At 36.4% G+C, this 287,673-nt stretch overlaps 16 protein-coding genes and 1 long non-coding RNA gene across 38 annotated transcripts in view; 11 read left to right on the top strand and 6 right to left on the bottom strand.

Moving 5' to 3' along the window:
- Positions 1 to 12,426: 12,426 nt before the first annotated feature.
- LOC127979076 (potassium voltage-gated channel subfamily H member 8-like) lies at positions 12,427 to 59,885 on the bottom strand. The gene is made up of 16 exons (XM_052584194.1): positions 59,651 to 59,885; positions 50,177 to 50,410; positions 48,034 to 48,165; positions 42,941 to 43,071; positions 42,607 to 42,841; positions 41,898 to 42,055; positions 36,140 to 36,344; positions 33,079 to 33,297; positions 27,313 to 27,512; positions 25,094 to 25,343; positions 24,057 to 24,271; positions 23,423 to 23,461; positions 19,926 to 20,155; positions 19,678 to 19,793; positions 18,435 to 18,490; positions 12,427 to 15,055 (listed from the first exon to the last, which is right to left on the bottom strand). The coding sequence occupies exons 1-16, from the start codon at positions 59,724 to 59,726 to the stop codon at positions 14,549 to 14,551; spliced, it is 3,003 nt and encodes a 1,000-aa protein (XP_052440154.1). The 5' UTR covers positions 59,727 to 59,885; the 3' UTR covers positions 12,427 to 14,548.
- Positions 59,886 to 64,301: 4,416 nt separating this feature from the next.
- Positions 64,302 to 72,866, top strand: satb1a (SATB homeobox 1a). The gene is made up of 11 exons (XM_052584197.1): positions 64,302 to 64,623; positions 65,017 to 65,216; positions 65,300 to 65,476; positions 66,514 to 66,640; positions 66,961 to 67,084; positions 67,585 to 67,696; positions 68,736 to 69,118; positions 69,205 to 69,399; positions 69,575 to 69,730; positions 70,916 to 71,113; positions 71,200 to 72,866. Exons 2-11 carry the CDS (start codon positions 65,042 to 65,044, stop codon positions 71,776 to 71,778), a joined length of 2,226 nt encoding a protein of 741 aa, XP_052440157.1. The 5' UTR covers positions 64,302 to 64,623; positions 65,017 to 65,041; the 3' UTR covers positions 71,779 to 72,866.
- A 2,212-nt stretch (positions 72,867 to 75,078) lies between these two features.
- Positions 75,079 to 93,053, top strand: tbc1d5 (TBC1 domain family, member 5). 2 transcript variants are annotated; one of them, XM_052584195.1, is made up of 23 exons: positions 75,079 to 75,218; positions 81,076 to 81,143; positions 81,254 to 81,353; positions 82,546 to 82,591; positions 82,718 to 82,826; positions 82,970 to 83,059; positions 83,150 to 83,224; positions 83,316 to 83,383; positions 83,858 to 83,960; positions 84,129 to 84,217; positions 84,372 to 84,422; positions 84,543 to 84,612; positions 84,739 to 84,911; positions 85,202 to 85,344; positions 85,672 to 85,778; positions 86,092 to 86,177; positions 87,580 to 87,869; positions 88,066 to 88,128; positions 89,371 to 89,579; positions 89,765 to 89,861; positions 89,939 to 90,018; positions 90,915 to 91,211; positions 91,956 to 93,053. In XM_052584195.1, exons 3-23 carry the CDS (start codon positions 81,257 to 81,259, stop codon positions 92,193 to 92,195), a joined length of 2,583 nt encoding a protein of 860 aa, XP_052440155.1. In that variant the 5' UTR covers positions 75,079 to 75,218; positions 81,076 to 81,143; positions 81,254 to 81,256; the 3' UTR covers positions 92,196 to 93,053. The 2 variants fall into 2 exon arrangements, with proteins under 2 accessions (XP_052440155.1, XP_052440156.1); XM_052584196.1 differs by lacking the exon at positions 88,066 to 88,128.
- Positions 93,054 to 93,591: 538 nt separating this feature from the next.
- Positions 93,592 to 100,831, top strand: LOC127978776 (deleted in azoospermia-like). Of its 4 annotated transcripts, none has more exons than XM_052583677.1 (10): positions 93,592 to 93,710; positions 94,333 to 94,449; positions 96,772 to 96,863; positions 97,331 to 97,382; positions 97,488 to 97,554; positions 97,743 to 97,891; positions 98,010 to 98,090; positions 98,173 to 98,223; positions 99,490 to 99,565; positions 99,658 to 100,831. In XM_052583677.1, exons 1-9 carry the CDS (start codon positions 93,708 to 93,710, stop codon positions 99,532 to 99,534), a joined length of 657 nt encoding a protein of 218 aa, XP_052439637.1. In that variant the 5' UTR covers positions 93,592 to 93,707; the 3' UTR covers positions 99,535 to 99,565; positions 99,658 to 100,831. The 4 variants fall into 4 exon arrangements, with proteins under 4 accessions (XP_052439637.1, XP_052439636.1, XP_052439635.1 ...); XM_052583676.1 differs by having other exon boundaries at positions 99,653 to 100,831; XM_052583675.1 differs by lacking the exon at positions 93,592 to 93,710 and adding an exon at positions 93,806 to 94,191.
- A 605-nt stretch (positions 100,832 to 101,436) lies between these two features.
- On the top strand, positions 101,437 to 121,746 carry LOC127979690 (raftlin-like). The gene is made up of 10 exons (XM_052585289.1): positions 101,437 to 101,804; positions 110,040 to 110,183; positions 115,994 to 116,177; positions 116,870 to 116,981; positions 117,599 to 118,166; positions 119,586 to 119,789; positions 120,093 to 120,199; positions 120,379 to 120,482; positions 121,010 to 121,085; positions 121,233 to 121,746. Exons 1-10 carry the CDS (start codon positions 101,507 to 101,509, stop codon positions 121,605 to 121,607), a joined length of 2,172 nt encoding a protein of 723 aa, XP_052441249.1. The 5' UTR covers positions 101,437 to 101,506; the 3' UTR covers positions 121,608 to 121,746.
- A 790-nt stretch (positions 121,747 to 122,536) lies between these two features.
- Positions 122,537 to 127,311, bottom strand: LOC127979691 (oxidoreductase NAD-binding domain-containing protein 1). 3 transcript variants are annotated; one of them, XM_052585290.1, is made up of 8 exons: positions 127,212 to 127,311; positions 126,822 to 126,954; positions 126,581 to 126,644; positions 126,020 to 126,126; positions 124,780 to 124,921; positions 123,703 to 123,939; positions 123,520 to 123,628; positions 122,537 to 123,410 (listed from the first exon to the last, which is right to left on the bottom strand). In XM_052585290.1, exons 2-8 carry the CDS (start codon positions 126,926 to 126,928, stop codon positions 123,253 to 123,255), a joined length of 924 nt encoding a protein of 307 aa, XP_052441250.1. In that variant the 5' UTR covers positions 126,929 to 126,954; positions 127,212 to 127,311; the 3' UTR covers positions 122,537 to 123,252. The 3 variants fall into 3 exon arrangements, with proteins under 3 accessions (XP_052441250.1, XP_052441251.1, XP_052441252.1); XM_052585291.1 differs by lacking the exon at positions 127,212 to 127,311 and adding an exon at positions 127,073 to 127,207; XM_052585292.1 differs by lacking the exon at positions 127,212 to 127,311 and adding an exon at positions 127,084 to 127,107.
- A 1,775-nt stretch (positions 127,312 to 129,086) lies between these two features.
- On the top strand, positions 129,087 to 138,555 carry LOC127979089 (protein QNR-71-like). 3 transcript variants are annotated; one of them, XM_052584220.1, is made up of 12 exons: positions 129,087 to 129,427; positions 130,140 to 130,271; positions 131,222 to 131,383; positions 131,496 to 131,669; positions 131,778 to 131,939; positions 132,787 to 133,107; positions 133,315 to 133,374; positions 133,475 to 133,717; positions 134,357 to 134,462; positions 134,709 to 134,932; positions 135,418 to 135,511; positions 137,161 to 138,555. In XM_052584220.1, exons 1-12 carry the CDS (start codon positions 129,361 to 129,363, stop codon positions 137,306 to 137,308), a joined length of 1,893 nt encoding a protein of 630 aa, XP_052440180.1. In that variant the 5' UTR covers positions 129,087 to 129,360; the 3' UTR covers positions 137,309 to 138,555. The 3 variants fall into 3 exon arrangements, with proteins under 3 accessions (XP_052440180.1, XP_052440181.1, XP_052440182.1); XM_052584221.1 differs by having other exon boundaries at positions 129,089 to 129,427; positions 131,222 to 131,365; XM_052584222.1 differs by lacking the exon at positions 129,087 to 129,427 and adding an exon at positions 129,849 to 129,859.
- Positions 138,288 to 168,756, bottom strand: LOC127979090 (insulin-like growth factor 2 mRNA-binding protein 3). 4 transcript variants are annotated; one of them, XM_052584223.1, is made up of 16 exons: positions 167,564 to 168,270; positions 166,543 to 166,603; positions 157,849 to 157,897; positions 152,402 to 152,453; positions 152,236 to 152,299; positions 149,547 to 149,825; positions 148,608 to 148,763; positions 148,369 to 148,491; positions 147,284 to 147,419; positions 147,054 to 147,188; positions 146,838 to 146,909; positions 143,636 to 143,758; positions 141,753 to 141,827; positions 141,522 to 141,653; positions 141,315 to 141,428; positions 138,288 to 140,890 (listed from the first exon to the last, which is right to left on the bottom strand). In XM_052584223.1, exons 1-16 carry the CDS (start codon positions 167,736 to 167,738, stop codon positions 140,792 to 140,794), a joined length of 1,845 nt encoding a protein of 614 aa, XP_052440183.1. In that variant the 5' UTR covers positions 167,739 to 168,270; the 3' UTR covers positions 138,288 to 140,791. The 4 variants fall into 4 exon arrangements, with proteins under 4 accessions (XP_052440183.1, XP_052440184.1, XP_052440186.1 ...); XM_052584224.1 differs by having other exon boundaries at positions 143,636 to 143,755; XM_052584226.1 differs by lacking the exon at positions 146,838 to 146,909 and having other exon boundaries at positions 167,564 to 168,756.
- A 5,930-nt stretch (positions 168,757 to 174,686) lies between these two features.
- On the bottom strand, positions 174,687 to 180,535 carry tra2a (transformer 2 alpha homolog). 6 transcript variants are annotated; one of them, XM_052584300.1, is made up of 10 exons: positions 180,337 to 180,500; positions 179,361 to 179,676; positions 178,888 to 179,015; positions 178,635 to 178,794; positions 177,295 to 177,348; positions 176,427 to 176,615; positions 175,678 to 175,793; positions 175,459 to 175,584; positions 175,297 to 175,367; positions 174,687 to 175,100 (listed from the first exon to the last, which is right to left on the bottom strand). In XM_052584300.1, the coding sequence occupies exons 2-10, from the start codon at positions 179,412 to 179,414 to the stop codon at positions 175,090 to 175,092; spliced, it is 909 nt and encodes a 302-aa protein (XP_052440260.1). In that variant the 5' UTR covers positions 179,415 to 179,676; positions 180,337 to 180,500; the 3' UTR covers positions 174,687 to 175,089. The 6 variants fall into 6 exon arrangements, with proteins under 6 accessions (XP_052440260.1, XP_052440261.1, XP_052440265.1 ...); XM_052584301.1 differs by having other exon boundaries at positions 175,297 to 175,364; XM_052584305.1 differs by having other exon boundaries at positions 179,365 to 179,676.
- A 253-nt stretch (positions 180,536 to 180,788) lies between these two features.
- ccdc126 (coiled-coil domain containing 126) lies at positions 180,789 to 184,289 on the bottom strand. Of its 2 annotated transcripts, none has more exons than XM_052584307.1 (3): positions 183,948 to 184,289; positions 182,602 to 183,089; positions 180,789 to 181,631 (listed from the first exon to the last, which is right to left on the bottom strand). In XM_052584307.1, exons 2-3 carry the CDS (start codon positions 182,834 to 182,836, stop codon positions 181,366 to 181,368), a joined length of 501 nt encoding a protein of 166 aa, XP_052440267.1. In that variant the 5' UTR covers positions 182,837 to 183,089; positions 183,948 to 184,289; the 3' UTR covers positions 180,789 to 181,365. The 2 variants fall into 2 exon arrangements, with proteins under 2 accessions (XP_052440267.1, XP_052440268.1); XM_052584308.1 differs by having other exon boundaries at positions 182,602 to 182,921.
- Positions 184,290 to 185,050: 761 nt separating this feature from the next.
- Positions 185,051 to 186,532, top strand: fam221a (family with sequence similarity 221 member A). The gene is made up of 4 exons (XM_052585213.1): positions 185,051 to 185,217; positions 185,389 to 185,562; positions 185,635 to 185,825; positions 185,928 to 186,532. Exons 1-4 carry the CDS (start codon positions 185,153 to 185,155, stop codon positions 186,161 to 186,163), a joined length of 666 nt encoding a protein of 221 aa, XP_052441173.1. The 5' UTR covers positions 185,051 to 185,152; the 3' UTR covers positions 186,164 to 186,532.
- Positions 186,533 to 194,890: 8,358 nt separating this feature from the next.
- Positions 194,891 to 196,986, top strand: LOC127978922 (pro-neuropeptide Y). The gene is made up of 4 exons (XM_052583931.1): positions 194,891 to 194,989; positions 195,294 to 195,481; positions 196,331 to 196,408; positions 196,552 to 196,986. The coding sequence occupies exons 2-4, from the start codon at positions 195,294 to 195,296 to the stop codon at positions 196,574 to 196,576; spliced, it is 291 nt and encodes a 96-aa protein (XP_052439891.1). The 5' UTR covers positions 194,891 to 194,989; the 3' UTR covers positions 196,577 to 196,986.
- Positions 196,987 to 199,953: 2,967 nt separating this feature from the next.
- On the top strand, positions 199,954 to 219,543 carry LOC127978921 (protein PALS2-like). 4 transcript variants are annotated; one of them, XM_052583928.1, is made up of 14 exons: positions 199,954 to 200,076; positions 203,567 to 203,643; positions 203,750 to 203,783; positions 212,287 to 212,405; positions 212,670 to 212,822; positions 213,137 to 213,289; positions 213,407 to 213,634; positions 215,054 to 215,185; positions 215,282 to 215,378; positions 215,678 to 215,746; positions 216,239 to 216,400; positions 216,531 to 216,733; positions 217,536 to 217,664; positions 218,493 to 219,543. In XM_052583928.1, the coding sequence occupies exons 3-14, from the start codon at positions 203,774 to 203,776 to the stop codon at positions 218,667 to 218,669; spliced, it is 1,632 nt and encodes a 543-aa protein (XP_052439888.1). In that variant the 5' UTR covers positions 199,954 to 200,076; positions 203,567 to 203,643; positions 203,750 to 203,773; the 3' UTR covers positions 218,670 to 219,543. The 4 variants fall into 4 exon arrangements, with proteins under 4 accessions (XP_052439888.1, XP_052439889.1, XP_052439890.1 ...); XM_052583929.1 differs by lacking the exon at positions 203,750 to 203,783; XM_052583930.1 differs by lacking the exons at positions 203,567 to 203,643; positions 203,750 to 203,783 and having other exon boundaries at positions 199,976 to 200,076.
- A 3,978-nt stretch (positions 219,544 to 223,521) lies between these two features.
- LOC127978920 (oxysterol-binding protein-related protein 3) lies at positions 223,522 to 242,033 on the bottom strand. Of its 2 annotated transcripts, none has more exons than XM_052583925.1 (22): positions 241,763 to 242,033; positions 235,058 to 235,189; positions 234,475 to 234,591; positions 234,320 to 234,373; positions 234,089 to 234,202; positions 233,853 to 233,981; positions 233,263 to 233,347; positions 232,998 to 233,101; positions 232,693 to 232,776; positions 232,446 to 232,599; positions 232,180 to 232,265; positions 231,931 to 232,062; positions 231,724 to 231,817; positions 231,388 to 231,623; positions 230,398 to 230,535; positions 230,250 to 230,313; positions 230,090 to 230,168; positions 229,816 to 229,966; positions 229,510 to 229,654; positions 229,224 to 229,350; positions 229,009 to 229,131; positions 223,522 to 223,702 (listed from the first exon to the last, which is right to left on the bottom strand). In XM_052583925.1, exons 2-22 carry the CDS (start codon positions 235,172 to 235,174, stop codon positions 223,660 to 223,662), a joined length of 2,376 nt encoding a protein of 791 aa, XP_052439885.1. In that variant the 5' UTR covers positions 235,175 to 235,189; positions 241,763 to 242,033; the 3' UTR covers positions 223,522 to 223,659. The 2 variants fall into 2 exon arrangements, with proteins under 2 accessions (XP_052439885.1, XP_052439884.1); XM_052583924.1 differs by lacking the exon at positions 223,522 to 223,702 and adding an exon at positions 226,878 to 228,920 and having other exon boundaries at positions 241,763 to 242,029.
- A 52-nt stretch (positions 242,034 to 242,085) lies between these two features.
- Positions 242,086 to 246,695, top strand: LOC127978923 (uncharacterized). The gene is made up of 3 exons (XR_008158671.1): positions 242,086 to 242,237; positions 242,574 to 242,678; positions 246,594 to 246,695. It is a non-coding gene; the product is annotated as an uncharacterized LOC127978923 (long non-coding RNA).
- Positions 246,696 to 276,222: 29,527 nt separating this feature from the next.
- LOC127979079 (endoplasmic reticulum membrane sensor NFE2L1) lies at positions 276,223 to 282,045 on the top strand. The gene is made up of 4 exons (XM_052584198.1): positions 276,223 to 277,398; positions 278,406 to 278,525; positions 279,112 to 279,198; positions 279,552 to 282,045. The coding sequence occupies exons 1-4, from the start codon at positions 276,886 to 276,888 to the stop codon at positions 280,749 to 280,751; spliced, it is 1,920 nt and encodes a 639-aa protein (XP_052440158.1). The 5' UTR covers positions 276,223 to 276,885; the 3' UTR covers positions 280,752 to 282,045.
- Positions 282,046 to 285,366: 3,321 nt separating this feature from the next.
- LOC127979081 (chromobox protein homolog 3) overlaps positions 285,367 to 287,673 on the top strand; it is a 2,613-nt gene continuing 306 nt past the window's right edge. Inside the window, exons 1-5 of the mRNA XM_052584199.1 lie at positions 285,367 to 285,606; positions 286,206 to 286,345; positions 286,451 to 286,619; positions 286,712 to 286,806; positions 287,394 to 287,673. The exon at positions 287,394 to 287,673 is cut by the window's right edge and continues 306 nt beyond it. Of these exons, the coding sequence (XP_052440159.1) occupies positions 286,212 to 286,345; positions 286,451 to 286,619; positions 286,712 to 286,806; positions 287,394 to 287,520 (525 nt within the window). The 5' untranslated portion in view covers positions 285,367 to 285,606; positions 286,206 to 286,211 and the 3' untranslated portion in view covers positions 287,521 to 287,673. The remainder of the gene's footprint in view (positions 285,607 to 286,205; positions 286,346 to 286,450; positions 286,620 to 286,711; positions 286,807 to 287,393) is intronic.

Here is a 287,673-nt window from a genome sequence, read left to right as displayed (position 1 = left end):
GGCTGCCCACTGCTCCGGGTGTGTGCTCACAGTGTGTGTGTGTGTGTTCACTGCTCTGTGTGTGTGCATTTCGGATGGGTTAAATGCAGAGCACAAATTCTGAGTATGGGTCACCATACTTGGCTGAATGTCACTTCACTTTAATGTGATTTAGTTTATGTTAGCCTATCCTAGAACTCGAAAACTTCTTATTTTTACACAAATAACAAACCAATCTAGCCATTTTCTAGGCCTTATTATGCAAACTCTCTAATAGTGATATAAAAGTGATATAAAATCCGTCTAATTCAAGCTAAATTTATGCAGTTTTGAGGGGAGGCATAACCTAAATAAAATATCAGCTGGGTCTAATGATTGCTGATATTGTGCTTTAATTCCTGTAACGAATGTTTTGGTGGAGATGACAGTTATAGTGTTCATTAAAGCAAACAGGAAATGGCTTGCAGAGTAAGCTTTAATTGCCCTTTAAAATGAGATGGTACACACAAGACCCCCTGACACAGAACTTTATGTACCATAAATAATAGCCTGGAATGGTTTGGGATAAAAATGAAGATGAATCAGACTACGTACAATGAAATTGGTTCCATATGTCAAACAGGGGAGAGTTGCCGATGGATCATGGGCAGAACAAGTGTCATATAAAGTAGGTGCTAAATGATCTAAAGTGTTCCCTCGCCGCAATTCATCTGATAATTCATCAGCGAGCACTAAAAATGCTGAATTTGCTGTTTTCAATTCATCAATTCATGGCTTTCAAGCAACCACTCAAAATGATTTAGCTTTTTTGCTTTTTGTAGATTCCATAGAAATACTTGTTTCTCTGTCAATCCTGTCATCTTATACTAACTTTAAATGCATTTTATAGCATTTGTAATATTCTATTATCTATCTTAAAACAAATGTGTGCATGATGACGACTGCATGTCCAGCTGCTGTACACAATACGGATCAAACAGTGCAAAAATGGTTATGCTGATTTTGTAGTGGTTTGTCAAACACTAGCAAATATTTTACTTTTATTTTACATTTCCTGAAGAAAAAGGTCAATGTTAAGATCTCCCCAGTTGCCTTTGTGACCCTTTGTGTAACAATTACAAGAGTTTGATATTGTAATTGCGACCCCTGTGGGGCCTGGAGTAAGCTGCAATAATTGGTCTCAAAAGAATATAGACCTCCTTTGAAAGTAATGCAATGCAATATCAGAAATGAGCTTATAGCAAGGCCTTTAGGTATTCCATCAACGAGACCCAAAAAATCATTTTGTATTTTGCTCGAGGGCACAGATAATTCAGATAAAACATATTTATCAGACTATCCAGTTATATTAAAATTACACTATATATCCAAGCCTTCAGCAATAAACAATAAATCAATAATAAATGAAAAATAAATAAAGCTAAATTGTTTGTGGTTCTTTGAGGCGTATGAAATAATTTAATAGGTACATTTTACATTGAATAAATATAAAAAATATTGAACAAGGATTTTGCTCATCAGAATTTAAAGGGGTGGTTCACCTTGTTTTTTCTAGGGCTTGATTATGTTTATGGGGTGCAGTCTAACATGTGTTAATGCCTCGTAAAAAAAAAAAACGCATTATTTTTCACATAATTTACCTTTATTCCACACCGCTCTGTCCCTTTTCTGATCATTTCCTGCTTTTATGAAGCCCCTCCCTTAGAAATAGGCAATGGGCTCTGATTGGTTAGCTAGCCATGTGTGTTGTGATTGGCTAAACCGCCTCTAGTGAGCGTCTAAACACCCTGCCCCTCACCTCAGCGGCATGTGCTCTGGTTATATTGTAAACATTGGCATCATTAATATCGCATGGCCTCGCCCCTTTGCTGCCTTTTCCCGGGGGCAGGGTTTATCTGGGTTTGTTATGTCAGGAACCCGGGAAGTAACTTGTTGTAGTCTCTACAAGCCATTTTTGCAGGCATTAAACTGCCAGAATTTTAAAAGACAATATCTCTGTTTGCATTGAACTTGGTTACTTCCCAGATATTGTTTATGCTCAAACAGCAACATTACACACTAACTAACGTTAATAAAGTGAAATCGCACTCAACCACCCCTTTAAGCAATTCTTTATCATATTGAATATTCATGTGTACACAATAAGTATAATTCAGATACAACACAGCTGCATCCTTACATCAGAAAAAATCATTACATGCTCATTTTTCGTTACTATCGCTTTTAGAACAAGTATGTATTGTACTAGCCAGTTCCACTAATATAAAAATAGGTGTGGAAAATAGGAGTATTTGTGCAGATAATGTTTTTCATCATGCTTCATGGTGTTATATATTTATGTATTTCTCTGACAGGTAGTTCTGTAAGTGTGGCACTGTGTGAGACATGAAGTACATTATCCTATTAAAATTCAGCATGAAGGAATTACATGCCCGAGACCACCGAACAAATGAGACACATGCAGGTCATTTCATTCTCTCTCTTCCTCTTTTTATTGCTTTCATTCACACACAAAGTATTTCAGACTCTCAAGAGTATTTTCTCTGATGTTCGTCTGTGGTACATACAGATAATAAAGGTTCTTTATTGGCATCTACAGTTAAGAGATGAACCATTAATGGAGAAGGTCACCCAAAAAAATCTTAGCTTGTTTCTTCATTGGAACAGTTTTGGAGAAATGAATTGCATTACATCACTTGCTCACCAGTGCATGGGTGGCGTCAGAATGAGAGTCCAAACAGCTGATAATAAACATCACAATAATCCATACAACTCTTGTCCATCAAATAATATTTGTGAAGTAAAAGCTGCAAGTTTGTAATTAACCATCATTATCTGTGGAAGGAAAGGTTTGAAGTTAAAACAGCTTAGAGTTATTTATCCATAATATATTGCATACATTGTTTCATCTGAATTAAGAAATATGCACAAATCAAACAACTGATTACAAGCAAAAATAGTCCAAAACGAATATGTTTGCGGGTTTTGCTGTGACAGGACAACAGGACATGGACTTTCCAGAGATATAGCTCTATTATGGATTGTCTGGTATTTTATGAATTAATGATGGATTTGTCTTTCACAAACAAAAAAGATGTTATCTAATGGGCTGGAGATGTATGGATGATTTTATCAGCTGTTTGGAGTGTACAGTATTACAAAAAGCTGCACAAACAAAAATGCTCAGCGAGCTTTAAATCGCATTACAAATAAGCCACATGACAATATTGAAAGTGACTTATGTTTTGAGAACAAATCGAATCGAAGCCACTATAGCAGTGTTTTCAGCTTGCCCAGAACAATGGTCAGGAGAGCAGAGCCAGGCTTCTTTTCATAGCATCTCTCTCTCCCTCATCACATCATTGTACTGCTCTGATGGCTGCAGCAGAAGGCTCTTGTTGATTCATTACTGCTGGGTTTTCTGTTCTGTGTACACGCACCAAACAAAACGTCTCCAAACAATCCCTAAGAGAATTCTAATAATGTGAAAGCCCAAATGTAATGATGAAGGGAAATTCCAGGTTGCAGAAAAGGCCCATTCACGTGAAAACTATAAAGATAACTATATAATTATATAACTATGCAGCATTCACACAAACACATGATAACATTTATTATTTATTAATATTTATGATCACCATGCTGATCACCACAGAACATTTTTTTGACTTCATCCCTTGTGGTACTTAGAATGGAAGTAAAGAGAGAATTTCTGAAACATTAAAGCTTTTATTTATTTTGTATTTAAACAATAATAAAAAAATAAGATTTACATTTTGTCAGAAAACCTGACTTTTTTTAATGTCACTAGGAACTGCATTGGCAAGCTTCAAATTGCATTTTTGACCTTGAATTTGTTTGATGGCTAAACCTTGAGGATATAAAAAATATAAAGCAGCCGACAAATAGCTCTCCCTGAGGTCCCTTAAGCTATTTGAGTCCAACTACACTAGTCACAAATAATTTTTCATACATCCAGAAGTGAGTTCCTGCTGAACTAGTAGATCTTCAGGCCTCAGCAACTCGAGACGCAGGTCTACACAGGTGTTTTGTGGATGTGCTTGTTATGCAACACTTCTGTCTACTGACACAGGCTATTTTCTGTCCGTCCCTCCTTCGTTTTACCTTTTTGTACACTTCCCAGGGACGTCTGTGATTCCCGATATCTCCACCAACCAGGAGAGAACGTGTCTTTGTACACAACTTCTCATTTTAAATGTTCCTTTAAAAGGCTTTTCATATCTTTCACGCAGCGAGTGGCTGCCGTCTGCCCCCAGAAACGTGAAAAGGAAAAGAATGACAGAAGACAGCCTCGCTTTCTGCAGCACGAGCAAAAAGAAAAAGAAAAAAAATCTCCCCCCAAAAAAACTCTTCAGCGAGGACGGCAACAGCAGCGGTGATGATGTTAGAGCCAATTTAGCTCTCCCGCTGAAGCCCTTGAGCCCAAAGGAGGGGTGCTGAGGTGATTGACGAGCAAAGCACAGAGCGCGCGCCGGTTTAACAATCGCACGAGACGCTCACGAAGCAATTTCTGCACTGCCAGAGTCCATACGAGCTGAGTTTATCAAAACGTCTCGCTCTGTTGTAGAAGGTCTGCATAGAGACGGAGAAGCTTTCAACGTTCGAGCATCACAACATATGTCGGCCATTGTCAAAGGAAACAAGGCATGCAAATAGCATCATTTTTTCATACATGTCTTCTGTAGAGGACACCGGGGCAAATTGCGTTTTGGGGAAACAAAACAGGTCAATAGGGAAAGAAATTATAGATCAGTTCCTATAGAATATGAGATGTTCTTATGAAAAGGTTGCCAAGTTAACACTTCTTTTTTTTTTCATTATGGTTTGCCCCAAGAACACATTAATATGCAAATTAGATGCGGTGTATAGACACTGTATAGAATGGGAATAAAAATTTATGGACCTTTTATGAACAGATTGCATAAAGTATAACAGTCTATATCAAATAATTCTGTTGTATCTTTCATCATACAGCTGAGAATCATCTTTGGACAAAGTTTGGTTAAAAATAGCCTGAAACCTAAAACTGATAGTAAAACATTTTTTTTTTTTTTGCCTATACATGCCTTTTCGTGTTTATTTATTTATTTATTTTGAACAACTTGAATAACAGTCTTGATGTCCTCTACAAAGGACATAAAATAATATTTTTTATGTTTTTTATATTTTTTAATCCATTTGTTTCTTATGCTCCAAGCAATGTAATTACACACACAAACACAATTTACAAAACTTATTTTTATGGTTCTTAGGAGGATATATATTACTATATGTGTGTGTGTGTGTGTGTGTGTGTGTGTGTGTGTGTGTGTGTGTGTGTGCGCATGTAGTGTATATTAAAGAACACGGTCAAAAGATTTATATTTATAGGTATATAAATATGTATGTAAATGTATGAATATATAAATGTGCACTTGACTGTGTTTACTACATGAACTATTGCAATTCATCTCTCCGTATAGGATTGGATCAGATCGACCACCAATGGTTTCACTCGGTGTCATCTCTGAACAATGAGACCTCTCGCTCCATCTGACAGCTCTGTGGAAAGACGGGCGGTTTAAGCAGCCGGCGAGCCACGGGAGAATCACTTCAGCTGCTGAAGGCCATTGATCTTCTCCAGCTCCACTCCTTCCTGATGAGGAGCGAGGATCTCTTCAGAGAAAAGCATTTTCACAGTCATTCATCACCACCTGCAACGTTAATGTGTTACACGTGAACACGCACAAGCCAACGTTTGTACATTTGCATGCACATAAATGCAGTCATTCTAAAACAGGAATATATGGACAGCACATATTTAAATGCTGCAGTAAGCATTTTATAAACACCATGTATAAAATTGCTCCTCGACTTGACAGATGTCATTTAAATATGTGTCCTATAAAAAAAGAAAAAATTGGTTCTGTGACAGCCTTAAGCTCCACATCAGGAAAAAAAAGAACATGAATATCGCATACTTCTGCATAATTTTACATGTAGTGTTCACACTGAAAAATGCAGGTGTAGTGAACTACAAATGGATACTTTAAAGCCCATCTAAAAATTTAAACTAACCCTGCTTACTTTGTTAGTGCACATTATTAGTCATGTGGAGAACAAATCAGCCATGCAAGTTAATCCTCAGGAAAAAAATGGTCTTCCTAATTTTTTAGCAAAAAAAAAATTGAAATCGAATTCAAACTTCAATTAATTCAAACTAATTGAAAACATGGTGAATTAGAAAAACTGACCTCTCCATTTGAGATGACACTACCTCTTAAATTCAGCATGAGGATTAGTAGACACCACCAAGGCCCTGTTTACACTTGGTATTAAGATGTGTTTTGGTCGATAGGATCACAAGTGGACAATGCTAAATACATGTGTGAATGGGGTGTGAAACGTTTTAAGCTTGTCCACTTTCGACCACTTCCAGATGGTGCCTAGTTTCAAAAATGCATTTGACAGGATTGCTTTCATGATGTAGACACTGATGTGGTCGAATGCGTTCGAGCAGCCACAAAAGACTGCCTACTCTCTGCCTACTGACCTAATAAGTAATCACTGTGAGACGTACAAGTGTGTACACTTATCAGACGGCATTTGACGGGCTGAATCCGAAGTATTCATTTCGAATCACACGAAAAAGAAACGATGGATCCTTGTGGCAGAACATCCAGTCAGACCAGGTGCACCATGTTTGCTAACAACACTAGCAACAGTAAAGTTGTGGTCACGCCATATCAGAATTCACATAATTACGAGATTGTAAACTTGTAAAAAGTGTTCACATCCTCACAAGTCTCGTAATTACTGTGAGTTTACTGTGAACTGTGAGTTTTCTGAGAGCTACGACTTGTACCACGTGACCACTGCGACACCTGACCATCACACGCTCTGTTTAGTCGTTGATAGTGTTGCCAAAGAAAAGTATAATTCCAAATTGGAGGACGTTAACCGCTCTGTGTAGAACATCGCATGCTGTCATCTCGAAATTATGGTAAGTACAAGTACAAGTTCAAGCAGACATAATATTAATGAGTGATAACTTTAGCCCTCCTGCTCAAGTTTTGATGCCGACAGAGGGATCCGCCCATTTACCTTTCTGTTGACGTAATCAGCATCATGGGGGGTAATCTGGTCAGAAGTGGTCAAAAGTAGGCAGAAGAGACTGATTAAAACTCCAAGTATATACAATTATGTATCTCCATTGTACACTTCTGAGCTGATTGACCAAAATGCCAGTTGTAAACAATATACCAACTTAATACCAGGTGAAAACAGGGCGTATTTGGGAAACCTATTTGTGCAGGCGAATATTAGATTTCTTTGGGGAACGCAAATGCTTTGACAATTTTTCTTCTCTCATTTTTTTTTTTTTTTTTTTTTGTAACCATTACCATGTGCCTTTAGGGGCTATGTACTATTAAAACTAGACACTTTGCAATCAGTTACAAGACATGCTAGGGTCAGATGTGGAACAACAACATGATCAGAACTGACTTGAATTACAGTTCTTAACTCCTTATTATAGTTCTTATATAGTTCTCCTAGCAGTGAAATTACTGTTGCAGTTATGACAAATATTGACAGGACCCAGCTTTGACAAAGTTTGTCATCTTAACGGTCACGTTTCATGATATTAACAGTTTTGACCCTGTTCCAAATGCATTAATGAGCACATTTCTAAATGCGCTTGACTGAGACGGCGGCGTTCAAACTACACTGCTTCTTTCCTGTAAGTGCGGGTGCTCATTTCAATGGAAGAGCTGTATTGTACACATTAATGGATGGGCGAAGTGATGAATAGCCAGTGTATTTGGGTCAGGACTATCAGAAAATAGTGAATAGCATTATTGTTCACATCAGAACAGACATAGACACGTACACACAGAAAAACAGTTGCTTGTGGAGAAACACTTTGAAGGCAATCAAAAGTAGCCAGTATCCAGTTCTCTAATTTAACTATAAATATCATTCTGGCTTTTTACGTTATTTTACGTTATTTTATAAGTTTTGGATTTTGATGAATTGTGCACAGAAACATGACCAGAAACATGTCTTTAACTAAATTAAATCAACTAAATTATGTAAATTAGGCAATTTTAAAGGGGTCATATGATGTGATTAAAATTTTTCCTTTCTCTTTGGAGTGTTACAAGATATTGGGGCATTAAGAAGATCTGTAAAGTTACAAAGACTAAAGTCTCAAATCCAAAAAGATTTTCTTATGTCTATGTCACTATGTGGAAATATTTGCGTAATGCCTCCCAAATGTTCACGCAAAGAACCTTCACTCCAAATGTTCACTCCGTAGCGCCATTTTGAAAAATATATCTGCTAAAAACAGGCAGCATACTCTCTTCTGTGTCAGTGGAGAGACAGTTCTTTGCATACAAAAAGTATTCTCTGTGCTTTGTAACTTTATGGTTGAACACTGATGGCAGGTGGACTATTCTCTGATGATGTTTTTCATACTTTTCTGGACCTTGACATTAGTAATTTACTTGGCAGTCTATTGGAAAGTCCCAAGCCTCCCGGTTTTCATCCCAAATTTCTTAAATTGCGTTCCGTTGATGAACAAAGCTTTTACGGGTTTGGAACATCATGGGGGTAAATTATTAATGACAAAATGTTCATTTTAGGGTGTAGTATCCCTTTAATCACACTATTACTGTCATGCAGCCTAATAATTTTGTGGTGGAAACCGTGATAGCTGTATTTTTCAGTATTCTTTGATAAACATGAAGTTTAAAAGAACTGAATTTCATTGAAAAAAAAAAAAAGGTTTTGTACCATAAATTTGTTGTTTACTGTTGCTTTTGATTAATTAAGTTTAGCCTTAATAAAACTAAAAAAGAAAGAAAGCTGTACATATTCAAAATGACCAACATTCCTGCAAAAATTGCCTAAAACTCCTGTCTTTTACTTTCATCAGTCTCCTCTTTCTTGTATCTTGCATCATGCATTTATCACCTGTCTTCCTATTTTTCCGCTGTTATTTTCCTGTCTAACTCCCGCTTCATCTCTTTACATCTCTCTGACCTATACCTTACCTCATCTCTTCTCCATTTGTTTCAGTTTACAGCTGTTCCAGTAACCATGGAGACCTGTCAACACGTAGTTTTCTCCTCAGATGAACCACGGCGGTGGCGACAAAAAAGCACACATTGGCGTCTGGCGTGCGCGCGAGCCTGTGTTCCCTGGCGCTTACATTCAAGACATCTGTCACACGCCATCGAAGTCAGAAATCATGACAAAGACATGTGACAAGTTAACACACACAAACCTACAAACATGCTCAAAACATGTCTGTTCAATAGTCAGCAAAATGCATACAGTAGAGGAGACTAAGATCAATTTTGTCATGTTTGATGTCCTTAAATATCGATCTCTAGGTTTAAATTAAGTTTTTGTAGGTTTTGATCCACATGTTTATTTTAAAGCCATATGTGCTAGCCTTTATGTACTCATAAACACTGACAAACTTACTTTTATTTAGCCTCCATTAATTCTCTTCTGGGAAAATGAGACAAAAATATTGATGACTCATCCTGCACTGCAGTTTTTTGTCCAATCAAATGCTTTTTGGAATGACAGTGCCCCTCCCTCGCAGTAAAATAGCAGTCACATTTACAGTTGCTCTTAAATTTTTGCAGGAAATTATTTTTTTCTTCATACATCGCTACACTACTGACAATGGACATTTTTGTCTGCAAAATTTTGCTAATTTGACCACACCTGGTTGCAAATCGTGATTTATGGCTTTGATGTAACTATTTAAATAGAAAACTCTTGTACCACGCAAACTTCTTGTTTCAACAGAATAGAAGTCAATACAGAATAAAAAAAATAAACATCAAGCAATTTCAATTTCATGTAGGCTAACACAATTAAAAGGCAAAAACACTGCTGATGATGACTGAAATCATAAAAGAAAAAATTATCTAGAAAAAGACTGACCAGCTGATAATAATAATATAAACTATGACCTTTCTTTAAACATACATTACTTCTGACTAGTCCAAAAAAAAAAAAAAAAATAGTGAAAGTGATGTGACATTCAGCCAAGTATGGTGACCCATACTCAGAATTCATGATCTGCATTTAACCCATCCAAAGTGCACACACACAGAGCAGTGAACACACACACACACACTGTGAACACACACCCTGAGCAGTGGGCAGCCAATTTTTTAATTTGGGGGTTTGATGCCTTGCTCAAGGGCACCTCAGTTGTGGTATTGCCAGCCCAAGACTCAAACCCACAACCCTAGGGTTAGGAATTAAACTCTCTAACCACTAGGCCACGACTTCCCACATATTATGATCTAGACTTTCATATTAATGATACTTAATTTAGAAGAAAGAACATGTTAGTATATATATATATATATATTAGCTTGGCATCAGCCTCTCCAATGATATACAACTGTGGTAGAACAACAGCAGGAAACATGCCTAATACATGCGTTAATCCAATAGCTGTAGTCATTTATTTGCATTACAGGTTTTTCCTCTAATAATATCAAAACAAAAAGAATTTAAATAATGCGATTACATTCCCAGTAGTATTGGAGAGAGGTGAGTTTCACAAAGCCATCAAGACGAGTGAGTCTTTTCACAAATCCAGAATTAATTTTTCCTTTGTTTTTAGAGGTACAAAAATACAACTTTAGTTGAGATACATTCGTAGAAATATAAAAATGTAAACCCCAATGCTCAAGCTTGGCATATCGCCGTCCCGTGACTGGCAGAGTGATGGAGAGGAGGAGTTCTGCGGGAAGGGGCGAGAAGACACAGTCTGTCCTGAATTGTGGGAGGAAATATCAAGCTGACTCAAAGCAGTGATGAAGACTTTTGGAGGCCAGTTTAGATTGTATATTATATAAAAAGTCTGAAAATGTCATGTTATTATACCTGAAATGTCAAGTAGAATAAATACGGCATTGGCTATATCAGTCACCCTTTACAGCGACAAGGAAATATAAAGTCTGACATGCAGTTTCCAATAGGAGGATAAAACAGACAGGATGAAACATACAGAGTGCATACAGAACATGAGTTGAACAGTTAAAATGGACCCTTCAGCGAAAAAAAAAAAAAAAAATCTGGAATTTACTTACTCTCACATGGTTCCACATTATGACGAAAGTTTTCTCTTTTTTCTGCTTTTGCTTTTTCTTCTCAAATTTCATATCCTCTGCTCTGTTTAATTGTGTCCATCGTGTTGGTTTAGCTTGGCTTGACAACCAATATTAATTGGTATTATAGTTAATATAAAACTAAAACAAAATTAAATGAACACAAAATAAACTGAAATAAAAATAAAAACTGGGGAAAACTGAACCTAAACTAAAATACATTTTCATGACTTTAAAACGCTTCCAGATTAAAATGGGAGGAAAGTGAGCAGAGAAAGAGAGGAGACAGAAAGAGAGTGAGACAGTCAAAGCAGACAGACCACATCTGTGCCAGGGAGAGACGACTGACAGCAGGGGCCACTTTGCCACCGGCAAGCAATCCCCCAAGACCAGTCCTAAAGAGCAAGCAAACAGAAACCCCCCTTCCCCACGTCAATTCAACTTCTACTAATAATAAGCTCCAGCGCTTGAGCAGCCCACCCCCATCCCTCATGCCCCAGATCCCATTCCTTCAGAAACCTCTCCCACAAATACCCCTTTAGTGCTTGGCTACAGTATTATAACCCCGTTTTCCCCCCGAACGCATTGGCACGCATACTCAAGTACATGCACTCGCATACAGCGTCCGCACATTGTGTAAGACTTGTCCCCGCTGTTCCTTCCTCCTGCCCTGAGGGCCAAGCGGAGTAGAAAACAGAGGAGAGACAGCGTGTGTCAAGATGACCTTCATGCTTCTACAGTGTCTACTGCACAACCCTACATGGCATCTCTACAACCTACTGCAAGGGGATACTCTCCACCCTCGTCAGAAGTCATGCAATTAAAAACAACAACTAGAAAGAAACTAAAGGGATATCCTGTATTGTAAAGCAAACAATTAATGCATCTCGTCTTGTTGAAGTTGATAATGAAGGAGTTTACAAGGCATTCACACTGCAAGTGATGTGAAGCCACCTGAAGTCATTTCAATTTCTGGTCACGTTAGCAGCAAATGACTAACCAATGTGATGCCACAGTGCAAGTGCTATTTTAGTAAAAATGTATATATTATTGTATTTATTATTATTATATTGAATGGGCTTTTAATATATTTAAATTTTAGTGTAAGATTTAGTCCGCTTGTTATGGACTTTTTGTTATTTGTATAAGGTTCTATTCTATTCTGTTCTATTCTATTCTCATATTTATAATTCAACTTTAACTACTAAATTTTTTAGTTATTAATTAAATTATATTTTATATTTATATTATATTAATCTAAATTATATTTTTTTTTATTTTAAGTTTAGTAATCTTATGTGCTTTTGTCATTTTTATTTAAATATGAAGAATTAAGCTTTAATTTGCTCTTATTTTCATTTTAAGTTTTAGTAATGTTGTTATGAATTAGCTTTTATATTAAAATTTTCATTTAAATTTTAGTTTAAATTTTAATAATTTTGTCATGTGCTTTCACCATTTTTATTAGGTTCTGTTCATAATCCAAATCTAGCCCTAATTTATTTTAATTTTAAGGTTTTAGTAATGTTTTTGTGTGTTTTTGTCATTTATTTTGTTTTGTTTTTAATATTAGGAATTTAGCAGTATTTCTTATTTTTATTTAGTTTAAAATAAAGTTTTTTACTTAGTTGCCAAGGCAGTATTTTTTGTTTGTTTATATTTTCATGAGATTTTTTTTGTTTTAAATTTCATTCAGAACCAACAACACTGTTACAAAATTTTAAAAATACTTTAATGTATTATTATACATGAACATGAATTAAAATATATTCACAAATTAACATGAATAAATATAGGAATAATAAATACTGTCATAATTAGTTCATAATACCAAATGCATTAACTAATATTATCAAATCATATGTAAAGTGTTACCAGTTTCTGTGATTAGCATCAGCAATAGCATTTAGAAGGGGATGCAGCTCCTCAAAGGCTTTTAGCATGCTGTCATCATGCTGTAAATTAGCATGCAAAAAGTCTAACAGGTTACCTGTCCTGCATACAGCCCTCTCTAAGAAGTTTCTAAATTCATCCTCTTAAAAACCTCGTCGCTACAGTCATCAAAGCACCGCTTTTGTAACTAATTTGCAACCTTCAACAATAAATTCCAAGACAATTACTGTCAAACATTAGATTTCCCGCTGCAAGCAATGCTTCCATTATTATGCATAATCCATCTTTTAATGTGAGGACTATGGTAGTTTTGTGCAATTAAAGGTTAGTTATTTAGCTTATTTACTGAATATCTGTCAGCTTACTGTTGACAGTTTTGTAAGCATCTTACATGCCTAACTAGTCTGATAAGTATTCAGTGGAAATGACAAGACTATTATTAATTATGCAATGCTTATTTAAGACTGACTAGTTGTTTAGACAACCCATCAACTAGTTAAGTTTGTTAAACATAGCAGATACAATGCATTTTTACACGATACAGGGCTAATCTGACTAAATTAGTGGATGAAGTCAGTTATCAAGCACTGCAAAGCTTGATTAGAAGAACTCATACTTTTAAGTATCTGATTAAAGAGCAGATTTTTTTAATATAAATCATTTGGCTCACTGAATAGAGGAGTCTCTCCAGACTCTACTCAAACTGTGAAATTTATTCCTATCTTTGCAGTCACGGTGCTTCCATAAAATTCTTAGAAGTACAGTATGTGAAGAAATTTTCCAAGTTAAAATAAAGGTTTTTTCTAATCTGATCATCTGATTATGTTACCAACATAATTCTCATATGCAAGGTGCTTTAAGAATAGTGATATTATAGCAATTACTGGACACATTTTCAGGAAAAAAATTTGTTTACCTGTGTGGAATTGCATTAATATAACTACAATTTAGAACCTGAGGAACGGTGTCAAAGGAACAGTTATTTTTGGCTAATAACTGGAAGCACGTTTCAAATGCTGTTGATAAAGTGAAACTTTTCATTGCACAGAACTTTTGCAAAGGACTTTAGGCATCAGTGATTAGAATAAATTAGAAGCAGAGTAAAACTTTGATGGATCTTTTTTGTAAGTCAGTTACATAAAAAGGTAAATTGCTAATGCTAGTTGCTGTATGCAGCTGGCTTAATATGAACAGTAGTACTTGGAATTATAATGAATGCTGTCAACATGAAATGTGGGTTGAATCTGAATCACAATCAGTTTGTTTTACTTTTGTTAGGTTAAACTTCCTGCTGTAGGAACTCCAACTAGTTTTCCTGAAAAGAGATATATCCCTTTAGTTTCTAACATTGAAAGACATGCCGTTAGAGAGATTATCTTAAAAACTGAGATAGTAAACATGTATATCTTCGAAGGAACCAATGCTCCATGGCTTTGGCAGGGCGTGTACCACTTATCTTATCAGTCCTGTCCTGAGTCCTGGTTAACACGCAGATTCCAGTGGAACTTGTCCATTATAAAGGTTGATTGCTACAATCCCAGGGACCTGAGATCCTCCCCTTCTCCCAGCGATGGCTGTCCAGCTCTGGGTAAAGTTCCAGGGGTGTGTGAGATGTGTTGGTGATGCTTCAGGAGAGGCGTCTCCAGGCTCTGCGAGCGGGTCCGAGCAACTGCGCTGTGCGGAGAAAGGGTCAATAATGGCTCTCTGAATCTGTCTGTATGGGAGGAGGAGGAAAGTGTGATGGGAAAGGAACCGGGAGATGTGGTGGGGCAGACCAGCTGCAGTTCTTGTGGTCTGAGCGGATGGGTTACAAGTCCTCCTGGTCGTATTCCAGGGTGCATCGGTGAAGAAAAAGGAGGGCTGGTCCAAGAAGAACCCTGGCTCGGGAAGGGGACCGGAGGTGAAGGATATCCCGAGGTAAACGTGGATGTACAGCCACCTGGTGTTTGAGGAGAGGCCATCATGGATTCGATGAGATAGGCGAGACTCCGCATGACTCGACCCAGCTCAGCCACCTCCCGTCCGAGAGAGTTCACCTGTAAGACATAAACAGGTGTCACATTCGACCTTTCCAGGCATTAGGAAGCAGAGAAGCTTGTGTTTTGTCATTAGGGATCCACCACAAGTATATTAAACAGATTCATTACTGTCTTTAAATACTGTTGCTTTCAATGAACGAAAGCAACAGTATTTAAAGTGGGTATTTAGGGTAGTGCACATGGTATGATTAATGTTTTTCAGCACATTTATTTGTTTATTTAAAAATTGTTTGACCATTTTTTTTCATTACATCAATTAATTTTATTAATTACCATGTATATTGCATTATAGTCCTCCACATCTGCTATGTTTTCAAAACTCTGGCAATTTGATAATACCTACAATTTTTAAATCAACTGCGGGTGGCAGATTCTTTTCTTATTTAGCACACTAACTCTGGAATAACCTACCTAACATTGTTCGGGAGGCAGACACACTCCTGCAGTTTAAATCTAGATTAAAGACCCATTCCTTTAACCTGTCTTACATATAACACCCTAACACATTTTTAATATTCAAATCTATTAAATTATTTTTGGGTTGCATTAATTAGGACAATCGGAACCGGGAACACTCCCCATAACACCCGATCTACTTGCTCCATCGGTAGAAGAATGGCATCTACGCTAATATTAGTCTGGTTCTCTTTTATTCCAAGATCACCGTAACTACCAGATCCAGTCTGTATCCAGATCAGAGGGTCACTGCAGGAACCGGATCCAGTACACATCCAGACCAGATGGTGGATCAGCACCTAGAGAGGACCTCTACAGCTCTGAATGTCAGCGGAGACCAGGACAACTAGATGAGCTCCAAAGACAGATCCCCATTGAAGACCTCGTCTCAGACGACCACCGGGACAAGACCACAGGAAACAGATGATTCTTCTGCACAATCTGTCTTTGCTGCAGCCTGGAATTGAACGGTTTGTATTGTCTGGCCAGAGGAGAACTGGCCCCCCATGACAACCTGGTTTCGCCCGAGGTTTTTTCTCCATTCTGTCACCAATGGAGTTTTGGTTCCTTGCCGCGGACACTTAATATCCAGCAATATTGTCAACTTGATTGCACAGGTACTATTTAAACTGAACTAAGCTGGATGATGAGATCACTGATTTCAATAATTAACTACGTTTAACAGAAAATTGAGTGTTTACTATTGTCATTTTGCATTATTGACACACTATTTTCCAATTTAATACTGTAAAGTGCTTTGACACAATCTGCATCCTTAAAAGCACTATATAAATAAGGGTGACTTTAGTATTTTCAAAAAGGGGTGCAACAATCAAGACATTACCAAATGCAAACAGTTCCCCACAGCAACGGAACAGTATGATCTTCTGAGGGCATGGGTTGTCCCTCTGTGTCCCCTCATCTGTCATTGTCTGCTACAGCCAGCGGCTTTCAGGTGAAACTGTGCCATTATTTATTTAGGTCCCAATGGACATCATTGTTCGTTGTTGACTTATTGGTTGACTTCTGGGATCTCTCTTAAGAAAGATCATTACTTAAAGTCCCTGGTGTAGATCCTGATTACTGCTACAGGGTCTATGTGAATATTTTCTTTTCCTTTTTTCTTTTTCTTTTCCGTTTTTTTGTTTGTTTTTGAATCTGGGTGAACTGGGTGAACAGCACAAACTTTAACTTTTTAAAAATGTGTTTATGTACAACAATGCTCATAACTATGCTAAAAACAAATGCATTTGTGGGTTACTCCGAATAAAACTGTTTTAAAAAGTTGATTAGGTCTTGCACCAGAAAAGCAATTTCCATTCACAAAGGCACCAGAATCACAATTTCTCCAACTGATTTTTCTAGAAGTGCACTAACACTTACTGTTATCATGAGGTAACTACAACTCACTAAATTCAATTTGGATTCCCATAATTACTCGTCCTTTGTATCTTCTTGCACTGTTTGTGCTCTATACACATCCCCTAACAAGCTCAGAGAAATAATGTTCGTGACGGTCCAGAACACAGCACAGATGATCCAGATTCAGATGGACACCGATTTGGCAGTCACCCTCAGAATCGTGCCAACAAGCGATAATACCAAATAATGAGGGTAATTGGGTAATGATCCATAAATGCCATCAGTGGCAGGGAGACACAAGACAACAGCTTCAAACAGGACGGGACAACAGGAATAGAGCACTCATCCTCTTGGTAGACCGAATCAAGCAAGGATTACAACAAAATCCTGCAGAGAAGCCGGCTGTCAAAAATATATAGCGAGATATAAGAGACAGAGACAGAGATGGAGAGAAAAAAGTGAGAAAGAGGCTCAGCAGCAGGGCGTCCCACTCACTACATTACCTGTCAAAGCCGAGGGCTGACAATCAAGACTGTCACATGGATTTATGTACCCAAGCCAATACTCAGCTGAACTACAGTTCTTTGTCATTGTCTAATCTGGACTCAATTATGTGATAAATACTGCAGCGGTAATTAAATAGTTAATTTAGGATTCTGAGAATATATTACACTGGGGAAAAACATGGAGAAATACATTAAAATCTTCAAGACAGACTTACAGTAAGACTTCTTTTTATTAAACATTAATGTTCAGTTAAATTTGAATGATAATATTCAGTTAATATAAAAAATGTAATATATTCACTTAAACATTGCACATTTATGTGAGTGAGCAGTAGGGCCTGACTTGAGATGGCCTGACAAAGCCCTTCAATGATGAAAAATCATTTTTTTTTTAGAAGTTGAGTAGTCACGGGATTCAAAATGACAAAATGACATTATGTTTGTTAATTCTACAAAAAACTGTATTATATATCAATTTAGTCATATTTTTAATATAATGAAAATAACATAATATAATCTAATTATTATATATATATATATATATATATATATATATATATATATATATATATATATATATATATATATATATATATCAAAAGGTTAATGGTCCTCAAATAAACATCTTTACAATCCGCCTTTGAATTTATATTGAATTACACAGAATCATGTACATGTGCAATTCGTGGGAACCACATGCGGTGGTTTCAAGGGCGTTTTGGAAATCTGGAATGTTGGAATGCTCTCTTCCATCATCATGGGGCCAGTCCCACTTTCCTCTTCTAATGAGTTTTATGTCCTCTAGTGTTTGAATAACATCCCCTTCTCCTCTCACGCAGCAGTCCGCCATATGGCTTGTGCGTACCTGGCACAAGAAGCTCACCTGAGCTGCGCTGGTTTCGATCTGTCAGTACTCACATTTACTGCTCACATGAGTTATCACCCATAAAATCCACACTTTCCAAAATAAACTGTAAGTAAAGACCTACACTTTAATTACACAGCAAAAAAATGATATAAGACTGAAAGAGATTAGACAGAAAAGCATTTACCTCTTGGTTAAGGTGGCGTAGCTGTCCCCTGGTGTCCTCTGATTTAGCTGCTAATTCTGCACAGAGAAAAAAAACATTTATGTCCAACTGCCTAACACTGACAGAACCTCCAGTGGAAAATCATTACAAAGACTTCAAGGAAGAGTTCACCACAAAAATGAAAATTCTGTCACCTCCTGTCACCACTCACACTCATGTCTTTCAAGACTTGTATGATTTTCTTTCTTCCAAGAAACAAAAATCTCTAAGCTGCCTTTTTTGTATTATAATAAACTTTGATTTTACAGAAAAATCATACAGCTATAAAACAACACAAGTTGCGGGTAACTTATTCCTTTAAATGAAAAGTGCACCCAAAAATTGAAATTTGCTAAAAATGTACTGACCCTCAGGTCATCCAAGATTTAGATGATTTGTTTATTTACTGAAATTTAGCATTACATCACTTGTTTATTCAATGGGTGCCATCAGAATTAAGGGTCCAGACAGCTAATAAAAATAATAAATCCACAAGTAATTCACATGACTCCAGTACCTCTTGTGAAGTGAAAATGTGTGTTTGTAAAAACAAATTCCTCATTAAAACATTTTTAACTTTAAACTATTGCTTCCAGTTAAAATAATTGAGTGAAAAAGTAATTTCACCTGAATCAGGAGGGAAATATCCACAGATCAAGAACCATTTAGAAGTGAAAACAGCCCAAAACCATTTAGAAGTGAAAACAGCCCAAAACCATTTAGAAGTGAAAACAGCCCAAAACTAATATGTCGGTGGATTTTGATGTGAGAAGACAATAGTGTTGGACTTTTTCACTGCAGGAAGTGTTATTATGGATTATGGGCTGGAATTTTGTCCAGAAGAGACGGTTTAAATTTGAAACACCTCAGTGATACATTTGTTTCTTACAAACACACAGCTTTTCACTTTACAAGACATTAATTGAAGGGCTTTTTTATGAGCTGTCTGGATGGCCCCCATTCACTGCAGGGGATCCATCAGTGAGAACGTAATCTGCTCTGACAAAGAAACTAACTCTTTGACATCTTGGGATATCCTGAGGGTGAATACCATTTTTTGGGGGGGTGAATTATTCCTTTAAGATGAAAAACAAAAATGTCATAATTAATAAATACTGGAAATGGAGTGATTGTTTATTGTGCATCAGTCCTGGAATATTGGCATAAAGACAAAAGATCCATCCCCTGTCAACACACACATATGCACACACACTCACTCACTCACCTGCTGTGGTGGCAGTGGTATTAGTTGAACCACTGATGGTGTGCTGATGGCCAGAGGAAAATATGAATGTGTGTGAATTTTCTGTACCATCACTGTCCTCTGTACCATCCACGACCCTGAACACACACAAACAGAAATCCACTTTACTGCTCTCACAAAGTCCTTCACGCAACAGTGAGCAAATGTCTATTAAAATACAGTATCTTTGAATGTTTTTTAAATGCATGCATGTGTGGACGTGCACACACCTTGGGCTGAGATTTGCAAGGTCAGGCTTTGTGATAGTGGTATGCTGAATGTGGAGCTTTTTGTTGGTTTGGTGATCAATTTTCATGTGCGTTTTCTGTTTGGTTCCACCACTGAGATACTGTATCTGATCATCTTCTTCATCATCTTCATCATCATCATCTCCCTCATCTTGATGCTCAGCTATTGGTGGATAGCACTGGATCACGTCTCCATTTCCCCTCCCCTCCATCTGCGATTGGACAAAAGAGATAGCGCTGAGGTCGTGTGAGGCCACATGAAAGTTGGATGACTAACCTTGGATGACTCAACTAGAAAAAGACTGACTTTTTTATTATTAACAATGTAACAAATGTAGATCTAGTTAATGTGACAGAACAAGAACATCTAGTTAATGTGACAGTGCTTGCCTACTCAATAGAAAATTTCTTTCTAAGCAGTCATTTAGGGGCTTTTATGTGACATTTAGATAATTTTATGTTGGTCCCACATTTTCCTTCCCATCTGCTCCTTATCCATTGAAAGAGTAAATAATTATCTAAATGCTCACTCTCAAAAGACATGGTTTATTTAGATGGAACACATTTAATAAACAATGTTAAATAATGCAAAATGTTTTTCACTGAATAAATAACGCCTTTACAGAATTAAACTGACAGACAGACATACATATAGAAAGGTAGACAGACAGACAGACAGACAGAAAGGCAGACAGACAGAAAGGCAGACAGACAGACAGACAGGCAGGCAGTTAGACAGACAGGCAGGCAGACAGTTAGACAGACAGACAGACAGAAAGGCAGACAGGCAGGCAGTTAGACAGACAGACAGACAGACAGACAGGCAGACAGACAGACAGGCAGACAGACAGGCAGGCAGGTAGGCAGTTAGATAGATAGACAGACAGACAGGCAGACAGGCAGGTAGTTACACAGACAGACAGACAGGCAGACAGACAGACAGACAGACAGACAGGCAGGCAGGCAGGCAGTTAGACAGACAGACAGACAGACAGACAGGCAGGCAGGCAAGCAGTTAGACAGGCAGGTAGACAGACAGACAGACAGACAGACAGGCAGGCAGGCAGGCAGGCAGTTAGACAGACAGACAGGCAGGCAGTTAGACAGACAGACAGACAGACAGGCAGGCAGTTAGACAGACAGACAGACAGACAGACAGGCAGGCAGTTAGACAGACAGACAGACAGACAGGCAGGCAGGCAGGCAGTTAGACAGACAGACAGACAGACAGGCAGGCAGACAGGCAGACAGACAGACAGACAGACAGGCAGGCAGGCAGGCAGGCAGACAGACAGGCAGACAGACAGGCAGGCAGGTAGGCAGTTAGATAGATAGACAGACAGACAGGCAGACAGGCAGGTAGTTACACAGACAGACAGACAGGCAGACAGACAGACAGACAGACAGACAGACAGGCAGGCAGGCAGTTAGACAGACAGACAGACAGACAGACAGACAGGCAGGCAGGCAAGCAGTTAGACAGGCAGGTAGACAGACAGACAGACAGACAGGCAGGCAGGCAGGCAGTTAGACAGACAGACAGGCAGGCAGTTAGACAGACAGACAGACAGGCAGGCAGTTAGACAGACAGACAGACAGACAGACAGGCAGGCAGTTAGACAGACAGACAGACAGACAGGCAGGCAGGCAGGCAGTTAGACAGACAGACAGACAGACAGGCAGGCAGACAGGCAGACAGACAGACAGACAGACAGGCAGGCAGGCAGGCAGGCAGACAGACAGGCAGGCAGGTAGGCAGTTAGATAGACAGAAAGACAGACAGACAGACAGACAGACAGGCAGACAGACAGGCAGGCAGGCAGGCAAGCAGTTAGACAGACAGACAGACAGACAGGCAGGCAAGCAGTTAGACAGACAGACAGACAGACAGACAGGCAGGCAGGCAGTTAGACAGACAGACAGACAGGCAGGCAGGCAAGCAGTTAGACAGACAGACAGACAGACAGACAGACAGACAGGCAGGCAAGCAGTTAGACAGACAGACAGACAGACAGACAGGCAGACAGACAGGCAGGCAGGCAGGCAGGCAGGCAAGCAGTTAGACAGACAGACAGACAGACAGACAGACAGGCAGGCAAGCAGTTAGACAGACAGACAGACAGACAGACAGGCAGGCAGTTAGACAGACAGACAGACAGACAGACAGACAGACAGGCAGGCAGGCAAGCAGTTAGACAGACAGACAGACAGACAGGCAGGCAAGCAGTTAGACAGACAGACAGTTAGACAGACAGACAGACAGACAGACAGACAGGCAGGCAGTTAGACAGACAGACAGACAGACAGACAGACAGACAGGCAGACAGACAGACAGGCAGGCAGGCAGGCAGGCAGGCAAGCAGTTAGACAGACAGACAGACAGACAGGCAGGCAGGCAGGCAAGCAGTTAGACAGACAGACAGACAGACAGGCAGGCAGTTAGACAGACAGACAGACAGGCAGGCAGACACACAAACAAAAACACTCTTAAAAACAACCTACACACTTTCCCCCAAGGACCAATTAGACAAAAGCTATGAAACAGCAAAAACACAGCAACGTGAATGTCCTTAGGTAAAACTCATGTAATGGTAGTGGTCTTACCACTTGATCTTTGACCTCACTAGCAATGACCTTAAGAAGATTTGACCTATAAAACATTTAAAACAACTGGCCTGGCAGATTTGATCAAATAATAATCTTTGATCACTAGCCGTACGAGTGAAAGTGAACATGTCAGAACGAACCCTAAAGGCTAGACTTTTTCCATTCGGTAATAGTCAAGTGTAATGGCTTTCACTGTGCTTTACACCTCACAGATCTCACACGCATTGCCAATTACACAGTGAAACTCTGCAACGACATTAGCTGGAAATAACAATCTCCATTTATAGAACACTTTAAATGTCAGTCCACTGAAAGGTGGCAGAGAAGTCAAGAGGTAAAACACAGCAAAGAGACGGAATAAACGTGAGGGGTATTCCCCATCCCTCTCTCTTTGAATCTCGCTCTCCCTCTCTTCTTCTATATATAACTGATTAATTACACTTTTCGTACACTAATTCGGTCATTTTCCCTGTTAAATAATTGATGCTCCCTCACACTGTAATTGAATGAGCGGCAGTTTCTCAAAGCAGTCAGTCATCCGGCACTTCAATAACCGCCCACTCCTCCTTTTACCCCTCCCTCGCCCCTAAACACGCTGTTCCCCTTCTTCTAGCGCCGCTCCCTCCCTGATTACTGCTTCAGGCATGGAAGGACAGGGAATGGGGAAGATGATCATCACCACCACCATCATCATCAATTTTTCATTCTCTCTCCCTGCTGTTTCAGAGCTGTAGTGTTCTTAGCTTCCCTCATTAGGCAAATGAGGCGGGAGGTAGATCATTGTTAGGGAAATGAGCCCCAAGCTATTACAGTCAACAGAGCACTGTTAGTGGATAAGTGTGGAATGATTGACAGCTGGGGAGAAGACGCACCTGTGTGTCCATGGACTTACTGGACATCCTGGATATGACCTGGAAGGTGAGACATATGACAATATGTAACCATACACTACTGTTCAAAAGTTTGGGATCAGTTTATTTTTTTAAAAGAAATTAATAATTGTATTCAGAGAGAATATATTTAATCTTTTAAAAGAGACAGTAAAGACAATTTTGTTTCAAAAGATTTCTAATTTTTAAGATTTCTAAAAATAAAAGATGTTCTTTTGAACTTTCTATTAATTAGAGAATACCGATTTTACTATTTTACTTTTATAGTAAGATAAGTTTCTTGAGCAAACAAAAAAGCATATAATGATTTCTGAAGGTAGTCATGGCTGCTGAAAATTCAGATCTGCCAACACAGGAATAAATTACATTTTACAATTTAATAAAACAGAAAACTTAAAGTAATCTGTCTGTCTACCTGTGTATCACTTTGCATGTGGGGTTAAAAAATATGTTATGCTTTGGTGGATCCCAAAAACAATGTTAATCTTGTGTCCATGAAATCAGGTTATGATCAGGTCAGGCTTTTACAGAAATGCATTAAGTGTTCCAGCAACCATAAACAAATAAATGAAAGAGACATTTCAGAGACCATCACAATGGTCATGTGATGTCTTACATGGCTCTCTTGTCCCTCTCTCAGGTTGTAGGTGAGGTCGTGTGTTATGTCCTGCACAAAACGGTGGGAGTATTCAGGATACAGGTCGAGCACCTCATACAGACCCCTCAGATTAATGCACTGCAGGTCGCAGTACGTCAGCGCCTTCACGTCAGCATTCGTCTTTATCACGCGGTCACCCACCGACATGTTTGCACCAATCAGGTCGCCTTTACCTTTACACGTCACACAGGAGCACACAAACAGAGAAAGATGCAAAAAAACATAAATATTTTGTCAGATATCATAAAAAAATTGCAAGCGTGGTTAGTCAGTGTGTCAATATGTAGGCTAAACTGGAATGCTTATCTGCCATGTGTTCCCTTAGGAATATGTACTGTATAAAGTAGACTGAAAACATGAAAAGGTTTCCAAGTAATGTTAACCACAGACCTTATTTTATTCATAAATCAGAAGTCGCTATTTTCTTAAAACTCATTAGAATCTCCCAAGGGAGCCGTGGCTCGAAAATGCTAATTTGTTTAGCATTTTAACATAGAGAGACTACAAACAGCTCTATTAGAAGCACAAAAGATACTGTTTAACAAAGCGCATATGCATGTAAACACACAATAACTAGCACAAGTGAACCGTCTTGAGAACTCAATGTCAGAGAGACCTTCCTCTGTCAGCAGGGTGGAGAGAGCGTGTGAGGGAAAGATGAGAAAGATAGTGTGTTTTTTCCTGTCAGAACTCATAAGGTGATATTAACACAAAGACACTCATACACACACACAGGCAGGACCTAACAGGATGATGGGGATTATATTTTTTCGCACATTTGGTCCACTGTCCTATGAGCCTGCTGTGTGTGTGAAGCCTCACAGAGAGAGTGACCAATCACAGAGAGCAGCTTTTGTTGGCAACTATAGGAACACATGGGCCCTGAAGTCTTCACTTAATGAGAAGCATCATTCTACTTCCTCAGTGCACTAAAACTAGATTGAGCTTTTCTGAGATAAAACTGTTTGCTTGTGTGTGGGTTTGTGTAAACTGACCGAGGATGGCTAGCACCATGCTGTCCTTTAGCACCTCCATGGAGCCGGAGCAGACAAAGAAAAGAGCCTGTAAAGCATCTCCCTGACGAAGAAGGTACTCGCCCGGCGCACAAAACGAAGTCTTTATGTGCAAGGAGAGAGAGCGGAGACATCCACGGCTCAGAGAGGAGAAGACGGACAGCTCTAGGATCTCTTTATTCAGATGCATTGCGATGTCCGAACGCAGCTCATCTGGAAAGTCTTTTAAGAGCTGGAGAGAGCGGACAGGAAGAAGAGAAAAAGAAAAAGGCATATGTAAGAAGAGAAAGGAAAGAGAACAAGAATAGAAACAAAAATGGGAACAGAGAAAAAAGAAAAAGAAAGGGAAAAGAAAAGAAAAGAAAAGAAAAGAAAAGAAAAGAAAAGAAAAGAAAAGGGAAAAACAGAAAAAAAGAGAGGGGCACAAGTGAAAATGAGAAAAATTAAAATTAACAAGTGAAAAAGAAAAAAAATGGAAAGAAAAAGTAAAAAGAAAAAAGAGAGAACATAGAAAGGGAATAGGAAAAACATGAAAGAAATAAAAGAGAAAAGAAGAGAAAAATGCAGGGGAAAAGCAAAACAGTCAAGAAAAATGAGATAGTTAACAAAAATCAATAAAAAAAAAATAGAAGAGCAAAAGTAAAAGAAAAGTGAAAGAAAATGAAAGCAGAAAAATAAAGGAATAAGAAAAAAACAAGCAAAAAATTATAAAGAGAAGGGAAAAAAAATAGGAAAAAATAGGAAAAGAAGAAAAATATGAAAGGAGAAAAAAAAAAATTTATTTACACTATAAGGAAGAGAAATCTTGTGTTTTCTGTGTGAACTTATGTAACAGCACATTACATTCATTAAACTGGCATTAAAATCATTAAGCATGCCGCTTTATGAGTTTTCACCCTTAAAACAAAAACTGGAAGTATTCTGGCCATGCCTCATTCCTGCCCTCCGCCACCCTTCATCTGCTCTGCTCATCCATCCATACATGCAACCATCCTTCAGCCTGACTGAATGGCATCTGTCACTCTCCCCTTCACTCATGGCACATCCCTCGATCTTTCTCTCGCTCTGTCTTCTGCTCTCCGGCCATCAGCCTCACCATCTATTATTCATAAATCTCTGATTTAGCAAGGTGTTTAGATTCCATCTCATTTTTTTTCCCACTCCCTCTCCTGACTCCAGAATAAAGTCCCAGGCTCAAGGACGGAGCACACGCAGTCGTTCCCTCCTCAAGTGTCCAGCTGTCTATCTAAATTATCCTTGCCTTGACTGTTGCTTTGCTCTTGGCTTCAGAATGTTACTTCATTACAGAACATCACTTACAGGACCATAATGTGATGATAACATTATGCTTTTATATAAATACAATGTTTTGTGAATATGGTTATCAGCCGATATTAGTTTTCAAGCGTCAAACTAGAATTTTTAAATTAACAAATTTTACTTGTTTATTTCTGCTTTTGATGTAATAATACTAAATTATCATTAGACACTAAAAATTAAATCACTTCAAAATGAATAATACAATTAAGATAATTGCATTAAAATACAATAATATGTCTAATTACAATAATTACAATTTACAATAACATTTTAGAATAGCCAATAAAAATATTATTAAAACCAACAATAATTTAAAAATGTATTATTGTACTATTATTATTTAATTATACTTTACTTAAATCTAACTTTTAAGCTATACACTTCTCACAAGTGAAGATATGATAGATATGATTAATTGGCTGATCTGTATTTTTTTTTTTTAAATAGGAGATTTATACAAAAATCTGTCATGAAACTCTAGACGGCACAGACTGAACTCAATCTAATATAATCACATCATTATTCACATGGCGCAGCCAATGAACTTGCTGCTCAACATTCAAACACAGCCATTGCTTGCTGTAGCAATTGCAGAACACTTCACTAGCTCCACCTGTATAGATCTTCTATGGGGTAATTTCATGTTTCATATTTCCTACATGCTCACAGCAGCATGCTAAACTCTCTGCGAGATGTCATGACAGAACTGATTTTAGAGGTGACTTTAAAAGTTTGATGTAACTCACTTATTCTGCATCAATATGTAACACTATGTGCTTGTAAAGTTGGCACATCATCTTCACCATTCCAGCTGTAAGGAATTCCGCAACGTCAAATGATTCAGCTGTGCAGTGTAATACTCTCTGAAGCGTGGGGTTTACCTCATTGGAGTCGATACCGTTGTTGACAGACCAGGTGGTCTGGAAGTACTCCAGCATGCGCTGTTTGAGGCTCTGGGGCAGGTGGTGCACACGGATGAAGTCTTTCAGGTCTTTAGTGCGTGTGTGGTAAGAGGACCAGCGTGAGTACATGCGTTGGATGATGGCCGTCACATTGCCAAAGACCAGAGCGTGCATCAGCGCTGCCAAAGACACAATGACACACACATGCATGAATGTACATTAAGCCTGAATGACCTACACTGTAAAAAAAAAAAAAAAAATTCAATATTGACTCAACAAATTGCTTTCAAATAATTATCCCCAAACAAAAAGATGCATTGGGGTAATTTTAGCTTATGGTCCAAAGGTAAAATTAAAAATATATATTCTCTGAACATATTAAATTGTGTTCAGCCAATTAATCAAGTAAAAGTGAAATATCTGTGTTTGCTGAACAAGCCTTGCGGAGAAAAAAACGCACCTGAGAGAAACCGTTGGTAATGGTATAGTGGATTCAAATATATCTGCGCGGGAGAGATGAGGAGACTGAGAGGAGTCGATGCTGAAGTACGACGACAGAAGTTCAGACATCATTTCCAAACAGATTTTTCTTCATTTAAGTTATGGTGAGTACTGAAATATGAATTTATTAAGTCTTGTTTACGTCAAACCGAGTGCAGGTCTCAATGTTTCAGCATAAAACCGTAAAACATGGGCATTAATGTTACACTACCGCGGCCATTACACTAAAATTGGGTAAGGTTAAACGCATTAACGACTCTCCGAATGTTTTACTTGAGGACATAGTATATTGTAATGTCTGAAAAATGACAGACAAGGGAAGCTCTATTTCCGAACTTTTAATCAGAACGAAGACAGTCTGTGAGATGAACACTGTCTGTCCCGGCCCTCCGATCTATGCTCCGAACTTACTGTGTTAACCCCATCACTGCCGGTGCAAAACAAACAGCAATTTCACAACTATGAAGAGTCTGTGCGCTACAATATTTTCCTTAGCCTACATAACATTGTATTTTGCAAAATAACATTGAATTCACGCCTTGGTTTCATGATAGCCTTTTATAAACTAATTTAGTCCAATACTAATATCTCATTTACTATTTATTGAACTAAATAATTTTATCAAACTATATTGTGATTATGATAAATGTATGAGACACTAGCTATTAGTTATATGTTTCTGTTATAACTTTTTTTTTTTCTCTCTCAATGTAGCCAAACATCCTAGGTCTGACTCAACGGAACGACTAACCTTACGACTTTCAAAGTGAGTATTTAAAAGTTTTTATTGCATATTTGTTCATACCATATTCGTGTCATATACCCTTAGCTCTTGTGATATTTAAATTGTGTTAAATTGATTTATTGAGAGCCGCCATGAGACGCTTCTAAAATTTGTGACACTGTAATTCAGGCTACATAATTTACAAAGTGGTTGGCCAATTTGTGTTACACCCGTTTGACACATACTCCGTCTGCAGTGCTTATGTGCGTGTTGCAGTACATGTATGGCAAGCTATAAAGCTCAGAATTAGTAATGTTAATTAAATCACTATTTATTAATAGCAATCTGTTAATTAATAATTAAATACTGTTGGGTTTCTCACACAAACCGATCATTTCGTGTCAGACATCAATGTGTCAGTGACAGTATTTATATCACATTTTACCTCAAATCAGCCGTCCCCAGACCATCACTTCTGGTAAGTGAGGTCAAATTACACGATATGGCATAGAGATACGCACGAAAGATCACTTTCCCTGCTTGCATCCAATTGAGATACGCCATATTCTGTACATGACTTTGGAACAGAGTAGAGTTATAAATTATATTCAAATTAAATGCATATGTGGTGAAATTACTAGATTTATTAGAAATGAGATATATTTTAAATTAAAACTTACAACAGGCTTGACAAAAACAGCTGATTCTCATCTTTTCTTTTGTTTTAAAATCTTTTTTTTACAAGAAATCCTTCAAGAAAGGATGAGTGCTAACCATTATGTCACTTTTTTTTTACCAAAATGCCAGGTATAGTGTCGTTTTCCTTGCTTTATCCAAGGAAAAAAGCCATGTGTTGACTTTGAAACAGAGTAGACTTTAAATTATGTGCATCTGTGGTGAAATTACTAGATTTTCATGTCAATACATGTTTATTTTAATGCGAACAATGTGCTGTCACTTTAATTTAGTGGGTCCAGCACAGCAAAAAATAGACTTAATGGGGAAATGCCGCACTGCTGCAGGCCTGCACCTGTAACACACTGCCGGACCGCATCCGCTTGCAGTGTGAAAGCTCTAACCGGTTAACATACTCACTGCAAATGGAGTATGTGTGAAATGGGCATTAGTCTGGGAACCCCTCCCTCAGAAAATATCTACAAACTTGAACAAATTTTATTTTATATAATTGTACATCTAATTAATTTTTTCAAAAGATTTCTAACTCTTATATATCTTATGTATATATATATATATATATATATATATATATATATATATATATATATATATATATATATATATATATATATATATATATATGTATGTAACAGAAATTGCTCAATATTACTCTGGGTCTTTTGCCCTTTCAGCAGTGTGGACTTGACTATAACCAGCATGCTGGTCACACAGTCCACAGTTGGCTATATTTTCCAGTTGCTGTACAGACTTTCTGACAACCTTTCCCCATTTAGCTCTATCTTTAGAAAGCCTTTTTTTTTTTTTTTTTTTTTGCAAAAGTATCATCTTTCAGCTTTTTCATTTATTTATTTTGCAGGTTTAGAAGAAGTCCATGCAGTGCTGCTTCTGCAAGTTTTCATCACCTCACCAATACCTAATTTTCTAGCACTACAGAACTAGCAATTGGTCAGTTAATGCAACTTCCTTTCCATGTTTACACCTAGAATGTGTTTGCATTTTCAAGACAATTGGAGCTTTAAAAACACATTTGTGGAGGGTACAGCCAAAGACTGGCAACAAGGGGAATACCACATTTTCTTGTGATTTTAGGGAAATCTGCTCTCAATCAACATTTCTTCACCATTTAAGAGGACATCTTAAAAACCACGAGAGGGTTCATTGTCCATTTTTAAATTGTAATTTTGTAGCAACAGTTACCGTACATTCACAGCTCATAAGAACAGGAAGCACAAATCCCATGGATTAAATTAATTAAAAATTAAATGGATTAAATTCTGGACATCAGTCTGTCCTGAGAACAGGTGCAATGATGTGAGTATATCTTCTTCCTTAAGATGTGCATAAATAAAATATTTTATATTGTTAGTGCAGTTTCATAAATGTAGAACCTAAATACCAAAATGTCAGTGAAATTTCTCTAAACACTGATAATACATGTTTTTAAATAATTGTGTAAAAATAAAGTGGTTTTGTTAATGTAAGATCTAAGGTCTAATGAGTTTTGTGTATCTTGGAATCCTGAATTGAAATGCATGATTGTTATCTACTAAGCTCTACTGTGCAGAAATGTTCAATGTATTTACCATTTAAGGTATTTTCACAATACTGTTGTAGATTTGATCAAATGTATTAAATAAAATGTGGCAGTATGGCTTGAGTGTTTAATGTATATATATTTTTCTTTTGGGGCAACGGGGAATAAACAATACAGTGAAGTTGCTTTACTAATATAAATTTACCAAAATATATTTTTAGTCTAGGTAAAACTAAAAAGGAATGCTACTACAATTTAAAATGTATAATTGGGCCAATATCATGGGTTGGTAACCTAATTTCGTTTAAATTGTTTTAACGAATTATTTCTAATTTAGCCAATGTTAACAGACTATTGCTACAATTGATAAAATTACATTTACAGAATTTCACTTGGGCCAATTGAAAATTTTAGATGTGACCAGTCACTAGAAAATTTTGAGTTGGGAAGATTATAATTTTTTTACAGTGTAACAAGTCTTGGAAGTTCTCTTGAAAGTTGAAAATTATCGTAATTTCAAATTCATCAACATGCTTTTTTTTTGCCTAAAAAAAAGTCTATTGTGCCTGATAAAAAGCATTCAAAATATTAAATTAAGTTTGATAAATAAAAAAAAATGCTTACAAATTTGTATTTATTTATAATTTTTTTGTTATGGAGTGCTGTAAGTGAAAACTGTAAGTAAGAAAAGAGTCATCATAATCATAATCTTTATGGATCCTTTCTATTTCTGTAACAATCCAACATGTGTATTTATTTTAGAGGCACTTGTTCTCTGTAAGATCTCTGGTAATACACAGGTGGTGACTGAATGTGTACATATGTGTTGGAGTGTGTAATTGGGTATTATTGTATGTTTGGGAAGGGAGCAGAACTGCCCCATGGCGAAGGGTGACATTTCACAAAATAAAGGCCATGAGTACGAACAGATGGTGTGACCTCATATCGTCCCATTTAATGCCAGACAAACATAAATAAACATATGTGTTTACACCGATATTGATTATTACTTTTTAGACTATATATATATATATATATATATATATATATATATATATAGATAGATAGATAGATAGATAGATAGATACAGTATATATATATATATACTATATATATATATATATATATATATATATATATATATATATATATATATATATATATATATATATATATATGTATGTATATTATCCTCCATTAGTATTGGAACAGAAAAGACAAAATTGTTCTGTTTGCTGTGGAGTCAAGAAATCTGTAAATATGATTAAAAGATGAATATGAGACAAAACTACAGAATGTCACATTGTATTATTGGGTGATTCAACACAAAGATGTTTTACCAGCTAAGAAGATCAGCACTTTTCGAGTTTCATCTCCCTATCTGATGAGCATAAGTATTGGAACAGTGTCCTCACGGCTCTTTTTAAGTGTTCAGCTGTGTCCTGTTGCATTAATTCTTCAGATATTAAAAGCAGGGAATGTGTCTTATCAGTTATATCCATTGCTTCTGCATTCTTAGTCTTGCATTCGATGATGATACACACAAAAAAACAAGATGAAGATGAAGAAGCCAACTCTGAAAGAAAAGCAAGCAATTTGGAAGAAAAGAGGAAGTCAATTAGAACTATAGGAAAAACAAAGGGCATGGAGAAATCAAGAGTTTGGAAACTACAGGTGACATCAGCAACCAACAACGACCTGATCGGCTGAGAAAAACAACAGTAGTTGATGACAGACAAATCATAAAAGCTGTGAAAATAAACCCTAAAATACATGTCTGTAAAATCACCAACAACCTCCAGAAAGTTGGGTGATGCTGGGGTGACACAAACCTCAGGACCAAAAATAGAAAGGCAAGATTATTCACAAATGTGAGCCAGTAGAGTTTTAAAACTAAGTTGATGGGACGATGAGACAAAGATTAACCTTTATCTAAGTGACTGGAAAGCAAAAGTGTGGAGAAAAAAGGGAACTGCAAATGATCCTAAGCATACAACCTCATCTGTAAAGCTTGGTGGAGGTGCTGTCAAGGCTGTCTCTAGAACATTTTAATGATAACTTATGATGGCAGTAGCAGAATGTGTGTGTGTGTGTGTGTGTGTGTTTTCTCTTTTACAAACTATAAGGGTTCAACCATGTTTTTGGTTTCTAAAAAAGCAGCAGACACACAGCCTCCAGTTTTTGGACCCTAATGATAGTCCAAATTTGTTCTGCCTCCAAATATATCTAAAAATATCTCCCAAACTTCAACCTTTCAGCAAACACACAAAGACATCCCCATACACACCTCCAATGAGCATGGTGCAGATGGAGAAGATCTTCTCTGCGTCAGTGTTGGCCGAGACATTTCCGAAGCCCACGCTGGTCAGGCTGCTGAGGGTGAAGTACAGCGCTGCGATGTAGATGCTCCGCAAAGACGGTCCACTGCTCAGCGTTCTGTTGACCGCTACCAAGCTCACCCCCTCGTATGGAGACTCCAACCGCTTCCCAAGCTCATGCAGCCAACCTAAGAGAGCAAGACAAAGAAGAAGATGAGAGATCTAATTAAAATCTCACACTGAAATGTGTTTATGTATCAGTTTCATATGTGTCTATATGGTGGAAAATTTGCATGCACTGCAATGACACAACGGTTAAAGGAATTGTTCAAATAAAAAGGAAATTTCTGTCATTATTTACTCAACCGTAAGCTTTTCTTTTTTTTGTAGAACACAAAAATAGCTTTTTTACAATGTGTTCACACTACTTTGCATACAGTGACCTGTTTCAGGGCTGTTAAGCGGCAGGATTATAGAGAATTTTTTTTTTTTAAATACAACGTTTCTGGTTTTGGTTATTAGTTATGTTTATTGGTTAAGGTTTTGGGCATATTCAAATTAATCAAATTTTTACTAATTTAATATTCTAAACAAACATGTAATATAACATTTTGCATGCACATTTGTTAAAAAGGTTAAAGTCAGTAAGATTTGTTTTATATTATTAAAGAAAATGCATTGTTTTTCCATATTCCACTATGTTTTTCCCTCAACTTAGACGAGTTGATCCGTACCTCTCCCGCCTCAGTGTGTGCACTTTAATCGCTGTAGAGCGCGACGCCATTATGCTAGTGTTTAGCTTAGCACCATTCATCCCTTAGGATCCAAACAGGGATGAATTTAGAAGCCACCAAACACTTCCTTATTTTCCCTATTTAAAGACAGTTACATGAGTAGTTACACAAGTAAAGTATGGTGACACAGGAAATCGCCACTGTTTATTTTGTGTCACCATAATTACTCGTGTAACTACTCATGTAACCGTCTTTAAATAGGGAAAATATGGAAGTGTTTGGTTTGGCTTCTAAATTCATCCCTGTTTGGATCCTAAGAAATAAATTAATTCAAATTAATTTTAATAAAATATTTTTATAGGTGCCACTTTATTTATCAATTAGTTTTTCTATTTAGTTTTTTTATTAAAAACTTTTTATTGTACAAAAAAAGTAGAATAAACAATCTTGAAATTATCCCATTTCATATTCCACTTAAGAAAGAAAATAATATGAGTAAATGATGATCAATTTATACCATTCCGACCCAAGTTTCAAAACCGAAACAACAGTTGTTCACAACACTGCTTTAACAAAAAAGTACTATGTAAACTATGTAAACACTATGAATAACATTAATGTTTCAACATTGTTTTTCAATCCAAATAATTGATGTAACAGTACTGTTCATGAAACAAAGGACAAAGTTTCATGAAAACAGTTCCTCACTAACAGCAATTGTTCGGAAGGCAGGTCATCAAACACGCTGCTTTCTTCCTGAAACAATCTTTGTGTTTGCTGATAAGGAGGGAACCATCAGTTGCCACATTCTACACTATCTAAAACAGGGTACCAGAGAGGAGAATCCAGCCCAGTGTTGCTATAGTAACTGCCCATCAGAGCAGGTCGGGGGTCAGTGGTTGGATGCCGAGGGGAAGAAGCAGCTTTCCATCAATACTGATCGGGGACCGGGTGGTGGGAACGCGGTACTTTTACAGCGATCCGTCATTACGGACCATAGAGTAGCACACTGGGCCTAATTACAGCCCCTCCTTCAGTCAAGATGGAGAGAAAGGCCAGCGGCACGATGTCTGGGTGACTGCTTTGTTTGCCATTCGCTCACTCTTACACTCACTTGGCTGCTTGCTGTCCCTGGTGCATTCTTCCCATCTTCCTTCTCCTCCACTATCACCGTCCAGAGCACCATCTAACAGTGTCAGGCTTATCGCTTTTCTTCTGTAACTATAAATTCTGCCTTCCATTATCGCTTGATGTCTTCATCGCTCTCTCTCTCTCTCTCCGTCTCGCTCCGAACACATCAGATTAAATCAATTCATATTACGTCCATAATTCAACTTTAACAAATCCATTCAAAGCCAAAACGAACTATTTTCATCAGATTCAATTCCGCTTTGATTACAGTTAAGAGACCCAGACTTTCACAGAATCAATTAAAACACTGTTCAATACTGCTTCAGTTTAGTAATGAAGAAATTAAAGGGATAGTTCGTCTTTAGATGAATATCATTCGTTTTCATGTCATTCCAACCCTGTTTGATTTTCTTTTTTCTGTGTAAACCAAAAACTAAAATAAAGATGATTTAATAAAACTTTCAGTGTTACTAATAATGGAAAAAAACTCTCCTGTGGCAACATTTCTGCAAAATATTATTACGTTGCTTACTGCACGTTTTGCAACGCATACTTGGAATTGGTGCTCTGCATTTAGCCTATCCAAGTGGGCGGGCACACCCGGAGCAGTGGGCAGCTATATCCAGTGTCCAAGGAGCAACCGGGGGTTCAGTGCCTTGAAAGTGACGTGACATTCAGCCAAGTATGGTGACCCATACTCAGAATTCGTGCTCTGCATTTAACCCATCCGAAGTGCACACACACAGAGCAGTGAACACACACACACACACACACACACACACACACACACACACACACACACACACACTGTGAACACACTGTGAACGCACACCCGGAGCAGTGGGCAGCCATTTATGCTGCGGCGCCTGGGGAGCAGTTGGGGGTTCAATGCCTTGCTCAAGGGCACCTAAGTCGTGGTATTGAAGGTGGAGAGAGAACTGTACATGCACTCCCCCCACCCACCATTCCTGCTGGCCCGGGACTCGAACTCACAACCTTTCGATTGCGAGTCTGAGTCGCTAACCGCTAGGCCACGACTTCTGTTATTCGTATGTATAGGGGTTTTGCTAAAATGCAGGTAGAAGCATGTCAAGCATAACAAGCCTAGTTTTTATCTTCCATTCTGTCTGTGTGTCAATGAGTCAATTTCGTGTGCTTGTCTCACCAATATCCCAGGTGTCTGCATTGCTCTCCACCTCCTTCTTGCCAATGATATACCAGATGCAGGCCATCCAGTGAGCCAACAGAGCAAACATGGACATGAGCAGGGTCAGCACCACCGTACTGTGCTGGGAGTAGCGGTCCATCTTCTGCAGCAGACGCAGGAGCCTCAGCAGGCGTACGGTCTTTAGCAGATGGACCATTGACACCTGGCAGAGGGGAAAGGGGAAACACATTAACTGTCAAGGATTTGCTCTGTATGCAAGTGCATTTGATGGTTGTGAAGGGCACGTGCCTGTGATGTTAAATGAGTGCAATAAATCCAAATCAGTTAAAACCTAATTAACACAACAGAATGGAAGTTCTTAGATTCTATCAATAAAGTACTGCAGTGATACTGTGGTACAGTATAACCATCAAGTCAAAACCATATTCATATAATTGTACTTTTAGCAAGTGAATACAGAGGGAAAATGTACAATAAAACAAACAAAAACATCTCTTAGCATAATTGAATAATGGTGTGACATGCAGGTACAAGCTCTGAGACAACTGGGATTAAAATATTTAAGAGATCATCATTAGACTGAGAGACGTTTGGGCCAATTATGGTGGTATAAAACATCTTTTCTCTCCGCTTCTCTCCGTCTCAGTCATGCAAAACCACATTTTCTCAGGTGAAAGGAAATAAACCACCCACTAATGAGCAAGACAATAAACCACAAAGAATTTGACTGCAGTTGATGGATACGAAGATTATAAACATACAAACAACAGAGAACAAAGCAAAATTCCTAAGTATGTGTGTTTTTCAGTTTGACAATCATTATCATCCTCTTTTCTGAAGGTTATGTGTTCTCCATTACTGTCAAACTGGAAAAGAACAGTCAAATGTGTCATTCAGGGTTTAAAACAGACAAATAAATCAGTCACACCAGCCAAAACATTCCATGGTTTAATTTTAATTCTAAAAACAACAGTCTGCTGATAATGCAAATTACTGTAAATAATGCAATATATATATTCAAATATATATATATATATATATATATATATATATATATATATATATATATATATATATATATATATATATAAAATGTTTACATGTGTCATAACATGCATATTTTCAACAATGTTTACATCTACGCAATCATAAGTTTATTTAGGAAATTTGTTTTCTCCTAGAACTCAGTGCAGTGACACCAAAATGAAAATATGGGGAGCAAAATCTCATCTTCAAATTCTGTTGAGCGCTGCACAAAGCTAATGGCTCTAAAAAACGACCGAATCTGTCACAAAGCAAGAAATAATATCCCAATTTTATATGGACAAAACATTTTTGTAAAGATAATGTAAAACAGAGTTTCATGATCAGAAAAATTTTTAAACATTTAAAGACTGCCCATGTTTACCTTACATTACCTTACTAATAGTACATCTTACTTCAACAATAGTGACATGTAAGTACTAGGAACTCAATTAATGCAGTACTGTAAGATCATGCAGTTCATCAGTATTTCTTATTAATTCATCAGTAGATTCACAGTAACATAAAATGTGTAAAACCAAAATTTATATTCAGAAAGTTAATGTTAGACCCTGCAGACATGTTATTCTATACATTCAGCAGGGTGAAGGAATAAATTCCTTTTATGTGTAATGTTTTATGTATTAAAGCAGGTTTAAAGTGAATGAGCAAGTGAGAGTGTTTTAAATAGTCCATATATATTCCATAACCGTAGACTCATTATGACTACATACATAAAAATAACACTTTGTATTAACCTGAACACGAACTTTCACACATGCACACTACCAGGTCAGTAACAGATGTGCACACACTGCTATTAGATCAGTTTGTCTAGACCTTCAGGCGGTTACTAGTCAGCAATATTCATCACAGACTCTCTTATTATAATCAGACAGACAACCCCTATAAGAACCAAGCCTTTCATGTCCCTGCAGTATTAAATAATAATCCACGTTGTAATGGCCACAATCTTTCACTTGACAATCAAATATTAATAAACATCAGGAGATCATGGCCTCAGAAGCAAAACCAATGAACATTAATGTCACTGGAGAAACAAAAAGGCTGAACTTAACAGCTGGTTGAAAATTAGATAAGGAGGGTGAAAATGGAGGTGGATAGGGTAAGGCCACGACAGGGGTTCATATACTGAGCTTTATGTGCATCACCGACTAATACAATCATAACACTCACAATGTGAAGGTGGCTGAAGAGGGAAAGGAAGTGACAGGAGGGATGACAGAGAGTGAAAGGAATGCAATTGAAAGGAACAAAAATGAAAGGAAAGGAGTGGAAAGGATAAAGAGAAGAATAAAAAGAAAGGAATACAAACTATGGAATTGGACCAAGACAGGGAAAGGAAAAGAAAATGAAAGAGAAGAAAATGATGGGGGGAAAAAGTAAATTAATGAACATTGGCTAGGAAAAGGAAATAAGAGGAAAAGGAAACTCAATGGCAAATGGCCAAGAAAGGAAAAGTAAAAAAATAAAATAATAAATAAATCAAGGGAAATTAAAGGAAAGGAAAAGAAAGGAAAGGAAAGGAATGGAAAGGAAAGACAAGGAAAGGAAAGGAAAGGAAAGGAAAGGAAAGGAAAGGAAAGGAAACTGGTCATAATAGAGAAAGGAAATTCAAAAGGTAAAAGGAAAAAAGAAGATAGTACAGGAAAGGAAACTAGCCTCGATAGAAAAAGGAAATCAAAAGAAGAAAGGAGAGGAAAGAAAAAAAAAATAGAATAAGAAATGGAAAAGGAAAATAGAAAGGAACAGAAATTGGTCAGGAAAAAAATTAATCAAGGAAAAGAAAAGAAAGTATACGCAAAAATAAAGAAGAAGAAATTAGTGTAAAGAAAAATTAAAAGTAAAAGAATGGAAATTTGGTATGATAGGTAAAGGGGGAAAAAAGACAATTGTAAGAGGAATTGAAAAGGAATGGAAATAGGCCATGAAAAAAAATCAAAGGAGGAAAACAGAGAAGAGTAAAATAAAAGAAACATCATTCTTTACTTTTGATGTTTCTCTGTGTGTGTACTCTTGTTTTTGTGACATATCAGGACACAGCTCTGTATAATGACATGGGTATGACACAGGTATTACAAGGAGAGGGTGACTTATGAGGACATAACCCATGTCCCCGCTTTTGAGAAAGTAAAAATGCACAAAGTTTCCTGTGAGGGTTAGGGTTAGGTGTAGGGTTGGTGTAGGGCCATAGAATATACAGTTTCTACAGTATAAAAACCATTACGCCTATGGGATGTCCCCACTTTTCACAAAAACAAATGTGTGTGTGTGTGTGTGTGTGTGTGTGTGTGTGTGTGTGTGTGTGTGTGTGTGTGTTGGTGGGTGTGCGTGTGTGTGTGGTGCTGCTGAAGGGCAGTTGTGAAGGGATACCAAAGGAGCAGAGGTGCAATCTGTAATTGGAGCAGATTTAAGGGAACATCTCAGAGACAAAGAGGTCTGTACTAGAGAAACACTCAAGTAGAGTCCACTGCATTTTACTCTCCCTCTCTTAATAAGCCTCAGTGGATTTCAAGCGCTCTTTCGCTGTGTGTTGCCGTACAGAGGGATGCAGGGTTTCATTACTGCATGTCATCACTGTGAGTGATTTTGCGATTTTGCCAGTCTGGATTGGCCAGAAAAGCTGACTGTCTTTTTCTGTGAATTAAAACCAGGAGCCTGTGACCCTTGCCTTTTAGAGGAGTCATCAGAGGCAGTGTCAGCCAATTTTAGAGCCTGTTATACAGTACATCTTTATTTGTACCTGAACCCAGGACCACTCATTAAAAGATCTACATCCATGATGTCATCAAAAGGACTTCAAGGTCCACCCACTCAGGGTCACCCAGCTGCTGCTCAATATTTTGTTTTACACTTAAGGAAGGAAGTGCAAAACAAATCACTGAGATAAATACGGTGCTGAATGTGCTAAAAAAAGATATGTCAGAAACTCATAAACTAGGCATGACTGTTCAAGCAGGCCCAGGTGGAGAACTTTTTTTTTGCATTTTATGCAGTTAATCAGAGGAAGCTCTTCTACAGTAAATGTATTTCAACATGGTAAAATGCACTGAAAGTACTTGACTATTATACATTTGCATATTTGGCAGACGCTTTCATCTTACATTGGATTCAAGGCATGCATTTTATCAGTTCATGCATTCCTAAAAACCATGACCTACTGTTTGTGTTACAGATTCCCTCTTTCTAGCAAGTGCATCTAGCAAGATGATTTCACAGCAATGCATTTAGGTAGAAGTCTGTATGTGTTGCAATATTTTAAAACCACAATAATCTATTAAAATGCATAACCATAACATGACTTGTAGTTTACTTTGAAAAAAAACTTGGTTGAAAATACATCATAATTCCATATAACACATGAACATTTTAGAAATGTTGCAAAAATATGTAAAAAAAAAAATATATATATATATATATATATATATATATATATATATATATATATATATATATATATATATATATATATATATATATAAAATAAAAAACTGACACAGGGTTTATAGTGGTGGCATAAATGATTAGAAAACTATTTTTATATGATGTATATTCAATAGCTAAAAATGGTTTTAAGTCAGTTGTTTCTATCTTTTACTACTTTTCCAAACATTAAACAATCCAAACATCCAATAAGATTTTTGTTTGCACAAGTCTGACAACAGCCAGTGCTCTACACAGAGATCCGATTTCATCACCATCCAGTCTGTCTGGAATGACATGAAGAAACAGAACAAACTGAGACAGACTAAATCCAGAAGAACTGTGGCGACATCTCCAAGATGCATCAAAAGACTTGTCTCCAATGCTACCTGAAAAAGTATGTGCAAGTACACCTAGGGAAAAAGCTGCTTTAAACACAAAGGATGGTCACACCAGATGCTGATTTCATTTAGTTAATGTAAGTTAAATGATAAATCAAATCTATTCATGACATTGTTTTTGACAGCATCCCCATTTTGCAGCATTTTTACACAAGTACTGTACCTAAAGCTTTCAACAGTACTGTAGCATTGCAGATAGGTTTCTCGAAGCATCTTGGAGACGTTGCCACAGTTCTTCTCAGTTTGTTCTGTTTCTTCATGTCATTCCAGACAGACTGGATGATGATGAGATCAGAACTCTTTGTGGTGCACTGGCTATTGTCAGACTTGCGCAAACAAAACTCTCACTGGATTATTACAATTAATGGCAAAATGGATATCTGGAAATGTAAACTGTTATTTCCTACTGACACACATCCAGCAAAAGATAAGAAAATAGCTGACTGAAAACTATTTTCAGCTGGTGAAAATGCTAGTGTTCTAATAATTTTGGCCACCACTGTATATTGGCTGATGTGTTATATATTGAATAGTTCAAGCTAACTTTTACTATTTTTAATTTTGATAAACTTCAAGTAAATGTATATGGAAACAAAATATGGAAATATATTGGCTGACATTTTATATATTTAATTGTCTTTGCTGATTTTTACTATTTTTAATTTAGATAACATTTAAGTAAGAGTTATATGGCAACAAAAGTAATCTTAAAAACATATATATATATATGTAATTTTTCTGCAGGCACAGATTCTGTGTGGATCTGCTTTTTCTGCAAAATCATGCAAATGTAATACATTCAAAATGCATTCGAAAGCCCAGAACTTCACACTGATTTTTTGTCCCTGATACATAAGTTACATAGTTTTAATCTATGCATTACTCACCACGCTGACTTTGAAAGCGTAAAGGAGATCAAAGGGCAGAGCTGCAACAAGGTCGATGATGAACCAGGTGGTCAGGTAATGGATGCAGATCTGCCGCGCATCGAAGATCACCTGCCCCGACTTACTCACGTACGTAGTGCGGAAACTGAACACGATATCTGGTGAAGCAACAGACAGAGTAGAGTCAGCGTCTTTACAAAATACTCCATCAGCATTTGGAGCATGTCCACTGAAGCATTCACAACAGCAAAAATGCTTTTCTGCTAGCTATATATCAAGCTGGCTGTTATCGCAGACTAACAATAGGAAAATGAAAAATTAATGCGTCCAAATCTGAACACCGGGTGCTCTAAATAGAGGCATTACCAGAGTCACAAAGCCAAACCAAAGTTCAGGAACAGTGTTAAAATACATTATAGTTCATCCTTCATTGCCTTTTTAATTCATACAATGCAATTACATTTTTTCTAAATAGCAGGAAAATAAAGGAAAAAGATATGTTGCCCTGTGGCAGTGCTGTACCACAGAGAGTTAATGGAAGATGTCAAAGAGCCTGAAATTGATTTAAAGACCTGATTAGAATCATGTGTAAAGACATACATGTGATACAACAAAGATAATGTCATAAATCAAAATCAGGCTCACAGTGGAAAAACATACTACATAATTGACCGATTTAACATAATGTCAAAGATCAAAATTCTCTTACCAATGATGAAAAGAATCTCGACGGCAATATCAGTGACAGTGGTGCTACGTGTCAAGTCCTGATCACCAATAAAACAAACATTATACGGCACCGTCACAGCCACATAGAATGTAGCCAGAAGGATCAGCCAATCCCAGCCGGCCTTGAAGGTGCTGAAGTGGAGAAGAATGAATTTGGACTTCTTGGCATCAGCGACTTTATATTCAGGAAGAGCAGGTGGATCACCAAAAACATTCTAGATAGAGCGAGAACAATTCTGGTAAAGTCACTTCTGTTCTGTTTTGTCTTTCAGTTTCTGTATTTTTCTCTTCCCTTAATATTTGAATGGTCTCACCTTGTTAAGTTTGATTTTACTTTGTTTGTGACGGTTATGCAGGTGTCCCGAAATATGGTAGAGAACTGTGCTAGATCGCAGCCGAGTGGAGCCAAACGGAGACCCGCCCTTGGCCTTCTCGCGCCGGCACTCTGAGGAAAGGTTGGACTGTTGTTATGAAAGTTAAGGGCAATGTTGGATACAATCCATCAAGAAACAAAACCACACTGCACAAAATACTTTTTGATTAATTCATAAAGACACCAACACCGGAGGACACAGTAAGCAAATTCCTATGGTACTGAGGTTGTTATATATCCTGTTTTTGCATTTCTTTTTACTTATTTTAAAATACAATAAGCAAAATTAATGAAATAAAAAAACACTGTAATAACTCAAGCTTTGCAGCATTACAGTACATTGACTAGAGCTGGTATTGGTACGATACTTGAAATAACAAGCAAGGTACAGTATCTATGAAAACATCTGAGGCCATCATCCCCTAAAATCTTGAATTCCTGCTCCAAAAATGTTATGTACACAGAAAAATAATTGCATTGGTTTGGATGAAAGTGTATAATTCAGAGAGTGGTTTTTGTTGCTTGGCGAAGAAAAAGACTTTTCATCAATACTACCATGCATTGAGGGTGGTTTTATTCAAAGTGGCCTGTTTTTCTTCTATTGCCCTCCATACCGCTGTTATACAAAAGCTGATGTGACACAAGAATAACTTCCTTTCTGCTGGTGACCTGCTTTACACCAGTGGTTTCCTCTGGTTGGGGCTCTGCTGTTCTCATTCCCATGTTGAACAGTTACTGTTAAATACTGCAGTAGATTCATTTGATTTAGTCTTTGAGGTCTTGAACTAAACCAGTTAGATAAGAGGACATCCTAGACTGGAGATGTAAGTCCACATGAAATGGTTTAACAAATGCGGATTTATTTCCAGTGTTGATGCATTTCCTAAGTACAAAAGTGTTTTAGGATAGATTGTTTTAAGAAGCCAAACTTCATCTGAAAATCCAAAACTTTGCTGCTGAAAATAACAAAACAAAACAAAAAACACTATGGATTACTATAACCTGAACAACCCAACCTTCAAACAAACCCCCCGAAACATTGCTGCCAAATTGCTGATAACAAAATTAATAAGTGCCTGCTGCACTCATGGTACGGCAGCAAAGTTCCTTGATTATTAAGCCAGAATGAGAGTATAGTTCCTAGCCATATCATCAACTTTTCACTTTCCATCGGTCTTAGTACATATAAAATGGGAAAATATCAAAACTGGTAATTTTTGAGTGAGATGCTAACGGTCTAATCAGATGATCATTGCTAAGCTAAGCTAAAAAAAAGTGCTACAGCCAGACCTGGAGATCGGCTGAATGGATTCAAAAACAGTAAAACACAACGGTTTAACTCTAGGGGAGTTGGAAAATGAGCCTATTTTCAAAAATAGTGGAGTGTTCCTTTAAACTAATGCAAACTACGACAAACACATCTTATACTTATTCAGAGAAAAAAGTATTCTCAGTGACAGCGACGTATTGTGCAACATCTTATACAAACTCAGCTGTTAATGGAGAAATGAACGCATTCGTGACAGTTCAGTCTTCTTCCACCATGTTTGGACTTAATGTGTTTGTAACATTGACAAAGATATTCTGGTTGTGGTTTGGTAAGCAACAAATGCATTGGTAAAGCTTTAGTGACACTTTTCTAAATGTGTGTTTGGACTATGCAAATAAGTTTCACAGGAAGAAAAAAGGGTGGGCCACACCATGTTCCCCCACACTGATAGAAACAGCCAATCACTGCAGGGAAATGGAGAAGCGCCAGATTGCAATCTCCTCCTCATCAGAAAGGGATTGAGGTACCTTCCCAAAAGACACTCCTTGTTCTGAGTCTCCGGCCTGTTTTAGGGAAGGCAGCAACAGACACAACTACTCGGAGCCTGTGGCCCACTACAGGGGACAGCAACTGATGCCTCCATTCTGAGTCTGAGTCCTGCGAAGGATGGGACACTAACAGATCAACAAGTTCTAAGTCTAAGTCCTGAAAGGGAATGACACTAACAGAAACACAGAAGTTCTGAGTCAGCCCTGCAGTGAGACAATTAAATATCAACCTCCGTTCTGAGTCTTTCATCCAGAGAGACTGGAATAGATACCCATTCTGAGTCTCAGTCCTGCAAGGAAAGGGACAGCAACAGAAACAACCCGTTCTGAGTCTCTAGCCCAGAGAGGCAGAAGACACAGACATTTGCAACAAGGTTAAGCTCCGGTGAGCAAACCTTCACTTCAAGCTACTTTTGCTTGCGTATTCAAGCCTTATTAAAAGACCATAATGCACTTCCAGGGCCACATCTGTGTGTTCCAGATCTCAGGACCCTTTGGTGCTCCAGGAGATCAGCATTAGGGCTGCATGATTAATCAAAATTAAATTGCAAAGGCGATAAATCAAGATTAGGCAGAAGCTGCAGTTGTCATGCATATCTTTCAGTGAAGCACGGTTCTGTGATTAGCAGTAAATCTCCATCTGAAGGCCAGAGGGCGCTCTCGCGATGAAACTCCAAATACACTGCAAGGCAAACCCAGGAAATGCCTATAGTGGCTGCTGAATATATGGTTTATCTGAGTTTGCTTATTATAATTTTTATTTATAATCAAGTATATAATAATGCAATGCTAACTGACACATTACCACTGCTTAAAACAGCAGGTTTTATTTCAAACACTCATCTACCATTATTAAATGTGGTATTTTCATGTGCTTTCAGATGGAGCAGCATTTACTACACAGAGCCGTAGTTCACTGACAAGATACGCAAAGAGCTTTTTTTATAAATGCAAAATGATTTCTTCGATTTTAGAATCACATGATTAAATCGTCTGCTCCATCTGAAAGCACGTGTTGGAGATTTACTATGAGATATGCATGACAATCACATTCGCTATATCGTGCAGCTCTAATCAGCATCCTACAATGCTTCATGTTCAAGACTGTTGAATCGGATTCCTGCTCCTTTCCCCACTGCACTGTAACCAGCACAACCACTGGATGAAGTCACTGTCATCGCTCACTCAACCACAGAGAACGGAACTATCACTTATCAAAACCTCTTCCAAAGACCTTGGCATTGTTGTATATTATCATTGTTTGATTTTTCTAATTTGCATTAGATGTTAATATAGCTGATTGCAGTTGATAACAAATTATCTTTCATATTTGTTTGATGCATAATAAGGTTCTTCACTTTATTTGTTTCAGAGTAGCAACAGTTTATCTTCCAAATAAAGTAGCTCTGACATAACAACACCCAACATAATCACTTGCAATTTATGCATCTTATGCACTCTATTCATTTTTCGTTTATGGTATTTATTCAGCAGTTGTTGATTACTCTTGTCTATCAGTTGTGTCTTTCTTGTGTTGATGATACAGAAAGAGGTTCTTCAAGTTAGGGATCCCACCAATATTTCATATGTGATGTACTCATAACCACACCTCAGGTGACACATGATCCGAATACCATAATGTCATTGGTGACATGAGTACCCATCACTATAATATTTCCTAGGTTGGCGAAAGCAAATTCACTGCATAATCAACATACAGAATGTTTTGACTGTGCTAGTTCTTGTTGGAAGCAAAAACAAAAATGAAACAGACAAAAAGTGCCAGCAGGAATACTGTAGTGCAATGGTTACACTGTTAGACACAGAGATAAAAACGTATGAAATGTGTGGAGTCTCTGTGGATATTGACCAGTATGGTATGTGTGTGTATGTGTGTGTGTGTGTGTACGAATGTGTAGTATGTAGCATTTTTAAATCAACCAGCTGTGGAAACAAGCAGACAGCCAGGCTGCCAGTCTCGATCGCCGAGGGCAACAGGGGAAAAATGTCACTCATTGCAACCCTGCCGAACAAGGTACCAAGGGAAACCAAAGCAGGAGTAGGAAAAGGACTGAAGGGATGGAGCGATAGCCAGACAGAGAGAGAAACGTGGATAGAGAAAGAGATGAAGGGCTAGGAAGTGAGAGAGAAAGCTGGGAAGCTGGTTATTAGAGAGGGATAGAGATCACTTTTGCCTGCAGGGCCTGAGGAGGAGAGGGGCGACAGAAACTCATCCATAAAAGACTGCAGTCAGCAGGGAGACCAGCAGCATAACACTTATTACAGATCCTAATAAATGTACTCCCAATTTACTAGCAGCACAGGTCACGAGGAACACAGAGAAGGAGGGTAGAGAGAGAAAGGAACAAAAGGCAAAAGTGTGAAAAGAAAAATCGAGGAGGACAGACACAGTTGCACTGGGTTTCTTTTGGTGCTTGAGGCCAATACCTGATCTGGATTCGGTCACACAATAAACAGTTTTTTATCCCGCCTCACCTTAACGAGACAAGCACAAATGGGATCATATGAGGGTTTTTCTTACACGACTGACACATTTGGCCTTGTGGACTGTGAAATAAAATCCCTTAATACACATTTTTTAACTCTCACTAGTTTAATTTGTCTAGCAAAAATCTTCATGTATATACATGAACTGTCATTTTTTAACCCCTTATCCCCTTAACTGTCACTCACATTTTTGAACATAGACTTTATAGTGCACAATCCAAATTTTTTTTAATTCATGAATGAAAACATTTTGTATCATGATACTGATGTACCATTTACATGTTAATGCAATGTCTGATTTTGAAATGGGTGAAGTAAATGAAGGCGTCCCGTATACGGGACAGGGTGATAAATAAAGGGTTGCTATTTTCTCAACAACTTATATTGTGGGTTGTATTTAACAGCATTCTGCAGCAGAAATTGTGTTTAAAAAAATTTTTTGGATAATTTCATAAAAATACAGCTTAACTGAAATTGAAGCATAATAAAAATATTTACCTTATTTTTCCACACATGGTTCATGATTATGCTGGAACACTGCTGTTTCCTCGTCAAACAGTACACTACATTTTGATCATTCATATTTTGATTACAAATTTTAAGATTTAGTCTTTTTTTCCGCTTTTAATTTTTAGGAAATGTCTGGGAACAATACAATTATATAAAAAACAACATGCACACACATAAACCCATTCATCGTGTACAAACCTCCTTTCTTCTCCTCAAGTATAGATTTGGCTTTGGTGTCAGTGATGTCTTTAAAAGAGGCAAGGAAGAGGACCACATCTCCCTTCTCATTCTTGATAGGCACAATATCCAGCAGACACCAGAACACACTACCTGCAGTGGAATTGAGAAAGGCAAAATGCATAAACACATACATAGACAGTAAGAGACATTCACACAGAATTTGTGCTCTGCATTTAACCCATCCGAAATGCACACACACAGAGCAGTGAACACACACACACACACTGTGAGCACACACCCGGAGCAGTGGGCAGCCATTTATGCTGCGGCGCCCGGGGAGCAGTTGGGGGTTCGATGCCTTGCTCAAGGGCACCTAAGACCTTCAATACCACGACTTAGGTGCCCTTGAGCAAGGCATCGAACCCCCAACTGCTCCCCGGGCGCCGCAGCATAAATGGCTGCCCACTGCTCCGGGTGTGTGCTCACAGTGTGTGTGTGTGTGTTCACTGCTCTGTGTGTGTGCATTTCGGATGGGTTAAATGCAGAGCACAAATTCTGAGTATGGGTCACCATACTTGGCTGAATGTCACTTCACTTTCACTTTCAGTAAAACGCGTCAATGAGGAAAGTCACACTGAAGAGCTATGGCTACCTGATTAAAACTAGTTAATTTAGTTGTTCCCACAGGAAGCACATTTTTAGTGTACTTGGCAATACATTACTTCCAGTTTATTTAAAATGTTAAAAAACCTGAACCAAAAAAGAGCAGTCCATCCAAAACGAGCGGAACCATTATGGTATTCAATTCCCATGTAGGTGTGTGTGTGAATGCTTGTTTGTCTGTGAGTATTGAGTGGTGTGGGTGTATGTGTGCGACAGGGCATTTATATGTGTATTTAGCTAATATGCGTCTGTGTGTGTGTGTGTGTGTGTGTTTGTCTCTCCACCAGTAGCCGTTACTGGAAGCCTCTAGGGGAATTCCGTCTGACTGCTCACAGCTGGCGAAGTCTTTGTCAAATCTCTCATTTCCTCATGAAAAAGCCTCACCATTATGGAGAAGAAAAAGGGGCTGAAATAATAACGCTCTCTAGAACAAGTGTGCTGGAGATGTTCCATTCAATACAGAACAAAGGGGGAGAGGAGAATGAGCACGAGGAAAAGGTAGGGAGGTGTTAAAACGCCACACCATCATTTAAAGATGTACTGTAAGACCTTAGCAAACGAAATACAAATATTTGTAAAATGTAATGTAATATAATAAAGTATAATACATATTGTAATGTATTACAATGAGCAAGAGGAAGTGGTGTAATAAAGTACTAAAAAAACACAGATTTGTTTGAAGATGTATACGAATATAATATAATACAGACATGCATAAACTGAGTCACCACTGATAAGCTACTACTAAATATTATAGGAACATTAGTTTTCTGTAAAGATGCTTTGCAATGATTTATATCATAAAAAGCGCTATACAAATAAAATTGAATTTACCTGAATGTACTGCAGTGGTACCATAATGTACCATAATGAATACCATATTTATAAACCACTATAACACCCACTATAACACCCACACAAAAATAGTACTATGGTACATTTTAGTTACTAATCCAGCAAAAGGTAAAGAACATTCATTTTGACTCATCTCAAATCTCAAAATGTACCATTTCACAGAAAAATAACCTGTGGAAGGGAGTGAGATATACCATATTAAGGAAAATTAATCTTAAAATTTGCATTTTAAGGATTGACAGTGTGGTGTATGAAATCCATAAATTCCACAAATAAATCTGCACACCTGCTGGACTTTAGTTTGTAATCCGACTTTAGAGTCTCTCTGGTGCTTCTGGCCAACCAGCTCTAATAAAACCATCTGCTTCTAACAATGGCTAGAGATTTCACTTGCGAGGTGTGTTGTAATATCTCCTTGTGCTATTACTAGTGATGGACCACACTACTTTCCATGCATTATTACTGGAATCCTTTAAACGGTGGAACTGCTACTAAAAGTTTTAGAGATGGCAAAATTCCCAAGATCAACGCAAATGAAACTCAACCTGACACTTCTAGCATTTGTCAAAATGCATTACATTGTGTGTTTTTACATGTAGAACAAACTTTGCAGCAACATCACAGAGGACTTTTTTCTTCTCACCATTCTTTTTGTAGAACATTATCTCCTCTTTGAGCTCGCTACGTTCCTCAAGCGCAGAATCCACGTGAAGAATGATGTGCTCGCTGGTCTCTGGCCCATACAGAAACTTGCATGCGCAGCTCTGCTGCATGACCTCAGTTCGGGCAAATCCAGTAAGCTCACAGAATCCATCCGAGCAGTACACGATCGGGAAGCCTTTGGACACTTGTGCATTGGCCAGAATGAAGTTGCTGTCTGTTAGAAAAACACAAAAATAAGCAAAGATTTTAGCTTACTAATGTTTATTGTTACTGTTTATTCCTTATTAAATTTTAACCACATGCTCCCATAGGATTTTAGCTTGCTGTTTTACTACAGGCCATGTTGGAATACATTTCTTGTTACAGAATAGAGACAAATCAGGTACAAAAATGCCCTGTTATGTTCACTAAACCACAGTTGTCTCTTATCTGTTCACTCTTTTACAGTACCTTTAAATCTCTTGAAACAAAACTTTCTGAAGTCTAAATCATTTCAAGCAAGCTGAAGCTGATGCATAAACGACTGAATACTTGAAATTGATGCTGAATATACAACAATGCTGTAATGCTTCCATCCATCAATTTCACTACCCAAAAAAGTGCTTTGTAAACTACAAATAATCTAAAATACAGCAGGATTCTTAGATTTTTAGAAAATGTTAAAGTTTACAGTTTAATTTACAATTGAACAGTTAAGTTAGGTAAACTGTTAGTCTAAGTTTGTGTAAGTTAGTTTGGTTAATTTTTTTCTTTCTAATTTAATTGGTTAATTCAGTTACGTTTTATGACTTCACTGGATCATGTCTCTAAAGCATTATAAGTCACATGACCTTGCATGATATGCCTTAGACAGAAAGCTTTAGCTGCTCTTCATGTGAAAAGGCTTTGTTTTGATGTTATTACATAACCAATTTCCTGCCTGGATAATTTTTTGGTATTCTGACTTGTTTTATTGTTTTACCCTGTCATAGTGTCAAAACAGATTAATAGCATCCATGCATTATAAATGAATACAACAACGCTGCCTTGTAGACGTTTCTCGAAGGACAGCCTTCGCAAGCCTCATCTCTGAATCCCCAGACTGACAAGCACAAGCATTATTAAACACTGCCATTTATGAGAAGCGTTCACATGGCGAGGAGACAGACATTTGGGCCTGAACAACTTTACTGAGATTTGTTCTGCTCACATAAGCAAAAGTAAAGTTAGGCACTCATTTATAACACTGTACGTGTTGGGGGGTCAGACCCAGAGAGATATGAGAAGAGGGACGGTGAGAGAGAAATAACAGCAATAAAGGAAAATCTAAATGGCAGGGAAAAGAATGCTGCTGAGAGAGACAGAAAGAGGAAAGGTATAGGAAGTAAAGTAAAGAAAGAGAGTAACAATTCATAAATGCATACAACCAGTTAGACAGCAGAATGAACTGTGAACATTTATTGGCGCCAAACAGTCAATGACCAAAAATTGCAAAAATCAAGCACTAAATGAATGGGATTTTCTTAAAGGTCACATTCCCTTTTAATACATTTACTACACACAAATATACAAATTCTGTCATCATTAACTCACCCACATGTTGTTCCAAATCTGTATGACTTTTCTTTCTTCTGTGGAGCACAAAAGAAGATATTTTGAATAATGTTTTGGTTCCCTTTGTGTGGACAAAAAATACAAGTCAATGGGAACTAATAATGTTTGGTTATCATTAGTCTTAAAAAATATCTTTATTTGTGTTCAGCATAATACAGTAAGTCATACAGATTTGGAACGATGTGGGTGAGTTAATGATTTTTGATCACTAATGATCTTCAATAATCTTTCGTTTTTTGGGTGAAGCCCTTTATGAGCACATGTCAGGGAGTTCCTGTGCACATGTAACAAAAGCAAAGATACACAAACTCTCCAGTATAAAACTTCAAGTATTTGTTTAATATATTAACTTGACATAATTCTCTGAGATCTACAGAATCCCAGAGATTCCTCCTCTACTATTACGAACACTAAAATTAAAGCAATATGCTTTTTCTATAACATATTTCAGTTTTTGCATGCTGAATTAATAGTAGTCCAAATGCATAATATTGTCCATTATAAAAAGGAAAAGGAAAATAATTATGGGCTTATCAATATTTTTAATGACAGAATTTCAATAACAGAATTAAACTGTGGATATTTTTTTTTATTATTGATCAAACCAACAATGTCAAAAAGTGATTTAATAAAAAAGAATCTTCCTCCATTTTAATTTTAGCAAATACATTACAAGCAGATGCATTTTAGGACATCTCTCACAAAATTTATTTGTGAAGAAATGTGACTATTACCAGATTTAACAGGTGAAATTGTCAGGATCTTTATTAAAACACTGTAACTCTTATGATCATTTTCATGGGTGTGGCTCCCAGAGTTTATGAAAAAAAAATTTCAGGCACAAGGCAGATAATGTAATTCCTATCTACTCTAATTCATAAGAGTGTGGACATAACAGTGTTATTTTAGTATCAGTGAGCAACCGTTAGTTTCATTACAAAATTGAATTTAAAATCAAATTTTTGTTATCAGGTTACACTGAAAATTAGAAATGTTACCTTGGCAACTAGCACAATTTTTTTCAGTTAATATTTATATTATTTTAGGAAACAATAATGTTTTTGTTTTTTCCAATGATTTTAATTTTAGTTAACTATAATAACCCAGGCTCAAAACAGAAGAATTTCCTTCTGTTATCCTGCATAGCCTGTTATTTGTACGCCCATCTGATGTGGCTTTGATTAAGCACTGTGACAGAATCAACAGAGCAAAAACATACAAAAATAATGACTGAAAACAGTTTCTAGGAATATTTTCACAATCACTGACATTGATGCATACCAAATTGGCCTTACTAGCCATACTGGTTCTGCAGTCTAAAGATGACAGCACATCCCAGAAGAGAAATCTCTCTCTCTTACTGTCCATCTACTCACTCCCAGGTCATAACCTTTCGGCCAGCTATACCACAACAGCTGAAAATACTGTACCTACTTGTTCATTCAAAACTGGGGCTGGGTGTTTGTCTATATCTAAGCATATCTAAGCATATTTGTGTTTTATCTAAATATATGCATACAGTGTATATGTTTGCTGTTCAAAATGCATCTTTATCCTATCCCCAGACATGTTTTCATGTGTGCACTGTCACAGACAGCATGTACAAGCAAAAAATAAAAATTAATATTCATATATATTCATATATATATATATATGTATCTTCTCTCATTTCCATAACAGACCTCATGTGGTTTACGCTGTCAGTTTTTGTTTAATTGGACAGATTGAATCCAGACTGTAAAAACTGGGTGTGTGTGTGTGTTTATCAAAGAAACTGCATATCTACTCTGAAAAACATGTAAAAAAGATGGAGGGGAAAAGGGGGTTGAGGCAGGAGAGAGAGGGGGAATGTCCACATTTCTCGTCTGCCCCAGATTGTCGTATAAAACACACACACTTCTTCCTTCTGTCCCCCTCTTGTGGGTCTATGTCCCAAACAGGAACACCTGAGAGCTATTTAAAGAGGCAGTATGATTAGTGAGGGGAGGAAGAACGCAAGGAAAAGAGAAATGGAGAGAACAACTGCTTGAGATAGAGGGAGAGATGTTTGAGGGAGGGAATGGCAGGACAGATGCTGGAACCTTCTATTGCAATGCAGTCTTGCATTTGAAGCATCTTTTTGCATTAAACAGAGACTCAAGGTGGGCTGAGTATGGCTACGTACACTGGATGTGAGATTTACATGAATGACTCTAGTCTATGAGAAACACGAACTGAACACTGTTACTATAATACCTGTATTCTTCCTGCAGTAAATAGTATGTTTTATTAGCATGCAATTTTACTGTCTCAATGTGCATTATCACACTACATGAACTACAATGTGCTAAACCTGACCTTTCATGGACTAAATTCTGTGACATCAATAGTTCAAGATGTAATTTCTGCATCACTACTGGCACAAAATAAAATTGCAAAAAAGATGACTTAAAGGGACATTCTTGTCACGATCATCAGCTGGAGTACCCATGAACTCCAGTAGAGGGCACTCTACTCAAGACTCTTGTATTTGGTGTCCATTTCCATTCCCTACTCCCTTTCCCATAATCCTGTGCTAAGGGCTAATCACCACCAGGTGTTCCCCATTACCACCCCCTTATATATACTGTGTTTAGACTCTTAAAGATTGCAAAGTCTTGTTTAGTTCTGTCTGGCATGGAGTTTTCCATGTGTTTTTTTTCCTTCCGTGTCTGATCTTGGATTGTTTATACCGACTGTGATTCTCTGCTGCCTGCCCCGACCTCTGCTTGTTACTGTTTCTGATTTTGGATATCCCATGACATACCTGACGCTGTTTTATGATTTCTGCCTGTTTGACTATTCTCGATAATAAACTACTGCATATGGATCCGAACGTCTCTGACTACTTGTTACAATTCCACCCTAAAAATAGAAATTATGTCAATATTTACTGAACCTTAAATCATTCCAAACCGGCTGTCAAAAAGTACACAAATAGAAGATTTCAGTCGGTTTTGCCTGTACAATGAAAGTCAATTAATTTAATTTTGTCAATTGTGCGCTTCAGCACAGTTTAAAAAAATCACTCATAGTATTTCAGTTTAAAAGAAAATAAGTAAAAAACTGCCATTTTCATTTTCCAAAATCATAACTAGACATATCTCTCTGAATTAAATGCGATGACAGCTATGCATTGTTTTCACTGCATACCACATACTGATTAACATTCTATTTGTAAAAAACAACAGACAGCAAGTGTACAGTATTCACTGCACAGTACACAATAAGCTGTACACGAGTATTCTAAGTGTAGGAGACATCCTTCAAACTCTTAAGGTTTAGAGAGCTTATGATTAAGTATGTTTTTAGCTCAGCCTTGATTTTGCTGGCTTGAGATCTTGACTGTCTTTTTGTTCTGAATCCTATTTCCTTGAAAGAATGCATTGTATAATGCATCGTGTATAATGTCTTGCACTGACATCTGAGAACAGGTTTGAGCACAGATAAAGGATAAAACTTTCAACTTCTTCACTGATATGAACTAAGTATGTTTTTATGTATAATTGACTCCTGAATCTCAGTAAAAACTACCATTTTAAATACTCCAGGCTAATGAGCTCTACTGGCATGATGGATCTGACAAGAAAGTAAACACACTCATTTAAAACCATCTGCATATGGTGCTAAAATCCTTTCAGCAATGTGCGAAGCAGCAATAGGAAGAGTATGAAATGGCTCCATCGTATCTAATCATTTCAACCTTTTTATTTCACTAATCTGCTGTGGTTACATAATCTTTTGTCACCGTTTTAGCAGGGCCCTTCAAATTTAGTTTCAATTCATGCCAGAGCACACAAAAATATTCTCTGAATGTTAATAAGACAAAGGAAAATGGCAAGGTCTGAAAGTCTAGACAGCCACGATCCCAGAATTCCATTCTAGGAGACTCTGAAACAGTGAGCGAGAGTTCTATCTGTATTCTTGTCTGATCCATGTAGACAACCCTGCTGAAACTGCAGAGTGCATCCTCATGGTGTCCTCTTTCCACCATCCAATAATGTTAACCTATAATATGCAAAGGTAAAAGACCATGTTCTGCTGCTTCATTTCTCTGCATGCTTTCTTTAGCCCGTCCATCTTTTTTGTTTTCCCTCTCAGGATTCCAGTCCCTCTCTCTTTTCCCTAATGATGACTGATGAGCTCAGTTCCAGCTCTGTGTGAAGTTCAGTGAACAACAGAAAAACAGCACACTGACATCTCTATCCCAAGTCCAGACAACAGACACGCACTGTTCTCCTATTCTAGAGCCTCAATTTTACTGTCTTTCAGACCTGCAGATCTGTTCCAAACTAAAGAGGTGCAGCAGACATGCCAATTTCCTTATTTTGTTCCTGATATGTGTTGAGTTTGCTGGCAATGTGATTATGCATTACATGCAAGAGTGTACCACTTGAAATATCTCCATTACCTGACTTGGGTGTCTAACCCTGCGCTTCGTAATTTTACCAACGGAAGCATCTACTTGAAATGTTCTTTTAAAAGGACTCATCCAAAATTACTCTAAATTACTCTTTCATAGCTAACCACACTCTCTCCTTTTCTTTGGGTACACACAACTGCAAACACACGCAACTGGCACACACACACTGCTTTACTGTAATTACCCACCATATGCTGTCCTGACAGGTATCTGTGTGAAAAGAGTATTTTGGAGTCTTTCGTCTTGATGGAATATTAACGCATAACAGCAAGCACACACATTAGGAAGCTGCAGAGGAGAGTTTAACACATGTATAGCTTCTCTTGACAAAAACAAGTCAGCAGACTTTCTCATGTAACTTGGAAGTTGCTCAAGATTATTAATTAAAGGGTGTAATTAGTGTTGCTTGCTAAGGAAAGCACATTTCTATTTATCATACATAAGGTTAGCTATTTTTAAAAACTCTGAACCCAATTATTAAAGGGATAGTTTAATCAAAAAAATAAGAAAACTGTCATCATTTATTCACCCTTGTGTCATTAAAAACATGCATGACTTTCTTTGTTTTGAGCAAGAAAAATAAGTTATTTGTCCATATAATGAAAGGTAAATGAATAGTTCACCCCAGGACATTTGTCTTCATCCAAACAGATTTGGAGAAATTTAGCATTACATAATCACTTGCTAACCAGTGGATCCTCTACAGTGAATGGGACCATCAGAATCGAAACAGCCGATAAAAACATCAATCCACATGACTCTAGTCCATCATGTGAAGTGAAAAGCTGTAAGTTTATAAGAAACAAATTCATCATGGAATTTTAACTTTTAACTGTCATTCTGGCCAAAATATCCATAATCCTTAATTATGCATCCTCCAGTGAAAACATCCATTTACTGTTGTTCTTGCACATAAAAATCACCCAACATATTTGTTTAGAACTGTTTTTGCTTGTAGACAGTGCTTTATCTGTGTAGATTTCTTTCCTGATTCAAACATCATGACTTTTTCATTGGAGAAAGCATCTTTAGGGATTATGAATTCATATTTTAGTTGGAAGCAATGGTTTGAAGTTAAAACACCTTAAAGATGAATTTGTTTATTACAAACATTCAGCATTTTCAGTGTTGTGGATTACTTGCCACAATGAGAGCCCAAACAGCTGATAAAAAAACATCACAATAATCCATATTTTCATGTTTTATCAGCTGTTTGGACTCTAATTCCGATGGTACCCATTTACTTCAGAGAATCCATTGATGAGCAAGTGATGTAATGCTAAATTTCTCCATATCTGTTCTGATGAACAAACAAACCCATTAACATCCTGAACGACGTGAGGGTGAGAAAATGTACAGCTAATTTTGGGTGAACTATTGCTTTAATGGGGTGCCATGTTGTTTTGGACCATAGTGACTGTGATTGGATTGGTAAAAACTATTGAAACAGTCTTTAAAATATATGCAAAATACTTCAGATTGTTTAAGATAGGTCTAATTTATAATTTACAACAGGCATATGATACTAATGGCAAAAAAATTAGTTTTGCTTGAAAAGCAAAACATTTCTAGAGATGAGAGTTACACAGAGACCATGTAGCAACCACCTGGAACATGACAGCAATCACCCTGAATATCTTGAAAACCCTGAAAACTTTTGCATTGTAGTGGCCAATTTTGTATGGACTAGCATAACATTTTCCTCACAAATGATTTGGCTTTGTACAGCACATACAAAATAAAAACTGGCAACGCATTTCTGATGTGTGCTCTTTAATTTGTGTCTGTAATGTAATAAACACAACATCCATACACCATTAAAAAAACAAAATTCAACCTCTTTGTTAACGCTCTCCACATGTATCATTTTTGGACAGCCACCATGGATGTCGCCTAATGGGAAGTTCTCTGTTATCGCCCCCTGTGTCGTTGTAATTTTCCTTCCAATATGACAGGAGCTATTTCCAACCATTCCTGTGCTATTCTCAGCTATGTTACCTGTGGCAGCCCAAGGTGTGACAACCGTACAGGTAGTCTCCCCTGAAGGACAAACCATAGTCACATGGTTACACGCCATCACAGTTTGGTAATATATGGACCCAGCAGCCCAAAGGACACCATGTCCCTTGAGAACGATTCGTGTGGTGGGAGCTCTAGCACTAATAAAACACAGTATCGTTTCTCATTTCTCAAACCTTAGACATAGATGGTCTGCAAGTTCTTTCTGTTAGGACACCAAATCAGTCTGGAACAAAGCGATAAAAGCTGACAGACTTTGCTCAGTGAAATCAGCAAACTTTTATCGCACAAAAGAAATCCAGACAGTCTCATTTTTACAACCCCACAGTACGCCTTGAGATGAAATACCGCCCTGACTGTTTTGTGGTCGACCAATTATATTTGATCGATGCTGGTTGTTACCTGGGGCCACGCAAGGGATTTCATCCGAACGTTAAGCACATCTTTTTTCTTGCATGATCTGGGCTATTGGTCTGAACTTTAATTAAACAGCCCTCTGATTGTTACTGTTATCTCTACCAACCCTGCTTGAGCTCTATATGAAAAATAAACATTAGGACAGCCAAATTATAAGCCAGTGGATCTGCACATTTTTGGAGGTCTCCCTAATCTAACAAACCTGATTCAATTCATCAGATTGTTAGTAGGGCACCTCCAAGACCTGAAATGGGGAAGACCAAAATGTGCAGCTCTGTGAGACTGAGAACCACTGATCTAAGCATCAAGGCAGCCTAAGTGCTCTGACCGATATAACTGAGGGGCTGCCCTTGTGCGCTGTCCATGGTGCTGAGTGAGCAGATGCCCAGTTTGAAAGCAATATTTTACTTCCGATGCAAAACTACATTAACCAAATTCAGAAATACATATACATATATATAAAGGTTCCAGGATGAGTTTGTTCCTCTACTATAGCATATAGTTTGCACATCATAAACAGAAGATTTTTCACAGAAAACTGAAAAATAAAATACGAAATTATGCATACAACACTGAACTTTTTAAAACCATGTAAACATATAAAACAAACAGAGAATATTTGAGAATATTCTAGTACTATATAAGTGTTATTTAGCTAGTACTAGTTATAAGCATGGTGTTTTTATTTCTATTTATCTCGAGTTTTTTCATGATTTATTTGCACTTACTCATTTTGTATTATTCACATTTGAGAAGCTAATTTCACTATTACATGCCCATTTCTAACCCTAATATTATTTAATGAATCATGTTTTTAATGTGCTTAGTAAACATACTGTCAATTTCACAGCTGTGACAAACATTCGTATACTCAAAGGAACAAACAAATACATTTCTGTCCTGCTTAAGGAAAAATAGTCTCATTAGAAACACCAAACTAGTTGTTGTACACAAATAGGGTAAAATTCCATCGCGGTAACTCACGTGTGCCGTCAAAACGCGTCGCTATAGTATCCAAAAATGTGTTCTGTGGCGCGAGCAATCCCTTCATAACAGGCATTTTCCCGCCCTGATATCGAGTTCCCCATCAAAGTGACGCGTCGTTGTCAGAGACAAAGGTAGAGACAGTTTGAAGCACTCCGGTGAAACTGAGCTTTCAGCGGACTGAGGCACGGAGGATCCCGTTCCCTTACCAGCGCGTGAGCAGTCTGGATGGGGATGCGCGCGCCCGTGTCACTGGGAGTGACGCCCGCAGGTGCGCGTCAGGTAAATGGCGCGCGAGCAGTCAATACAAGTGGCGCGCTAGTTTGGAGGTAAACCTAAAAATAACAATACTTTAGGCTCTTCAGGAATATAATATGCATTGCATATTATTTTGTAAGAGAACAAAGAAATGAAAAAAAAAGTTACAAATTCAGCAAACAGCATGTGCATATATATATATATATATATATATATATATATATATATATATATATATATATATATATATATCAGTTGTGACACTTTATCTCCCATTGTCAGATATTATTGAACTGCTTAGTTTTATGTTCAAAGCTGTGGAGGCAAAACACACCTATAATGCAATGCAACGCAATACAGTGATAATTGAGAGATGAATCAACATATAAACAATAAACATTCCTCAAAAGCATGATGAATCATATTGGATAATCAAATTTCTAACATTATTATTCATACATAGATTTTGTTTTTGCTGCTTCAGCCCATACATGTTCATTATATGTGACCCTGATCCACAAAACCAACATAAGTTTACATTTTTTTAATTGATATTTATACATCAGTTTTCCATTGATGTGTTGTTTGTTAGGGCAATATTATTCCGAAATAAAACTATTTGAACATCTGGAATCTGAGGGTGCAAAAAAATCTAAATGTTGAGAAAATCGCCTTTAAAGTTGTCCAAATGATGTCCTTAGCAATACATATTACTAATCAAAAAATAAGTTTTGATATATGTACGGTAGGAAATGTACAAAATATCTTCATGGAACATGATCTTTACTTAATATCCTAATGATTTTTGGCATAAAAGAAAAATCTATAATTTTGACCCATACAATGTATTGTTGGCTATTGCTACAAATATACCTCTGCTATTTATGACTGGTTTGGTTTGGTCACTAATTACTAACTAGACCTTAGGAATAGGCATATTGAATATGGTACAGTAGGCTTTATAGGTTTAAAGTTAGAATGTAACTTACCCACTTTTGTGCATTGTTATCATAAAGGTAATTAATCATTCTCACAGTACGGCCTAGTTCAGTCAGTGTTGAGCACCATGTAGTGAGTCCGTTTCACCTCATGTTAACACAGCTGGTCTCAACTGGTTGCATACAGAAAAAGCATTTAAAGTCTAAGCAGGTCCTGGAAGCCCCCTAAAACTGGATATCTGACACATCCTGTATCCAAATATGCATGCATACCTACTATTTATTTACTATGCAAAAACCAGTGCATCAAATAAGCAGAAGATCCAAATGCACACTGTTGTTAGTTGTAAGTCACAGTTTAGATATAAAATGAATCAAAAGGTAATGGCATGGATGATGTAATACGTCTGAGAACATTATACCCTGCTACAAAACCTGCATGATTTTAATCAGTTGTGTTTGATTACAGAAACATAAAAAATTTGTAGATTTGAGAAACATTGTAGGGCTGCTAATGTATTTTGAGAACAGCATTATTAGCCGCTTTGTTAAAAAGAAATGATCAAAGTGGGGCTTATTTTAAAAATTTCTGTGGGATTTTTTCTTTGCATTTTCCATTGGTGGAGCCCCATTTTAATTATACTTGGATAATATTAAATGGTGGATTACTGTTAATAGAATAGTATTAAAATCAAAACAGCAGGACAAAAAGTAGACCAAAGAGAAATTAGATAATATCCGCACTAGTAGATAATATTCTTGGCACTAGTCAAAGTACTAAAGACAACGACATATATATATATTTGTTTTGTAAAACATACTGCACGCAGAAGGCTATGTCGCCCTCTACTGTTTATACTATCACAATACCACACTTTTACCTTCTACAATCACAATACAAATTGCCATAAAGTGCTGCGGCAGTGTTGAAAACATGATTCAAAATAAGTAGTAATTTGTAGTACAGTAATATTACATAACAGAGCATCAATTAACAATTTTCTTATATTATTATGGTAATATTCTCATCATTACTGCTGTTGTTGCTGTGGGGTAATCGTTGAGGTGTGATTAGCCACTGGAGAGCTGGCTTGACAAATTGACATAAATAATATAATCCAATCATGTGTCTGTCTCTGTTTCTTGTGTACTAATGTATTCTTATCACAGTACAAACTGTAATCATTCTGCTGCAGAATGCTTCTATACGATGAGAATAATGTTTTGTATTATAATCATATGAACTGAATGCGTTTCATTTGGTTGTAAATAAATATGCAAGCTCATGCAAATAAAGACACAAATGAAGCTCCGTTCATTATGATTAATCTTACAGAAAAGAATGATTGCAACATACAGTGACTGTCATGCATGTGTACAGGTGCAAACAAGCATTAATCACAGAGATCACTTGATGAGGCTGATTAAGGTTCTTTTTTTCAACTGAAACAATTACTGTATTGCCTCCCATACATGCTGTGTATACACAGCATTTATACACATTGGCAATCCTCTATTAATTTTTTTTAAACTATGAAAGATTATAGAGAAATGTTAAGAACATCCCAAGAAAAGAAGACACTTTTTTTGAAAGAAGACACTTATGCTCACCAAGGTTGCATATACTTAATAATAATTATTTGCATTTATTTAATAATAAAAAAACACAGTAAAAAGTAATATTGTGAAATAATTACACATTTAAATAATGTTTTATATTTTATTATATTTTAAAAGGCAATTTGTTCTTGTGATGGAAAAGCTGAATTGTCCCTTTTTTTTTTACTAAATTTTTTAGTTTAAAAAATTTATTTTATTTATTTATTTTAAATTTAATTTATTTAAAACAATATTATGGATCTTTTGAACTGTTTAAGGCAACATATTTTAAACTAACAGCACTTGGTTAAATAAATGTTAAATTCAAAACATACATTTCCATTTCATCTGCGAGGAAAACTTCCAAAACCAAAAACTAAAATGTCTAAAATTTCAACCAAATGTGAATTAGCAGAGCATCATTAAAGGTCCTGTTTTTCATGCTTTTTTGAAGCTTTGATTGTGTTTCCAGTGTGCAATATAACATGTGTTCATGTTTTGCGTGTAAAAGAACAGTATTTTTCACACAATTCACCTATCTGTATACCGCTGTTTTCACTGTTATAAAAACGGGCTGATGACTTCCTTGTTCTATAAAGTCCCTCCTTCAGAAATACGTAACGAGTTCTGATTGTGTCAGCGGTTCCTGAGCGCACTTTACCCTCCTGGAAACGCGATTGGGCTAGAGTTGAGAAGCAAGCGGTCAGGATTTGTTTTGAAAACATGGCAATGCTGATCTGAATGCACGTGCTGGAGATGTACTTCTAATCACAGAATGCTTTTACTGACGAGATGCGCATGAAAGTCGCATTTTGCACAGCCCTGACATCTAGTTAACCAAGCTAAACAGCGTTGCCCTTTGTGTAATAAGTTACAGAAACTGTTAAACGCACCAACTTAAATAATAAAATACACTTACCGGTTGTGGTCCATAAACAACACTTTCTCCAGACAAAGAGGGAACTGCTCCATCTTTCAAGAATAATCTTTGTGCGAATCCAGCATTAAACTGATTAAGATTGAGGAAGCTCGCTGTCCTCAGCAAAATGTGCTGCACATAGTTTTACATGTGGATTATAATTTTCTGGAACTGAGTTAAACATAAATTGTAACCATTGATCTCTAAGTACAGCATCCCTGGGAAGCCCAAACAAAGATGATTAGACTCCGAGATGAAAATAACAGCGTTTCAACGACATGGCAACAAACACAAATGCAGCTATTCCTCTTCTCCGTTGGAGTGCAACAAGACCACGCCCCTTTTTTCTGTATTTATGTGGGCGAAGGTCAGTCAAAAAAACTGTTTTAGTGACGTCATTACTGCAGGAACTAGAAGGATGTAGTCCAAATGGGTTGTTCATTGTAGGCGAATTCTGCTAAATAAAATATCTCGCTTGGCATTGAACTTTGATATTTATAATTTTACAGAAATTATTTATACTCTAACAACAACAACATAACACACTAACTAAAGTTTAAAACATGGGATCACAAAGAATGGGACCTTTAAAAAGGAATGTCTTATGTAAACCTTTAATAAACTTATATGGCCATTGTTATTAGTTAAATATAGTATTTACTTATCAATTCTCTCTAAATTCTTCTAGTATCAATATGGCCAAGGACAAAACATTTCATGTGTGTTTTCACAGCACTCAATGTAAGCCAATCAAAAAATATAAGTAGTTGTACATTAGATATTTGAAATTAAGTGTTTTTACTAGTGAAACATCAAAAAAGCTCAAGAAACCAATTATTAAACGTTAAAATAGCTTGCCATACTAAAACAGTCATGCATTCTGACAGGAGGCACTTCTGCTGGAAACTGATTGGTCTGCTCTTGGTGACATCACATTGATGATGCTTTTTGGGACCGCCTATAGATTTAATTACGGATCTGTGTTCGAGCATTATATTATACGAGCCGTTTTTCCTCAATATTAGCCTTATTTTATTGATTTAAATGCGTCTATTTTTTCCCCGTTTGCTAAGAACAAAGACCTTTCTTTATGAAATAAAACCCTCTCTCGAGTCGCTCGTCATCGGACCCGCGCGCTGATTCTGGAGCCAGTGTTTTTGTTAGTGAGCGATCCTGGGACGCGCGCTAGCTCTGTCGGCATGTTCGGATCCCCGTCTGCAGGATTGTAACCACCGGGAAACAGCACTGCAGTCAATAAAGTAAGTGAACGGAAAATAAATATGGCATAAAAAGGAGACGAAATGATGATATGTCGTAGACTGAGCATATATGCAGCACCTGTAGCGGCTCTTTACTGCTGAACAAATAACATCTTAAGCCAGCCTAAGATGCTTTGCTGGTCGTAGGTGGATTGACATGGTCTCCCAACCTGATTAAGCTGGTCTTTAGCTGGGAAACAAGTTGGTCTCCGAGTCTGACCAGAAAAAAAAAGTCTAGAACCAGTAAAAAAAAATAAAAAATAAAACAACACCCAGCCTGAACATTATAAACCATCATAACAGAAAAGAAGAAAAAAACTAAACAACTGAGCAATACTACAATTCTCTCTCTATATATATTTTCTCCTTTCCTCATGTTATCATTTTCGGTAGTTTGTGAGAGCTGAGATTAAAAACGATGATGGACCATTTGGCAACTACTAGTGGCACCCAGGGGCCCGTCATGTGTGAATCCTCTTATCCTCCCTGTAAAATGGCCCGTATGGAGAATTCAAGAGATCTGCCTGTACCTGGAATCACTCCTGTGAGCCTGACCTCCAAACAAACATCATTACATGCAAACAGGAGGAAAGGTATACACTGATGGGCATAAACACGGATAGAAGACCGTGTCTGTTCATAAGATGTCTGAGTGAACGTGTTCTCCTTTCTACAGGGAGTCTGATCCCTGTGTTCTGTATGGTGGAGCAGAGTGATGTCCCACCCTCAGAGAGGAAGAGATCGGAGCATGCAGAATTTGTGCTGTTGAAGAAAGACCTGCTGTTCAGCCAGATTACAGAGGCTGCACTGCAAGAGCTGGGATACACACACACCGCGGCGGCTCTGGCTACAGGTACACACACACTAATGAATAATTCACACTCAATTCAAATTTAATATGTAAGCCTGAAAGATGGGGATGGGGCTGTTTCTTTTAGTTCCAGTCTGCACCATCATAGCCTGCATCTTATCTTTCGGTATGCATCTCACTTACTGTAAACATTGGAAGTCCCATATGCTCACTAAGGCTACTGATTAAAATATATTTAAAATATATTAATACTATGTAATAAATATAAATATTAATATACTTTGAAATAACCATTTTCTATTTTTATATATTTTAAATGTAATGTTCTCCTGTGATGGAAAAGATGCATTTTAATATGCTGATTTGGTGCTCAGGAAACATTTCTGAGTATCATCAATGTTGAAAACAGTTGCTACTTAATATTATTGTGGAAACTGAAAATGTTTCCAGGATTCTCTGTTGGATAAAATATTTAAAAACAGCATTTGAAAAGTAGAAATCTTTTTAACATTACATTTTAGATCAATTTAGCACATATTTTCTGAAAAAAAAAAAAACTAGCATACTGGCTCCAAACCTTTGAACTGCAGCGCACATATAAAACAAACTATTTTCAGTAATCATACCTAATTGATATCAAATTGAACTGTACTTTGATTCATTTTAAATTTTAAATTTGTATTTAAACGTTGAAAAGTTTAGACAATTAAAAAAAAAAAAAAAACACTGCAAAAATGTTTGAATAGTCGAATCTTTAAGTTAAACTGTATTTAATGTGTTTTTTTTTACGTGACATCCCTCATATATGGAATGTTTAATTTTTTTTTTTTCATTTTAATATAAATGGTTATAAATATGGTACATCATTTGCCTATATGAATCAACAATTAATAAGTGAAAAAAATAAGATACAAGACACCTAAACTTGCTCAAGATTAGAAAATTACTAAGGTTGCCATAAGAGAAAAATAAGTAGCAAAGTAAAAAAACAAACAAAAAAAAAACAGAGTTACGGTGGCAGGAACTATGTAAGGATCATATATAGTAGTCATTGTAATAAAAAATAATTTCTGCATTAGGTCAGGTTCAGGTTGGCCATTGGAACCCTGTGTCCCTGTCCACTGTGACAGACACCTCTGACGCGACAGTAGGAGACATGCTTCAAGATCTTTACCATGTCATCACCTTAAGAATAAAGCTACACAGGTACAACTGGCACACACACTTGTATCACATCTGTCTCTGGGTTTCAGCAAACAGGCTTATCAGAATGATGAACTACACTCTGAAAATTAAAACTGTTCTGATTCATGATTAAGGATAATTTTTCACAGGTAATTTAGTACTAAAACTCATTTCAAAATTATTCAAAGTTATTAAAGTTATTGAAGTTTTGAGGATAAACACTTAATAATATAGCTATTTGTGAAATAATAATTATTTGTGATTAATGTCCTACAGTGTAATTAATTATTGCAGTAAACAGTTTTTCTCACTGACTCACGCACATTCTCTCACTCTCTCAGTGTTTCTAAATTAGAGGACTTGCCTGCTGAGCAATGGACTCATTCTACCGTCAGAAATGCCCTGAAGGAGCTGCTGAAAGAGATGAATCAGAGCACTCTGGCTAAAGAGTGTCCATTATCTCAGGTACGTTCACAGAAAAAAAAAAAAAAAAACTTTATACGGAAGTAAACACTGTAAATGCACTATTTTTGCCAGGCACTATATTCCATATAACCTTATACTAACTTAAACTTACTTGTCATCAACCATAGCTTAATTGCATGTAGCTATAGAATAAAATAGGGTTAATTGTCTTATATCCTATGGTTAAAGAGCAGAACTATGATCATAGAAGTGCTCTCATTGAAGAATACACCCTACTATTAAGATCCATCCCTAGGTTGAGAACTAGTTATTAAATCTATTTAGCAAGGAGACAAAAACCTTTAGCACATCCTTTCTGGACACATTTAGTCAGTTCCAAGGCATACCTCAAGACTTAGTTTAGTATGCTCTGTCTGTTAATTACTGAATTCCTGTTAAGGTCACATAACAAGGAAATGAGAGGCAAAATCAAATTTTTGCCTACACACAAACATACATTAACTTGTATGTTTTTTTGTTGTTGTTGTTGTTTTTTAAAGAGCATGATTTCATCAGTAGTGAACGGCACTTACTATGCCAGCATCTCTGCTGCGAGATGTCAAGAGTTTGGCCAGTGGTACAAACACTACAAGAGGGCAAAGTCTATGATGGGTGAGTAGCAACCTACTGTATGTTCTCCAAGAATAGCTCTTATATTCACACATTTATAGCTTTCGTTAAGTAGTCATCTTGTGTTTCTGGTAACACTTTAAATTAAAGCTTAATCCATTAACAACAAAGAATTTGATATGTAAAAATTTCTAAATATACATTTTTAACATTAAACATTAACAATAAATGTATTTTGGTTATTATTAGTGTTCCTGTAGCTCTATTGGTAGAGCATTGCTTATCAAGTGCAAGGTTGGGGGTTCGATTCTCTGGGAACACATGATAGGTAAAAATTGATAGCCTGAATGCACTGTAAGTCGCTTTAGATAAAAGCGTCTACTAAATGCATAAATTTAATTGTAAATTTAAATATGGACAAACATGAATTTGAAATATTAGTATATAAGTACATTAATAAATTATAGATTATGCTTTCAAATTGTTTATTGTTAGTTCATGATACATCACTGCTCCGGGTGTGTGTTCACAGTGTGTGTGTGCACTTTGGATGGGTTAAATGCAGAGTACCAATTCGGAGTATGGGTCACCATACTTGGCTCTATGTTACCTCACTTCACTTACTAACCTTTATTAATAAAAAGCAATAGACTACGCTACAATCAAAGTTGGCAGTCTTTTATTTAAAAATTTATTTATCCTTGTGATGGTAATGCTGAATATTCAGCAGTTTTCAATATAACCTGCTCATTCAGAAATCATTCTAATATGCTGATTTGGTGCACAATAACATTTTCTTCTTATTAGTATTGTTGAAAACAGTTGTGCTGCTTAACATTTTCATGAAAACTGTAGCTGCATTTTTGCATGATGCTTTGATAAATAGAAAACATTTATTTTAAATGACAAAAATCTTACTGACCCCAAATCTTTGAATGGTAGTGTAGGTAAATGTAGATTTTAAATACTAAAACTGTAGTCAAGTAAAACAACTGTATATATGATATGCTGTAAATTTTAAATAGACTCCAGTGATTTCACATGAATGTCGAGCTACTAAAGGTTTTTTATGTCATTTCAGGTGACATGAGCAGACATTGCAACCAACCATCATCCTCCAGCCAGCCCACCATGTACCAGCAGCCAATGGAAGGCAGTGGGGCGGAGTCACATGGCGTTGTCCAGATGCAGGCTGGAATGCCTGGTCTGGTGATGGCTCAGCTCCTCTCACAGCAGCATGCCATGTCTCAGCTCCTCACACACGCTCACACGCACCCACACGGGCCTCATCCTGCACCACTAAAGACTCCTCCCAAATGCAATGTGTCCCCACCCACAGTAGCTCAATGCCCCTCACCTGTCACCGACGTGTCACCTGAAATTTACCATTGGGTGCGTGATGAACTAAAGAGGGCGGGGGTTTCCCAAGCCGTGTTTGCACGAGTGGCCATTAACAGGACTCAGGTAACATGATAGAAATGTACATATATCTCAAATATCATGTATCTGGATACCTATTAATGTGCTGTCTGTGATATTACTTGAAACAGGGCCTGCTATCGGAGATCTTGCGCAAGGAAGAAGACCCACGGTGTGCATCTCAGTCTCTTTTAGTAAACCTCAGGGCCATGCAGAGCTTCCTGCAACTGCCACAGAGCCAGAGAGACTCCATTTATCTGGAGGAAAGAGAGCGTAACCTCAACTCTACCTACAACCCCAATACAAGCTCACCTCTGCCCATTCAGGTTTACTCAAATGTATTTATGAACCTGAGATGCTAATCAGCATGTGCTATAATCTCTATGGCTAGCGCATCTTATTTTAGACAAGTAAACTCATAGTTAACATAGTAATAATGTTAATACTAAAATGCCATTTGTTAATTAAGTGTTATCATGACAAATATCTCTTTCAATACAGGCAAAACTTTCACCTGTTTCCAAGGACATTGTAGTCAAAGTGGAATGCGATGATTCTGGAATTAACTACGGCATCTATGATGAAATACAGCAAGAAATGAGACGAGCAAAAGTGTCTCAGGCCTTGTTTGCAAAAGTGTCTGCAGCTAAGAGTCAGGTACTGTACATGTGTGTGTGCATATGTACAGAAGGAATACTTTAGTACAGATTGCACAAGAAATCTCTACTAAAAAAGGGGAAAAAGATCCACCTTACAAGCCAATACATTTAGGCATTTGATCCAAAGCAGCTTTCATTATATTTGAGATATATACATTACATACATATTTAAACATAATAAATATTTATTTGAATGCAGGGAAATGTGCAGTATATACTGTACCTACAATTCATATAATGTAATATAGTGTTCATGAAAATAATTTGTATTAATCCACTCCCAGTTTTCTGAGAAGATATTTACAGTAGACCAGAAGTCTAAATTTCTTTAAACTGAAATGAAATGTTATTGAAAGAAGTCTTTTATGCTACACCAAGGCTGCTTTTCTTTGATCAAAAATACTGTAAAAACAGTTATATTTGTGAAATATTATTATTCTATTTTAATATTTGGTAGCCACTCATCTAAAAACTCTAAAATATTAAAATAGAAATCAGTTATTTTAAAGTGTAATAATATTTCACATTGGTGTAGCATAAAATACTTATTTTAATAACATTAGATTTCGGTTTAAAGAAATGTATTTTTAATTCGATGTATACACATTTAATGCATATTCAAATACAATAAATTTATATCCAATTTATATACCTTGAATGCACTGACTGTTATATTATTAGGAATAAGTACTGTAGTGTGATTAGTATTAATATTAATCCACTCCCACTTTCATGAGATAATGGAAGTTTTTTTCTTACATTTTTAAACAGAAAAAAAATCATTTTGTGAAATTAATTAATTAAATAAATTTTCCATTACAAATTAAATTATCAGCAAAAGAATTAGAAAATAGTACATTTTGAACAAAAGAATTCACATGGTTAACGGTAGTTATTTTGCTTATTTGACTGGTGACCTAGAAATACTGCAGAATTTAAAATATCTCTTGAAAATTAAATATTTATCTCCTACACATAAATATTTATTATATATATTTAAATATTTATGTCATGGAAAGCATAAATAAAATATTTCTTATTCATTTTACATTATAACATTTTCAAATGGTCCAAAAAATCCTAAACCATTACATTAACGTCTAGGTTTAAATTAGATTTTAAAACAATTTTACAACATCATCTCAGATGTTTGAAGCCTGCTGCTTTTGTGTTTGTGTTTCAGGGCTGGCTGTGTGAGCTCCTGCGCTGGAAGGAGGAGCCATCGCCTCAGAATCGTACACTGTGGGAAAATCTGTCTCTGATTCGCCAGTTCCTAAATCTCAGCCAATCAGAGCGAGATGTTATATATGACCAAGAGAGCAATACAGGGCAGACATTCTACTCAGAAAAACACACAAGACCACTGACAGAACAACTACAAGTGAGTGCTCACACAAACTTTTACATATATTTTGCTAATATGGGCCCTAACATATAGCTAATATTATTTTTAATTTTTTTTTAAAGGTCATGCCACAGCACATGGTGCCTCTGAAGCAGCACCAACAACTGCACAAAATCCCAACTCCGCATCATCAACACTTCCTCCAGCAGCATCTCATCACTGGATGTCTCAAAGCCACTCACATGGGCCCAAATATTGGAGGCAGGTCTTTACCACCAGAAGCCCATGCAATCCTGCAGAGTTTCATTCAGGAAGTGGGACTACATCCAGATCAAGAGGCCATTCATACCCTATCTGCTCAACTAGGAGTAGCCAAAGAGGCTGTTCTCAGCTTTTTCAATGGTCACAACTGGCTTAGACAGGAAGAGCAGGACAACAGAGGAGAAAGAGAGATTGAGGAAGGGGAAGTCGATTACATGGAGGCAGAGGAGGAATGCATGGATAGGATGGAAAATGATGAGGAGACAAACACAAACATGATGATAGGGAAACAAGACAGTGTGGTGGAGCAAAATGCATCTACACAAACTCGCTTTATCATTACTATTAAAAAAGAGGAGGAGCTTCCAAGTAAGGAGGAGCTTCCATGTAAGAAGGAGCGGGGTGATAGTCCCACCTACTGCCAATTCATAAACTCCTAATAAATGCATACGCTACTGTTCAAAAGTTTGGGGCTATTTTGTTTGAATAAACGTAATACTTAAATTCATCAAGGATGCATTAAACTAATCAAAAGTGACATTTATAATATGACAAAAAAACTTATATTTGAAATAAACAGTTCTTTTGAACTTTTTATTCATTTTAGATAACTGAAAAATAATGTGTCATGGTTTCCACAGAAATATTAACCAGAATAAATGTTTTCAACATTGATAATACAATTTTATTTTTTTGAGGAGCAAATCAGCATACTAGAATGACTTCTTTAATTATCTGAAGGATTAATTACATTACAAAATATTTAAAAATAGAAAAGTTATTTTACATTGTAATAATATTTCACAATATTACTGTTTTTACTGTATTTTTGATTTAATAAATACAGCCTGAATGAGCGTAAGAGACTTCACAGACATAAAAAAACACTCATACCAACCTCAAACTTTTGAATAGTAGTGTATTAAATGACCAAACAAACCGCTATGAATACTGGGTGATTTGACAATTCCATGTAGCGTATTTATTTACGGTTGTGCCTTCATGCACAAGGTGTTTTACTGAAACCTCATACTTTGGATGCCACGGAAAGAATTCATTAAACATCTAAAAAAGTGTTTTGTTAATATTAGGGGTGTAAAAACACTCATGTCTGACTATGAAAATTTAATGGAGAGATTATAATATCCAAAACTTAATTAAGCCACCATTATCATAATGTATCACATCATTTAAGGATGAATCGCTAATTTAAATTGTTTTTAGAGCAAATATTTACACCCCTAAATTAATGTGATTTGCAGTTTTATAGTAGTAGTATTTATTGTTTGTCTCTCGTTTTCTGCTCAATTGAATCTTTGCAGGTGGCAGACAACGTCAGTCAGTGTTAATGATGGCATTTTCAGCCAGACAGTGTTGCCAGAGACCATGATGTATTATATGTTAGAGGCAAACAACACATTACTGTATTATTGTCAATAGAACAAAACACAATAGAAACAGCACTTTGAATTATAGTGAATAGTTCTCTCTGATGAATTACAATAAATCTTTACTGTTTGTTATTGTTCATTATATTTAAAGCCATTTTATTCGAGAACTAGAAAATGGGCTTAATATGTTTGTTAAATGTGAAGGCATTCTTGATTATAACTAGTGCTGTCAAATGATTAATCGCGATTAATCACATTCAAAATAAATGTTTCTGTTTACATAATATGTGTGTGTGTACTGTGTATATTTTGTATATGTATATATAAATACATGCATTTGTATATTTAATAAAAAGTTATATTTATATTATATATATATATATATCAATTATATTAATATAAAAAATATACATGTAAATGCATGTAAATATTATATACATTATATATATATATATATATGTACTGTATGTGAATGTATTTATATATACATAATGAATGGACACAGTACACATACATATATTATGACAGGACTAATTATAAGTAATTTTTTTTGCTAGTTAGTGTCAGAATTGACCGTACTGTCAATATGTGACCCTGGACCACAAAACCAGTCATAAGTTGCACAGATATATTTGTAGCAATAGCCAACAAAACAATGTATGGGTTAAAACGATCGATTTTTTATGTCAAAAATCATTAGGATATTAAGTAAAGATCATGTTCCATGAATATATTTTGTATATTTCCTACCGTAAATACATCAGAACTAATTTTTAGTAATATTAGATTAGATTAGTAATATAATATTCATTGCTAAGAACTTAATTTAATGGCGATTTTCGCAATATTTTGAATTTAACATTTTTATTTTTTTGTATTTATTTTTTTGCACCCTCAGATTCCAGATCATCAAATAGTTGTATCTCGGCCAAATATTGTCCTATTCTAACAATAGGTGAATTTATTTGCTTTCAGATTATGTATGAATCAAAAAATAAAATAAAAAATAAAAACATTTGAAAAAAAAATACTTATTACTGGTTTTGTGGTCCATGTGCTTTTAGAAGTACAGACTGTCAATTTGTGATTGCGAGATAATAAAATGAAATGATACATTTGTTTTACAAAGATTTTTTTATAACATTTGATTTCTGCTTAATCAGTAAAAAGTTGTTGAGGCTTGATTGAGCTGATTGAGGCTTGTGTCTGGTTTGTGTCTGGAACTTGTCCATAAACGAAGCAATTAGATAAAACGAAATTTATGGTATTTAGTAATAAAGAGATAAATAATCAGATTAGGATCACTATTAATGAAAATGAATTAGAAAGAGTAAATCATATAAAATTTCTTGGAGTAATTATTGATTGTAAAATGACATGGAAACCACATATTTTAAACGTTCAAAAGAAAGTATCAAAAACGATTGCAATTTTGAATAAGTTGCGATTATGAACAAAAATGCACTACATTTACTTTATAGTTCACTTGTCACACATACCTAACGTATGGTATTGAAATATGGGGAAATACATATAAAACTAGAACCAATTTAATTTTCCTATTACAAAAGAAGGTTATCAGATTAATTAATTATGCACCTTACAATTCACCAAGTAATTCACTGTTTCTTCAATCAAAAATTTTGAAGGTTTATGACTTAGTTGATTTGTACACGGCAAAGTTTATTTACCAAGTTAAACATAATAAAATTCCTAAATGCTTGCAAATATTATTTACCCAGCGAGAAAGTAATTATAATCTCAGAGGACTATGTATATTTAATCAACCACAAGTACATTCTACATTAAGAGAGCACTGTTTATCAAATAAAGGAGTTAAATTATGGAATAGTTGCTGTAATGAGTTAAAACAAGCCACGTCTATTTTTCAGTTTAAAAATATTTACAAGAGAATAACAATGGAAAAATATTCAACAGAATGAAAATTAATTAAAGCGGCTTGCTTTTGGTGTGGTGGACACTGGTCCACTAATGTGTTAATGTTAATGTTATGAACAGATGTTGTCATTAATGTGTTGCATTTATGATTTTAAAGTTAAGGGCAGGCACAATAAGCTTTAGCTTCTGCCTGCACCAGGTCATTGTGTTTATGTTTTGAATGATTGGATTGAATGATCTGTAAATGACCAAACCGAAATAAATAAATAAAAAATAAATAAAAAAAAAATTTGCTATTGTGAAAGTTTAGAAATACACTTTTAAATGTGGTATATGGTGACTTTTGGGTCGTATAAAGAAATCCTTCCCCGTAATCCACCCACAGCTCTTAAATTAGATAAGTTAGTTCTGACTTTCAATACAAACCAGGGTGAAATAACAATAACGCGCGCGTTTCAAACCTGTGCTTCCCGTCTCCGGAGTCACGTGTCTGATCAGCTGTTCTGCGGCACATCCGCCTGACTCGCACGAGAGTGTTTACATGCAGACAGCACGGGGCAGAATGTGCAAACCCGCGTGAAGCATTGCAGGTAAAATATCACCTCATTTTCCCTTACTGCATTGAAACTGCCGTTCGCGATAGTCGGAGTGCTTGACAAAAACTGAATGCAGCGACATTAAGAGTGTGAAGTGTTGTGCAATGATTAATATCGGAAGTGTGGAGCTGCCAGCCCCGTAAGGCCTTTAGACTCAACATCTCCATCAATAAATCCTACTTTATTGACCGCTTTTTATCAGTTTTCTGATGTAAATCCCAAACAGTAGGCGTCGAGGACATGCATATGAGAAATTCTAACTTGGAAATTCGTCTTTGATATTTGGGCTGTATGGATGCCTGTAAGTCACAAACTGTATTTCGTTGGTTATGCGGTTGATGTCTTTCCACTTTATGAGATCATTGTCCCATTTTTATGTCCACTTCTGGTTAGGGATTCTTACATCTTGGTTCTCAGATCTGAAAGCTGTAGAATAATAAGCATAGAGTATGACACATTCCCCCTAAAATTCAGAATAATGTGTGACTGATACTGGTTTTCAGTTGATTGGTTCTTAAATTTTTATTTGGTCTCCGGTTCTAGAGAAATGGTTAGAGCTTTGCTAATAGGTGATAATTATTATGCAGTGACTTGTAAACAATATGATGGCTGATATTATAAATCTATATCTATACTGTAATGTCTGTTCAAACAAATGTAATGCATCAGACATTTGCAACTTATAATTGAGAACATAGATATAACTATTTTCAAACTCCAGGTATTAACTTCAATATTATCTATTTTTGATATTGGACAAATCAGATGCTGATAATAAAAAAATAAATATATATATATATATATATATATATATATATATATGTATATGTGTATATATATGTATATGTGTATATATATGTATATGTGTATATATATGTATATGTGTGTGTGTGTATTATATGTGTATATATGTGTATGTATATATGTATGTGTTTGTATATATATATATATATATATGTGTGTGTGTGTGTGTGTGTGTGTATTATATGTGTATGTATATATGTGTATGTATATATATATATATATATATATATATATATAAATATGTGTGTGTGTGTATTAAATGTGTATATATATATATATATATATATATATATATATATATATATATATATATATATATATATATATATATATATATATATATATATATATATGTATGTGTGTGTGTGTGTGTGTGTATATATATATATTATTATATTATGTGTATAATAATAATATTATTATTATTATTTTTTATATTTTTTTTAATAAAAGTTATGTAATTTAACAAGTAACTAAAAGTGGGAAAATGACCAGCTGAATTTTAGTGAAACCCTTTCTGAGAATCCATTGAGGATTTGATATTTCATGATTCCTCTTTTTCCTTTTATATTTTTGCTTAATAAGTTTTCTATGTGACATTATAATGTAATTGGGAAGTAGGACAGCATGGTCTTTAGAGGAGTATATGATTCTCTTTGGACCTGAGGCCACAGTGAGAACAACACAAAAAGACTTAACATGGCATCACAAGACCAGCTTGCTGACTGTTTTCACACTTGCACGCGCACACACATGCTCGCACACACACTTAGTGATATTTGAGTTAAATGCCTGTCATGCTGCAGTATTTAATGCATACAAACCAAATCAGATTACAATTAGCTCACAGCCTTTGGTTAATTCTTGTTTAAATAAATTTGTACTCTTTATCCTGTAATATTTGAAGGGTTTCAGGTTATCATTGTTTGTGAATACATGCATATTACAGAACAAGAACATGTGCACACTCTTTTCTTAATTTAGTACCACCCTAATATTATGGCCAAGTTTATTTCTGCACTAATGATAATGTAGGGTTTTTGACTTCACCCAGTAGCTCATAGAATTTCTACAAGCTACCGTCATGTGATTGGTGCAGGAGCTCTGTTCTGTAATTGGCTGACGAAGTGAAGGCATGCGAGTGTGTTTTGACCTGGACTGCTTCTGTAACCCTCCTTATTGGTGTGTGCTGCACCCACGGGCGTTTTGATGTAATGAGCTGGGTTTTGTCTCATGGATTATTTTGTGATCCTAAAATTCACAAAATGCTGTTCAAAATAACTTTGTATTTACTAGTCTACAGTAACTTCCCTTTAGCGTGTCCATAATGCAAATGACTTTTTTCCTAGTTGCAGTTACTGTAGTGAGTCCTGTTTTGTTTCGTTTCTTAATTTTGGTTTAGCACCGGTTTCTCAGTAGTGTTTTTTCAGTTCCTCATTACTTCATCTCAAATGCACACCACTTATTTAAGGATTGCATGTAGTCTTAGTCTTTTTCAATCCTAACGAATGTATTAAAATGGAGACAATGCCATGGTGATCTTAGCTAAAAAAAAATTATATACAAAAATATATTCAGCCCTGATTCTAAACAAGCTTTTCTCCTTGACTATACATGTATATAAGCTCATACAGACACGGATACAAGCAAAGGAACTTTTGGCTTGCATCTGGATCGAGTAATTTCTCCTACCACAGTTATTTGATGCAGTGATAAATATTTATGCATGTTGTGTGTGTGTGTGTGTGCTTGTGCATGCGCATATGTGGATATCTAATAAAAAATGCAAGGATTCATTTGTGGTGTGATTGCATCAGTGCTGCCTTTAGCCTGCAGCTGTGCCAGTAAATGCTGTAGTTGCAATGTTAGAAACAAACTGAACATTAAGGCAATATTTTTATGCCACAACCCAACATCTAATTACAGAGAGCTACTGTATTTTTATTTCTATTTTTACTTGTTTTACTTAATAATCTTTTTGGTGAATGTCTTAGTTGAATTATTTTGTCTGAGGCTGCTGAGGCATATTGCAGGTCCAGTTCATTATTATTGTTGTGTTTAGCATATTTTAATCATTATTCATGTGTCTGGCTTTGACTTAATCATACCTCTAGTTGTCCCTGAGGCTTTATGCTAATTTCTAGCACTGTACTTCACTGCAGAGGATTCTGGGATTTCCCACTGTACCACAGCTAATGCATAAATCTAATTGAGCTGGGCCAAGGTGGTCTATAATACACGGAGAAAGCTATCTGTTAGCTTATGCATTTGAAATCTGCCACTTATGATTTATTAACATTTTTATTTTGACAGAACACAAACTTTTGAATAAGTAGAGAGGGATGCTATTATTACTTTTAATAATAATAATTAATATTATATATTTATTTTATATCATGTTATATAATTGTTACTTTTTATTTGATTATTTAATAATAATAATTGTTATTTTTATGTTATGTATTTATATTTATGTAATTGTTATTACTTTATTAGCCTATATTTTACTTTGATTAATAATAATAATACAGTTGTTTTTATATTGTTTAATTGTTTATGTAATATATATAATTAAATAATATTTATTTTATTTTATTTAGTTTTCTTTGTACTCTCCCACCCCCACAATGGCAATTTCCTAGGCAGCTTTTCTTCATATATCATCTAATATAACACAGTTATATATAATGCATGAGTTGCGCAGGCTGTCTTTTGGTGTACTGAGATGTTAGATCGGTGTTTATTAGTTCATCTGCATAATTGATTAAGGACGTTTGCTGGAGGTTGTGTGTGTTCAGAACCAAATGCAACCTCATTAAAAACAACAGAATGGATTTAGGTTTAAAAATAGAAGAAAGAAATCCAGACAAGCCTGTTTTTCCACTTTTTAGAGCCTAATGCTGTCACATCAGCTCTGTCTGGCTCTGGATTGTCAGAGCTGGGATATTTTTGGTTTATAAATGTCTGGGAGTCACTTCCAAAGAGTGCTTGGCACCACCAGTGTGTTTGCTCACGCGCCCTCAGTGCTGCAGAACAATTATACCGTGTATATAACAGATCAAATGAGCGCCATTTGGTTGTTTCTTTGTTTGAGTCAAGACTGTGTTTTAATTCACTGCATATTGGTTAAATGTTAGCACGGCTGGTTATTCTGGTAAATGAATACAAGTTGCTGTCATGAATTTAGAAACAGTTTGGCTGTGAAATACATTTACATTCTGTGCCAGAACTAGCAGCTAAACTTGTATTTAATTACAAATGGTTTAGACTAAAATGAAACAATGTAATTAATCTAAACAAACCCAATCAGTGTACACTAACCAGACATGATACAAGCTTACAAGCTGCTGTGTCTCTGGCATATTGATTTGGGTTTTGTCCTAAACAGTTCTAAAAAGTTGAAGACATTTTGCACTATTTTACATGTGTTTGTTTTCAATGTTAAAGGGATAGTTCACCCAAACAGGAAAATTCTGTCATCGTTTGTTTGTTCACCCTCATGTGTTTCCAAACCTGTGTATTTCTTTCTTCTGTGGAACGTAAATGAAGATAATCTGAGAAATGTTACTGTTGCCATTGATTTCCATTATATTTTTGTCAATACTGTAGAAGTCAATAGAACCTGAACCCAGGGGTGCATGATAAATATCGGCCGAAAACCACGCTGATAATGAACATGGGTTTGCGCAGTTTGTCAGTTAACAATGGCTCCATGTAGTAAACGCTGTTCTGTGAGAAATCACACACCTGACGGAATTTACCGCTGATTAGAGAACCGACTGTACTGATGATATGCGCATTAATTATAGGCCGATATTTATCGTGCACACCTACCTGAAACAGTTTGGTTATAAATAGGGCTGGGATAAACAATCATTTTTTAAACGATCAATCTAGCGATTATTTTTTCGATGCATCGATTAATCTAATGATTAATTTTTTCAGACCGATCTCCCCATTAATTGACTACTAACAATTTATACATGTTGATTTACATATCTGAATGAAAAAAAACATGATTTCCTTAACATTGCAATATATGTTCATTGCTCTTAAAATTACAATATAAAAGACGGACTAAGAATGCATTACTTTGCACTTGTATAGAGATAGCATTCAATAAAACCTTGAAGCCTTGAAAACACATAGCTTACTGAAACAAGCTTACTGAACACATAGGGCCTAGTTTACTGAAAAAAGTTCTTCTTTCAGATGAAAATAACAACAACTTGATGTCTAGCATTCAATAAAAAGTTCACCCAAAATACTTGTTTAGAGCAATTGAAAGAATACAGTAACCAATGTAAACTTGAGGGCTTTAAGCTAATCCAGAGAGTGCTTTTCCAAAAAAATAAAAAAATAAAAATTAACAGTGGGAGCCAGCAGCCTGTCATGGAGAAAAAGAATCTCTGAATGCTCAACGGTGTTTCGCCCTTTTTCTATCATGTTTAATGATTTTGATTAATATGCACAAGGGAGAGAGAGAGAGCAAGAAGCGCTCGTGTTCTTTGAAGACTGTGAGTGTGCGCACGCAGCCGGGGCTCTCTCTCGTACGCGCCCTGTCTGGCGCAGAGATCAAATATGGCTTTGACAGCCGCCAAAAAAAAAAAGATCAATGCAGGAAAACCCCTGGATTGGTTATATAATGTTGGACAGAATGTTGATCCGGCCATCGCGTATATTCAGCGCACATAAGGTAAACGTTTTGCAAACGTTTTTTAGAGAAATAAAAACAGGTCGACGAATCGATGCGCATATTTTGCGATAACGTATTTTATGACCTCGACGCGTTGTCCCAGCCCTAGTTATAAACATTCTTAAAAATAAATTATTTTATGTTCTATACAAGAAAAAAGGTCATGCAGTTTGTATTGTTATGAGGGAGAGTAAATTGTGACAGAATGAAAATTTGAGTGGACTGTCCCTTTAAAATATATCATGCTATCTGATGGTTTAATATGCAAAGTCAATTAGAAGTAAACCATTCTTATTGTCAGTTTAGGCTCTGTTGGTTTATTAATTTGTTTTGCTCTGCTGTTTTTGTCAGATTAAAGATTAGTGGACTGTGGTCTCCACTGTGATCAGGCCTATGAGGAGAACCAAGCGAGTGTGACAGTGAGTATCCACACAATACCTGATGTAGTTCCTGTTTCCTACTGTTGAGTGTGGCTTCAGTGGTGAATGTTGATATCACAGTCTTGAGCTCTTCCTCTGTGGTTTTGCAGGACATGCAGCATCCAAACTTCGAAACACGACACCCGCTGCAGCAGGAAGAGCAGGAGACCGGTTACGACCCTCTACAGAACTACAACAGGAACAGAGAGCGTAAGATAACTAATATATCTACATTCCAATTTGAGACCTAACAATGTGAAGAATAGGATTGTATTGCATTTATTTTGATAACTACTATTGCTATTAACTCATATATATATATATATACAAACAACACATACTGTAAGAACAAAAAATCGCTCTTATGATCAAAATGATGTGAAAAAACTAGACTTGTAAGTAATTTAGTTATATTTTCCTAAAAGCTCTCCTGCCAGTTGAAGCTCTAAAGTCATTCACACAGAATCAAAGTCAGGCTTAAACAGAATAAAAAAGGGAACGGTTTCCATTGCACTCACTGTTCACCTGTACTTGATTGTGGATCATTAGTCTTGTTATATTTTCACTTTCTTCTCTTTCACTTGGCATTCTTGTTTTAAAGTGAGTACTAAAACATGGTAATCTAACTAAAAATGACAAAGACAAGTTTTCTCTAAATGATTTCAGGAATATTGAATTAATTATTTATGAATAATATAAAAATACATAGTAATTACCAGACTTACCCTACACTTTTAGTGTACCTTTTTTGAAAAAAGTCTCTTATGCTCAGCAAGGCTGCATTAATTTGATCAAAAATACAATTTTTAACTGTAGTAATACTGTTTAATATCACTACAATTTAAAACAACCAAGTTTTTCATTTTAATATGTTTTCAAATATTAAATTCAAATTCTATCTAATTTACAGATTTTTTTGATGAATAGAAAGTTAAAAAGAACTGGATTTAAAATGTAAAATAGACACCCTATTATACTGCACATTATACTGTAAATGTCTGTACTGTCACTTTTGATCATAATTTATTTATAAATTTATTTCTACAAAAATATTTGAAAGCATGAAAAATGCCATAAGAGACTAACTGAGTTTTGAATTGATTCACAGAAATGAATCCATCTTATTTAACCTAATGTTTATGTGATGTTTAAATCAGTAACACTATTGAAATATCTCTGCCATCATTAAAAGTAGCAAGACAAGGAGGCATTTTGTATTTGATTTGTAAAATTACTATGCTTGTATTATTAATACACAATATACTGCACTATGAAAAAGATGAACTTGTTATCTAAAAGATAATTATTCAGAATTCAGTCATTTCCATATTTAGGTCACAAACTATGATGTCTTAAGACTCTTAACTGTTTGCTCTTTGTTATTTTGTTTCTTTAATTTCAGGAGGATCACTGGATAGTGCTTTTGAGTCCACGTTTCAGTCATACAGGTCATTCATTTTTCCCTTATGTAACAAAGCATCAGAGATCTACTCTGGTTCTCATATGAAACCCACTGCTCTGTGATGAAGGTATATCTCTATGCTCTAACTTTGTGTTTGACATTTTCTGTACAGAAAGGAGTGGGATAGTTTGTTCCAGAACAGTAACTATCTGGCGCAGATCAGGCAGGCTGGTATTAACGGACAGCTACGGAGCAGCCGATTCCGCAGCGTATGCTGGAAGGTAATGGCTAGCAGACAGTGGAAGACGACAGGTTTACTGCATGAAAACTCTATTCTTGTTGTTATTGGGGTTGGAATGTTACGTGTGCAATTTCTGTGCCAAATGGGGCAGAAACAATTTAGCTTCGTTTTCGTTGGTTCCAGCTTTATCTGGACGTCCTGCCAGAAGATAAGACTCGGTGGATCAGTCGAACCAAGGAGCACAGAGCCCAGTATGAGAAGATCAAGGAGACGGTATGTGTGTGCACACATGTACGTGGCACTCACTTATGTGTCTTCAGAACGTTGTGACACTAAATCATGATTGTTTGTTTTGAACGGCAGCATATTACAAACCCTCGCAAAGCTGCTGGCCAACAGGACCTGGTGGTGAACAACCCACTGTCACAGGATGAAGGGGTGAGAGAACAGCCAAAACCCTAAGAATGGCTGGATCTGTCTATCACTGTTTGATTGACATCTTTTTCTTTCCCTCTGTGTCTTTCTTTAGAGTCTATGGAATAAGTTCTTTCAGGACAAGGAGCTCAGGGCCATGATCAAACAAGATGTTTTACGAACGTAAGTGTGTGTGTGTGAACTATCTGTACAGATACACTACCATATATTCAGTCTTCGGTGTCACATGATCCTTAAGAAATCAGTCTAATATGCTGATTCGGTGCTCAAGAAACTCTTCTCAATGTTGAAAACAGCTGTGCTCCTTAATATTTTAGCAGAAACTGTGATGCATCTTTTCAGGAATCTTTTATTATTTGAAATAGATTTATAAAAATAAAAAAAAAGTACAACAATGTCGATGTCTTTACTATCACTTTTAATAAATTTAATGTGTCTTTGCTGAGTAAAGGGTTAATTTATTTAAAAAAAATAAAACATCTTACTGACCCCAAACCTTTGAATGGTAGTGTATCTTTTTATTTGTAATGTTGTTGTTTTTTTTTTCATAAAGAAAGTTTATTTTGGATACTTTTACTTTCATATTATATTATATTATATTCATATTACGTCATATTACTCCTTGATTGGCTGCAGGTTTCCAGAGATGCTGTACTTCCAGGAAGAGGATGTCAGGACAAAGCTGACTGATATTCTCTTCTGCTATGCACGAGAGAACGAACAGCTACTCTATAAGCAGGTTTATATCCACTTAACCATTGTGACAGTTTATACTGCCACACCACAACATAACCTGTCAGACTGGCTCAGATGAATGTAATAATAATTTTCCCAATAGCATTCATCTCTCTACATTATCCTTGTTTTTTTTTTGCCTCTTTATCCCTCCCTCTCAATCTTTCTACAGGGCATGCATGAGTTACTGGCCCCTATAGTGTTTGTTCTCCACGGTGATCACCAGGCGTTTCAACATGCCAGTGAGACGGCCAATCCCAGGTCTGACCTATTTACCACACAGACAAGACCGTCTGAAGACTTGCTGAAGTTAAAGTTTCCATTTGTTTCTGTGTAATGTTTTGAATCATTATTAATGGAATTTTCAGTTCTTCTTTATATATTTATTTTAAACTGTGTCTTTTCTCATTTGCAGTGAAGAGATGAAAGTCCTTCTGGATCCTAAATTCCATGAGCATGACGCTTAGTAAGTAAATGTCATATAATAACAAATCTTAAACCAAATTTTCACGTCTCTATTTAAATGCATATAGCTGCTAAACACACTTTGCTCAGTCTGTCTTTTTGTTCGTCAATTCTCCCATAGTGCCATGTTTTCACTGCTCATGGAGACAGCAGAGCCCTGGTTCAGCAGTTTTGAACGGGAGGTCAGAAAGGTACCAGGAATGATTTTATGTAAAACTTGATATTATGTATTTTGATATATCGGCAACATTGATATTTTGTTAGTGTCTCATTCAAACTTCAATCTTGTCAAGACCATTTATGTTTAATTCTTTCAGGGCAAAGAAGAGATGTTAACCAGCATCCCCTTCGCAAGACCACAGGACTCGGGCCCTTCTGTGGCCATTGTGACCAAAGTCAACCGAATTCAGGACCAGCTACTAAAGAAACATGACATTGAGCTGTACATGCACCTCAACAGACTAGAAATAGCTCCCCAGATTTATGGCATGTGAGTATGAATGGACTATATTACTGTTTTATGATATAAGTTACTATTTGATATAATAATAGTTGGCTTAATTATAATACAGTTTTTATTATTATTTAAAAATGTAATTACATTATTATTATTTGATTCAATATTATGGTCTTTTATATATATATATATATATATTGTTATTTAAGCATTATTTCTAAGTGTTAAATATAAACCATGTAGGATTAAACATATGTTGTTGTTTTTTTTGTCACTTTTTTTCCCCCCCATCATTCATGAATTCTCTGTGTGTTTGTGGGCAGTCGCTGGGTTCGACTGCTGTTTGGTCGGGAGTTTCCCCTGCAGGATCTGTTGGTGGTCTGGGATGCTCTTTTTGCAGACAGCATCACTTTGGACCTGGTGGATTACGTGTTTGTCGCTATGCTTCTGTACATCAGAGATGCATGTGAGTTCAATTCTCTCATCTGTGCTTCATTCAGAACACAAAACAAGGGAACACAAGATTTATAAGGCCTAAATGCACTTTGAGTGTTCACCTAGTAGCTCTATAGATATCAAGCAATATAAACCCACACATAATATGTCAATAGTGTGTCTAGTCAAATCACATCACTAACTGCTACGTAACCCATCCAAACACAGCAAGTAATGGGATGCAGATTAGTTAGTTGGCTTATGCCTGCTGGCGCTGAACATGTGCCTTTAACAGAGAGCTCTAAAAGAACGTTATCAGTTTATTTGAATATGCATCATCCTGTTTTTCATATCATAGTGATCGCTAGTAACTTCCAAACGTGTCTCGGGCTCCTGATGCACTATCCTCCTATTGGAGACATCCACTCTCTGCTGCTGAAAGCACTCTTTCTCAGAGACCCTAAGGTACTGTCATGCACAGTTTCATTCGTAATTTCATTTAAAAAAGTAAATATACAACAAAAAATTATAACACTTAATAAAAAAAAATATATATTTTTTATGAAATTTTAATTTTTAAAAATATATATTTATTTATAATGTACATTTATAACTATTATAGTATAATAATATTTATTAAATGAATGTAGCATGTATTAATGTAATTGGAGTCATAATAATATAATTGTTTTTTATTATTATTATTAGTTATACTGGAATTATGTACTTATTATTTGCAAAATTGTGTTTTTTGTCCTTTGTCTTTTTATATAACCAGAATAATCCAAGACCGGTAAACTACCAGTTCCAGCAAAACCTTGATTACTACAAAACCCGTGGGGCCGACTTGGTCAACAAGACTCGGTAACTTGTTTTTTTGTACTATATATATATATATATATATATATATATATATATATATATTATTTTATTGCATGTTAAAGCAAGTTTTTTATTATTCTGAAAGTCCATTGCTCACTGGCTCTGAATACACAAACAGACAAGTCAAATTATTAAGGCTAAGCATCAGCATTCACAAACCACTGTCCACTGTTATGCAACAAGCTCGTAATCACGACTTCATAAATCGGAAATAGGAAGTTTCCGAAAGCACGTGAAGACAGCAGAGAAGCACTTGCTCAGCACAGTGGAGTACATTGTTTTGTTAAGTTTGTGGTTTATTATTTTGAGTCGTATGGAACGCGGTAACACACGTCCCTCTCACAAGATAATGCTTTGATCTATCGCTTTTGCCACTCAGAAATATTCACGAAATCATGCACCATGTATCAGAAGATCTGCGCGATTAGCACTCAAACTCACTGATCTATATATAACTGAACCACGCTCTTGACCACCTCTTCCAACCGAGCCAGAGACTACTAAATGAAATGATCACACTAGACAAAAGCACCAGGCTTTGGGAGTTAAGATTGCCTAGTGTGAGTACACCCTAATTATTCTCCCGCTTCTCGCACACACGAGTCTCTACTTCTGCTGCGATTGGTCAAACTGCCTCATGGACGGCCTTGGCCAATGAAAGCTGCCATAGATTCCAGGTCTGACTACGCAAGACTTATAGCTAGGTATTTGTTATAATGATCGAGGCTTTGAGTCTGGACTCTGGGCATAACTTGGTTTTCTTTAACAAACTAAAATATTTTCTGTACAAAAAGTTGAATGTCCTGGCAGTGACACATAGCTAATTTTTTTTTTATTTAATTTAATTACATCACTGTTATAAGTTAAGATTTACAAGAAATATTTTAACTGCTACAATACTGCTGTAAAAAAGCACCTTATTTGTTTAAAGTGTTTTAAAACCATTGCACTTTTGTTCATATAGCAATACTTTTGAATTAATTATTAGTTTTGTGCATAACATTGTGATTAATTGCGATTTAATCACAGACAATAATGCGATTTGATCACAAATAAATAATTTAATAGTTGCCCAAAATATATATATTTACCTTTATTTATATAGCGCTTTAAACAAAATAGACTGTGTCAAAGCAACATTCATTAGGAAAACAGTGTGTCAATTATGCAAAATGACAATTAAAGGCAGTTCATCATTGAATTCAGTGATGTCATCATCCAGCTCAGTTCAGTTTAAATAGTATCTGTGCAATCAAGTCGGCGATATCGCTGTAAATAAAGTGTCGCCAACTAAGCAAGCCAGAGGAATAATACTATATTCATAAAGTATTAAACATATATCCACAGTACATTTATAATATTCTATTTTTTTCTTTTTCTCCAGGGCCAGCACTAAAGTAGCACCTCTCAACATTAATAAAGTATCCAGTTCTCTTCTTAATTTTGGCCGGAAGCTCATCGCGCCAATGGGAGGTGTCTCCAGCGGCATTTCGCCAATTAACAGTGAGGTGATATCAGCTCCTCCCCCTCAAGCTCCTGTGCCACACCCATTGGCCGAGCCTTCACCATGCACTGCCCCCTCCAACACGCAGATAAAATCACAGCTATTTCCGCAAACGCATCATCAGCACCGGTTGCTGAAGTCTGAAAGTATGCCGGTGCACCTCAGCAAAGGTGAGCACTGGCATAAACACATCTTTTTGACACTGTTTGCTTATGGATTGTATTTATTTTACCCGTATACCTCCTTAAGTTATTAGTTACCTCAGTGTGCATGGATTATGATGTGAATGTGTACATGCATGTTCTCAGGCACAGGTACATGTGACAGAATAGGTGTGTGCTGTAGCCTTACTCTGCTGTTTGTTAGATGTAGGTTCTTGTGGAGCTTCTCAGATATCTCTCCCTGCCCAGATTCACTCTGATACCCCAGGTAACTGCTGCCATGTGTGCTGTAAAATAAATGCAATTTATTTGATCCTGTATTTTTTTTTTTTGTGACATGTCTGTGTTCAAATAAATTTGGTGTAATCATATATTTCATAATGAGTCTTTTCACCAGGTTTTTTTCAGTACGTTTAATCAAAAAGAAAAAAAAAATCTGTATTGGTATTACATAAGGCTATTTTAAATTTAATTATGTAATCAAATGAAATATTTAACCACCGTTTAAAAGTTTGAGGTCAGAAGAATTTTTTTTCTTTTTGAAAGTTTATTATGTTCACCAAGACTGCCTTTGTTTGAAAAATTCAGTACTATTTTGAAATAGTATTAGATTTTAAAATATTAGAAAAATTTCAGCAGCCATTACTATACATTACCATTACACAGTATTCAGTGTCAAATGATCTTTCGGAAATCTTTCTGATTTGGTGCTCAAGAGCCATTATTATTACTCTCAGTGTTGAAAACAGTTTTGCTTATAATATTTTTGTGGAAATAGTGATACATCTGTATTATGCTCTCTTAGATGAATAGAAAGTTTAAAAACACTCTTTTATACAGTTTTAAATATTTTTACTGTCACTTTTGAACAAACTAATCCATACTCGTTGAATAAAAGTATTAATTTCTTTAAAAAATAATACTGAGCCCAGACCATATTTCTTATAATAATATGTCTTAGAAGATTCAGTGGGAATATGAGGGAATATGTCTTAAGAGAATAATGTCTTATAAGATTCAAGCGTGGAAGTCGTAGCCTATTGGTTAGAGAGTTTGACTCCTAACCCTAGGGTTGTGTGTTCGAGTCTCAGGCAGGCAATACCACGACTGAGGTGCCCTTGAGCAAGGCACCGAACCCCCAACTGCTCCCCGGGCACTGTAGCATAAATGGCTGCCCACTGCTCCGGGTGTGTGTTCACAGTGTGTGTGTGTGTGTGTGTGTGCACTTTGGATTGGTTAAATGCAGAGCACAAATTTTGAGAATGGGTCACCATACTTGGTTGTATGTCACGTCACGTTATAAGTCATCTTCGTAGAAGGATCCCACAAGTGAGATCCTGCTTTTTTTGTCTTGTCTTTTGTCGTTTTTTTTTTTTACTAATGGTTGATTTGCTGCATGCTATGTGATTATCTCCAACTCTTTGTGCTTACTGTATGTTTTGTTGAAATTTTTCTGTAACATTTGATGTTGCTGTCTGATATGACTGCTCTTTAAATGTCTACCTTACAGGCCACACCTCCAGGACAGTTAGCTCCTCCCCTAGCACTGAGAGTTTGTCTGGTGGGCGGGATCATGCAATGTCTTCCCCTCCTCTGTCGGTGTCCAGGGGCCGAGACTCCAGCACATCATCTCCTCCCCCCTCTGCCACAAAGAAAGACTCTTTCCTTAATATCAGTCGCTCGCGGTCCCACAGTAAAACCATAAATAAGAAGGATGTGGTAAGCATGTTTACTCTTCAACTTTACCGTTTGCATTCCCAGCCTCTGATTTTTTTTTTTTTTTTGTCTTTTTTATTTTCATAAAGCATATTAATTACTAGGATATCATAAACTAGATCCTGATTTAGTTGAATTTGTATGTCCTATATGTATGCTAATTTATGTATATGTATTTTTACACACAGGAGGAGTTGGAGGCCCAGGTCTCATTCTTACAGGGTCAGATTAATGACCTAGAGGCCATGAGTAAATATTGTGCCAAGATGATGAACATGCACATAGGTGAGTTATCAGTTGTCTTTGCACTAAACAAAGGCTGGTGATGGAATCATAACGATTGTGCTATGATTGACGGACAGGCAAAATTCAAGATGTGATACTGCAGGAGCATCTGGAGAAGGAAGATGAGGTTCTAGTGTCACTTGCTGGACTAAAACAGGTATAAATCAGGTCTCTGCTTTGCTAAAAAAAAAAAAAATTGGTTTGGTTAATAATATGTAGATTAATACTAAATATACATTTTCATTTTGTTCATTTATTTGTTTATTGGTAAGTACCCATGTAACAAGTACACAGACCCATTCGGATGGATACAAAATCTATTAGACATCGTTTAGCTCTAATATTAAATTTAGGGCTGTCAAAAATAGCGCGTTAACGACGTTAATTTTTTAACGCATTTCACGCATGCGCAGTGTGACAAATTATTCAGGTCAGGAAAGTCTCGTCGATCTCTGAATTCTCAAGAAACAGCGGCGAGCGCCACGACGAAAACACAGAAGAAGCTTAAGGTTTTACCCCAGTTACTTGCAAAAACATTCATGCCAAGCTCGATAAACAGAGACGACTTTGGTAGCTGATACGCTGGAGCTTCTTCCTGTTATAGCGTCCTGTGTTTCACACTGCGCATGCACAGAACGCCTACATGCAGTGCAGCGAAAATTACATAATTTATGTGTATATTATGCATAATTTCATAGATATGTGGCTATATTTAATCACTGGTTTACCTAAAACTCTTACACTATCTGTAGTTAAATGGCATGGTTTGATATAGTGCTCAGGTAAATTTGATCTAAGTAAATGTTAAACTTTTGAAATTCAGAAAAAAAGAACACAAATTGATGAATCAATACATGAAAATTATGTATCTGTGTCCTGTTATTTATCTTTTGGTATGCATTTCAGAATAAAAAATGGTTAGGATTCAGGTGTAATTGCAAATAGTGATTAATCCTGATTAATCCACTGAAAATTCTGATTAATTTGATTAAAAATTTTAATCATTTGACAGCCCTTATTAAATTATATCAAATTTTTTCGTATTGTTCCCAGATTAAGGACATCCTGAAGGGGGCTCTCCGTTTCAACCAGAGCGAGCTGGAGTTAGAGGAGAATGAGATCACCATAGCAGATGATCACTACTGCTCTAGCCAGTATAGCACACTAAAGGACCAGAGTGATCCAGACAATTTGTCTGAAGACACAGCTGGTTCTACTATCATACAGCAGAAGACACCAGAGCAGAGCAACCACCAGGAAGGAGACGTGGTAGCCGAGATAGAAGAGGACGAGCAGGAGGAGGAAAAGGTCTTGACAACTGAGAACATCGCCACAGTACCAGAGCCACAGGTCAGAGAGGATTACACGACTTTTTCTGTGGGAGCAAGAACACTTTCTAGAAATGTATTTATAGGTTTTACTTCAGTACACCAAGATTAAAGTTTTCTCTGTTTATATATATTGGAGGAAGTCAAATAAAAAAAATGTATGACCATACAAGATGAAAATAAATCTTTATAAAAAATTGTCTTTTTTTTTTCAGATAAATTTAGTACAACAAATGATCCATGAATACTTTTGATTTCATTTGTGTTACATAATGAGATGTGGGAAAATTCCTTAATTGTTATGGAATAATAATAATGAGCAGTCTTAATTTACTTTATGCAAAATGGGATTTGTATGGGGTTAGCACAGATTTTTTTATTTTATTTTTTATAGTATAAATATACCGTTATAGTATTCATGAATATTTTTAATTAGCTTTTATGTTTATATATTCATTATTTTAATCATTTTAAATATTTATATTTACTTCTGTTTTTTATTTGGTTTAAGTTGCCAATGCAGACTTTCTTATTTTTGTTTTTCATCAAATATTTATATTTAATTTCAGCTTTATTTCAGTAGTATTTTGTTTATTTTAATAGTTTAACAGTTTTATAAAAATTTTAGCATTGGTTTGAATTACACAATATGCTGACAAATTGATTGTATTTATCGATGTCTGCCAAATAAAGCCCCCAAATGATAATGCAATTCACCCAAACTTACAATCGTTAATACACCATTTGTATTTACTTTGTATCTAAGGCCACTGAAGGGAGAAACTGGGACGACTACATCTTGGTCTTGCAGGATGATGAGCCATCTGAGAGTGAGGAGCAAAGCGTAACCACCACAGCTCCACTCTTTAAGCACGTACAAGGCTTAAACAAGGTGGATTTTCAAGACCCTCTGATGGGGACCACATCGGGGTCCTCCAGTCCAGATGACAGCAGCACTCACAGCAAGGACTCTGATTTCACTATTGTTAATCCTACTGACGTTTGAACTTGGATTCCCCCTAAATTTGACTGGACCCATCTTCAACACTTAAGAAACTCTGCTGGATGTTTGCACATATGAACTGATTGCCCCATGTGCTCAATGCCCCATAACTGAATTTTTCTTTTCCCCCACCCCCAAATATAAGACCCAATACCATGGATCCTTTGCTCCGTTGCCAAAATGTCGAATCCAAAGCCATAAAAAGCAGCCTCAACTCAAATGAGATTCTCCAGTCTGTAATTTTCTTTGAAAATGCCCTTACGGCTGAAAGTTTTGGACATCACGTTTTATGTGGAAAACCTATATTTGTTTTCTCCTAAATCAATATCCTGTGAAATGCATTTAACACACTCTCTGCCTCAGATAAAAGCTGTATTTGCTACAGTTCTCCCTCTATCTCGGTCTTTGTCCTTTTTTTTTTTTTGGAGTACTACTGCTAGTGTTGTATGATAAAGGTGGGACACGGACAGGTGCTTAATCTAGAAGTAGAGCGCTTTAGTATCAATATGCTCATTCACTCACTCGTCTTTACTGATTTCCCATGAACCAGTGCCTGAACGGTTGTTCATTTTTGTCTGTATTTTCTTTTCTTTTTTTAGATTTTCCTATTTTAGTTCATAGACCAAAACATAGTCATTTGTTAAATAATGGATTTTTTTTCTCCATATTTGTCATTATTTTTAAGCCGATGACATGTGAAACTTTTATGTTATAGTATTTCTCTGATGTCAGTAGCCTCATTTTTGTCTTGGCTCCCGTGGTAACTGTGTATTGTCTTGCACATGACACAAGGGATGTTTCTAATACTGATATCCTATTAACTCTGGATGAATAAAAAGCATTACTCTTGTCTAATCCAAAGCTTTGTGCATGCTACACTTTCCTTATACCCTGGTGTTATTTTTGGTCAATTATTTCCCTTTTCTGTGGAGATAATGATTTTCCTTACACAACCTAAATATAGTCAACCAGTAGAGAGTAGGTGAGTTGTTTTTTAGGCACATGACCTAAAATTCAGTCCAAATACTGTATGTAGCTCATTATTTTCAAACGCGCCATCTAGCGGCCAGTTATTGCTATAGTAAGATTGTCTCCTCGATAAATTAACTAGTATTTCATCAAATCGGTCGTAAAATTCTGACTGTTTTACAAACAAAAAAAAATTTTTTTGCATTTAAAAAGCCTATAAATTTCGCAGTATGTTTTTAAGGTCCTCCCTGGTGCATCTTTCGTGCGATCAGTTAATTAAATTCATTTAGACTCTACCAAATCTGTCATCTTATTTTAGAAATAATTACAATCTATAATGCTTGAGCTCTGACCGATTCACGATTCACGAAAAATGAATGTTATTCACAGTATTAATAACTTTAAAATTCGCCTTATTTGGTGTTTATTTTCCAATTAGGACTGTGAATGGGTGTGGCGCTTTAATGCAACTCCTCCAGCCAGAGGCACAGACCCAACGAGCAGCTCACTTCATTAATTTATTTTGCCATTTTAATTGTTTTAGATATGGTAAGTAACAAAAGTAGTAATATTATCAGATAACTTAATCTCTCAGGCACCATCTATAAAGTTAGCTGTTATTAATAGCGAGGTTATCTCTGTAAAAAGTTCGCGCGGTAAAACTCGCCATCAGATGAGATCAGACCGTCGGCCATTAACTTAAATTATGTAACGTAACGTTAAGGTTACATCTATCAGGATAGCACAAATGTTAGTCCAATTAACTAATTTTATGCTAAATGCCCAGATTGCTTAATGAAGAAACATGAAAGATCGTGTTGGAAATCGAGCCGGTATCCGCCTTGTGTGTGTCGAGAAGTTTGAAACTTTTCATTTAAGTTACCTTAAGTTAATATCTCGGCTGACCTTGGGGTGTATTTTTTATGGAGTAAGTACGTTAATGTAACAAAACGTGTGGCCTTACTTCAAATCTAAGATGTATCAGGGCGTTCAGTTACCCCTGTGCCTCATATGTGGATTGTATTCAAAGGTAACGTTAATCGTATTTTAAATTTCAGAAATGTGTGGATGTCACTTGTTTTTGAAGGCCTAGATGTACATGATACGTGTTCATTGTCTTGTTAATGATGTGTATACATATAAATCCGAGACTGTTGTGCAATACATACAGGATATCCAGAAGCACCGTCAGGGCTTTCCGTCCTCTCTGAAGTTGTCTAACGGTTATATTTTACCTGAGGGCAAGATGACGCCCAACACACTGTTCGTCGGCGGGATTGACATGAAGGTAAAGCATGTCATGTGGCCTCGCATGTTCAAACTGGTCCAGTACATTTCTAAACTCTACTTACAATGCATAGTTTCTAATTCTAAAAGTATTAGGACACCCCCCTTCTTTAGAACAGAAAAAGGCATTAACAAAACTGTGGCAACAAAGATGGAAATATAATATAACAACAGTTTTGGAAGTGTCTAAAATGACTGCTGTACTAGTGATTTAAAGTCACTAGAGAGATGTTCAGCTGGGACCAAGACTTGGATTTGTGCAGACTAGTCGAGCTCTTCCATACTAAATCTTTCTTAACCTTGCCTTATACACAGAGTAGGGTTGGGTATCGATTGGGTTTTATTCGATACTGGTACAATTCCGATACTTTTAAAACGGTACTGATGCCTGAATAGATACTTCTTTAGAAATAAATAAATAAATACAATTTAAAAAGCCTAAAAAGGATAACATTAAAGAACATTACAACTTTTTTAAATAAATCCATAGCATTCACACGCTCCTTGGATACTCTCATTTCCCAAGCTTCATTTACTCTAAGGCTAATAAATGTATTTCATGATCTGGGTCATTATTTAATACAAAACCACACATAATGTTTCTACTGTTTCTCAGTCAATCACTCTGATATTTAGTTAAATGAGTGCTCTTTGTCACTGTCTTTAATCAGTTCTTTGAGTGACTGTATGGTCATTCCTTATAAAGTAGCAACAATGTCATTTGTAAAGTAGCCTACAGTCTTAGGCACATTAGTATTTTCACCCCAAAAAATGGGTTCAGGCCAGTTATTTATATCTTTTGCTTTAGTATTTCAGTACGAAATATCACTTTACATTTCCAAACATTCATTTGGCCATTATTTTTAATAATATTCTAGTGAGATTGTGTTAAGGTCCCTCGTGACCTTTTGTAAACTGTATTTATGACAAAGAACTGCACAGATATGGATATTCTAACAATCTATCGATGAACACACATCTTGTGTCCTCTGTTTCTGTTTGAGTCTCCTCGTTCTGCTCCGTGTGGTCTGTCGATTCAGGAGCGTGCTGAAAGACGGAGAGAAGTACTGGTGGGCGATACTGCGAAATTTGGTATCTATCCAATACCAAATACATATCAGTATTGCCGCTACCAATACGATACTTTTTACTGAAAAAAATGGACTTTTGTGTAGGGAAGAGCAGTATGTCATTATTTCTGACGTGAATAAATGATCAGTTCTTTAGGCAATATATTTTTATTAATGTATTGAAGTCCACAAAATTATTAGTTATTAGGCACTGTAGAATGAATTCTTCACATAATCTGTCTCTTTGCCGGGGGTCTGGAAGTGGATGGATTTCGCTCCTCATTTCTTCATTTTTGTAGCTCAGCATTTTCCTTTTCATGTGTTTTTAAGTGTTTGTATAGGTTTTTAGTGTTGCCACAGTATCGAGTGCTCTTTTTACCAAATCACAAGTTGCAGTATTATCATTTAGTGCCATAAAATAGCTCCACACAACGCTTCTCTTCCATCCTGATCTCTCATTCAATGTGCTATCAGCTTCCCTCACTCAGTTTGCTGCTCCTCGGCGTGTTGTGTCATTGAGTCACGTGACGACACAACAGTGAATCATAGCAGAGCAGCAGGAGGGGGAGGAGTAGCAAAGTGGGCCAGGATGTGAAAGTGTTTGCTCAGGATTGTAGAGGTAGAAGACATGAGCAAAGTATAACGAACATAGAGGAAATATATTTAAATTAAAATATTGATTTAATTATAATTGTATCGATCTAATACCAATACCAGTGTTGGCATCGATTACTATCGATATTTAGATTGATCCGCCCACCCCTAGAGAGAAGATAAATCTGCCGATGTTTTTATATGACATTTAAGCGGACTGACTCTGAGACTATCGCAAATTTGTGTACGGTTTACGAAGCCCCGCTAAAAAAAGCCTAGTGATGCCCATGCTTCGTGTGTACATTTCGGAGAACCAAGACAAATATTTAAATCGATCGTTCAGGCATTTAAGAGGCACTAAAATCTGCGTGCTGGTTCAGTTCGGTGCGGTGCATACCGGTGCCATATTGGTACCGGGTTTCGGTACCCAACCCTAACACAGAAGTGTTCTCATGTTAGAATAGAAAAGGGTCCTGTCCAAATTCTTGCTATAAAATTAGAAGCACACAATTCCCTAACATATCATTATATGCTTCAAAATTAAGATTTATACTCATGAAAATGACTAAAGTAGTCAAACCTGTTCATTAGAAGAGGGTGAGCCAGTAGTTTTGTCCATATAGTGTATCTACTCCCCAAACTGGCACTTTTCCCATCAGGTGGATGAGAACGAGATCAGAGAGTTCTTCGCCAAGTACGGGTCTGTAAAAGAAGTGAAAATCATCACTTATCGAGGAGGAATATGCAAAGGGTGAGTGAGAGTTCTAATTCGCCCTGCTGGGCAAAAAAATAATATTTTCAAAGAGTGTTTAAAATCCTTTAAAAAAAAACGCCTGCTAAATCAACTTTCATGGCTTGGATACCAGCTAAGACCAGAAAACAAGCTTAAACTGTTGTTTAAGAGTTATTTTCTGATAGGTCATTCAAAGTCTATTGTATAAACTTGTATATAGCATTTTCCTTATTTTCTGAACTCATTTAATTTGAATCAAGTTTTTCCACATGATCACAATTGTGCGTTGTATCAAAGTGTCTGAAAATGCTTCTTTGGTCATTAACTGTCATTCCATTCAAAGAAAGTAATTCTAGATGAGTAAAAGATGACAGAATTGTCATTTGTTGTGTAAACTATCCTTTTATAGAATATTTCTTGGAAACCGCTTTAAAAAATGTCTTTACCTGCCACCTCTGATTAGTTGTACATCTTCTTTCTCACAGGTACGGTTTTGTTTATTTCAGTGAGGATGTTGATATCCAGACTATCGTTGATGTAAGGTCACTTTTACTTGTCTGTGACAGTCTTCTCTCTTTCTCATCTTGGTGTTGAAGTTATAAGGGCATCTTAACGTCTTGTACTACTACAATTCTTCTACAGCAGCCGATCAGTTTTAAAGGGAAGAAGCTCAAACTGGGACCTGCCATCATGAAAGAGCGAAATTCTCGTGAGTCCTTGCACTTCACTGTCTCTTTAACCTGTGCAAAAAGCATTTTTAATCTGATTGGAGACAGTTGTACTTATAAACTTTCAATTTCAAGGCATTTTTGCCTCAGATCTTTTTAAATAACTTGTGCAATAATATAGTTATCTTGTGTAATTCCATTAGTTAATGTGTTGGAATCTTGTTTCCAGGTTCCGTGTGCTCTCCAATGATGGGTCCATCGCAGTGGATAAGCCCCAGCCCATATGTGTACTGCAGCTGCTGTCCCTCAGGCCTGGCCCCGCCCTCAGGCCTGGCCCCGCCCTCACCTGTCTTCAATGGAGGGAATCAGTACATGCAGGTAGCTATACGTTCAACGTTCATAGAAACCCTGATGCACTGCATATTAAGAAAAAATTTTGCACGTTCCAAAGATTGTAAAATATCATCTGTTTTCCTGTATGCCTGTCTCTTCATAGCCTTACACATACTCCAGTCCTCCAGGATTTATTGTCCCACAGGTGCCCATGAACTATGCACAGACCACATATGCATACCAGGTACAGTCACACAGAAGCACACATTCTTTTCTGGATGTAATAGTGATTGACCATTGTGGGGGTTTTTGTTTGTGTGTATCAGTATCCCGTGCCACAGTGGTGTGGAGAGCAGAGGACGAGGCTTGTCAATCAGGTCAGCTCCACTCCCCTTTTTTCTCGGTTGGTAAATAAGGAACTGAGCATAATAGTTTGAACTTGGATTGTTTGAGATTGCATCACAAAATGCTGTGTTAACAAGAAAAAAAAAAGTTTTATTCAAAAGTTTGCAGTCAATAAGGCTTTTGAACTAAATTGATCACAAGTGACCGTAAATAATTTCTAATGTTACAGAAGATTTCTATTTCAAACAAATGCTGTTCTTTTCAAACATTTATCAAGAATTCATTGTTTTCACACAATAATTATAGAAATAAATGTTTCTTGAGCACCAAACCGGCTTATTAGAATGATATCTCTGGGATCTTGTGACAATTAAGACTGGAGTGAAGCCATCATGGGAATAAATTTTTATTTTCAAATAAAATTTTATTTTAAACCAAAATAATATTACAAAGTAGGACTGTTTTAAATGTATTTAACAAAAATTGTTAAAATAAAACATTTCTTTTAAAACCCTGAGTAATCATACTGTCCTCTTATCCTTGGAGATGCACCGATATATTGTAATTGCTTCCAGTATAATTTGAACAAAGATGTTAACCACTTTAGTTTGCCAAGTGTTCTTGCCCTACCCATTAAATTAAATTAAATTGAGAAGAGGGTGTAAGCTAGTCCAAAAACAGTAGCCTCTAGCATTTTAATAATGTCAGTGCAGTGTAGCAATAAGCACAGGCTTTATTTTTGTCTGCGCTACAATTCCTAAGGTCAGAGATTTGCTAAAATGCTCTGCAATCAGGTTTTTATTGTTGTTGTTGTTGTTTTTTTATGTTTGATTTGTGGCTGAAAAGTTGACTTGTTTTTTCTTACATTTTTTCATTAGTATTATTACTTTGAGGACATTTTATGTAAAATAGCAATATCAATGTCAAGTTAAAAAAAAATGTATTTTAGCAAGATGTTGTGAAAGTGAAACTTGATTCAAAATGAAACCATAAAAGATTAGTGATGTGAACTCTGGCAGTGAACCAGATCCACTATCATAGTTTGTTTTCATGACTTGCACGAGTGTGAAGGGTAGCTCTGAGCAGCTACCTCAGAACATGATCTTTGTCATGATACATGTCAATCACAATGTGCCACAAGACCCATATTACCCACATTACATTGGATTGTTTTGCTGTGGGTGGCCTTTAGATGGCAGTGCTGGCTTAATATGATAATTGCAGACTGAAGGGAAAAAGTATACTAAAATTGAAAGGCTCATCAATATAAGAAGAGTGTATGTGTGATTCTCTTTCAGAACTATGTGGATTGCGGAGTCCAGACTTTGCTAACCCTTCTGTAGCCTTCCGCACTAGCGCAGACTCCTTTTCTTGGTAAGTTTATGTGCACCTTAAATGAAGATACAGTCTTATACTAGTCTCGAGACACTTTCAGAGTTTCCTTTTGTTCTTTTGTCTTAGTGTAGAATCTTATTGAAGCAGAGGAGAACAACTTGATGGAGATCAAGCAATGAACTTCATTGTGCTTTCAAACACCTTTGCAGATAGGGTCAGCCTGGGTGTGAGGTGAAGGTGTATATTGAGGGGATGACCTTTCTGATCATACTGTAACCTAATTCCTTGCACATCCACAAACTGAAACATTTGACAAGCATGGTTTGCTTTGACTTATTCCATCCATTTATTTGTATTGTCTGTGTTTTTCTTTTTGTCATGGCCAACTATCTTTAAAGACACTTTTAAGCTCACAAATACATATTTATATTTTACGTTTGCTTATTTTAAAGTTTTGACTCACTGTTGGTGATGCACTGTATGCATCTAGGTAACTGTTCTGACTGTTCAGTCTGTTGTTTTAAACCAATGTTCGTTTGTTTACTTATTTAGGCTGGGGGGTGTTCACGGTTAAACTAGTTTTATTTTGGGGTTTTCACATTCAGGGCACATGTTTGGTTATTGAGCACCAGGGTACAGTGGCTTCCCTCACTTTTTTTTACACTAAATCTGCTTTCATCGGTCATTATCACTGTACTTCCATAACTTCATTAATGCTTTTTTTTTTTTTTCTTTGTTGGTGCAGTTAAGAGATTTAAATAAGATCATTGCATTAATTCTAAAATTATAATAAAATTTTACTGAGCCCTGTAAGTCACAGCAGGTCACAGGATGGTTGGCTTGTTAAAAATTATACCGATGATGGAATATTGATATCACTGTGAACACACTCAAGCTGCATTTTTCTATTTATCCCAGCACTATTTCACACCAGTTCACTGAGTTTTGTTTTATAGGTTTGCAATGTTCTGGGTATTGAACTGAACACAAAGCTCTCTCATTTAATCCAGTGTTACAACACTGTTCCTAGAGGTTTGGTTCTTGTAGGGGGGCTTTGATTTATTAACTGTAGCTTATTCATTTAATACTTTTAGAAACCAACTCTGACTGACTTGTATTGAAGTGTTTTATTTCCTCACTTCCCATGGCTTCATGGGAGTTGTGGTCTGTATTGTACCATAGTCTGAGAGCTTCTAATCACTGTACTCCGGGTTTGCTTTGTGTATATATATTTTGGATTTTGATGTTGGCTTCTTTTTTTGTTATTAATAAAATAAAAGTTGAATAAACTTACTCTTGCTTTAAGGTTGCCTTTTTATTGTTTAATACCTTTTTTATGTTTGTGGGTTCCTATTTTTTTATTGTTATTGTAACTCAATGAAACGTAAAAAATTGAAAGGGTGAAACTTATAAATTGGTCAATGACTGATTCACATTAAATATGAATTTTTATTCTTACACCTTTAGATCTGCTTTAACATGGATCACTCTACAAGTGTTAAAAATCTGTAACAAACCACATTTACTCTCCTTCAGTCTGACAACTGGACTGTTTCAAATGTAATCATTTTAGTGGACAACACTTTAAAACTAACTGGATAAAGAATAATTGCCAGTTTATCACTGTATTTCATAACACTGTTATATTTTCCTAAACCATTATCTGTGTGTACAGTGGAAATCTTGCGTTTTTCTTCTTTTCAGGATCATTATGCCTCGCAAATGAAAATGGACTCTTGGTGGCGCTATAGAGCTTATTTATTTTGTTTATTTTAGGGTTGTGTTTAATAAAGAATCAGAATGAAAAAGAAAAACTTTACATCCATAATTTCCATCGCTGTACAACATTTAACATTCAAATCAACATGCAATTTTTGGTTTTGGTGTGTATTATGCTACTATTAGTCAGTTCTGTGTTTTGGTGCATGATTATACTTATTTTATTTTTTATAATTATATACTCGCTGTAGTTGGCAGTGTATGACGTTGAAAACTAGAGAAGGAATGAGAGCTATTTGGAAACATCGGAGGGCATCATTCCCTTTGAGTCATCCTTCCCTTTCAGAAAAGGGAGAGAAGAGGAGGAGACGTTCGCACGCGCGCTGTACTGACCGAAGAGACGCCACAGCGGAGGTGAACCGAGCTCATCATCATACACTCACTCACCTGCCTCCAGTTCACACACACAAGCGAGGAACTTCAAGAAAACCAGCGAGGAGCGAAAGAAACGACAGAGGAGACTCAAACCGAGAGAGACATAATCAAAGAACAACAGCAGGTATGTTCACTCTGTGTAGTTTCTTTCTGTCACTGTACCTAATCTAACACTGTCAACTCAATGATTCTACACCTAAGTCAATGCTTTCTTCTCCTGATTCATCTCTTGCTTCCTTTTAACCCTCGTCTTTCTTCCTATGTTCTCATTATACTTGTAATAAACGCTTTTATCTGCGTTTGAATGCGATATGAGTCACTTTAAAGTTCAAACTCTCTTCTAATTCAAAGACCGAGTAAGTCGAGCTAGAATAACACTGTATGGTTTTGTATAATTCATATGTATTGATTGTTTTTAAACACAAAACCTAAAGATATGAGTCAAAAACATTTAAAAGGTCAAAATGTATATTTTGTTTAATTGAATCATTATGTATACTTATAATGTTAGGCATTTTTGCAAATGAAATATGAATAGAATAGACCATTTTTCCCTATGACTTTACAATTAAATGGACCATTCTTTTTAGGTTAACTGTAAATAGACCACAGAGGGGGTGTGTGTGTGTGTGTGTGGGTGTGAGTGGACTTTTTCCACTTCTTTTCCTTTAAGACTTTAATTTAGATGCCGCATTTGCATCCGAAATGAAAAAAAAAAAAGTGCTAAAATATACAGTAGTTTGCTGCTGCCTTTTGCTTACAGTCTTCACTGTGCCACTCAAACTGTTAAAATAGGACTGAAATTATCTACAATTAAACTAACTTTAGTTGCTCTTTCCTAATGCTGGGATCCTTAACAGATGCAGAGCTGCAGGTGCTACACACAGTCAGGAATTTGATAAATTGTGCTTTAGCAATTTTTGATATTTCTTAATGCAACATGTGCATTCATTGAGGCTTACTACTAAAATGTGTTTGTTTTGTATGCATTAAGAATATAAAAATATGAGAATTCAGCTTCAACCTTGACTATAAGCAAAAAAACTGTTCAGGACAGGCACATATTGTTCATTCACACATGATGGTATCAAGTGAGACGACTGGCAGAAGAAGATGACCTTCTGTTAGTATTTCACACACACATACACACTCACTCACAGTGGGGCTCCGAGGCTGATATGAGTGACAGGCTAAGCAGTCAAACTCTGAGAGAGAGAGAAATATAGCGGGGTGAGAGATTGGAAGTGAGAGGAATGAAGTAAGAGATGATTACGAACCTGTGAAATGTGAGGGGAATGTGCTATCATCAACTTTCATATTCAGCCATGCCAACCTGTTCTTGCGATAGTGACCTACAAACATCTTGCACACAAACTTTCTCACATGCACATACATACTCCGGGATTGGACAGGTGCATGCCTGCAAAGATCTCTGTTTACTGTCACACCCATTCACAAAAAACAATTTCAGATAATGGTTTTAAAAAATAAATTTTATTGCAGTTTCTTAAAAAAATAGTATTATTGTGGTAACATAGTACAGTGATAATAAAATACTGCATATTATCATTACTGTACCATGGTACCACTAGTGAAAATACTTCACAGTTTTTACAATTATAAATGTTTTTGTTTATTTATTAATCTTTTTCTGTCATCAAAAACATTGTGTTGGTTTAGGGTCATAGAATATACAGTTTGTACAGTATAAAAACCATTACGCCTATGGGATGTCCCCACTTTTCACAAAAACAAACGTGTGTGTGTGTGTGTGTGCGCGCGTTGTCAAAAAATTAATTGAGATTAATCGCATCCAAAATAAAAGTGTGTACAGTGTATATTTATTATGTATACATAAATACACATGCATGTGTATATATATTTAAGAAAAATAATTTCTGTTTTTATATATTAAATATACAGTGAATTGACAGCACTATACACACACACACATACACTTTTGTGTATTTTGTTGATTATAACTGACAACTAAGGAAAATCCCAAATGCAGTATCTCAGAAAATTTGAATATTACTTAAGACCAATACAAAGAAAGGATTTTTAGAAATCTTTGACAACTGAAAAGTATGAGCATGTACAGCACTCAATACTTAGTTGGGGCTCCTTTTGCCTGAATTACTGCAGCAATGTGGCGTGGCATGGAGTCGATCACTCCGTGGCACTGCTCAGGTGTTATGAGAGCCCAGGTTGCTCTGATAGTGGTCTTTAGCTCTTCTGCATCGGTGGGTCTGGCGTATCGCATCTTCCTCTTCACAATACGTGAAGGTCAGGTGAGTTTGCCGGACAGTTAAGAACAGGGATACCATGGTCCTTTAACCAGGTACTGGTAGCTTTGTCACTGTGTGCAGGTGCCAAGTCCTGTTGGAAAATGAAATCTGCATCTCCATAAAGTCGTTCAGCAACAGGAAATGCAAGATTTACTTTCATCAGAGAACATAACTTTGGACCATTCAGCAGCAGTCCAGTCCTTTTGGAAGCGACACATTTCTGATGCTGTCTGTTGTTCAAGAGTGGATTGACAAAAGGAATGTGACAGCTGAAACCCATATCTTGCATACATCTGTGCGTAGTGGTTTCTTGAAGCACTGACTCCAGCAGCAGTCCACTCTTTGTGAATCTCCCCCACATTTTTGAATGGGGTTTCTTTCACAATCCTCTCCAGGGTGAGGTTATCCCTATTGCTTGTACACTTTTTTTCTACCACATCTATTCCTTCCCTTCGCCTCTCTATTAATGTGCTTGGACACAGAGCTGTGTGAACAGCCGGCCTCTTTTCCTTAGTTGTCAGTTATAATCATGAAAATTTAAAGAAATAAACATTTGAAATATATCAGTCTGTGCATAATGAACGAATATGATATACAAAATTCACTTTTTGAATGGAATTAGTGAATTCAACTTTTTGATGATATTCTAATTATATGACCAGCACCTGTATATTTGTGTGTATATATATATATATATATATATATATATATATATATATATATATATATATATATATATATATATATATATGCATATATATATATATATATATATATATATATATATATATATATATATATATATGCATATATAAATAAATGTTTAAAAATAAGTATTTATATTTGCATTCTCAGTTTTTCAATGTGGTCTCAAAAATGTGGACCCCATTACATATAGCCATGGTACTGAATTATCATATTTAAATACTGTATCCTATTTATATAGTATGTAAAGAACATTGCTACCATAGTACATAAAACAACAACAACATGTTAAACTATGGTTTATTTTGACATCAGAGATGATGTGATAGAGGTAAAAATGCAGAAGTAGTTTTTAAACAATTTTATAATACTTCACATTTCAAAAATAGATGTTTGTATTAATATCTTTTGTCAGAGCAAGACATGAGTAAATCAGGCGTTTCTTTATTGTATCATATTGACAATCTCTCGTCTCCATTGGTTACCATAGTCATACCCCCCACCATCACCACCACCACCACCTTGCATTTGATGTGTGCTCTCAACTTATTATCCGTCCCTATCATCTTGCCTAAATTTAGCTCTCCATCTTTCTTTTTCCTTTTTTTCTTCCGCTCCCCTCCTCACGCTTATCACAGTGAGAGATTATTGTGTGTGAATATCTTTGTGTGTGTTCTGCTGAGAAGCATGCAGGAAGTGTGTAGTGTGGGAAGTGTGTAGTGCAATTGTGATGTAGAGTATGAAACTGTCTGTGCGTCTTTGTGCTGAAGATAAACTCCAAGTCTCTGTGTTTATGCTTTTTAATAATCGAAATAATCTATTTAAATCTGATTCTTAAGTCTTAATGTATCTATAAAATCTTAAGTGTATCTATAAAATCCCATAATAATTTTATACTGCTCTTTCATAGCTAAGACGACTTAATGGACTTAGTATCAATTCTGTCTCAGATGTTTCTCCTATAATACCAGAGAAATAAAAATAGAAACAAATGTTGACACACAGTGAGACTATACATTAATAAAATAAATGCAGATATCTTCATTAGCTAACATCATTTGATCTTGGAAGAATATGTGTGAGTTCATCTAAAAATCACTTTTGATTGCAGATTTTAATATCTTTGAAAATCTGAGCATGTTTTGAGATATTTCTGAGATATGTGTGTGTATTTATATCTACACAATATACATGGAACACACATATATTATTATTATTTTTTGGATGCAATTAATCATGATGAATCATTTGACAGCACTAGTATATTGTTTATCATATCTTTATTTTTATTCTTTTCCCCATTTATTGATTTATTTATATTTGTAGAAGAAAAATATATATTTATTTATTTCTTCGATATTTCGCTTTTATTAATTTATTTTGTGTTTAATTTACTATTAATAACCAGAAATTTAAAATAAAAAAGTAATCAGTCATATACAAGTGGATTCATTTTGAGACTTGCTTATTTAACATTAAGTTATTAGTGCATTAGATGACAAACATAATCTAAATGTACAAATAAAATGCACAAAAAAATCCAATATCCAGTAAATTAAAACAATTCTATATGGCTGATCACAGTAATGATACCTATTCATCCCTAATGGCTAAGGCTAAGTATGATGCAAACATTGCTGTGCTGTCATTTTTGTGCTCAATGAGGGAGCAACTATCCCCTCAATGAGGTTTATGTGCTCATAACAGCATTTGTGTTTGCCAAAGCTTGCGTTTGCTGGCCGCTTGATGCTATTGCAAATTCAGCCGAGATTAAGAATCTGCGGCTTCTTTTTTCTGCTCTAATAGCTCTCCAAATGTTGTCTGCGTAACTTTGAGCAAACTGATGATCTGTCGTTCTGCTGCAGAGCGATTAGCGTCAGTAATGATGTGATTGTCAGGCTAGTGAAGGGAACTGAGTGGAACCGGACGCTTGACTGCCAGCATTAACTTCACTCAGCACAGGTGTGAAGGTCTGTGTATCTCCAGTGTATTAGTCATTTATATTCCAGCTGTCGGATTCATAATAAAAGCAAATTGTCTCAGTAAATCCTTGCGATTTACTCCTACTTAGAATTTAAACCTATAGTGCTTGAGGTAACAGATGATTGTTAACACCTCCCTGTCTGTATTCTCAGTTTAAATATAAATTACTCTTTCATTTCTTCTAAATATCTAATATTAAAAGTAATGTATTGTTTACAATGAATTCAATTGTTCACTTGAAGTCTGTGGAATAAAAGAAATAACACATAGATGAAAAAGATTACAGATGTATGTGATTTGAGCAGATAACCAGCCACTATCACACCTGAGGCGATAGTTTGATCAGAAAATCCGTTCTAAGAGAACAAAGGAGAGATAATTGTTTGTGTATGTGTGATGGGTTTGTACCAGAAGTATTTCCAGTGTTTCAAAGGAAATTCAAAGTGAGAAAGGTCTTAAAATGAAGAAGAGCCACTTCTGTGTCCATGTAGAGATGCTCTGTAGATATAAAGCTCTACATCAAGAGCAGACAGGCCAGGTTATGTTTTCCTCCTCCTAATGTTTTCCATTGATTTCCTGGAGTCGGTGCCGTTTTTTGCTGCCTGGAACCTCCCATATACTATTTTGGTAGCATAGTCTAATAAATATTATTAATATACAGTATACACTACATTATACTGTTTAAATAATATAAATAGTTTGGGGCCTGTAAGATTTCTATTTATTTATCCATTTTAAAATGTAATACTTTTATTTCACATGGACACATGAATTTGATCAAAAATAAGAATAAAGACATTCATACGGTCGCAACAGATATCTATTTCAAAAAATGCTGTTCTTTTGAAATTTCTATTCATCAAAGAATCCTGGAAAAATAACATCACACTTCCTACACAAATATTACGCAGCACAACTCTTTTCAACACTGATGGTAATAAAAGTTTCTTGAGCAGCTTATCAGAATGATTTTTGACTGCTGAAAATTCAGCTTTGCCATCACAGAAATAAATTAGATTTTAAAATCTATTCAAATAGAAACGTAATAATATTGCACAATATTACTGTTTAAAATTTATTTTTGATCATATAAAGCAGCCTTGGAAATACACACACAGAGAGAGAGATAAAATAATGTTGTTCCATTCAGTTCAAATAGTTTCCTGTAATATTTGCTTCATTTTTACTTATAGTAAAAGTAAAGCCTTTTGGTTCAGTCATATTGTTTTTGATTTCATATTTTGACCGATTCAATGAGGTCCTGCTGTGAATGATTCATAATGATTCCATATTCAAAATGAGTCTTTTTGTGTAATTCGCTTATTCAAGTCATTAATTCATGCTGTATGTTTTTTCTTAAAGCCACTAAACATCGTTGTGGCATTATTTTACAGAACTCTGTTATCTATCTCACTGCCATTACCATAGTATTTGGACATAATACCATAGTGTAAAACCATGGATCTTTGGAAACTACTATAGTGGTAATGCCTTTTTACTGTCTGAAACACCTATTAGTACATACCATTGAACAATAATGATACAGTACTAACTGAAACCTGAGCCCAACCCAAGATCGTTTGACCCGACCCAACTGCCATTGTTACATTTATAGCCTGAACCCGACCTGAACACGAAATCGTTTTTTCACCGAATAGCCAAACTTTGTAAATATGTGACCCTCGACGACAAAACCAGTATTAAGTCACTGGGGTATATTTGTAGCAATAGCCAAAGAAGGGTCAAAATTATACATTTTTCTTTTATGCCATATAGTAAAGATTATGTTCCATGAAGATATTTTTGTAAATGTTCTACCATAAATATATCAGAATGTCATTTTTGATAAGTAACATGCATTGCTATGAATTCATTTGAACAAATTCAGTATTCAGATTTTTTTGCAACCTCGGATTCCAGATTTTCAAATAGTTGTATCTCAGCCAAATATTGCCCGATCCTAATAAACCATACATCAATGGTAAGCTTATTTAATCAGCTTTCAGATGATGTTTAAATCTAAATTACGAAAAATGTACACTTAAGGCTGGTTTTGTGGTCGGGTGTCACATATGTTGTATTTCACAACTGCATGCAACATTCTTTAAACAAATACATGTAAAGGCTCTGTCTATAAACAATGAATCTGAGTTAAATACTTAGGAAGAAAGATTTTACCCCTTATTGCTGAGAAATATAATGTAGCATGTTTCGAAGCTATTTTATTAATAAAGGTTTCTGTGCTCCACAGTGTTTCTCTATGTGCGCATGCGTCAGTGAAAGCAGCATAGCTACAAACCCGAGCCTGGCCCAAAGCCAAAGCTATTCATTAAAAATAAACGCAAACCTGCTGGCACCAACAGCCTCGTGGTTAGTGCGCAACTGTGCTAACAGCGACCCGAGTTTGATTCCCATCTCCAAGTCCTTTGCAGGACCCCGTCCCTTTCTCCACTGTCCTATCTATAAAAGAAACCCTCGAGTATTTTGTTACACTCGAGTTGAGTAGCAGACCTGGATGTTATTCTGTACCATGGTAAAACACAGTACTGCTTTTTATTGTCTATCCTGATCTACTCATATACAGGCACGGCCCTAAAATGATCACCCCATTCCTGAACCACAAAACCAGCCATCCATCGCTCCCCGTACCATCTTCATTCCCCATCGTGTCATCAGTGCACACTTAATGCTTGTTGTCACGGCGACTGGGCTTGTCTGGTTCCTCTCGGTTTCACCTGTTCTGGCTCATCAGACGCTGACACGGAAATGCTGGCAGCTAACCACCCATACCTGATGGTGTGTGTTAGCGCTGGAGCTCGGGGCCCACGTGGTGTGCCTTTGCTGTCACATCAAGTTAGCGTGTTATAGATGTGACACTCATTAGCATTAGCCACACGCTAATTCATCGGCCACACATTCCACTGTTTGATTAGTTGTGTAGTCACAGATCAAATATGAAGTGTTATCTGATTGCTGCTTTTGGTAACCAGGGAGACAGTGTGTTCGTTTTGAAGGGGGCATTGTGTTGGACACGTTGAACGTGTGTTTGTGTTAAAGGTTGATGCTTGAAGGTTGATTAGCTTTCCAATTAGCCTTCATGTTATGTTACTGTGTGACAAATCTCTGCGTGTGCATTCGTGCTTGTATCTGAATGTTTGCGGTTGTATTTAAAGATATGCTGAAATGCCCTCTCTCCAGTTTTGCACATGCTCACTTCCTATTTCGACATCAATCTGACTTAATTAGCATGACAATTAGGGACTGCTGCCAAGGCAATCAGTTAAATCAATAATGCAGTTATGAATACATGAATATTTCAAACAAATTATCCATATTCATCTGTCTCATTTTCTTTCTTTCTTTGTTTTTCTCCACGTGTGCAGACATGGGCTGTAAGTTGCAGAAGCCTCGAAGCTCAGATGAAGCTCCGGGGAAGATTTTCTCCACCCTCAGAAGAGCGCAAGTGGAGACGCACTCAGGAGTGGCCTATACATACCACTTCCTGGACTTTCTGTTGGGAAAAGAAGGTACAGATGCCCATTTCCTGCACACTTTATGTAATATAAAGTCCCTTTTTAGGTGTTGTTGTTTTTAATTGGGATTTAACATGGCTAAATTTTCATATGGTTGATGAACTTTGACTCTTAAGGCACATTCACACAAAGGCAATAGCTATAACCATAACTATAAAGTTGTAATAATCATTTGTCCTCACCATAAGCATAACAGCTTACAAAGAGGAACAATATCATTTGAATAACTTTGAGAAGATTTTTTTTCCAGCTAATGTGCAATAAAAACATTGACAGCCAATCAGAATCCATCCAGTTTTAAATTGTATGTACATTTGTGACAGACACAAAACTGTAGTGCGAACTTACAATAAACCGAACATTATCATCCATTGGCGTGTAATTATTGTGGTTGTTGTGAATGGGGCTTTTTCTATATTTAAGTATAACTGTTATCTTTACATGTCATTATGGAAGTGGGACCTCTGGAATATACAGTATATCATTATTTATTATTGGCGTAGACCAACATAGAAAACTTGAAAAAAAAAAATATAATTGTAAAATATATTGATAAATACTATAATATATAAATTATAGGGGAAGTCGTGGCCTAATGGTTAGAGGGTTGGACTCCCAATCGAAGGGTTGTGAGTTCTAGTCTCGGGCCGGACGGAATTGTGGGTGGGGGGAGTGCATGAACAGCTCTCTCTCCACCTTCAATACCACGACTTAGGTGCCCTTGAGCAAGGCATCGAACCCCCAACTGCTCCCCGGGCGGCGCAGTATAAATGGCTGCCCACTGCTCCGGGTGTGTGCTCACAGTGTGTGTGTGTTCACTGCTCTGTGTGTGTGCATTTCGGATGGGTTAAATGCAGAGCACAAATTCTGAGTATGGGTCACCATACTTGGCTGAATGTCACTTCACTTCACTTCACTTCAAATAATACTAAAACAACACTGGGAATTATTGTTAATTTTATCTATTCTAAATGAATATATTTTTTCTTTTTCTTTAAGACTTTATAATTCATGCATCAGAGGACTCACTATACAGAGTGACATACAGCATAAAAATGATTGCTGTTTTTCAGAATTCAAAGCAACATCCATACTGATGATATGCATACACAAATGCACAAACCCACCTTCAGATAATAAAAGTGTAAAGCTTCAAACTGGGAAGAAAAAAAAAAGTGTAAGATTAGATGAGACAGAGAGAGAGAGTAATAGAGCAAGATAGCAACCAAACAGTGTATATTCTTTGAGGGCTTATGTTTCTAAATATACTAATGCCGCTTTTGTTAGTGTGCATCGAGAGAGGCAATAATGGATCCCGCAGAATTCAGAGAAAGAGGATATGAGACAGGATGAGAGAATATAAGACACAGATTGAAGTGGAAGAACAGACCTGCTCATTTTAATGACTTGAAAGCATATGAGTATATGGGCCATTACTGAACATAATTACAAGAATGTGACCATATCACTAGTTGTTTATTTGTGTGTGTGTGTGTGTGTGTGTGTGTGTGTGTGTGTGTGCACGCGTGTGTCCGTGTGTTTCTATGTGTGGTGGAGGGGGGTCTGTGACAGTAAAAGTAAAACCTGAATTTACCTACACTACAGGAAACATGCTAGTAAATGTACTAATGTTTTAATGAAAAGGTTAGTGGTTAGTGCATAGGACATAACATGGAATAATAACAATAGAAGTCAGTGGAAGGTCTATCCACTCCAAGTTGGATACTTCAATGCATTGTGCAATGAACATTATTCTTTAACTGATTTATGAATCTTGGTAAATATTTATGAATATACTAATGTCAGTGCATACTTAAAATGAACTGCTTCTATTCAGACAAATGTCTGCTTAATGAATATACTACAGCAAGTTTTTTTACACAGTTCTCTGCAATGCATGTTATCTATAACTGGAATACTTAATTTTGACAAAATTGTGTCTCATTTACACAATTTACTGGTCATTGTCATCCATAACAACGCATTATTATCAGTATTTGTTTATTTGATCCTGTAATAAATGCCGGTCCTTGTCCACTCTGTCTAGGGTCTGTTAGCAGTTATTTAAATATTGTTAGTTTATCAAGTCTATTGCATTTACTACTTAGTTAACGCTTACAACATTACCCAAACACAAAAGTGTGTGTAGATGAGACCAGAAACAAATATTTATTTATATAAAAAATAGGAATATGTGAGAACTGGGACTGCAGCAGTTGTTCAGGTTCTGGACACACACACACACACACACACACGCACGCACATACACAAATACTCCAGGCTTTCTGTTTTAGCTGCTTATCGGTAGACAGGCAGGCAGGTCATTTATATGTAAAATTCACTGATGCCTACAGAGACACCGAGACAAAAAAAAAAAGAGTTTCACTGCAAACTGCTGTGACAGCGCAAGTACGAGCCTGAGATGTTTGAATATGTTTGTTTGCTTGTTTGTTTTAGGGCATCAATATTGAAAGCAACGATAAGTGACTCAATGAATCTGAATGATTGACAGGGATCAAATAACAAAGAGCGAGAGAAAACAGAAAGAGAGAAAATTCTAGGCATCCTTTAAAGATTATCTGATCTTGAAGATGGGAAGGCTTAGTACTAAAATTGGGGATTTATCTGTTTGTGTATGCGCAATAGAGAAAATCAGTCGCCCTAGTGACACCCAACTGTATTTATAGCCAAAATCTTGTTTTAATTGAAATTGGTCTATAAATAATGCAATTCCACTCTCTGTCGGGTTATTACAAAATAAAATATGACCCCCAAGGACCCAACATCACACACTCATAAGCAGCAAGAATCCCTTATACTTAGGATTCATATAAACACTTCCTTTAATATTTATGTCATATCAATATTTAGAGAGCAGTTCTGATAGGTCAGCACAGCAGGAGAATTTGCTACTAACACGTTTAGTTCAAAGAATCATTCAGAAATTCAAAGTTCAGAAATTGAATTACTATGGCATTTAAAACACACTGAACAACTTTGTTTTAATAATAAATGAGTAAGTAAGTAAGTAAGCTTTATTTCTATAGCACTTTTCACAGACAAAAAAGTCACAAAGTGCTTCACAAAATTAAATTAAAATATACACTTAACAGATATACTCATGCACATAACATACAAATATACACAGATACACAAAAACATACAAAACCATATTGCTAATTAAATGCTTGTCTAAAAAGATGCGTCTTAAGGCATTTTTTAAAAGCTTCCACTGAATCCAAAGCTCTCAAGGCTAATGGAAGGGAGTTCTAGAGCCTTGGAGCCACCACACAGAAGGCTCGGTCACCTCTTGTTTTAAAACGTGTTCTAGGAACAGTTAAAAGGTCTTGACCAGAAGACCTCAAAGAGCGACCAGAAGTGTATACATGCAGTATATCCTGGAGTAAGTGTTTTTTTTTTAACAAATGGGAGGGTTCTAGTTCTAGATGGTTGCTGATTGGTCAATTCAAAGGATGCATGGATATTAATTCTGATCGATAATCTGGTGTTTAATCAAGGATTTAAAAAAAAATAAAGTAGAACTCCTTTTAGACAGAACAGTTCCTGCTAGATCTAGACAACCCAAGAAGAAATTAGACAAGTGTGATTGTGCTACAACACTTGATATTTTAGCATAAAAACCGAGTTCTCTGCAGGTGGGGTTTAATTGATTTTCCAAAGTCTCTGCTACTCATTTTGAGAGCTTGTACATTACACAAATACTGAGGGACATTTGTTTAGAGGGCTGCATTCTTGAGGTAGAGTTTGTTGCTGAGATTGACTGTTTACCCAAATGCTTAACCCCCGACTGAGCAAGTACTGCTTTATGAAGGTGGAATTCCCCTGTAGTAAATATAAGGACAGCTCATCATATACTCGGTCTTTCAGGAGCAGTGAAATCTTCTCTGTGTTTGTTGGTCTCACACAAACAAACATATTTTTTCATTCTCTCATGCATAGCTACTGCATGAGCCCTTTGCTGTGGGCCTTTTGCATGATGTGTTGGTTAATACAGTTCATGCTCTAGACTGGCGTAAGTTAATAGATGTCATAAAGTCTTAGACACTTCCGCAGTTTCCGCACTACCTGATGATTGCAAACAGATTTTGTTGGTGAAGTTTAATGGAAGTGTGTCATGAGAGATGCATGGTTTATTTGTCTTTGTACTGTTATACTGAACTGGAAACTGAACATTTAACTCTGTTTGTTGATCATTTTGTTTTAAATGTGATCTTTCTTTAGTCATATTTGAGACAGTGACATAATAAAATTTCCAAATTAGCATGTTAGAATGATTTCTTAAGGATCATGTGACACTGAAGACTGAATCACACATTTGCACTCAATTCACCTATACGTTCATCTTGCTATGAACTGTGCAGTTATTTATTCAGTGGCAACACTAATAAACCCCCCTCAGAGTCGAAGCGTGTTCAGGCCGTCAGAGTTTTGTTTAAACAAGCTCCTCGCACCTCTGAAAGATGATTGCAGTCAAGCAGTGCTCAGATTACAGCTCGCTGCTGCCCTTAATAGTGCTCTGAATAATGAGCGCTGGAAATTACGTTTAATTACTGATTCCAGAAACAATTAGCTTGTAAAACAGTCTCGCCAAAATACTTCCAAACAATTTCTACAGCAATTCAGTTTGCGTGTCAGAAACCATGTCAGAAAGCAAGCATTGGTAGAGATGACTGTGGATGAAATGGATCACACTCATTTCTTTTCTTACATCATTCATCCCCCCATTTCTACTTCATTTTGTTGAGTAGGAGTGTATATATTAAATCAGGCTGATATAGTGGTATGAAAGTGTTTACATTAGTCATCAGTTATGTCAGTTTTGGTATACTGATACATGCTGACTTATACTCACCAAGGTTGCATTTACTGAATTCAAAATAGAGTAAAATAGTCATATTTTATAATAGTCCACCTAGAAAGGACCTCTACTGACCTGAAAGACAGCGGAGACCAGGACAACTAGAGCCCCAGATACAGATCCCCTGTAAAGACCTTGTCTCAGAGGAGCACCAGGACAAGACCACAGGAAACAGATGATTCTTCTGCACAATCTGACTTTGCTGCAGCCTGGAATTGAACTACTGGTTTCGTCTGGTCAGAGGAGAACTGGCCCCCCAACTGAGCCTGGTTTCTCCCAAGGTTTTTTTCTCCATTCTGTCACCGATGGAGTTTCGGTTCCTTGCCGCTGTCGCCTCTGGCTTGCTTAGTTGGGGTCACTTCATCTACAGCGATATCGTTGACTTGATTGCAAATTAAAACAGACACTATTTCAACTGAACAGAGATGACATCAATGAATTCAATGATGAACTGCCTTTAACTATCATTTTGCATTATTGAGACACTGTTTTCCAAATGAATGTTGTTCAGTGCTTTGGCGCAATGTATTTTGTTTAAAGCACTATATAAATAAAGGTGATTGATTGAATAGTCAAAGAACTGTATTCAATTTTAATATATTTTTTAATTGTAATTTATTCCTGTGTTGCAAAGCTGAATTTTCAGCATCAATATTCCAGGCTTTAATGTCACGTGATCCTCTAGAAATCATTCTAATATAGTGATTTAGCATTAAATAATTATTTCTCACTATTGGAATCAGAAGTGCAGTTTAATATTATTGTGGAAACCTTGATGCATTTTTTTTTTCAGAAATCTTTGAATATAAATTATATATGTATATATATATATAACATATATGCCCTGCTAGTGCTAACCTATATATATATTCTGTCTCTGTCTCTCTCTCTCTCTCTCTCTCTCTCTCTCTCTCTGTCTCTTCAGAGGTGGCAGTGTCCTCATTACTGTGTCTGTCGTCAGTCAGAGAGCTTCCGGTGCAGGTGTGTGAGTTGTATCAGAAAGGGTTCGTACTGGCAGCTGTCCATCCCTTTGTTCACTCCTGCGGCCCTGCTAGTGCTAACCTCCAGAAGCAGTTACACCGGGCTGTGCTCATCAGAGAAACACACAGGTATACACTAGCAATAAAATACTACACACTCATTATTGCACACAAACAGTGCTCTGTGCACATCAGTAAACATTTTTATGCGTTATACATTACTGTTGAATTATTCAATCAGTGAGTGGTGTCCAGTGACCATGTCAGAAATGAAAAGGATTACTTGCATTCATCTGATCTAAAGTGACACATTTGGAATTTCTATTTCAAATTCTGTTCAAATTTATAATAATCAAAGAATTCTGAAAAAAAAAAAATCACAGTTTTCACAACAATATTTAGCAGCACAACTGTTTTCAACATTGATAATAATAAGAAGGGTTTCTTGACCAAATCAAGACTCCTCTGTAGGATCATGTGACACTTAAGACTGGAGTAATGACTGCTGAAAATGTAGCTTTTCCATCATATAAATGAATAATGAATAAATGAAATGAATAAATGACATTTTAAACTGTATTAAAACAGAAAAAAAGATAAAACATCATTATATTTTACTATATACTGCACAGCAGCAGCACATATTATCCAAGTCACATGACAGGAAGAGAAAGGCTGTTTCCAAGAAAGTGTTTTTTATTTTACTTTGATTAAATATTATTAAGAACGTTTTCAGGAATAAGATTTGAATATGAATCATTTACAATAAGAAGTTAAATTTTGGATGCTGAAACATGGCTTTGTTTTGTTTTTTGCTACAGTGGTTCTGACAGTGGCCTGCTGAACTGGGTTGAGCCTCATCTCATGACAGACGTGTGTTACCTCGGTCACCGGGACCCTGACCCAGAAGTCATACAGGGTTATGTGAAAAAGGTTAGACCTTCTTTAAAAGTGCATTTGTTTGCATTCAAACAGAGAGCAGCAGGTCAATGTGTTTGTCATTTAGGTTCTAAACTTTAGCGGCACACTTAATGTCATCACTCCATTAAAGATGTCACTGAAAACCCACTTACTTCAAACTCTCTCTATCGTGGTCTTACAATACGGCTGTAAAAACAGAAAACATAAGCCGACAGGCTGCTCCATAGACACTGACACCCCGCATTCATCTGCCATTCCATTAGTCGTCACCCCCTCGCCTTTTCAGTAATTGCATTTATCTGGAGATAAGCACTGTTTGACTGAGTGTGTGTGTGTGGAAGTGTTGGAGCCGTGTGACATTTACTGATGATTTAGACGTATGCGTGTGTGTGGCGTGACAGTATGATGATTGGAAAATATGGTTTTCATTAGCATTTCCTGTCACAGCTCCAGAGAGCTTATTTTAAAAGCATCTTCAGATGCACCACCTTTCTCCTCTGAAAAACACTGTAGAATTATTCATATTACATTGGAATCCACTTACTTTCATTGTCAGCTTTGATTGGAACAGGCGGTATCAAGATTGATGAACATTTCACTTCTTCTGTTGGTTGTTCTTGGGGATGCAGGTGCAGGATCTGGCTGATCAGGGTGATCTGTTTGTGGGCTTTTTGCCACAGCCCGGTGGAGGTCCGTATTTCCTCGGTCACTGTGAACCAGAAGATCTTTCCTCCTTGCACTCCAGTCCCTGTTCTGTTCATCACAGCAGCCGACCCCCAACCCTCAGTCCTGCGAGCGAGCAGAGCCAACAGGACAGAGACAACAGGGATCAACCAAACCAGAATCATACAAACTTTAATTCAGACATTGAAGACTTTATGAACCACGGCTTGCAAATAGAAAGCACTGAGAGCAGCCAGGGCTGGAATAATCAGAATCCTTTCGCTGAGAACCATCAGTGTCCTGATTATCAGTACTTAAATGTGGAAGGTGAATGTACGCAAACTGGGGGTTTGAAGGACGATGAGTTTATATTAAGCTCTTGTGCACCAGAGCCACATCAGACCCAGAGCACAAGAATGCAGCCGGACTTGCCCAGCTGTGATTTGGCAGAAAACAACAAAAGAGAGCACGGAGAGCAGGTCAAAAGCCAAGACAAACACAGCAAGCGTAGCGGAACCACACCGATGCTGAATCGTAAGTCTGCAGTCTGTTGAAATACAGAGAAAGGGTTTGTGGCGGGGGGGGGAGACTATATATTAGATTATATCTAGATCATAAATAATGTATCAAATGAGACAAGCATTTTTTAATTCCTAGGTGTGTGAATATTTGCTCTGAAAATAATCTGATTTGATTACAATTTTTACTAGTGATCGGGGTGCTGCACAAGATCCCGGGCCCTATGCATAGGCAGTCCTAATGCAAATAGTGTGCACATTTTCTGTATGCATCAAATACCCGGATTACCTACTATATTCAACAGAATCTGCTAAATATAACTCAGGTACACTGAAATCAGTGCAGAATCTGTGTTCGGAATGGCATTCTACCATACGACTCCTACTATATTGCAGTATGCTGTGTGTATACTGTGAATAGTAAGATAATGTTCTGTATGCATGGAATTCCCGGATTACCTGCTACATTTTCTGAAATTTGATGTCTGAAGACACTGCATGGGATACTGTTTCCTAGAACGCAATGCGCTCCATGTTAGGTTTCATCTTCAAACGTGTGAGTGAACTTGAGTCGAGGAATGATAAATACAGTTTAAAACACTTTTATACATGCATGTTACTATAAACTACAAACTATCACTGTGTATCTAAAAACAGGAGGTTTTTGTTGAAGTTGCATTCATTTAATAATATTTTTAAGCATGATAATTTAAACACACATGTTATTTCATACTGTTTTATAATGTACTACAGTACTGACATATAAATATCTACCACCTAACTACTACACAATTATTATTAGTTCTGCTCAGTATGTTACGTCCATTAATTGTGAAATTAGTTCAATTGGGCAATATAGCATTGTTTACTAGTATGAATCCTTAATTAACAAGCCTTTGTACGAAGAATGGTTAGTTTTTGTGATGTTCCAACCTCAGCAGCTGTGCTGAATTAATGTTTTGTCATGTGACAACACTTAAGCACACTACTCTGAGACATTTGTTGCTTATTGTATATAGTTTCACACACTATTCTTTAAAAAAATTGTTTTATAATTGGCATTATACACTGTGTACTGGGCAGTAAGCAGTAAGCAAGTATGCTACTTCAAACACAGCCTGCCTCTTTGAGTGAGTCATTGAATCATTTACTCAAACGATTCCTTCAAACACACTGATTCAGTCAGGAACGTGACTGGTGTCTGTTGCTCAAAGACGTACTGTTCGTTTGGAATTATTTTCCTTTGTGGAACAAAAATAGACCAAGTAACTGGAAATGTTGTGTCTAAAATTAAAGTTACTCAAAAATTAAGTTCTTGTTCAGATGTTGTGTAAACTCTCAATCGTAATGCTATGTGAATATCCAATGTAAAATTGCTTTGCTCTGAGTTGGCTTATAATTAGCCTATCTGACTTATTTGTCTGTGTCTGTGTAGGTGTGCAGGTATTTGCGCTGTACAACCATACGATTGCTCTGTCTGGATCGCCAAAGATCTTTTCTCTGAGGGTTCCACTGCAGGTGCACAGGGAGGCGGGGCTTGTTAGCTCGGTTGACTCCCATTGGCTGGACCACATGACGCAGCACTTCAGAAGTGGGGCGCAACTCATCGACGGCTACTTTAACCTAGAAGATGATGCAGGTACTGGAGCTGCTGTGACATTTTACAAATGACTTGAGTGGTATCAGTAAGTTTTTCTGATTGCAAAAACATAACCTACATTATACTAATCCATTACGTTTATTCTTAAGTGAGTTTTATTAAAATGAGGATAGTTATATACAAAAACAAATATGATAAAAAAAAATGCATCAAATGATTTAACAAAAATAGAAAAATACAGTTTTCAAATATTTTTATTAACCTGCTGAGCAGATAGCTCTAAAACAAATTATCAACCGTTCTTATCAATATTTTCCAATCCTGTTTGTGCTCTATCTTCAGCATCTTCCATTGTGGAAAGTGTTTTTATCTTCCAAAGTGCTTCAGGTGATGCCGGGCCAACCACAGTGTATGACGCCATTGTAGTTGAGCAATGGACTGTTATTGATGTAAGTCTGCAGTGTTGCATCCTAAATTCAAATCATTGCATTATTATCTGTGGAACTTCTACACCTTTCTTCTAACAAACCGCCTTTAAATGAATGAAGACGTATGTACACGTTCAGTCTCAACAGGACATTAATTAAATGCTGTAAAATACAGATTAAATGACACTTCTGTTTTGTAGGGTGTTGCGGTGAAAACAGACTACATCCCTCTGCTCCAGTCTCTAGCTCCATACGGCTGGAGGCTAATGTGTGTTCTGCCCACTCCCATCGTCAAAATGAAAAGGTTCCAAATCCATACTAAACCCTTAAAGGAACAGTTTGCGAAATATAAATATGTTTAAAAATGTACTCTCCATCCAAGATGCAGATGAACTTGTTTAGATCGAAACAGATTTGGTGAATTTTGCTCCAAATTTTTTTTCTCACCAGTGGATCCTCTGTGGTGAACGGGTGCCGTCAGAATGAGAGTCCAAATATCTGATTAAAGCATCAAAATAATCCACAAATAATCCATCAATTTCACTGGAGACATAAAGGCACTCACTTATTTTAGACAGAAGCAACAGATTCAAGTTACAAATGTCTCAATGGATTTGTTTCTTACAAATACACAGCTTTTCACTTTATAAGATGTTAACTGATGGACTGATGGGGAGAAATATGCCTTTAAACAAGAGTATTACATTCACTGTTGCACTTCAGGGGCTAATAATAGGATAAATATTACCTGCAAAAAACACTTCTGTCATATCAAAAGAAAGAAAGAATCGTTCTCACACATCTTATACCTCTGATTTATTTTTGTCATAGTGATGGAAGTTTGGCCACAAAACAGATCCTCTTCCTCCAGAGACCCACGCTGCCTCGCAAGAGGAGAGACTTGACGGTGTGTATACATGGCACAAAGTTTATTTCTGCTAAAATTAGATTAGAGCCGTTTTAGAGGACTGTGAAATTGTAATAGCGTTGTCAGTTCACTTTAAAATCATCAAAAGTAGCTCCGTGTCTGACAGTTTGCGTGTATATTTTCCAGAAACTGCACCTCAGAGGTCAAAACAAAAGGAACTCGAGTAATAAAAGGACACCAGAGAGGGAGATATCACCGCTGGCAACAATTGAGAGAGAAATGGAACGAATGGAGAGAGAAAACAGAAGTCTGATGAGACAACGTGAGATTATCCAGAAGGAAAATGGGCAGAGTTTGCCAGAAAGCCCAGAGAGGAGAGATCAGGTGGAAAGGACGGTGGAATTCCACAGGCAGAGGATGGACATCCCAAACATCAGCCCGGCAAAAAAGGATGCAATTACAAACGGCAATCAGGAATTAAAGCGCACAATTACGTGTGGTAAACACGAGGACGTGCGAGCAGTCGTAACAGAGAGGGCTTTATTCTCTGGAGTATGCTGACAGTATTCATTTATGGATATTTAAACATTACAATATGTTCATGTTTATTCAGACAGAACACACTCTCATCAGGCCCGTGTCTGGGCATATACATCTTCTGACAGAGCAATTGTCCTGTAAGATTGCATAGGAGTGTTTGAATCTTGCCGCTCTTAATTATTTGGGTTTTTAAGGTGCATTGCTGTAACAAATGGCAAGAGATTCTAACAAATAAGTGAAAACATCTGTTCGGGGCTCTAAATATGCTAAACGCCGACCAATTTGTTGAGACTTGTACCTATATGAATCTGTGATGTTAGTTCATTTTATTACATACAGTATTAGCTTATGCAATATATCGTGCACTAGCTCAAATGCGTAAAATCCACAAGATGCTCATTTATTTCATCAATAGGTATTACATCAGTTATTTCATTTATTTATATCAGTGTGGATGGCAGTAACTAATGTCTAAATTTGTAAAGTGACAGTTATAGTGAAAGTCTGTGAGACAGTTAATGGTGTAAATAAAAGCTCTCAGTAATGGGCTTCATTTACAGCAACAGCTTGCAGTTTTCTTCTTATTTCATTTTTCAAAATGACTTTACGAAACATCTCGGCACTATAAGAGGTAAAGATCTTCTTCATCAATCCAGTTTTGAAGAACCATCCTTCCCATGATGTGGGAGACTATTATGTTTGATGAACTTAATTTTGATTGAAAAAGTTCACAATGACAGTTTGTAATCCTGCCTTACAGTCAAAACACTTGGCTGGACCAGGCTAAAAATAGTTTTTGCGTGATTTTATGTTAAAATGCACAATATATGACATTGTATTTCCAGAATTGTACAATGTGATTGAAAGAGTTTCAGCAAATAGTCTTTCTTTTGTAAGTATATAAAAACTCTTAGTGAGTCAATAACATGCAAGTGCATTGAACCCTCAGGTAACCAGAAACTATGTTTAATATAGTATTTTTTCTCACACATACACACCTATTGTTTTGCTTCAGAAGACATGGATTCATCCACTGGGGTCATATGAGTACCATCATGATCACTTGGTGTGGTTTTTGAAACATCAACTTGATGCAAACCACTTGCAACATATGGACTCGGAGAAGGATTATTTTTCAAAAAATGTTGGGTGGAACATCCCTTTAAAAGGGACAATGTTTAGCACCTTTCTGCAAACTTAGCACTATATTGATGAGCAAAGATGGGTGTAAAAATGTATATTTTTAGGTGAACTATCTCTTTTGATTTCTATGCCCCTAACGCCTTTAAAGTTTTAATGAATAAATATGTGTTCTAAAATGCAAACAACATACATAATTATACACAGATCTCTAAAAACCCAGTGCAATCTGAGTGTGCAATCTTTCATCATGCCCTTGAAGCAGGATGCCTATGCCGTTAACCAGCAAATGAACTATAATGTAGAACATTACAGCTCTGGTTACGGTCAATTGGTTGAATATCTTTAAAATGAGGTATAATAAAAATAGGGCATAGAGTCTGGATAATTGGCTGTTTAAATGTGGAGAATGCAGACACAGTGTCTGTTGTGCGTTTCAACTGATCTCAGAGGCATTACTGGTCCATTGCCATTACAGTCCGTTTCTATGATGATGCAGATGCATCCATCGCTGTGAATATCTGAGCTACCACCATTTCTCAAAAAGGATTTTGTCCTCCAACAGGCCGACTTTCTTCAGGTCTGAACTCACTTTCTCTATCATAGGAGGAGGGCCACAGAGATAACACAGTGTGTGTTCAGGATCTACATAGCGCTGAAGCTCCTCTTCTGATATCCTTCCATCTGTAGAGACACAAGAATATCTCATGTGACAAATCAGGTCTGAAAAGAATTCAATTCATTAAAAGGTCGTAGGTTATGGATAGTCAAATAAATATAGATGTGAACTCACTTATGATGTAAGGCTGAAGTTCCTGCTCTATGTCAGAGCTCTGCTGGGTAACATGGAAGTCACAGGAGAATTTATCAGGTCGCTCGTGACAAATGTCAATAATGGTGTTCTAAAGACAGAAGATTTGTAAAAGGTCAGATGGCAGCTTCAATCTCACTTTAGGGACAAACCAAGGGTACATACCTTGAAGAGCAGCTCTTTGGTGTTCTTGGCGCTGTAACACAGGTGTGTGCGCCCCGGAGTGTACCTCTGACCATGAGTCTGTCTGAGCAGATCAGCTGCGTGCAGCAGGATGGAGTACAGAGGGTTGATGCCAACACCACCAGCTATCAGCAACAGGTCCACCACGGGGTCAGAAGGTTGAGGGTCAAAGAAGAAGTTACCTCCCACCCTCACAGCTACCTGAGAGTCCACAGAGCACTGAAATAGAGCAATTTACAAGAATGTAGTGGCATACAACAGCTCATATTTAATGTAGATCCCTACAGTCTGCTATACACAGAAACTTTCAAAATAGTTTTCTTCTGCATAGTAGAGTAATTGTACTGTCCATACTTAACATGCATAAGCAATGTCTCTTGAAGTTAAAAATAGAACAAAGATTTGTATACAGTTTACTTTTTTAATGATACATATTTATGAGTGGGACGGAATATTCAAAATATGAAAAATATACTGATTTGCTTAAACATTCCAATAAAAGCACGGAATGGAACATTAAAAATAAAAACTGAATGAAAAACTGAACTTAACTACACATTACCACTTAACAGTTTGGATTCTATAAGGTTTTTTGGAGGGAAATAAATAAATACATTTAGTCAGCAAAGACACATTAAAATGATTACAAAAGATTTCTAGATCAAATAAGTGCTGTTCTTCTGAACTTTCTATTCATCAAGGAATCCTAAGAAAATATTATCATGGTATTCACACTGTTATTAAGGAGTGCATCAGCGAAGCAACATTTATAATAATAAGAAATGTTTCTTGAGCAGCAAATCATCATATTAGACTGATTTCTGAAGGATCTTGTGACACTGTTGCTTTGCCGTTACAGGAATAAAATAAATTTAAAATAGAAAATAGACACTTAATATTGTAACAACATTTCACAATATTACAGTTTTGACTTTGTTTTGATCGAGTAAATAGAACCTTGATAAGCATTAGAGACTTCTTTCAAAAAAATTCAAAATCCTTTCCAGTCCCAAACCTTTGAATAGTAGTGTATATATACTTCTTAATTCATTCACTCACTTTGGTGTGAATCCAGTGAGCTGGAGGATGGCGTGTGTGTTTGACGGCCAGTTCAATCACTCCCTCTCTCTGCAGCAGACCAGGACTGGAGCAAATAGAGAAGCCACCCACTGTGTCCACACCTGGGATGAAGAAATCCACCCTGTGCAAAAGAGTGCAATTCAAATATTATATAATGTAATATATGAAACATTGCTATGAACTTCAATGCTAACCTTATGCATTGACTCCACATGTTAATGACTAAAATATAACTCACTCAAAACTAACAACACAAATACATAAAGCACTTTAAGAAAGTCGTCAGAAGCGGATTCTACCCACACAACTAAAGCCATGTGTCCAGTATTACTTATGTCAATAATACCTAATTAAAATAAAGTAAAGCAACACATCCGCTTTGAGAGTCACCATATGTGTACACAGAGCATGAATAAGTGATAAGCACATATGTTGGGGCACACACACATTCCCACTCGCTCTGCTCTCCCTGACTCATGTTCCTCGTGTTCTTTAGCAGGAACACAACATCATATGGTCTGGAGGAGTTTCTGTGCATGCATCTGCATAAATCATCGCCTGACTTTTTCACCTCACTAAGACTCTCTCAAAACTCACACACATTCACAACAAATGCAACAAGGTGCAATGGGAACGGGAGCAGAAGTGTGACAGAAAGTGTGAGGAGAGGTAGATGTAAGAATACATTTTCATTATTTTGCATGGTTTCCTGTCAACAGATCTCACGCTGAAGTGAGAATTTTGTCTGCGAGGAAAGCGCCATCTCGTGTCCATTTTGCAAATTGCATATCTTCTCAACTATTGGTCATTATCAGAAATGCAAACAGCTAAGGGAGGAAAAGGTGAGAACCGGAGTCATGCTTCACAAAGATATATATATTAAAGTTATTATACAAGTTATTTGCTTTATATGCTCAAATATAGTTACTTTTTTACAATTGTATTTTTACAAATATTTGTATTGCCTTATTTGTCCAAAACTGTCATTTATCACACATAAAAAATAACATCTTGATGCAACATTTTACAAAAATCAAAATCCCATGTTATAAAAGATGAAGAGCCATAGAAGCTATTTAAGACAATATTGGCTGATTAGACCTAAAATGCTATACACTAGATCCTATTACACTAGATATCTGTATAATCCAGGATAACCATATATTAGTATTGTCATCGATATTAGATCTTTTCAATAGATATTTCACAAGGTTCTTACCACTGGCCAGCACGGAAGCTGAAGTCAGGATGTGGTACCTCTAGTCTCAGTCTCTTTACTGTATCAGATTCATTCATAATGTCACTGACACGTGCAGGGAAAAGCTCCTGGATACATACGAAACAAGTCACACAAATCTTACAATAACATTTCAGCCTCTCAGCATTTTAAATGCAATGCATTATGCCATGTGATCATAACAAATGGGAGCCATTATACACTTTTACCACTGTACACATATTTACCAACTGAAGTGCACAAAAACTAAAGCATGACAAGAAAATTGGCACAGGATGTTATTTCAGAATGAAATAGCACTATAAAGAATGAATAGATAGATAGATAGATAGATAGATAGATAGATAGATAGATAGATAGATAGATAGATAGATAGATAGATAGAAATCTAATGACACACTGGCTGCCCTGCTACACTGAAGAAATGTCTGAACTTTCACCTACCTGACTATAACATTTGTTAACAATTTATGAGGAGTCACAGTGGAATGTATCTATGGTCCACAGGTCAAGGGTTACACATAGGAATCGAAGAAGACTCACCATTTGTCTATGAACGCTAGAAGTTCTCTGTAGATGGTCAGTCTGTCTCCTTGATGACATGTTTCTGAAACCAGTTTGAAGAAGTTTAAGGTAAGCGAAAATGACTGGCTGTGTCTCAAACCCATCGAGATCCCTACACGATCAACAACATAGTTTTGCTTAGTAGACAGCTCACTGGGTTCTCATATACAAACACTACATCCAAAGCCTGTAGAAAGAGTTGCAGGTTCTGGATACTGACCTTGTGACTGTGTGTTTACATGATGAGCAAAAAACTGGTCTGAACAGTCCTGATCCAGCGGAGAAACATCTGGACACCGTCCTCTTCACTAAACACGGGACACTCATGATCCGAAATGATCCCTGTCAAACACCTGATAGTAATATCAGACAGAAAGCAGATTAGTTACTGAAATTACATAATAATATCCAACAACACTGAAATCTGATGTGAAGTGACATTCACACACGTGAACAGTAAACAATTAAAACCTGTTATTAACTAAATAATCAGTTTTGTGTTCATTATGCCTTTAAAATTAATTTTAAACCATACTAAACAAATCAAGCAGAGAGAGTATAACGAGCTAATCAGCTCACGATACAAAATGTTTGCGTAAAAATCATTCACCTCTGTCACTCCGGTAAGGTTTCTTCTTCGTCTGTTTTTGGTGGGTGAACAAAATCTGTAGCGCCGCCCAGCGGTCTTCCCTCAGTTTGCAACAAATTAGGCTACTACTCTTGAGTAAACAGCATAAAAGTAGCCTACTTTCAACTGAAATAATGCAATTTGCTTGTGAACAGCATACAAAAATATTTTGGACTGAAATAAGACAATTTGCTAACAAGTCATTATCGTAATTGTTATTCGTGCTTTTGTAAAAATAAAAATAAATGCATTTAGCACATAAAAATTACACATAGACTATGGTTATTTTGCTCAAAATGAGTGTTTCTGGACTTCACCTGAACCATGTGAAGAATGAGGAGCCTCTGGTGGCTAAATGAAACATCTGTTGTTGAACAGAGGACACAATTAAAAATAGAATGAACAGAAGTTTACACACAGACTATATTCTTTATTAAAGTGTTTTGTGTTTTTCTTCTGTCTTTTCAGTGTCGATTCTGAACAGGAGTGTTGTGCTGTCGGAAAGTCACGCCAGATTACATTAAAAACTGAAGGAACTTTCAAACGGAGCTCGTGAGAGACGCATCAGAGCATGTGATGACATGCCAGTTTCCGTTCTGGGTCAACAGGAGCTGATAGAGAGATTTAATTCATTTATGATTAGACTAATCAATATTGCAGTTATCTATCCTAATAATTTATTTATCTAAGGTTCACATTTCTGTCTTTTAGCTAACTCTTTCAATCGACTTTTTTTTTTAAATCAATGAGAGTTTGCGCTTTACAAATGTTCCCAAATCGTTCGTCCTTTTGACCTTCAGGCAGCTCTTTCTCGATGACTGGTCAGTCACCTGAACGGCTTCACATCTCATTATGTTTATATCATAGTTTTTAACGGTTTGGAATGAGACGGCACGTTTTTTATGACAACTTTGCAGTTTTAATTTTAAGACAGTACAAACAATTGAACGTATAACTGAGAGTGCTTTCACGCAAATGTTAATTAATTTCTTTAATATGACATGCGATTATAAATATGCATGTTACGAAGTTCAACTAACATTATGTGCATCATAAAAATAAAACAATATAATATGTATGTTTACATATATATTTACATATGACAAAAAGTTAAAGATTCTGATTAATTATTATTAATAGTTGATATTTAATGTGTATATACATACACTGAACAAAATTATTCATTGAATTTACTACATTTTGCAAGTGTTTGCAATCAATTTATTTTTGCTACATTTAAATACATTTTGCTGTAAGTTAGTCAACTAAATTTATTTAAATGTAGTTAAAATAAATCGATTGCAACCACTTATCCTTAAAAAAATTATTTTTTTTCTGAGTGTGCGTCGATCGTTTTAGTTTATGCTGTAGCCATAATAATTTTCTCTTTTTGATCGTGCTCCTTGTGTTAATAAGGTATTAAAATTCAAATTCAAAACAGATAATATCTTGAATAGACCTCTTTTTGTGGGGTATAATACATTTTTCGAAGCAGTTAAGTCGGTTTATCTGTTTCTTACGGGGTTTTTTTTCTCAAACTAATTTCTCCACAAATCAAAGTCGTGTTTGTAATATATATAAACATATGAGCATGAAAATGTATTGAAACGTTAATTTTTTTACAATAATGATTAAGTTGTACACTTTGAGGACAATGGTATAAATGTTTCTAAAAAAATACATGAAATTAACAATAGCCTACATACTATACTTTTAAGATTCATCACGGACATTCTTGACCCTGATATCCAAAAACAGAACTTTTCTCAAAAAGAATTCTGAGATAGATAGATCAAGGATCTTATTTAAGACAGTACATAAAAACCCCTAAATAAGATGCTTTTGAAAACGCCTGTTTCGAAATACAAGGGAAAAGTCACAGCATTAGATTCCGAGCCCTGCTTCCAGCTCGCGCTTATAGATGCTAATTAAGAATCAGATGAGTCTCGTTACAGAAACGTCACATGTTTTGCTGTATTAAATTAGAGCTCGTGCGGATGACTGGGAGACAGAGCAAAAGAGAGTTGATGGGCTTGAGATTTAGCAGCTGGAGTGACATAGGGGGACAAACAAAAAAAAGCCCTTGGATAAATTATACTTTTAGCCTTTTCTCATCCAACAAATCGACACGATGCAATTGGAAATGTTGCTTGTGCTGGCCTGGGTATTGATCGTTCCTGCAACGAACAGCAAAAAAAGTAAGTAGGAACTGAATGTTTATATAATTGCTAAATATTTAGTCAGCAATTATTATTTTTTAATAACATTTTGACGCTTTTGCACAAACAACTGTTATATCAAGATAATAACGTATATATAGGCTATATATATATATATATATATATATATATATATATATATATATATAACCCATTTATAAACTATTTGATAGAGTAAGCTAAGCCTTTAAAATTGTTACCAACTTTCAAATTCATACAACGTTGAGATAGACGAGGTATAATGGGCTAATAAAACAAATACACATAGGCTGACTAAATGTTTTTACATCGTGCTGGATTAAGGCTGTTTTCTTCCGCGTGCTCCAGTCTCATGAAACTAATTAGGCAATCAGTGTTACTTGAAAGCAGCCAAGAGAGTCTTGTGAAAATACGTCCGTTCATCACCAGATTGTAAGAATATGTTATCATATGTTATGGGGTATCAATAAGCATATAATTAATTATTTATTTAATATTTATTTAAGCACGTTCCATGCGTTCTTGTAGGGAACACTGGTGGTAGTTGTCATAATTTTTTTTTAGGTTTATGCCTGTTTCTTATCCCAGCAGAAAGTAACAAGCACAGCTTTATCCGTTATATTTTATGAAATTTAAAATGACTTATCCATGTGCATTTATCTGTCAGTTTCAGACGACTTTCAGTTTTTATTAATCCCTGTCATTCATGCAGCTTATGGTGACATGTTTCCTCACAAACATAAACTCCCTATTCCATTCCCAATCCCTGGATGGGACCCGGACACGAACCCTTGGGACGAATCCCTGTATCCCCCCTTCAAACAGCAGCTGAATCGCAGACATGGTAAGAGATAACTTAGGCTACACACAATTTCAAAATAAAGATTAGGAAATTATTTTTTATAAAAGTGTAAAGCATGCGAAGTCTGGTTCACAAAAGCTATTGATATAATGTATCCACATGTAGCCTACCAATTGTTTTAACGTGATTATTTACACAACAGCTAGATAATTTTTCAAAAACAATTTCCATAGTTCCCACACTTGACTACTTGTCTCTTAACGTGTTTGCTATATTTGGCTCAAGTGTGCAAGTCAGCATGAAGACCACAATTGTGTGTAGAACTTAACATTACCCAATGGGACACACTTAGTGTTGTAAAAATGCAAGTGTTCACATAGCTTTATTTTAATTTTCAATATTTGTTTTACTACCAAATTATATGCAATATCTAATTATTATGAATATTTAAGTTACACAGCCTCTCACAAGATCTTGGCAAAAAGCCTAGGTTTATTTCCAGAACATTATTCATGCAAGCTTGAACAAGCCCTTACTTATTTATGATTCTGTCTTTCCGCCAAAATGACGTCACCTCCGTCCTCCTACGATGACCTCATTGGTTAAAGTGATATTACAAAAGTTCAACAAGATGGAAATTCATACTAAGGCCACAGAAGGGGAAAATACCACCAATTTAAACAATATTTTAAACACAACATGTTTCATTTAAAACATTTTTATTTGAGGAAGTCTTGAGGAAAAGGATTGAATTTATTATTTATTTGATAATATTAAATTTGTGTAAGCCCTCTTTTCATCTATTTGAGTTTGTGTAAATATTTCAGTGCTTCAAAAAATTTGGGGGGAAAATGAAATTAACGTTTTGAAATCTTATCTTTCTTCTAACATTGTTAAATGTTTTGTGTTAGCAATAGAGATTGATATGATTTTCTCCATTATATGTATAGGCTACACACTAATCATTCAGTGCTCTCTCATGAACATCACAGATAAACCACCGAGGGTGCGCCTCACAAGCGACAGCCCAGCAATGAAAGGCTCATGCATCTCGTTCACTGCAGCTCTGGAGTTTCCACCATGCCAGAAGGAGGACAGCAGCGGCAACCTGGTGTATGATGAGCACTGTGACGACGGTATGATGGAGGCCTCAGGTGCTTCATACTCCTGGAATCTCTAAACAATGTACAAATGCAAGGGAAAAATGACCTGTATTTTAAAAGTTGCATTTATATTCCCAAATAACACCTTCACTTATTTTTTTAGCCAATGGACAGGTGCGTTCAGGATACGTGTTTAACTGGACATCCTGGTTGGATGACTATGGCTTTGGAAAGTGTACAGATCTGAAGAGGTGCAATGTTTTCCCTGATGGAAAGCCTTTTCCTCAGAGCAATGACTGGAGACGTAGAGGTTATGTGTATGTGTGGCACACCATGGGTGAGTGTCAGTCATTCACTGACCTGAATCATATCAGTGGTTTAATAATTCACTCTAGATATAGTGTAAGCTCTCTAATGGACCATCATCCTGTGGTTTCCCTCACAGGCCAGTATTTTGAGACGTGTGATGGCTCCTCCTCCCATCTGACCCTGAACACCACTAACATGACGTTTGGATCTGGTATGATGGAGGTGATGGTGTACCGTAAACGTGAGCGCAGGAAGTACAGCCCACTCTCTGTGGACAGCACCGTATTCTTCATAACAGGTCTGCTAGTTACTTTAGTCTTGTTTTAATCATATTTATTGTACAGGATCAAAACTATACTATGATCATTTATATAGACCTACACATCATTTTTATATGAAAATTTAAAAAGTAATTTGTGAATAGATTTTATGTATGACATATTATATCTGTTTTAGTGAATCAATATATAATTGTATTATACAATTCAATTTTCAGCAGCAATTACTCCAGTCTTCAGTGTCCTTCTGAAAATAATATTTTAATTCAGGATGGATGAAATAAATTGATTAAAAGTGACAGTAAAGACATTTATAATGCTACAAATAAATGTAGTGTATTTCAAATAAATTGTTAACTGAACTTTATATTCATCAAATAATCTAGAAAATAAAGTATCACAGTTTCCACAAAGAGTATAAGGCAGAAAAAAAAAATGTTTACATTATTAAAAATGTAAACATTAAAAACTATGACCCAAATATTACATTTTTAAATATATTCTAGTGCAGAATTTATTTTAAATTGTAATAATTTCACAACATTACAGTTATTACTATATTACTTTTGATTAAATAAATTGTTAACTAAATGGTGAACATTAGAGACCCCCCACCCCCCCAGAAAAAAAAATCATTCATATTTTTCCAACTTTTGACTGGTGAAAGAGTGTGTGTGTATGTGTGTGTGTGTGTGTGTGTGTGTATATATATATATATATATATATATATATATATATATTATCACTGTCAAAAGATTAATCACAATTAATCACATCCAAAATAAAATGTTTACATAATTTTACACATGTATCTATACATGAAAATCCTTTTATTGATTAATTTTTTAAATGTTTTTCTTCATCCAGATAAGATTCCACTCTCCGTGAACATTTCCCAGAAGCATCCAGCCAGCATAACTGACAAAAACGTCTTTGTCAGAGGGTCAGATGTGATTTTCAATGTCCAGATCCATGACCCAAGCAACTATCTGAAGACCGCTGATGCGGTAGACTTCATTTGGGACTTTCGGGATGGCAACCAGTTGGTCACCCACAGCAATGTGGCAACTCATGCGTACAACACTCTTGGAAATGTAACAGTCAAGCTCCTCGTGGAGGCATCGTTCCGTGTGCCCTGCCCGCCACCGACTCCAACACCAATGCACTTTACACAAGCTCATAGCACGGGTAATCTCATTAACACAGGCACATTACTCACACAGAAATAGATATCCTATTATACAAGCCAGACATATCATATACATTATTATCCATCAGGACAAAATGTGTCCATTTATCTCGTGGAGTAAAGCAAACTTATTAAAACTGCTGTCATGTTAAAAGCCAGCCAACAGTCTTTCTGTAAAATAATTCAATCACTTTCATGTGTTGCAGCGATGCCTACATTACCGCCTGGCACTCACGCATTCACTAGCAAAATGGAGACCACCAAGGGTGAGACGAGTAGTGTTTACAGCAAGAAAAAACAGAATTATATCTAACAGAACACTAAATGCAATTTATATTTCCAACACTGTTTTAATCTCTGCTCCAGTTCCCATCATCACCAATCCTTCACCAACTACCACTCCTCGAGTCCCTACAACTGCTGTCCCAACAACCGAACCATTCCAAACTGATTCAGAGGTGACGTCTATTACAGCCACCGCTGGGCCTGAGACCAGTCCCACGTATAAGCAGCCCACCCCACCCCCCATGATCAAACACACACACTTCAAGGAATATGACTGTTTCCACCATGTGAATGGCTCCTTTGAAGGCGAGATCATAATCATAGGTAAGAAGACTGTCGGACCAGGTTTTTCAAAGATTTTGGTATTTATCAGGGTTATTGTTAACCTATGAAAGTTTTAATTCTGGGTTTATAACTCATAATTTGGACTTTGAACTTGTAAGATGAAAACTTTAAATTGCAAGAAAAAAAAGCCAGAATTCGGCATTTATAAAAACAAACAAAAAAAGTCACGTTCAAAACTTGTGAGATGAAGTTTTTATTGCATATAAAATTAAAACCTTAAATTAATACTTAAAATGAACTGAAATGAAACTAAATACAAAATATATTTTTTTTGTTTAAAGTACTAAAACAAATAAAACAAACCATGTAAGCATCTTCTAACAAAAACAAAGAACGAATAAAATAAAAAATAAGAAATGACAAAACAACAATTACTCAAATTTGAACTAAAATTAAAATATAAAAATAAATATACTTTAAATATAATTAAATAATCAAAAACTGTAACAGTTAAAGATAAATTATACTAAAATAACACTGTGTACTTTGTATTGTACTCCAGTACACAAAAGCTTTTAATTAATACATTTCTAAAAAAGTAGTTAAATTATAATAAGGATAAAATAATACATTCTAAAATAGAATTTTAAATATCTATTTTTATGTCTGTTTCTACAGAACCTCCTCTAGCTCTGCAGAACCTGCCAGCCAACCAGATTTTAAAGGTGTCAGCTGACAAAGTGACCAACACATCTGTAAACTTCATGGTGACTTGCTCCGGCAGGTAGGATTCACACAAACACAATAAGAAGTACAAAGACAGAAGATCATGTGCTTCACCATGACAGGCCAGAAAGTGAAGAGCATTTATAAGATGAAGATGATTCTGATGTGCAGTGAGCATTTGAAGCCTTTACACAACATGTCATTATCATATTAGTCAAAAGCATTCAGTCACATTTACAACAGAAGACCGCTGGATCACATAGATACAATACATTTAACTGAGCATCATGTCTCCTTTTCTCAGTGTTCCCTCAGTGGCCTGCACCATAGTGACCAACTCCGCATGTCGGGAGGTCAAGAATATCGTGTGTGAGGATGTGGCTCCTTATGGCGAAGGATGCAAGATCAGCTTGACACGCATTTTCCAAACGCCGGGCAATTACTGTGTCAACATCACGCTGGGTCTGCCTGGAGGCTTGGCTCTTGCCACCACCACCTCAGTTACAATTGGCAACAGCCCTAACATAAGTCAGTTTTGAGAATTGTTGTCAATTTTGTCTGTATATTTATTTATGTTTCATTAAATCATTTTAATATATATTGTTCTAAAGCACCTTTACACAGCAGTTATTTTACAGATTTATACAGATACTGTTTTTATACATTTATTTTGATACTATTTTATTATAATTTGCTTTTATTTAATTTTCTGTATGTTTTTGTAATTTTATGTGCTTTTGTGATCTTTCTTTTTTTCACACACGTTTCAGTTAGTTGCCATGGCAACATTTCTCATTTGAGTTTGTCATCTAATATTTTATTTCATATTTTATTTCAAGTCAAAAATATATATAGATTAGTCAAAATGAAAACACTATGCAAAGAATAGTGCCTAATTTCTGAACAAAGATTTATGAATTTACAAATGTTCACAGTTACATTTAATATTCATATAATTATAAACATTGTAACTGGATAAAAATTATTTAAATTTTTCTCTTTCTTTTTCGTAGGCTCTCCTAAATCCTCCCATGTGGCAGAGGTGGTTCTGTCTTCCAGCGCTGTGCTTATTTCCATTTTTGCATTCATCGCTGTCATGGTTTACAAGTGAGTACACTTACCAAACTGGGCTGCGTTTCCCAAAAGCTTTGTAAGCCAAGAAGTTCGTAAAAACGATCGTACGACTGATCTTAATATTACGGTCTGTTTCCTAAAAGCATCGTAACTTAAGTAGAACTTAAAAATCATGGTAGATCTACAAATGCTCTGGCGTAATCGTAAAGCGGTCACTTGCAGGACAATCGGCAGATTACACCTTTAACTTTATTCAAGAGCAATGTGATTATAATATGTTACCCTGGACCACAAAACCAGACTTAAGTCAAAATTTTCTATTTTTCTTTTATGTTAAAAATCATTAAGATATGAAGTTAAGATCATGTTTCATGAAGATATTTTCTAAATTGTAGATATTTGTAAATGTATCATCTTAACTTTTTATTAGTAATATGCATAGCTAAGAATTAATTTGGACAATTTCAAAGGGGATTTTCTCAGTATTCTGAATTTTTTTTGCAACCTCAGATTTCAGATTTTCAAAAAGTTGCATCTCAGTGAAATATTGTCCACTCCTAGTAAACCAAACATCAATGGAAAGCTTATTTATTCAGCTTTTATATGATGTATAAATCTCAATTTCGAAAAAATTGACACTTGTACAAGGATTTGATGGTACTTTATTGTACACAGTGTTACTCTTTTTTTATTATTAATTTATAAATGAAATAATAAAAAAAGGGAAGTAAAAATATAAATACACGTCTAAATTAATTGACTGAATAAAAAAATGAAAAGAAGTAATGTAGGGAAATATGCTTAAAAAATTTCAAATCAGTCAGTGACTTGCTGATGTGCACAAAAACCAGCTATGTATTGGACCCCGAAATAATGTATCTCTCTCTCTCTCTCTATATATAAGTATATATCTTATGTAAAGTATAATACTATATTATATTATACTTAACTATAATATAATGTAATGTAATATAATATAACAAAGCAATGAGCCCCAAGAAGCTGTGGTTTAAAGTGAATTTATAACAGCTAAGGAGGGTTGTCTAAAACCCACTTAGCTGTTATAAATGTACAGTAAACCACGGCTTCACAGGGCTCATTGTGTTTATAAAACAGTTATTCCATGTGAGTAGTAAGGTTTCACAGAATAAAACGGAGCAAATTAAGTGTAATGATATAAATAAAAGCAGTATTCTTCCATCAAACAATGTAGTTCCTCAGAAACAGTTGTGATTCCAAAAAAGTGGTTGATAAACAAATGTTCGTGACTTAAGGTTTATAGTATAATTTACAACAGCTTTGAACCAATCAGAATCAAGGACCGGAACTATCCATTTTATAATATTCTATTATAGTTATTATATTCATGTTGTCTGGAACACAGCATTAGGTTAACATTTAATAAACGAGCATGTACTACAATTATGAGCCATTCAATAAGGTGACATTTCAGCACTTGACAAACGGATAGCACCACCTAAGTAGCACTTAAAGCACAGATAGGTGTGATTGTGTTAGACCCATTTTTGGGGAAGGCACGTCAAACAATAACGAACGATCGTAAACTGGCAAGTAGAAAACGCTCTTAAGTGCTAAGCTTAATCGTTATCGAGAAACGCTCGATAGTTTGAAAACAACAGTATGCATCCTAATAATTATTTCTTTACTATTATTCCTTTTAGGCGATATAAGGTGTATCGTCCGGTGAGACGCTCTATGTTGGATGATGCTGAGAGAACTGCTGGTAGCTGGAGTTTAAACAAAGTAAGAGCAGCTCTGTTCTCTGCTGACGAGGAGAGAAGCCGTTTATTGACAGAGAGGCCACTATAGACTGAAACAAGTTGTTGCAGCAAAGTTGCTATTTATTTGATACGAGTTTGGCTGTAGGTTATCTATGATAATAACTAGAGATCTCATAGGTGCTTGCTTTCAGCAAGATTACATTAAACTGGCATCAGTTTGACTATAAGTAATCATAGCATTTCAGTTATATCACCTGCATGCAAGCTTTAAAGATTTATAATGAAAGATTTGGAACAAATGAGACCAGATATGCCAGATCTACAGGGGGTTCTATAATCTAAAATGACTAAAACTACTACTAACAAACCAATCACAGTCCAGTGCATGAGAAATCAGTTTGGTTTTCCCAAACCAAATTCACTAAAATATTTTGATTCAATGGTGAAAATAGTTACATTTTGAGGGACACTTTGTCTCAACTGATTTTACAAGTTCCTTAATTTGCAGACAGGATGAGAAATTTGACAGAAGTTGGATGTTCTAATGTTCTGAGAAGTTGTACTTTATTTTGACCATAGTTAAGAGATTTTATGTATGGGATCTAAAATTGGTGCAGTATTTTTGAGAAAGACCTGTTTGATGGTAATTGAACTGTAGTTTCATATGAAGTCACTTTACTAACCATTTCTTTTAATAAAGCATGATTTTTATGAAGTATGCTTATTGATTTAAAAAAATAATAATTTGACAGCACTTTTGGTAATTATGATTTCAGAACTTGTTTACTTCTGTAAGTGCTTATATACACACACAAACATTCTAATAAAATTTCTAAACCGTTTGCTATAGTGATGCACAACATCAATTCAAAATATTTGTCAACCTTCACTTTTTTTTTTGCCAAACAGCCTTTTGTTTGTGTGTGAAGTGTGTGTGTGTGTATATATATATATATATATATATATATATATAAATAATACACTTCACACACACACATATAAAAAACATCTGAAAAATATGGACACAAAGAACAGCCAAGAAAAAAAAAAAACCAAACAATGGTTGCTAGGAGCCAACTTGACTTTTAATTATTTTCTTTGTATCAGAGGCATTTGACAAGTGGAGGTGTGTGAGGGCACACAAGCACGGTCGGAGGGGATGTTGCTTATGCTGAAATCTGACCAATTTTTCTCCAGAACTATTCCAGCTCCCGGATTTCCACATCACATTCCCACTGAAACATGACTCACCACACAACACAGCCATGAAATGAAATTGGATAAGATCCAAGTCAATAAAATAAATTCTGGAAAAAAAAAAAAACAACCAAAAAACTGTAGCATTCATAAGACATGAAAAGAGTAAAAAAGACTTCATTGTTCATATTTCATAAGCAAGAAATGAAGCAGGCCCTTGAAAACTAACTTTTCTATAGCCATCATTAATCAGATCCCAAATAAACACTTTGACTTTTAATACAATACTTATGCAAGAAATAAAGCCCAATACAAGGAGGCCACACCACCAAACCAAGAAGCAGAAGAAAAAGCAATAAGGTGAGGTTTCAAATCAGTTAGCAGAGAATAAATTGCAGGCAAAATCGAAATCATTTTCTCACTCATCTTTAAAGTCTAGCCATACAGGATTTTTTTTTCTTAAATTTTTTAAATGATATATTTATTTTTCTGAGGAAAGGGGCAGATGGAACATGACCCTATAGATTCTAACACATAGCAATATGCCTCTAATTTAAATACTTTTCTAATAAGAGGTAGATCAAAAACTGTGTAAGAGAAGGGTGGAAAGAAAAACAAAACGATCACTTGTGCCCCTCTGGTCAGCGCTCTGCGCCACGCGCGTACCCAGTGCGGAAGTGTTCGCGAGGGACTTGAGGTATCGCTGCGCGCGCTGGAGGTCTCAGGTGAGATGGAGCCCACCCTTTCCTCAGCTGAGGTAGACAATGGCCTTACTAGTGTGGAAGCGTGGATGCACTCTTTTACCACAATCAAATCATATTTACATTCTGCATGAAAACAAAAGGAATATTGGTTTCTCAGTTTCTTTACTAAACGTTTTTTTTTTTGCTAAAGTTCATTTAATATATATTTTTTGCTTTTTTCACTTCGAATGATAAACGAAAGATATAAGTGAAACCGTTCGCGCGTTAGCCTAGAGACGCGCGCCCGACTATTGTAACCTAGCTATAAACGCAAAAGCATCAGAACAGTGTAACTCCCCGAACCCCTAACATGCATTGACTTACGTTAAACACTGAAAATCTTCGGGATGTAAAGCCAAGTTTGATGCAAAAAAATTAAATAAAATAAAGCCCGTTCCAAGACCAAACGGAGCGCGTTATTTGGGAAAAGGAAATGGGAAAAAACGATGAGAACGGGGAAAGAAAAAACACCTCAATCGGGCTGGTCCTTATTTTAATTTGATAGACAACTAATCGCGCCGAGGATGAGGGGGGTGTCAAAGAGGTTACAGCAGGACCTTGCTTCTCCCTGACCTCTATTGCTTGCATCCAACCCTGACTGAAGTGTAATGAAATGCGAGTGAAACGTCTGCTACCGCCGAGACAGTTATTAGGATATTAGCGTGGCATTGCTGCGGTAAGTACTGGTGGCGTTATTTCTCATTACATTGACGGTGTTCAGAGGGTGGTGGCTCCTCAGCGACACTGAGGCGCTTTTCTTTTCTTTCTCCTATCTGTAGCTAACACAGAAGCCCAAACTCCGCTCTTTCACTCGTGCGACGCGCGCAAACGTGTGTATATACACAGTTAGTTATTCATGGCGCGCGGCAAAAGGAGCGAGGCGGAATTCGAGCATCATCCGTTAACTACAGACTAAATTTTACATTTTCTTAAAAAAATAAAAATGTTCAAGAACTATTAGCTTTATAAAGTATACAAAATACCACAAAGCAAAATAATAAAAAAAAGAACTTAATTTTTCATATATCATTTTCTTTTCTTTTTTTCTGAGGTACTCTAGCCTGAGGTAGATCAGTAAAATGCATATTAACTTGGTTTCCTGGCCAACACCAATCAACACTTCCCTCAGTCATAAGTGGCAGTGCTGCTCCACCTTTCATAATTTTATATATGTATATATATCTATTCATCTATAAAATGCATCAGAATTTATAAAATGCCACTATGGATCCCAGGACAGCGTACTTCCATCAAAATTCCTCTTTCCATCTCAAACCAAAGACCTTTCAACCCCACCCGGTGTCACCCATTCCTTACCCTAAAAACAGGCTTGAAAAGCCTTTTACACTCAAATGCTGCATTTCCCAATAAACTCACAACCAAAACAAAGTTTAACATCTCTCAATTAAGGTCTGTGCATTTACCATATTAAGGCAAGGACTGGGTGGCTGACTTTATGATTTGTTTTAAGGTGGGGATTTGTGGTGAGGGGAAAGTGCAGGTGTACACAATCTCACTGAAACTTCAGGAGGGAATGGGTGTAAAAGCGGGCAGGGTTGTAAGGACATTCCCTGACCCCTGAGATGGACGTGTCCCGTGTCCTTATCAGTCTCCGAGAAGACGCAGTGGCTCTATTTCCTCCGGGCGACTGGTGGACCTGTGGCCGAGGCCTTGGGCTGCTGCTGCCGCCTCACCTGAGAGATAATCTCCTGGATCTTCCTCTGGGCCAGCTGGTACACATGAAAGAAAACGAAGCAGAAAAAAAAATTCCAATCAAACAGCAAAATAACATACAATTAAAATACTTAATAAATGGGTAGGGTAAATAAACTCAAATTTTTAATTCAATTAAATTATTACATTAGTGCCAAAGGCAGCTTATATATACCGCCGTTGTACTTTGGGAGTCCCAAGTTCAAGCCCTGGCTCAAAGACATTTCCCGATCCCATCCCCCCTTTCTCCCACTTCACCTACTATCTAATAAGGATCCCATCATAATAATGCAAAAATTAATTACATTACTATTGGCAGAGGTGCCATGGGGTTAAGAAACCACCCTCCAACCAAGGTAGGATCAGAGAAAACCTTTTTAAATCAGAAAATGACAACATTAAGCACTTTTCTCCAGCTTTAATGTCTAGTAGCTCAATCACCTGGCTTGCATAGAAGTGGCCTGTGATTTTTACTACTACTTGGTCATTTTCATCGGGTGTCTGGTCCCGCGGGACAACCACCTCAGCACTGGTCAAGTTCTGTAGTTCATTCACCTAAAGAGAAACATGGAGCAGCTATGAATGCGGAGGATAAATGGAAACATGAGCACTAACAATTGATGTAATAAATGTAAAGTGGCCATTTACCGTTTTGCCTCCCTTGCCAATGACTCTGCCAGCGGCGAATGAGGGCACTTTTATGTGAGCCTCTAATTTAACCTCTTCCTTCGGTCCAAAGAAGTTCTCCTCTTTTAACTTCCCAAATATACGTCCCTGAGCCTAAGAAAAACAGCTCAGAGAATCAATGCATGAATATACAATAAAATGAGTGAATATTCATACAAGGGCTCAATTCATACAATATCACAACATTTTTACCTTGAACTGTGCCTCTGGTGGTCCAGTTATAATGACCATTCTTTGCTTTGCGTCAATTCCATCAGCAGGTGCAATCTATCCCAACAAAAATGACAGATCTTAAAAGGGCTTGTTCACCCGAGAACAATCTGAGTTATATTAAAATTTGTCCTTGCTCTTCCAAGCCTTTCAATAGGGGTAAGCGGGTGTTTGTTGTGAACAGTTCAAAGACATTGTGGAGTGGGGGTAAACGGTTTCTGGTTTATTATTGTTTACCATAACTGTTAAGTTAATTTTGGCTATTTAATTGTTTTAAACGGCATTTAAAAAAAACAAAAAAACAACAACTCCAGTACACTTCTGTATAAGGCTGGTCGATATAAGCAAAAATTCATATCTCTGTATTATATGGCTGATTTGTGGTAAATGGTAGCCTCTCTCTCTCAGTATTTTGTATTTGGATTAAACCATTAAAGTGAATGTAAGCATATAGGCATATATTATGTGCAAAAATCACATTACATTCTAACACTAAAATGATTATTTTTGTTTTTGGTTTGCAATATTGTAAAGTAGAAGTTACTAAACTAAAAATAAAATAAAAAGCACTAATTGAGTAAAAAGGCCATTTTAATTAACCAGTTACATTTTAGGGTTAGTGCTATCATACAAAAACATTTACGTGTAGGTTTAAAATTCTATGTCACATTTATTGTCCAGCTACAAATATTTCAGCAAAATGTATATTTTAGTCAGAGTTACTGCGTTACTTTTTCACTGAGATTTGTCTGTGTGGCACGCTTGTTCTATATTAAGTCTGTGGGTTTTAGCGGAGAATCGCAAACCAAAAGCTCATGCACTTCTGACAGCAAAATGGAAATATTTCCATGGCTTTTTTTTTTTACATTTACAGATGGAGAATATACCTGTGAAATTTAAGTTATGCATTAAGGAAAACAGCACATCCCAAACACATTAAACAGCACATCTCTGTCAGCCTCATATGCTGCCTTTGTCAGAGCATCTGTCAGGGCAAGTGCGAGCCACTTTGAACTGAAACTATCAACCATAGGTTACTAGGAGAAAAATAAAATGCAGAAATCAATTAAATGCAAAAAAAATGCTCCGATTAGTTGAACTCTTCATCTTTTTCTGTTGCTTGATTTGAATACTGCGCGTGTACAGAGGGGTCACTAGATTTTTGCGTAGTTTAGAGTGACAAAACGTAATAGCGTACTTTGATGTCAAAATGCTTAGCCGCTACGCAAAATGCAAACAGGTTGGCACAAAACGAGGATTTGTAAAGAAAAACGTAAGAGGATTTCGAAATATGCCTTGAGGAGACTGGTTTTCCTCTGCTAAAGTAAGGAAATTTGGTGTTCTTCGCTCATACAATTCCAAGAGGCACACATGATGCATAGGTCTTCCATCTTTTGCCTGCACATCTTAGCATCCAACAACCAGCAGATGGTAGAAGAAAAAAAAAAAAAAAAAAAAACCCCCGAGGTTTATTACGTTAGAAATCTGGATATTTATCTTACAAAAACACATGGATTCGCTACATAGGGCCTTTATTCGGCCCCCGGAGCCGCGTGAGGGACGTTTTATTACAGAAGAGCACACTATTTCACGTCTTCTGTACTGTTGATAAACACCCACTTACCACATTGAAAGGCTTGGAAGAGCAAGGACAATTTTTAATATAATTCAGATTGGATTATTCTGAAAGAAGAAAGTCACAACACCTAGGATGCTTCGAGGGTGAGTAGAACATGGACAAGTTTTAATTTTGGGTTGAACTAACCCTTTAAAACACTGCTACAGTACGGGAAAATGTAAAAATTAAAACTTATATTTAACAAACAGTATATGGGTCATAAAAGATCATGCTTGCCATCACTTACCTTGATTGATGCACCAGCAAAGCGGCTGAGCTGTTTAATGTGCTGGCCCTGCTTGCCGATAATAGCACCAACTGCCAGAGCAGGAATGAAGAGGTGCACAGTTTCCGATTCCACCTGTGGCTGCTGACACAAATACACTCATGAGTTATGATCACATATTCAACACCAAATAAATCTGCTTCATTGGAGATGCATCCAAAAAAAACATACAACAGACAAACAACATCCTAGGAAACATTCACTCAGTCGATTATTCTTTATAAAACACAAGTTTTTTTAACAAGTCAACTATTCACTATCAGGAGGTTACAACAAGGAATCAAGACTTGATCTTTTGAATTCACATGGCTTGGAAAAATTGCCAGGTTCATAACTCACCCATCCCAAACCAAAAGCACCATTTATTCCAAGTACACTGAAAAAACAGCTCATTCTCACACTATCCTGATGCTAACTGGATATAAACACCCTACCTATTCAACATCAGAATATCTTCTCACCCAGTTATAGTGAGATAATGCATGTAGGAGAGATGCTTTAATGGTTTTGGTAGAATATTTTTAATAAATTGACCTATCGTAAGCCCCACCCCCCTAAGTTACTTCGTTTTGTTTGCCGTGAAACGGTTGACTATGGCGCGTACTCCACGCCAAAATCAAAGTGAACAACCAATCGAATGTCAAACCACATTTTTCTAAATCAGTAATTGCAATAATCAAAATGTTGACTATTTGGAGGACACAACTGAAGCACAAGAACTTCTATTAAAGGTAAGAAAAACACAATGCGTCTTTACACAACAAATTGGGAATGTGATAGTTTACTCACACTTCGACTAGTCGCTATAGGAATGCATTAACATGCGTGCATGTAGGAACACATTACATATGAATTTATGTAAATGATCATTTTGGTTTCAGCTCATTGTTGGTGTGTTGCAGACATGAAAATTAACTATCCTTAATTAGAAATCAAAGAAAGACGAATCTACTTCAACATATGCTGATAACCGTATAATGGTTATTTATTTATATAATGGAATTATTCCATTACATTTATTTAATGGCTATTTAAATTGGGTATACTGTAACTTTATATGTTTGGTTGAATTTTATTTTGATAATGAACAGGCAGCAATGTCAAGTGCTTGAACTGATGTGTGCGCATGATTGAGGCACCTGCGCGATCACTTGAATTGGTTCCTTACAACAGCAGAAACAAAAGGTAAGTGAGACTTCACTATGAAGCTATAAAGGGTCTACTTTTATTTGTGTACATTCACAATAACAATAAAATACTGTGCAAAATAAATAAAACAAACAGATGATGCCTTCAGCTGTGGCCTATAGATTTCCTTTCTATGAACACGAGCACTATAAAAATTGACCGAAATCAGCATATAGAACTTGTAGTTTTTCTTTGGTTTTGTTGATCTGTGAATTATTCAGTTTTTGAAACTTAACTAAATGGCAAAACATCTAGAGAACTGCATTAGGCCTGCCTACACTTTCAATTTCTCTTTCTTTTCAAGCCACAAATAATTAATGTCGGTCCGGGACAAAATTTTAGCCCGGCCGGAAGTCTCATCCAGGTCACTATATTTATATTACTTTTAACAATAAGTGTTGGCAAAATTAGACAATGTAGAACAATGTGCCTTCCCAGATAGCACACGTACATCTGCAAAATGTCTGTTAAAGATCTCTTGATCTGGAAAGCTATGTAAATGTACAAATATCTGACAGACGTCTTTACGATGTCAGTTTTACATACATTCAAAATCATGCACATCTTAAAGAAATCTAATATACGTCTATTTGACATCTGATAGGAAACGTCCAACAGTGGTTGAATATTGCAGAAGAGCAAATGCTTTTAAAAAAAAAAAGAAAAAAAAAAAAAAGGGGTAAATGCATGTGTCAAATAGACATCTGTGAGATGTATTTGTGCCATCAGGGTTGTGTGTAAATTAAAGTTCATATCGGTTTAATTTTGATAAAAATGGTACAAAATACTATAGCATTAATATGAAAGAGTTTGTAAACCTATTAAAGCATGACATGAAATGCACTGAGTCTGGTAAATCATGAATTAGAAGTCACCATCAGAGCTCATGCAGCCACGCGGTATAAACTGCGATGACCATAATCAGAGTCTGCTGCGAATCGCTCTTGCGCTACTTTTTCATGCAAGCTGCTTTAAGCCAGATGCTAATGAACAACTATGCACTCAGAATCACCCATGATCCGCCAAAGAATCATCCCTTAACGGTTAATAATTATGGTTAAACAGTTAAAAGCCAGGCCTGGCTTGAAATAAAGCTGCTCTTATTGTTCATTGATGACTGAAGTTTTCATTTTAATTGTAGGCCTAGAATTCTTTGAATAAACGGATAGACCCATTTTTAAAAAACCTTTATAAAAACATTTTCAATGAGGAGTAAGCTAATAGCCAACTATTTTATTATCCTCACAGTACGTCAGTTAGCATATGCGGTGATGCGCTATAAAAATTATTGCGGGGCAAAGTAATTGTAATTTATTAATCATTAAAATCTATTAAGTTATAATAGACCTAACAACAACAGGCCTAAATTAATTGGAAATGCCAAATCCTCTTAATACTGCAGATATTTGATGCCTGTATCCCATCGCAAAATGTGGCAAAAAATCCTATGTGACTTTAATAGTGTGATTAAGGTGTGTACTAATGTCTATACTGCACTTCAATAATGCGACTAAAATAGGAATACTCCACGTCAATTCGAATTGTTTACTCTGAGAATGACTATAGCTGGATTAAGGTAATCAAAAGTCTGTTACATGGTAGGTTCTTAATCTACTTCAAGTATTGTTAATCTGAATATTGTTGTCCATGTAAAAGGCACTCCATGAGACCCACCTCTGCATTTCATCCTAGTTCATGGGTTAGTCTAACTCATGTTATTCATGCCCTTCCCATCTAACTGCAAACTTGACAACATTCATTCCCACCTATCACCAACACACAAAGCACTGTCTACATCCATACATTTTACGTGTTAAACATCAGACCTGCAGCATTTCAGCATCTCTGTTAGCTGTGGAGGCTGAGCGACAACCCAGAGCAGCAACTAATCTGGGAGCAGACGTTTGTCCCTTCAGCCAATCCAATAGCGAGCAGCCAAGCCATGCAGGGCATGGTGGGTAACATAAAAACTTACAGAAAAGGCTGTGCTGCTGCTGGAGGAGAGAGTAGAGGCCCAAAACGGCACCTCACCCCCAAACACGCTGCACTACGGGAGAAACACACACATTAACACGCACACCCTCACACACACAGACTGTAGGTGCTCACTTCACATTTTGCCGTTACATACATGAATGCACTCCCCACTCATAAGTGTACACTAAACACAATTTTATAAAAGTTTTGTTACCCCAAATGATTGATATCCAGCTTGAGCCCCAGCTGGAGGTCCTGATACCACAGAGGGTGACATCCCTCCACTCGCTGCACCGGGAAAAAGACCCAACGCATTCAGATTGAGCCCTGGAATCAGGTTAGATTGTAGCTGGGGGAATAAGAGGGCAGAGGTTATTTTCTTGAGATGAAGTTGTTCTGCTGTATGCAATTTTACACAAAGATGCAAAGTCATTTCAGGCTTACATGCATGGCAGCTACGTCATTCTCGTAGGACTCACGGATTTTCTTCATTATTTCTTCTTCTGCTTTTCCACAAGCTTCTAATGTACCCTTGACGGTGATGGTGCGTTCTGGGTTATACAATGTCAGATCCTGCAGACTGGGATTGGGGGAATGTGGAAAAAGTGATTGAAAAAAAGCAGCATAAAACCGGTTTTATTAAATAAAATTAAAATAGTTGTTAGAAACAGTAAAAAAAAAAAAAAAAAAAGTTAAATTAGATAAAATAAATACTAAAATTACTCTAAAAATAATAATAATAAGGCTATTAACAAAATGAAAAAATGTATAGCCTGAATGCACTAAGTTGCTTTGGATAAAAGCATCTGTAAATAATTATAAATATTAAAAACCAAATTCAAAATACTAAAATATAAAAGCTCATTCAAAATATGAATAAATAGTACATGAACACACAAACTAAAAAAAAAAAAAAAAAAAAAAAAAAATCCAACTGAAAATATTTATATATGGTATACCATAATAGTATACAAAAGACCAAATGAACGCTTTAGAAAACCACTGGCAGCAGAACAAACACCAGTTGCATGCTTTGGTATGTGTGGCATTGGTGGGTTGTGTGGCATTGACACAGATTGCAACCATTCACATGCAAGTGAAATGTGAGAAGGATGCATTTTATTCAGTAGTACATTTAAAAACAAACAAATTCCAAAATCCTTCACATTTAAATGCAAACTACCACTTGATGCAACCAATTTTATTTAGTAATAGGCTGGATGGAAGCCAAATGCTCCAACTGAACTCTGCTGCATGTATGAACCAACTGGACAAGAAAACTGGGTTTATCCAGTGGGTCAAACAATGTAATTTCTTTACACTGCTCAAGGTAATATTTCTATGTAGATTCATACCAGTGTTTGAAACAAAAACCTCTGCAGAATAAATGTGACATCTTGGGAAGTGTATGAGAATTAATCCTACTGAATGTACCTGGATGCATGCTAGAACACAGAATCCAACACCCAATGAGAAAGTATTTTGCTGACCTCATGAAGTATAAATAACAAAAGAAAAAAACTACTTACGGCGAGATTGTGATCTTCGTGTCAGTATCTTGTTCGATTTTCTTTAAGTTGCGTCCCTCTTTTCCAATCAGACGGCCGACAAAGTTATTATGAGCCAGAATCTTCAGAGGGATTTCTTCAGTGCTATGTAAGTGAGAGAAAGTTATAGTGTAAATGAACATGCAACATGGTGTGTAAATGGCTCTGTAGCAGTGTAGTATGACTAATGAAGACAGATCTACAGAAATAGTATGACTCACAGTGTTTGTGTATCAGCGCACATCTTAGTGTCGACTGCCTCTTTCTGCATGATCTCCATGATATTTCGACAGGCAGAACTGCAGCCCTCTGGTGTGGAGTGAACAGTAATGGGCTTCTCCGCTGCTCCTGCGTTCTCCTTACGATGGATATCAATCCTGTGCACATAATATGTAATCAAAGTCCATGTTCCCTTCCCAGATTTGTAACAGACACAAAAAGACACTTCCACTCCTTGACATTAAGTTCACACAAAAGGCAGTATGTGTGATATACACAGACACTACGGTTCAAAAGTTTGGGGTCGGTATGACTTTTTTTTTTTTTTGGCCATCACAATAATAAATCGCTTTAAATTTAAAATAGGTACCGGTATATAAAAACCAAACTTTACGATATTAGTGGTTTTATTTTGTTAAAATAAAAGCAGCCTTTATCAGCATAAGCTAAAAAAGTAAAATTATACATTTTGTTTGTTTTCCAATTTAAAAGGTGCTCATAAAATACTTGTTTTAGCCTCAATTTAGAAAGTATATTTTTTTCAATTAATAGCAAGTTAACAGATGTAGATTTTTTTTTTATTAAAAAGCAAGTAAAATGTAAAATTGGCAATTAATGTTTTTCTTGGCTACAATTCTAAGGTTTAGGTTTTTGTATCAACTTGATCATAGTGAAATCTTTAAGAATAACCTACACAGACTGAAATCTGACTTCAACATGGTTGGCCGTCAATGCATGATTCTTTTTATAAGCAAAGTGTTTCGTTCACTTAGTTACATTTGTTGCTTCATTAATTCCTAAAATCACAAGACCCTGATAAATCAGTTTATAAAGCATTTAACATGCAATAAATTTAGATACTTTGATACTGTGCTTGAAGAGCCTTGTGTGCGCAGTGTGAAACAAGACTGTTTACAACTACGTACACTGAGCATTCTTACTTTGAGTGAGTCTGCTTGGTTATGTTGCGGATGGTAGCACCTTCCTTGCCAATAATAGCTCCTACAAACTGGGTGGGCACCAACATGCGTAGAGGCACGTCTGACTGTAGTTTAGGTCTTGCGCCAAGACTGGGAGAGCCTTGGCGAGGCGGGCCACGTGGGTTGAAACCTCTCCTGCCACCCACGGCAGGGGCATCTGCTGCAGCAGTCTCATCTGGGATATAGGAAACCTTTAGTGCGTAGTTCTCCATAAGGAAGCCATTTAATTTATCCAATGCTCTGGAAAAAACAGCAACAGAAGGATGGGAAACATTAACAGATTTTTCATTCAAAATTTTTAATCATGCTGCTTTTGAACGCCACATTGGAGCTCAAGAACAAAAGCTATAATACAACCCCCGGCAAAAATGATTGAATCTCCACACTTAGATGTTCACCCAAAGTTTTGACTTTATAATAATTAAACAAAAATCACAGATATGACAAAACTGTTTTTGCTTGATAATTCAACATTGTGTGAAAAAATACCTCAAAACAAGTTATAGCAAAGCATTCAAATTCATGGAAAATTGTTGGAAAAAAGAAATATGGAATCCGCTTGTAATTTGCATTTCTGAAATAAATACCGGCCCATATCCAAAATGCTAATTAGTCAGCATTAAAAAGAGAGTGCTTCCAGTCCTTAACGAACTGTTGGACTTGGCTAATTGAAAGGAAACATGCCCCCAACAAGAGAGCGGTGTTGAAACAATGGAAAGGATTATAAAACACCATCAAGAAGAAAATCCAGTGTGGCAAAAAAAAAAAAAAAAGTTGGATGTTCCCAGTCAGCTGGTTCTAAAATTTGGTGCAAGTATAAACAAAACATACAGGTAGACCAAGGAAGAACTCAAAGCATCAGGATCGAAAACTCAAAGCTATTTGACTTGAAAATAGAAAATGCACAACGAAATTAATGAGATGGGATTTAAAAATAGAAAAGCCAGATGAAAATGAGCATTAACACCTAAACAGTAGAAAACAAGGTTACAGTGTTCTAAAGAGAAGCAGTCATTGAATGTGGATGATTGGATGAAAGTGATATTCAGTGATGAGTCACGAATCTGCATTGGACAAGGAGATGATGCTGGAACTTTTGTCTGGTGCTATTCTAATGAAATGTATAAATGACTGCCTAAAAAAAAAAAAAAAAAAAAAAAAAAAAAACTAATTTCCCCGACTCCTGTCTGGTAAAGGACCTGGGGAAATGGCAATCCTTACCTCAACAGTCAGTCATTCGATCAATAGAAAAGTTTGCAGATGATGTCATTTTTCAGGATGATAGTGCATCTTGCCACAGAGCAAAGAGTGTTAAAGTGTTAAAGCTTCTTCAGGAAAGGCATATCAACTCAACGACATAACCACCGACCAAACAGTACCGATCTCAATCCGACTGAATATATATGGTGGAAATTGAAAAAAAAAAAACTGGTCCATGACGAGGCTCCATCTTGCAAGGCTGATCTGTCAACAACTATTTGACAAAGTTGGAACCAACTTGATGAAAAATATAGTTTTTTCATTATGTCCATTCCCTTGAGGAGCATCAAAAAAATTTTTTTTGTGTTTTGGTAGATGATTCCATAATTTTTTCCTCAACATTAAGGGATTCAATTATTTTTTTTCCTCTACTTGATATGGAAAACAAATATTCATAAACGGAGAAATTCCAATAGGGTCCTCGCACTGCAGTTCTTGGGCCCTAATTAAAAGTTTCATATCTTTTTATATTTACGAAGTAAAAAAATGTGGGTAACAGTGTGGTGAAAAATAGCCCTTGGATCACATAGTACAACTATAAAAACTGCGGAAAAAAAACAAATTGGGCCTCATTTATGAACATATTTCTAGATTTCAGTAAATATTCATGACTGCAATCTTGCAAAAATTTTAAAACCGTTCAATGCAACAGTATATGGAGGAATAGTATTAATTTTTTTAACTGTATTTTGTTCAAAACAATACGGCCTTTGTAAGCACAAGTTATTAATACATATACACACACACACATACAAATATATACACATACTTACCAGTTAATATTAAAAATTTAATTATTTGATAATGTCACAATTCAGTGCAACAGTTTGTGCAAGAATTGTGTTCTAAAAGAATATTGCAAAGATTTAAAAGCATAAGCCCTCAGAAACTAAGTGTGAAATCTAGAAACTATTTTTCGCCAATATTGTACATTTGAGCAGTAGTCTAGGTGACTGAGACTAAGGGCATGAACAAAATCTATGCTTAAAAAAAACTTAAGCAAACTGATGGGGGGGGGGGGGGTTTAAGACCATGTGGCTTAGACATGATGGAATGCCGGAAAGATTTAAAGCCATTGAATCTTTCATTAACGTATACTAGCGGATGGTAATAGAAACTATTGTGTACAGACAATTGCTGAAAATTCTTTTATTCAAGCCTTTCCATTCATTTTCCAGACTTCTTCACCAACCCTTGTGACTGCACTGCAGTTCTACTAATCAAACAGTAGGTGGCACTGAATGAGTTATTATAATTGCTGAATAAAAACAAAATAGCAGTGCATGTCGATCTGACATCTCACATTTCACTGCCAGACTTGGGACAGAGACTCTTTGGAGGGGGTGGAGTGGAGACTGGGCCGGCTGAATCTTAGGTGGATGATACTCACTCTCTGGCTTGGTCCTTGGCAGCGTATCGCACGTTGACAACAGCAGTCTCTGTGTCAGTGTTGACTGAGGATGGAAAAGAACAAAGGAACACAGAGGGGGAGAGATTAACTAATCTTTTAATATATGGATTACTAAAGTGACAATCTGCTGAGGAGCACATCCTACCTTGTTCACAGCTCTCCACTGTGCCGTACTGTGCCAACATCCCTTCCAAAACCTGTAGGTGAAGTCAAGCAAGAGAAACTTTCAGACTGTGATCAAGACTAATGTGCAAGCAGCTTGACGCTGTTGTAGAGCTTGGTATAACTTCAGAAATGACCAGATACAACAGATACAATGCTGTCAAAAATGTTGAACAGTTAAGTGTTAAAGGGATAGTTTTTAATCCTTTACTAACCCTATTGTTGTTTCAAACCAGTATGATGACACTTCTGTGGAAGCATGTCCATATAAAAGAAATTCAGTAGGCATTTTCAAAATGGTAGTGTTTGCGTTACACGGAAGAAATCCAACTTGAAACAGTTTACCTCTTGCCGATTTGGATCCCGATCAAATACTTAAAATCAAAAGCAGACTAAGCATTTGTGGAACTGATTTCTCTCTCCCTTTTTTTTTTTAAACAATATATAGCCTTTTCAAATAAATACATAATTCACCAAAAGCACTGTTTTACACCTCATTCACTGCAGCTCTTCACTTCTGCCACTCTTGCTCTGGAGGCGGCGTGCAAGCAAACATTGAGCATGGGTATAAGGAAGCCTACAGGCTTTTACACACACCAGCCCCTCTATACGTCACACATACTAATACCCACAACCCCCCTAACTGCCACCACTTCCCTTCTCCATTTCAAGCCGTCCTATTGGTTGGCGTGTGCAGTACTATGGAATTCCCAGCAGCCATTGGGCCTTTCCAGCCATTGGCTACATAACCAATCCATCATTGAGTCCAGACCAATAAAGACGAGGCTTCCTTCAAATCCGGTGAAAGAGGAAGGGGCTGTGGTTGGCTTTCAGACACCATGCAGTGAGAAGAAGGGGGGAGGAAGCGGGGGTTGACCTACACATTCTGGGAGTGCACACATGGAATATGCCTGCAGCCAGACGGGGCAGGCAAGTTAAAATCCAGCCCGACTAAGCTCGCACATAGAAAAACACACATCCCCAATGCTACGCCATCACAGACAAACACACACACACTTCAAGATCTCAACATGTCCCCACTGTAAAAGGATGACAATACAAACACAAATATCTTTTATTTGAACAACTGGCAGGTCAAACTAAAAATTAAAGGGAGAGATTTAATAACCAAGTCCCGCTCAAGTAGGTACTTGACATTTTCGCAGGCTGACATCATGTGACTGCGGATTCATTTTGGGCTGAAATAAAAGAAATTGTGCTATAAATTTAGCGTGTTTATTGGTAAATCCATGGGAAATTAAACCCTTACACATGGTCAATTTTTTTTTAGGTTAACATTTGGTTCAAGCCAATTTGATACATAATTCATCTAATCAAATTCAATACATCCAACTAAAACTTGTGATATTTAGCATCAATTAAGTAGTGCATGTTTAAATAGTTGAACTGAATTTGCACCTAAAACAGTACCATATCAACATGTTAGGATGATCTGTGACACTGAAGACTGAATGGCAGCTGAAAATTAATCTTGCCACCCCAGGTATACATTACATCATTTGTACTAAAACAAGGACATTTTTTAATGATTTCCCAAAGTATTATAAGTTGTTTTGTTAAAAAAATAAATAAATACTGGTCCCAAAATGTATAAACCGTAATATGTGCTAAAATAAGTTTTTTTCATATCTAGCTTTTGCTGTAACAAACAGACTACAGAAAATAAATAAAATTAAAAGTGAGCCTTTATGATCTGTAAAAATTATTTCTCATCTACTTAACTGGAGTTAAATCACCACAGGTTCCCTCAGGAATTTCCCATAGCTTTTTAGCATAGCAGTTTCAGAAGACTTTAAAAGACTCGCATTTTGTTCTATAACCATTATATCAAAAGCACGTGAACTCATACTCTTGCGGTACTAGCAGCAACTTCATAACTTGCATTTAAAAAACAAATGGCGGCATTAAAAGACATGTTTGGAGGTATGACTATTTAATTTTGGATGAAGGACAAAAACGCAGAGGTCTCTACAAATCTTAAACTTGGAAATTCCCAAAGGAACACATAACCCTTCGGGGTTTATGGACTACAAACATCTATATTCTATTGCTGAATACCAGTCCGAGTATTAAACTACAACAGAGCTCATCGCCACAGGGCAAAACCTGAGTAGTCACGATTCATCAGACGGATCATAAATAGTTCAGCATAATTCAGCTGCAGATAACATGCACAGCTGTGTACTGTGTCAGAATGATGCATACATTTACTGAAGTTTCATCTTGTTATTTTATACACACATTCAATAGTAATATTTACAGTGCTAGCAGTAGCAAAGTAATATTCCTCTTTTTCCACTCTTTGACAAATTTCTCATTCAAAGCTTAAAACGTACAGAATCCAATTTTAACTGACACTTGCCACTAATGTAGTAGATGCATATAAAATGGATTTGATCATCTGGAGCAAGCGGGTGACCTACTGTCTGATTAGATGTATTTAACTTTTTTGTATTGATAAAAAAACAACAGGTTTATGGTCATTTTATAAAATGGATTTCTCTCAGATTGAAACAAACCTAAATAAGGTTTTTGAACCCATAGCTACTGCTACACACCAAGGCAACACAGAAGGCATGTGGCCATTAATAGGACATTTTCTTACACTTTGAAACAGCTAGAGTACGTGCAAAGAAATTAAACTAAATTCAGGTGTCAGACACTTTTAAAAGGTTTAACTTTTTTGAACTTCACATGATATTAATGCAATATTCTTGGGGGGCATTCTTGCCGATGCAACCACATACAACTAGAGAGGAAAAAAATAAGTCATTTTTTAATGTCAAATAAAATAGAGAACATGTTCATGTGTTACAGGTATAAATGTATTGTCCTCTAGGTTATATTAACCCTATAAAGCTTATTGCATTATATTTGATGTGCAAGTTTCTACAAATCATCAACAAGATTAGTTTAGCTGAAGGAATTGTACACCATCTACTGCATGCCTTCAGTCATCTGATGGATAGAACTATACTACAAGGCCTTTCACGTAAAGTACTCCAGTCTTGGTACCCGCGTGTTTTTGCTGTGAATTCTTCTATTGGCTTTTAAAGTAAAGGGGGTTGCTAAAATGTATCAATTATACATCATTGTTCAAGCCTGAACATTTATTTGTATATTACGCCAGTCAACACTGTTACACTGCTTAATATGTTTAGCACTTCCACAAAAACTACAGAGCTTTGACTTATAAAACTAAGCATTTAAATATTTTAATAATTGGGAGATATAACTTCTATCTCATGCACGGATTCCTATACGGTAATCAAGACTTCACAGATTTGCATTACAAGTAATCAGAATTTAATCTTACTTTTTGGCCTTAAATATCAGCAACTGCACCAAATTACATTTTTTTCCCAGTTTTGGGCCTCTTCATAAAATTAAGGAACCATATGAACCATAAATACCTCATGTATAAAAAAAAAAAACCCTTATACATCCACTTCAACAGAGTTAAACAATAACACATCATATTGGATAGGATAACTTTGCTCATGATCGATACATGGATATAGCCTTTAAATTAGTCTCAACATTTCATACATTGTAGCTTTGGTTTACTGTGATGGGAAACAATCCCCTTTGACTTTTACTCAAAGACGTCTGCTGCAAACACAGAGCCCAAAATGAAAATGTCAGGTAAGGGGTAGCACGTTTAAGTGAAAAAAATGGAGTGACTCTGCAGCTTAACTGTATTAAAAAAAAAAAAAAAAACTAAATTACAAATATGATGTTCTGAACTGCACTTAAAAAATAAACCAAATAATACAAAAAGACAAAACAAGCAATTTATGGTCTTAGTAGACAGTTTAACAACTTTTGCCTCAGTGGAAAACTGACCAGCACAAGTTTATCTAGGATGCCCATTTCCCTTCCTGGAACGTGACACGTGGAATATTCCTCACATACCGCCACAAAACCAGAAACAAGGCACCACACAACACTGGGTCTTCACAGCTTTATGACAGGTGCCATTTCACATGGAAGTAGCCCGAATTGACTAGGGCCGGCTTTGTATGTTACCAGCTTGAAAGGAATAACCTCAATGCCGTAAGAAGAAAAAAAACAGTTTTAATACACAGAAGTGGAAAAAAAACTATGGTTATGGTTAAGAAAGTATCATCTTTAATATTTTCAAATGTACCGGCCTTTGGCAGGTGTTCTAAAAAAAGATAAAAAATAAAAAAAAATATAGTGTTTTTTTACGCATAGTTGGTGTCCACAGTAGCTCTCTTAAAGCTAATTATTTTGAGTTGGCTAGAAAAAAAAAAAATTAAAAATAGATTAAATAAAACCTAAAACACACACCAGAAGCTCCCTATTATATGACATGTTGCTGACTAAATCTATGATGGAAAGCACTGCGAGTGGCCATTTTAATTGTAGTTATTGTCGACTAATGTTTCTTTCAATCATTACATTTAATCCACCATCAAGGAGGTAATGACCTACCACTGTAATAATACATTTAAAAGTAACTGGTAGTTGGGAAGCCCCCCCCCAGGCCTGATTTTACAAATAACTAGGGGGACTATGACTAGAACTAGGGGGTCTCAGCCCCTCCCAGCTCCCCCAGTAATTCAAACACTGAAGGAATCAGTCATGGACGGAAAAGCTGAGGAAACAATGCCTGAGCACAATGCAGTTTTGAATCTGAACCGATTCCTATGATCAGAGCACTTTTGTGGACTTCTGTAAGGCTCTATTCACACACAACTCAGCAGGAATGAAACGAGAAAGGGGGACGAGCAAAGAGAGCATGTCATGCAAGTTTTCAAAGGGTCAGTGAGAGCTTGTCTCGAGCGCAAAGGAAAAGCGGGAGGGCAAAGAGCAGCGTACTGAGCCATACATGCAAACGCTTCTACAGAGAGATTTATCTGATAAGTGAAGGACAATAACAATGGGTTAGTAGGTGCAAAGGGGATTTTTTTTTTCAACTGAACATCATAGGCTTTTATTAGATCTGATCTAAACTAGCATCCATACTAAAAGACGACGTATTTACCATCCATACAGAAAGCAAATAGCATAAATATTTTAAGCGCGTTTCATTTAACAATCACATGATGAGCCTTCTCAAAGCTTGGACTTAAAATTCAAGTCACACACCTCTTAAACGAACATGGACAACAGTCTACCTCCTAAAAGAATGCTTGGAACATCTGACTGAATAAATAAGGATAACTGCTTAAAACACAAAAATGTATTGGAAGAGTGTATTTGCTCATTTGGTCCAACATGTCAAATTCTAGGGAATTACTCAGGAGGGCTGGTGGCTCAAATACCAATGTTTCTGAGGAGTAGTGGTGTGCAAGCAAGTCAAAGTACTGCTTCAACAGAACACCTCATACAAGCCCCTTCACTTTTAAGAACTGGGAGGTGGGTAGAGAAAGCGGCACTTACTTCCCACTGCATGTGAGGTGGGATATTCCTGATCTGCAGGTTGCAGCTCCTACGAAAAAACAAAACAAAAAAAAGGGGTCAAAAAATTACACAAGGCAATAAATCACACAAGTCAGCCATATTTGGATTTAAATGGTCCAGATTCTTACAAGCCACATTCACTTTTTTGGGGGGGAAAAAACGTCATTCTCACTCTGTCTGCACGGTGTACGTGAATGCGCTGATGACGTATCCTGTTTGCGCGAACAGGGTGTGCAGAGCTACGCAAATACATATTTGACAGGCAAGTAAGAAAGCCAATTAAAATGCTCAAACAGAATATTTTGATTGGACAAACATTTAATCCTACGACTACCACAGAATATAGAAATACATTTAGACTACTTAATGATACCTATTGGGATGTGAAGAGACTTAACCTGCATAACAAAAAAAGGTTTCTGAAGACAATCACCTATTGCACCTTTAAGTCTGAATGGGAGCACCCAGTAGAGGAAGATTTGAAGTAACATTATCTCTACAATGTGTTCTTCTAGTTCAAAATGAAAAATTACGAACTTGCATTCTGAAAATTATACAGGGGTGCACGATAAATATCGGTCAATAATTAATGCACATCTCGTCAGTAAAGCCGGTTCTCTAATCAGCGGTAAATTCCATCAGGTGCGTAGGCAGGCGGTAGGGTCACCGCCTGCCTCTCGTGGGGGTGTTTTGTGCAGTTGGGGTGGTGCACGCGTCGTGGTCTCTGTGATTCCACACAGAAATACAAACTGAAAACCTGTGAAATCCAAGTTGAAAAATTCTGAGAATGTTCAACATCTGTATTTATTTTGTTTTACAATTATTTTGTTTTCTTTAGGAATCATACTGCACAAAAAGTGCAATAACATTGAATGTTAGAGGGACTGATTATTGTAAATGCAGATCCCAGTGTGTTCTGGTTAAACAATTTGTATTCATTTATTGCTAAGGTTTGCATATGGTGGTGTGGTCTTAATGACAGCTTTCCTAAAAAAAAAAAAAAAAAAAAAAAAAAAAAATCCTATTCTTAAAATAAGAAATATCCCAATATATCGCCTTGCATCACAATATAGTGCATTGCAACCCCTGTATTGTGATACGTATCGTATCGCCAGTTTCTTGCCGATACACAGCCCTAATCTGAATACAAGGTACCAAACCAAAATAGCACCCATGAGTCGGATTGAAATTGGGGTTTATAAGTCAAGTTAATTAAAAGATGCACCAACTTGCCAGCCAGGGACCAGAATCAGAAGATTTTCTGCACGACCGGCGACTGACTGGCCCATCTCACGTTTTGCCGATTACTTTGACATCACAGCTACACTCACATCCGCATGTAAACATGTCACAACATGAGATGATTAAATTAAATTTATGCATTTAGCAGACGCTTTATGCAAAGCGACTTACAGTACATTCATGCTAACAATTTTTACCTAACATGTGTTCTCTGGGAATCATCAGATGATGACAAATTCAAAATTTGTAATACACATAAGGCCAAAGTAAAGTCCCATTCACACCAAAGAACAAAAACTATAAAGACAACGGTATTAGCATTCACACCAGTTAACAATATAATCTGTTTATTCTTTTTTTTTTTTATTATTCCCAGATTGATTCTGATTGGTTGTCAATATTCATCGGCTGGAAAAAGTCATTCTGAAAGGGATTCCATCAATATGGTTTCTCTGTGCCTTTGTTACAGATGGTGCGTGGACTGAATTTCTGAACTCTTCTCTTTATTGTTATCCTTACAGTTATCAGCCTTGGTGTGAACGGGCATTAAACCATGGTGAAATCACAGGGCTCAATTAATGCTTGTCTGGAACAAGTAGATTTTTTAAAGGGGCAAATGAGAGAATTTGAATTGCCTGACTAGACAAGAAGCATTATTACAACGTCAATAAAAATAACAGGAAACATTCATTATCACCTCCATTTGAAAGCAGGTGATGGCGATTTAGCGGTAATCACAGAACCAGATTTACTGACTAGATACGCATGATCATATCGTTTGATATATCACCCAGCCCTATTCTGAATGAATTAGCAATTTGAACAAATGGGTAGAATGAATGGCTAAATGACTCACTAATTAAAACGGTCACTTGCTGCCACCTGATGGTTTGGTTTAATATTTACGTATATTAATATTTACGTATATTAATATTTACATAGCAGAAAGATAGAGTTTGTTGACACCAATTTAATTTGAATGGTTAATTATTCTAACCAAATTAATTGAATGCAAGAATTTGATGTAAAAAATGACATTTAAAAAGGTTAGGAAAATGCCCATTTATAAACAGTGGGAAACAACATCTGATTTTATACAGCAACTCATTTCTACCTCTTTCCAGTCACCGAGCACTTTATTTTGAGAGTTAAGTGAGAGAACATGTAGAACTTGGTCCAAATTGGGGGAAAGTGTAGTGTTTAATGAGTTTTATTTTAATAATCGAGCGTTGAGAAACTGGAGATTGAAAACAAGTAGATTTTTGCGTTTATGCAGTCAATTGCAGTTCTTACAAGGAAATTTCAATTGGTGTATCTCTAAAAATAATTGATAAAAAGCTGCACATAATGTTTATGAAACTATACTTGAAAGAGGTAATCAGGGACAGTAAAGGGGGAAAGTCCAACTTAAGTGTACATATATCAGCACAATTAACCTACATGTACATAAGTGTACATTTCCTAGCAAATTGCAGCCACAGAAAGGGAAAATTAACAGATTCAACTAGGTAGAAAATGCTGAGGCCATTTAAAAGTATTTTTGATAACGGTTTCTTTTAAAACTCACTCAAAGTCCACTTCAACTTGGAATTTCAAAGTCTTATCAAGCGTTATTTAGAAGGACTCAGCTTTTCACAAAAAGCCTAAAAATTCCCTAAAGTAAAATCTACAAACTCTTACCAAAATTGGTTTTTCCCCTCACATATGGTAGCTGGCAAACACCTTGTGGACTCCTATCTCGATTCAAACATCCCAAAGAGAGCGGCAATATTGGTGATTTCACACATGTATGTGACCAACCCCAGGTGTGTGTAAATTAACCTTCAGTTGTAGTGATTTTGCATATCTAGCAAACAGATAAAACCTGAATATACAAGATGTCGGAGATATTTGGCATATTGCCACGTCCCTTGATTTAACAAATGCTGACATGTAGATAATGTGATAAATGTACGGTAAACTTAAAGGGGGATTTATATGATGGAAAGGCTCAGTTAGACATTCATACCACAGGTGATGTGTCTACTGCTAGAAACTCATAATTCTACACAGTCTACAAAACCAACTGGTCAGTGACAAAACAATTAGTTTATGAATCAACTCTAAATTTGTCAATGAACGCGATGACTGTGTACATTCACTTTGAGGAAGATCCAATGGCATCACCTGGACCTGTCAGGAACCCAGACACAGCGTTTAATGTTTACATCACTACAAGTACAAGTAACAAGCCAACTTGGCTACAATCCCAATATAAACTGCACAAATGAATCATTCAATGCAAACAAAACAAAATCGCAATATAAATAGAGGTTACTAATACAGAATTTTCTAAAAGCCAAGAACTAAGCGTATCAATGGTTAGAAAAGGGACAGTCTATATCTCAGCTTTGGATTTAATTTTAAATGACAACATACAGCATTATTAGCTTCATTCAAAAATGGAGAGCCTGTAAATATGCCATTCAGCACTGTAAAATTAATTTCAAATGGTGACACTTTAATAGACCAGTTCTTTAATTTGAACATAGGTTTCATTAATGTGCATGTTTTGGTGTGGTGATTGTGAAAGATCTTTAACTGCCCACTTGACTTTAAACAACTCCAAAGTTCACGCTCCGTATATTTGCGTATTTACACACTAAAATTAACAAGAACAGAATGTACAGAGGACATGAGAACAAACATGCCTCTACCTGAACAGGTAGACAAACTAACCCTCACACACACACACACACACTTCTACGTCTGTCACACATACACATAGATTGAGGCCTAAATAGTGAGCAATAATGGGGGACTTGTAGCACATTGGTGTTAAAGAAACTGATCTACTATATTCAAGTAATTGACATTGACACACATACGTGCTTCAAGCAATCAGCGTGCAGCAACAGTCCTCAGTACTTTATAACATCAATGGATAATCTGTATTATTTATTGTATGGTTACAAGCGATCATAAAATTGGCTCCCTAAAAGACAGCAAACCTCCATAAACAGACATCTTGTAGTGTGCAATTGTTTTAATTATGACCACGAGAAAACATGTTTGATTTTGCTTTAACACAACTGTCAGCAGCAATGATAGTGCTAGGATTTTAGCAATATTTGAACTGAATTTACATTTTCACTTAAGCATAAACACATCTATTGGTATTTTCTTGATTTTCTCTTAAGTTTTTTGATTGTGCAGCAACCAATTTAAATAGCAAAGAAACACTACATTGTCATCCAAAACATTTCTCTCTCCAATTCAGCACTTGGTAGCAACTAATTTCAGAAGCAACAAACTGTCAAACGAAAGAATACCATGTTGCTTCTGCAAAATGGAACATGCATATGTATGCAATATATATAAAAAAAGTTGGTTCCATGTAAATGGTCACCATTAACTACTGCAACACGCTGACCCAATTTTAAAATAAAACAAAAAGAAGTTTTGCCAAGAAATTAAAAACAAGGTCATTCAAATAAATCACTGACATATCAATTCTCAAAATTAAAAGCATGCCTTAAAATAAACTACAGTGCCAATCCTAGCAATGCTATATAGAGTAAGGCCTGGAGACGAAACTGAAGTTGTACAGGCTGTAAGGGACATTTGCACTCCCGAAGAGTGTAGATGTCAAGAGGAGAACAATCACTTGGAGTCATCTCAGGAATTATCAAAATGCATCACAACTTGCATTCAACATCTGTGCAATTCCTGGACATGTTTTCCCCAGCGTGTTTACGGTGTCAAATCCAAGGCAACACAATCCAAATTTGATTCTGTAAACTATAACCAGTGAGGCAAAAATACCACAGGTAGTGTAGCGCTCATGTATGCTCATTTTAAAAAAGGAACTGCTCACTTAGAGAAAACAATTTATTTAATAATAAATCATTTTGAGCTTCAAATTATGGGTTGAGCGCGATACTACAGAATACAAGAAGTTTTGTATGCTTCACTAAAACCCACTGTCGCAAAAGCTTTGACAGAATTACGTAACCTAAAACAACAATACACACGTTCACCATTTAATCTAAAAAAAAAAAAAAAAAAATACTTAGCTTACACACACACACGCATATCAAATCTACTAAAAAGGCACAGAGTTAATAAAGAAAGCATTAGCACTCAGCTGAATGATCAGAGCGATGTGTGAGACCAGTAAAAATGACGAAGGAAAAAAAAAAAAAAAAAAGGCCAAGGCCAGACATATATAGGTGTATGCACCGGGGCAAGTGACCTTAAAAAAAAAAAAAAAAACCTAAAGTTAAATTAAAAATCACACACACCAAGAACTACTAAAACATTATAAAACAAATTCCATTTGGTAAACCTTCACATTTTATTTTTGTAATGTCAACTTCAACTAAAAGTACAGCCGTATGACATTCCTGGTTTCATGTACGATTTAAAAACTTCCCTTTTCTTTTGAGGAATTTGGTGGGATTGGTGTGCTCTTCCAGCCCTGGTCTGCATTCCGGTGGGAATGCAATATGGAATGTTCTCCTACAGCAGATTAAGCTATAGGAGCAAGAGGGGAGTGTGTGCATACATGTGTGTGGGGTTAGGATGGGGGTGGGGTGTTAGTGCCCCTTTTCAGGGTAAACTCTCTCTGCCCCTGGGGGTGGGGTCTGGTTACCATAGTAACAGGTTAGCCTACAGACAAGAAAGGGAAAAGGGGCGGGGTTTGGTTGTGACATAACGGAAGTAGAGGGCATCTTCATTTACTTCAAAATCCAACGGACATGCAACATAACTGTCTGTGTGCACACATGTATGAACGTACATGGTACAATGGGGGGGTTTGGGGAGACTTCCCACCACAAACACTCCAGGAGGAGCCAGTAAACGCGGCCGAACGTCATATTTCACAAGCTAGTGACTCCATCACGAGAACGCACATCTCAACTGAAATCAATATCCTTTAATATTTAGTTTTAGAACAATTTAGTTTTAAAAACAAAATTACATCTACAAGTAGGACATTTTTTTTTAATTGCCACCAAATAATAAAAAAGCTATATATTGTTTAACTTAAACCAAAGAAAAAACAAACAAACAAAAAAATAAACCTTTCAAAAATTTAAAGCAGGATTGAAGCATACACGAAAACAAATTGTGAAATATAGATTACACTAATTTAGGCTGAATGTGATACGCCACACTAAAGAAATTCTCCATTTTAAAGCACACAAAATACCTAGCTATATTATTTTCTCATAGATTGCAATCATAGTAATTGTTGAGTGACAATTTAGCTTTTTTTTTTTTTTTTTTTTTTTTTACAAATAAATAGCATTAATATTTAAAATGTAGCGAAGTTAGCAACCCTGTAAAATTAAATAGAATATTTAAAAACAAAGACTGACTGTCCACACTAAATGTTCCAAATTTTTCCACAGACAGAGTATCTGTTCTAGCTGAGACCCTTTTCCCACACTCTCTTCTAGCAGTTGGGGCCCCCTTTAAGCCACACGTGTGCATGCACACACACACACACATACATACAGTGCAAGCTCTGAGCAAAAACGGCTACGCTAGTAATCGAGGAAGCTAGCAATGAGAAAGAAAAATGGCGTATGAAACGAAACTTGTAAAGGCTAATGGGCTGTCCATGCAGGCTCTGCTCAGTGTACACACAAGCCTGGTTGAAGAACGGTGTCACAATCAACATGTTTTTAATGTATGAACCATCTTAACTATGCTACCAAATTACAATTATCCATTAAAAGGAAAGATATATAATAATGCAGATTAATGTAAACATTAATGTGAATACTTATATATATATATATATATACATAATTATAGTGGGTCCTGTGTCCACGACACAGCCTTGTAATGCACCCTGACCAAACTATGCTTCCAGAAAACGGCTCCATAAAATGCACACCCCTTGGTACATTCACACACACTCACACTCAAGAGGCCAAACTTTACCCAACTTTCATATTTTGTGTGTGTGTGGGGCAGGGCCTAAGCTGAGACTCATATGATATAATGCAAGATCACTCCCATCATGCATTTCACTATACTTAGCTCTCATTGGTTTGCAGTTCAAACTAGCTTTACATACACAACCTCTGACCTGCTCCTATCAACATTTACTACATGTATAATGTTTATTTTGTGATAATGTTTATTTTGCTACACATTTAACACTCAAATTATACGGTTTCCATGATTTACATACTAACCTCATCATAATAAGCTATTGTTTTAATACACTGTTAGTGTATAAAAATTAAACCGCAAATAACCTGTCCACTTAATGTCACGTCATATTAAAAGATCAGCTGGTCCATCAAGAATAGCCTTATAATTGAACTAACCGCAACATGCGTTTAACCATTACGAATAAAAAAATAATAATATTTAAGTCTACTTTAGTCAAAATAATGAACTACCTATAATTAATTCAAAAGTGCCAAATGCTTCACATTATAGTTTTTAACAAAACAAACTTTAACTTAAACTACATACAATTCACGTGGAAACGTATTTAACGAGAACTCACTTTAAAAAAAATAAATACATATACATAACCGCTAATTAATTATACATAAAAAAATGCAGGACACTGGGGAATTTATAAACAGCTTATATGTTCATGAGGCAGTTGCAAAGTGAAAATAAGGCGAATATTCATTATATCTGTAGTCGTTACGTCAACTTAATTATTACAATAAAACAGCAACCCACTCACACACGGTTGGTAAACAGTGCTTTGTGGCTTACACCGCGTCTAGTCGTTACAGTTCCCGTGAACCCACAAACCGGTTTTCGTGACAAGACCTCGACCTTTGCAGTCCACGCGCGCTGAGGAGTCCATCTCGTGCCTGAGCAGCGCGAGGAGGGGAAAGAGGGGGCGGAAGCACTGAGCGGCATGACTGAATAGTAGTTTCTTCTTAAATGGACGCCAGAGCAAGCATGGCTCCATAAATGCACATCCATGTGCAACGTGACGTCCCATTTACAACGTTTGCGTTCTCACTTTGCACACCTCTACTGCGTTTCTTGTTACGTTTTGTTAAGGCCTAAAGGCCCAGTAATATGTGAACTCAGCATATCAAGGGCCTCAGATGTAGTACATAACCCCACATTCCGCACGCTGACATGGAGGTTCAATCAGTAGCATATTGTAGCACTTTTTTTTTTTTTTGCTACCAAACACGCCTGTGGATTTACATTTAAAGCAGGTAGCCTACATAAAACACAGTCACCACCCTAATCTTGAATTTCGCTTTCAAATAATTTGATGGATAATATGAACATAAAACAAATCAAATGAGAGCCATTTAAAATATTAAAAACAACAAGTACGATTTAAAATCTGGCCTTGTCAGGAGAAAAATATCTGGAGATAATTCTTCAAAACCAAAACGTGGACTTAGCCATTTTTTGGATGAAATTGCGAAATTTACAAATAAATCTTACCTTTGTCGCTTAGGGACAGAGTGCTCCACTTCTAAGACTTTTCCGTGGAGTTCTACTTTCCCTGAAAAATATTAATTGTATTTTAATAAGTCACATTTTTATTTCAAACAATGTATATTGTGTGGCAAAGGTTTACAATTTACGAAAGTGCAAAAAAAAAAAAAAAAACCATTTACGCTACGTGTACAGAAACTACACTGACATGTAAGATAAAGAACATTTCCACGACAATCTAAGACAAAATTAGTTTTATATATATAAAAAAAAAAAAAATGCATACAAAATTTCCCAGAGGTAAAAACTTGGAAGACAAATTTGCCCCCACGCTTGCGCGAAGGCCTCAGCTACGAGCAGCGAGACACTGACTTGTTAAAGAAAATCACGAAAACGTCCACTGACTAATACGGTCTCTTTATGGCAAATATTGCAGGTTTTACACAATGCACACTCGTTCAAAACATAATCAACCCATAATGTAGAGAAAAGGGAGTAGTCGAAAGGCCTACAAGCCCCCAATGCAACCCAACCACCTGGTGTTTCAGAACTCGTAATTACAGCGACAAAAGTGATACATTTTTACAATGGCAAAGTTCACAAAACCTCCAGTTCTGTGTAACACTTTAATTCACTTTCAAAAAAGTGCTCCACGAGCTGCGTTTAGAAGCCACACGAAACACCAAGAACATTTTAATTCCAATAAATATTATGTGCAGCCTCTTGCCGCTTGGATATCGGAGTTTTTTTTAACACATTATTTCACATTATTGCACACATAAGCAATGCTTCAACTTTGATAGACAGTTGCCATTCAGTTATTTTGATACTAAAACGAGACTTGGCGTTCTCGGCGAGTAAAGACCGTGGTTAAAAAAAAAACTGAAAGTGAATAGCCTACACTTGGTCAAAAATACGAACACATCCCTGTTTTGCATAGGCGTCTAATTGTTAAACGCGACCGCTGCATGTGCATTGTAATTCATTTGGAGGGTGGACAAAAATCACATACGCACAAAAGTCTCACCTGAAAGAGTGTCAATGGCCCTCATCGCTACCTTTTCGTCGGGGCAATCCACAAACGCATAGCCACTTTTTACGAGAAAGGGTGCACTGAAAGGTATCTTCCACTGCTCAAAGATACTTTCCAAGTCCAGCGCGCTCGCCTGCTCGCTCACGTTCCCGATGTAGAGCTTATTCATTTTGTTGTATACGGAAAAGAGCGACCGTGTTGTAGAGGGCAGCCCTTTATCGCGTCGCTCAGATGGGCAGTGTTTGGAGAGAGAGAGAGGGAGTGAGAGAACCGCTCTGTCGCTCAGCGGAGGGTTTGGGAGTGTTCTCCCAATCACTCCAAGCTACTGAGATATTTGATGGACGAGATCGCCGCCGTGCTTGCGCGCACTCGCGTTTCCTCTTGATTTAAACGCGCTGAATTATTTATTCCGTCACCTCTGCGAGGCAAGGGCCGGGAAGATAGAGAAAGTTTCTTTATTCTTTGGCGATGCGACTAAATTGTCACACGCGTTTGTGTAGGCACCGCCTCTTAATAACATCGAGGGAACGGGAAACAAAAAAACGCTAAGTTCTTCTGCCTTTTTCAATGAGCCACGTGTTCAAACTACAAATCAGTCCTGCACGTGAGGTGTCCCGGTTCCTCAATTAAGTGTCGGATTGGGGGAAATGACACAGGGATGACTGGGGTGGGGACAGATAAAGATGGAGAGAGAGAGAGAGAGGGTAAAACATTGCAGGGATTCCGTGCAAAAAGCTAACTGTACTCGTTGTACTGTTAAATGATATTCCGTTCGGTGGACTTTTCTCCCCTAATGCCGTTCTGCGCTCTCATTGGTTGTTGGTGGAGTTGTAAAGAGGCGTTGCACGCACGCTCGCTCGCCTCACAACGCTTGAAACCAGCACTGAGGCTTTATCTGAGTTTATGGTGGGCTGCCACATAGGGGACGAGGGGAGGGTCTGCCATTCATACAGCATCTACACTATTTCTTTATTTTCTATAGAATCTATGATATACATACACGGTGAACAATCGAGGCCACATTCAATCAAGCGATAATGTCTTTTACTCTCCCATTTTACGAAGAAAAATCCTACATGCGCAACTACGTATAGGCTAATTATTTACACACATACATATGTGAAGTATTTTGCGTTACTCTACGCAGCTTCTTAACTATACATGCCTACAGTTTTTGACTACTGTGGCCTAGTGTAACGTGACCTAACCTGATTGAACAAAGCGAATTATACACTTCCGGTGCCTAAAGAATGGGGAGGGCCATGCGGATAGAAAAGTCGTAATGGCGAGTGGTTAAGGCGGGCCTCCTTCTGGCACAGTGGGGAGGAGATCATAGGCCTGTGTGTTGGTTCATGCAATATGCTTTAGACTTCTTCCCCGAAAATTGGCCACATTTCTTTCACTGTTCCGCAAAAAGAGTTGCATAATATCTGGATATGCGGCCTGCAAATGGCTCGACCTTCCACGTAAAACGGAGACATTTACGCTGGGCCCACGCCCTTATGCGTCTCTTTCTCTCTCCCCCTCTTTTTCTGTCACACACACATATGTCGTGCTTGTTTTCTTTTAAAAGATGTGTCCGTACGCATATAAAGTCAGATTTGATAAATATTCAAGTTGTATAATATTTGCATCGCAAGTTTAGGATATGACACGTTTGAAAGATTTCTGATAATAAGGACGAATTGAGATTTTACGCCCTTATTGGTGACCGTGAGATTTGAGACACTGTTGGGGGGTTTTCCGAACAAAAATGTACATTAAATGCTTTTAGTGGTTTTCCATGAGGCCAATAGGAAAGCGTAGGCTATTTCAGAAATTTACGTCAGGATTTCTTTAAGTTTACGTGTTGGCGCGTCCTAGCAATTTAATTTGATTGAATTTATGTAATTTATTTGTTATGTTACCTGGCGTATCAATTAAATGAGGAATATTCCTAAAATATTTTCGTCTTTGATTTACCAAGCCCCACAAAGAAGCCCACACACGATTAATTAAATTTAAATCCAAGAATCATGCTGATACATTTTTTTTTACAGTTTTCTGTAACAATAAGCATGCATATTGTTCAAGATAAAATGTATTTAAAATAAACTAGTAGGCCTAATGTACTTTCGTTATATAGTGATGCTTTCGAATTAATTTCGTCCTTGTTTGATAGTACTAGCCCAATTAAACTTCTCTTTGTATCATACACGTTCATCTTTATATTATTTTATAAATTTAACTGTATTTAATTTTCAGCCCTGGCCATCTTTCCCAAAACAATAGTTTAATGGCATAAGCAAAGGAGGTTTCTCTCTCTCTTTTCCCTCGACGATTTACTTTTAACCCAGATTCTGCCTTGCCAATATTTATTTAGCCTTTTTAACACATACACTGAAGTAGAGTAAGCCATAAATCGTGCTTTGTTCTATATTAGCAGTAAAACTGCCACGTTGCTCGTTTAAAATAATTTGTACGAAGAACCCTGAAATCCTCATTAGGATGTTTTATAATTGAAAAGAACTAGCTTTTTAAATGCCATATATAGTAACTTTAATTGGCAACTAAAAGTGTAAAAAGTAACAACATCTGATTTCTCAACGTGTTAATGTGAGTAACGTCAGACAGCATGGGTCTGGATGCCAGTAGTATAGCTCGCGCAACTGAAATACTACTGTAGAATGGCACGCACATGATGCGCTGCTATTGGTCGAAGAGGAGACCAATGAGAGCGCAGCTCCTTTCTGCTTTACTACTCTCCCTGACTGCTGCATCGGCTGTGTTCATTCATTGGTTTTCATCTACAGCTCTTCGGTACAAATCCAGGCGCGAAAAAAAGTCTAATAAGGGGTAGAATTACTTAAGTTTCAAAATAAAAAACCGGAACATATTATGCACCATACATTTTCTTTCAGTTTGAGTTCAAAAGGTAAAAGACACGCAAAGAAAAGAAAATATGGAGGAGGGCTCCGTTTTCACGAGGTATTTCGAGGTAGTACGCATGTATGTGTTATATATTCAGCATTTTCTGATTCTGTAGACTTGGTTGTTTCTTTACAGATGTGGCGGAAAGTCTTAGTTTATGCATTGCCTTTAGATACCCAGTCCTTTTGTCTAGCACACATGTGGGGATTCTCCTCCCCTCATTCGTTGGTCAAATCGGAAGCCCATTTTCATACCATTGCCCCTTTTTTTGTACCGTCCATTTCCTATAGTAAATTTTGTATAGACTGTGATAATGAATACACACTTTGTAGAATCACCAAACCTACATTCGTACAGGATGTTTGTGGGGGTTGCTTTAAATGCATGCTATTGGAAAGGAATGCGACCCGTTGCTCCACCCGTCAGGGGACACGTTTTCTATAGGAAAACATTGTTTATGTAGGCTAGTATGCGGATTGAGGGTAGTATGTCGGTTAGACGAAAAGTATATACGGGCTTTACTTAAAAACATCGGGATAATTTGCCTTTTAAATCGAATTAGGGACCCAAACGGTAACATAAGTACGTTTTGAACGTCGCCTATACATTATATACAGACAAAAGGCTAACAAAAGTAAAAAATGCTGCCTTCGCGTTCGTTGAAGAACACTGGAATTAAGCACTATGTAAGTTGAAAAGTATTTTTTTGTACCGTTTCAGATTTCGAGTACTTTTTGCGTGTTTTTAGTCTGTGCTCCCTGTTGAGTGAATGTATGGAGCATTGTGTGCAGTAAACGCCATGTTTATGCGAAGATTTGCTTTCAGAAACGTTCACAGAAGTTTTGTGTATAGCAACCAGCTTCGTGTAACAGTTATTTTTAAACTAGTATTTTTTTGTTGGAAACCAATTACTACTAGTTTTCTGTTGATTATGTTTTAAGGATACATTTTTATTTGACAGTTTAGTCGATGTTTATGTTCTTGGCTGTATCAACCACTGTGTATTTATACAGAAAATGGCGGTACTGTTTCACATCTTCCAGTAGTTTTTTTTTAAAGCCTGTTTCCTGTGTTTATGTCAAAATAACTCGTGTAGTTAATTTATTTAAACTATCTTTAGGTTACTATAATGTCATCCTAAGGAATGTGTTGAGTATTTAGTCATTTAGTTGTTTAACTTACGTACGTTCATTCCGTTATTAATTCACTTCATACCGTTTCGCTGTTTTTAAGAATGTTAAAAGACTTTGAAAGCTGAAATGTAAAATTTAAAGTCACGTAATCGGAATATTATTATTGTGCTTTACACTGTGGAAAGTTGGAAGTTTATACGTATTTACTTAGCTATTCTATTTTGAGATACTTGCATTTTTTAAAGGAATTATGAAATGATGATGATGATGATGAATAAAAAAGAAGCACATAAATAAAACAAAAAATAAACAAACCATGGTCTACATAAGTTATTTGTAGGCCATGGCCTATATAAATCTGTCCTGTCTCTGAGTATTTGTTAAAAATCATAAGTTTATTTTCATTTATCTTTTACAGAGCTTAGAACAAAATTGAAATATACAAATATTTGTCTCAAATCATTTTAAGAACAAAAACAAGTTAGCGTAACCTGTGTGATGAGGTAGGCCTGACCCTTGACCGTGGGGCCTCAAAAATCAAAGCACTGCAAACTTAATCAGGTCCTCTTTGTAAGCTAATGAACAGAGGATTGGAAATAAAAATAGGTTTTATTTAAATGTTTAATACATGCTTGGTTAGAGGCCTGTTTAAGTGCAGTACGTAACGTCTGAATATCTTAAAAGACCTGTAAAACAAGTCCAATCCTATATTCATTGTCTTAAGCAGAACAAAGCTAGACAGACCCAAGTTGTCACACATTTAAATAAATATTAATTGTTTAATAGCCTACATTGGCATTAAGGGTTAAGAACGCCCTCCGTTTCCAGAAATTATTTTTGTAATGTACACGAATAAGAATAAATTGTACTTTGCAGGCTGATATTTTGAGTGGTTTCAGTTCAAGGCCAGAGTTTATAGCATTTTAAGTTAATTCAGAAATGGGTATTGTATTTTTTCAGTTTTAATATGTGTGGTTGCCACTGAAGACGTGGGAGGTCATAAAGTGTGCGCTAATTTTCTCATGTCCACTTGAAATAATTGGTATGGACTGATTTTTATTTTATATGATGTAGAAATCCATTTATAGTTAATTTTTTTCTATGTGTCCACTGTTATGTTTGTTGGTGGACAGGTATATAATGTACGTTGAAGAAAATTCAAGGAGATACAGACTGTTTACGCTACAGAGTAAAGACTGTTATTTACTGCGCCCAACAGTCATTTTAATTGCTGAGATGCGCTGAAAACATAAGAATAAAAATAGTAGAACCAGGAAACATTTTTGAGATGTACACAAGTAGTGTGACTTAAATATGTGGTTTATTTTGTGTGAAAGTTGACATATGTGATGATGTCCATTTTTCACATTTGAGTTTGATAAAGTTCTTGAATCAAATATGTAGATTTTATTACTGCATTTGTAAAGTTTAAAGTGTATTTTTTAAGTAATTTAAAAAAGTGAACATTTGCAAAGAAATGCACAGTATGAGAATGATATAAGGGTATTTAATTTTTTTCCTTTTCAAAGAAGCTACATATGGGATGTGTACATTTAAGCAAATTTAATATTAACTCAATGCACCACAGCACAATAAAATAATAAATTCTTACATAATCTTATTAAAGATGTCTTCTAAGGAAAAATTGTGATGTGATGAATTATCTGTTTTTATTATTATTATGATAATACACTGACAGCTGATGCATCATGTCATTTTTCCATAAAATATGATCTCATATAATGAAGTTACAAAATTATTAAAGTTTAATGACTTAGAAGAGTTGCAGTTAGCGACTTTGAATTTTAGGTCCACCAAAGTCTTTTTTTTTTTGTAATAGTCTCTGAAGACTCGTTTGCACATTTTAATATGTATATTCAAAAGTACTTTTAAGAACATTTTAGCAGTGTTGGCCTCATGTCACTTCCTTGCCACATCAGGGAGTGAAATCTAAGCAATGGTCTTGTCTCAGAACTAACTTACTCGTCCACTCCACTAATCTGAAATGCCTGGATAGGTGAAAACAATATGGCCGACAGTCTAATGTAGCCAAATGCTCCACACTGCTCTAATGGAGTACCTTGTGTCCTTTTCTGCTCGTTTACTATAGATGATTCCAAACACATTTCACACAGATTCACAAATGAAAGCTTCTCGTAAGATCCTGTGAACACTCTTAACAAAGTTTTAACTACTGCAGTGGCACTGTATAGATCTCAAGATCAGCCGTTCACTCAAACATGCATATATTTGAATTCATGTTAATGAACTGGTCTGTTAAGCATTCTTTAAAATTTATTAAAAAGTGGCAAAAAATTCTACTGAAATAGAATTGATGTCATGTTAACCATACTACAAATCATGACAGCAGCATGCATTCGTCCATGTTTAATCATCTTGTGTATATGGTTGGGGGGAAAATGGCTGTATTTCGTAGGCTCATCGGTTCAGTTTTTATAACGGCTTCAGTTTGTCTTTATTGGAATGTTCAACTTTGAAGAAAACTTGTACAGTTCTCCTCTTTATTAGTGATTATTCATTATTATTGAGATTTACGAAATGCATAAGCATTTACTTGAGTTTTATGATGACATTGTTACTGTATTGTACCAATTATTTCTGTCTGATTTGTTTTCAGTCTTTAGAAGGTTCTAAATACATTTTTAAAGACATCCTGTGTTTACACTTTATTGTAACATACTGATAACAATGCAAATTATCAAAGTTCTATTCACCTGCTATTATTATTGTGACCCAATTATTATACCCAGTGCGTTTTAAGTTTAAAACCATTTTAAAAACAGTTTTTTCCCTTAGACATTAAACATTAATTACGTGCTAGAAACTGCACTGCAAAACTAATTTCTAAGCTATAAATTAGATGTTTTTTTCTTCTGCACATTTTAATGTTTTTTTTTTTTATTTAGCATTTAAAATGTTTAAGGCAAGTTGACAATTTCTTTAGAGTACATTACTGAAATTATTATTAATTATGCTTATATTCCCAGCTTTGAAGAACATTAAAAAGACTAAGTAGCACATAAAAGCATGTCTTGTCATAATAAAAAGAAACATTTATTTTGAGGTCTTTATTTCTTAAGAAAGACACAAAGCAACACAATCCTGAAAATAAAAGTATTTCGTCACAGATGAGGCAATCCAAGCCTGCTTTCTATATGATGCTCTGCCTCACAGATGTACAGCAACTCCCACACACACTCACTCTCTCTTGGAATCACATACATCCCCACTAAAAGATGCCCAGTATATAGGAAAACTCATCACACCTTACAAGCACACTACAAAAAACAACTCATAAAACCCCATAATGACAGTATTTATGATCTCCACAAACCTTACATACTGGGAAGTCTACAAATAAAGACAAATCTTTCTCTAGTACAATGAGTTTACATGTCTTTATAAATGTATAGCTCGATGCAAACAGGCAAAAAGAAAGAAGTCTTCAGGATCGTCTTAGTATCTTCCTGCAAAACACAAACGTTCTATTAGAATGAGTCTACAATTAAAACGTCCATCACATGGTACATGATTCAGTGGGCAAACGGGTGAATAATGGGATTTCATGAGTAATGCACTCTAGAAGCTGTGGCTTATCAGGCAGGCATGCATTTGGGCATCTGTGGAAAATTCAGATTGCTCAAGGCTTTTAAAACCACTCACGTGGGCTGTATGAGCGAGATCTTGAGCGAGACCTGTACCGGCTGTAATAAGGTGACGGAGAGCGCCTCCTGCTGGAAAAGAGAAGAATAGATTAGAATTCATAAGAACCTTTACAGAAACACTATACACAATGTACACATTGAAGTATATATTCAATGTTACCTGTATCTGTAGTCATACTCATCATAACGGTCGTATCTGTCGTAGCCACGGTCGTAATACGAGTCTCTTCTCCGACCACCGCCGCCGCCGCCACCACCGCTGCTGCTGCTGCTCCCACCTCCATTACTAAAAGAGTCACATTTGAAGTGTTAATACAAACCACCCATACCAGTTCAGCTTATTTGGCAGAATGGTTTTTCTGGCCTGCAAAACACTCACTGTGTGGGCCGACCCATGTAGATGCCTGGTGTGGGGGTGTGTGCACGTTTAGTGATGGAATAATCCACCCTGATGCGCCTTCCATCCAGCTCCATGCCATTAGCCCGCTCCATTGCCTGTAGTGAGGGATAAATGGTCTGTTTAGACAGTATATACAGTCAGAGAGCGTCTAATAACATTTGAGTGCTCAATGAAGGTCTGAAAAACCTAGTAATGAAAATGTCTTAGTGTTGTTAAGGATCAAAGAGATGGTTAAAATGGAAATTCTGACATTATTTACTCATCCTCATGCCATTCCAAACTTTTTGTTCAATGGACCATAAAATATGACATTTTTATCCATACAGTGGAAGTCAGTGGACACCATAACTACTTGGTTACCAAAAATATCTTATTTTGTTAATGCACTGTGAACAAACAAATAATGAACAACCTGATTTTTACTAAAGTTAATGGATTAATAGATGCTATAAAAATATACTGCTCATTGATCATCCAGACTGATGTGTGAACATAATTAACATGTTTACTTCACATGAGTGCAATATGTATAGCCAATTAAATATAAACTGTAGTTTTCATGACTATTCCAGTCCTGTAAATCACAAATTGCCTGATATTTCCAGATTTTACCTAAACAAGTCAATGCGTTTACTAGATTACAACACGTAATCCGAAATTGTCCTTAAAAAGGAAACTGCTTAGACTGTGAAATTGCATTGGCAGGGCATTTCCAGCTGGGGATGTACCTCTTTGGCATCGGCGATGTGCTCAAAGTAAACGAAGGCAAAACCGCGAGAGCGTCCCGTTCGCTGGTCGTAGACAACATTGACACCGGCCAAAGGGCCGTGACGTGAGAAGACCTCTCTCAGGTCTCGCTCTGTTGTGTACAGACTGAGACCAAACACACCCAGACACGTGTTCGGGTCTGGATTGGCCTGTAAGAGGGACAGAGGTGTCAGCACTAAACTGCACAGAAACAATTGTAACATTTTGTGCACAAATATTACTGATCACACTGATGCGTAAACACTAAAATCACATTTTTGTTCTTTGACGAGGGGTAAAAAACATTTATGTTTCTCCGATCGTGAACCTTCAAATTTCATACCACAGAAAATATTCACATGCAATGACATGAAAAATAATTACTGGACGTGATGGAAAGCAGCTCAACATTCCTTTCGTATGTAATAAGCAGTCTAAGATCCTGTGTGTTTATTGTTACAACCCTCCAACAGAGATGATGTGCCAGTTGTTCAGGAAATACTTCATTGCTTTCTCTGGTGGGGGCAGCAAATCAACATGACTGCCTAATTCTCTGAAATGTCTGTGGGTAACTGTGTGACAGTATTTAATAACCCCGTTAAAGAGATTTTGATGCAAAAACAAACATTACAGCTTTCCGTCCAACAAAACATGTCTTAGGGCATCACAGTATGAATGAGTACGGTCATTGCATGAGCCATCTGAAGGGCTTCACAGTCAATGCAGGAAGACAAAGTGATTCTTACGAACAAAAGTCATCACATGAACCTCTTAAACCCTTTAAAAGGCAACATTGAGACTTTCTTGGTCTAGTGGTTATTGTTAAAAGGTTAAAAAAGGTCCACATACCCTGGCGTCACCATGACTGTGAGAGTCTTTTTTGGAGTCATGGCTGTATGAGCTCTGTTGATGCAATAAGAAGGAATGACAGGGGTTATTAAAGACAGTCATGTTCGTCCCCGTGAGGATGTGATGGGGGTTTGCATGCATTTTGTACAAAACAGAAACACACCTTTAAGGCTAGCAATTAAAACATCACTTAAAAAAAAATACATAACATGTTCTTTATTTTAAAGCACTTGAAGGGTAGGGTTCAAAATCAGATAACCAAGCCTACACTCTCAGAGAGAAACTCTGTACCCTAAGGTACAAAGACTAAAAAGTACACCTCTGATCCTTATTTACCCCCAAATGGTACATAATTAAACCGTAATGGTAAAGGAAAAGGTACCAGTCAAGTGCCATTTTGGTACATTATTTTCTGACATAATTTCAAATCTTTTAATGAACAAAAATGGTAATTAAAGTGATTTCAAGGGATAGGTCACCCGAAAATTACATTTCTGTTATTATTCGCTCACCATCACGTTGTTACAAACCTGTATGCCATTGGTTCTTAAAATTTTTGACTCAAACGTCCTTCATTGTCCTAATACTAAATCTCCCATACACACCAGAGAAACAAGTGCGCAGATTTTTAAAATTTCGTTTTTGAACTTCTACCCTATAGCATCACTGTTGAAGAGTAGTTAGCTGGCGAAGTGAATTTACTTATTGTAGAGTAAAAGAATGTCATCATATGTATCGTAAGCGGATGCCACGAGCAATGTGATTTTTAAAACAAGCGTTTCATTCATAAATTCAAACAACTTTACTTTCACACTGTGTATATACAAACAGAAAGACAACAAGTGCAGTGCTGAAAATGGACAGAGTAACATAAGCTCTAAAGTCTAAGATATTTCAGGTATTTCTGCTGCAAGATGACAAAGCTTTTACTTCATCTCTGTTTATTAACAAATATTAATGATGTTATTCCAAACATATAATCACCAATAATGACTTTGTTACCTGTAACTGGAAGCATCTACATATTAAATTAATAAAGCATAAACAGTTTTTTATGTGACTGCGGAAATTTCAAGAACAGTATGTTTTCCTATATTTTTTTTCAGGATTTTCTGAATGTTTAAGGCACCTAGCCACTTGTCTATGAATCACTGCTGTATGCTGCCATTTATTAAAATAAAATATTTTCATAAAAAATATAAAGAAATATCATATAGGTTTGCAACGATATGATGGTAAATAAACAATGAAGATTTAATTTTTGAACTATATTTTTAATAGCAACTGCAGTAACAGTAGTTGTGGTCCCTAAACTTCGACTCCTATCCCATGGCACTCACCCGACTGCCAGTGTGTCTGCGGCGGTTAGACATGGGCGATGTGCTCTGGCTCCGTCTGCGGCGGTAGTCAGGGCTGTTGGAGTGAGAACGAGACTTCTTCCGGTGGGAGTGAGACCGAGAGCGGCTGTAGCGGCGATTCGAATGCCTCCGAGAGTGAGACCTGGAAAGGACCCAAACACAGAGTGAGATATCCCAAATAAACAGAAATGAATGTGCTTTTCAAGAAAGAAATGGCTTAGTGACATGAACTGACCTTGACTTGGAGCGGGATCTGGATTCAGAACGTTTGGATGGTCGGGTAGGGCTGGGAGAACCAGACCTGCTCTCCATCTTGGGTTGGGCAGGACTGCCCCGCTCCGATTTGGATGGCGAGCGGGATTCCTAACGTCACAGCAATGTGTTACAACATTTACAAGAGGAAGGTTCACAAAGCAAGCAAACTTACACACTCACACCACATACATAATTGCAGAAATCCAAACATTCACTTTATCAAAGCTGTGGAGGAAAGTGTTAGAATTACTTAAATTATATCATGGAATAAAAACAACAAAAGTTAATAGCATTATGATCAATAGATTTACAAAGGCTACAAAGTCATCACAGGTCCTTGTGATGCTTGTTCTTTAGCCAAATCACCACAATAAAGCGACAAACATGCAAATGATCATCAAGAAGAGATTAGAAAGACACTTGGAACACAAATTCTGCATTTACTTAACCTACGGACTTATTCATTCTTCTGTTTTCAGAATACGCTATTTCCTTTCTCTCAGGCATTTTATTCTTCGGTCTTCATTTGTTCAGTTTTCATTTTTCCTCTCCTTTTCATTTCTTCACCCCAATCTGAAACCTCTTTTCTTTTTTCTGCTTTAGACACATAACGCGAGCGTGCTTCTATCTGACCGATCTTCCGTTCTTTTCTCCCCTTCCCACTTAACCGTCTGCTCTGTAAACATTTTCTCTGTAAAAGCCTTCTTTTATCTTGAACATTCTTCCACATTCTTGGCCTTAACTCTTCAAATCCTTCACGACCAATAACCTTAATGAAAAAAGAACATTCAGAGCAATTAAGATCAAGGGAAATTTAGGAAAAAAAAATGAAGTGAGCTATTCAAATTTCACTAACTTACTCCTTTTGAAATACAGATGTTTGTTTGGTTACATAATCAAAAAGTGTAAGAGAGAGAGATTAAGGAAAGATCAGAAATGCTGGAAAGAGAAACCAAAAGTACTCAGGCTGCAAACTCGTGTTTTAACACGTTAGAACACGTGTTAAGTAATTTTTTCATCAATATCTGCTACAACAACTGTACTATTGTAGGACCGGCTATTAAAATAAATAAATACATACATAAATCAAAAGGGCACATTGTTATATAAAAAAAATACATGCTGTTAAAAAGTATTGCCGTGTTCAACACAGCAGCTTATTTACATTTATTTGATATTCAACATCGTAATGGACTTCTAGTGACTAAATATTATAATATAAACCATAAAGTGACTAAATAATAAACGTTTCAAGAATTATAAGCCGTAACGTATGTATCGGTTGATCTAACGTTATCGATTTAGAGAAATTGTAAATAAACAAAAGAAAGGGGCAGTTAGCCGTTCACTAATCGATCGTTACCGCAAAGAGAAAGAGATGATATTTAATGAAAACGACAGAGCGGTTTACACAAAACATAATGCTTACCCTCGCCTGGAATTGTGGCTCCTCGACATCACTCATTTTTAGAATATTATATGATTGGCAAAAGCGTGAAAATGAAGATATTCTTCCTCGAAGACTTCCGCTCTTCACGTAAGTTAACTGCAGAAAATGGCTGACCAGCTGAAGCGCGCTGTGAACTATGGGAGACGACTCAATAACTACGTCACATCCTCCTAAACATTGGATGATAGATAGATAGATAGATAGATAGATAGATAGATAGATAGATAGATAGATAGATAGATAGATAAAGCATACACTAGCACATTAAAAGATTGTCATTTATAGATAAAAAAAAAATCAACATATCTCAAATAAAAAAAAAAATGTAATGACATGATACACAACCATATAATTATTTGAAGCATTTTGAGGAAAACCTACTTTAACATTTCACATCACATTATGGCACAAATGAAAGGACACATCTGAAGTATCGTTAGTATCGTACGTGTTTTATTGTATGGATTGTGTTGTCTGGTAATGCTGCATTCACTTTTGCTGGCGTTCAGCTTCATGTACTGACAGCAGCTGAGGTATATCCCCACCCTTAAACAAATCAACCTGCAATACAGCCATTAATCAACGATTCATAGATTATTCTTTGGATCAGCTCCTTTCCTCCACAGTTCAATAGCTAATGCATTGCAAAGCACAAAGTCTTAATTAAAAGATGCTACATGTAAACCTTCGCTCTGGAATCCAATTAAGTGCACTACACACAGTTAGCTAGCTGTGGAGATAATGCTGTACATTCATTATGAAACACTCATCCGTATATGAAAAATCATTTAGAAAACACATCGTGTCACTCTCTCATATCCATATTGCACATAAGTTATAAAATATATTTGTGGTCCATGAATTTAAGACAAAACAATAAGGCTGAAACCCATGTGCACAACAGAAAAATGATGTCTAAAAGCTGCTTTAGTCTAAAAAATATATATTTATCTCTGTATCTCAGTCTTTGCTGTAGTGGCACAGATTGATATTTCTGACCACAGTTTGCTATTTTAAAGAGTGCGGCTTATGGGACCTTTCAGGTGATTGTGGCAGAAGGTTCAGAGGGTTACTACGTCTCTCTGGCCGGTGGGCAGACATATTATGTTTGGTGGACCTGGAAACGGTGACTCTGGCAGCAAGAAGAGTGCCAGCAGCAGGATGGGACATGTTCTGTATGGAGGCATTCACAGTAGCTTCCACTTTCCCTTCCAACTTCACCAAACGGTTGAGAATATCATCTAACAGCACAGCAATCGTCCTCTTCAAGTCAGCTTCAGCAGAATAAAGAGATAAGGCAAGGATCAGTATTTTGTTATTCCTAAACCTCTTTCTACCACACCCATCCTGAATGCCAAGCAGCCTATTCATTCAAATAAGAATAGGGTCACATCAAAAAAAAAAAAAAAAATTAATACAAATACAAATTAATAATTATATATTTTATAAATGAAAATGTTAAAAGAAACAATTTGTATTTATCAACACTGGAATTCATTATAGTTGACAGAAGCACATTAACTATATATATATAACAACATTTATTTATCTTTGCTTGTGTTAGTTACTAAAAATACAATTGCTCATTTAATCAGAATTATTATTATTATTATTATTTTTACAAAATGTATTAATCTTTGTTCATGTTAGTTAATAAAATAAATTGTTCAATACATTGGCAAATGTATTTTTATTTACTGATGCAAGTGAATATTATATGTTGTGGAATGTTAATAAATGTTATATTTTACAAATATAACCTTGTTACAAATATGAATGTTACAAATGAGACCTTTTTGTAAAGTGTTACCAGAAAGGGAAAACATAAAACACAATTTCACTTTACATTGAGGTTTATTTGTCAATGCTGGTAAATGCATTAGATATCACAAACTCACAACTAACAATAAAATATAAAATTGCACTCATTTTAATGTTCTGTTTTAAATATACTAACATTTTAAATAACATTAGATAATGTGTTATGAGCAAAAAACAGTAGCATTCATAAAAACCTACAATGGGTTTATAGGAATGAACCCTGCTGTAAAGTGTTAGCTAATAAATCTTAATTCTAAAACTTTACATTTTGTTTGATTAAAATATGCATATATCCTATAACATTTGCTACAGGCTTCTGTTTTTATAAAACATTTGTTGTGTTTTTTGGCACTCTAAAACAGCATACAGGTAAGGAATGACATAAGAGTGATTCAATTATTTATAATAATAATAAATCCTTACCATATCCTGCCATGGAGGTGCCATGGGGCCCTGATGGGTTCTGGTTCTCCTCGCTAAGGACTTTGACATAGCGATGGCTGAGCTCGAGGATCTGTTGGCGGAGCTCTGTGCTGCTCTGGCGCCGTGGTTGTGTGATAGTGTAGTGAAGCAGCAGCAGACACCAGGCCAGGCCGAAGACCACCAGAAACACACTCAGTCTGTGAGACATGCTCCTACGCAGCAGACAGCCCAGCATGGCAATGCTGCAGGTCTGATGGGACCCGGGTTATGGGGACGGAGTGGGGTGGGGACAGGTTTATAAGAGGGTGTCAGGTTCAGGGCTGGGAATAATTAAGTCGTGAAAAAGCAGAATGGAGATTGAAATTAGAAATGGGGAGAAAGTCCAGTAATAAGCTTACTGATCTCATGTATTTGTTTAGTCGTTTTGACAAGGAAATTACAAGCAAGGAAGATGGATGGATTGAAAGTAATTGTCTATTGCTGAATACCTGTAAAACACAACACACACACACACAAAACAAGCAGAAATTTGTGAGAATAATTGTATTAAATGGCTAAGGTTACAGTTAATACGCAAAAGCCTCAGGTTTCAGTTTGTATTAATAAATTAAGTTTCCATCCTTAAGTGAATAGAAGTCCTGTCACCACTCTCTTCCTCTGGGGTCACAGTGCTATTCTTCACCCAGTCACAAATCACTCATCCAGATGGTGCTTTAGATAAATTAATAACGTAGGGGGAGAAATATGACCACTTTTAATCATCACATCTCCACAGGAACAGCAGAACGATATTAGGGAAGTTAAAATGAAGCATTTTTGCAGGCAGTTTGACAAGTTCCAGCCTGTCAAGCGGTTTGTTTTCAACTCTAGAGCTCTAAAAGTATAGTCACGTGAAATTTTAAGATGGGAATTACAGCATAAAACTGGGTTAAAGCTCTGAGGTCAGACATATCATGCTTTTTCTGAAAAGATCGAGATTATTAGTTAAACAATGTGAGAGTTATTCATTTACTCGTTTAACTGCTGTAGCGATATTGGAGAAAAGGTTAGCAATAACAAAAAAACATGACCACTGATATTTGGCATGCAGCATACGCAAATGTATATAGTCTAATAGCTTTTAGCATTCTGGTTAAACTCATATTATGCTTGTAGATATGCTCGTTTTATCTTTTTAATTTGGTTCTCAAGGTCTCAAGATATTAAGCAGCTTAACGAATCGCCTGTATTACTGCACGCAGTCTATTATCGCTTTAAGACAAGGCCGGGTGTGAAAGATATTGAACAGCTGGAACAGCCTGATGAATCAGCTACGGTAACACAGCTAACGTTAATATAGAAATTACCTTAAATATTTTGATCAAGGTGATGGATTCGTGGACTCCAAATCGTTGACATCTTCTTAGCGCGTGTGCATGGCAGCCCTAGCAAGCCTTTATTAAAAAATCAGTAATATTAAACCAATATTTAAACTGCAGCATAACTTCAAAGCGAGCGTCTCTGTTTTAAGTATGAAGCTAATTATTTTTTAGGTAACTTAACGCCTTAAAATAAATGCCAGATTATCATACGGAGCCAACTGTGGTTGCGAAACTACGAACTAATACAGAACATTTTCAGTAGTATTTTTCCCTTGCGGTGACAACACGATTTATTGAGTACGACGTCACGAAACGCACCAGGCAGCGATGTCCGGTTGTGAATGGATTCTTCTTTTGAGTCGAATCTTTTCAATGAATCAAAACGATTCTTTCACATTGGAATAAACAAATCGTTAATTGGTTGTCTTTTGTTAATTCTTTTACTGTCTATGGTTGTCTCCATGGTTGTCTCTGCTAAATTAATTTAAAATATCCTTGTGATTACTTTTTTTATCTATTTTTTTTTTATAATTATTTTTATAATTATTTTATTGTTTTATATTTTATTAAAATGGTCTCAATTTGCATTTACAAAATCTGTTATTATGAGAAATATGTAACGAACTTGCCTTTTCTTTTCTTTTCTTTTCTTTTTTTTTACATTTCAATAATAAAAAATAAAAAATATTTATTTTTGTATAATTCACGCAACGAACCAAATCAGTATAATAAGTTATAACCACTGGTCTATAATACACAATATTTTTTTCTTTTCTTCAGAATATAATTGTGCGATGATGCAACTACATCATAACGTGAAAGAATCACTGAATCATTTTTTAAAGAACTACTTGAAGGAAACGATTCTCTGACGTCTGACTCACGTAAAAATGTCAAAGGCAGCATGGGAAATGTAGTTCACGTGTACAAAGGTAGTCGAGATGCATAAAAATCGTTGTGAGTGTATATTGAATATTACTGATTAGAAATTTTTACATTATGGTTTAAAATGTTAAATGATTCTTATTCCTAATTTAGACTGTTTGGGGAAAACTTATCACTGTTTGTTTTGTCGTTGCCTAGAAACACAGGCGGCAAGAACAACATTCATTGTAAACCAGTTGCAGAGTCAGTGTTGCAGCTCGAGAAGTAATTTATATCAACAGGCAAATCTACAAAAAAGACTGGGAATGGAAAAGATACACATCGACAAACACGCAACCAATGCAGTGGAGGCATATTTAGAATACAAAAGGTCGGTTTGTTTGGGAAAAATCGGGAAACTAAAGTCTATTTACGTAGTCAGTGCAAAAATATTTATTATCTTTACCTTCTCACGTCCTATTTTATTTTATTATTATTTGTTAAAGCTTGTCGAGTTTGAAAAAGCGATCTTGTAATTCTCTATCGTTCCTGTTTTGCAAAGGATTGTTGGGGAAGATGATGGAGGGAGGCTGTTTTCAGAGGAAGAGTACAAGAAATACAAAGAGACAGTGGTGCCAAGAAGAATACAAAACCGTCTATATGTTAGTTTTGGGGTCCCGGGACAGATAGACTGTAAACTGGTTGGACCAGAGACACCTTGCTTCTGTACACACAGGTATGAATCACTGATCATACACATTATTAATGTACACAAACAGATAATCTAATAATTCTATTTCATTCTCAGGTATAAACAACATTGCACAGACTTTGAGGAGTTGCCAAAGGAAAGGCCTATAATCTTGCCTTGTAGGGTCAAAGGTTGTCAGTGTGTGTCCTATGAATATGTTCATATCAACGGCTCTAAACCAGTACGCTGTCAGTGCAAACACACAACCAGTGAACACAGTGAAGCTATAGCCCATCAGTGCAGAAAATGTGGGTTTTGTACCATTGCATCTCCTATTATTAACATAATTCATCATGTTACACATAAGCATTTGATCAAATGTAAACAAATCTAAACCTGTGTACCTACAGGCACTCGCTGCACTGGCTATCGAAGTCCATTCACCTGTGGATGTGGTCAGCCTGGATATGCCCATGTGACGCTGGTTGAAACTACAGAAGAGTGCATGAGACGGGGACGTCCGGTGGGCATAGCTGTTCCATATGCAGCTATGGGAGGTTTAACTGGGTTCAGCTCACTGGGGGACGGCTACCTGAGACTGGATTCAGGTGGCATAGGCAATACATGTGAACAGCACACAGAATAGGCTAAATGTCACCTGACAGTGGTTCCACAACAAACAGAATGTTAGCATTAGGTTAGCACTCACCATTAGTCAACATTATGCTTGTTTAATTATGTTACATTTTATGCTTTCTGTTTTGCCTGAGAGAATTCTTAATATTTGTCTAGTGGCATATTGCTTAATTACAGCAAATATTTTTCAACAGTGTGTATTTATTCATCATAACATCAGTATAAATGTATTTATGATATTTGCATAATGTATTTATATAATAATATATTAACATGAATAAAATAAAGAAATAGAAGTAAACTCATACTGATATTAAGATTAATAATTTAAAATAATCAGATCTAATTAAGAACCATTAAAATACATAAAATCAAGAAATTTTCCCCAACGTTTTTTTTTTTTTTTTTACATTTTTCATTAAGTAATAATAATTTAATTTAAATTAAATAATTTAATTTAATAATAGAGTGAATTCTCAATGCTTCATAATTACATTTTTAACAAATAACTCTAATAATTTAATACATTTAACTATCTTTTTATTTACTTTTTATTTAATATAAATAATTAGGTTGAATTAATTGTCAATGCCCGTAAAAAATATTTAAACAAAAATTCATATTTATTAAAAATGCTCATGTCATTCAAGTATCTGACAGAATAAAGATTTTTGGTTAAAATGTATATTAATATAAAAGGAATTTAAAAGGTACATATTATGCTTGAAACTTTATACCATTTCTTTTTGATAACCGTTTTTATTTTATTGAAATTTCGCTTACAGTGTAAAAATGTATGTACGTTTACATTTTTAAGATTACTGCTATAGTTTCTAGTTTTGGCCAGCAGAGGTCAGTAGTGATACACATGCCTCTGCTTCACCTCACCAGATTTGCCTTGACTGTGTGTGAGAGATGTGTCTTTGTTTTCAATGAATTGGCTTTAAATTGCTCTTCTCTACTTGCTAATGTTCAGAACAATAATAGCAATTAAAGAACGTAATTAAAAGAGTGTTTGTGCTCTATCTATGAGACACAGAGGGCTGCTTACTCTGTGAACCTCGCAGGCTCTGTGGCTCACATTCAATCGTTTTCTGTTCAAGAAACAGAAAGAAAGAAGAAACAATTTCACCCCTAATCATTGGTACAGTTCCACTAGAATGGTTTGCTGTGCTGGGCAAGACTAGCTCTGTCTTCCACTGTGTCTGTGTGTGTGTGTGTGTGTTTTGGATCTCAGAATATGTTTGAATGTGCTGCTCTGTTTTTGTATTCGTGAATGTTTCATGACTCATCCTAAGCTCCTCAAGATTCCATTAGATCGAATTCGTTACGACTTCCTCTTTGTATGTTCATACACTCTTCCTCTGTTCTGATATGCATCTCCACTCAATTGCTCTTGAGAACATCTGTCTGTCTCATGAAATGCACAAATGCGAGTGTGTGTGACCTGCGAGACTTGCTTTTGGTGACGTCGGTGATGAAAAAGAGACCAAACACAGACTCTACTCATTACCACACTTGAAATAAGACTCGCGGCTCATTGGTGGATGTTTCATCGCCACCAAACACTCTGAAAATACCTCGCTGATTTATTTAGAAGTCTCTTTTGTACTGCCGCTCTTTGCCTGGTCCTCTATTTATATTAAGTCTCATTTAGATGGTATTATATTATGCACCCTGCGCCTCTCTACCTCTTCAATGATATCTTTAATTCGTTCCCTCTCTTTTGTCCCCCTCTTCCAAATCCCTCAGCTTCAAATCTTTAGTTACACAGGAATCGGTTAAAGACACTGAGAGCAGGAGAAAACTGTATGAATTGGGTTTAAGTTCACTGGTTGGCCAATGTTCACGGCAGTGCTATACATTCACGAATGGTTCAGTAAAAGGATAATTCACCCTGCAAAAGTAAAAAAAAATTATAATAATTTACTCACCCTCATGTCATTTCAAATTATATGATTTTCTTTCTTCTATCAAACCGCAGGAGTAGCAGAATTTCTATAAGCTATGTTTCATAAAATGATGAAAATGAATGTTGACCAAGAGTTTGGGTGAATAACTGCTTAAATTTGAGACTGTCCTCACACAAATGGCTTCAGAAGGTGTATGGACTACTTTTATAGGCCTAATTGTTTTTGATGAACTGTTCTTTCAGGAGCTTGACAGCCTATGGCCACTATTCATTTCCACTGTGTGGAAGAGAGCAGTGTGAACATTTTTCAAAACATCCCCACTTCTGTGGAAGAAAAAAAAATACATATTCAATAGGAATGAGATGACCCCAACATTAATAACTGTCCTAATTATATGTTTCTTTAATGATTTTGGTAACACTTTATATTTTAAAGACCATTTAGTAGTTTATTAGCATGTATATTACTAGCATATTGGCTGTTTATTAGTACATATGAAACATATTAATGATATATTCCGCATAATCATATTTTAAATCCCTTAATCCTACCCAATACCTGAACTTAACTTTTAATAAGCAGAAAAGTAGAAAAGTAAAAAAAAAAAAAATTTTAGTTACTGGTTAGTTAAATTTGAAATTTTTAAGAATTTGTCCCCAAACTAAAGTATGACAGTGATATTAATATTATAGTTAGATTTTGATGTAGAACCGTTTATTATGCTCAATGAAAAGAAGGGTTCTAAGAGCCCTAATCTGGTTCATTTAGAACCATTTGTCATTGGAGACTTAAATAAATAAACCTATAGTGAAGCCTAGTTTTATATTAAAATGTATAAGATAAGTTTACTATTAAGAAGTCCAGCTCATAAATTCCCTTGAGGGTTTTCTTGATACTTGCTTAAAATTAATTTAATAATTTAGGCACTGTGGCCACTTGGTTGCATGTTTTCAAATAATAAATTGCATTTAAAGTTAAAATATCTATATTTCAGTTAGATGAACGGATTTGTTGGTGGGAGGATTGCTTAATTTAATACATCCATGAACACAAACACACTCATAAACACATACATGGAGTGCTGTGATACAATAATGAAACTCTTGCTTTGTCCAGCTTCCGTATGTATATTTAATTTAAAAAAGAAAAAGAATGAAAGAAGGAATTGAAAAGACTCTTTGAACTCATTAAAAATGCATCACAAGAAAAATGAGAAGGAACCGTTTATTAACAATATATAAATTTACCATCCGGCGGAGGTTTTGAATGACGATGAAGAGGAAAATCAGGACAGGATTACATATAAAGGAGCTGGTGTAAATGTGTAATTAATCTGATTAGATTCAGCAGATCTGCGGCACTAACGTGATTCACATTGAAATCAGATTAATTCCCTTCCTTGCTGTGATACAACGCACAAATTTAAATTCTGAGCTGAAATGAGCAAGTAATCGCAGCAGTGATTAAGTCAACCGTAACGCAGGTTTGTCAGAGCACAGATCACAAAGTGCTCTGCTTCAGATGATTGATGTGGCTTTATTTGTCTATGACACACTTTGTCTCCTTTTTGACCCAGGCAGGTGTCCACGGGAAGTCTTAAACATGCAAACAATCTACAAACACACACCTGTGTCCAAAGAGAACACCGGAGTAAGCTAGCGGAAGGGATGATGTCTGACCTGAAAGGTGACATATCAGTTTAGTGTGAGTGTTTGATGATGGTTCATGTGTGTGTGTGTGTGTGTGTTGATATCAACCCTGATGCCTAACTTCACAGATCCTTTGGTGTCATAATACCTTCAATAAGCTATCGCTGTATTAATTATGTCCTCCCAATGACCTTAATCTAAAGACAAGATGCAATGAAATCACTTCACAAATTCTCCACCAGTGGAAAACCATTAAAACATGCAAGTAAAAATGGAAAACTTCAAAATATGCCTCCTTACAAGTCTAATCTCCTTGCCATGGAAACCTTTCTGAGTTTTTAGAGCAACTGATGTACTGTTATCGGAGGCACCATGGTGGCATGACTTACAGGCGTTTGGAGAGGAACAGAAGAGAGTAGAAAATAGACCTAGAAAATATTCAACCCTAGCTTATAGCTCAGATTCATCACGTGAAGCAGCTGTCAATCAATACATAAATTTAAAAAGTGTGATATGATACTGTATTTTACTCAAACTGCAAACTTGCTTTACGAAGTCAGGAACTGTCCAGCAAACTATGAATCATAGGCGCTTCTTGATTCTGTTCAGACTTTATTAATAGTCTGTTTGTATTACACCGAATTGCATTGAAGTTTCGAAAAGTGTTGCCTCTTCTCCGTCTCCCATAAGCCTGACAGATTGCTGCACAATTGTTAGAGTCTATGTTGTGTGATGTTGAAAAGAACAACATCAATTACCTTGAATCAAAGCAGTGAGACCTAAAAGTGCGTCAAGACAATTGCTTTTTCAATTTCTTTGTTAAAAAGCTTGAAAATCGACGTTGTGGCCGTGACTCGAGGTGCTTCTGCTCCTCTCCAATCCTTTATTCTGCTCAGTGGTGCTTTGAAGGATTGGAAAAGGAAGAGGAGGAGTGAGGGAGCAGAGATGAAGACTGTGGGACTGGAAGCGTTATTTATTCAAGCCGAGCACATGAGTGTGAAGGGGGAAACAAAAGCGAGTGTGGAATCACGCAGCTGTGCAAAATCAATAAGGGTTCGCTTGACAGTAATAAAAGATGATCTCTGTCGTTTGTGCATCAAAACACTCCGATTTGCCCTCATACTGGATCCACACACTCTCAGACACCCTCAGAATCATGACGGCATTTTGAAGACCAACCGCCACCAACAGATTATGGTCCCGCAAGGAGCCGGGGCCACGAGGCCTCCTCTGGTCACAATTGAGAGATGTATTTGTATTAATAAATCATATAAATAAGCATAATTCCTGAAGAATCTGCAAAATATTGCTTCTTTAAAGATTGCTTCTCTAAAGCTACACATATACACATGCTTATCATTTTAGTCAAATATTGTTTTTCTAAGCTTGAATAAGCTTGAAACAGAGATAACTAATTTTACACAAAAGGAAGGCTATGCAAACATTTGAAAAGGATAATCTGCGAATTCAGTCATTCGTTCTGTAAAATCTATTTGTGAATATATGCTTCATCAAATAGCTTCATAAGGCCTGCACCCCCCCCCCCCCCCCTTTTTTTTTTTTTTTAATTCTTTAATGATCCCTCACAATTTAAAAAAAACTAATGTATGTAAAATATGAATAACAAACAATTATACCAGAGATATAAAAAGCGAAAATGGGAGATTTACAAGAATAAACCCTGAATCTAATAAACTGATAAAGAAATAACAAAGCGCTGTTCAGTTTATTAATTTCGCACTGCAATAGTCACTGGCACTGTCTGTCTGTACGTAAATTTTACATTGGCTGTAGCTTGTTTTCAGGTGTCCTCTTATGGAGGTCCCATTGGCTCAGTGAGTAATCTGTATTTGCCTAATTCCATGATTCAAGTGCAGGAATGAACAGAACCAAATAACATTTGTGATGAGAGAGTAGAAACAGACTGTTTCAGAAAAACAAAAGAATGTTACAAAACAGTGAAGTTCCATGTTTTCATAGACATTGTAAAACCACTCTGAGAAAAAGATAAGGAGAAAGAAAGGGAGAGGTGGAACAAGTGAGAGAAGAGACAATTGGTGTTTGAGTGGAGCGAAATTAGTTTGACGGTCTTATCTCAGGTCTCTTATTCAGCTTTTAGCTCTTTTCTTTAACATAAAGGCTTTTATGCAACATGTTTAAGTAGTCTGATACAATGAGCAGAAGAAGAAACAATAATTGCACATAGTGAGTCAGAAATTTTTTACGAAGGAATACAACCTTTTTTTTTCAGACAACCAGCCTTTACTTTAGACAGGGCCATTGCATATGTGTGTGTGTCTTACAATGGTTTAAAATCTATTAAAACTTTGTTAAAATCTTAAAGTTAAATTTCAAATACAATATTTTGAGTCACTTTGTCTTTCTCTGTGAAACGAAAATACTTACAAACAAAGCCACAACAAAACCATTACAACACCCAGCAGCAATGACATTTCCTTCTTGAATGATTGAGGCTTTTGAATGCATCAGTTAGATGAATGATTCAATGACTCACTCATAAAAACACCTGAATGGTTAAGCTCCTTTGAAAGAATTGGCTGAATGAAGGAGTAAATAACATAAAAAACAGTAACTTGTCGCCACCTACTGGCATATCTTTGTTCTCTGAAAGAGTCATTGATCAATCCCCATAAATATAAACTTTAGTCAAAGTAGTGCCATATTGAATTTTTACATGAATGAAAATTAGTCTGTTAGGGATTGAAGTACAGTGTGATCAAATCATGTGTGCTCAGTTCATTGTACATAAATTATATTGTATATGATACATTAAAAAGTTGTGTGTTGATAAAAATGACATAATCTTTAACCTAAAATAATCATACAGTGCAAGCCACTGTAAATACTGTAAATCGTACTGTAAAAAGGTGTTAAAATCAGGCGTCTATCCTGGTTCTACAACACCACTGAAATTCTGTTGGAAATGGGAATTTTTGGCTGTAATGCTGGTGAAGATTTAAATTAACATTTAAACAGGCTTGTATATACACTAATGTTTATGAACAGGTGATGGAAAAGCATCATGTTCCCAGTTTACCTGCTTTCTTGACAGACATTATTGGATTGGCAGCTCAAAGACACGATTTTATGGGTCAGACAGAGACGCAGGAGGTTTCATTAAAGATACATCTCACCTTTGTGTCTGACCTGTGACTCTGACCCTCTGGCTTTGCACAAGCCTGAAGGCAAAGAACTGGAGGTGACAGATGGCACCACAGCACCACTATTTCTGTGGTTCACTTTTGTCCTTCATTTTCTTGAAAAGATTGCTTCTTGAAATGTACACACACACACGCTTATCATTTTAGTTAAAGAATAATTTTTTTTCTATGGTTGAATAAGCTTATGAAACACAGTAATCACAGGCGCTTTATTTTCTAGGAAATTTGTTCTGACATAATGTGGTCATTTAAATTCTACTTCTAAGATTTAAACCGCAAACTCAATACGCATGTTTCAGGCTATTATCATGCAGTTACCTCAAAATAATAAGGCAGGCAGAGCATTTTATAGAGTTATCAATATTCTACACTGTTATTTTTTCAAAGCATACTGTATTTTATTCATTTTTTTAAAAGGCAGGAAACATAGGTGGAATATGTTTTAATGCAAGGAAGAACCTATGACATCTTTTTGGGTAGGAAATTTACTTTTTCTTGACTTGTTTTCTTATTTATAATATACTAGTAAAAAAAAGAGACATAAACAGCACCCTGCAAGTGTTAGTAAAAGTAACGGAAGTCTGTATGAGTGGAAGCAGATGTGCGGTAATAAATGGAGATGAATCGGTGAATTCTGGAGAGGAATTCTTGAGGTGCTTCCTTTCAGCGCTCTATCGTCTCAGTATTAAACACAGATTGGCAATGACAGCTCAAAAAAGACCAAGATAGCGAAAGGGATAGGACAAACTTCCCCATGTAACAACAACTAAAAAAAATTGATTTTGCATGTAATTATCTGCAGTTGTTGACAACAAAGGACGGCCCCACCGCATTTTCCTTGTCACAACACAGCCTCCTTCAACAACTCCAAGAACATATTATCATTATTGTCATTTTTGTGAAAACAGTTTGCCTTTAAAGAAGCGAAGGATTGTGGTTCTTACTGTGATGAGTACAGCTTATTCAGATGTACTCAGATAAACAGAAGCAGAAGGATGAGACAGGTGACAGTGAAAATATAAGACTGCAAAGCCATGATGTGGCACTGCAGCTGTCAGGAATGACTGGATACTGCGGTTCTACTGACAAAGTATCTATGTACACAACAGAACACACACACATACACTAAATTAATTACTTAATTCTCATGTAGCCCTAACTCTTTTATCTTATGGTTTGAGCACAATGTACATGTTTTTTTGCAGCTCTGGCAAAACTAATGCATTTTGACCCAGTTTCATGTCATGCCTGAATCATTCAAATGCTTTCCATTTCCTCTCCATTTCAAGGAGCTCTTTATCATTCATTTCATCGGACTCTAGAAAGAAACATCATTGCATATGCATAGTTTTTTAGTGGTGTCTATTTTACAGCATGATTTTTGCTGAGGGAATCACATAGGGAAAAAAATACTTCCTTGAATGTTTCTCCCACTTTTCAGATTTTACATCTGAGAAAAATACTCCAGTAATACCACAATTGCATCTCCTCCAACAATGTTTCAAACATGAAAAATAGGAAGTCTGCACTCAGAAATCTTTAGGGATTTTAATACGAGCAGGAACATTTTTTTCATCAAATTCTTCCAAGTAAACCTTTTTTCATTTTATATATTGATAATTTTTATTGTATGTTGACAGTTGTCTATTTTATGAAAAAAATGGACATGGACAAATGAAAATCATGACAATCATAAAATGAGTTCATTAAGCAATCTGGTAATGACACTTTGCTTATCAGGATCAGCAGATTGGATATTATATCAGAACAATTTAAGTTTAAAAGGTGCAACAGGTGGACAGAATTGACGTTCAGATCATGACTCTTAGTTCCTCTAGTTAAATGCAAAATAGCGTCCCTATATAACCTCCCACACATTCAAATGAGGACCAAACAAGCGCGTTTTAAAGCACTGATGACAGGATTTAATCCGTGACGCGGGTTCGTCGCGCGCAATTGCGCGTGGGCTCTGCCCTTTACGGCACGAGCTGTACAGGTATAAAACCAGGAGACGCACGACTCAGAGTGCAGAAAATCGGAGAAGTCAAAACCCACCGAGCAAGAAGTGCAATCAAGACCTCATTCAAGGATTGTAAGTATACCACTTTTTTATTCGAATTTCACATTTTGAAACTTTTAAAGCTTCATTTGATTTTAAGTTGTACCCTTTTTAGAGGATAATTAATTATGCTGGCATCATTAAATATCTGTATTAGCATTATTAGATACCAAACTTAAAGTTTTATGATGACAGAAAAACTATCATTTTTTTAATTTTACGCATGGCACATTCCAGCACAAACGTCTTCCGTACGTGTTAAGATTTGTTTTAGGGCTATGGGTTTTACGAACAGATTATTTTTTACAACAACTGTTTTTGTTTTGTTTTCCCTCAGATGCATCCAAACATGAAAATGTGGATCGGCTGGGCAGCATGCGCCTTCCTCTTGTTCGCCTGCTTGGGAACTCTAACAGAAGGGTATCCGACAAAACCCGACAACCCTGGAGAGGACGCACCTGCGGAGGAGCTCGCCAAGTATTATTCTGCACTAAGACACTACATCAACCTCATAACACGGCAGAGGTGAGCTCATTGTAAATAGTTTAGCCTACTCATCAAAAGAACTGAATACAAATGTTCACTAATTCTTTTACAAGTCGTCTCTGTCTCTCACGTCTGTTTTTCTCTGTTCTCAAAATCTCAAAACACCCTTTACTTTCATTTTATTATCGACTAAAGTTGATCTATTTCTGCAGATTTAGTGGTTTAAAACACTATCAGTCCCACCACATTGAAGCAGCTGGGGGCTGGGAAACTATAACAGTCCCGTTTCTTTCTTTTCAAAAGCACCGTATTAATCCACTGATAAAACCCCGCTGACTCTCTAATTAACCGCGGCGCACTGAATGTGATTCTTTGTTGATTTAAAACAGCGGGATGTGGTTTTCTACTTACAAAAAAACATTTATTAATGCCCTTCTTTAATTATTTTCGAGGCGAAATATGGTCTGTTTCTTTACATTTCTTTTAAAATTCTAAGGAACTGCAACAATCAAAAATGCATCCTAATACTTTTTTTAGACTTTGGTCACAAAAGTGAGCAAGTGAGGTGGAAATTGAAAAGTGCACTCGTCTTGGAGTGTGAGAAACAAGTGAAACCTGAAATCTGGATTTACGTGATTTTCAGCAAAGTTTCAATAGCAAAAGTTACATTAAATAAGCCAGTTAAAGTCCTACTCTTTACTCTGAACACTGAAGTTCAGTGAGAGAAGTAGCTTAATATTTAAGCAGGCTGATGTCAAATGATGGATGGGGCAACAATACTGAGGAAATTTTCTTTTTCAGAATTATTTTGCAAAAGTTGACTCCACTTATAATTAGTGTATAATTCTTACACTGGTGTGAGTTTTGCATCTTTGTTCTGTTTGACAGGTATGGCAAAAGGTCCAGTGCTGACACCTTAATTTCAGACCTTCTGATTGGTGAAACAGAGTCTCACCCCCAGACAAGGTAAGATTTATAAATGGACTTTAGGAAGCTCGTAATTTATTATTTTATGGCAATACTCAACACTATGTGTGACTGATGAAAATGGTTTATTGTGTAAAAAGATTTGTGTTTAATAGTAAGGATTTATTGCTGTTTATTCACAGATATGAGGACCATTTGGTGTGGTGATGCCAGTAACTGTGTTAATCCAGTTATGTCCATGTGCCATCCTGTTAACTATTACAGCAACCAGATCTCATAAAATTCAAATCATCTGCATCATCAAGATCTGCATCTTGCTTGAAAAAAAACCCATAGCCATCGTCAAGATAGTGAAAATACTGCAGAACATTCAAATAACACATCAGATCATTATGTCTGTGCAAGTACACGTCTATGTGAAATGCTCTTAACATATGAATATGGTCTTGTTGATATGTGCTCTCCCTAGACTCAGCGAAGTTCAATTAGCCTTTCAACAAGACAATTGTACAGAGACTTACTCTGTGTATGTGTGTCGTGTCCATTTTAATCCTCAATATCAAAGGAGAACATTACTGACTGTACAGTATAACCATGCTAATAAAATCTACTATATTTGAAAGAGCCGTCTTTGTTTCCTGTTTTAAGAATATAACCAGAAATAAAGTCAGGGCCTAGTGGTTATGGAGTTTGAATCCTAACCCTAGGGTTGTGGAGTCTTGGGCCAGCAATAACATGACTGAGGTGCCCTTGAGCAAGCCACTGAACCCCAAAACTGCTCCCCGGGCGCCGCAGCATAAATGGCTGCCCACTGCTCCGTGCGTGTGTGTTCACGGTTTGTGTGTGTTCAATGCTGTGTGTGTGCACTTTGGATGGGTTAAATGCAGAGCACAAATTCTAAGTATGGGTCACCATACTTGGCTGAATGTCACGTCACTCACTTAGAAATTAGCAATAAACATTGCACTTAGAAAAAGTGCAATGTTTTTCTGGCAGTTTCATCAAGAAAATACAATTCAAAAACTAATATTATGCTTTATAAACAGCTTGCTTAACCCATAAGAGTCCGGATTAATTTCTCTTTGTGGGAAAATTATGGGGCATATAAAACAGACCAAATGGGTTGTTTTTTAAATAGTTAATTATATTTTTTTTATATAGCGCTTTTCTAGGCACTCAAAGCGCTTACATAGTCAGGGGGTATCTCCTCAACCACCACCAGTGTGCAGCATCAACCTGGATGATGCTACGGCAGCCATATTGCACCAGAACGCCCACCACACACCAGCTTACTGGTGGAGAGGAGACAAAGTAATGAAGCCAATCAGCGCAAATGGGGATTGGTAGGAGGCCATGATGGTCGGAGGCCAATGTGCGAATTTAGCCAGGATGCCGAGGTCACACCTCTACTCTTTTCGAAAGACATCCTGGGATTTTTAATGACCACAAAGAGTCAGGACCTCGGTTTAACGTCTCATCCGAAGGACGGACTAAACAAAAAGAAATACAACATCTTTTTTGCGAAAGATATGTAATCTGAAATCTAAATGACACTGGGTGTTTATGATAATATTTTTATGTTACATATATGTTACATTGGGCATTTATCTCTCCGGTTTTTTTTTTGCTATGTTTTTTTTTCTTCTGTTTATTTGCTTTTCCACTACATATATATTAAAAAAATCTTATATATCTGTTTATCTTCTGAGAAGATAAAACAAAAACCTTTTTCAGAAGTAATACAATTCTGCATTTTATTTGCTGTGCAATTTCATAACCACATAACTGTGAACACTTTTGTAACATGTCAAAATACTACATTTTCATGTATATGGTTTAACCAGTAATAAAAAAAAATTCCCCACAACTTGAAAATGAGCAAACTGAATAAAAATAAATGAGACAGGCCACCATTTTGGAAATGTTGCCATGGCAACAAAAATGCACACATTGTCACATGACTGAACCTGGGACTTCCTGAGTTGAAAGTGAGGGATAATCCTTTAAAAAAACCTTTCCAGTTTTGTGTCTCTGTTGTTCTGATGCGTATACATAATTTAAAGTTGTTGTGAAGTTGTTTGAAGCTTTTTAATTTTGTTTACTGTAGCAACAAATGATCTAGTGATCATATCTTGATTTTAAGTTTGTTTAGAATAATTGTTGCTAATCATTAAAGATTTTGAAAGAGGGTCAAATCGTTATGAACACAAATTTTATTATAAGGTAAAAATATTAAATTAAGAATGCATATATATTTTTCTTATATATATATATATATATATATATATATATATATATATATATATATATATATATATATATATATATATATATAATTATAATGAAGGTGATGAAAATGTGACATTTGAAGGATTAAAAATGTAAGCATTGATCTACATATACAAATTTTAGCTTTTTATGGCTTCAATATTTTATAATTTTCTTCAGTGTTTTATTATCTACAGTTTTGTCAGACTGCCTGTCACTTATGTCTCCTGGGTCTTTCATTTTAAGTCATTTATGTTTTGTCTTGGTCGTGTATTCCAGTTTTGATTCCTTGTTTCCTGTCATTTTAATTGTGCACCCAGTTCATATATTTTAGTTTCTTCTGAAAGTACATCCTGTCAGAGTATCTCATCATGTGTGCAACAGAATATTGACACACTACATCAGGGCTGTTCCTGGAGATCTACCTGCCTGCAGAGTTCAGATTCAGTCCTGCTCCACACCTGTAATTATCAAGAGCTCTGAAGATTGTAGTGAGCTGGGTCCGGTGTCTTTATCAGGGTTGGAGCTGAACTTTGCAAGAAGGTAGATCTCCAGGAACAAGATGGTACCCCTGCACTACTTCTACCATGTTGCCATCTGCATATGACCATACTGTACAACATCAACCATGCTGCTGTTTTATGAATATTGCATATTCTGACATAATATCATTTAATGGTACTACTAATTTTTGCAAACTACAGGGCATATTCGGACACAGGGTATATTTCAAACTTTCAGCGTAATACTCAATATTAAGCATATTGCCTGAAACCCCCCCTTGTATACAGATTCCAGATACTAGAGGAAATCGCAAAAATGTATAAAGTGCGCCCTCTTGTGTTTTTTCGAGGATCCAGGATCTTCCTTTTGTTCTTTTTTTTTTAAGCTGTGCTTTTTACAATCTTGCTAATTATATGCATCTAACATGATTCTGTCCAACTACATATTATAATATAAACGGTAGAGATATAAAGAAAGCTCTATAGTAAGGACTACTTACAATTTGCCTGTTAAATACAGTGCAAATATATTGCAAAACAGTCGTCCTGATTCTTATCGTTTGTACTGTGTAGTTGTTTCAGTCTTTGGATAATATAAATTCTAATATAAAAGTAATTCTAATGTGCTTTTATACAAAAGTAATAAACGCTCAACTTAATTCATTCTTATTCACTATATAAAACATCCACATTGCCTGGCCTTCTCTTACATTGTTCAAACGCATTAATCAATGCAACCACTAGCATAATCTGCCACGAGAGGGCGAGGCGTACAGTAAAAGCGCGTTCTGATTGGCCCATTCACACAGACGTCACGTGAGAGGCGGAGCTTAGCGTCTGATTGACATTGTGTGTGTCCGAATAGTTAGCCACGGGACCCACTGAAAGCTTTGAATATCTGACCGGGACGACTGGAGAGGACTCGGGACAACCAAGGTGAGTGCATAGATTATATTATTTGCAAATTACGGGTCGGAGCAAGTTGCGTTTCATTTAAAAGTAACACTTTGTGTGCGGGGAAGAGCCACTTTTGGGTAGAATTGACTTCGCCTTCGGAAGTCCAGCCCCCTGCTGTCCTTTTTCAGCGTGCGTGAATTTTTGCATGTTGTGTGTGTGTGTGTGTGTGCGTGCGTGTTTGGAAAGCACCAGGTTCGGTTTCTGATGGGGAACAGTGACTATAGTGTCTTATCCTCATCTCTGTCCATTCATGGTTCAGGTGAAACAGGTTATCTATTCTGCTTTGCGCTTTGAATAAACAACAAACATGGCCGCGTGTGTGAAAAGATTTGCAAGAAATATAGTTTGTTAATATTTTTTTTTTGCCAGAATAGATTTAGTTTGCCTCGTTCTGCCGACATTAATCCGTTTTTGCTATCATTCATTGAACTGTCACTGAACGTCCCGCGCTGCAGTTTTGATGGAGCAGAGCTAGAAAAAAATGTCCTGTGGGAATTAAAACATGGTAGACTGTCATGTAACTTCTTCATAAATACATCTTAATCGAACACAGCTGCGATTATCTCCTTTTCTTACTGTATGTAAAACAAGACTTTGTTTTTTAGAAAGAGAACAGGGTGGGTGTCCTTGCGCGTTTTAGCTTCTGTCGGCATCAGTTGTGTTGTTTTAAAGGCGGCTGTCAATTGAAAACCGTTCTACTGTGAAAGAAAATGGCTAAATATTGCATCATGGTAGCTCGTTTAATTCGTTATTGCGCAGTGTCCTACTACCTCTCGAACCCTGAACATCTGTCTGCGTAAACATTTCCTGAGAAGTAACCGGGGAATCCCTTACGTCATTGCGCAGAACACTTGGGGTTCCAAATGGGCGTGGCTTCAATTACCTGTTAATGTAAGGAAACATGTCAGGAAAGTCATTTTCACACCTCCACACTTTTTTTACTCATTATTTCCACCCGTAACATACAATGTCTTCGGCAAATTCATACATTTTACCTAATAAAATACTTCTTAACAGTAAATTTAACTTATTTTGTCTTGTCAATTTATTGTCTTTATTGCTCATAGTAGAATTTTGTCTTTTTTGGCATTTTATTTTTGCTACATAAATTATCTCAAATTTGTTATCTGTAAGCTGTTATAAATGTGTCATTTAAGTTAACCCCTACTTCTACAAATAAAAATAAGTTCCCCTTTAACAGGTTCATCCAGAAATGAAAAATCACAGACATACATTACTAGTCAAAAGTATTTGAAAAGTAAGATTTTTAATGTTTTTAAATAATTCCATTCTGCTCACCAAGCCTGCATTTATTAGATCCAAAATATAGCAAACACAGACAGAAATATTGTGAAATATTTATTATTTATATTATTTTAAAATAACTGCTTTCTATTCGAATATATTTTAAAATGTAATTTTTCCTGAGGTTGTGACCAAAGCTAAATTTTCAGCATAATTTCTCCAGTCTTCATTGTCACATGACCCTTCAGAAACCATTCTAATATGCTGATTTGCTGTTCAAAAAACATAATAATTATTATTATTATTATTTTATTACGGTTAAAACTTTTTTTTTTCTCTTCAACAAATATCTAGTGAGTTTTTGTCTCCCTCACAATACTACTTGGCATGCTGTTCAGTTTTGCATTATTTTTTTTTTATTAAACTTTGCCCTCAACCTGACAGAAAATTTGTAAAAAAAAAAAAAAAATGAAGCGTAAATAACACAAATTAAATGGTTGATTTTTCAATAGAATGATCTTATACTTAACATGATGAGAATTGTTGTTGTTGCTTTTCCTTATTTGTTGTGCTGTAACATTTAGCACAATTAGCGTAATCCTCTTATTTGCAGGGCACTTCATCATGCAAACTGACCTACATTTTCATGCGAGGGGGGTTTGTGCCATGCTCTTTGTTGAGAGACGAGTGCGTGTGCGCTCCATCAAGTTCACTAATTATCAAGCATGTCTTGATGTCAGCTGCAGTAGCACGGCTGTGGGAAGGACATTAGGCTGTTGGCAAATCCAGGTTACCAGCCACTCTTTATGAGACTAGATTCGTATTAGAATGTCAGTGGATGAATATCTTTATTTTAGACACTTTAAAACACTGAAATTATAATTTCTTTTGTTAAGCTAAGTGTTTTATGATTAGGCCTGTCTTTTCGTGCACCTGTTTTAATGCTCAGAAAATATGTTTTTTTCCTTAAAAGCTAGCACAACCTTTTCCTTTTTATAGTAACATGTTCATTTAAAGAAAGCGTCCAGTAATGGCAGGGATTCACTGAAGCTTGCAGAATTACACAGTCCCTCAAGAATCCATCTTTTTACAACAAGTATTTTTGGCAACTACTTTTATCTGTCGAGTAATATCCATTGCACACTCTCCAGCTTTTTCATTTAAAATAAATATGCCTATGAACGCTCTTTGTCTTCTTACTTGGCTGGACGTCCCATTTGAAAAACTCATCTTTCCTGAAAATGGACTGTTAAAGGAATAGTTCAACCGAAAATTTCCCATCTTTATGGAAAAATGAGTCCACGAAGATGTAGATGAGCTTTTTTCTTCATCTGAACAGATTTGGAGAAATTTTAGCATGACATGACTTGCTCACCAATGGATCCTTTGCAGTGAATGGGAGCCGTCAGCATGTGAGTCCAAACAATTGATAAAAACATCATAATAATTCACAAGTAATCGACACGACTCCATCAATTGACATCTTGTGAATGGAAAACTGATCAAAAAGTCACTTCTGGCCAGAATATGGGTCTATAATCCATAATAAGTTCATCCCCTGTTGTTTCACATTAAAACAACATTTTTGTTTGGAAATCTTTTGGCCTGTTTTTACTTGTAAATGGTGCTCAATCTCTGCATATTTCACTCCTTATTCATACAACAAACTCATATTCCTACATTTTGGAGTACATCTTGAGCAAATATTAATTTCTGGTTGAACTATTCCTTTAAGAACCACATTACATGGTTGTTTACACTTGTTCTATTACTCTAGTCAACATTTGAAGTGGATCAAAACCTTTCATCAGAGTTGTCCTAAAACAAAAACGTATTAATATGTTAAAAAAAATGTTGACTAGATGTTGACTACTTTAATTCAAGAATGCATAAATGTATTTATGTGTGTCGTATTCAAACAATATGATTATCACATCATTATGTATGTCAGATGGAAAATATAATGGTAATAAATCATCATCATGTATTGCTTTTATAAAGAATAATTTTTTATGTTTGTGACATGAAGAGATGAATGTGGTGTGGATTTTGCTTAACACAACAAAACAGCCAACTGCCTCCTGACCTCAAATGACAGTTCACACAATGACCCGCTGTGACAGGATCAGGGCTGTGACAGTCTCCGTCCCGACCCGAGAGGAGAACTGTGTGTTAGTGTCTGCGTTTGCTCGAGCAGTGTTAAATGGTCCTTCTCTCTCTGTAGATTTGGCACTTGGCTGGAGCAGTGGATAAGAAGTTTGTAGCAGATCGGGGAGGGAGTGGGAACAGCATCAGCCACAAGTGAGTTGTGTGTAATTGTGATCAGAGGAGCATATGTTTGTTTATGGATCCAGTGTTACTTGAAAGGATATGAACTGTATAAGTGAGTGTGACATTGTCTTCACAGCTGGAATCTCATTGATCGGCAGCCATGATCACAGGTAGAGATGGTGAAGGGAGCAGGAGAGAGATTGAGTGCACTTATCTGGCCTGCAACTTTCTATAAGAGTACTGTTTGAAAGCAAATTGTTAAACCTCTGCAAAATAGCATGTAGTTAGTAAATAAGGCCACCTATATAAATAGTTGTAGGGATCCGTGAGATGTAAACACAAATAAAATGGCAGAGATAAATAAGGTTTAAAGTGATGTAAAGCTTTTTAAATTGTTGAATATCATGCATAACTTGCAAATGACTGACATTTTAAATTGTCAAATTGTAATATCAGCAGTTTTATTTTAGTATCGAGATCCTACTATGGATTTAATTTATTCGATTTTATTAATTGTATTTATTTGAATTAATTTTTATATATTTTTTGTTTTCATTCTAATTTTAGTACAAAAATTATATGGGGGTTTTTGAGAATTTTTTTATTTCAGTTTTAGTTTAGTATTTTAATGTCTAGTTACACTAAATGGAAATGAGAAATCTTTCATTGACAACTACTTGAAATAAATATACATATATAATACATAATTTAACTTTTTAAATATATTGTTTAATTTATTTTAATATGTATTTTTATTTCAAGTGACACAAATGGATTTTAATAATTTAATTTACTTATAATAATCATAAATATCAATGCCTATTTAGGAAGGTTGACAATATATTGTAACTTGGTCAGATAAGTCCTCATAGTCTCTCTCCACGCATAAACTTACTAAAATATGTTTCATATTAATATTATGTTAATGTTAACTAAATATACTTACAATTGTTTTGGGTTGTATTAAGTTTTTTTTATTATGTCTAATGGGACATTGTAGACATAAAATGCTGCTAAAGGCACATTCTGCAGTTGCTACAATTTTATACTATTTCTTCAAAATTGCAAAGGCTCTCTATGTGTAGCTTGAACTTAGCCTGCAAGCTAATACCATACAAAGATAATGGGCTTTTTCTGCGACTGCAGATTGTACCTAAGAGCTGAGCCGATGATAATTTGCATGTCCATGGGCTGTCAGAGGTAATTTATTAACTCAGTGTCTCCTGATTTACTTCTTTGGAATCATTTACTCATATTTATGTTTGAAAATGAGTGTTTAATTAACCAAAATTGCTTTTGTTCAACTGGCTAATGCTAAAGGATAAGATGGCAGTGAAATTCAGCTTCTAAATACACTGCAGTTTCCTCCTAAATGCATCATTTAGAGCACATGTGCAGTAAACATATGGACCTTTACTGGAAGTATACCTCTGGCATTATTCATTCATATTATATATGAATCATTTACACACCTGATGCTCAGACATGCCTTTTCAGCCTTGTCCCAACAAGCACATAATGCATTCTCTAATCCACCACCACGGTTGTATTGAGATTAAAATCCGACTCCGATTTACTGAATTCAGTGCCGTGAGAGGGAGATGTGGGGGAGGGGCGCTGGATTAGGGACAGATCGTATCCTCTTACGGCTCAGATGTGCAAGAGAGTGACTATCATTGCTGGAGGCCTCTACAAACTGACCTCAGATCAGACTAGGCTACTGTCTCAGTATTAAACAGAGAAATGTTTTATTTTAGACCAGCCATTTGGATGAGCTTTGACTATGACTTCGGAATATGTCTTTTTCCAAATTGGCACAGTTTGGCCATGCTATGCTATTTTGAATTTAGTTGTATATACAGTTTATTTATAATAATAATTATAACAATAATCTTTTTTATAGTGCCTTTTTTAATGTTACTTCTCAAAGCGCTTTACATAACAAATAAAACATCCATATAAAAATGCAACACATAAGCAATGGTGTATTTATATAAGCGTCAGGAGTACTTTTTGTACAAGAAAAAAATAAATAAATACTTTATTCAACAATTCCTCTCCTCAGTGTCTCTGTGCAAATCTGAGCTGTACGCAGATGGCGTACGCTCCACGCTGCGCTGATGCGTTGTTTGCGTTCAAACCAAAGCGTAAATACATGTCAAAAATGCATCCTTGTAGAACGGCTGAAACATCCGTGGAGTGCTCAGATTTGCCAAAATGGCGCTATGCTGATTTAGAGAGACACAGAGGAGAGGAATTGGGATAAAAATTGTTTAGGTTTTCATAATCAGCGTTTGTCTTTTTTTGGTACAGGTGAAACAGCAGCTATTTTAAAGGCTGCTGGCACAACACCAGTACACAACGAATCATTTATAATACTCAAGAACAACAGGACACAAAGATACAAAACATGACTGAAACAAACTAGTGGGTAAGGAAGTGGCTTTCATTTAAGAAACCTCCTTTTGAAGGGAATATGAGTCAAGTGTGCAAAAATGTGAAAAGTAATACCAATATTAAAAGGAATATTTGCCAAAGAAGAACACAATAGGGTAGAGGTACAGACACAGTTTCGTACATTATCAATCTTACTGCCAAAAAAATAAAGAAACGTATTACAAAGATGGGTTGAAACAATAACAGGCGAAAGACTATTACAATTCAACAATTTGTTAATGGAATTAAACAATTGTCTCTCTTTGTTTTTATGATTGTGTATTGTCTTAGAAAAACAATCAGATCTGGCAGAAACAATTCCAGCCTTATACTCATGTAAACAATCCTTCCATGCTTGATAATGAACAGTCAGACCAGAGAAACGGCACATATGCTCCATCTTACGACAGGAAGTCTTCATTGCACGTAAACTATCATTATACCAGGGAACAGGTCGCACAAATGAAACGGAGCATGATTTTTGAGGAGCAAATGAGTCAATGCAGACAGGAGAACATAATTTAACATTTAAACTTTAGCCTCCAAAGGATCAGATGAAGAGAAACTACTTAGAGAAGAATAAATAAAAACAGAAAAATCAGAAGGCTCAACTGATCTCCATTTACGTTATGTCATAGTACGAGAAGAAGAGATGTTAAAAACAGGAAGATTGATTTAAAAAAAAGCTATTGTATTGTATTATTATTGTTTTTTTTTCTTTTCAATTAAACTATAATTGTTTGGAAAATAATCTAAGTTATGTTAGTTTTAGTATTTCATTTAGGAACTGAATGTCCAGTTTTAAAGGGATAGTACACCAAAAAAAGAACATTTTGTCATTAATTACTCACCCTCATCTCGTTTCAAACCAGTAATACCTTCTTTCATCTTGGGAACACAAATTAAGCTTTCTGACTCTGCATAGACAGCAGACAACAGAGACCCATGTTAAAGTCCCAGAAAGATAGTAAGGAAATCGTTAAAATAGTCCATGTGACATGAAAGGTTCAACCATAATTTTATGAAGCTACAAGAATATTTTTTTGTGTGCAAGGAAAACTTATTAATATTAATTTCAATTAATATTAATAACAACTTTATTCAATAATGTCTTCTCTTACAATTACAAAAAGTATTCTCGTAGTTTCATAAAATCAATGTTTAACTACTGATGTCACATGAACTACTTTAAAGATGTCCTTACTACCTTTGTGGGCCATAAATGTGTTTACTGTGTGTGTGTGTGTGTGTGTGTGTGTGTGTATGTATATGTAGAAATATGTAGATTCCATTTCAAAAGTTTGGGGTCAGTAACGTTTTTTTAATTTAAATTGTTTGAAGAAATTAATATTAATTAGTTTATTCATTCATTCATTCATTTATTCATCATTAATTATTATTTTATTTTCAGCAAGGAATGTTGCTGTTTTTACTGTAGTATGTAAACAATTGAAGCCTAAGTAAGAGATTTCATTAAAAACATTAACAAATCTTAAAGACCCCTAAACTTTTACAGTAGTTTGAAAATTGCATGAATCCAAAATTAGGTGGTTATTGCTTGAATAATCAAGTTGGTTGTAATTCTTGGTTCACTATTATGCTCATGGAATGAAACTAAATGAACTAAAGATTATAATGTGTCATCGCTTTCAGAGTAAAACTATGTGAGCTGCTGTTAATACATCCAGCAAGCTAATGCATTTGACCCCAGCTAACATTATCAGCACGAAAACACAGCAGTTTACCAGCTAATTCAGTCCAAGCATTAAACATTATACAATCAATACATGCGTTCAAAGCTTTTGACTGTTGGCAGAATGAATGTGGCCTGCTCAAAACGTGACCGTAAATATAAATCTCCTTCATATACAGATGATTTGGTCTTCTTGAGTTGAAGAATTTTTCACTGTGAAAGCCCAGAAATGACAGCATGGACTTGCATTATGTTTATGAGCAGGATTGTGACTAAGAGAGTGAGACTTCCAGAAGAACCAGCGGGAGACGTGTTGAATGAGGGTGGCTGAATCTCAGGTTGGCCCCTCAGTCCCCTTGTTTGAGAGCTTATATAAGGACACTTATGTAAGATCCAGTGGGGGGCTTAATTGGGCGATGGGCTGTCTCTGATGTGAGGGGGTGGAGTCTAAAGCAACAGGAGGGGATTGTGGGATTAGATGTTTAGAGGGAGGGCTGTATGTGTGTTTTTAAGTGAAGCGCTAGTAAGAGGATCTGTGTATGTTTATGTGTGTCTCCACATCTGTGTTTGGTCGGCGTCTGGAATACTCTCTCTACTTTCCTTGTCTGGATGTCTCTCGTACTCTTTTTCTGTCTTTCTGTTTTCACTCCTCTACCTCCTGCCACTTTTTTTTAGAGTCAGAGTAGAGTTGTGTCTGTCTAGGTTGTTATTTTATCAGTCTTTTTGCTTTCTTTGTGAAGTCACTATTGTTCTTGCAGTCCAGTAGAGCAGAGGTCAGATTTGACAGCAGGAATGATTCTCACTGTGGGTGAAACGTTCTCAAACGGAGCAGGTTCTGACTCGGATGCTGGGGGCATTGGAGAAACTGGGGAGGCGGTGTCTGAACTTGAAAGCGCAGACACTTCTGGAGGTTAGAGGTCTTTTTGTTTTTCATATCCTCTGTAATTATACGTTCAGATGTGAATGGCATTTCATGGCTCTTAGACGAGGGGTGTGAAATATTTTAAGTAAACCAAGAAAGAACATGAGTTGGTTGCCAGGTTGTGCTAAAGTGTGCCAGAGTAGAGTATGTCGGTCTCTTGTAGCAATGGTTTGACAGATACCATATTTGTTCAATTTATGTATTTATATATATATATATATATTGTATTAATTGAAATCCATGCAGCGATTGATGGTGAGAGAGGATCTCTTGCGGAACTTGAGAGAAAAATGTAATGTATAAGTTACACACATGATTCGGTCAACACAGAAACATTAATTTGTTGTCTAATATTGAACAGATATTTTTTAGGTGGTGGAATGCTTCAACAATTAATCAAATATCACAGACAAATGAACAAACTAAATCCAAGGGATACTGCTACCTCAAATTAATTACCTGCACATTTAGTGTTCTCGTATTTGAAGGACTGAAGTGTTTTTCTTTTTTTTCTTTTTTTTCTTTTTTCACTGAATTCACTAAATTGCTAAATAATGAACCAATGGTCATGCAGTTTCACTGAGTGATTGAAAAAGGCTTCAGAAATTGGAGAAAAGGACTTTTCCCATAGCGTCTTAGCCTAAAGGGCTTACGCAGTACTTGTTCCATATCTAAGTTAATTGAGATTACGTTAGTTTTAAAATATAAAATATTTCTGTGATCAAAGCTGAATTTTCAGCATCAATACTCCAGTCTTCAGTGTCACATGATCCTTCAGAAATAATGATAATAATTATATATGAATAATATTTTATTCATAATTATTTTATGAATAAAAAAGTTAAAAAGAACAGCATTTATTTAAAATGTATAATTATAATTTTTTCTAACAATATGAGTCTTAACTACAACTTTTTATCTATTTAACACATACTTGCTGAAAAAAAGTATTAATTACTTTCCAAAAAAGAAATAAAAAAATGTAAACGGTGTATATTGTGACACAATATTTCCATGTTTTATAAATAGTTTTTTAAATCTTATATTCATAAAATAATCCTTAAAAAGTATCACAGTTTCCAAAAACCATGAAGCAACACAACTGTTTCCAACACTGATAATAAATCAGCATATACGAATGATTTCTGAAGAATCATGTGACAATAAAGACTGGATAAATGATGCAGAAAATTCAGCTTTGCATCAGGAATAAATAATGTTTTGAAGTATAATACAATAGAAACTGTTATTTTAAATTGCAACAGGTTTTTTTTTTTTTGTATTTTGGTCAAATAAATACAGCCTTGATGAGCACAAAAACCTTGGTAAAAATGTGTGTGTGTGGGTGTATGTGTATATGTTACTTGAAAAGCTCTTCTTGTGACATTTAGCACTGACTGTTTGCATGAAACATACAGTAAATCATTTGTGTAATTAAATCTTTGGGATTGTAATACCAGTACATGACAAAACTGTCATTTAACTGTCAAACAGAGCGCTTATGTCTCTAATTAGGTTTTTTAAATCAACCAAATGAAAACACAGCTTACAAAATTTGACAGATATGAGAGGACATTTTTATTAAAGGATGTGTGTGCACACACCGCACACATGTGTTAACATCAGTTGCATGCTCTCATTTTTTAATCTGTGTAATTTCATTTGTTTTATTTCCTCTTCAATTGTTTATTACTCTGTCCGTTTATCCATTATGTACTCTGTTCAGCCAAATAAGGGAGGCCCCAGGCCAGGGTGCATCTCTCTGTGACATATTTGCAATAGTGGCACAATGTCAGAGCCACTAGACATTGTAGACGGAGTAAGGTTGTTTCTGAACTACAACACTGTCTGACCTGAATTAAGAGAGTGGAACTGAACCACTGAACTGATGTTAAATATTGATCTGTTGGTCTAGTTTCCTGATGGAGAGTAAGTGTGTAAGCACACATTCACGCTCTGTTCTACTGTCACAGATGGATTACACTGCTGCAGGCTTTGACCTGTGTAGCCATGTGACACAACCATGCAAGGCCAAGTGCTCAGTTAGTGTTTGACAGAGAGAGATTTGCCAGTGACTGTTAGAGAGTGGTCTTATCATCAGTATGACTACACAAACTAAAACAAATGTAGGTCATGTTTTCTCCCTTTTTTTTTTTTTTTCAAACCGCGACAAACGCCTGTCTCCCTTTTTTGCAGAATGCGATATATCCGCTCAACCAATCACAGCGCACCATTCCATGAACTCTAGACAGTAATGGCGTTGCTTTGTATACACTCTGCATCTTAGTTTTACTCATCTACTTTGTATTTTTGATCAACATGTGCATCTCATCAGTAAAGCCGGTTCTGTGATTAATGGTACAGATAAATCTCCATCACGTGCTTTCTGATGGACCAGCATTTAATACACAGGGCCGTAGATCACTGAGAAGCTACGCTATATCATGTTCATTAGATGAATCGCATTCGATTATGAAAGTGAAACTGCGTAGCGTTTCAGTTTTAGTGTTTTTATTAATGCCGTTTATGTTTTTGTTCACACAGTATATAGCACTAGTAAACTAAATGAACGTAAGATGCCAAAGATTAATGCACTTTTGGAAGTTGAATGTAAGGGGAAATATCATTTTGGAATTTCAGTGGTCTAGTGTGATTTTGCTGTTCATGATGACATTTTATTGTATTGCCGTAATTAATTTTTAGCATTAACAAGATGACCCGCTGAATTCATTTTAGAAGCAATGACTGATGAATGTATTTTTAGTCCAGTGCCTGTATTTAAGTACTGATTATGATATGACTATGTTGTGTATTTTCATCAGTTGTTTTTTAATAACAATTATTTAAATTAAATATTACATTTACTATTTAATTAAATAATTATTTTGATCTTGTTATAATCCATGTAATAAAAAATATACACTAGTGGTCAAAGGTTTGGAATAATTAAGAATTTGTAATGTTTTTGAAAGAAATCTCTTATGCCATGCCCTAAGAGGCAATAGACACAATGATTCAAAATTACCTAATGTATTATGGATTCCACAAAAATATTAAGGAAAACTCTTTTTAACATACATGATTTTCAAATCAGCATTGAAAATTCAGCTTTGCCATCACTAGAATAAATAACATTTTAAAATATATCAAAAAAGACAATAGATCCATTAAAATTCTAAAAATATTTCACAATATTACTGTTTTCTGTATTTTTCACTGTATCTTAACAATCGCTATCTTTTGACCTGTAGTGTGTGTGTATTTTTTTTATTTTTATTTTATTATGACTATATAGCCTTGCTGATTATAGTAATATAAGAGGTTAGTCAATATTCTTGGTGTCTCTTTCTTTTTACACGCATAAAACAACATGTGTTGCACACACTATACTGGTTAACACTCAGGAAATGACCTGACAGGATCAAATGAACACTGAAGACAAAAGAATATCTAAACGTGTACGATAAGCAAATGATAGTACCGTGGAGGGGGGTGTTATATTTCAGCCATCCGTCATTGGCTGATATAAAGTTTGTTTAATCCTGCAGGTGAATCTTTTGCCCTGTCCTCTGACCCTGGTGTGTTATCATGTCATAACTGCTCTCTCTCTGTATGCGAGCAGCTATGCAGCAGGTGTTGGATAACCTGGGCGAGTTGCCTGCCACCACCGGGGCCAAAGACATTGACCTCATCTTCCTCAAAGGCATCATGGAGAGTCCCATCGTCCGCTCACTGGCCAAGGTATATTGCACCCAGCTGCCTCGACCTTGCTCTAGCTGATTTGCATTCCTTAATGAGGATAATCTGAAAACAAATTTAATTTGTGACTGATTAAGACTGAATGATATGGATATTAAACTTGTGTTTGAACAGCACACTCATTAACAACACATTCACAAAGTCATGTAGATCATGCTCATGCCGAATCATTTCAAATTGACAGAGGAGCTAGACACGGTCAGAAATATCAGTTCATGGATTGATTGATGAAATGATTGTGATCAGGCTCATGAGCGTTTGGAGGATGTGAAGTTGGAAGCAGTGCAGGAAAATAACGTGGAGCTTGTGACTGAGATTCTGGGTGATATCAGCGGACTGAGCGTACGAGATGACAGCGCAGCAGAGCTCTCCAAAATCCTGCAGGAGCCCCATTTTCAGGTACAGAATCTTCCTGTCTCACCTCTTTTTGTACCTTTATCGTTTTATACCTTCTCATCTCATCTCATCTCATTACCTTATCTTCTTGTTTTAGCTCATCTTCTTTTCTTCTCATCTTCATCTCATCTTATATCACTTCTTATTTTGTCTCACCTTGGACCTTCACCTCCCATCTTGTCTCTCATCTCAAACTTAATTTCATCTCGTCTCTACCTTCTCATCCTGTACCTTCTAAACTTTTCTTAAATATCCCTCAATATATTTTATAATTGTTTTCTGCTGTATTTTGTTCACATTTTCTCTCTTTATTTCAGTCTCTTCTGGAAGCCCATGACATGGTGGCGTCTAAGTGCTATGAAGCCCCACCCCCTCCTGAAGCGACCAATGATGCGGCAGTAAACAATGCTCTTATGCAGGCTGATGCAGTCAGGATGATTGGCATCCGCAAGAAAGCAGGAGAACCTTTGGTGTGTGTTTGCATGTTTTAAACTCTCAACCAGTCATCATTTAATAAGTCAGTATCCAGTGCTTCAGAATGAAAGCGCCTGTATGTGTGTCACTACTCATGCTGTGTTTTCGCTTAGGGTGTGACCTTCCGAATGGACAAGGGTGACCTGGTAATCGCTCGCATCCTGCACGGAGGGCTGATCGACAGGCAGGGGCTGCTGCATGTGGGTGACATCATAAAGGAGGTGAACGGGAAGGATGTCGGCAATAATCCCACTGAACTCCAGGAGATGCTCAAAGAAAGTAGTGGAGGAATAACACTGAAAATACTGCCCAGCTACAGAGACGCGGCAGCGCCACCACAGGTACACACACACACACACACAAATATCCATATGCTGCTCAGAAGTTTAGGGTCAGTAAGATTTGTTCACTGTTTTTGAAGGAAGTCTCTTATGAAATATTATTGCATTTAAAAATAATTTTCTATTTTAATATATTTTTAAGTTTTGTTGGTGTCACATGAACCTTCAGAAATCATTCTGACATGCTAATTGGAAATAGAAAATTAATTTAAATGGAAATCTTTTGCAACACTGTTAGCTAGTGCTGGGCGTTATACGGGTTCATACCGAATACCGTTTTTTTTTATTATTATATGAATTTTTAAAATACCGTAATACCAGTGTCGTTTAAATAATGTTCGGAACGTATTTGAGAGGGGTCTCTTGCTTTTGCGCTGTGGCGAGGATACACCAGTATATGTTACTAACCGTGAAAGTTCAGAAACTGAGGCTGTAGAACATGATGACAGGAGAACTCGTCCACAACATCCACTGACCACCACACATGTCCACCGCCCACTGCCATCAGCTCACACACACCGCAGCGTGACTTCAGCGCTTGAGGTCAGGTGCTTTTTACTGTAGTATATATATACTGACTAACCTAGCAAGACGCAGGCAGTGAGCTGCATGAGACAAAAAAGTAATGGCTGTAGACAAAACCACTGCATAGCCGCTCAACATGTGTCTACTAATGCATGTTAATTTTATCAGACGATGTTGTGATTTATAAATGAGGTTAACGTATTAATGGGTCATGTTTCGTTACTATTTAGATTGGATTTTTTAACAATATTCACTCATGACAGTAAAATAGGGCATTCTATTCAAGTCACACCTTCAGCATTTGTCTTTGGGGTTGCATTTGGCTATTGTTTTTAAATCCCATTATTTTTGTAGTAAAAAAGATCCCTAAAAGAGCCCTATTAATAACACTCCACATGCTATCTGGGGCAAAACACACACACACACACACAATTAAATCTTATTACATGGCTCCTGGTATTTTCTCTGTATCTCACATCTCCCTCTGTACACATAATGTATTTATGGTTTCTCAAGAAGCTTTTAAAGAGGGATTCTACTAATAACATAAATCATTTTGTTATTGTGATTCAATTTTTCAAAGTCAGTGACACTAGGCTCCAAAATAAGGCTTCTTATTTAAATACATTTATGTAAATATTATATAATCCCCTCCTCTTCAGTCTGTGGAGATCTGCCATGGACATTTAGTCCCTACACTTGTCAAATCATGACATTTGAACTAAAATGAAGTTATTTGTGTAAAGTTTAGGTTAGGTTTTTTTTCTTTCTTTTCTTTCAAATATAATGTTAAAAAAGATTGTATTTATGAGATGAACATATATGAATGACAGCACAGTACTTGAATTTGAATGAAACTATTTGGATTAATCCCACATGTTTTATTTCTCTCAGGTTTATGTGCAGCCACATTTTGACTACAATCCAGCCAATGACAATCTAATTCCATGCAGAGAGGCGGGGCTTGCTTTCAAAAGGGGTGATATCCTGCAGATTGTCAACCGAGAAGACCCAAACTGGTGGCAGGTGTGATTACTGGTTTTTTTTTTCTCATACCTGTTCTCACTCGTGTGTATATTGGTCGGATATTGTGCGTCACTGACCATATTTTTTGACTGACAGGCATGCCATTTAACGGAAGGAGGTACTGGGCTGATTCCCAGTCAGTTTCTGGAGGAGAAGAGGAAAGCCTTTGTTCCTAGAGACCTGGATGGAACAGGTGATAAACCTAAATGTTATTCTTGCCAAAACATGAAATGAATCAAAAATAACAGGAATATTCTGAAATAAACTTTTAAAGCTGTTTCAAGGACATACTGTATTAATGTATTATGATTTCGCTATATTAATACCGGTAATGGTACACTTTTGTATGAGATACAATTCTGTCAGTTGATAATAGTACCACAAGCCTACAAGAAAAAAACTAACGTAATGCCATCTAGTGGACAAATATAGCATTACATTACATAATATATCTCTTTTTTTAATTCGTATTCTCCTTTTCTTTTTTTTTAGGAATCCTGTGTGGAACAATAACTGGTAAAAAGAAGAAAAAAATGATGTACCTCACTGCCAAAAATGCAGGTTAGCAGATAAAATACTTGGTTTATTGTATTAATGTTTTTTTTTTTTTTTTTTGTTATAAAATTGTAATCTGAAAGAGACTTGCTAAAAATAGATTTTTTAATAATAATGGTTCTTATTATTATCAATGTTGAAAATGTTTTTGTTGCTTAAAATTATTGTGTAAACCATGATATATATATTTAATTTCTTTTTTTCAGAATTTTTTTATAAATAGAAAATTTAAACTACAGGATTTCTTTATAGATATGTTTTGTGGTATCATAATTGCCTTAAATTTTACTTTCTTCACTGTAATATCATTGCTAAATGAATTGTATTAATAAATATTTTTTATTTCACAATATTACTGTCTTCATTTTTAATCAACTTCATGCAGCCTTTGTAACCATATGATGCTTAATTAATTTTTTTTTAAATTAATTAAATGTAATTAATTAAATACATTTATTCATTAAATTGTGTGTCCTCTCCTGTATGGTTATCCTACAGAGTTTGATCGGCATGAGCTTCAGATCTACGAGGAAGTAGCACGTATGCCACCATTTCAGAGGAAAACCCTCATCCTGATTGGAGCGCAAGGAGTGGGGCGTCGCAGCCTGAAAAACAGACTAGTTGTGCTACATCCCACTCGCTTTGGTACCACTGTACCACGTGAGTATCTTATGAATACTCCTACCTCCAAAATATAATAAAACACAATAAAATAAAACACAAAAAGCAAAGCAATGTTTTGTTCTCCTCCATAGGTTTACATATTTCTTTTCTTCTCTCAATATCTCAGACACGTCTCGACGGCCTCGCAGTGACGAGCAAGATGGTCAGTCATACAGATTTGTAACACGTCTAGAGATGGAGACGGACATCAAGGCGGGCCGGTTCCTGGAACACGGAGAGTACGACGGCAACCTCTATGGTACTAAAATCGACTCCATCCATGAGGTGGTGAACACCGGCCGCACATGTATCCTGGATGTCAATCCACAGGTGAGTGTCTGAGAGGCTCACAGATTTATATTATGTCATTAAGGCTAATTCGAATCACAAATTATATGCACTGCCATTCAAAAGTTTGAGGTTAGGATTTTTTAAAAGAAATGAATACTTGTATTCAGCAAAAAAAAACATTAAATTGATTGAAAGTGACAGTAAAGACATTTATAATGTAAAAAAAAAAAAGTATATATATTAATATACTTATATACTGTATATACAATTATATTAAATAATTGCTGCTCCTCTTTTTTAAACTTTCTATTCATCAACAAATTCTGGAAAAAAATAAGAGACTTCAGACTTTATTCAAACATATCATTCTATTTAATCTAATTATTAAATATTTCAAATAAATAGTTAAGATATTTTTCAGGAATTTCCCCCTTTTTTCTACAAGCACATTTTCTAAAATCATAACATGTATTTTATTAGGAACACTACTGTCTACTTTCTCTATTTCTACTCAAATGTTTCTCACTCACGAGACCTAGACTGCATTTTGGTGGCCTACATAAAGGTGGTCGCTCTGTGGAATAAACACAACCTTTAGACAAACAGACCTTTTTTCCAGTGAGCTTCATCTTGTTATGTTGTGCACCAGTCAACCATCATATAAACATGCAGGTATTCAGTGTGAGGGTCAAACGTTTGTGCACCTTTAATACATGCATGAGATATCAGAGACTTAACATCCATAAATCATATGATATATGATCAATCCCCTTGATATGGACGTTTTATCTTTGTATTCTACATGTTAATGGTTTTTCACTTTTACATCATCTGTCCTCAGGCTCTGAAGGTGTTAAAAACGGCAGAGTTCATGCCATATGTCGTGTTCATCGCAGCGCCAGAGTTCGACACACTGAAGGCTATGCACCAAGCTGTGGTTGATGCTGGACTCACCACCAAACAGCTCACAGTGAGTCTCGTTCATCTTTTCCAGGGCTGGTGTCCTGAAATTATGACCTACCCACGCTATATTTGCATCGTTATAAGTTTATTGGTTAGCCTGGCATTGGAAACTATGCTACCCATGATGGTAGCACATCCTGCAAGCATTTCCTGCTTGGTGAGATGTGCTACCTACCTACTTCAGCATTTATATCATTAGTGGTACACCTCACAAGTTTATTCTGCCTCTGAAATATTCTAGTATGCTGATGTTTTAGATATGACAGTTTTAACTGCTGCTATGTCATTCTGAGTACAGGGCATGTTTTTTAACCATGCAAAAGGACAAGCACAACTAGAAAACATCAATCATTCAAACAGGCATTCATTACTAGATTAGGATATTGCTAAACTAAATTGTTAAAATGTATTATATATTTAATAACCTAATTCCCAGCAGCTCAGTGTCTGTTGTGTGCTAATGTCAGGCCATGAGCTCATAAATATTAATAACGTTGTTGTTGTTCATCCAAGTGATTTGCTAACATCAAAGTGCAGACAGTGACAAGAGAATACTTGTGTAATATTCTTGTGCAATATATGTGCATTAGCCCCACCCACTGCTGTAGCAACAGAGCTCCATTTAGTCTTAAGCTCTTAATGAATCAGTCTGTCTGCAAAATGAACTTTATAAATGTATCATTGTTCTGCAAAAAGGCAGAGGGAGGAATTCAGTATTTGTAAAAAGCTGCAATAAATATTCAGTGTCATTTATAGTGGAGAATTTACACACTGACTGAATAATCCTTCTTAATTAAAGTAATAATTCTGTTCTCTCTCTCTCTCTCTCTCAAAGGATGTGGACCTGAAGAAGACCGTGGATGAAAGCGCTCGTGTCCTGCGGGCTTACAGACACTACTTTGACCTCATCATTGTCAATGATAACTTAGACGGTGCATTTGAGAAACTGCAGTCAGCTGTGGACCGACTCTGTACTGAACCGCAGTGGGTTCCAGTGAGCTGGGTTTACTAGGGGCATCTTAAGAAGATCACCATACAAGAGTGCTTGAGTGTGTGTGTGTGTGTGTGTGTATGATTGATATGTGAGGTGATCGATGCGGGGCAGTGAAGTCAGTGACCGTTTGGATTGACCAACCAAATGAGAGTCGTCTGCCACAAAAGCACGGTTAGCCCCAGCCTCACTATTGTGCACACAATGTAAGATTTTTCTACTGAAGTTGAAAGGGAAGAGGACTTATTTATTTTTAGTATTTTGTATGTTTTTAAAAAATATCTTACTATTTGTAACATCTTTGGAGCTGGAAGAAAAAAAAAACGAGGAAAACTGAAACCCGGCCATGACGAATGAGAGGCCATTTTTTAATTTATTATTGTGGTTGTTTTTACACGTGCTTCTCCTTTTTGCAGTACCTGAACCTACTGTGATGATTTGATTTATATTCATAATGAAGGACTGACCTGACCGAGTGTAGCAGGCCAAGGGCTCCTGTAGAACATTCTAGATCCAAAACCATGAACCATAAAACTGTTTACATAGACCCTGATCTGGTTATATGCTTCTCTTCATATCCAGAAGAGATGCATTAAATCTCTTTTATGCAAAAGTCCATATCAATGTCTGCGGCTTGTTTTATTTATAGTGTGTGTGTTTTGTAATATTTAATTCACCGATTTTGTCTGTTGTACAATGTTGGGCTGCACGTTGTGTCTGTGTCTTATTATCGTTAAAGAACCGAACAAATATTCCTGTTGAGTTCCATCTTTTTCTCCTTTCTTGAATGTCTTTCAAATTCTGTCTCAGAATGTCATGACCGATCTGCCAAATGTATTTTTGTCTTTATGTCAACAAGACCAGTACAAGGCAATAAACAGATGGACCATTGTTATTCTTTGTTCCTCTTTTTCATTTAATAATAAGTGCATGAAGCAACCAAACAGAAGCTTTTGGAGAGAATCGCTGAATTCACTCCTGATATGCAGAGAGATACACAATAATAAAGGTATTTGCATAATGCCATATATTGTATTCTACATAGAAGTAAAAAAATATAGCTGAAGTGCAGTAATGAGAACATTGTTATTATATTATTATGATATGGTAACACAAAATAACAAAAACATTTATACTATCAAACATATATATATATATATAAAGATCTGATGAACTTTAATACGAGAACCCTAATAAAGAAATACTAAATTAACACTGTTATTTATAAATGATCTACGAAAAACCTAAATCAGTTTCAGAGAACAAAATAAACTACTTTTAACTAAATTTAAAATAGTTTTTAAATGATGTTTGACTTACAATTTCACTGTAATAAAAGAAAAGTGTATTTTAGTTTTGAAAAATAAAAACTAAAATTGTCTGGAAAATAAAGGTAGTGTATAAATATAACTTTATTTGCAGATATATTTAAAAACTGTGCGCGTAAAAGCACCTTGTTTGAGATATATTACTATTACGAAATTAACAAAGATAAAATTAGTGCAAAAAATATTAATAAGCAAGTAAATGTCTACATATAGGAACATTAAAACTAAAGCAAGTAATTTCTGCATTAACTACATTAATATGTCTTAGTAACAGGGAAAACATGACTTCACTTTAACTCCCTATTTCAGCTGTCAGTTCAGGCAGCAACAAAGGATGCAAGGCCATGGATGGCAATGCACAGAACCATGGGGAGGAATCCCTCTTTACAGGTTATTTCTGAGGTCAGCGTGTCATTCTCTTTCCTCAGTAAAACACTGCATGACTGAAAAAGTTCCTCCACTCTGTGGAAGTCATCATCACTTTGGAGGAAAACAGAGATGGTGTCCTTGCAGAGAGGCATACCGCTTGTAGTCAGATGAATTACCTAGGTTTACAGAAAACAAAAAGGTTGCAATTATATGAAACGGAAAAAATTATGTAATGCAGAATCTGCATTAGCTTCCAATAATATTAAACTCACTAAATTCTGTAGACTTCGGAGACCTTCAGAAGTGCAGAACGGCTCTAGCAAGTCCAGTGGAGCATCCGTCAGCTCTAAATCAACAATTAAGTTTATGAGTGAATATAAATATTCTTTATTCATAAGAAACCTCTGAGTTTAAGTATAGTACTAACCCTCAAGAGCGTTCATCAGCATTTGCATGGCATACATGAGCTCCATGTTCTTCCTGCTTGCTTTTGTTGAGCATCCATTCTCATGGGATACGGCTGTGTGACATCCATTCTGTTCTTCTGGTGTGGAGCTTGATCCATTTAATTCAGAAGCCAAGGAAGGATCGCTGTGGTTGTTTGTTGGTATCTGACATCCATTATATCTTGACAATGAAGTTGATGACATCTTGTCTAGTTGTTCACACTTCAATAAGTCCAAAAATACTCTAATGTTCTGACTCTGTTCTTCAGACAACTCGCTGGTTAAGAAGCTGGGAGCTTCACCGCTGCTTAACACCTCAAGCTAAAAATGACAGTGAGCAAAATATAAGTGATATAAAGAGGAACAAACTGTTTTATATTTGTGTATTCATTTTTAGTTATGGGAACCCTGACTTTGAAGTCTTGAAAAATGTAAGTTGTTTAATTCTTAATGATGTTCCAACTAAAACTTTTTACTAATTTAATATAGAAGAGAAATAAATCTGTGGGTACAGGCACAAAAATAGAGGAATTATGGGATGTGTATCTTTTTTAACTCTCTTAAAAATGAGGAAAAAGGTCAAATCTATCGTAAGATAAGTTTTAAAACCATCCTAGATTACGGAATATAAAGAAGGAGTCCCTCATTTATGCAATTTCACAATATCCTTCTGCAATTTTTGTGTGATTTAGCAAGAATTATCACTCACTCTATCCACCAAAGCTGACAAGGCAGATCGGTCCATCAATATTTTCCTCAACAGGAGCAGGATGGAAGAACGGCTTTCAGCACACAAGTCGGCCAGTGCACAAAATCTAGCCTGCACATCTGCAAGAGCTGCAAAGAGACCATACATTTACACCCTGTAACAACCGACATTAAAGTGTCTCATTATTAGAATGGAAAAATATCCTTATAACTAGGAACTTAAAAAAAGGGAAAGAGAAATAAATCCTACTTCTGCTTCTGCACAGCTACTTTAGCAGAAAACAAAGGAACTGAAACATACCTTTTTTTAGAATAGTAAGGGGGAAACCTTCCTGGATAAGTGGACATTGACCGTCGACCTCTGACAAAGTGGGAAAGGCATTCTGGGAAATATCATCTGATTCCACCCCACTGGGCCCAACGCACAATTCTAAACTCACACACAAATCAAAACTCAGACATGGAAAGCCCAAATACATATAAAGCACATTTGTTTATATAATTCATAAAAAATAATAAAAAACACATATACATGAAAAAATAATAGTGATGAATGCAGTATTTGTTGATACATGTTATAAATAATCAAAAGGTATTGTAATGTTATTTAGCCATATTCAGTTAATGTCACTGACCGAAGTAGCCGTCACTTCTGATGGTCATTTCAATGACACTGTAAGCCATCACAGTGTCCGGTGGGATGTGAAATTTTGTCTTACAGCCATACTGAAATTTACCGCTGTCTTTCATGTAAGTCTGAAATGCCAAAGAAACAGTTCTGTGTGTGTCTCTTTTTTTGTATTATTTTTTTTCCTGTATAGCTTTAATTTATGTTTTATTTCAGTTTTAGTCATTTTAGTGCTTCTTAGTATAAAGTTTCAGAATTTCATTCAATATTTATATTTTATTTTATTTTATTTCAGCTTTAATTACTGAAAATGTTTATTTACCAATAACAACACTGAGTCAGAAAAGCAGATTTATTAATGCCATCATATGATATGATATGATAATGACATTTATTAATGCAGCTAAACTCCAGTTCTTTACACACTTGTTACAAACCTCAGTACAAAGAATCTCAGCACAGCAGGCAGCCTTCTCCCGTTCCATGTAGCAGATAAAGCAGTCACTGGTGTTTAAAATTCGCTCTTTAAGGAGGGTTAAAGTTTTTTTTTTATTGGGGAGCTTCTTGAAAAAAGAGCCTGTGAGGTCCAATTTCCTACAGGGGTCATCAAGGTCGAGAGCAGAGGAATGAATATCAAAACACATCACATTGTTATCTTATTTGAATAAAAACGTCATCATATATTCATCCGCATGCAACTCCAAACTTGTATGACTTAACAAATGTCTGATGAAAATCCAGAACTGTTTTGGACAATTTAGACATTTTTACAAATATCTCTGTTACAGAATTTGCATTACATCAGGGTGAAAAACATAAAATTTGTGAAAAATGAAAATAATAACAATAATCATTTTTTTAACTAACTGTCTTGTCAAGGGATACAGCAAGGTTCAGCTTTAGGACCTTAACTGATTTTCCAAATTATGACAAAAAAAGAAAATAATTTTATTTATATATATATATATATATATATATATATATATATTTTTTTTTTTACCTTCCATTTGTGAGCTTCACAAGCTTGGGAATATCCACAGCTTCCTTCTTAAGTGTTCCGAGGGATAAATAAAGTTTCGATGTGCTCTGTCCATTAGCATTTAGGCAGACAGCAGTAAAACCCAGCTCTACAGATCCAGCTACAAGGTTTTTATACTCTCCCTCAAACTTTACAAGCTCTTCCTCCTCACACACTGGTCAAACATAAAAAGATATTAATTTCAAAAAGGCCAGACACAAAACATATTTTGAAAAAAACAACTGTTTCTACTGAGAACATACTGAGATTGAATTTGATCTTTCAATGTACTTTCTGCTTTAATTCAATCTCTAACTTCAAACATACGTATTCACTTTGCACTTACCTGGTTTAATTGGATCCCCTTCCAGCAGGTCATTGAGTTTGAATTCTGTGGGTTTGTATTTAGTTTGCTGCCAGAACCAGGTTTTCTGGATTTTCTGCACCACCGCAAGAGGCTTTAATTTGTTGGAATTATTTAGGCTGGAAGCCGCAATAAGAGCACCCTTTGGATCTATCTGTTGGACCAGTTTCTTTGTCGCTTTTTCAAACATCCTCTGTGTAAACACATAAACAGCATTAAACCATAGTGGAAAAAGTGAACACTTTCACTGACTTTTCTAAAGATGGAAGCAAACTATATAAAAGCAGTAAACGAATTGCTGTTAATTCCCAAATATACAATACCTTATATTAAATAATAATTTCTTAGTTGTGAAATCACAGAAATATAATATATGCAAACAGCCAATCCACAGCAGATACTGAACATAATAAAACCCCCCAAAATAGCGGTGTGCTAGTGAGTTCTCTCGTCATGCCAAAATCATGAAGTAATACCAAAAACAGGAACAAATAACAGAAGACAGAACAGATGAATATGAATTGCATGGATTAGGTGAGATTAGCGAAAGGTGAAATAAATCGAATCTCACAATGAATTAACATGTCATGGACTGCTGAGAAGGGTGAAAATAGCATTTCAGCTTCATCATGCACTGCAGATGGTGGCTTGTAGGAGTTACAGATTCATCATGCTAACAGAATAAGACGGCACAAAAGCTTTGGTCTCCTGCTCTAAGGAGATTAAACTGGGGGAAAATGAGGGTAATTTTATTTGAGGACCTTCAAGTCAGTGAAACTGCCCTGACAATGGGCCAGTGAGTCTAAAGTTCCAGCTGTGTTTATTAAACAGCATTACAGAGTTATTAATAATGATGTTAAACTCTCTAGAATAATGATGTTTCCTAGGATTAAAATTCTGTCATTTATGTACGAACCTCATGTTTTCAAACCTGTTTGACCTTATTTGTTCTACCGAACTAATTTTCGCACAATGGTGCATTTGAATCCTTTCGAAGCTTGACATATTCAGTCTTTATTCATATGCAATTGCATGGAAAGAAAAGGTCATTGGAAAACAATGAAAGTGAGTAAATGATGACAGAACTTGAACTATAAAAAGTTATAAACCATGCTATGCAATGTACAAAATGAATGTTGCTCTTCAAAGATTATGTTCATACAACTTTAGTCACAAAAGAGCAGCATTAATTTCCAGACCTTTGCCAATGGCTTAACATCACATCAATGCGTTACTATTACATTCCTCAAAGTCATTCAGTCCCGCATTAAATCTTGTGTTCATGCGTAAGATTATAGAGATATATTTTTTATTTGTTTATACACACCTGTCGCTGTTAAGAGTTTGCTGGAGATACGTTGAAGATCTACAGCCAAAGGAGAGCGCAAACAGTGATAGATTATGATTTTTTTTTTAAAGAGTGTTCTCGTCGGTCAGAAAGTGAATAAACATCATCTAGTGCACGCACATTTAAACGCCTCCTGAAAGTCCCCTCACACGTAATGCGATAGCATCGCGTTTACTGGACTGTCTGCGAGGAGGAGGCGGCGCTGAACTTCAGGAGATCTAATACTTGAATATTTTGGTTTCTGGCACAAGGTTAGCTCCTGTAATCGGAATCATATGAACGCAACTATAAATAATCGTTGGGACAAGCACAGACTTGTCCTTTCATTGATTTTAACGGTTCGAGTTAATGCTAGTGAATTTTAAAGCGAGCTTTCGTTTAGTAGCTAGTCTGGTGGGTTTTCTAGATGTAATAAATAAACATTCTTACAAATAATGAACTAACTAAAATTAGTTCAAAGAACAATGTATTATAAAACCGTGATCAAACGTTGGGTTGCTTCGTTAGCAGTTTTAAAATCCAGAATAATGTTCTTGACTGGATGAAGCTTAGGTACAGAATGACAAACAAATAAATAGACGTGATAAAAAAAACAACAACTCGGATGTGATGAGGTGGTGGGTTATTTGTATAAACAAACAGCTTTGGTTATGATGAAGTAGGACATGTTTTATGTAGCTGAAGAGCGAAAATGTTACGATGAGAGATACCGGTTTCACACCATAAATATGTCTGCTATATATAATTTGCTATATGTTTTACACTACTCGTATTTGCAGAGCGGAAGCGGCTCGTGAGCTGTCCGTGCGCAGGGCGGAAGCAGCACGCACCATGTGTGCCAGCAGCAACCGCAGCTCACTGTGTATGGAACACCGTCAGCCTCGCTTTTCTTTACACTCATTTAAATTTAAACAGTGTGGGGGAGTAACTAGTTACATGCACAGAAGTTACGTAATTTAACTACAAAATAAATTTAACTGTAATCTGTTGGAGAGCGTGATTTCAACAAGTAGCCTACAACACTCTCCTGGATCATCATTCCTATCAACCAAACAGAATTTAGATATAACTTTTCAGGATATATCTGTTTTAGGCTTAAAATCAGGGTAAGGTGTTTCTAAACCCTTGTTAATCAGATATAATTTCCCACTGATTTTAGGAATAAATTATGGGTATGGTTAAGGATTGGGTTATGGTTATATTTTTGGACAATAAAGTTGATCCAGGAACATATTTTAATTATTAATTAATTTAATTAATTAAATTACAGTTAGGCTACTTATGAAAACTTTTACAATTACAAATTGCATTGACTTCTCTAAAATATGAGACTCTCCAGCGTTCAGGAGTTTAGGACATGCTTTTTCGATATATGTTTTATTTCTAATTTGGATTGATGTATGTTGGCGTATATGGTTTTACTTTTTTTCCTGTCATAGCTATGCACAGATTTCAAGAACAGCTTCTAAACTAATAGGCTATAATTTATTATGATTTTAAATCTGTATTTAATCTCAATTTAATGAATTAAAAATATCTGCTAAAATCTGATTTTGGGCTGTGCTTTAAAATTGCATTTTTATAATCTTAATTCAAGTGATGAAGGATATTGACAAGTCTGACAGTAATCAGTGTTGAGTAAAACCATTTAAAATATATATATATATATATATATATATATATATATATATATATAGATAAGTAATCAAATGTAATTAATTACATTAATAATGTTAATGACTAATAATGAAATAGTTACACTACTTAGGCTATTACATTTTAAATAGGGTAACTTGTAGTCTGTAAACTTTTACATTTCCAAAGTTATCTTCCCAGTCGAGCACCATCACACAAGCTGCCTGAACTAGGCTACACAAGTAAGTAAATGGTAATCGAAGAACATCTGACGGTCTGTGCAAAGGAGTACACAGGGTTAAACATTTAGAGAGCTTTTAGTTTTCGTGGGAATTTACCCTACAAATTCTTACAACCATAAAGGAAGAAGCTGTGGTCAGATTGCTTGAATGTTCTTACTTTATTTACACAATACCTTTTAGCTGTGTCCGCACTCATCTACTCTTCACTTCTGTACAATATGTAAAGTAACATTTGAATACTTCAAATAGGAACTCAAATGCATCAATCAGCATTTTTCAGATTTGGCAGTTGTTACAATGCTGGTTTATGTCATTGCTTCAGAATTTAGTTTGGATATCACAGTCAAACATTAATTATATAGCAATGGCTCCTGGTCAGGGAAACACCAGTGACGTTCATTGTGCGTGTATGGGTTTATGAAATGATTTCAATTTAAAAAAAAAAAAAAACCCTCAATGAAAATCCATCATGTCTAGAAAGGGGACCTTTCTTGTGTTACACAATTCCTACCAGACATTAAATGGGACAGCAAAGTTCCTTTTAGTAAACCTGATAACTTTACCTTCAAAGCTCATCATGATGTAATATCTTTTCCTACTAATTCAACTAATTTTATTGTAGTAACATAAAATAATAATAATAATAAAAAGAAAAAAAATGCAAACCATCTTCATAAAAGTTAAGCAATAAGTGACTATCCAAAAACGTCTGTATAATAAAAAAGGAAACTTTCCTTAGATTTGTGCTCACTGCATTTATTGTGCAACAAAACATGTGGTCAGTCATACACTGATGCAATCCATACCCAGTCCTCTGAAAGCAACAAGTCCTCAGTTTATAGTCTTGAAAGAAATGTGTTTATCACATCTGAAACACCGCACCCACAGTGAGACAGAACAGTTATCAAGTGTAACAGGCACGTCAAGAAGCACATGTAGACTATCACTCGCTCTCTTTAACAAACATACGCAGAAAAGGAGGACAAGCATATACATAAAACAAAATTACCATGCATTACCATTAATTGAGCCATTTCTTTCAAACATATATTTTGCATACTGTTATATTAGTTTTCTATTATTAACAAATTAAAGAAAGCTCCCTTTAAATTTGCACAAATCATCATTGTAGTATGTGCGCAAATATTTATGGATATAGTTTTTGATTTTCTATATTCCCTGATTATAAAGTGGAGTGAGTGAGTCAGCAATGGATGAATTGTGACTTTCAAACCCTTATAGTGCGAACTCTCCTGGTGTAAATCTCATTATAACATTCAGCCCAGGTCACTCAAAATAACTCAATTACTATTTTATAAAACAAAACAAATAAATGAGAAATTATATTTTATATAAAAGAACATCAAGCCTATTTTTAGGACTTAAGATTTTTTTTTTATTTGCTAGTTGACATTATTTGCATTACAAATAAGTAACCTAAATTCTCATCACTGTTATACTTTCGATTTTTTTTAGTATAGTGTTTCGTGTTTATTTTAAAGAAAAACGACTGAAAAGTAGTATAACAAATACTATCATGTTGCATAGACAGTTTAAAATTTTTATAAATTTTTTCACGTTACAGTAATGAGGATGATAATAACAAATAATGTCATAATGCAAAAAAAAAAAAAAAAAAAAAAAAAAAAAACTATAACAGTCCAAAATATAGGCTTGAACTTGGGTGAACTTCAGTGTTTGTTCTTTAAGATTCAAAATCTTATTTTCGTCTTAATATTGTGTAATTTATTTGTAATTGATTCAATTTGAGGATTTTTTTTTCATTGACTTGATTCATTAATTAATAATAAACTATTATATCCAGACACGTACAAATGTCATTGGTCAGTGCATTTTCATCTAAGCATCAACTACGCAGTTTAAGTAAGGCATAAATGTCTTTCCAGAGGTACTTTCTATCTTGTGTTGTAAAATTGTGTGTTTAACAAAGATAATTTCCAATACACAAACATCAACATATGTGCGGTAAATTAAATCCCACAGTATTCAGCAGGATTGCATACAAATAACAAATAACAGGGATCTATATACAGCCAAAGCAGAAAGTCAATGACAAATCCACTGGTGGTCACCAGAGCACAGGGAATTCTAGTTTGCTGAATCCAGGGTCTTTCCTGAGATCCCAGTAAGTGTTATTGCTCACCCAAGAGTCATCTTCAGCACGCCTGATTGAATTACAGAAATAGAATTACGAACAGAAACTCGTGATGCACCCAAAACAGCTGCATCTTTGTGTTCGGAAGAGTCACTTACTTGAAAAATCGGGGCGAGTGTGTCATGCTGTTTTCTTGCAGGACTCTCCTCCTCTCTCTTTGGAGGACTTCAATTCTTTCTTTCTGTTCTTCTGCTCCGGCAATATCACCCTCTTCAAGTAATCTTACAAAAAGAGGACCAGTAAGTAGCCAATAGCATATAATACTGGTAAAAGTTCACTTTGGGACAACACACATGCATAAATATGTCCGTACCTTTGGTCTGGTCTAAAACGGGTGTCTGTCAGAGGCAAGAGTGGCTTTAAGCCCTCCTCCAATTCATTTAACTCAGTTGCAAACTGTGTGAATCCATAGTACTGCTCATGGTTCTCAGGCATGGGATCTAGATGCACACACGTGGAGACAAAAACAGTGCTGTGTTAGCGCCCTCTTGAGGTCATTATCCACAAATACATCTGAGACAGACCAAGGAAAAGAAGTTAGACGCTTGAACCATTTAAATCCATCTAAACAGACTATTCTGGACTGTTCTGAGACTCACTTGCTCTCCAGATGCAGGTTACCGAAGGTGGTTTGCCCAGATACAAGGCCTCGCTCCATTTTCCAAACAGAGAGTGAATGACACGCCCATGTGAATCAGTGACCACACCCTCTACATCATTAGCATTCAGCCCTCCAGATCTTGACTGCATGTAGGATATGCAGTAAACAAATCATAAGTAATTATTCACACAAAATTAAAATTTGATCAAAGTTATTCCACAAGAGGAAGATGTTGGCATGATAAACACAGATGCACACGCATATATGGAATTAAAGCCTGTTTTGCATGTTTTGATGGCCCCACCTTGAGGAAAGTGACTTTGCAATGACTGATGTCTCCCATGGTGGAAGAGTGTTTGATAGACATTTCCCCATAGTGTTCGATCCAGCGCTGACCGCTCAGAATGTTATGAATGCATGAAGTGACTTTACTCCACTCGTAACGATCCCCAAAACTGAGGATGAGAGAATGGGTAAAAGAGAGCGAGAGAGCAAGATTCTGAGACATGGTGGAGAGTGCAGGGTGGAATAATGGAAGTAAATGGAATTCAGAACAATTCAGGATAAAATGAAATCACCCTGGCAGCTCTAAGTGAGTAACTCCCATGGGAACGATTTCCATGGATTTTCCCCAAAACTTATTCTTCCACCGGACATCTAATGGGCATACAGAGAATATACATCAAAATCATGCTAAATGCTAAAAGGCTTGACACTAGCAAGGTGTGCTTCACTTACCTTGCCAAAATTTGTAGTTTTTGGACTCGCAGTGACAAGCGGACACAGGTGGATGGTGACTGACCTGAGGTACACAATGTAATGGTTCATGTGAGCAAGTATACATTTGTGTTTTGGAAGAAAGAAAAAGAGAAATGTTCATGCTTACCTGTTCAGCTATGAAGCGGAAGCCCTTATCTGGCCGGAGACACTCGTATGTCTCTCCCAGTATAGGATTAAATGGTTTTCCTCCTGCTCTAGTGAACGAACACGCATATGCAGATACAGCAAAAGCTGCTATATACACCTACAGACAAGAATAGAATACATGGTTAAAGGAATAGTTCACCCAAAAACGAATTTTATTTTAGAAAATTCTCTTGTCCACAGGCTATCCAAGATGTATATGAGTTTGTTTCTTCCTTAGAACAGATTTGGACATTTAACATTTGGAACTTTAGCATTATATCACTTGCTCACCAGTGGATGGGTGCCATCAGAATGAGAGTCCAAACAGCTGATAAAGCAACACATTAATCAATGTAATAAACACCATCAAGTCCATCAGTTACCATGTTGTGAAGTGAAAAGCTGAATGTCCATTACTAATGTATATTATTTAGTAACCACCCATAATCCATATTTTGAAAACTGAATAAATCCATTCCTCTTTGATCTTTCAAAATCCACCAACAGATTTGTTTAAAACATATTCGTTTAGTTTTTTTGATCCGGACATATTTCTCTCCTGATTCAGACAAGACCGCTTTTTCACCAGAGAAAGCAGTGATTATGGTTAAAACAGATTTTAGAAATTAAAAAATTATTACAAACACACAGCATTTCACTTCACAAGACATTATCTGATGGCCTGGAGGAGTTTGGATTACTGTGATGTTTTTAGCAGCTGTTTGAACTTTTATTCTGACGGCACCCATTCACTGCAGAGGATCCACTGGTGAGCAAGTGATGTAAAGCTAAATTTCTCCAAATCTTTTTGGATGAAGACACAAGCTCATCTACATCTTGGATGGCCTGAGAGCGAGTTAATTTTCAGTAAATGTGAATTTTTGAGTCAACAATTCCTTATAACAAAAAACAGTTTTGAAGACAGAAAGACCAACAAGAATGCATGAGAACATAATTTGATTGCTCTCACCATGCGCATATGTGGGTCGTGTGTGTTTGCAGCAGTGTCCAGCAGGTGGCAGTACTCAACTTCCTCACACAGTCTCTGCAGGGTGTTCAAGGGCTCGTTGAGTTGAACAGGCATGGCAACTTTCGACAGGTCTTTACCGATGTTACTACGCAGAATACTCCACAGATTCACGCTCTCGTTCATGCGTGAACTCGGCAAGCGGTTTCGCCGCTTCACTGTGTAGTCAAGGCCATTACCTGAAGACATACACAAAAAAAAAAAAAAAAACACAAACCATTAACAAAGGCTGTAAAGAAAGGTGAAGCTTCATAAAGGTGAATTTGGACAGTGCCTCACTTAAAATCTCCTTTGCGATGCCGTTCTCATTCCTGCAATACTCTACTGACGTGCTGTCACTCACATCACTGACGTACGAATCATCATCAGACGCCTGGTCACAAAAAATACAAAATCTTTTTGATGAAAAATATATTTCATTTAGATTTTAAATCATTGACAGATGATTCATGCAAATCTGCGTTTTGAACACTTGACCACTCTGACATCATTTTCAGATGAGCTGCCAGACAGCAGATACTCTTTAGCATCAAAGAACTCTGACAGGGATTCTGGGATTGACCCTCGACTCTCACTGGACACCTGCTGCAGGAGAGGGCGTGACCCATCGAGGACATCCTGATTGGTTGAGAAAATCAAAAGAAGTCCGAATTGGCTTTGTTGATTTTGGCCAATAACAACGAAGCATATAAACACTTAAAGTCCAATAACAAATTTGTTGCCTGTATACAGTACCTTTTCAGTGATACAATCCAAAGTGTTCCTGACTCTGTCTCTTTCTGTGCAAAGGGAAGTGTACGCTGACTGAAGAGTGGAATGAACTAGTAGAAGAAAGTAAGGGTGAAAAGTGAGAAAGCAGCAAGAATGTGTAATTTCATCATGTAGTTTCCAAAATGTCAGTAGTTGATAACAATATTTCAACATTCTTTTATTTTAAAACATAGTTATTAATATAAATATTCCTGAAGCAGTGTAGCATGCATGTGAGCATTCGTACTGACCAATGCCAGCGAGGCGACAGTACTCCTCCTGCATTCGAGAGGCTTCTGTTGGTGAGTCCGGGCTATCCAGGCATGAGTCTGGTGAAACCGGCTCTGAATACATCAAGTTTGGGTGAGATACGTGCAGACGGGAAGATGAAGTGTCAGGATTTTGCTAGAACACAACAGATCAGTTAAATGAATGAGAGAGACTGGGTGATGCAGTGTCTGTGTGCGTAATGTGCAATTAGAAACAGAGCTGTTTTACCTGTTGTGTGCTTTTATGTTCCTTGCTGTAATTCTTTGATCTCCATTTTTTGTGTCCTCTTTTCTCCTTTTTAGAGCCTTCAGTCTGCGGTCACACACAAATATATACATTACTTTGTCTAAATAATGAGCGATAGATTTCTTTCAAAAATATTACATAAATCTAACCAAACCCAAATAGTGTATATTTTTGCATTTTATGCAAAAATGCTATTTAGGATTCACCTGGATGTCCTCAAATGATTGTTAATAAGATTTAATAAACCCACCCACACAGACCAGTCCAAATAATCCAAACAGCTCTACCTGCAGTAAGTTAATGGCAGGTGCTGAGAATGTTCTGTGAAGAACTTCCATATTTTTCAGCAGCAGATTTAATTCCAGCAGCCCCGACTCACACTCTGACAGATCTTAAAAAAAATAAAATAAAAAGAAATAAATAAAGTAACCATTTTTCTTTTCTTAGTGTTGCTCATGAAAACCACTACTCTAAATGTTCTCTATGTATTAGTTGTACAGTACAAGAATAATATTTCAGAATGATGTGTTAGTGCAGGTTTTTTGCACCTACCTTTGCAGCACTTCTCCATATCTTGTGAGTTTTGGCGCCAGCTATTCTTCAAAAGGGCTGAAGGCTGCTTGGAGAGAAATGAACGCTAGTAATAGAGGAAAAAATACAAAATATGTAATCTGTGTGACTTTCTGTTTCACTTGGTCATTATAATATTTCAATGTTTTTGAAAGAAGTATCTTATTTTCACTAAGGCTGTGTTTATTTGATCATAAATATAGTAATATTGTTGCAATTTAAAATGTATTTTAAAAAACTTTTAATTTTTTTAATTTTAATTAGTGCAGTCAAACGATTAATCGTGATTAATTGCATCCAGAATTTAAGTTATTATTTACTTAATATAGGTGTACAGTGTATAATTATATATACATAATAAATATACACAACACATACACATCATACATATTTTACTAATTGAAGTAATAAACTGCCTGTTTCAGGCGAAAACAGCATATCAGTGGATCTTGTTAATATTGTAACTTCCTTGGCGCTTTAGAGGTTCTTATCCTGTTGGAAGGAAGGTTGGGTCTAAAGGCTGACTTTTATACTACACTCGTGACTGCTGACTGTGTAAGGAGGGTAAATACTCGTCTGTTGGAGGTGGGCTCAGATTGCAGCTGTCGCTCAGGAGGCTCCATGGCGATCTCATTCTGACGGAATATTCGATGATGGCGTAGTTCTGTCACCCACTGTTCAAACAGATCCCGAGTCTTTGCCTGTGAATGTCACGATAAACACAGCAAATGAGAATGTGCAATCTCAAAATGAGAGTAACTAACTACAATTCAGAGCCCAGCATGTGTAGGTGAGTGGGTGCCAATACCTTGAGGTGATAGATACTGTCCTCTGTGTCCAGGTCGATACACATCGACTTCTTCTTCATGGCCATGACAGAGAGACCAACATCTATACGACCTCGTAACCTCCCCTTCTTCAGCTGAGGAATCAATCACACAATCAGGGATGAAAGAGCAACTCTGACAGGATTTAAGCAAGTTTACTCCATATAAGCCTTATAGAAAGTGTGTGGATGAGACCATGGTTTCACACTCACATCAGTTCCTGTCTTGGCATATGTAAGGATGCCCCTTTCAAGCAGGAAATATCTCTGTTAAACATAAACAGACAAAGAGAAAAGCCTTTTAGCACGCTTAGGTGAAATATCCATGTATTCAAAACCATTAAAGTCAATGATATCTTTTAAATCACCTTATGCCAGCCTTTCATGGGCCACTTTCTCTTTTTCAACAGCAAACCTTCCTGCTTCTCGGGCTTCTGAATATTTCCCGTCAGTCCGCGCAAGTCATCAACCAACTCCCAGCTGTCCTAAAAAATTAAGACAACCAAAAAGTGTTTTTTTTTTTTTATTCACGGAAGAAAAAACATGGACTTTTTCCCAAGAATGTAGTTAAAAACTACTGCTGTAGATGCTGATGATTGACAAAGGAATTGTTGGATAAAGCAGTTATTTGTTTTATTCGCGTACAAAAAGAAGTATTCTCGTCGCTTCTTAACGTTACATTTGAAACACTGATGGCAGATGGACGATTCTGACAATGTCTTTCATACTTTTCTGGACTTTGACAGTGTAATTTACTTGGCAGTCTATGGGACAGTCTCAAGCTTCCCGGGTTTTAATCCGAAATATCTTAAATTGTGTTCCGAAGAGGAACAAAGATTTTACAGGTTTGGAAAACAACATGAGGGTAAGTGATTAATGACAACATTTTTATTTTGGGGTGGAGTATCCCTTTAAGTCCTCAGTAAATATCTGAAGTGGTTTGTCTTATACCTGTCTGTTGTCTTCAGATGAGGAGTTACTCTCTTTTCGTTGTGTAAATGGTGTCATGGTTGGTGTGGAGGGTGATGTCTTGGGAGACTGCGGTACAATTTGGTCTTCTGTACTCATCTTGCAATTAATTTACTGTGGAGACAAAAAGAGAGGCAACACTCAATACAAAATTACAGCACCTGAATTACATAATATGGCCAGCAGAGAGCAACAGAGACATAGGCAAGAACAAGTGAGTGTGGCAAAGAAGATCAGGAAATGACAAGAAAATCTGTGCCCAAATAAATGAAGGTGATTTACATATTAGCATACGTGAAATATATATTTCATACCTAAACTAAATTATGAGAAGTCACATCTGCTTTATTTTCTTTCTTTTTTTCTCCCTCAAAATAATTTTTTGTTTATGTAGCAAAGATAATTTATCAGGCTTGTTTTTCATTTGAAGACACTATTTTCTCCCTCACTTGAGCTCTTTATTTGTGTGTGTGTGTGTGTGTGTGTGTTCAGAACACACTGTTTTAACTGCTCGGACATGTCCTAAACTTGGCACAGACTGTTCTCGTGTCCCTATCCTTTCTTCTTTCAGCAGACCATACAATATGTTCAAATTCACATTCATACACACACACACTCAACTCAACTTTATTGTAATTCTTTCACATACACATTATACAGAAGAGCGAAATGTCCTTTCTGATTAACAAAGTTGCAAGACTGACAAAAGTATACTTACACGTTCATGATAACAGGAATGTAAACATAAGAGCACATTAAACATAACATAAGAGCATAAAAAGAATACAGCAACATGACAAGAGCAATAAATATGAGGTAGGAATGTAAAATTGTAGTAATGTGACAAATGTTAGAATTGAAAGAATAAAGTGCTAGTGCACAATTGAGTTGGCTCAGAGCAGACAAAATACTGTTAAATAATGTGCATATGCACCGTGTCTTTAGCGCACATAGGAAGCGTGATTGTGGATGTATGTAAACTGACCATTTTGCAGTTGTGCAAAAGTGTCCATAGTGCACAGCAAAGTTAAAGTGAAAGTGCAGATGTATGTGAATGTCCGTTGGAGTGTTGTTTTCTGGAGGCATGGGATGGGAAGGCTGTATCAACTTATTTAGTATGGTATCAGCTTATTCAGGATTCTGACAGGCTGGGGGAAAATGCTGACATGCAGGTCCTGAAACTGCGTAGTCTCCAGGCCTGATGGCAGGATGACTACGCAGGGAGGGGTGAGATGAATCCTTCACAATGGCAGAGGCTCTGTGTACACCCGTGCCTGGAAGATGTCCTGGATAGAGGGGAGGGAGACCCCTATGATCCTCTCAGCTGTCCTTACTATGCGCTGTAGGGTCTTGGGTTCTGGTGTTTTGCAGTTTCCAAACCACACAGTGATACAGCCAGCCAGGACGCTCTCCACAGTTTCTCTGTAGAAGGTGGTGAGGATGGGTGGTGGAAGGCTGGCACTCTTCGGTTTCCCCAAGAAGTGAAGATGTTGTTGTGCTTTCTTCACAGTGGAGTTGGAGTTGATGGACAGGTGAGTTCATCACAGATGTGCACACTAAGAAACTTGGTGCTTCTGACTCTCTACACAGCAGCAGCTGATGAGCAGAGGAAGATTGTCAGTTGAAGTTCTCCAGAAATCAACAGAGACAGATTGTTGTTGTGGCACCAGCTCAAACGTTATTCCACCTCCTCTTTGTAGGGTGTTTCGTTGTCGTTGCTGATGAGGCACACTACTGTAATGTCATCAGCATACTTGACATTGAGGTTAGATTCTGACTTGGCTGTGCAGTCATGGCTGAGCATCGTGAATAGCAGTGAACTGAGCACACAGCCTTGAGGGGCACCTGTGCTCAATGTGATGGTGCATGACGTTCTGCCACCCATGCGCACTGACTGTGGTCTCTCTGTCAGGAAGTCTAGAATCCAGTTGCAGAGTGGCATCTTGAGACCCAGTAGGGAGTTTACTCACTAGTTGCTGGGGGATGACTGTATTGAATGCTGAGCTAAAGTCAATGAACAGTATTCTGGCATTTGTGTATTTTCTGTCCACATGGGATAAGATGGAGAGCAGCGTGTAGAAGCGGTTGGGTCGGTATGCAAATTGTAGAGGGTCCAGTGATGAGGGCAAAGTGGAGTGAATGTGTCTTAACCAGATGTTGAAAGCACTTCATTGTGATGGGAGTCAGCGCTACAGGGAGGTGATCAACAGATATCAACAGACGTGTCACTGTTGACTTCTAAGGCACTGGGATGATGGTGGTCTTTTTGAAGCATATAGGGACCACAGCCTGGCTCAGGAAGATGTTGAAGATGTCTGTGAAGACATCTGCCAGCGGGTCAGATGTCTCTCGTGTGTATGCAATTAAGAGCAAAAACAGGTGATGTTTCTCTCTGTCTGAATTTGAACTTAGTTCAAATTTAAACTTTAACAGATCACATTTAAGGGTCATAAACATGTTTTTAATACGATAACAAACATATGTCTGTGTTGCATATGGTACAAAACTAGTACAGTGCTTATCTACATCAGCAGTGTGCCTTGACTGTTCATGTGTGACCTTTTTGCAATGACAAAGTTGAAAGGGAGTTCTTTCTGAAACAAGAGTTTGTTTGCATGCTGCAGAAATGTGTGGTTTCTCCCACAACAGAGAAACAGGCTTTCAATCAATAACTAAAACTGTTGCAACATCTTGCATGCAACATTTTTATGGAAGAGTTTCTAGATTTATGGATATGTTGTCAGGTGATTCATCCATCCACTTTGAGCACATTTAACAGATCAGATATATTTTTGTGCATCAGTGTGACCGCTTAACAGTCTCAAAAGTTATTACAAATGTAAGAGCTTATTCACATATGGCTCAGAATATAGATATGTGCATCAAGTTATTAAAAATGCAAAAGCTCATTAACATATGTGACCCTGGATCACAAAACCAGTTTTAAGTCGCTGCGGTATATTTTTAGCAATAGCCAATAAAACATTATATGGGTAAAAATTTTTGATTTGTCTTTTATGCCAAAAATCCTGGATATTAAGTAAAGACCATGTTCCATGAAGATATTTTGTAAATTTCCTACTGTAAATATTATAGATCAGTGATCAAAACTTAATTTTAATAAATAATATGCATTGCTAAGAATTTATCTGGAAAACTTCAAAGGGTAATTTCTCAGTATTTTATATCTTTGCACCCTCAGATTCCAGATTTCAAATAGTTGTATCTCTGACAAATAGTCAAATACTAACAAACCATACATCAATGGAACGCTTATTTCAGCTTTCAATGCTTTATATTCAGCTTTCAGATGATGTATAAATCTCAACTTTGAAAAATTGACACTTAAAAGACTGGTTTTGTGGTACAGGGTCATATATACTATTTGATTTATACAAATTGTCAATGTAAACCACAAATAAAAATGGCTCAGAATACACTTGTGCACAAAATTATAGATACAAAATGGCCCTTTTTGAGTGTTTATGAAATTTACTGCGCATTTACAAAATGTAATATTTATGAATTTTGGATGCAAGAGTGAGTCAGCAGCATATTTGTATATTTGTGCATTAAGTTATTAAAAATGTAAAAGCTTGTTCACATACAATTTGACGCTCATTTATGATATAAAGTAGGAACGACAGTGGCTCAGCATACATTTAGTACATTAAACTAAATACAGAAAAAAAAAGTATTGTAAATTTGTATAAAGCATTTCTGAGATGTTTTGAAACCCATACCTCCAATAATGAACCTGACTGGAGCACATTTTTTGGAGGGTTCATGACACTTTAAGTTGACATCGCAATGCCAAACTGTAGAAGTAACAAAGTCTAAATGTGAAAATATGATCTGACATTTAATTTGTGAGACGTCTTCAAATTTTACAAATGGGTCTAACCCACTCACAGATACACTGATCAAACTTAAACAAAATATCTCATTCAAACACAACCAGCAAACTATTTGTGACCACAGACATCTAATAAAATGACTTTACCATACATCCACACCAAGCAACACACGTGTCTTATTTGCATACACAGTAAAATCTTTAGGATAAAAGCACTGGGAACATGTGGATAGGACAGAACGACACCACAGCCTACTAATGCTCAGGTCATTCTCATGATATGAGTCACAGGGCAAATTTGTGGTGAATAGACAGACCACACACACAAAAACTCCTCTTGTATTTGTGAGCCTCTCTAGCCTTAGGATAAACATGTTGTTATTCCACACATACACTCACAGTAAGTTTCCGAGTATTCAAGGGCATTCACTTACTTGCTTCTTTTTTAATTTGTGTGTTTGAGAATTTATATGTAAATACCAGTAACTCCAGCTCCAGGTTACTGAACTCAAAGTCAGATTTTTGTTTAGTTTGCAAAGCCAGACTTGTCTAAAGCCGGACTGAGGTATGCAGTTGGTGTTTAGGGAGAAATGAATTCCTGTGGTTTCGTATCTCCTCATTTGTACACACTACAAACATCTCAGCCAGATTTGCCCTGCATGCTAGGTTTTAAATATATACATTAGGTTATTTGCATTTCTGCTAATCAGTCAAAATGTGTTACTAAATCTCCTGTGATAAACTCATAAAATCTTCAAGACTTTAAAAAGGAGACTCTCCAAGCTTCCTTGTCCCTTGTGCAATTATAGGCTCCCACGGTCTCTTTTCAAAGGGAGAGTCAGAAAGACATGCAAATACAGAAAGGCAGGGTTTTCCTTTAACCCCTTTGTTTCCTATTATTATGCTGAGAACCGATTCAAAAGACAGCCACACCACACAAATACTACAGGGATAATGGAGTTAGCCATGACGCAAAGTGGGATAAAATTACTGATCTGAACAGCCTTGAGTGATCTGTGAGCATGTTTTATAAAAAAAGCACACAGTCTTCAGTGTCACATGATCCTTCAAAAATCATTTTAATTCCTTTGCATATGGGTGTAAGTGTTCTACGTAAAATTACAATTGAACCACTGATGTCACATGGACTGTTTTACCAATGTCCTTGGTATGGGAAGATTTCAGTTACTTTGCTCCCTATGAAAGGTCAGAAAGCTCACGGATTTCATCAAAAATATCTTAACTTGTGTTCTGAAGATGAATGAAGGTATTAAGGGTTTGGAACGACATTAGGGTTAATGATTGATGACAGAATTTTCATTTTTGAGTAAACTATACCTTTAACCTTAATGCCCTAAATTACTGACATGCATATTTACATGTGTATATTAACTTTGCATGTGTGACATTGAGAACAGGTTGTCTTGTCTAATGAGGGTGAGTAACCTATGATTCACACTTCACAGGAGAAAAGAATGCCAGCACAGTATGGTCAGAGTTAGTTGTAGGGCCAAACAATGCAAAACCATCAACGGAAAATGGCAATGTCTATACTTTAATGGAGTGTGAAAATATAGAATGTGTGTGCAAGTAGTAATGTGTGTACACACACACACACACACACACACACACATATATGCACAAAATATAAGGACTGGCCCTTTATAATAGATGCCAATCATTAACTTAGTCAGTACAGTAAATGGGCTATAGGGTGAGGGCTGTACATTAGGGCAAAGGAAGTATGGATGTGTTTGAGTACATTTAGGAAAAACTTACTGAAACAACCCATAAGCCACATAATTCAATTCAAAACAAGTAATGCCTTCAGTTAAGTCCCACTTAACCACAGTGATCGTGATGACAAAATAATGGGGAACAATATTTGACAATGTTCCTTATGTTTGACAATGCTCCTTGTGGTCTAAAAATAAATAATTAACCATATTAATGGTACTTAAAACTACATAAAATGAGAGGTAAAACTATTATACAACACAATATTTGCATTTAGCAACATTAAAGTGGAACACAAAATAAGATAGTAAGCAGAATGACTACCTCAGTTACCTTTCATTTTCATTGCACATGAAGAAAAAAATGAACTGAAAGAGAATAGTGACTTGAGGCTGTTCTAGCAAACATATAATTTTCTGTATACAGAAGAAAGGAAGCCATACCAATATGGTAAACGACGACAGAAGTTTTATTTTAGGGTGTACTGTCGCTTTAAAGTCAGTACAAACCTTTTAAAAGTTTAACATGGCTCCATTGAAGACACATTACACCATTGCCAATTTGAGATTACTTACAGGAAGCAATATTTGACGTCGTAACCAATTAAATGAATAAAAAAAAAATACACACAAGATATAAAACGCAATATTTGCATTCCAGGCGCCATCTGAACTCTTGTACGCGATGCGGGTCTCTTTTTGTTTCCACAGCAACGCGATGCGACGATGGCTTTAAACAAACAAATCAATCACAAAAACCATAAACATCTCACCTGAGGTCAAACGACAAAAAGAAAAACTACGTAAAATTAGGCCCATCGATGAGTCAGTCTATCCATTATGAGGTAACAAAACGGAACTTTCAAGGGTTTCTAAGACTACAGTCATAAACTCAAAACAAAGCGATGAGTGGTGATCAGGGCTGCAGTATTAACCAAACGCACTTTTATAATCATATTATTCATATTCCATTGAAAGGTAAGAGGTTTCCCACAGTAAAAGTGAATATGAATCACAGTTACAATACTTCTCTTACAACAAGCTAGGACTTGTTTGATAATTCAAAGATAGATTTAACACAAACTCAGTGCCTACCGGGGTTGCCAGGTTTAGAGTGACAGCGTGGCGCAACGGCTCCGTCTTCGTGTCACTGACGGTCCACTTCTAAAAACTCCTTATCAGCACATTTATACTTTGGACCAAGTGACTGTCATCGGATTCGCCATCGCACTTCTTCTACCTGCCGAAGTCATTTCTTAGGTAACTTCGCTTCTGGAAAGGTTATATCGCGAACGAAATGTCCGTGACGCACTGATGTAATCCGAGAGCAAAGCGGAAGGTGGAAGCGACCGCAGGTTTTAAGTTCTCGGCTTCCAGTTCCTCCAGCTCAGGTTTGAACCTCGAACTGTGTTTTGAGTTCCGCGGTGAGGTGAGCACGAGGTGGGCGGGGCATAAGGGTGATTGACGTTTAGGAAGCCAATTAAAATCCACCGAATTGTGATATGTAGCCTATCGAGAAACGGCATTTTAAAACACAACAGAGATCATTGTGTAATTCAGGTACGCATAGGTAAGTGGTTCATCTATCTATCTATCTATCTATCTATCTATCTATCTATCTATCTATCTATCTATCTATCTATCTATCTATCTATCTATCTATCTATCTATCTGTCTATCTGTCTGTCTGTCTGTCTGTCTGTCTGTCTGTCTGTCTGTCTGTCTGTCTGTCTGTTACAGTCAAATTAGTCGAACCATCTACTAACCCAGAGAATAACCAGGTATTGGGTGGGCAATATAAGTATTTTGTGAGGTTAACATAAGCTCTAACGAAAGCAATAGGGAATCCGTGATGCTGTGGTTTAATTTATGCTAGACAAATCTGCTCTTTTGCATTTCATCCCAGGGTTGCCTTAACGACAAAGGTTTTAGTTCAGTGCCAACACCCATCTACAATAGAAAGGGAATCCTCCCTTCAGTGGAATGTACCAAACCAGTGAACCTGACACAGGTATGTTTTAAAATAGTCATATTTACACATGAGTGCAGCACTTTAAACACTGAAGTGTAATTGACGTCATGTTGTCAGCTCTGGGAAATGAGCACTGAAACTAGTGTTTTCCCATGACAGTTGGCTACAAGTACAGCATATGGAAACTATGATGAAAATATGACATCAGATGTTTTTGTGTGCCATTTCTTTGCCTTCTTTTCCTCATCTATGTCTAGTTTAGACAATTTATTTAGCAAGACAAATCATTAACTTCTCTGTGAGAAACACTTTGCTTAAGATAATTAAAACCATTTGAAAATATCTACAAAAAGATAAATATAAAACAATGTATTATTTTTTTCTCTGTTTTATTCATTGGCTGACGCATGAACACAAAGGAAAACACTTAGTACAACATATGCACAAAATTTCTATAATGCCATTATTTTAACAGACGTACATATGCAGGAAGTGTAAATGACTACTTCATGTTAAACGGATTAGGATTTAATTAAGATTAAATTGAGTCTGTGTGGATTATAAGCAGAAACATGTCCATTCATTCACCCTTCCAGGTCTAATGGATTAGGTACTTTGAGTCCAAAAAAGGCAGAAAATATAACAGAATGGTAATTACATACAATACATTAGCTACATAGTGATTATATGATACTTTAAATAGTTTAAATAGCCAAATGTGTTGTATGTTATTTGATGGCATGAATGAAACATCAGAAGAAGTTTTATGTATATGCAAAACATCCAATGAAATGTCCCAAAATGTGAATATCATAGTTGTGAAGGAGTGGATGCCGAATTGCCATATCCTTTATATCCTTTTAACAACCTGGAGCTGAACACGCTCAAAACAGTGGAGATGATCGTGGACTTTAGAAGAAACCCCCCTGCACTCCCCCCACTCAGCATCATGAACAGCACTGTGGCTGCAGTGGAGTCATTCAGATGGGAACCACCATCTCTCAGTACCTGAAATGGGATAATCACATTGAATCCATTGTGAAAAAGGCCCAACAAATGTTGTACTTCCTTCGCCAGCTGAGGAAGTTTAACCTGCCACAGGAGCGGCTAAATCAGTTCTACTCAGCCTTCATTGAGTCTGTACTGTGCACTTCAATAACTGTCTGGTTTAGTTCAGCTACAAAATCAGACATCAGAAGAGAACGGTTCGGACTGCTGAAAGGATTATTGGTGCACCCCTGCCCACCCTTCAAGAGCTGTATATATCCAGAGTGAGGAAAAGGGGTCAGAAAATCCCTCTGTATCCCTCACATCCAAGTTACCCCATCTTTGAACTTTTGCCATCTGGCCGGTGCTTCAGAGGCGCAAATACCAGAGCAGTCAGGCACAAGAACGTTTCTTTCCCCAGGCAATCTACCTCATGAACAGTTAAATGTTCCCCAATTATGCAATAAAAATGTGCAATATCCTTATATTTATTTGTTACACCTCCATCCTAGTACATCCCTGCATCTTACTTAATACTATTCCATTACCATTTATAGCACAATTGTTTATACACTTACTTATTTGCAAAGGACTTTTTTAGTCTGTGTGTTGTCTCTGTGTACTGGAAGCTTATGTCAGCAAAACAAATTCCTTGTATGCGCAAGCTTACTTGGCAATAAAGCTCTTTCTGATTCTGATTCATATTGAAATTAATTATATTTTTACATTATTTCTTGTTTGACTATTAATCAAGTTATGGCAAGAGTGAAATGTGTAAATGGTAAATAGTAAATGGTAAATTTACTACTCTCTAGGATGATGACTTCATAGTGTGTGTGTAACGAACCATACTGATAAAATTCTAGCTAGAGCTAGGTGGCCTTGAAGTTCTGATAAGTTTTATACATATGTGTGTTAGTATCTGTCTGTACAGGGAGAAGCTCAGACAGTCCCAGGACAAACATTCAACGATATACGTCTATGGAGAGTTTATCTAGGTTTTGGAACCAATCATAATATTGTTGACTAATGCATTGATGCAAGTAGTATCCTTTGTCAGGGTATAATTGTTGCTGATTTTGAATTGTACGCAGAGCGGCCTACGAACTCCATCGAGGGTACTGAAGCTGACTTCTGCTGATGAAACTGCAAACTCTTTTCCTCAAGTAAAACTATTATTAATTGTACGCATCTCTGACTCCTGGTCTTCATTCATCATATCTGGTCCTTCGGTTTTAATTCCCCTACAGTTGTCATATATCATGCATTTATATAATCTGAATATTTGATAGGTTGATCTGAGCAGATGTTACAAAAACCATGAATTACTACTGAGGAAACAGTGAACTCTGCTGGTGTACTGGAGAATTGTTAGGTGCAGTACAGTTGATCCGTAAGAAATGTATTTCATTCATAATAAGACGTTTTATATATATATATATATAATTACATTTAGTCATTTAGCATACGCTTTTACTTTTTTTAACTTACAAATGAGGACAATGGAAGCAATCAAAAACAACAAAAGAGCAATGATATATAAGTGCTATAACACATCTCAGTTAGCTTAAACGCAGAACACGTAGCAAGGGCTTCTAAATAACATAATAATATAAACATAAAAAGAAAACAGATAGAATAGAAAAGAATAGAGCAAGCTAGTGTTAGAGGTCTTTTTTATTCTTTCCAAACAACACCAAAGCAATGCTGAAATAGGTTTTCTAGATTTATTTCTTAATGTATTAGTGAGTCCATTTAGGTTTGGACCAACTGTGTTTCCCTCCAGCTTCAACAGTGTGATACTGAGAGCATTTATGAACCAATATCTTATTTCCTTTTTCTGTCTTCTCCCATTTTAATGCTCACAACAGATGGATCTGAATAAAAAGAAATTATCTTTGTCTACAAAAATTTAATGAACATCGATTGAATAAAATATTGAGAACTAAAGTCTTTCTGTAAACGTTAAATAGATACTGACATTTAAGAGTTATCTTAAGCTAATATACCGTAACAACATTTGTTGTGTATAATCTTAATGTATTACCGTAGTAGGCTTGTATTAAATGACAGACGTCATGCACCTTTTCTGCGCTACGAATACTCAGATATGTTACTATCATTATTTTATCAAATTTCACTCATTTAAATGCCATGGCTAACTGCCAACATGTTTCACCAATCCAGTTCTCAGTTTCTGAAACCTTTTTTTTTTTCTTTCACAAATACATCCTCAAAATCAGTCTGACCATGGTGGATGTGAATATCCTACATTTAATTGTACTTTTAGGTGTATTTTTGGAACATAGAATGGATTCAGTAACTGAACATAAAAATTAAATGTTTTCCTTAAGTTATAAACAAGACTAAAAAATTATTTTAGTACATTTTACAAGACAATATTTTTTTCAGTGTTAGAATTTGGGGGATCATCTATTAGTAATAAAATGTGGTTTATCTGTTTTGTTATTTGTAACAGATTGTAAACTGCTCAGTTGTCGGACAATCAAGTCTTTTTCTCTTCATGTATATGTATATGACTGCTACTGCTCATTTTGATTTGGGAGTTTGTATTTTTTGTGAAATTTATTTCAACATATATATTTTATTAGGTAAATGCAACACAATTTTAGATAATCTTCTTACACCCAGTGTTTGTTGTAATCTGTTTGTTATGAATAAAAGATTAGGAAATTGACCATGTGTTATCCAGTTAAGACATTTGTGCAGGTTTTGCACATCGCTGATGCAGTTAGATGCTTTGCGAAATAATGTAGGCCTACTTCAGTTGCTATATAGTTTGCATAGCAAGAGAACTGCTATATGTAGGTTGTGTGAAGTTTCACCTCATGAGTTTTTGTGAAACTAAACTCATGAGGTGAATACTGGAGGTCAAAAAACTGAGAGCAAGGAATGGTTTTGATATTGCAAACACCAGTTCTCTTTTATGTAATTTGTTCCCTGCAGGTTGAAATCGCTTTCCAGGGGGAAGGCGGGGATGTCTCTTGGTTGAAAACTCTGCAAAGCAGGGAGGGATCATATATCTTCTGCATCCTGTGCACTTATATGAGGTATGTTTTTTATCATTATTCTTGGTTAGATGTGTGTGTGTTCAGCAAATCATTGGTCAAATGGCATGTCTCACTGTTCCTCGGCAACCTGTAACAGGCCATCTTGTAGAGAATCAACATCAAACATTCCAGTTAATTAAAGAATGTTTTTATAACACCTCGACCTCATTAAGCATTGTATGCGGAGTGCATTTGCAGGAGAATGACTGGAGAAACCTCTTGTGAAACATATATAAATAATAACACAATGTCACAAGTGTCACATAATTTACTCTAACAGTTTACAAGCAGGCAAGTACAGATGCAAATGCATGAAGAGAATAGGAAATTCATAAAACTGGTGAACAAATCATCTCTCATAAACAGCTGTTGTTTGTGGGCTCCGTTAGTCTAAAACTGTGTAGTCTTTGTTCTTTACAGTTTCTTCTACAGAGTCTTCTACTGTTTCAAGCATGTAGTCATGGACTTGAGTCCTGTGAGAGAAATCAAATAAAGCAATTTGTTAGAAATTCAATGAAATTAATACATTATATATAAATTATATTTAAAATAAAATCACCCAAAATCTGTTACAATTACAATTACACAGAAATATTCAAGTGTACCTTTCTTTTGGAAATGGTGATTCAGGTGTGCGTTTGTAGAGAGTCAATGCACGGAAAGGGTCTAAAGGAAATATGTTCCTCCTCCCAAACCTTTGCGGTAGGGTGGCTGAGAGTCCGGTCCCTGAGCGCGGACACATTGTGCAGGACCGGCCGAAGCGCTGAGGGAGGTTGATATTGGATTTAGCACGTTCCCTTGGGGTATTCTCTGTATCCCGCCCGAAGCGAAGGGGGAGGTTGGCATGCAGGTGTGTTGGTTTGGTTATTTTGGGGTGAAGTCGCAGGATGGTGGGAGAGCTCACACGGCCGCTGGTTGGAGCTACATTAAGAGTGAAGTCTTCTATCTCCAGACTCCGGGGAATCTCTTGAGCATTCTTTGACAACAACAACGTAGCAGAAGAAATCAGTGGACTGTGCTCATACACTAGTCACTGATGTCACTTTTTCATTCACTGTTTTTCAAATGGACAATTATTATAGTTTTTTATTATGTTTTTATTTCCTCATTTACACTTTCAAATTAAATCAGAAGTATAGATGATACTTACAGTAACTGGACCTATTTCTTTACATTTCTTATAACTTTGCATTCTTATCACTCTACAGTCAACTTAATTAAAAAAAAGATTATTCTATAATATTATATATGAAGCCTTAGTAGATCAAAGATAAAGAAAACAACAATAACAATCATCATCATCATCATCATCATCATTTTAATAAAAAAAACAAAAAACATTTTAAATTATATTATTTTATGACGGTGCCACCCCATGTAATGACGTTTTTTTAATCCTATTTGATATGAAGACTTATATCAAAGTCTATTATGTATTGGGCAAATTACTTTATCCACAATTCCACACATACTGTTTATTTCAACCCAAAAATAGTAAAGGAAGTAAAGAAAAAGAAAGAGTGTTAAGCACTTACCTCAAGAAACTGTCCCCATGTAAATCTATCAGGATCACTGTCATCAGGAAGTGGCCACCTGATTGCCGTCACCTCCCTCAGCATGAAGCTGCTCAGGGTGCCGAGGGCTAAAAAGACAAGAGTGAAGTAGGACATCTTACAATCGTTCACTGAAGTCCAAGCACAACGCAGGGGTTTTATATATTTGGCCATGTGCAAATAAACATACTGACAAAGACATTCCTTATGATGCACTCACAGCATTGCATACTTAATATATTAATACACAGCACCCATGCACCTTCATTCATTCACTAATGACCTTCTTGAGTGTTTCATAGCAACAGAGCGACAGGTCCAACTGAAAGAGGAGCAGAAGTCCTTACCAAAGTGCCTAAGGTTTCTTAAGACGGCCTGAAAGATGAAGACTATTGCGGACTAAGTGGACTTCACTATGATTTGATACCTAAACCCTTAATTAATGGCTTGTCTTGCATTACTGAGAAATTATTAGATGGATATATACATATTTTTCCCCTAATTGTAGTCTTTTAAAGAGAGAAGAAGCAGGGAAAGGCCAGCCAATGAGCACTTAAAATAATCTCCAGGAAATGTGCACCCTATGCCATCCTATATGAGCAGTCGATAAAATACATTCACATGCTGAACAAAACCTTTGGACTTGCTCCAAATTAACCAGAGACGCATTCCATGTGACAATAGTTCAAACCAGTTCATTGTGCAGCTCACAGAGACCTCAATTACCTGAACATTCAGGCTGGATCAAGTAAAAATTGTCTGTTTTTTTTTTCAAGTAAAAGATGCATGACACATGAATAGGAAACTGAGTCACACTGGTATTTTATCAATGGTCTGGTATTTTATTCCATCAAAGAATATTTACTAATTGCCATCACTGTCATGCAGATCAATGGCAGTAACGGGTGGCATATTAATAATTTAATCAGTGCTGTTTGGGAACAGTCTTTAATGATGTGTAGTTTATTAGCTGTCTTAATCATCATCATTACATAACTGAAACATATACATATGTAAATATGATTATATAACATGTAAATATAAAAAAGACATTCCACGAATGCTGTTTCAAATTTTTGAATAGGGCATTTTAGAGATTCCAACTAAAAAATGAAAACGTCTCCAACTTAAAACGCACATTAGCCTAATGATCATTGGCTATAATTAGCTGTAGATGTGCACATCACATGTATGATGTCTATTATCAGAATGCACATATAGAATGTAATGTATTTAAATAAATAGGTCATAAATGCGGGAATTAGGTGGTGATATCTTTGAACCCTAAATGTTAATATTCTAATAAAAACATCTTGTCAAGTGTTTCGAAATTTATTTTAAACAATAATATATCATCTTATGCTTAATATCGATAGACAACATTTCGGTCAATAAATATTGTATCCAGCAGGGGGCAGTGCAACATTATAACATAAGTGAGAACACAAAACTGTCTCATTGCAAGCTGTCAATTCGGATTGCATTATGATTAAGAGATAAATCATATTTAAAAATGTAAATATACTATATGTTAGTTAGTTCATTGTAATTAAAAAATGTAAATAATACATAGCTGCTGCTGTAAGTTTGTGCTGTGTATTGACACTAAGACAAACTATCGTTTTTATACAATTCGCAAAATGAATGAAAAACATTCTTTCCGGAACTAAGCTTTACTCATTCATTACTCTCTAATGGATACAACTATTGCAGGGCGTGCAGTGGTTTTGTTTTCACATCAGTGTGCCATTTAACAGCTATTAAAATAATAAAGTGGATGTTTTATTTAGATGGTTAGAGGATGGAGAACAAAATGTGTATGCTTACAGTTTATTCAGACTTCAAAAGTTCCTTTGTATTTTTTCCCATCCTGTCAGCTCTAACCGATCAAAGACCTGAACAAACATCCACCCTAGACACTCAGACAAGGGTGTCGACCTTAGGGTCGTCCAATCAAATGTCTGCCGAGGTCAGCATGTTTCTGCCAATCAGGAATGAAGCGAAGGTGCTGATGAAGGATCAGGAAGCTTACAAAATGGTCCTTAATGACAGAGCAGGGGTGTGTTCACACGTGTATTAGCATGCTACCTGCTATATGCTATGGCTTTATCTGAAACAAGCATCTGTAACTTTAAACTTCAGGGCTCTGCAATCATGCAGTATGTATAGAAAACGTATAAAAGAGAGAGAAATAGAGCGATAGTGTGGCTCCACCCACATGGGGTCTTGAACTTTGACCTCTTGTCTCCTCTCTCGGCAGATTCCTAAGATGTGGGGTCGAGGCCTGGCATGATGGCCAGAGTAAAGTGCAGTCAGTGTGGGAGGAGTGGGTGACCGTTAACCTTTCAACGAAACTGAACTTTGACCTCTACGCTTTGCCTGAAGGTGACGGCCTGAGCAACCTCCACTGTTAAAACTGGACATAAATATACTATCGTCGACATTCGCAGCCTCTCACAAAATTAAATTCAATATGCACGTTAATATTACTAAAGATGTACAGATAACTCCTTTCTATATTGTTCAGGTGTTGGACACATTTATAATTATAAAGTGTTTTATGAATTTGTGAACAATGGAATGGTAGGCCTAAAAATAATATTTCATGGAAATATGATTAAAAGACTAAGGAAAAAAAGAGGTTAGCCTGCTACTTGATTAAAGTGCTGCATGTGTCAAACAAACACACGGATGAAGATAAGCAGTACTCAACGCTGAACTGCTCTTAGTGTCAGTAGACTGTAAAAAAACCATGAGAGACATTTGATAACGGAGATGCAAACTGTCTATGAAGCTGAGATGTAATTAGAACTCTTGCTGACTGATGACAGATGCATGAAAAGAGAACATCCTAAATGATTAACAGCTCATGAGAGTAATAAATGGTTCAAGAGAGTGTAAAATTGTACAAAAAATGTTAGAATATTTTATAAGGCTTTAGAATTTTTTTTTAATTGTTTAATGTTGAAATTGTAATATCAATTTATTATTTTATTTTTATATCTATATTTTTTGTTAACTTATTTAATCCTTATATACGCCATTCAGTCAGATTCTAATTTAAGAAATTAATACTTTAATTTTCTGTTGATCAAAGAATCCTAAACAAAAAATGCATAAAAAATTTTAACACACAGAAAAAAAGTAAATATTAATATAAATATTAAGCATGTTAGAATGAAGGATATTGTTTGACAGTAAAGACTGCAGTAACGGCAGTAATATATATTAACATGGAAAATTAAAAATTTTGATCATATAAATGCAGAGAATAAGAGACCTCAAAAGACATTCAAAAGCATTAAACAATCTTACAGACCCCAAACTTTTAAAAAGTGGTGTGTATGTAAGCTTTTAAATTATGAGCAAAACAGATACATCTTCTTTTACATTTTTTCTCCCACAAACACACACACACACACACACACACGCACATAATTTTAGAGGTACATCTGCCCTTAAGTCTCTAATTCTCTAAGATCCTCTAAATCTCAAATACTAAGTCTCCACTGTTATTATAACATTTCATTCTTGACAGCCAGACTTTCCATCGTCAGTCCCTCGTGCACTACACTGCCTAGACCAGAGCTCTAAATCAAATCCCATGGATCCCTATAGAAGTATGTGTTTGCTTGAGCTGTGCAGTCAACTGTCTATAGCATTTTCCCACTGTGTAGTGATAACATCAAGGTGTTGAAAAATACAATATCAACTGTTGGCACCTGCCAAATGCTCGAATGAAAACCTCTGCTACTGTGTTGAAAATGATTGGGACTGAGTGAGGATCTAATTATAAAACAGATGAGACAAAATCTCTAATGCCAACTGACATTTTAAAGTGGCTCAGGCAAATAAAAATCTGGGAAAGAAACACTTGCTTGATTGAAATTTTATGGATGACTTAAACCTTTAACCGAAAGCAGCCAATACATGAATATAAGAGAAGCAAACCATGAAATGTCTGGGTGAGTCTAGTTATGCATAACTGTGTTTACACTGGTAAATTTGTGTGTAATATTTTTGTGTCAATTAGTTGGTGTTCATCCAAAAGCAGTTTCGCAGTCTACAAAATACTAAATGTAATTGCCAGGAACATTTAACTACACCAAAGATGTACAGATTGTCAGTCACCCTGGCAGTTTAGCACATCTGGAGCCGACAGACAGATGAAAGTTTAGCAGATAGATCTCGTAAAAGTAAGATGAATGGCCTACATGCATGCAGTATCAACATTAATCACAACCAAATTACATACAACAAATGAGAGAAGGCAATCAGAAAGAAATGTTACAGTAAGGTTTAACATTAATTAAGGTAATAGCTAACAAAAAATATTTTTTTACAACATTTATTATGTGTTGTTAATTTCTAACATTTATTAGATGTATAAATTAACATTATTAACATTATGAACAAACAAGATTTAACTATACAAGTTTAAATCAACATTAAATTCCAAAGAATGTTAAGAAATCATCAAACCTTGTTGTTAAATGCTAATATTAAATATTTTTTTGATATAAGTGTTTTTAAATAGAAAATATTTTTGTGTTTCAACTTGGCTTCCAATAGTGTAAATACAAGCTCTTTTCCATTTTGAGTTGGTTTAGAGAAAACAAATTCCCTTTCTTTCAGAGTAAGTCTTTGTTAAAAACTCCACCGATATCCAGGGAGGAAAGTGCATGTCCACAAACTCATATGATAAGAACTGTTGAAGCCGTGCCATTCATTTATTCTTGTTCAAAGAAGCAAATAAGAAGTCAGAGAGAACACACAAAGGAACATGTATACAGAACATTTACTGCGCAGGAGAATCACATAACAACACATTGGGGACTAAGAAGTCATGTGTGAGTGTGTATGTGTGCATTTAAGTGGAAAGGAGGAAATAGGCGAGAGACTGATAGAAAGAGTAAAAGAGAGAGAGAGAGAGCGGGAGGGATTTAGTTGCTGACAGGTATGACTGATGATATGTTGGGTCTACAGGCTGAAACAGTAGATGGTATCAAGGAAAACCAAGATTAAATCAGCTGGAACACACACTCACACACACACACACAAACACGCATTTGCCATTTACCGTCTTTGACTGCTTCACTTTAGTGTTGACTGTATCTCATAACAAATCAAATCTGCAAGACACCAAAGGCTCGCAGATTTACATTCAGGTACCAGCTGTTGGAGGGCATTCATTAATAATGGGCTATTTCTTTACCTACATGGCCTTCAAACAGGCACACTTGAAATTTTCCCAACAGACTCGTTAGAATTCTCATGCTTTCTACTAATTGGTCATTTTGAACACTGATGTCATTGTGTAAAGAATGAGGTCACAATGATTGGTCTCTGAGAGAGGGCAAAAGAGACAGACAAGAGAAAGGGAGAAACAAAGAGAAAGACAGATAGGGCAATGAGAGAAAGAGACAGGCGTAGAAAGACAGACAAAAAGAAACAGAGTTAGGGCACAGAAAACACATAGGCTAATGGGACTGCCATACTTAAAATGTACTAATAATTATTAAACCATAGACTTGAGTTAATGTTCTTAAATTTAAGAGGTTAACAACCTTAACTGATCAGCACATGATGGACTTGTTACCTATTTAACAACTGTTTTTTTTTCTGTTTTTTTAAGCGTGCTGTTACAAGAAGAAAAAAAATCTGAATTAAAATAGAGCAACTGTGTTTTTCTCATATTTCACTCTAAAAAGTTTTTGTTGTGTCTCTTGATCGATTATACATCTTAATCATGCTCAATCATGAAAAAGTGTGGAAATCACGGTTCTGAGACGTACTACAAAAATAAGAAACATGTTTAATAGCCCAGTTAACGCATATGCTGCTGTCACTCTTGGAAATTTTTATTTTTTCCTCAGATGTGTGAAAGTTTCTGTGACTGTTTAATGATGTAAGCAGTGAGGTGGTTTATGATTGGCTGTCTGCTGCTAAACAGCTCACCATAATATTCTAACACTGCATTGTTTCAAACTATATTACTTCAGCATAATTTCATAACCAAGTGTTAAAAGCAGTGCTAATCCTCTTTTTAACCTACTGATGTGAAACATTACTTAACCCAGTGTTAAAACTGGCCTTAGCCTGATGATTATAAAGATCTTAAGTTAGTGTAAAACATTTTGCAGACATTTCCACATTTGACAAATGGTTTTATAAATATTTTAATTAGTCTATGCATATTAATCAAAACTGGAACCTTTATGAGAAGTAGCATCACGTCTGCACATTTTGTTTTTCTGAAGTTCTCATTTCCAGGATGTTTGTGGTTGGTCCTGAGTACCCTGAAAGCCACACAGAGAGACAAAGGCACTACCCATATCAGTCTCTCTCCTCCATCACTCCTGATTCTCTCTCTTCCCCTTGGTTTCTCTGTCTTAGCACATGATGAAAGACAAGGCTGACGCAAATGAAAGAAAGCAGGATTCGTTTTCCTCCTTTCAACAAATCTTCTGTTGGAGCTGTCAGAGTGGAAGCGCTCACACTTCACCAACCACTGGTCTCTCGCTCCCTCTCTCTCTTTTTATTCACATCCGCACACAAACAAACACAATAGCACGGAAAAGGGTTTTTTCTTTTCTATACACACTTGATTCCTGTACTGATCTAGGTTGGGAAGTACTGTTCTTTTCTTGATTTTTCATGATTGCGTGCCTCGCTCACTTTCATAGGTGTTGTGGGAAGCCATTTACAGAAGTGAAGACTTCTGGGAAAACAGACGAATTGCAACAAGGAATCGCTATATTTTAATGTCGCTGTCACAATGGCAAGGTGTGTGCGTGACTGTGGCCGAGAGAGCATGAAGGAAAGCTGCTGTCAGAAGCCCAAAACCCCATGGTCTCATTTTAACTAGAACCAAGTGACGCGTACCATCTTGCGTGTGACCGCTCATTTCCTTCCCTGCTTTGAATGCAAGCGTATGTATACACATTCATCTGAGTGGAAATGGCAGCTCTCCCTCTCAAACATGGCAGCTTTTGGCGGGAGGGTTATGAGTGAAATCAGTCGAAGTTGTTGCTAATTGTCCCCACCGACGAGACGCATGCGGACATCGAAAATACAACCTTCACCTGGGATCCATCAAACCTAAACTGAGGGGGTTGCAAACTAATGGCTTCCAGATTCTCCGTGTGTGAGAAGAATAATTGAAATGGTCACATTAGCTCTGATTCTGTCAGGCATTTCTTTGGCAGTCCCTCTGAAGGACCCCAGCCCTCTGTGCCAATAAAAACTATATTTGAGAACAAATCCCTTCTTTTCTTTTTGAAGTAACAAAGAAAGAAAATTAAAAGTCAAATAAAGAAGATGCAAAACGAAGAGGTATAGATATGCAATGAGCTGGAGAGCGAAGGAAAGTGCCATGTGATGTCATGGCTCATTTTGCCGCCGCACTCAGTCACCGGAGCCCAGGAGCCGCGGTTTGATCTTCATCATCTTCATTCATTTTTTATTTCCATATTGATGACAAAAACCGCTTACTGTGAAATTGAAGTGCGAGAATGTACGATCAGCGCACAAACGTTCGGTCCCAAATTGCGTGTGTCTGTGTGTGTGCGTACCTGCGCGGTCGGCGGCGAATGTTGGATGGAGATCGTATGAGCCAGCGGGAAGCCTTCTGGGTAATTTAAACATTCGACAAGCCTAAAATGGCCTGTCAGAAACTGAAAGGGAGGGGGTGTTGGTTTGAAGTCCAGCAGGAGAGAAGTGTTCTGGTTCTTTTCAACAGTTATATTCCGGGCGTTTTCATGTAGGAAATCATGTAGTTTAGTATAATTTGGCCTAATGAGGGTATTTAAGATTAGAAATTAATCCATATTGTTTTGACACTCCATATTTGGATAGCAGACTCTGATTATTGATTAATGATTAGTGTGTGGTCAGGCATATTGTTGCCTATGTGAGTGACTTTGCAATGACGAGGGGAAGTAGAAATCAGCATGCTCGACTGTTTAATAAGACATGCATGCTGCCAGTGGCTGTATATGAATCAGAATGTGTCTCAGGCTGTGAATCTGCGTACATGGATCTTATATTTCCCCCCTTTCAAATAAATTAGGCATCTCAAATGAGAGAAATGAGGCTTGGCATTGCCGTCATGGTAACCAGGGCCTACTGTTGTTCCTGAGGTAATGTGAGGTGCCGTCTGTGCCAGATGGATGATGTTGATAAATGCTGCGGATTGGGAACAGGAAAAGCATGGGAAATGTCGAAATCAAAGAGATTTGGGGTTTCTCAGGGTCTCAGGAGAAGGACTGCCAATGTTTGTGGGGTTTTTTGGAGTTTGTGTGTGGTTTTCTTGCTGACAGGGATTACGTCTAAATCTAGCTTTGAACTGCTTTAAGTTGAAGCTAGAAGTTAATTTTTCATGGGTGAAAAAGTTTATCCTTATCTTAGGTTTTCATCTGTTTTTCTTAGTATACACAGTATGTTTATGAATCTGTGTGTTGTGTATTTTTTGAGTTCTGTAAATGTAACCCAGCCCTCGTAGTTTAGACTTGATCAGATATTTTCTTTGTGTGTATTCCTGTATTTGATTTGGGTTCTGCATGTGTTTGAGTGCATGTGTGTGCGTGTGTATTCCCGTCACTGATTGCTGTTTGTTTTATTTGCTTTGCTCCTTTAATCAGTGCTGAGGCCCCTGCAGTGAGCGGAAGGAAACCCCATCAGCCGAGCCCAATCTCCTAAGGAATAACAAAGCTACTCATCCGACCCTGTGGCTGTGCTTGTGAGACATAAGCATTACCATCTTATTTTGTCATTATATGTTACATTCGTAAAACTTGCATTTAAATGCCATTACTAGTTCAAAAGTTTGAGGCTAGTAACATTTCTCTTATTTTCACCAGAGCTGTTTATTTGAGCAACAATACACACTTTTCTACCAATATATTTTGAAATATATTATAAATGTAAAGTTTTTAAATATTCAGCAGCCATTAGTTCATTCTTTAGCATCACATGATCATTCAGAAATCATTCTAACATGCTGATTTGGTATTCAAGAAACATTATCTTCTTACGGTATGTTGTAAACCTAATAATATGATACAACCTATAGACAGAACCTATTGATTAATCAGTTCCAAAGAACAGCACTTATTTGAAACTTCTGTAGCAATCAATGTAAAAGTCTTTACTGTCACTTTCAGTTTAATTTATAACTTATTTTTTAAAAATCTTACTGACCCCAATTTATGTTTATTATTTTATATCTATTTATTAATTATTTTAATTTTTTGCAAAACTAAAACTTTGAGAAATACTCAACATTAGAGAATAATTATTGTTTATTTACAGGAGGACATTTTTTTACGATGATAAAAGTAAGCTTTAATATGAAGCAAATACTTCGCAGCTTTGTTTAAATTTGTGTGTGTATGTGTGTGTGTACATTTACACATACACACACACACACACACATATAAAAAAAATTGTTATAAGTGCAAAAATAATACTAGTTTAAAAATAATATGAACAAAAATTATCAGTATGGAAGAGGGTGTGTGTGTGTGTGTGTGTGTGTGTCTGCTGCATTACTTGAATAAATCGTGAAAGTTTGTGCTGCTTTATAATTGTTCCCACCTGCAATATCAAGATATAGAGTGAGGGCAAAAAAGGTGAGTGGCCAAAATCACTCCTCTTGTCAGATCAAATGAACTTTCTCATGACTCCCACTTTCTCCAGCTGCTCTTTGATAATCAGGAAAGATTTCTGAGCAGCCTCATGTCCTCATGGCCGGCTGGTTCTTCGCTGAGTGCACCAGGAGGTCAAATCTTTACTTTCTGTACAGTGTGTGTCTGTTTTTGATTAGTTAACTGATGTTCAGTATCACATGAATGCTTTTTTCTTGACTTGTGTTTGTTGGCCTTATCAAATTGAACATCTCACCTCATCAGTGTGTATGTGTGTGTGAAGGGCATAGGGTTTGCTTTAGCTATACTTAACTATAATTTGGGAACATAATTACTCTCAATCTGCCAAGGTTAAAAAAGGTTAAAATTATTTGTGTTTTGTAATATTTTCTTTTAATAGTTGGGTAGGGTAAGGCAAAATGCAGGATTTAAGAACTGCATTTCAATTCATGACAATTCATGAAATTTGAATTGAATTAGCCACACCTTACATGAAAATGAATTTCAGTCTAAGCAGGAATGACAGTTAAACACGGCATTCTGAGAAATTAAGTGTTCTTCCACCCTGGTAACTAAAATTAAAGTATTTCATTTAAAAGTTTTAAATAAATCATTGAATACATTGATACAACCAGAATGCATCAAATTGATTGACAGTGACAGGAAAGACATTTAAAGATTTGTATTGATTTTCAGATTCCACAAAAATATTAAGAAGCACAAATGTTAGAATGGATATAGAATATATCAAAATAGAAAAGTTATTTAAAATAATATTTAATGGGAGTGCAGTATACAAGTGGGAGTGTTTGAACAGATTTCAAAACTTATCTCAAGCCAATATTCAAAGTTTGCATGAACTTCCTTGTCCTTTTCATGCATCAGAAAAGCCCAAATTTGGGGTAATTTAAAGCAGCCCTCACTGTTTAACAGGATTATTCTAAAAATCTGCTATGTGATGTTTTATTTTAAATTGTAATAATGCTAAAAGGTTTGTGAGAGGGTTGTGTTAAGGAGTACAATTTGAATATATCCAGTGTCATTACTTACTATCAGGTCCTCCAAAGCAGCTTCAAACGTTTGTGTGTGTATGAAGTGTGTTTGTGATCTGAGACCAGAATGTGGTTTCTTATCAGTTTTTAAGATTATCACTCAAACACAAATTAAACATAATTAAGCTAATTAGCCTTATTTAAAGTCCATTATAGCAGTTTAGTGCAAAAGATTGTATTATGTTTGATTGTATTATTAAGTCATTATGCCGCAACTCAGTTTGACACTTTCTTTCTTTCAATAAAACATACTTATATATGTTATTGTGAAATTGTTGTCTTTATCCCCATAAAATATTGTACTAATGTGAACTGCACTCAGAGACATATTTATAAATGCTAAGGGAAGTTATATGCAAAATGATTCCTGTGCCAGAGTAAATATATATTTCAACCATAGTACAGGCATATATGTACACATGTACACATGCACACTCTAAGCCATTCAAACATGAAAGATGTTATGTGCTACACAGTATGTGAGTTTTGGACTGACTGATGTTATTCTGTTAAACCACTGATCTGTCTATCAACCTCTCACCCTGGCGGCCGGTCAACTGTTCCGCCTTACACTTTCACTGTTCTGCTCTGATATTTTCATCAAAGTGACCATTATATTCTCCAGCATATCTCTGTCATCAGCAGAAATAACCAGTGTTTTTCTTTGAGTAATATGCAATCAAGTCTTATTTGAATCTTTTGAGTGGGTGTTATCATGGAGTGAGTCGTATTTATGTTTCCATTTGCATTTCTGCCAAAGTAAAGACAGTAGTACGGCTCTCCTTTAGATTTTTATTATGCACATCTGACAGAAATCCAGAAATAAAACAGTTCCCCGCATTTCTCTCTTAATCAACTCGAAACTGTAGAAAATCTTAAAGCACGGTCCTATATCCACCGTCATGAACCACAAAATGATATTTTCATTTTCTCCAATGCGTGACATTGATGTGAATCAGTGACTTCAGCTTTTGTTGACGGAGGTTTTGCATCTGTTTTAAATCAGTTTGAGGTTTTCTTGTTTTTCAGCATTGGTACAAGGAAATAAGTCATTCAAATAGTCACGCAAGAGGTCAGTGCTTTGGTTTTTTGTTTAAAAATAGGGTAAATGAAATAGTGGAAGGTGCCAGGCGTTGATCGGCGGTTTCGATTAGATAGTTCAGATGTAACGGTTGTCTGAAAACACTGAGCTTGCTTGTGCGAGAATAGCAGTATATACCACTGATGAATGATGTTTAGTTGTTTCTCGGTTGCTTACCAATGACATTCTTTGTAATTAAGCTATGATTCAAAAGTTTGAGGTTGGTAAGACTTTTAATGTTTCTTGAAATAAGTCTTCTTTATATGCTCACCCAGGCTGACATTTATTCAAAATATTTGTAATAGCATACAATTAAAAGTAAGTGTTTTCTGACTTTATTTGTATTTGGCTTACTATGTATTATTAATATATTTAATATTAATATATTTTCAGGATCCTTGGATAAAATTGAATTCTTTGGTAGCATTTTAAACATCTTTACATTCACTTTTGATCAATTTAATGCATCATTGCAAAATAAAAGTAGGAATTATAGCAAGTTTTTAGTTGACTCTGTCTTAGACAAAATCTTTTTGCTGTATTCTCTCGTAATGTCAGAACTTCTGCTTCTATTTCTTTGTTTCTATGTTGAAAAACAATTTGGACGTGATTTTAATGTATTTATTTTAAAAAGATAAATCAAATTCAAACAAAACATGTTGGATAATGCACAGATATGCAGATAGGCTTGAGATATATATAGAAAACGTGGCTAAAAGCAGAAAGAGACGGAAAGCATTGTGCTCTGAGAAGACAGAGCCAAATGAGTGTGGGGGAACAAGAGATTAAACTACTTGATGAGAGGTTAGTCTCTCGGTCAGTCAGCAACCCTTAAACAGAGCAGGGACGGTGAACCCTCATTGGTGTCACTCAGTCGTCAATCTAAGTGGCAGGCGAACCACAGGGGCCCGTGTCGCCGGGCGGAACTTGTCTTTCAACCACCCAGCAGCTGCTGGAACACAGCCCAGCTGCCCTGACCCTTTCTTTCCCTCTGCCACTTCCACACACACACATCCTGAGCAATCTAGCACAATCAAAAAATAAATATATCCTACAGACACACCCATAACACCGACACAAATACTCGCGGAAAGACCAGTGCACTTCCTTTGTTTTCACACACATACACATCCAGGAACACTTAACATAAATGTTTAGATGATTTATTTCCATCCATACACATATAACGCTTTTTTTTCTTTTTCTTTTTTCTGCACATAGATTTTTTCATACACATAATTGTAAAAAATAAATAAAATAAGAAAATAAATAATACAGTGAGTGAACAGCAAACTCGTGTTTGCAAAATAAATTGCACCCAGTGATCCGTATCACAATGACAATGGAGATGACAGATGGCTGTATTGTCTGAAAAGAAACTAACCCTTTTTTAATCAACTGTAGTGAGGATGTGGGTGTGTTTAATAGAAAGTATTGGAAAGTATTAATATAGATTTTTTTCTCTAAATGAAAACAAAAATGTATGGCTTTGTGAGCTTAAAAGAACAAATGTGAGGAAAAGAGGCCATGTGGATCTGTAGAGGAGTCTTAGCTGGAGTCTGGGTGGCTGGAGTGTGTGGGAATGGGAACCCAAGGCCCCTTTTCCAGCTGCTGTCCTCACTTTTCTTTTCTTCCTTTATTTGACTCTCTTTTGTGGTTCTTCCTATTCTTTTCATCCTTCTTATGGGTGTTGATTTTGCAGACTTCTAGTCTTTGAAAGACTGCTCCCAATGAACCTCAGAGCAAGAACAAGATTGAGATGTTTAATTCAACTCGTCTAAGCATACCGACTATGAATGCTTGTACTGTCTGAATGTAAATTCACAATTAATTAAAACTAAAAAGGTGAATTCAGTATTTTTACTATTTATTTACAATGAAAAGTATGATGCTTTAAAAAATGTGTTTCAAATTAATATCAGTAGCCCTTTAAAAGTTGTTTTATTTTATATAGAGCAGATCGCTTCATATGGGGTGGACTTACTGCGATCACATGACCAGCCGAATACTCATTTATTACCTCAGTGACCACTGGTTATTAGACACTTTCACTCATGGAATAAATCAATCATTGCTTACTGAAAACTGAGATACACCGGCATTAGTAACTGAAAACATTTGCTTTTTTGTTATGCTATATTCACGCCACTATTCCAGCGCAACAAAATGACTAAATTCGCCTTTAAACCCAAAGATATCCAAATTAAATAGCAGAAAAGCTCATAATAACACATTGTATACACAAGTATACAACTATTCAGGACACCACTACCATTCAAAAGTTTAGGGTAGATAAGATTTTTAAATGTTCATTTTGTTATGCTCACAATTTTTTTTTTTAAACTGTAGTATTTAATAATTATTTTCTATAAAACACATTAAATGCTTAATTTTCAGCAGAAATGATTTCTGTCTTCAGTGTCACATGATCCTTCAGAAATAATTTTAATATGCTGATATTCTTGTTGAGAAACATTTCTGATTATTATCAGTGTTAAAATCACTTGTGCTTATTGTTGTGTAAACTATGATACATTTTTAATGTTTATTAAATGAACTTTTTAAAACAGTAATTTTAAAAGAGCAGCATTTATTTAAAATAGAAATGTTCCCTTGGAACATAACAAATTGCTGAATACAATTAGAATTTTTTTTTCTATATTTCTTTCTTACTGACCCCTACATTAGTGTACATAACTAACAAACCCATCTTCTGTAACAATGTCAAAATGTCACATAATTGATGTCAGTTGTCATGTATAACCACATACACAAGTTTTTTTTTTTTTTTTTTTGTCACATTACATTAATGTATTTGGGTTTGTTTGCAAGTGTCAGGTTCAACTGTAAAATGACTTGAGTCTCTGGTTATTCTCTTGACAGCTACTCGATGATGGCTTAAGTACATATTTTCAGGGATCTAGGTAAAGTAAAAGTCACATGTGCTTGTCAGGGCATTCAGAAATAACAAAGCTGACATGATTGCTGCTGGACCGGCCTACATTTGAGAACACTGGGATCCCGTGTGTGTGTGTGTGTGTGTGTTTGATAGTTTCAGTGTTTTAAGAAAAAACATTAACACATCACAAATTCCTCCCCCACCCCTAAAACATCTGTCAGTCATTACTGGCCCTTCCCCCTCAACCCTAGGCAGGGCTCGAGAAACAACTTTTGACCTCTGACCCCAAGCACAGAGCTCCACTTAATGGTGCCCCCTTATTTCCACAACAGACTCTCTCTCTCTTTGTCTTCCTGTCCTACTTGAACTCACAGTTATCTGTTATAATCCATGCAGAAGCAAAATCATATTTGTAATATCTGGATTGTCACATGATTGTGATATTGGGATCAGTATTTTTGTAGTTTTAGAAATCTTTTTGTTAGGAAAATTACCTGATTAATCTTTACACTGTGCTTTATTGTGTTTATGGGACCTCTACATTTTTCTTTAATTTTGTGTTATGATTTACTTCCGATGTCTTTCCCACTCTCATCTTGTCCACTTTGACCTATTGTCAGTATATATCATCCTTCTTCAGTGTCTTTGAGTGCATTTCATTTGTCTGTCTCTACTCTCCCTCAAATCAATAACAGACACATTAGTGTTTGGTGAGGGGGAAGAAAACAGGTGATCCTGTATCGATCAGGAGTCAGAGACGCACAAATGCTCTTTCATACACATGTGCACACTCTCTCCAAACAGATACTTACATTTTGGGGATAATAAAGTTGAGTTGAGAGATCCAGCTGTCCTCCTAATGTACTAGAGAACTAGTGTGAATCGCATCATAAAAAATAAAAAATGGTATGATGTAAGTTGGAAAACAATACAGTTTGCTTAGAGTTTCAGCCATTTTCATCCTTTTTGTTAAAACTTATTATTTATTTTTTTTAAGTTTCTGTTTTTGTTTCCAGCCAGTCATCTATAAGCTCACCAAAACCAGAAACTGTGAAAATTCCTGACCAACATATACAAATATAATTAGCTATACACACAAGAGATGGAGAATGTTTATAACTGCATACAATTCAGGAAATATAAACACTGCAACTAAAAGTAGAAAACCTACAGAATAAACGACGTTTAATGGCAGATACATAGACACGGGATATGTAGAACATGGTTAGTAGCGACATCTTGTGGCAGTTTTAATTTCTCGGCCTCTTCCAAGAGTGCTGCAAAATATTTGAAACTGTACAAATTGCAATATGTAGCCACAGCGAGGCACTAAAGAGTTGGAAATGGGATGGAAATTCGTCATATCCGGACGTTTTCAGACGTTTGCTATTGGCTATTTTAAGTGATGACGTATCCAACACTGGACAAATGAAATTGTGCTTAAAATGCGGGGTTCTGATTGGATATCGCTGAACTGTCAATCAAGGCGTGCAGCGCCCAGAGAAACGTTTGCCGTCAGTTGAGAGCGTGGAAGTCTACAGGCAACAGCTCGCGCTCTCACAGACAGAGCTTCAGTCCGAGAGAGTTCGGCTTTCCTAACTAAATACAATAACTTAATTGTATTGTACTTCAATTGTATCACAAAACAATAATTAAATAATAAATGTAATATTTTACAATATATTTATTTTATTTGTATATTTTATATACATTTATATTTTGTGTAGCTTATAATAACAACAATAATAATACATTAGTGGCAATTTTAAATAGTTTCAAATTATTCTAGTATAGCATTTATTGTGTTTGTATTTATCTAGTATTTTTTGATTGCCACTATTTTACTTTGTTGTATGCAACATTATTATTGCTGTTATTATTTTGTCTTCTATTATTACAGTTCAATTTTTCTCATTGCAATAATTGCTTGATTTTAGACTGATATAAAATAGGTAGGTTATAAATGATAAAAGTAGAATATATATATATAGTGTAAAATTATAAGTACAAACCGATTAAAATTTGTAGGGCTACTAATAAATACATGGAAGTTTTCCGAGTTTAAACCATAGACTGTATAAGGGTTTAAACAGGCAAAACTGGGTGGTGTTGTCGAACAATATATTTTTTTTAAATTATGAAATATAAATAATTACGTGTAGCTAAGCTATGAACAGTATTTTATTTTATTTTTTGGTCAAGTTTATTATAATATGTTGGTGTTAACGGTCTTGAAATAGATATACAATATATGATCTTGTTTAGGCAATGATTGTTCTTTCCACAGGTATCTCTTTGGAGACGACTTCAATTTGGCCTCTCCATTCATCTGTGATTCCACACATCCTTGCGGAGTCGAGCGAGTTTGTGCGCATGTTCAGAAGTCCGTCCGTGACGTCGTAATCCTGTAACCTATCCTAGAGCTCCTTGATCCAAACACAGAAAAGAGAAACTCTCTCTCTCTCTTTCTTGTGGAGGTATAAAAGAGAGATTCGTGAGAGATTCATGTTTCACACACACCATCACCAAAGAGAAACCAAGTACTATGTGATTATGGCTCCTCCCCATTTTTTCTTTAATTGAGTGAGTTCACTGAAATGCCCAACAACAGCCGCGATTTCTTGATGCTGTAACACACCTAATGATTCTGTCATTTTACTGACAAGACCAGACACAAGCTGGAGCTTCTGAAGGATAATACCGTGCTGGACATTGTTAGGGTTATGCTAAAAAGCTGTCTGGACGGTGAAAGATCGTGCATGCAATGTGAACCGTGTAAATATTTGCAATAAGTATTTTTCAGTTTCAATTGGATGACAAGATTACGTAAATCTAAAATCTCGGATTAAGGATTTTGTGATTTTTATGTCTGTATTTACAAGAAGAGTGGAAGATGGATTAAAAAAATATCCTGCGTTGAGGTCTTTAATATAATATTACAATTAATATTTGTTGTTACTGATGTTGTTCTCGTTATCCTCTTTATGGTTAGTTTATATAAATAAACCGTTGAAAATACAACTGTTGAAATATATAGAATACCATGACTGTGCGCATGGACTGTAGATCCTGGCTTCTGTGTGTAATATGTACTTAGTCATTTAAAATATCACAGAATGGCATCCAAAATAAAACATTTTTGGAGTGATAACAATAGACACTGAAAACCCGAGATGCATTATAACATGCACTGCGAATCATTCACGTCCTCTGAGCAATATCCTCAGTTGGAGGCCAACATAACCTACAATTCGGAGAAACTTATCAAATAGTGTGCAATTGCTTTTTAAAACAGTAGAGGGCGACAAAGGTTTAACTTGCTTTTGCTTAGGCAATTTAGCTTAGCATAATTTTTTTTCCTCCTGAAAGCAGTGGCGGTTCTAGGATTTTCCTGTAACAAGGGCCAATAAGAGGCCACATGTTACATTCAGAGGCCAAGTACAGGATACATTCAAGCACACAAAATAATTTATTCAGTACGGTGCAAATACATTTTGGCAGTCATTCCTTTTTCATCACTAATAAAATAATATGAGCCAGTAAAGTTATTCATTTTATTCATTTATTTATACTGTGCATAAAGGACACAACGCATCACTTTTCACACATTTCAATAACTAATTTGTGCTGTCCAAGCAAACACAGCACTTCTGCGATGTTCTGATTTACAATGATCTCTAAAGCCACCATTTCTGCACAGTGTTTTTTTTCCAATTAGAGAACCCTGATTTTGACCTGATTATAGACATTGGGGCATTTGGGAGCGAAAAGTATTGACAAGGGTAGCAAAAAAATTCTCTAGTTTCTAGAGAATACTCCAGCAACGTAAAGAATGTACCGCTTTCTTGTTTCCATGGTGACGCATTGTATTGTAATGTGACAACACAGCCAAAATAGATCTGTATGACACATGGACCACTTTTATTTAGTGTTTTATTCAAAATATTTTCAAACATACTCACTATATTATGAAACATCTGCTATTCCGATTCTGAAATATGCTCAAGTAAATATATTTGGTAGTTTAAACACTTTTACATCCTCTACTCCCGAAACACGTCGAAATAGGTACCCGGTAAACTCGGAGAAGGACAGAGTAAACTTTAGTTACCTACACAATCTGTATATGATATCAATAAAAACATGAAGTCAGATTATATTTGTAAGGATCATTATTGCAGTTTCCATAGACATTAGAGTGTATTTTACAAACTGTAAATGTATGGTTTTGCTAGTACGTATGTGTATTTAAATGTCTTAAACATAAAATAAGCATTATATGTTTGAAAACACTGAATATTTATGATGACAAGCGCATCCGATCTGTCTCAGCGCCAGTCAAAGTGCGAAAGCGGATTTAAAGGTCACGTTTTCGTGTTTTTTGAAGCTTTGATTATGTTTACAGTGTGCAATATAACATGTGTTCATGTTTCGCGTGTAAGAAAACCACAGTATTTTTCACACAATTCACTTATCTGTATACCGCTGTTTTCACTGTCATAAAAACGGGCTGATGACTTCCTTGTTCTATAAAGTCCCTCCTTCAGAAATACGTAATGAGTTCTGATTGTGCCAGCAGTTCCTGTGTTGTGATTCGACAGCAGCACGCCACCCTCCTGGAAACGCCATTAGGCTAGTTTTGGACTAGTTTTGAGAAGCAAGCTGGCAGGATTTATTTTGAAAACCTGGCAATCCTGATCTTAACGCACGTGTTGGAGATGTACTTCTAAATCACAGAACTAGGGCTGGGATATACTATTATTATTTTAAACGATTAATCTAGAGATTATTTTTTCGATGCATCGATTAATCTAACGATTAATTTTTTCAGACCTATTTGATTTCGATTATCTCCCCATTAATTGACTACTAACAGTTTATACATGTTGATTTACATTTCTGAATGAAAAAAACATGAATTCCTTAACATTGCAATATATGTTTATTGCTCTTAAAATTACAAAATAAAAGACTGACTAAGAATGCATTGAGAAAAAAAACATCTCCGAATGCTCCACGTGAAACTTTGGCGTTCTGCCCTTTTTATATCGTGTCTAGTGATTTTGGTTAATATGCACGAGAGAGAGAGAGAGAGAGAGAGAGAGAGAGAGAAAGAGAGCAAGACAGCGCTCGTGTAGTTTGAAGAATGTGAGTGCGCGAGCGCGCGTGAAACATTGGTGTTTCGCCCTTTTTCTATCGTGTTTAATGATTTTGATTAATATGTACAAGGGAGAGAGAGAGCAAGAAGCGCTCGTGTTGTTTGAAGACGGTGAGTCTCTCGCAGCAGTCATTCTATTCTACATCACTCACCGATCAAATAAGGCTTTGACAACCGGCAAAAAAAAAAAGATCAATGCAGAAAAACCCCTGGATTGGTTATATAATGTTGGATAGAATGTTGTTCCGGCCATCGCGTATATTCAGCGCACATAAGGTAAACGTTTTGCAAACGTTTTTTAGAGAAATAAAAACAGGTCGACGAATCGATGCGCATATTTTGCGTCAACGTATTTTTTGCATCGACGTCATCGATGACCTCGACGCATTGTCCAAGATGCGCATGATAATCGCATTCGATTTTTTTGTACGGCGCTACCATCTAGTTAACAAAGCTAAACAGCGTTGCACTTTGTGTAATATGGTGCGTTCAAGTCATCTCGTATAGATCGTATTTACGAGTTGAATGCACATGAACGCCACCACAACATCGTAAATACCAGTGGGGAGTTCGGGATTTTCTTTAAGCCCTATCTGTACGAGCTGGGGGCGTGTCAGTGATTAACATGGTGGAATACACAATACTTAAAGGTATTTGGCTGTGATATTGTCAGGCTTTTCTATTTACAGTGCAGTAAGTTAATCGACGATGCATAATATGATGGTATTATAATATAACAATGCAACTTGTAACAATAAAGTTGGCAGTGACTTAAAACATTAAAAAACGAAGTATACCTAATGCACATTTCTTTGTTCTTCATTTTTTAGAACAAGAGTTTAAGAACATAGCTATATTTTTGTGTTATTAATTAAGAGAAAGTCTGCCAACTTGCTCCGACGAAAGGGACTTGAACACACATGCCATCATAAGCACGACCTCCCACCTCATGCGTACGAACTTCCCAGGAGGACTTGAACGCACCAATAGGTTACAGAAACTGTAACACATCAACTTAAATAATAAAATACACTTACCCGTTGTGGTCCATAAACAACGCCTTCTCCAGACAAAGAGGGAACTTCTCCATCTTTCAAGAATAATCTTTGTGCGAATCTGGCATTAAACTGATTGAGATTGAGGAAGCTGTCCTCAGCAAAATGTGCTGCACCTAGTTTTACATGTGGATTATAATTTTCGGGAACTGAGTTAAACATAAATTGTAGTCCAAACTGGTCGTTCGATGTAGGTGAATTCGGTTAAATAAAATATTTCACTTGGCATTGAACTTTGAGCTTTAGAATTTTATTATTATTTATACTCTAACAACAACATTACACACTAACTAAAGTTTGAAACATGAGATCACGAAGAACGGGACCTTTAAATTCAGCAGTTGATGTGATGCACTGAAAATTCTGATCACACCGGTGTAATCGTAAGTGTCAAAGGGTTAACAAGTATATTGGTTTACTTGGACAGTGCTTCTAGTGCTCCTTCCACAATTTAGTTAACAAACTTAAAATAAGTGAGAGCAGCAGCTAAATATCCTTTCATATTTTAATGACAACCAACACCAGGATTTGTGACTCAGCAAGAATTGTCTTCAAATTGGATAGATAGATGGATTCTTTCTCCCTCCTACTGGCATAACGTCAGATAATTTTCTTGTTTCGCTCAAAGACAAAGCCATTCACAGTCAATATTTCAAGAAAATATAACAAAAAGCCAAAGCCCATCTACGGAGAGCCTTCCCACTCCCTAATAAGTCCTATTGTAGAGAATTTTGGTTGCAGTTCCACCAGAATTCCACTGGAGGAGATCGCCTTTAGTGCAAAATGAATGGGGGTCTATGGGTCTGGACCGCTAAATTTGTCCCTTTCACCCGATTGCCATTGAGAAATCTCAGATCTGATTGTAGGTTTTAGAGCCCGACCGATATATCGGCCTGCTGATATTATCGGCCGATATGAGCTTATTGCATTTAAATCGGCATCAGCGTTTATGATGGCCTATGAAACATTAGAAACAGAGTCTCATGCTTTACTCATGTTATGAGTGTTGCATAGTTTGCCCACCAGAGGGAGCTGCAGAGTTGACAACAGTGGCAGAAATCCACTAGCGAAGAAAGCGATCAGCCAAGCCACGGAGTTGTACTGTTTTGACGGTGAGTCTGTCGTTCGTCATGTCGTCATGTAAAAATGATTTAGTTCATACACTGTATATAAAAACGGTGTGGTAGTTCTAGCTAACGGTCCTATCATTATCACTTCTAAATATTCTATAACATCACTTACAGCCGCTAATGCATTGCTATATTAGATTAGCCACAAAGCTAATACCATGTTTATCAGTGGAAGAGTGCGAACGTTAATAAGAGGTCAAACTATAACGTTAACGTTTAACTTATTCTAAATATATCTGCAGTGTTTCCCACATAATGACCGCGTAACTGTGGCAGGGGGGAACGTGTAATCAGTCAATGACTAGAAGTTATGTACAGCATGCCTCGAAAAACAACAACTTATGTTATTCTAACGCTAATATAGCTTCCTTTTTAGCAGGCCCCTTAAATGCTTGCTATTAACTTGTTTGAATGTGGTTCTTCTCAAAATTGACAGCGGTGTGTTCATGACACTAACTTCGAATTGATTCCGTAATCTTCCGGTAACAGTAGGCAAACTTTACCTTCGCCAGCGCATGGCGATGTTTTGATTCAGACTGCACAAAGAGAAGAGGAGAAGATATACGGGTCCGTTGTGAATGTGTCTGTGAGAGCAAATACAGTGTAGTTACAGAAACTACAGTAGGTGCATCAGAAAGGATTAAACCAGAGGGGACATGTATATAAATGTGAGCTGAACAAGTGCTTTTTGTCTTTTTTACATATTGTTTCAAAACAGCTTTACAGACATAACAGGAAAATGTTGTAATAATATTGTTAAATATAAGTAGGTAATAGGTAATACCTATTGCTTGACAATAAAAAAAAATAAAAAAAAATAAAAATAATTATATATATATATATATATATATATATATATATTTCAAATGTTTGCCTATGTAGGAGATCCCTGTTTATTATTATAATTTTAATGATAACATGAGTAATGATACATGGTGATATTATTAATACACATGCTTATTCTTTCTCTGTCTCTCTTTCTGCCCTACAGATGGCTGAAAAAGGTGAATGCTGTAGCAGCAAAGTGTGGGACTACTTCTGCAAATACTTTAACTTTAGTATTATAATTTATTTACAGTACACACACAGACTGTTAAAACCAGCTTCAACTGGAAGAAAGTAAAAGTGTTAAATGTTTAAAATCAGACAGTCATTGAGACTGTAATCTAAGGCTTTTTTTTAACATAAATCCCTTCTGGAAAATGGTTTATACAGCCCACATACATTGAACAGGCAGATATTGAATGTTGTGTAAGTGCAGTTTATAGGAAATGGGTCTAATATCCAGTTTATTTTCAAAATCAAAATATCGGCTTATAAATCAGCTCTTTTCGAGTTGTTATCGGCATCGGCCCCCAAAAATCCATATCGATCGGGCTCTAGTAGGTTTTGCAAGTTCAACATGGGTTATAGGTCAAAAGTTGAATGAACGAGTACTTATGTCCTTTCGCTACCACAGATTGTAACCTTACGTGTTGTTGGGAGGGGGACTCTTCCCCTACATTTCCCCTAATCCACGTTCATTTCCAGCGTTTATTTGCGCATCTTCTCAGTTAACAATGGATCTGTGTAGTAACAGCTGCTCTATGTGAAATCACGCACCTGAGGGAATTTACTGCTGATTAGTGAACCGGCTTTACTGACGAGATGTGCATTAACGATCGGTCGATCGTGATCGGAGCAGCCCTACTCCCCTTACTCGATTGCTACATACAAATTGTTTTGCTAATATTTTAACTACTTCACTGAATCACCTTCTACAGACTGAATGGGTTTTTTAAGAGTTACCCAACGCCGCCAATTGTTTGGAGGTGGAATTGCATCTGTGATCGTTGTGAAGAATTCTCCTGTTGCTCTTCTCGTCAACAATTGATGGAACGGGGGCCAATCAAATTTGAGCAGGGGCCAGGGGCCCTGTGTCACCACCTCTAGAACCGCCCCTGCCTGAAAGAGTTAACGTTATTACTTGCTAATATCTCTCAGACCAATCATAAACATTTCCCCACCAACACAAACCCCAGACTCAACCATGATAAAACAACAAACAAAAATAGAACACACCTTCTACAGATTGCACTGGGTCGGTACATAGGCAACAGCAAACTGTGAGGAGATTCGTACGGTACGCAGATTCAGTGCTGGGTAACAGTACAGTAGATTATTTAATCATAGACCTGAATCCAAACTTTCCCAGAGCGTTCACAGTCAGCCAACTAAACCCACTGTCAGACCACAGTAAAATCACCCTCTATCTAACAAGATCAAAACCTAACTCAGATGCATAAAAAAAACACCTCCACACCCTCAAACACACATTCAAAAAGAAACAAAATAGTGAAGATACAAATCAAAACGTAATTTGTGAACCAAAAATACAAAACCTATTAAATAATTTCCTAGCTACACCATTCCTACACAACACTGCAGGGGTTAATTTAGCAGTAGACAGGATGAACCAAATATTTGCAATGACAGCAACACTATCTTACCTAAAAACCACAACAAAAAAACAAAAAACAAACTGGGGAGCATGTACATGAGAAATTGTTTGACAACGAGTACAAAAACCTTAGAAAAGTAGTAAGAACTTTATCAAATCAGAAACAGATATGCTGACAATGTAGACAAATTCCAACTCTACCAAGAGAAACTTAAACAATATAAGAACATCCTAAGAATGAGAAAGAAACATATACTAAATCAGATAAAAGTAATAGAACAATCTCTACAATCTAACAATTTCTGGAAACATTGGATTACAACTAAACCAAACTTACCACGAAGAGTTACCCATCCAGAATAGAGATGTGTGGATAAACCACTTCTCTAAACTTTTTCAACAATATAGACAAAATCCATGAACAAAACTCACTATACAATATACTAGATTATCCTGTTTCACTAGCTGAACTGTGTGATTATACAGGTGCATCTCAAATTAGAATATTGTGGAAAAGTTCATTTCAGTAATTCAACTCAAATTGTGAAACTCGTGTATTAAATAAATTCAGTGCACACAGACTGAAGTAGTTTAAATCTTTGGTTCTTTTAATTGTGATAATTTTGGCTCACATTTAACAAAAACCTATTCACTCTCTCTACAAATTAGAATATGATCACTTCCAATCAGCTAATCAACTCAAAACACCTACAAAGGTTTCCTGAGCCTTCAAAATGGTCTCTGGTTTGGTTCACTAGGCTACACAATTATGGGGAAGACTGCTAATCTGACAGTTGTCCAGAATACAATCATTGACACCCTTCACAAGGAGGGTAAACCACAAACATTCATTGCCAAAGCTGGCTGTTCACAGAGTGCTTTATCCAAGCATGTTAACAGAAAGTTGAGTGGAAGGAAAAAGTGTGGAAGAAAAAGATGCACAACCAAAAGAGAGAACCGCAGCCTTATGAGGATTGTCAAGCAAAACCAATTCAAGAATTTGATGGAACTTCACAAGGAATGGACTGAGGCTGGGGTCAAGGTATCAAGAGCCACCACACACAGACATGTCAAAGATTTGCCGAACCACAGAAAACGTCAGAGGCATCTTACCTGGGCTAAGGAGAAGAAGAACTGGACTGTTACCCAGCGGTCCAAAGTCCTCTTTTCAGATGAGAGCAAGTTTTCTATTTCATTTGGAAACCAAGGTCCTAGAGTCTGGATGAAGGGTGGAGAAGCTCATAGCCCAAGTTGCTTGATGTCCACAGTCTGCGATTTGGGGTGCAATGTCATCTCCTGGTGTTGGTCCAAGTCACTGCACCCATTTACCAATATATTTTGGATAACTTCATGCTTTCTTTTGCTGAGTAGCTTTTTGGAGATGCTGATTTCATTTTCCAGCAAGATTTGGCACCTGTCCACACTGCCAAAATCACCATAAGTTGGTTAAATGACCATGCTGTTGGTGTGCTTGACTGGCCAGCAAACTCACCAGACCTGAACCCCAGAGAGAATCTATGGGGTATTGTCAAGAGGAAAATGAGAAACAAGAGGCCAAAAAATGAGCTAAAGGCCACTGTCAAAGAAACCTGGGCTTCCATACCACCTCAGCAGTGCCACAAACTGATCACCTCCATGCCATGCCGAGCTGCGGCAGTAATTAAAGCAAAAGGAGCCCCTACCAAGTATTGAGTACATACAGTAAATGAACATACTTTCCAGAAGGCCAAAAATTCACTAAAAATGTTTTTTATTGTTCTTAAGAAGTATTCTAATTTGTTGAGTGAATTGCTGGGTTTTTTGTGAAATGTGAGCCAACATCATCACAATTAAAAGAACCAAAGGACTTAAACTACTTCAGTCTGTGTGCATTGAATTTATTTAATACACAAGTTTCACAATTTGAGTTGAATTACTGAAACAAATTAACTTTTCCACGATATTCAAATTTATTGAGATGCACCTGTATACAAACACTTAAATCCCAAAAAGCATGTGGTATTGATGGCATTCTGAATGAAATGATTAAATGCACAGACCAAAAATTCGGCCTCATAACCCCAATTCATAAAAGCGGAGACAAATTTGAACCTAATAGCTATCCTGGAATATGTGTAAACAGCAACTTAGGTATACTCTTCTGTAACATCCCAAACAGCAGAAAACTTCATTATCTTACTGGCAGAAATAGCCTGAGTAAATGTCAAAGAGGCTTCCAACCGAAAAACATGCCTATTAGACCACATACACTCTACATTGTATATGAAAAAGAAACCAAACAAAATTAAAGAAAAATATTTTCTTGCTTTGTTGACTTCAGAAAAGCTTTTGACTCCATCTGGCATGAGGGGCTTTTACTTCAATTAATCCAATGCGGCATGGAGGAACAACATATGAAATCATATCCCTGTACACTAATAACAAATTTACACTTAAAATTTGCAACATACACACAGATTTCTTCCCTCTGAGTCGTGGCGTGAGACAGGGCTGTACCTTAAGCCCTACACTATTCAATATCTACATCAATGAACAAGCAAGAGCCCTAGAACAGTGCCCAGCACCCGGTCTTACCCTACTAGACACTAAAGTTAAATGTCTTCTGTTAGCGGATGATCTAGTGCTGCTGTCACCCTAAAAAGAGGGTCTACCGCAGCAGCTGGACCTCCTGCACACCTTCTGTCAGACATGGGCCCTGTCAGTTAACCTTAAAAAGACAAAAAATTATGATATTCCAAAAAAGGGCCAGTCACGAAAATCAACATCACAGTTTCAAATTAAACAATATGCCCTTAGATGATTAATTATACACTAATTAGGGTAACCCCCAATTCAAAAACCAGCACAAAGACTTCAACCAGATACAACAAAAGGACAAACTGCTGTACATTCTGGGAGAAACCTCAACAAGCTCTAACCTGGCTGCTAGATACGTCAAGTCCTGCCATGATAAAAGAAATTCTGTACAACACACAGAAACTGATGTGACAGGGTCCAGTCTTTCTCCTCTCTGTTGATTAGAATTTTTATTACTTTTGTTTTACTGTATACAGATATTTAGACTCTATATGCTATATACTTCTATTATTATGTATATTTGTGTAACATTTTAATTTAAATGTTTATATGCTTTGGCAATGTAAAGATACTATTTACCATGCCAATAAAGCTACTTGAATCTTGTATCTAGATAGACAGACAGACATACAGATGATGGATGTACAGACAATAGATATAGATAGATAGATAGATAGATAGATAGATAGATAGATAGATAGATAGCTAGATAGCTAGATAGATAGATAGATAGATAGATAGATAGATAGATAGATAGATATAAGCTATGTAAGTAGGTTTGGTAATGAATCACCATTCGTGAATCGTGATCCCCTCGTGTCTGTGGTTCATGGACAGTTGGCTGATGACGACACCAACCATGACGTCTAACGTTACCGTTGAAAGTAGCCTAACTTTACTTGAAGAGTGCAGCGGGTTAGTAGGTCAAAACAGACGAGGGAGTAGCTGTATGTTTTAACAGATTTAAGCAAAAACACTTTTTTCTTAAGTGGATCTTAATTGGAGAATATAAATGTCATTTAAGACCAAGAACGGATAAAAATGCCTAGTTCACTTTAATATTTCGTCCAAGAGCGGAAGGAATTAAAAGGAAGTTAGGAAAGCATACTTGCTTGTGATTGGCTCTTTAAATGAATGACAACAGAAATGGTCCAATCAGAGCTTGTTGCCAAGGCAATTCCGTCGCATGTGAGTGGGATTTTATGAATTATGCAAATTTGAGCAGTTGTTCCTCTCCTCGGATGAGAGGCTAGATCCAGGATAGCCGAGGAGTTCTGTTGTTCCTAATATAGGCTAACATAAGTTTTTTGTTGTTGTTGCTACGGAATATATCAGACGAGAATGACTCGTTTTGTTTTGCGTGATTAGATGGCGGCGCTACATCTCTGAATTAGGATGTTATAGGCCAGGAAGTTAAGAAAAGCCGGTAGTGTTTAAGTGCAGCAAACAGTTTCGCCGGTCGGGGCTGCTCTTTGTCTGATACAGAGAGCAGTCAACGCGTGCTCTTTTGTTTGGGGGTTTGTCATTGTTCAACTGCAAACGGGCGATCTTTGTTATCGTTTAGGCCTCCCGAGGTTGAAATATTTGTTTTGAAACATGCACCACATGAAGAAATATTTCACCGAGGGACTCATTCAGTTTACGATTCTGCTGAGTTTGATAGGAGTTCGTGTGGATGTCGACACCTATTTGAGCGGCTACTTCTCGCCGTTAATAGAAACAGACGGAGGGCCGAGCTCGGCTTTCATACAGACCCCGTTTCACCATTACCGGGACACAGCGGCGGGCCATCAGGTGCATCCGAAATGTCCCGAGCTGGACTATTTTTTCACCAGCCGCAGGCTCTTGAATGAAGTGCGCGCGCTCGGGTCCCCGGCCCGCTTCCCCACGCGTGTCAGCGCATGGCTGGTGCACCTGGTGCCTGATGATGGCTCTGATGCAGGTGAGGCACACGACCTGTCAGGGGACCCTGGTGATGAGGAGGTAAATGCCGAAAATCACCGGGAAGAGGATAATGAGCACAGGGCTGGAGAGGGCTTCGGTGTGTCAGTTTCTCAGGACCTCACTGTTTCCAGGCCTTGCTGTGGAACTGGAGGACTTTCCAAAGAGGTAACAATACAGTGCTGTATTACACAATTCCCGTACTTTTACAGTTTTCTTATGTTGCGGTCTCTTAATGGGGCACGCCCGTAGCCCCATATGACGTGCTTTAAGTGTTTTGTTTTGTTGTTTTTTGCCGAGTTAGCAAGTTAGCTTAATGGCAAGAAGTATTTTGCACTCGTGCGCAACTAATGCCGAAAGCGAAACAATAACTGTTACTGACCCTTCCATAAACAAATTAGTTTAATGTTACATTAACGTTTAATAAATGTTGTATAATATGGTCAAATTAGATCTAAAAGTTGAATTGATCGTTAATGATTTTTGGGGCTGTGATTTTATGTTCATTTACATAGCTTTTTATTCAACTTTACTGCGATTACATTTTGTTTTGTGGGGAATAAAGTTAAGGAGGTAACTTATCTGTTCACTTGTTAGTTTGAAGGTCAGTAACCACATGTACAGGTGGGAGTCTGGTATGTTGGGCAAACTTTAAATTGAAATAATAGTTTAATACCATTCATCAACATACACGTGTGTTACCAAATACATATCTACTGACCTCTCCTTCATTTAGTTTTCTTCGTTTGTTTTGTAAAAGTCTGTCTGAGGGAGGAGTGATCAATTATCCCTCGATCCAGCCCAAACCTGCTCTTTCTGAAATGTTCGTTTACTGGATCATGTCTTGACAGAGCTCAACCTAGTTTTTCAAATCAATTAAGTCATTTAGTTGAGCATGTTATGCAAATATATCTGGCTTTTCTTTAACTACCACAGGTGCAAGCAAAAAAAAAAAAAAAAGTTCTTTGAATGAGAAGCAGAGGACACATTAGTCTTAAACAGGTGCACCCTAGTTTGTGAAGGGTTTTTTTTTTTTTTTTTACTCTCAGGGAATTGCTCTTCAATGCACTTTTTTAATCGCACATAGTTCAACAGATTTACTTTATTATCAAGGTTAAAGCCTCCTAAGGCAAGCCATTTTAATCCTTAATTTGGACATCCCAATTTCTTTCCAGGAAACTTCACTAGACCAAGTGAATGAGGAGGAAGAGGAGGTGAAAGACGAGAGGGGGCAGGAGGAAACCAGCCCTGCTACGCTGAACCAGCTGACTCAGAGTTCTGCGTTAGAGCAGGAGGTAAACTAACTAACTTCATTACTTGCCTAACAAGAATGGTGTGTTTATCAGGTTTAATGTTAAGTCAATCAAACTTGTGCGACATTATATAACCGTCATTTAATGAATATTTTACTAAACCAGCTCTGTATATGAATGAGAACACTTACGTTTTACTGTTAGTTCTGGTTCTGGTTCTGGTTTTTCAACTCCATATGAACTGTGGTGTTGGTGTGAGATGCTAAAGGGATCGTTTGCCCAAAAATAAAAATTATCATTTACTCAACGTCATGGCATTCCTTTTCAATACACTAATGAAGATAAGGAAACCTGTCCCTTCACTGATTATCTACAAAACTCAAAAAGTATTGTTGAATAAGAGAAATGATCACTTTATATAGCAAACGACTTTCACTTAGGTTTTTATTGATATATAAATATTGATTAATGCACATTCTTTGAGCTTATCAAATTTTGTAAACACGGAAACTCAACCGCACTTGCTTGGTGTAATGTGAGGGTAACTAACAACTTTAATTATTGGGTGAAACATCCCTTTAAATAGTCCAACTACTTATTTATATATTTGTGCTGCTTCTCCTTACAGGATTTGCTGGGAAGTAGTACCCTTCCTCCACCTCTTTCTGGGCTTGAGCTTCCTCCACAGTGGCATGACTTCCTCTCTGAATTTGATGTAAGTAGTAACTGTGAAAGACTTATCCTCTTTTAGAATTAAATGAATCAGTACAATTGTTATACATTTGGCAGATGGTTTTAATCCAAAATGACTTGTATTCCAGGTACACATTTTATGTCATATTTTAGTTCTTGCTTTCCCTATGAATCATGAATCATTCATAATCACATTATTCCACAAAAGATGTCAGTAGCATCTAAATAATACTTGCATAATTTACACAAGAATACATAACTGTTACAACACAAAACAAAATATATTTGTTTTTATTTATATTTTAAGTTACAGTCTTTCAGGTTCTTGTTTGTTTGTGCACATCTGACAATTTTTTTGTATGATTCCATCTACAGGATTTGGACTCCATAGTCCCCCAACGCATGTCAGACTTAGAAGCTGAGCTTCCTAATCCCATCAGCTATGACGTAAGCCTTCAAGATGCAATGGTTACTGGAGGAGAGTCAGTTAATAGTAGGCCTGCATCTTTCCGAACACCCCTCTTCCGTCTGGAGTCCACAAACTCTTCTCACTCAGACCCATCTCAGAGCTCAGCAGGGACACTTCCTTCAATGCTCTTCTCTTTGTCTGGGAACAGCTCTTGTAATGAAACCTCACCTTCGCAGATGGGAGGCTATCTAGATGAGGCTGTTTTTGACCACATCAATATGTTGGATCTGGATAATCTTGGTACAATCGACCCTCAGATGCTGGGCGGCATGCAAGGGGACATGGACACTCCATGGCCTGAGGATTCAGATTCTGGCCTGTCTTTGGAGAGCAGTTCAAGGAGCCCCACATCCCCGTCTACATCATCCGATTCATTTTGTGAGGATGAAGGTGGAGCTACAGGCTATAGCAGTGAAGTGGAGTCTCTTTCGCCGAAAGGCGGAGCTTGTGCAGCCGCTTATCGTGATTGGTCACCTGTAAACCTCATGGAAAACATCTGGCACGATCATTCCTATTCAGCCCAACAAGTGCAAAATTCTACGACATCTAGCTGGTTCACAGCAATCAAACAGGAAGTGATGAGCGAAGATGAGGCTGAACCAGAAGAGATGAGTCGTGACGAACATCGGGTGCAGGCGTTGGGTCTTCCGTTTTCAGCCTTTCAGATTGTCAACATGCCAGTAGAAAACTTCCTGGAGCTGCTGGACAGCCAGAATCTGTCAGGATCAGAAGTCTCTCTCTTGCGTGACGTGCGCAGACGAGGTAAAAACAAGCTTGCTGCGCAGAATTGCCGCAAGAGGAAACTGGATGCGATCCTGACCCTGCAGGATGAGGTCGAGGGCCTGTCGGTGCAGCGGGATGCTCTTCTGCGCCAGAGATCCCACACAGCCAAAGCACTTTCTGCTGCTGCAGAGCGGTTCGAAATGCTCTCGCAGACTGTGTTGAGCCAACTTCGGGATGAATATGGACATCCACTGAACCCTGAGCACTACAGACTGCAGTGCAGTGCTAACGGACGGGTGATGGTTCAGCCTCGCACAAACACAACGTCAAGGACAATGACAAGTAGCAAGATGGTGAAAAGAAAGAAGGACAAGAAACCTTAAAGACTTTTTGAGTGTGTGCGTGTGCATGTGTGCTTGTGTTGACACAAATATTTCTATGTTTTCTGAGTTTTTATGCTTGAGATAAGATATTATGGGGCATTTCTGGCTCTTCTTTGTTCCTAAAAGCCATTCGAAACTCAAGTGGAGGCAGAGAGACTGTAATAAATAGTACATTCGGAGCATAGGAGAAGCCTTGTTTATTTGCAGGAGAGAATGTACTGAAAACACTGGACGTTGTGAATAGTAAGAGTGTGTATAAAGAGTATTTCTAAAGAGCACATTTGAAAATTAAAATTCATTTTGCTTTTTTTTTTTTTTTTTACTGTTAATTTAAATGGCAAGTTACTAAGTAAAGATTTTTTTGCATATGGTCATTAGAGGACCATGTTGATCAAGTCTGATCACCATTTCTTGCTGGAATGAGCTTAAAAGGGCTGTCTTGTGTATCACTCTCATTTTGATCCTACTCTGTTGTTTGTTGTCATCTTTTGGAGATGAATTTTGGAACAACATGAGGGCGAGTAAAATTTTTGTGTTAACTATCCCGCTAATATGAGGAACCCTTAATTTCAACTATTTGCAGAGATCAGAATCAAACAACTTTGCATTACCTTCATAACTGTGTGTACATTTCCTCACCATTGAGAAATAAAATGATTTGTAATATGATTTTGCATCTATGACAAACAGTGATCACTCTGGTTAAACTTTTCCTGTACATTTACATTACTGTCACTTACATTTGCATTTTACGTTTATACACTTGCTTAACAAGAACAATTGTAATGCATTCTTATAGCTTTTTATTAAAGGGCAATGAGTTTGGAATGCAGATTTGTTTTTAGTTTGGTTTTCCTTTTGGGTGTTTTTTTTTTTGTTTTGTTTTTTTAAATCTTTGAAATAAAGTCACAGTAAAAACACCAAATAAAATGGAAGTAATTAAATGAAAATATGGAATTGGTGAGTTTAGTTCCACCTCACAGCACAGTTACATGATTTGGAAAAGACAAATACTGCATTGGTTTAATGACAAATGAATTAGTGTGTAAAGTAAAACAGGGCCCAAATAAATTAACCCTTCAAATGAACAGGTTTATATCTATTGGCAGAGCAGTTTGATTTGTGTTTCTGAGGAGTAGCTGCTTTTCTTTTTTCAGTTTTTCTATTATGTGTGTTTTTGAGCATTTATTTGTATGTTTGTGTGTAAGGGTTTGGAAAACATTAATTTTACACAGGGATGTTCAAAATCTCTTTTATATCTTTTAAAATGAATAAAGGAGGAAAAAGTAACTGAGTTTTAACTGGATTGTTTTTGTTTTATGGTTCCCATTTCACAAAACATGGTTTTAGAAACACATACAGTGCTATAATGCACTTGACAAAACACTTGACTCAAAGCAAACATCTAATCTGCAGGCAAAATAATTTTAACCATAAAAATCTTTGCTGCATTATGAATTTGTTTTGAGTTAATGATTTTTGTATATATTTGAAATCCAGAATGAAAATCTAATTTAATTTTGTAAATAAAATTTGAAACAAATATCATTATCATTTTACATTACATTAGATTAATACCAAAACTGTCAGCATTTTTGACAGCAAACCCACCAAATGGGTTTAGTACAAACAGGGATTAAAAGTACCCCATGTCCAGGGTTAAATATACTGCTGGATTCTGCCTGTTATGTTGCCGGAGGTCCTGGGCGTCTTGTTCAGATTCATGGATTCTATCAAATACCAAAAGATAAAAAACCAAAACCTGACTGGCTCTGTTAGAAATCTTATAATGGGCCATGGTTGAATCTTCCATCAAGACAATAATCCAAAGCAAACATCAAAATCAAGACAAAAATGGGTCACTGAGCACATTCTGCCATGGCCGTCCCAGTCCTCTGACCTGAACCCTGTAGAAAATGAGTGGGGTGAACTGAAGAGAAGAAGCACCAACATGGAGCTGTGAATCTGAAGGATCTGAAAATGTGTTCTCCCAACTCTTCAGGCATTATAGGAGAAAACTCGGAGCTGTTATCTTGGGAAAAGGACATTGCGATAATTGGGTGCCAATAAATGTGGCAAACATGAACTAGAGAAAGCATTTATTTCACAATGAGACCCCCCCCCCCACACTTTCAGTTGTTTTACTTCAATTATAAGAATTTTGTGAATTTTTGGAATGAAAGATTAAAGGGATAAACAATGCAGATTTATTTTCACAGCCACCTTTGCTCATATTTAACAAGGGTGCCAATATTAGTGGAGAGGGCACTGTTTTTTCCATTTTTTTCCCGTGAAATGTAACAAACATTAGGCGTAAACAGTGACTACTTTGGAAATATTAATAATAATTATAACCATGCATCAATTTTCAATAGTTAACTGCAAAAAATCTAATAGTTTACAAAATAAAGAATTCGACAAGTCATTAAATCATAATTAACAAAATAAACAAAATTCCTTTGTTTTGCATAGAAACACTTTGCCAAGTTGTCAATTTAGTTCTTTATTATTATTTGACTTAGTGGGAGCATTTACATGCTAAATAAGAGCGGTGCAAGAATTGATCCTCATGGGACACCAGATGCAGGGAATGTCCACTAGACTTATGCTCTCCTATTCTCACATAATAACGCATGAAGGCTGTCTTTATAGATGCTATAGAGAATTTTTAAGTTTTGTCTTCTGCCACATCCGCTCAGCTTTTTCTGCATTATCTTTTCATACTCTGTACTCCTGCTGATTTTCAGGAGCAATATAATCAATAACATTCTTAACTTTTTTGTTATAGGAATCAGAAGATCAACAGAGTCTGCAGAAATGCTTGTTGTTAAATATATATATCTTTCATAAATAGCAAACTAGAGTTTTCGGTAATGCATCTCTTTCTAACAGAGACAGATCTAGATTCAGTGGTAGCAGTGATCAATATATCAAAGAAAATACAGAAATTACAGATAGTGCTACATCCTTAATAACAGTGGATGAAGTGTCAAGAATTCTACTGATAATTAAATCTAGAGTGTGTCCACGATAGTTCATGCACTGAATCAGGTCAAAAGTGTTTAAAACAGTTAGAATTTATTTTGTAGTTTTTTATTTCTGTATTATCTATGTGAATATTAAAGGGGTCCTATTATACTTTTTACAAAGTCTTTTGTACAAAGAACAGGCTCTCATAGGTTGTTTGAAAAGCCCATTTTTTTTGCATATTTTACATTATTACATCACCTTTCTCTCCAGTCTGGCATGAACGGCTCAAATAGTTATTGTGTCAAATAAAGGCCTGCCTTCTGATATGAAATGTGCTATGATTGGTCAGCTGGGCCAGTGTGTGTTGTGATTGGCAGCACTCAGCGCCTGGTCAGGAAATGTCATGCCCCTTACCATAGCCGCCTGCTGCCAGCTTCAAGTTCATCTGACTTGGAAAGCTAGCTTGTCTCCAGCATAGTGATAACACTTGTTGCCAAGTCTCGTCCCATTTGTCACTATTTGTGATATCGCATATCCTCAAAAATATGCATTGTAGTTTTTAAAAAATTATTTCTGTTAAATAAAATATCTTCATTTGAAGTGGACTTTGAGCTTTTTTTATGCTCAAACAGCAACATTATAGACTAACTAAAGTAGACATTTTTAAAAGCATAGTAGGACCCCTTTAAAATCCCCTGCAATAGCAAAACAGTCAAACTCTGAAGAGTTTCATAACAACGGCTGGAGAGTATTTTGGAGGCCTGTAAACAATAATAATAATTTAAAAAAAACAATGTGAGGAGCACAACACCTAGATATTCAAATGACAAGTACTGACCAAATGACACTTACTTGCATTGATAGACATCTTTAAACAGAGAAGCTACACCTCCACCTCCACTTCTCCTAAAAGTCCTGCAGACATTTAGTAAAGTCAGGAGGGGCTGTTTCATTGAGGACTGTTGCACTGCAGCTGTTTTTTTAGCTATGTTTTATTTAGAAAACATAAAATCCAGGTTGTTTTTGGTTATTAAGTCATGGATCAGAAATTATTTCTTTTTAAGTAAGCGAATGTTTAAAACTGTTAACTTGATTACACTATACTTTGTGTTCTTACAGCAATCTTATTTTGATGTATAATAGGCTGCATATTAGCCATACGGCTTGAGAAGGCCTTTGACTTTCTATCAGGTGATAAAACAGAAATAGAGAAAGCTGCAGGCACACTGGGGTCCCGCCTGTTCTTTAAACATTTGTGAATGTTTCTGCTATCATAGCAGGGACCCATCACAAATCACTGAGAGCTATCAGTTGTTTTAGGTTTACCTGCTACAACAGCTGGAGGAGGGTTTGGGCCCTGACATAGTGGCAGCAGCCGAAGAGCTCTTACAGAAGGAGGAGGACGGGCTGGGTCCACAGGCTTTGCTGTTTGTGAGGCCCACCGTTTTTTTAGGTGATATCTGGGCAATCAACTAAAACATCAATACTGCTCTGCCATTTTCAAGTTTTGGATGCAGAACGTGACTAAAATAGATTTAGACTATTGCCTATTCTTTGTAGACCCTAAAATAGATATCAAATTATATTACCGAATAATGTCATTTTGCATAACCTTTGGAGGTTCACGGTTGCTCCGCCCTATGAAAACGTAATTGCACACATGTGACCGTTCATAGGCGTGGCTTTACGTCCTCGCGTTAGATTCAGGCTGGCCTTCCTCGAGCCTCAGTCGACTTTTGTTTCATTGATTTATAGTGTACGAAAAGAGTACAAGTTTTAAAAGTTTGTGTCCTGGTAAAGTGCGACATATTCCCGCTGCAGCTGTGTGAAGGTCGATAAGTGTGAAGCTTTGAAATTCACATTTTACTCCTTTTCCTTTGTGAGGGTGAGTTTTCGCGCGCATGCATGCGCTGCAGCAGCATCCATTGTAGTTCGCTGTTAAGAATGCTGTAACCTGAATGACTGCAATAAGTATTTTTCTTTAATCTATGTTTTGTTGTTTCAGTTTGCATAGATGATGCATGAATGTACGATGCTGTATAACAACATTGTTTTTGTTTGTGTGTATGTGCGCGCATTTTCCAGCTAAGTTAGCTAGTAGGCTAACTCCTGCTATTTAAACCAGTGCGTGTTATAGTGAAAACCACGCGAACAGCGATTTTATATAACGTGCATAGTCGGACCTTACTCCGGAACGTAAAGTTGTACAGGAATATTAAAAAAGCTGTAACGTTAATCTAAAAAAAAGTAGCATGAGCTGCGTTCTGGGCCTCTGGCCTGTTCCTGCATGCGTAGTTAGCTTGTTAACATACTAAAAAACACTAAAGGTAGCACAAATCTAAGTCGTAAATGCAACTTTTTCTCTTTAAATAAATTATTTTATTTCGAAAGTATGCTTTTCTGTTAATCGTATTTAAGTTTTCAAAGTCTGAATTTTAAATGGCTAAACAGTTTTCGGTTTATCACTAATTTTGTGCATTCTAGGTCGACATGGGTAAGAAGCAGGGAAGCAAATCAAAGAAGGACGTTCAGGAGGTGGAGGAGTTTGTGGTGGAGAAGGTGATTGACCAGCGATTGGTCAATGGGAAAGTTGAGTTCTTCCTCAAGTGGAAAGGATTCACAGAGTGAGTGGTTTTTGATTTTAAGTATACTGAACTGTTTGTTTGTGACTTTACATAATTTTGATTCATGCAATGAGAGTAAAAAGATAAAACCTTAATCTTCTTCAGTGCTGACAACACTTGGGAGCCCGAAGAGAATTTGGACTGCCCTGAACTAATTTCTGCATTCCTGGAGTCTCAGAAAGGAGTGGTGGAGAAACCAGAAGCTGAAAAAAGAAAATCCTCCACTGATGAGCCAGAAACTGATGAGAGCAAGGCAAAGAGAAAGAAGGAAATGGTAAAGTTGTGTGTTTGGTTATCAGTTTCAGGGATTTGATTTTAACGTTGATTAATCATAAAACTGACTCAAGTAAAATTGTGTTGCTCCAGTCTGACAAGCCAAGAGGGTTTGCAAGAAACCTTGAGCCAGAGAGGATCATTGGGGCAACTGATAGCAGTGGAGAGCTCATGTTCCTCATGAAGTGGTAAGAAACTCTCATGTAGTATAAAGCCATAGTGGAAACATCATCACCCTCATGTTGTTCCCAACCGGTGTTATTTCTTTCTGAGTTGACCACAAAAGCTAATTTTACTTTCAGTTGTTTTTGTCCAGATAATTAAAGTTAGTGGGGTCCAAAATCACAATGGGTCACAATGATTTTAGTTGCATTGACCGAATTAAAACCTTTTTTATATATATAAATAATATTATAAGAATGTTAAACATCCTCATTTCCATTTGACTTTCAAAAGTATGGACAAAATATACAATGGAAGTCAATTAGAATGGAAACTTTTTGATTATCAACATTCTTCAAAATATCATCTTTTGTGTTCAGGCAGTCATATAGGTTAGGAACAACACTAGTGTGAGTTAATGAGAATAAGTGTTTTGGGGTGAACTGTCCCTTCACGAAAGGCCTGTAGGGGGCAGCATGTCCACATGAAAAGCCTTTCTGATTCAAAGACGCAAGAGAATGGCCTGTGAAGTTCAAGGCTGCACTTCCTGCACTAATTGTCATGTTAGAGAGTCTGAATTATCTGTAACCAGAGAGATGTTTTGTGTTCACAGGAAGGACTCTGATGAGGCGGACCTGGTTCCTGCGAAAGAGGCCAACACCCGTTGCCCACAGATAGTCATTGCCTTTTATGAGGAAAGACTAACTTGGCATTCCTGTCCTGAGGATGAGCAACAGTAGCACCCCTCATCTCGCTGAATTGTGCTTTAGTGTCATCCACCTGTACAGTGTTAGCAGAAGTGTTTATAGCCTGTCGGTGGAGGATGTTCCTCTCTTTTTCTTTTTTTTTGTGTTGAAGTTTTGCTGGAAGCTATTTGCATGATTGTAGTGAAC

Source organism: Carassius gibelio, chromosome B19 (assembly GCF_023724105.1).
Source record: "Carassius gibelio isolate Cgi1373 ecotype wild population from Czech Republic chromosome B19, carGib1.2-hapl.c, whole genome shotgun sequence".
Classification (NCBI taxonomy): Eukaryota; Metazoa; Chordata; class Actinopteri; order Cypriniformes; family Cyprinidae; genus Carassius; species Carassius gibelio.
Note: the sequence above shows the minus strand (reverse complement) of the source record. Positions and strands in the feature narration are given on the sequence as shown.

Excerpts from the sequence above, each read along its gene's own strand:
- LOC127979076 (XM_052584194.1), bottom strand. The coding sequence starts at position 59,726 with ATGCCTGTTATGAAGGGATTGCTCGCGCCACAGAACACATTTTTGGAT. Across the intron at positions 48,166-50,176 it reads AATGTTCTACAAAAAGAATG|GTAGTGTGTTCTGGTGTCTG; the intron begins GTGAGAAGAAAA and ends ATTCCACTGCAG. Across the intron at positions 27,513-33,078 it reads CTGCACCATGCTCATTGGAG|CGCTGATGCACGCTCTGGTC; the intron begins GTGTGTATGGGG and ends TGTCTTTGGCAG.
- satb1a (XM_052584197.1), top strand. The coding sequence starts at position 65,042 with ATGATGGACCATTTGGCAACTACTAGTGGCACCCAGGGGCCCGTCATG. Across the intron at positions 69,119-69,204 it reads TGGCCATTAACAGGACTCAG|GGCCTGCTATCGGAGATCTT; the intron begins GTAACATGATAG and ends TACTTGAAACAG. Across the intron at positions 69,400-69,574 it reads GCTCACCTCTGCCCATTCAG|GCAAAACTTTCACCTGTTTC; the intron begins GTTTACTCAAAT and ends CTTTCAATACAG.
- tbc1d5 (XM_052584195.1), top strand. The coding sequence starts at position 81,257 with ATGCAGCATCCAAACTTCGAAACACGACACCCGCTGCAGCAGGAAGAG. Across the intron at positions 85,345-85,671 it reads TCTGTACATCAGAGATGCAT|TGATCGCTAGTAACTTCCAA; the intron begins GTGAGTTCAATT and ends TTCATATCATAG. Across the intron at positions 90,019-90,914 it reads CACTTGCTGGACTAAAACAG|ATTAAGGACATCCTGAAGGG; the intron begins GTATAAATCAGG and ends TATTGTTCCCAG.
- LOC127978776 (XM_052583675.1), top strand. The coding sequence starts at position 94,138 with ATGTATCAGGGCGTTCAGTTACCCCTGTGCCTCATATGTGGATTGTAT. Across the intron at positions 96,864-97,330 it reads CGAGGAGGAATATGCAAAGG|GTACGGTTTTGTTTATTTCA; the intron begins GTGAGTGAGAGT and ends TCTTTCTCACAG. Across the intron at positions 97,892-98,009 it reads GAGGGAATCAGTACATGCAG|CCTTACACATACTCCAGTCC; the intron begins GTAGCTATACGT and ends GTCTCTTCATAG.
- LOC127979690 (XM_052585289.1), top strand. The coding sequence starts at position 101,507 with ATGACGTTGAAAACTAGAGAAGGAATGAGAGCTATTTGGAAACATCGG. Across the intron at positions 118,167-119,585 it reads AACCACACCGATGCTGAATC|GTGTGCAGGTATTTGCGCTG; the intron begins GTAAGTCTGCAG and ends GTGTCTGTGTAG. Across the intron at positions 121,086-121,232 it reads GCAAGAGGAGAGACTTGACG|AAACTGCACCTCAGAGGTCA; the intron begins GTGTGTATACAT and ends TATATTTTCCAG.
- LOC127979691 (XM_052585290.1), bottom strand. The coding sequence starts at position 126,928 with ATGAGTGTCCCGTGTTTAGTGAAGAGGACGGTGTCCAGATGTTTCTCC. Across the intron at positions 126,645-126,821 it reads TGTAAACACACAGTCACAAG|AAACATGTCATCAAGGAGAC; the intron begins GTCAGTATCCAG and ends AACTGGTTTCAG. Across the intron at positions 123,411-123,519 it reads ACTTCAGCCTTACATCATAA|ATGGAAGGATATCAGAAGAG; the intron begins GTGAGTTCACAT and ends GTGTCTCTACAG.
- LOC127979089 (XM_052584220.1), top strand. The coding sequence starts at position 129,361 with ATGCAATTGGAAATGTTGCTTGTGCTGGCCTGGGTATTGATCGTTCCT. Across the intron at positions 130,272-131,221 it reads GCAGCTGAATCGCAGACATG|ATAAACCACCGAGGGTGCGC; the intron begins GTAAGAGATAAC and ends TGAACATCACAG. Across the intron at positions 134,463-134,708 it reads ATGGTGACTTGCTCCGGCAG|TGTTCCCTCAGTGGCCTGCA; the intron begins GTAGGATTCACA and ends TCCTTTTCTCAG.
- LOC127979090 (XM_052584223.1), bottom strand. The coding sequence starts at position 167,738 with ATGAATAAGCTCTACATCGGGAACGTGAGCGAGCAGGCGAGCGCGCTG. Across the intron at positions 149,826-152,235 it reads GCCAAGGACCAAGCCAGAGA|AGCATTGGATAAATTAAATG; the intron begins GTGAGTATCATC and ends TGTTTTTTCCAG. Across the intron at positions 148,492-148,607 it reads TGCGCTGATACACAAACACT|CACTGAAGAAATCCCTCTGA; the intron begins GTGAGTCATACT and ends TCACTTACATAG.
- tra2a (XM_052584300.1), bottom strand. The coding sequence starts at position 179,414 with ATGCCTGAGAGAAAGGAAATAGCGTATTCTGAAAACAGAAGAATGAAT. Across the intron at positions 175,794-176,426 it reads ACATCGCCGATGCCAAAGAG|GCAATGGAGCGGGCTAATGG; the intron begins GTACATCCCCAG and ends CCCTCACTACAG. Across the intron at positions 175,585-175,677 it reads TACATGGGTCGGCCCACACA|TAATGGAGGTGGGAGCAGCA; the intron begins GTGAGTGTTTTG and ends TGACTCTTTTAG.
- ccdc126 (XM_052584307.1), bottom strand. The coding sequence starts at position 182,836 with ATGCTGGGCTGTCTGCTGCGTAGGAGCATGTCTCACAGACTGAGTGTG. Across the intron at positions 181,632-182,601 it reads CACCTCCATGGCAGGATATG|CTGACTTGAAGAGGACGATT; the intron begins GTAAGGATTTAT and ends ATTCTGCTGAAG.
- fam221a (XM_052585213.1), top strand. The coding sequence starts at position 185,153 with ATGGAAAAGATACACATCGACAAACACGCAACCAATGCAGTGGAGGCA. Across the intron at positions 185,218-185,388 it reads GCATATTTAGAATACAAAAG|GATTGTTGGGGAAGATGATG; the intron begins GTCGGTTTGTTT and ends TGTTTTGCAAAG. Across the intron at positions 185,563-185,634 it reads CCTTGCTTCTGTACACACAG|GTATAAACAACATTGCACAG; the intron begins GTATGAATCACT and ends TTTCATTCTCAG.
- LOC127978922 (XM_052583931.1), top strand. The coding sequence starts at position 195,294 with ATGCATCCAAACATGAAAATGTGGATCGGCTGGGCAGCATGCGCCTTC. Across the intron at positions 195,482-196,330 it reads AACCTCATAACACGGCAGAG|GTATGGCAAAAGGTCCAGTG; the intron begins GTGAGCTCATTG and ends TCTGTTTGACAG. Across the intron at positions 196,409-196,551 it reads GAGTCTCACCCCCAGACAAG|ATATGAGGACCATTTGGTGT; the intron begins GTAAGATTTATA and ends GTTTATTCACAG.
- LOC127978921 (XM_052583926.1), top strand. The coding sequence starts at position 208,535 with ATGATTCTCACTGTGGGTGAAACGTTCTCAAACGGAGCAGGTTCTGAC. Across the intron at positions 208,653-212,286 it reads AAGCGCAGACACTTCTGGAG|CTATGCAGCAGGTGTTGGAT; the intron begins GTTAGAGGTCTT and ends GTATGCGAGCAG. Across the intron at positions 216,734-217,535 it reads TCCTGGATGTCAATCCACAG|GCTCTGAAGGTGTTAAAAAC; the intron begins GTGAGTGTCTGA and ends ATCTGTCCTCAG.
- LOC127978920 (XM_052583924.1), bottom strand. The coding sequence starts at position 235,174 with ATGAGTACAGAAGACCAAATTGTACCGCAGTCTCCCAAGACATCACCC. Across the intron at positions 230,314-230,397 it reads TCCGCTTCATAGCTGAACAG|GTCAGTCACCATCCACCTGT; the intron begins GTAAGCATGAAC and ends TGTGTACCTCAG. Across the intron at positions 229,967-230,089 it reads ACTCACTTAGAGCTGCCAGG|TTTTGGGGATCGTTACGAGT; the intron begins GTGATTTCATTT and ends TCTCATCCTCAG.
- LOC127979079 (XM_052584198.1), top strand. The coding sequence starts at position 276,886 with ATGCACCACATGAAGAAATATTTCACCGAGGGACTCATTCAGTTTACG. Across the intron at positions 277,399-278,405 it reads CTGGAGGACTTTCCAAAGAG|GAAACTTCACTAGACCAAGT; the intron begins GTAACAATACAG and ends ATTTCTTTCCAG. Across the intron at positions 278,526-279,111 it reads GTTCTGCGTTAGAGCAGGAG|GATTTGCTGGGAAGTAGTAC; the intron begins GTAAACTAACTA and ends TTCTCCTTACAG.